Source organism: Taudactylus pleione, unplaced genomic scaffold (assembly GCF_031769625.1).
Source record: "Taudactylus pleione unplaced genomic scaffold, aTauple2 ptg001137l, whole genome shotgun sequence".
In the NCBI taxonomy this organism is placed as follows: Eukaryota; Metazoa; Chordata; class Amphibia; order Anura; family Myobatrachidae; genus Taudactylus; species Taudactylus pleione.
In genome coordinates, this window is record NW_028285538.1 from 5,464,632 (window position 1) to 5,752,989 (window position 288,358).

The 288,358-nt window shown below is 44.7% G+C and overlaps 3 protein-coding genes across 5 annotated transcripts in view; 2 read left to right on the plus strand and 1 right to left on the minus strand.

The window, feature by feature from the left end:
• Window positions 1-26,184, plus strand: part of FMNL2 (formin like 2) — a 348,984-nt gene extending 322,800 nt beyond the window's left edge. Inside the window, 6 exon segments of the mRNA XM_088462017.1 lie at window positions 829-958; window positions 2,654-2,817; window positions 4,706-4,807; window positions 11,602-11,700; window positions 14,082-14,205; window positions 23,940-26,184. Coding sequence (XP_088318143.1) covers window positions 829-958; window positions 2,654-2,817; window positions 4,706-4,807; window positions 11,602-11,700; window positions 14,082-14,205; window positions 23,940-24,049 — 729 coding nt within the window. The 3' untranslated portion in view covers window positions 24,050-26,184.
• Window positions 26,185-36,225: 10,041 nt separating this feature from the next.
• Window positions 36,226-134,439, minus strand: PRPF40A (pre-mRNA processing factor 40A). The gene is made up of 27 exons (XM_088462006.1): window positions 134,363-134,439; window positions 126,885-126,962; window positions 125,996-126,118; window positions 125,731-125,814; window positions 115,464-115,491; window positions 113,156-113,178; window positions 112,808-112,882; window positions 112,601-112,711; window positions 110,101-110,221; window positions 109,945-109,972; window positions 103,409-103,690; window positions 97,350-97,458; window positions 93,210-93,274; window positions 92,963-93,127; window positions 92,763-92,871; window positions 84,081-84,231; window positions 82,333-82,466; window positions 82,098-82,212; window positions 71,428-71,519; window positions 71,038-71,154; window positions 60,191-60,328; window positions 59,413-59,508; window positions 48,531-48,617; window positions 43,501-43,600; window positions 42,582-42,643; window positions 37,665-37,826; window positions 36,226-36,844 (listed from the first exon to the last, which is right to left on the minus strand). The coding sequence occupies exons 1-27, from the start codon at window positions 134,405-134,407 to the stop codon at window positions 36,752-36,754; spliced, it is 2,793 nt and encodes a 930-aa protein (XP_088318132.1). The 5' UTR covers window positions 134,408-134,439; the 3' UTR covers window positions 36,226-36,751.
• Window positions 133,993-164,885, plus strand: ARL6IP6 (ARF like GTPase 6 interacting protein 6). Of its 3 annotated transcripts, none has more exons than XM_088462004.1 (5): window positions 133,993-134,104; window positions 143,347-143,697; window positions 145,220-145,270; window positions 145,509-145,641; window positions 163,487-164,885. In XM_088462004.1, the coding sequence occupies exons 2-5, from the start codon at window positions 143,355-143,357 to the stop codon at window positions 163,578-163,580; spliced, it is 621 nt and encodes a 206-aa protein (XP_088318130.1). In that variant the 5' UTR covers window positions 133,993-134,104; window positions 143,347-143,354; the 3' UTR covers window positions 163,581-164,885. The 3 variants fall into 3 exon arrangements, with proteins under 3 accessions (XP_088318130.1, XP_088318129.1, XP_088318131.1); XM_088462003.1 differs by lacking the exon at window positions 163,487-164,885 and adding an exon at window positions 145,994-146,309; XM_088462005.1 differs by lacking the exon at window positions 163,487-164,885 and adding an exon at window positions 145,950-146,008.
• The last annotated feature ends 123,473 nt before the right edge of the window (window positions 164,886-288,358 follow it).

Below are 288,358 nucleotides of genomic sequence, written 5' to 3' on the forward strand. Positions count from 1 at the left end.
TATTTCCTGCTTACTGCCATTGTCTTCAGTATGGAAATGAGATCTGAACCAGATTTACTGTAGCTGTTCCCTGAAAGCATAAAAAGACGAAGGGTCCCAAACACTAGAGCTTCTGGCACGTCTAATCATCAGAACACCCTAACAGTGCATGTTTTCCTGTTCTCCTCGCAAGTGAATTAATTAGTACCACCTGTGCATCTCCTAAAACATGTCAGTCAGTAATGAATACACCTGTGCTCCAGCAAGGAGATATGGAAAACATGCACTGAAAATATTATTAGGGAAACACTGGACTAGAAAGTGTAATTATTCAAAAATAGTCATCTGGAAAAATACCCCATTGACACAGCAGTGTTATTTTATGTTGGCCTGACATTGTCTATAACCTTCAAATTAGGGATGTCCAGGCTCGGATAGGTTCGAGTTTGCACGCCGAGTTCGGATTTTTCCCTCCAAAAAACGTGACTCAGAAAGAGGCAAAACGTCATCTTGCATGGACAAACATCATCATTCCTGAACTTTTGTCCAGGAATGATGATGTTTGTCCATGCAAGATGACGTTTTGCCTCTTTCTGAGTCCCGTTTTTTGGAGGGAAAAATCCGAACTCGGCGTGCAAACTCGAACCTATCCGAGCCTGCACATCCCTTCTTCAAATTATATGTGATGAAACTATTACAGGATTCTGTGTTCCTTCCCAATTCCTTGTTTATTCATATTTTAATCAGTTGTCAGTCTAAGAAATTTTTTTTTCTTGTGCTTTTTTGGGCTTTTTTTTAGCACTGTTCCCTGTTGGATTATGTTTATGATCTAATTATTGTGACTTGCAGCTTTTGGACACCAAGTCAACAGACAGAAAACAGACATTGTTGCACTATATATCCAACGTAGTCAGAGAAAAGTATCAGCAGGTTTCCCTGTTCTACAATGAGCTGCATTATGTGGATAAAGCCGCTGCAGGTACAGTAACCATCATCCCTGATGTCTGGTGAGGAAGACGCTGCATACTAATAACAGCAGCCTAACAATCATCTCATTTTTGATGTGATTCTGTTTGTTTAAAAAAATAAAATGAGATTGCAGAGTGTGTTCTGTGTTTGAAAATGCCTCTAATTATTTATATATTAAGGCATTACTAAACTCAGCCTGGTAGAGCCGGATTAAGAACCCATGGGGCCCTAGGTAAAATACAGACTTGGTCCCCATTCACCCTTGTGTTTATCAAATAAGCAAAAAGTTAAAATGGGTTGGGGTGAGGGTCCCTGAGAGGGAAGTGGGTTACTGATGGTCCGGACTTGTTTTGGGGATCCGGGCCAGCCATAGAGGAGGAGGAATGCTGCCCCATTACCACCACGGCACTTTGCGAGGTATGGGGGCGGAATCATTGGAATAATTTATCATTGATTTGCTGGGAATGTAGTTATGTTGCGGCCGCTGGTCACAATCCCGACAACAGACTAGCGGCTAGGGATTTATTATAGGTGTCATAATACCGACGCCTACCATAATCCCGACGCCGGAATCCAGGACGATGCGTTCCCGAATGAGCTAAGCCTGGGGTGCCCGTCCTGTTAGCATCGGGGGAGGGGATTAAGTTTAGGGCAGTCAGTGGGGTTAGCGTTAGGTTTTTTTTTGGGGGGGGTATTAGGGTTTATAATAAGGCATAATAAGGCACCCCCAGGGAGAGTTTAGGGTTAGCCCCCCCCCAGGAGGGTTAGGTGTAGGGAGCGATTAGGGTTAGGCACCCTCGGGGGGGAGGTTAGGCACTAGGGGGGAGGTCAGGGTTAGGCACCACTGAGGGAGGGTTAGGGTCAGACACCACTAAGGGAGGTTAGGACTACAGGGGAGGTTAGCATACTTACCTGGTGCTGTCGGGATTTCAATCCCATTCCGATTTCCTGGATCCCTTTGATGAAGTAATGAAATACTTTGATACATAGTATTCACAGTGAATCTTTTGCTGAGTGGCATTGGCTCAGGTTAGGGTAATTTATACTTGCTTACTATCCTTGTATACTTCCTGGAATGTCTGGGAGACTCCCAAATACCCCAGGGAGTAGACCAGCCTCCCGAATCCGGCCACATCCCCAGAAAAGTGGGCATACTAAGCCATGGCATTCTACAGCAAGGGGCGGGGCCACGATGATGCGATTCATGGCACCTCCCACCTTCCCTCCCCATTTCTGCACCTGCCTAGGTAATCTCTGGCCTTCAGTGTCCACTGTGCCCTAATTGGGATCTCAATCCAGCTATGGTACTTGGTACCTGCTGTATGGTGCTGATCCTCCTAGCTCCTGCATAGTCTGATTGCCTGTAGGTTGCTTTTGCAGTTTACACTTTATTATTTTCCAATATAACTACAGTGTTAAAACTTGATAAGAAAAAATATATATTTTGCCAGATTATGCCTCTCAGCAGTACAATGTTGTTCCAAAAGTCCCAAAGCACTTTATTAGGTGCAAAGATCAGCTCCACATTAGTGTCAGTTCTGCTCTATCTCTATTCCTCAGTAACAGTTTTCAAGAATGTGTTAATCTGTTTATTTGTGTAATAAGAGCGCCCTCACGTGGTCCTAAATAGATAGTGCAAGTAAGAGACTGTACATTATTTGCTGTCATTGTGTGTTCTGAAACATTATGATGTGCTGTGTTTCAGTCTCACTTGAAAACGTCCTTTTGGATGTAAAAGAGCTTCAGAGAGGTATGGATCTGACAAAGAGAGAATACACAATGCACGATCACAATGTCATGCTCAAAGAATTTATACAAAATAATGAAGGAAGGCTCAAGAAATTACAGGATGATGCCAAAATCTCGCAGGTAACCGCGCACTTTTGTAATGCAGTCAAACTATATTTTATGTGTAAGGATGAATTAGTGTTTTAATTCTTAACTGTACTGAAATGCAAAATAATATACTTTAAATGTAAATTGGAAAAAGGATTTTCTGTTCCTGTAATGATGTTCCTGCAATAGTACAGCGTATATTTCCTAGACCATATAGGAATTTTTATGAATGTTAGAAATAGCAGGGAAACTGTTCCTCCGCATATCTAATATAACTCAGGTGCTAATTCTAGGTCCTAATAAAAGGTTCCAGACTGGAGCCTCGAGCTTATTTACAAAGGACTTATTTTTATTACCATTTATTATTTACATAAAATGATGCAATTTGCTTAGCTGTTATATTTCATATGTGGATATATAGAAAGAGCCCCTAATGCTGGGTACACATTAGACTATCCTGGATCGTGGCCGATGGGACGACTGATGTAACGATACATTGGTCGTCCATACACACAGAATAATATAGCGCGACCGGTCGATATATCGTCTAGTGGCCGCATGCCGCCGGAACGTCACATCGGCTGTGCAGAACAGCAGATGTGATGACCCGCGGGAGAACGCAATCGCGGGTACACATTAGACGATGTCCCGTATATATCATTCCGGTCCGCTTGAAAACAATAATTTGACGTTGTGAAGAGACCATTGTAATTTCATGTGACGATGACACCAGCACAGCACGATATCTGTGCACAACTTACAATGTGAGACTTGATTTTCAATCGAATCTTACTTTATGTTTCTATTGTTGTCTTATCTGTTCTTCCAAATACAGCGAGATATACAGGGGCTGATTCTCAGGTGGGAGCAAAGCAGACAAGCAAGTAACTTTGTATCTGGAACGGGATGCAGTCAGGAAGCCGACGGTCAAAATGCCGACCATCGGCTTCCTGATTGTCTAATCCCGGCAAGGGTCTAATGATAGGTGTCGAGATCCCAACGCCTGTCATTTTACCTACGCCGAGAGCCCGGCATACCGACCGCGCGGGTGGGGGGGGGAGGGTTAGGATAGGGGCTCCCGGGGGGGACTTAGGGTTAGGCACCCCCCGGGAGGGTTAGGGTTAGGCTAGGGAAATGGGGGGTTAGAGTTGGGTACCCCCAGGGGGAGGTTAGGTTTAGGCATTAACAGGGGAGAAGGGGGAGGTTAGGTTAGTAATAGTAGAAATACTATCTTCACTGCCGGTCTTCCTGCGCCGGGATTTGAACTCTGGAACAAACCATGTTGCAATGCAGGGGGTGCAAATACATTTATGTCTTTGCATGCAGGGTAAATACTGGATGCTTTTGTATGTTGCCCACAAATGCTGGGCAGCTTTATTTTTAGACTGCAATCTAGATTTGTGCTTGTGAACGTCCCGCTCACATTTACTCTCTCTGCACATTTTATATCTGCCCCACCTGCAGTGCAACATGGATTTGCCAAGGTACAAAGTACTTGCTCTTTCTCAAGGCCCCCACACACGGAGCAATATAGCGGCCAATCCAACGTATTGGAACAACATTGCCTCTTTATCATTCCATGTGTGGACAGGACATCGGCCAATGCGCGCTCCCGTGGGGTCATCCGTTGCTCCTCCAGATCTTTCTGCTTGTTCAATTGATCTGGGTGATCGACAAATGATCCCATGCAGCGCTATGCGGGGGAGGGGGGGGTAGAGGGGGATGCCGGCACATCGGGCACCAGATAGCTCCGTGTGTGGGGACCGCCCAATATGTCGGCCGTCACATCGCTGGGTGCATATTGCACCGTGTATGGGGGCCTTGTCTCTATTCCCTAATCTGTATCAGTCCCACAGTCACTACTTACACTGTATATATTTTTTTCTAACCTGTAATAGAACCATTTCTCGTTGATTTGCAGGATGCCTTTGATGAAGTAGTGAAATACTTTGGCGAAAATCCTAAAACCACCCCCCCTTCAGTATTCTTCCCTGTCTTCGTCAGATTTGTCAAAGCCTACAAGGTTAGAGACGTTTCCTATGTGATGCGTGTTTAAGCAAAATCAATATGTCTCTATTTCATTTCACCCTTATAACATTGGTGTCATGATGCAGTTATCAACATTGGGTGATTGGGCAGCTGCCTGTCATTTCATTGTAGTATGTAGTTGTGTAAATCTAGAATGCAGAACCCAATACATACACACACACACGTTGAAGTAGCCCGGTATTTGGCTCTATGTGGCTTGTATTAGCTATTTCTACTTCAGGGTCCATAGGGGGTCCACAGGGTTGACCTTGGGGTATAGCTGGATCTGGATCCACGGGCACCACGCAGTTAAAGCTTTGCTGCTCCCAGGATGCACTTGGGTCCGTCCTCCTCTATACCCCGCCCCGGCCACAGGCACCTCAGTTTTAGTTGGTGCCCGGCCGGAGTCGGGTCACCCTGTCGCAGTGGGGTGCAGGAGCAGCCCCTAAGCTTTATTTTAAAAGAGAAATTTTTTATTTTTTTCTACTTTTTTTACACTGTTAGAGCGGCAGCATCAGACTGTCCTTTAGGACGTCCACGCTGCCGCTCCTTCTCCCCGCTGGCGCCGCGACGCCAGTACAGCTCTGGGGATCGCGGCGGGACCCCAGAGCCTGTACTAGCCGGGCTCTGGGGACTCCCTTGACTGCTGCCGGACGCGACGGGGATCAGGTAAGCCGCGGGTCGCCGCGTGCGGCGGGCCGCGGATACTTCAATGCAGTCAGGAGCCTCCGGTCTCTGGGGACAGACCGGAGGCGCTAGCGGCGGCGGCGGGCTCCCCATCAATTGAGGAATACCCCGCGTGTACGCTAGACCACCAGGGTATCAGGCTGGTAGCGGGACCGGCAACCCGGGGGTTAATTGCTAGCCAGGGGAGGCAGCCTTCCCTGTCTAGTGGCTCCTCCCCTCAGCTCAGCGCGCCTTTCAACTAGGAGTCTGGCGTCGCTGAGCTGCTCTTATCTCTCGGCCACTCCTCCTCTGAGGTCTCCGGCGGCCATCTTTACTGGCACATCGCAGACTCCCAGGCGGTATCAAGTGGACCGGTCCCCCTGTGTACCTCTCCCCTGCAAAAGGACAGTGTACACAGCGCTATAGCCCTCCCAGACACTGAATCTGGGCGGTTGATTGTAGCGGAAGGTGCAGTGAGTATAACTTTTCTGCATTGTATGTGACTATTGCTAGTGCTGCCTGTCTGTGACTTATTCTCCTTACTGTCAGCTTATAACTATCCCTTTCCTTCTCCTACGGCCCGGCAGGTGTGTGGGGGAAGGGCGTTTTTCTGAGACCCTCACTTATATAAAACACGTATTTGTGGGGTCAGTCACATACTGTTGTGTGCTACACAGTACCATATCTGGGCTGTTGTGTCGCATACTGGTGAGTGCGCGGGTGTTAAAACCGTAATTCCTCTGGTGATACCTATTTCTTGTGATTTACGGTATCATGTCTGATGAGGAGACTGAGCGCTCTGTGGCTCCTGTGCTATTTTCCTGCAGACGTTGTGCTGCTGGAGTTGATGGGGAGGACTTATCTCAGGATGGTCTGTGCGGGCGGTGCCAGCTGGTACCGGGCCCCTCCAACCCCCCTGTATCACAGGACCCTCCTTGGGCGATGTTTTCACAGGTGCTGGCGTCTATTGCGGACCGGTTATCGGTCCCATCAGCGGTCCCTTCTAGGGCGTTACCGCAGCCCACCATCCCCCATTCCCCGAGGGTTCCACAAATGTTGCGGTCTTCCCCCGGGGCCCAGACTGTGGGTCCTTACTCGGGACTGCCTGTGTATGTGCAGTCTTCCCCAGGGACGCGTCAGTCTGTAGTGCCTTTGCAGAGTTTTGCTCCGACGGCTCCTCCGCCTTGGGTGGATGTTCTATCCAGCTCCGTACAGAGTCTGGCGGCTTCATCCTCGGCGTTTCAGTCCATGTTGCAAGGTGATGTGCCACCAAGGGTGTCTAAACGTCCGGTTGTGAGTTCACTAGCTGCGCAGTTGTCGGACTCGGAAGTGTCCTCAGATGATGGAGAAATCCATGAGGACTCTGACTCTGATGTCATGGGGCAGGAGGTGGAAGCTAAGTCCTCCATTAATGTTCCAGCCTTAGTTAGGGCGGTGCGGGCTATCCTACATGTTGAGGATGATGCGCCGGCTCCTAGGTCGAAGTTTCCTAATTTTAAAAAGGCCAAGGTGACCTCAACTGTGTTCCCCCTGTCTGATCAATTATCGGATCATATGGCGGCGGCCTGGCAATTACCTAGTAAGAGGTTCCATCCACAGAAGAGGTTGGCGGCGAACTATCCTTTTCCTGAAGCTCATTGCAGGAAATGGGAAACTCCGCCGGCGGTGGATTCCCACGTTACCCGCTTGATCAAAAGCGCGACGCTGCCATTGCCGTCTATCTCCTCTTTGAAGGATCCCACGGACAGGAAGGTGGAGACTTGTTTAAAGTCCATTTATTCTCTTTCCGGGGCGGTGGCTCGCCCGTCCATGGCTATCTCCTGGGTGGCTAAAGCCATTGAGGCATGGGCCAATGCCTTGGAGGATACCTTTCCTGATGAGGCTCCGGATATCCAGAGAGCGTTAGTGGGACAGATGCGGGATGCAGCTTCCTATATTGGGGAAGCGTCTTTGGATGCCAGCCTGCTCACTTCTAGGGTGTCGGCTGCAGCGGTGTCTGCTCGGCGCTCCCTGTGGCTGAGGTCCTGGAGGGCTGATGCAGATTCAAAAAAGGGTCTGGAGGCCTTGCCTTTTAATGGTGATTTACTATTTGGTCCGGATTTGGACAGAATAGTGGATACTTTGGCTAAGTCCAAGTCGGCTTTTCTCCCTTCGGCCTCTGCGCCGGCTAAAGTGAGGAGCTCTGCCTTTCGGTCCTTTCGGGTTCAGGGTAAGGCCAAGGGCCAGTCCTTCCCGAGACATTCGGCGACCAAGGCCGCACCCAAGCCCAAGAAGCAGGCATGGAGTGCTCGGCGCCCTTCTTCCAAGCAGGAGGATAAGCCTGCTGCCTGATGGGACGGGCCTCTCTCTGGGGGACCCCAGAGTGGGAGGCCGACTTCTCCAATTCGCCCAGTGTTGGCACAATACCACCACGGATGCCTGGGTTCGAGAATTAGTCTCTCAGGGGTACGCCCTGTCTTTTCGGTTCAGGCCGCCCCACCAGTTTTTCTGTACGAGTCCTTCTCTGGACAAGACCAAAGCTGGTCAGATTCAGGTAGCTATAGAATCCTTGCTACAAGCAGGGGTCATTGTTCCCGTTCCGCAGTCTCAGCGCGGGACGGGGTACTATTCTACTCTGTTTCTGGTACAGAAACCCAATGGTTCTCATCGCCCTATCCTGAATTTGAAGTCTCTAAACAGATACCTCAGAGTTCCCAGGTTCAGGATGGAAACGTTACGTTCCATCATTCTGGCGATGGAACCCGGGGATTATATGGTCTCCCTCGATATCCAGGACGCCTATCTCCATGTGCCCATAGCACCGGCACATCAGCGGTATCTGAGGTTTGCTATCCTGAACCATCACTACCAATTTCGGGCGTTGCCTTTTGGCCTTTCCACGGCTCCGAGGGTGTTCACCAAGGTGATGGCGGTTATGGCTGCCCACCTTCGGGGTCAGGGTCTACGTCTGTTGCCGTACCTGGACGATCTTCTGCTGCTGGCGAGCTCCCCGGAGGTGCTTCTTCGACATCTCCACCTGACCATTGCTTGTCTTCAAGCACACGGGTGGTTGATAAACTGGAAGAAGTCCTCCCTGATTCCATCACAGCGGATGGCTCATTTGGGAGCCCTGCTGGATTCTCGTCAGCAGCGGATTTTCCTGACTCCAGAGAAGGTCTCCTCCCTGCAGCTGCGGATACACAGTTGCCTGAGCAGTTGCCGCCTGTCGGTCCATTCAGCTATGAGAGTTCTGGGGTCCATGGTGTCGACATTCGACATGGTGGAATTTGCCCAGTTCCATTCCCGGCCCCTGCAGGGGCTGATTCTATCGGAATGGAACGGGTTACCTCACCGGATCCGCTCTCAGATGCTGGTGTTGTCCGCGGAGGTTCGGCAGTCTTTGGCTTGGTGGCTTCAGACGGCGCATCTGGTCGAGGGGCGCCCCTTTTGGATCCCGGACTGGGTCCTGCTCACGACGGATGCCAGTCTTCGGGGTTGGGGGGCAGTGACCGGCTCATTATCGCTTCAGGGTCGTTGGTCCGCGGAAGCACTTCTCCCCATCAACATCCTGGAACTGCGGGCTGTGTACAGGGCCCTGCAGTCGTCCGGCCCCGCTCTTCACGGAAGGGCGGTTCAGGTGCAGTCCGACAACGCCACCACGGTGGCGTACATCAACCACCAAGGGGGAACTCGCAGTCGGGCAGCAATGTCGGAGGTGTCTCGCATTCTTGCTTGGGCGGAGTGTCACGTTCCAGCGATCTCGGCAGTCTTCATTCCCGGAGTCCTCAATTGGGAGGCGGACTTCCTCAGCCGTCACGATGTGCATCCCGGGGAATGGTCGCTTCACCCAGAGGTGTTTCAGCTACTTGTGGACAGGTGGGGGCTGCCGGAGCTGGACTTGATGGCCTCCCGTCACAATCACAAGTTGCTCGTTTACGGGTCAAGGACAAGAGACGCAGGCGCCTGTCTGGTAGACGCTCTGTCGGTGAAATGGACGTTTCACCTGGCGTATCTGTTTCCTCCGATATCCTTACTTCCTCGGGTTCTGCGGAAATTCAAGCAGGACGGCGGCACGCTCGTGCTGGTGGCTCCGGCGTGGCCCAGACGTCCTTGGTACTCCGATCTGAGGTGCCTCTCCATCGACGCTCCGTACCTTCTTCCTCAGCGTCGGGACCTGTTGTCTCAGGGGCCCTGCCTTTACCCGGATCTGGGTCGGCTGTCTTTGACGGCGTGGCTCTTGAGACAGCCGTCTTGAGGTCTAGGGGTTTCTCCAGTTCAGTGATTGGTACCATGCTTAGGGCACGCAAGCCTGCTTCCGCGCGGATTTACCACAGGGTGTGGCGCACTTATTTTCAGTGGTGTGAATCCAGAAACTATGATCCGCAGGTGTTCCGGGTTTCCAGAATCTTGGAATTTCTTCAATCGGGTTTGGACCTCGGCTTACGCCTGGCCTCTCTGAAGGTTCATGTGTCTGCTTTGTCCGTGTGGTTTCAGCGACGGATTGCTACACTGCCAGATGTTTACACCTTTTTCCAAGGTGTTCTCAGGATCCAGCCTCCCTTCGTGCCTCCGGTGGCTCCGTGGGACTTGACGGTGGTACTGAGGGTCTTGCAGGGTCCTCCTTTTGAGCCGCTTGAGTCGGTGGAGCTCAAGTGGCTGACGTTTAAGACCATTTTTCTCCTGGCAATTGCTTCGGCCAGGAGGGTTTCAGAATTGGGGGCGCTTTCCTGTCGCCCTCCTTTTCTGATTTTTCACCAGGACAGGGCAGTGCTCCGCACGCGTCCTGAGTTTTTGCCCAAAGTGGTTTCAAAGTTCCACATTAATCAGGAACTTGTTGTGCCAGCTTTTCAGTCACCTGATCTTTCTGCTGGTGAGGCTTCCTTGGATGTGGTCCGGGCACTTAGAATCTATGTGGACCGGACTGCTTCGGTTAGGAAGTCGGATTCTTTGTTTGTCCTCTTCGGTTTTCACAAGAGGGGTTGGCCTGCCAACAAGCAAACGTTAGCCCGTTGGCTTCGTTCAGTTATTTGTGAGGCTTATGCGCAGGAGGGTTTACCTGTGCCAGCCTCTGTTAAGGCTCATTCCACTCGTTCTGTGGGTCCCTCTTGGGCTGCTAGACGTGGCGCCTCCGCTGTTCAGCTGTGTAAGGCGGCTACTTGGTCTTCAATTCAGACGTTTTTGAGGTTTTATGCGTTTGACACCTTCGCCTCTCAGGATGCATCCTTTGGGCGCCGGGTACTCCTTTCAGCACAGGAGCGTCCCCGCCCTTAGTTGAACTGCTTTGGGACATGCCCAAGGTCAACCCTGTGGACCCCCTATGGACCCTGAAGTAGAAAACAAGAGATATGGTAAGAACTTACCTTTGTTATCTCTGTTTCTACGAAGTCCATAGGGTCCACAGGGCGCCCGCCCTGACGCACCTGGCTTCAAATGGGCTGTGTGGCTGGTCACCGGTTTTCCGTCTCCCATTTCTGTGAGTATGGTTTCTTGTGTGTTCCAGTCTTCCTTCTCTCTGTTTAGTCTCCTCCTCCGGCCTTAGCTGCTTACCAACTGAGGTGCCTGTGGCCGGGGCGGGGTATAGAGGAGGACGGACCCAAGTGCATCCTGGGAGCAGCAAAGCTTTAACTGCGTGGTGCCCGTGGATCCAGATCCAGCTATACCCCAAGGTCAACCCTGTGGACCCTATGGACTTCGTAGAAACAGAGATAACAAAGGTAAGTTCTTACCATATCTCTTGTTTTGCTACCAATGCACCAATCACCTGTGAAACAGATGCTGATTGTGGAAATAGGTGAAACTTGGGAGAACGAAACTGTCATTGCCAACAGTGACAGATTTAATGGAATTGTACCACTAACATCCCAATTGTTATAATTGGTGTAATCAGCCTGGAGTAATAACATATCCTTATATCAGTGTATCTCCTGGGCCTAATAACGGCAGCTCTTGACTGGAGGTTGGCCAGAGAAAGTGTCATATATCTGTCACATTGAGATCCCTCTGTGGCCAGACTCCGCTGTTTTTGTTCATGGTCCATACTGTGTTAAGATATTCCAGGCATGGTTAGTATTATTGTAATATAATATGATTATGCTATTATGTATATATATTGATGGTGGTGTCATTGTGTTTCTTGTTTCTCAGCTGGCTGATGAAGAGAATGAGCTCAGGAAGAAACAGGAGCTGGCTCTCATGGAGAAGCTTCTAGAACAGGAAGCGATGATGGGTCAGGAAGGCCAAAAGGTTCTGTCATCTCTTTTGACGTCTTTAGTGGATGCTGGATTTGTATAGTGTTTACCGATCAGGCGAGCGTCGGATGGCGGCCTGCTGGCAGGACGGGGTTGTTGTAAATGCTTCAAGCCCAGAGGTGTTAAATGCCTCAATAGATATATAATCTATTATATGAATAACTAATACATTTTTATATTTTTGAGAATAGAAGTGATCTGTACTATGTCTTACAGACGGCTTTCACTCACCTCGTAACTAGAGGTGATAGCAAGGCAGAGCCCTAATAGGATTTATCTGCAAATGAAAAACAATTTGCTTCTTTATCCACATATAGGATTGTGCCCCCTGGGTCTTTAACCCCTATGCTGCTGAGTCTATTTTGGCAATTCTTGGGCTGGCCACAATCCAACATCAGTATCCGTAGTTATTTATGGAGAACCCACACAAATTATACCTTGTTTTTATAGAAGACTGAAATCCAGAAAATAGCATCAATTTGTTTATTTCTCCTCACTCAGCAAATACAAGCTGCCCCGTATGGCCCAAAGAGGCTTTTTATTTTTATTTTTTTAAATGAAATTGCCTGAACGTGAACTAAAAGCCATTGTGTGCAATTTTATTTAACCACCAGCAACTCGCTGTTGCTGGAATTGGCAAGCAGTGGGGAGCAGCAGGCAGGGAATGGCAATGAGCCTGAACCCAGCTTATGGGCAAATACACAGCATCAAAGACACTTAGGGGGAACATGGAGACAAGAGACAGGGAGCATTGGTGGCAGGGATAGTGCTAAGGAGAGACGGCAGGGGGCCCTTTCAGAACAGTGGTGCAGCAACGGTGCAGTCTCAGATGCGGGAGTGAGTGGAGGTGACCAGGGTAGAGGGGATGCTGCAGTCAGTGGAGGAGTGGAGAGGGTAGGAGGGGGTGTGGGCAGAGATGTAGGATGGGGAGGAATGGCTGTGTGTTGTATATGTGAGGATAAGGAGTTGAACTGGAACCTGTGGGGGGGGAAAGGGATCATTGAGCCAGTGGAGCAGGTTGCAGAAGAAGGACGCCAACGCGAGTGGTGAGAAGGAAAATTAGTTGAGCAGCCTCGTTCAGAATAGATTTAAGTGGGATAAATGACTGTAAGGGAGGTCAGTTTGGAGGTGGTTACAATAGTCCAGGTGGGAGAAAACAAGTGCATAGACAACAGTTTTGTTGTCAACAGTGCCGGCAAAGGGCCTTAATCTAGAGATATTTGGGGGATGGAAGCTGCAGAATTGAGAGTGAAAGTGGGACTGAAACAGAGGGAGGAGCGAGGAGTCAAGGTTGACAAGCAGGCAGTGGGCTCGGGGGACATGAGACGTTATCGACAGAGAGAGAAAGGAAATTGGAGGGTAATAAGTTCAGGGTAGAGACAGAAAAAGAGGAGCTATATAGATTGGAGGTCAACCAAGAGAGCATATAATCATGGAGTGAAGAGTTTGAAGGAGGAGCGGGTGGTCAACAGTATCAAAGGTCAAGGAGGATGAGTAGAGAGAGAGAGAGATGACCCTTGTATTTGGTGGTAAGAACGTTATTGGTGACCTTGGTGTGTACCGTTTTTGTGGAGTAAACAAAAATCAGATTGAAGTGGGTCAAGTAGGGAGGAGAGTAATTTTGTGAGGCAAAGACAGACGATCCTGTCTAGTATGAATGTGAAATAGAGGTTACTCAAGTACCGTTTAGCAGTGTGGGAGCACTTTTGCCGGTAATGAATGATTTTGGATTGTCAGATGTGGGGTGCAGTTTGTCAGAAGTTGAGGGTAACAGACAGGGCAGCAGAATCAGGTGTGGAGGAGAGTGAGGAATTCTAAAGAAAGACAGAGGTCATGAGAAGCTAATGATACAAGAGAGTCAGGTGGGGAGTATAAAAGGACAGGGTCGAGAGCTTCAAGACTGCACATGGGGAGAGTAACCTTGTGAGAGGGCGTAGGAGTCGGGGAAGTAGAGACTTTAGGGGAGCAAATGATGGTCAGTAAGTGAGGGAAGTGAGAGTTGGATGAAATATGTAGCAGTGGTGAGAGCAGACTAGGCCAGTAGTGTGGCCGCTGCTGGAATGGGAGGAGGAGGAGAAGGCCTATTGTGTGACATCAAAAGAGAAGTTTGGAGGCAGCACCCTCACAGATTTGGCAGAAGCGTCAATAACCTTTTTCCAGCAATAGGACGGTAAAATGTAGATTTATAGCTATTAATATCCATGTAAAAGATAACTACTATATATGTGTCAGCGTTATGATTACTGTTGAATAAGAATGATACACTATTTTTAGGATTGCATCCCTTTAAATTTGTCATCCATAGAACTCATAATCTGTGATCAATACCTGCAGAAGTTGCTGTGTAATAATGCGTTTCTGTTTCCTTCATTACAGTCTCCCTCACATAAATCTAAACGCCAGCAGCAAGAGTTAATTGCGGAATTAAGGAGGAGGCAAGTTAAAGATAGCAGACATGTTTATGAGGGGAAGGATGGAGCCATTGAAGACATCATCACAGGTAAGAGAGCTGGTCTCAGCATAACAGCATGAAAACACTGCATCCTAGGATAGATGGTGATCTGCTATTGTCATTGCCCAGTGTAGTTTGTCATCAGCAGTTGTCAGGGTACAATAGAAAATTGTTTTTGCACCAACCAGTAGATGCCCCAACCTGGAGTCACTCTATCTCCAGTCACTTCCCCGTAGGCTGGGGCTCTTCACCTATCAGGTGAAGTTATTTTAAAGAAATATAACATGCGCCCACTCACAATGTAGCAAGTATCACAGTTTGAAACATTGGCCCTCATTCAGAGCCGTTCGCTATTTGCGTTCGTTCGTTCAAAAACAAGGGGTGGCTATGCAAATGATCCGTTCGCACATTGCAGTCTGTTCACACCTCTAAGTCTGAACGAGCGAGCAAAACATACGCTCGTTTATTTCTTAAAAACGCCGCCTGGCCGCTCGCACGATACGTCATGTCCGCTATTTATTAGATTAATCGAGTACATCGTACAGCGTATGAACTGCTCGCTATTCTTGTGGTTGGTTTTTTCAACCGCTATTTTGCGAGCAGTTCTGAGTTAAAAAAAAACAAGTGACATGGTCATTGACGCTGCTATATTAATTATGCACACCCATAAAACGCCCGTTTTGACCTTTAAGCACGCCTGCGAACGGATCTCCACTCCCCGTTTTCAAGCACCTTCCCCTGTTACCACCCACATACGCCTCATTCTGTCACTCAAAATAGCAGGCACTCGCTATATAGCGTACAAACGATTTTCAGCCACACTGACTGGTTCGCGCATGCGTACTAAAAACCGTACGCATGCGCAGATGTGCGAACATCGCTCGGAACGAGCGTACTGCCGCTAGCGAGTGGCTCTGAATGAGGGCCATAGACACTTAGGTCACAATGTAATACATGTTACTGTTTCAAACATTAGACACTTAAGTCACCATGAAGTATTACTGTTTCAATTATAGCCATCTAAGTCACAATAGACATTTAGGTCAAAGTATTGCAATACATAGACACTTGTAGTAAGTGTTACTGCTTAAAATGTAGACACTTTGGGTCATGTAGTTCTTCAGCAGCTGGCGAGCCACCGGTTTCTTGTGCCTCCTCTGGAAGAGCTGATTACGCTATGTTGCGTGCGCTAAGTTCACCTGGTGGCGAATGCAGTTTGGGCGGGTTACTATGATCACTATGAGGAACATTTTAACATTTTAGTCATCATTTAAAGGGAGAAGCAGAACAACATAAAGGGGTTTCTCATCATCAGATTAGTTATCATGTATTGGTTATTACATGCTCTCTTCAACTTTTACTGAACAGATTGCCTTGTCTATCTTCTGTTGTGTTTCACCCATGTCTGTATATCATCTGGTGGAGTTGATTTGTTACCTTGAGACGTGACACAAAGCTGCTGTCTGGATAAAGCTATATCCAATGCAGCCAATTGTGCTGTATCCCAAAACAAACCACTCTGCCTAATTATATAAATACATGACTGAAATGCAGAGAGGGAAAGCAGAACCAGAAAGCAATATATTTAGCGAAAGTTGCAAGAGAGCATGTACAGTACAAGCCAACTGGCGAAAGTTATCAGAGGACGGACAGCCCATTACTCTTCTATTTTGGTACGGGTACACTAAATATGTAAATGTTACACAATGTATTTTGCAGATTGCAATAATTTATATTCTTGCTTTAATGACCCTTTTAAGTACTATTTCTTCAGCACAAAGCTGTCCTTATATAGATTTATAAAGAATAGATATCATTAAGTCTGTCTCTTAAATGTACTACATTAATCAATACTGTATGAGTTCTACACACATTGGGGCATATCCAATTACCCGCGGGACCTCTCCCGCGAGTAATTGGGGCTTGAAAGTCCCGCGGCGCGGGGTTAAGCTATTCAATAAAATAGGTTTCTCCCCGCGCCGTTAACTCTGCTGTCGCGCGCGGGAACACACTGTTTCCGCGAGCAACATGGAAACAGTGTGTAATACCCTCTCGCGCGAGGCCGAACAGCAGGGACTTGCACGCGGGGTCTCAGGGACACCCGCGCGTGGAATCCCCGTTAATCGTATCCCGTCCAGCGCGACAATTAGCCGCGGGGTAAACCCTGCGGCTAATTGAATATGCCCCATTGAATTCAAAATAAAATAAATTTTCAACGTGGATCCACTGAGGAGATCATATTAAACACTTATACCTGTGTGTGATTGTTTTACGTAACACTCCAGAGTTTTCAGTTCACCAAGGGTTTTTCTCAGTTACTACTTATTTTATATTAGCTTGTGTCGCTAGATCTGTATAGTTCCGTAGTAAAGCATAAAAGAAACTCTTTGTACACAAGAGACTATCAGCACTATCTGGGACCTATGGCCAGTGTAGTCAATAATGTGCACTACTATAGATGTCTTACACAGTAGAGCCAGTAGCTTCCTGCATGCTACGCCATACTGCTCATGCTACGCCATACTGCTCATGCTACGCCATACTGCTCATGCTACAAACTCCTTCCTTGGTAAAACAGACAGGGCAAGCACTGTGTATTCCATACTTGCTCTTCTCTCATATGTACTAACAGAAACATTAGCATAGCACTTGGTTCACATACAAATGAAATGTTCTTTTCTAAGGGTTGATATTACTGAGCACATTGTTTATACCTATAATATATTCTGCCTGAGCTGTGCGGCGAGAGTGCGGCAACCGCCTTCGTTTCCCAAAACGGAGGCGTGTTGCCGCCGTTTTTTTTGGGGGGGGGGGGGTTAGGCCAAGATCTCCGTTGGCTGACTGAGATTTCCTGACCTCTCTTTCTGAACAGCGATGGCCAGCCTGTATGACCACCGTGGCCTCGCAGCTGGCTGAGGATCACCCAGATGATGCGATGCTGCAGCCATGGACGCAGCTCGGATCATTAATGCATGCAGGAGGCATGCTGCATTAACATAATAGCAAGGACGGAATTGCAGTGCTGCTCCTGTGTGGCTTTGCAATTCCGTCCTGTGCTGAATCAGACCCACAGATCCCTATAGAAAAGACACCACCAGTACACACTGCATTCTCAGACAATGCTGGATGTGCCATTGATTGAAGAACATACATAATGTACCCATGACCCATTCAGTTTTCACTGTGGACACTTGTGTCTGCCTGTAGATGCATTCACTATAGGAACCTATGATGCCTAGTTATGTGCCAGTAATGCTGCATTTGCCATTAAGGGAACACATCTCAGATGGAATGTCATATGGAAATGAGTGTTTGTGTGATCCCTATGTACAGTCACACAATATCATTTTAACAGCTACATTTGTTGCATGCTGTCTAACGCTTGGGTAATGTATCATCCTTTAAAGTGACATATGGGAAGATTAGTTTTCCTTGTTTGCAGGTATAAAAAATGCGGTGTCAGAGAAAACCTCTAATATGTCCTTTTGTCAATTATGTGATAGCAATTAATGTCACTAACTAAATTATGTCTATGTATTGTATATCATTTAATGACTGTGCAAGGATACAAATAATCCTTTTAAACTATTATATATATAGTAGTGTGTCTTCTCCCGTGGATACATAAGTAGTCTGCTGAGGATCATGGGTGCTGTAGTCCTAGAAAAGCAAGTCTAAAATGTGTTCTAGGTTTAAGGGGTCTATTTACTAAGCAGTGTCAGGAGACAGAGTGAAAAGTGATAAGGTGCCAGCCAATCAGCTCCTAACTGTCACCTCACAGGCTGTTTGAAAAATGACAGTTGGGAGCTGATTGGCTGGCACCTTATCACTTTTTTATCGCTTTTCACTCTGTCTCCTAACACTGCTTAGTAAATAAACCCCTAAGACTCACAATTCACGTTATCATTGTATTGCTGAATGTCCATTTTACTCGTTACCTGCTCTCATTAATCTCTACGTAGCGTTGACTCCCTGAGACGTTGTCTATTTTGCATTGTGTGTAAAGCCTGTCCGAGAACCTCAGCAGAGCACTAACAATGTACTAATGCAGTAGATCTTGGCTTCTTACTGTCTTCTGTTTGTCTTGTTTGGCTATTATTTTCCATGCAGTGCTGAAGACAGTGCCCTTTACCGCTCGAACAGCCAAACGCGGCTCACGGTTTTTCTGCGACCCCGTTCTCACTGAGGAATTCCATTACTAAACTTACTCTCTTTCACACCTGATGCGCTTAAAAAAAAGGTTGCTGTAGGTTTTCAACTATTTCTCCATGTTTAGGCATCACCACAAATATCAGAGTGGACTATTTTGCCTGCTGTCCATGTGAAAGCTGTGATATTTACCATCTCATTGCATGCCATTAATCCTACAATACTCTCCTCCCCCCACATTGTGTGTGTCCCCCACCCCACCCCTTGTGCATGAGATTTGGACATTCACATGGTTTAGCAACATGAAGACTGGTCACCAAATATCCTGAAATGGAAGATGTTGATGACTCATCGGAGAGCGTCATTCGCTTTTATCACGTCTGTCATTGTGATTGGGGTCATCATTAAAGAACATTATATGTCATGTTAAATTATAAGTATTACTCTTTAATGAATGTATGTATAAGGAAATTACTCAATTACAAAAGATTTGGTTAACTTACTTTTACAGTGTCTAGTGTGCAGGATGGGAAATGGGAGACTAGAGAAACTCTTACTTTTCCTTGTGTCAGTAAAGCACAGATAATATAATAGTAGCCCTATTATGAAAAAAAAAAATGTTAAAATAAATATAATAAAACAAAAGATCACTGATCTCCGTACTTAGGGCCCGGTTCTTTACGGATCGCAACTGCAATTGCAATAGCGATTACGCACGCAGTCTCACTGCCATAGTATGCTAATCCACTGAAATCGCTATGCCAACGCAGGACTACATAAGGACGCCCAATTTACCTTACCCACATCTGTAATGTTTAGCAAGACTGCAAAACCATTGCGTACCATCGCAGCCTCATGCACACTTGCACAAGCTCTGACCTTACTCAGGAATTGCTAACCTCATCACACGCTATGAGTCCTCAGGCTGCGTAGGGCATCACAGTGGATAATTTAATTTCATTTTCAAATGCACTGGCACGCCTGCGTTTCGCGACAGCCACCCCCATCACCTCCCCCAAATGGCACCTCCTGTCAATCACATGGGTGACAGGATCACATGGGTCTGCGTGGTCACTGTCCCTTTCATTATAAGCAAAAGGCAGATATCGGAGACCGTGTTTAGAAAACGAGCTGACAGGAGCCACATTGTCACATAGAATCCCCATAGGATTAATAGATTTTGCCGCTATAGCAGTCAATTCAGGGAATCCATTTCTTAGGCTTCTGGAAATAACATATTGGCCGCCCAGTTCCTTCCTGGTCCATTTCCATGATATTCATCATTAACAAGACCACTGAAAACATGGCCAGCACAGCACTGTACATTGTGTAAAGTAATAAAACCAAAATGATGTTTGTGTCATTTCCTTATACTTTGTGTTATGACAGAAATGTTTTATGTCTTGTATCTGATTAGCCTTTTGTCTCACGTTAGAATGACTTGCTGCATCTACTCTAACCCACATTTGCATGTTTGTATTTGCATGAGAGATTATTTCATTCTCCACATTATCTCCTTTCATTCAGACTTTTCTTCACATTTTTCAGTTCCAAGACAATTTTGTTTCTCAGTTACCAAAGGGCCCAATTTCTACTACTGTAGAGAAGGATAAAGTCATTGCCTGAATAAGACACAGAAACCACATTCAGCTAGATTATTTCTAATCAATCTGATGGTCCACCCTCTGTAAGCATGACATGTTCTGTATTACTATTCACTGTCAAAGGGGGGAGAATTCTGGTCATCTAATTCCAACTCAGCTTGTAGCCATTTTAGCCATGGCAGCCTTACATTATTAGATAGCTGCTCGGAGCATGAGAAATTAGGGAGCTAAATACAAAAGAAACACCTTTGATTTTAGCACTTGTTTTAGTTTTTGTATGGAACAGACCGGCATGGAAATGGGCAGCTGGACCCTTCAAAATTTCATCGAAGGATCGAGCAATATCTTATAATGCCCTGAAAGGCAAACACAAAATAACTGAATTTCTGTATAATCCTTTATATGTTATAGCCTTTAGCACATTTTTGCTGTATGAGAAGGAAGCAGGGTGTGCAGGATAGACAGGGCCTAAATAATGCATGGGGCATTCTGGGATTTGTACCTTTAGAACAGTTGTGGAGACACAGGTTGCTTAAAAAATAAAAGTGTATACATATTCAATGTATATGTAAATATATAATTGTGTTGGAACTGAAAAGTACAGTTTTTAAGATTTTTCATAATATGTGTATTTTACTTATCACAGCCAACTTTCTATAGCGGCTGTTTTGAAATAAAATAAAAAATAAATCTCACAACACTGACACAATATAGGTATTTACCTGTAAGTGGTGTTATGAGTTTTTATTTAAAATGTCGATGTCTTAATGTGGACTTTATCTGTGTAAACTGTCAAATTCTTCTGAACAGGCATTTCCTTTCCATGTCAATTGCTGTATTAATTATCTTTTCTGGAGCCAATCTTCAAAGCAGCTTGCCTTTCTATCTGTCCCAATTATAAATACATAGTAAATGCTTCTAATGAGCTAACAGGGTGGCCATCTTGTACACTGCCTTAAGATACTTAGCCCCCCCCCCTTCCTTCCGCACTTCCTTCCTGCTTCATTGGCTAACACACACCGAGGTACTGAATTGTAATCTCAGCTTCTTTGCACTCGCATCCCATATTTTTATTTAACCATCATTTTGTGTTTTCTCCTGTTTAGCATTAAAGAAGAATAATATCACTAAATTTCCAAATGTTCACTCGAGGGTAAGGATTTCTTCTAGCACACCGGTGGTGGAGGATACACAGAGCTGGCAAGCATTATTTTTTACTTGGTTTCCTCCTCTCTCTGTATGCCAGACCAGACATTAATATTTAATACCGGTAGAACCCAGTCCTGTCACCTTCACACATGAGGCAGCCATTTAGTGGAGTGAAGTAGTGAACCTAAATTCATGAGAGTATGGCCATTAGAAAAGTAGCAGGATGCATTCTCCGCACACAAAATGGCCGCAATCTCAGACCACAAAATGGCTGCAACACTGTAAGCAAACAACGAGTGCACTTCAACTGTCAAACTGCTTAGCTTTTAACCATAGATCAAAGCAAAAGTCTACATTCAGCCAAATTCATTGCAAAAACTGCAACGATAGGGAAAAAAAGACAGTGGTGTTGCCTCTATCAGCTAATCAGATGTTTGTGTCCATTTGCTACACTGAACAAGAAAAATCACAGTAAGAATTGTGATTGGTTGCTAGAATCTTTCCTTTGAACCAGTTTTCATATATGCCCTTCATTACTGAAGATTGTATCAATTGTCTCAAAAAAGATACATTTTAATGTAAATTTTTACTAGTTTTAAAATATTGGTTAATAATTCTAAAAAAAAAATAAACATGGTTCAGTATAATCTATTTTGGCACTTTTTTGGGACTGGTCACATAACATCATCAATATCAGTCATTTGTCTATGCAGTATCCACACAAATTATGCTTTTTTTTTTAGAAAGCTTTAATGATATTTTTTGAAAATTCAGTTTTGAGACTTATCCGCCTTTCCAAAACCGCAAAATGCAGGATTCTACACAGTGATTTTCATAATACAATCAGCACTTTTATGCCTTCAATGAGACGCATAAAATGTGTAGGAATATTATTGGTAGGGCACACCATTCTGAAAACTAGGCAACTCACTGCATTAAATGAGGGGTTTCCTGAGTTAAATGAAGCCAAGCTGGGTAGAATATTTGCATTATGTAGACTTTTTAATGATATTTGTAGTGTAGGATGCACTTGTCTAGTGATCACCAGATAATTACTAAGGGGGCACTCTTCTTTTAAAACAAGTGTGCCCCTGAGTTTATTGATGCCAGGATAGGGGAGATCGGGCATATTAATGTGTTATTTTCTGGTGATTCCCAGACAATAACTACTAAGGGACCCAATATCTTGAAAGAGGGGACTGTACTCTTTTAAATGTGGGTAACCTGGATTTATTGAATCCAGGAAGTGGCATCCTCACATTCCCTGGACTTCTGAATTGGGGATTACTATTTGGTGAACCACTCATCAACAAACATTAACTCCTGAGGGATCTCATGCTCCCAAGTCTCAGGGGGAGGGTAATACAAGTGCCCAATCTCCCCATGCCCTTGCACTTCAGTTTTATTTCTATAGTGCAGGACTATTGGTGACTTCTTTAAGTGACAGCACAATGTCTTTATCATTGCCAAGCCTCTACCCCTAGCACTAACTGGCAGTAAATACTAGGACTAACTTAAGTATGAGTTATATTACTTTGAACTCTTTCAATGTTGAGGACAAGTAGGACTCGTCCTTAGCATTTTGGAGACATACTGTTCTAAACCCGCGCATTAAGCCCCAGTGGGTGCATTTATGCAGATTTTTTTCCTTGCAGCCTCTGGGGTTTATTGTGCAGAGTAGCAAGCCTTAATTATATAGCTCAGGGCTGACTTTGCCGTGGGGTAAATTCTTTCCCATAGTGACATATAATCGATTTCCTCTCTGTGTTATTGATATGGAATCTATCTGTATGTAGATCCATTATATCTATACAAGAATTGTACACAGTAGTTATTCTGATCACAAATAGAAGGAGCTGCAAATTGGTGCACACACTCTCACAAACTGATAGCAATCATCTGCAGATAGTCAGCATATGCAATAATGATCCGATCAATCCCACGATCATTTAAGGAGCATTAAATCTCACAACCTAAGGCAATATCTATTCACTCAACATAATGATTTTAGAGGTGAAGATTAATTTATACTAAAATATTCATTAGAATTTTTAGCTATAAGGATAAATAAATAGAACAAAGAGTCCCATCAAGTATAGGTTTACTGATCTCTATACGCTAATTAGTGTGGATTACAATGACCATAATATAAATACTTTGTTCTACATTAAGTACACCAGCCTTCCAACCTAAACAGCTGAATGTTCCAGCTTAGGTGGTGATCAGGATTAATGGACAAATTGTGGCGATTTATACCCAGTTAGGTCTAGAACGAGCGAATAATGAGCTATCGTAATTACAGCATGGAAGGGTAACTATCGTTTTCTGTGAGCTAGTAATTTACAAATAAAAGCAATTGCTTTAATCTATAAAATAACATCTATTTAGCTATAGTGCAGGTGCCTGTTGTGTTCCAACAATGTGAAAGATGAGACCAAAATAAAAAAAAAAACCCATTAATAATGCACCATATACTGTAGGGATAGTCATTCCAAGATTTGACAATAATAAAAAAAAATTGGAATTTGTGTAAAGTTTTAAACCATACAAATTAATGTAAGTTATTTAAGGCTGTTTTGACCATGTTTACTATTTTAATAATGGCGTATTTTTAATTGCACAATTTTGTTTTACTTAACCCCCATACTCAATGTAGACACTTAAAATAGGCCTTGAATTAATACAACTTAGACATTGCCCTCCCCACGCACAGTAACATATTACAATGACTTGCCTATAATAGCCAGTGGTCCACCGGTACTTATCCCCAATTTGTGTAAATTTAATGCAATCCTCTTTACAAGCTGCTTTGATTGGCTGCCAGGTCTTTTCTGTTAACCAGACCATAAAACTTGCGCTAAAACTTCTCTCTTCTTACAGATCTTAGAAGCCAACCGTATAGGAGAGCCGACGCGGTGAGGAGAAGCGTGAGAAAACGCTTTGATGACCAGAACATGCGTTCTGTAAATGGTGCTGATATACCTGTATGAGCTGGAGTCATTCCTTACAAGCCTGCGGGTCTGTGCGAATGCTGTGGGGCCGATCACGATCGCCCGCAAGCAACGCATGCCAGCATTTTCACTGCACCTTTTGAACAAACGTATTTAACCTTTGAACTGCAAAGGGCTCAAACTGATCAAAACTTTGCATCTAGAATGCCGAAAACGAGCTGGAATCTCCACTCAAGACAGATATGTATCCAACTGTAGCTAACAAGTGCCTAAATCAGAAATACCTGCTCAAATTAATCCAAGCAATAGAACTTGATTTGATCAGGTATCTTTACACCAATACATTACTCAGTGTTTTTAACCAAAATGTAAAATACATTTTTTGTTTTCATCATTTCCTTTTGCTACATACAAGTTGAAAGAGTGGTTGATAATAGTCTCTGGAGGTTTTCTGTTGGCTTGTAAATAACTTTAACTTCAGTTTGGACTTACGATGAAGAACAGACGAAGTCTTTAGAAGGTTTTGTTTGATGTTATTCGAAAAATGATTTTGTGCTATAATTGCACTTAATGGTCATTAATATTTAAGGGCTTATAGTGTGTGAGAAGGTAGGGCACCTACAAAACAAGCAAAGACACAGAATAGAGTGGTAAAAAAACTTCATCTGTACTTTTTGTTTTTAATTTATACAGACACGTCCTGATTTTTTGTTTAGTAACAATTGTGCATATTAAACCCGCCACATTTTTTTATAATTAAAAAAATAAATAATAAAAAAAGATTTTGTAATGATTAACTTGCACTAAACAATACAGTATTAGGCTTTATAAAGTCAAATCAATTACAGATATTGGACAAATGTAACGTGTTTTATCATAATCTTAGGTTCTCATTTGGAATCGGTTAATTATCTGTTGGAAGTGCTGAAATTTGTAGTTCAGCAACATAGGGCTAAATCAGATTTAAGCAATCTGCGTCTCCCCAAGTGTGGTGGAACTATAAATCCCAGTATGCTGAAGGGTCACAGGTTGCCCATCTCTGTTTTAAATCAATAACCGTAAAATAGGACAAAGTTAAATTGTGCATTGGTTTATTCTCCCTGCAAAGAGGACTCTATAGCTGGGATCAGGCCTATAGGTGAGCATGTGTGTATATTACTGGAGTTTATGTACCACGGTCCTGCAACACAGGACGCAAAGTTTAATTTACTATCATAAGAATTACACTTTTTTTTCCCTGAGTACCTAAAGTTTTGATTGGTTGACAATTTTTGATAGCAAACTAACATGTTTATTGTAAAATAAAATATTGTATAGTATTTAACCACTTTATAGGAGATTTACAAGACAATGTTACTTTGGTTTTGTTCTGGGTATTTAACTCAGATAAAGAAAGTTTAACCATCTCTTTATTTTATTTTTTTAATGTAAAAAAAATGCACGTTCAAGACTGTGTAAGTTCTTGGCAAATGTTTATCCACCCGGCTCTCTGTTTCTTCTACTTAATTTGTGTTTAAGTGGACCACTCATAACATTTTTAAGTTCATCCTCCTTATATAAGATGTAGTTTTATGATAATCTGTTTTTAAATGTACAGATATTTTGCTACAAAGTTGGTGCAGTTATGTTTTGTTTTTTTGTTTTATACTTCCTCAATTCCCATTTAGCCGCTGAGTGATACTGTAAATATTGTTTAATAAAATAAAAGTTGCCTCAGCCTGTGCTATACAACCTGAATGTTATTTTAAATTATAGGTTTTTTTTTTAATATATATTTAACGAAGGATACATTTGAGAATCGCAGTTACAACACTGACATTTGCTTAACTTTACCATTTTTTTTCTTGTGTACAACAGCCAATACATGTTACATTTGCACATACCTGTGTACTTTTCATGCTGGGGGAAACATGCCAATGTTGAAAGTAATGTCATTTAAAAATTAACCGATACTGTAGAAATAACGCCTGTTCTTCGGACCTAATGAGAATGTTAACAAAATTGAAGTCTAAATCTTGTCTGAAGTGACATTTTGCTAAACATTGTAAATCTAGTGTAATTTTCTTACCGTAACGTGGGAAATATTGGCATGTTTTCTTCAGTGTTCCTTCAGCCTCTTAGTAACATGTTTCTTCTCTGTCAATTGCATATGATCAAATAAACTATTTACACTACTAAGTATGATGGTCTCGTTTTGTCCACATTCCGGTCATTAGAAAAACACATCTTCCTTCTTTCCAATTCCTAGTGCAATATTGAAAATCAAAGCAGAGGTTCCCCAACTCCACCATTATAGTCCACATTTTAAGGATATCTATGCTTGAGCACAGGTGACTTAATTAGTACCTCAGTCAATTTGATTTAACCATCAGGACTCAAGCATGTTTGGGAACCTCTGAATTAAAAGGAACACTACATGCAGTGAGCAAGAGAAGTCATGGTGAGCAAGAGAAGTCATGGTCACATCTGATGATCTTGGTGATAATGTGAAAACTTGAATTTAGAGAAAAGTAAATTATTGTGTAATGCATATTACAGTATTAATTGGCTCATCCAAAGGACAGTCTGTTATTGTGTTGTACAGTACTTGTTTCACGCTCAGCTTGTCTCCATATACAGTATGCGGTCATAGCATATAAAGGACAAATAAAAAATCTAGGGGTCTTTTTACTAAGCAGTGTTAGGAGACAGAGTAAAAAGTGATAAGGTGCCAGCCAATCAGCTCCCAACTGTCATCTCACAGGCTGTGTTTGAAAAATGACAGTTGGGAGCTGATTGGCTGGCACCCTATCACCTTTCTCTCTGTCTCCTAACACTGCTTAGTAAATAGACCCCTAAGTGTAATACGACCAAACACCACACACTTGGGTGGCCCATCATCTATAATGTGCTTCAGTACCATTAATAAGTACACAACATGCTTATGTAGAGTTTCAACTTCCAGGAAGAAATGTTTATATTTTACAGTATCTCAAAAATAATGGTATTAACTAAATGACCATAATAATATATAAAGTGCCCGTGTGTCAACAGCGATATACTCAGTAGCTTATCTCAATATTTATTTATTTATTAACAGTTTCTTACATAGCGCAGCATATTCCGTTGCGCTTTACAATAGGAAACATTTATAGAACAAAACTGGGTAATAACAGACAGATATATAGGTAGGAAGGTCCAGTTCTTCCAATAGGTCTTGGAACTCAGGCGTTCAAGGCAAACAGAGTGCAATTCTGTAATACTGTTAATGAATCATTACATAAAGTGCCTCTGTACCAAATAGTGTTTCATGGCTTATATGAGTAAGTACAGTATAGTCCTTCTCAGACCATATATGATGCAGCTCCTCTTTTACCTGTGTCTGAGTACATTTTCAAGCTGTATCTGAAAAATATATATTATCTCAAATAAAATGGGAGGTAGAAGCCATGGTTCTTCCTAAAGTAACCTATAGTCTACCAGGTACCATGGATGACTTAGGTCCTAGCTGGTATCAGGACTATAGATAGACAGTTAAAAGGTCGACAATGTCTAGATAAACACCAGATGTTAGACACGCAATATGTCAACAGGGACTAAATGTCGACACACTAAAGGTCAACATGAAAATGCTCAACTCACAAATGGACGACACAATTATTTAAATTAGGTTTAGGCACTTACCGGAGGGTTAGGGTCAGGCACCTACCTTGACGGTTATAATTAGGCAGCAGGAGGGAGTGTTAGGGTGAAGATTAGGGTTAGAGAAAAAAAAAAATGTGTTGACCATTTTTTTGTGGCAACCTTTTGACCCTGTCAACTTATTGCCTGTCTAACATCTGTGGGAACATTTACTAAGAATCTTGTTTGGGCAAGATTAGACTTAAAAAGGATGCCACAAACACGCACAAGTTTTCCCAGACCAAACTGGTAAGAGCGAGTTTTACAAAACCGTGTTTTTCATTGGTGAATGTAAACGTGTTTAGTTGTGGGCGAATTTTGGCAAAAAGTATGAAAATGAATGCGTTTATAAAACACCGACGAGAATGCATGCATCATCCTAGAAACATGTTCTGATAGGTTGAAGCAGTCACGTCATGTACACATTCCCAAGAATATAAAGACGTCACAAACAGCCCGACCTTTGAGGGTTTTGTTGGTTGGAGTGTGCAGAGGGACAGTGAGGAGTGTGTATAGTGGTGTAGGAGAGTTTTTGGCTAGTGGAATCGATAGTTGCTTGGTGTGTGGAAGTTGTTTTGTGGTTATTGTCTTGTTTGTCTCATTTTGCTGTCTTTGTTTTTTTTCTTTTGTCCTGTCAGTGTTTTTTATGTGTGTGGGTATAGTAGGAGAGGAGGTTTGTATTAGTTTGTCTTTTTTTGTGTGTTTTGTTTGTATAGGGAGGGAGACAGGAATTTGTCCAGTGCAGCCGAGAGGCAGGGAGAGAGTGAGGTGGAGGAGGTTGCTGCCCAGGAGCCCTATTGAGCAGTACGTACAGGCAGCAGTGATGAGGCGCCCAGGCAGAGGGGCAAGATAAAGGCGGGGTACACTGTGAAATTCTCAGTGAGGGAGAACATGGCTCTTGTGCAGGTCATGAAAACCCACCACCTGCTGTTTGGATGAAAGGCTGCCAGCACATTGACCCGCCGCCAGAACGCCATCTGAGCGGAGGTTGTGAGTGCAGTCAATATCATCCAGGACATTAGGCACGCCCACAATGCTATAAAAAGCTACCCTGATTGCATGCCACTATGACTGCTGGCCAGGGAAGCAGATGCAGGTATCCATTAGCAGCTGAAATGCCACCATTACCTTAGTTAGGTACCATGAGAACGTTGACTGGGATATCCCGAAAATTACCAGTAGTCAGAGAGTCCGACATAGCCAGAAGATTATGCAGGCCTCAGACAGAGTGGGAACGTGCTGTGTCAGGGTCTAGCTCCAGTTTGACTTGGTCATACAGATGGAATATGTTGTTATGGTTCAGCCGGAATACCTGTATCTTCTCGCCATTGGCCAATGCGTTCAGATTCAAACGCTTCCTAAAAAACCATGGCCCGCGCAGCCTTTGTGGTACCCTGCATTACCTCATGAGCCTGCTCAGTTTCTTGCTCTTGTGTCCATCCAGCCTGGTGGTAGAGCCTCCGAAATCCCAGCCACCTGCAGTAAATAGCACTGGTAGTATATTCTGCCATTTTTGCTTCACACAAATCAATGCAGCTGATTTAGCCCCTTTAATAGGCATCACCATTGGGTTCCCACTAATTGCAAATTGAAACAACTGTGAATACATGCAAACAAACACCTTAGGAGGTAGTCTATTTGAAAAGTCTATTTTGGTGCGAGTTTCGTAATTTCCTGTGTGAGTTTCAAAACTCGATTCTTGGTAAATTTGCATGTTGTATTGTTTCCTATGGAGAGTACTTGCAAGTTCGGCTGATGGTGTATTTGGCCTGTTTTTTAAGTTTGTGCAAGTTTTGATGTTCGTTGGGGAAACAATCTAAACTCGCCCAAAAATGCAATCTCGCCCAAACACGAATCTTAATAAATTTACCCCCTGGTGTCTATCTAGACATTGTTTATCTTTTATACGACACCAGACCTAGCCGGCACAGAAGGAATCCTATAACCTCTGCTTTCTCTTTGTGTGAGGGGTTACAGTAAAAGGAGACATAGGCTACATGAAACATCAATGGGACTGTTGATGCACCTACTCTTATTCCTGGAATTTAGCACAGAGAGAATAATCTGTGTAATCTGATTCAGGGTTCTTCAAGTAGAATCTGTGTAGGCAATCTCAGTAGTTGAGTTTCTACGATTCTCCTGCAACAACCTGCCTCTGAATGTGGAAATGGGCTATTCCCTTTTATTTGCCTGCTACAGTACATGGATCACTAATAACTTTGTGCCTAATATACCAGCTGTTACCTCCCTCATAGCTTTGCTACTAGAATGTCCCTAGCTATTAATGAAGCCCACCACCATCGGAGAATACTCTGAGATGGTTTGAACTAGTTTCCATTTACACCACATTTAAGTGAAGTTTTTCTCTTCCAATGACCATCTTATTAGCGTTATCTAGACATTGCCTCTGGCTTTAGTTTTGGATTTTACACCAGGGGAGAGACCACCTGGTAGTTCAAGAAATCTAATGTTGCAATCCAGAGAATTTCCTTCTAAAGCGTGCACATGTGCCACCTTGCCCAGAGGACCATCCCTATTGTGAAGGTGAATGAAAACCGTTGCAGCCCTTTCCTTACTGTTCACTGATGGTTCTGTAAATGATGGACCAAGGACTGTATTTTGACACAACTTGCTTCTGATGCTTGCTGTGCAATAAAATACAAGACAAAACAAAGTAAGGAAATTGTTTAGTTTGGGTAAATTGATTATGTCCTATTCACAATCTAGCCATGCTCTTGCAAGGTTATTACTTGCATTGTGTTGGCACTGACAGTGCCGCGTGTCCCAAACCTTCTTATCACCAGGATGTCATCCAAATATTGTCAGATCTCCTATTGTTTTAATTACGCCAGCAGCACTTTTGTAAATTATTGGGAAACCCTTATTAAAATGATGACCTTTCCCCGACTTCTTTATATGTTGCAGGCATCACCTATTCTTCTCACTAAAAAAGCTGTTCAATTAATTAATAAACTGTTTCGTTCATTTTTATGGCAGGGTGGTAGGGCTCGCATCAGTCTTAGAAAACTATACCAACCTAAAGCTAATGGAGGAATAAACTTCCCTAATGTTCTAGATTATTACCATGCCTCATTAATAAGATTTTTGATTGACTGGCTACACGATCAAGAGATATATGCCAATACATCCCTTGAATCACAATTTTTACCTACCATGGCCCCGAAATATTTCCATCACATTCACGATCAAGAGGGGCACTGGATTGGGGGGGGGATCACTACTGGGTGCCTGCATAAGGGGACCACTACTGGGAATTTTCGGGAAATATTCTATGGACCCCCGTAAAGATGTGTAGACATGGGGGATCACTATGGGTGCCCCCATTTTTAACTCCTGGAGGAAGTTGGGGGTGTCAAACAGCCGCGGCAGGTGTATTTTTGCAGAATTTAAAAAAAATGCGTTTTGGGACTTAAAAATATGCTAGTACCCATTTTTATGTACCCCAAATTTGATGGGACCATTTTTAAAAACTAAATAAATAAGCTAAATGCTCTTCTGCATCACTTCTTCAAAGTCGGGGGAAAAATGCCAGTTGACGGAACATGCACGGAGCTGGCTGCCCCGAGAGCCAATCAGCGGCAGCGCTGACTATAGAGCGGCCGCTGATTGGCTCTGGCTACTGACAGTTCCCACGTGGTGTGACTCACCCACGTGGGAACTGTCAGTAGCCAGAGCCAATCAGCGGCCGCTCTACAGTCAGCGCGGCAGCCGATTGGCTCTCGGGACTGCCAGCTCCGTGCATGTTCGGTTAGCTGGCATTCGGGAGCTATCAGTATGTGTGGCAACACATACTGATAGCTGGTGCGTGGATCGGGTAAACTCGTTTTTTTGTTTTGCCAAGTCCCGGGGATGCTGCGGAGACCAGCGCCAGGATATAGGGGAGTATGAAATCTTTCTTGCAGTGCAAGGTACCATGGATTTCTACTTGAGAAGGGGACACATACATCTGGTGTAGGTAAGTATGTGAATGGGTAGGTGTGTGTAATAAAGTTATATTGTCACGGTGTGCGTTTTATCTTTTTTTAACTATTTACTTTACAGTGAAGGTAAACCTCCATACCCACCAAGCCAGGGGTATGGGGAAGAGCCCCAGGCTTCAGCGTAAGCCTGTGGTGCTCGGGAGGGTGGGGGACCCTTCTTTTGGGGGTCCCCGACTCCCCCGAGATCACCGGCTTGCGCTGACCGATTTGGGGTGTTAATGCTTTGGACCTGGAGCCCCGGTGATTGGGTCTCCGGGCTGTGGCATTACACCCCGGTCGGTTGGGGCTGGTGCTGGTCTTAAATATATGGGGATCCCCACGTTTTTTTTTTACCCCTATATTTAAAACCAGAACTGGTCCCTGCAGCCTTAGGTTGGTTTCTAAAATACGGTGGAACCCTAAACTTTTTGTTCCCCATATTTTTAGAAACCACCACTGGCTGGCAAGCCTGGGGCTGGTTTGGCTTTTAGAGGGGGGACCTTATGTCATTTTTTTGTAAATTTTTACAGGTTAATTTTCGGGAAATATTCTAGTGACCCCCACCCCTAAAGAAGTGTAGACATAGGGGAGGACAAAGGGTACCCCCATTTTTAACTCCTGAAGGATCTCAGGGTTTCTAATAGCCGGGGCAGGTGCATAAATGTGGCTTTGAATAAGGTGATGCAGAAGAGCATTTAGAAGTTTTTTTTAGGGCAAAACAACTATGCCCATCGAATTTGGGGTACTTGAAAATGGGGTTCAGCATATTTTAAAGTTGCTAAAGTGAGTTAAAAAAAAATAATCATGAAAAACCCACCTGCCGCAAACACCTGCAATCATAAAAAACACGAGTCAAGTTCGCTATTTTTTAAGTTTGTACCCCAACTTTTTCAAAGTCAATTTTTGGGGTGTCCATTTTTTTTACACAGATTACCTTTGGGGGACTGTATGAAGGCTGCACGGGGGTTCCCGAAACGTTGCACCCCAAAACCCCAATTCTGCACTTTTTAACGCCTGCCATTCATAGGCGATACTTTACCGCCTATTACATTGCATTGACTTTCCGGCTAGGCGGAAAGTCTTTCAAATTGAATAAGTGGTAAAACTAAAACAGTTTGTGAAACCCTGCCATAGACTGTATGGAGGAACTCTTCAAACATGGATGACCAGTCATAAGTAAACAGACAATACCTACTAAAGCTGGCCATACATGTTACAATTATCGGGCCGATCCGCCCAATGTCTGCGGATCGCCCCGATAACTGTAGCGTGTGTGGCCGACCGAGGGTTAAATATTGCTCGGTCGGGCGTTCTGGATTGTCCAGCATGCCCGTCCGATGCGATATTTATGGGGTAACCTGTTGGGCAGTGTATGCCCAGCCGCGGCCAACATTTCCTGTGTTCCTTCCCATGGAAGGAACAGGGAAATCTCTCCTTTCCCCGGGGGCAGGGCACAGATATCAGGCCAATACACTGAGAGAAATCAGTGTCCTCTGTAGGAGCTAGAGGTGAGCCCTTCAGTTGCATCCCTGGACAGTAAAGAGACAACACAATTATAGCTGGCCTAATCTCCTATATGAAGGTACTTTTTTTTTTTTTTTTTATTGGGAGAAAATTTAGACTCAATTATACAAAAATATTCTAGAGAAATATCTACTGTAAGAATTTATCTGAAGGACAGCGAGAGAGCTTTCTATGTGGTAGACTTGTAGGTGGGATGAAGCTGATAATTCTGTAGATATTGGTTATTTTAGTGTCTCACGTTCTGTATTTTGTAATTCACAACGTGCATCACGTCCATGCATCGCTTATTCTATCCATCATGACTTATGTGGTGCGCCAAAGACGGCTGCTTCACCAGGTACATACATGGTTGGGATAAACAAAAAATCCATGGAATTGAAATTGATTCTATGGGTATCTTGTTGTTTTTATATGAACTCTTTGCATCTCTCCCTGTGTCATCATAACTCCATGTGTTATTGAGCCCGCCTATGTAGTGCACCCAAGATTGCTCACCAAGTACTTGTGTGTGGTATGAACAATGGATTCTGTGAACATCTTGTATATTGAAATTTCATATTTCTATTCATCCATTGTATCTGTTGCCTCCTTTGTAAAAAGAAGTCTTTCCTGCAAATGTAAAGCACAGAGTCCTCTTGGAGAAAAGCGCTCTATACATAATTATTCTTATCATAAACCTCACATCAACAGTATAAATGTACAAAACAAGGTTATACGCCGGGACCACCATATACCAGGCCACATTTTCAAGCCTTCAATATCAAATCTTACATGCAGAATCAGAGTAAGCCCCAATGACTACCGTCAGGATATTTCCCCTTTATCACAAGTAAGGAACAGACATCAAAAGAACTCATCGGACAGTATCCACATCGGTCTGTCAGCAAAGAGGATTTCTTACATCCATAGATCTTGAAGATCCTTCTTTTCATATTCACTTGCCTAAAGCTGGGTACACACCTAACAGATATCTGCAGATGGTTGTTCATACACACTGAACAACCATCATCTGGCCGCAGGTCACGACACACGGCCCAACAGCCCCTGCGGCAAGTGTACGAGTGGTTGGCTGATCGCCCGTACACACAGCACAATGTGCACATATAGCTGCCATCGGGCACACAATATATTGGCCGATCAAATGATTGGCCAATATATCTGACAGTGTGTACCCAGCATAACTTTCACACTGGCAACATCTCCAAAAACCTTGAAAGGTTTGATTGACACAAGTAGCAGAATTAAGAACGTTGTGATGCATGACATCCTGATGTTGGGAAAGCCATACAAACAATAAAATTCAGTACATTACAGATGATGAGCTTTTTACAGATATCAAAAAGGCAACTCACATGAAATATAAATTCTAAGGCTGGGTAGACATCAGAACCATGTGCTTCCCGGCAGACAGGGCGACTGACTGAACGATATTGCGGTCACCCGCCCACACTGAACGATATATTGTTCAATGGCCGCATTCAGAAGCATGGGGTCATGTACACGATATCTTCTGATTGACCATGCAGCATGACCAGCCACAAAATGTGGTACGGGACCAGCAGGAGCGCAAGCAGCTGTACACACAGTGCAATCCGCTTGATATGTTGTTCCAATTTGCCAGGAAACTAAATATCATGCTGATATTTGCTTTAGTGTGTACTCAGCTTTAGAGTAATAATTACCTTACAAAGCTAGGTAACTTTCTCAACCATGTCTCAAGATACCATTTTTGGCGCATGAGGTACAGACTCTTCAATGTACCACAGTAAGAAAGGGCAATAAACTGTTAGGAAAAGTTTCTTCCACCACAGAAATCATTCCATGGGCAAGATGGCACATACACAATTTCCAGACAGAATTCCTATAGCTGTGAGAGCACAAGCAGACTTCTCTGGGTCACATCATATGATCAAGAAACACCAATAACTCGAATTTGGTAACAAAAAAACATTAAGACACAAGAGATGTCTCTATAAGATACAGATGGTTTATATTAACTGCAGACTCCAATGCTATAGGATGAGGAGCTTATCTCCTCACAGAGTGAACGACGGGGACATAGTCATGGTATACAATGCAGCTCTTCCTCTTCTCCCATCAGGGGGCATTTTTATATAGCACCTCTCTACCTAACCCAGGAGGGAAACGGCCCACTGGGCATTTTTATATAGGCCATCTCTACCTAACCCAGGAGGTGAACGGCCCATTGGGCATTTTTATATAGCCCGTCTCTACCTAACCCAAGAGGTGAACGGCCCATTGGGCATTTTTATATAGCACCTCTCTATCTAACCCAGGAGGGAAACGGCCCATTGGGCATTTTTATATAGCCAGTCTCTACCTAACCCAGGAGGTGAACGGCCCATTGGGTATTTTTACATAACCTGTCTCTACCTAACGCAGCATGATAACCACCCATTGGGTATTTTAATAAAGCCCATCTTTACCTAAACATGAAAGGGGAGAGACCCATTGGGCAGTTCTATAAAGCCTGTCTCTACCTAACCCAGGAGGGAAGCTACCCATTGAAATCTTAACACACAACTGTTTACACACATTTGCAAAGTTCTGTCATTTTAATTACATGTGCATATTATATATATATATATATATATATATATATATATATTATAGTGGGATGGATGTTTATTATTTCTGTTTAACATCTGCATGAGTATTTACAATTATCAGTGATTCATAAATATTTTTTTTTACCTGAAAATAACAAATGGCACAAATCTGTAAGCAATTTTTTTTTCTTTTTAACAGTTACCTGCATATCAACAAAATACAGTATTTGGATGACTTTCCTGATGGTGAATGATATATATAATAAAAAAAAACAAATTGCACGTAATAAATTATAAATGGATATACACAAATTTAATGTGCACCTGTCACCTATGCACAGCGAATGAAGCAGTTTGCTGCGCTGAATCGGTCTCTATGTGAACGTAGCCTAATCACTAGGCTACTGCCATCATATGTGGACAACACATTTATTTCAATGTACATAACGCTAGCCAGTCCCAAATAAATACTAGCACAAACTAAAAGACAAGGTTTTAATACTTCATAAAAATGTACAAAAATAGCCCAGTCAGAAGAGGGTGTACCACAGAATAATCACTGGATTGAAACGGAAAAAGGCTGCAAAAAAAAGAAAAAGTATATATAAAAAAAAAAAAAAAAAAAAAATTAAGATTGCTTAAATCAGTAGAATTCAATCCCCCACCCTGCCTTCCCAGAGCCAAATGGAGATAATGGTTTATGGTCTAGACAAAGTTTAATTTAATGGTTCACAGAAAATTGGGTGGCACATTCCGTTAAGGGTTCTTAAGGCATCTCTTTGGAGAAAAAAAAGAAAAAGTAGAAATGAAAAAAAAAAAAAAGAAATTTACAACTGGAGTCTTAAAACACTCGGCAAAGAGGCCTGTATGTTCTCAAATGGAGATGATCCTTTTTTTGTACAGAGTGCAGCTGTTTGAACTCTTGGAACCATGAACAATTCCCTGCTTGAAACTGAAACTTAGATATGTCACATTGTATTGTAAACGTATTTGGTTGGGAGGTGTTCTTATTGATCATCATCCAGTTGCTCCAAAAGGGTCCGTCTCCGCTTTTCTAACTCCCCTTCACTTAATTCACTTCCAGATGTGTCCCAATTACCCTGCAAAAGTCATAAATACCTTTAAAAGAAGGTGGAGCTGCAATTACAGAATACATCACAGTTGACTCCATAAACATACAATATTTGATGTGGAACAGGGACAATTATCCATGCAGAACAATGATGTCTGAGCAATCTCCTGCTGAATGGTGGTAGGAACCGCCATGTTCTGATCCCACCGAGTGCCATTTTCAGACCATACCGCCCACCCTGGAATCTTGGCTACTCCTCTAGTAACTGCGGGATCAGATGATGCCAGTTCCAGCTGCCACTTAAAACAGCATTTATAAAGGTAAGGCAAGGAGTCCAAGAGGAGTTACCAGCACAGGCTTCCCAACAGGGAACACAATGATTGTGGGAGCAAGAAGCATACTTAGAACGTGCTCATCAATAAATCATTAGTTGGGAGGTAAATATACATTACACATATTGATGCCATTTTGGAGCCAGAAAGGAGTTTCGCCTTTAGAAGCAGTATAACTGTAAACGGCTTTAATGAGTAATTTAGTCTTCTTCTTGTCAGATATAGTGGACTGGCAAATTAATAAATGGTGCAAAATATTCTGGAGTTAAAGTACATGAAAAAGGCAACAAAAACAAAAATAATTAAACAAAAAAAAAAAAAAATGATGATTTCAACCATGTAGTGTAATGATCCCCAGGTGTGGATGTGGCCACGTAGAAAGGATTTCTATTGCTTTACGACACAGGCAGAACGCAGACACCATTAACAATAGTTATTCCAAGTGAGGAGTGGAAAAAGACGACCACACAATTCAATAAAGACTGAAACATATCCCCTTTAAAAAACTCCACTTACAGAGTCCTTCCCTCCTTTTCTTTTGGGGGACTTCTGTTTTGAATCTATTTTTTGCCTTGAACGCTCCTTGTCATTCTCTTTGTCCCTTTCTCGTTCCCGTTCTCTGTCTCTTTCTTTTTTGTCTCTTTCTCGGCCTCGCTCCACTTCAGATTCTGGGGAATTCTGTAAAATGGCCCCAAAAATACACACACAGGAAAAAAATAAATAAATTGTAAAATAAATTAGCCTGGTTATTTCAAATAACTTAAAGTAGGGCGTTCCCATGAGATCTACACCCTTAATAGGAAACACAAGCCTGTTCATGTTTTACATCAACCCAATATAAGTGTCCAGTCTCAGCAGAATGTTACATGGGCGCCTTGACCAAAGTCAGACAAAACTGGCAGTTAGATTCAAAGCTTCATATTGCTAAAGATACAAAGGGTACTTAACTGACAATGCGGAACACATACAGTGCATCCGGAAAGTATTCACAGCGCTTCACTTTTTCCACATTGTGTTGGTGTTACAGCCTTATTCCAAAATGGAATAAATTCATTTATGTCCTCATAATTCTACACACAATACCCCATACTGACAACGTGTAAAAAGTTTGAGATTTCTGAAAATTTTATTTAAAAAAAAAAGCTAAGAAATCACATGTACATAAGTATTCACAGCCTTTGCCATGAAGCTCAAAATTGAGCTCAGGTGCATCCTGTTTCCACTGATCATCCTTGAGATGTTCCTACAGCTTAATTGGAGTCTACCTGTGGTAAATTCAGTTGATTGGACATGATTTTGAAAGGCATACACCTGTCTATATGAGCTCCCACACTTGACAGTGCACGTCAGGGCACAAACAAGCATGAAGTCCAAGGAATTGTCTATAGACCTCAAAGACATGATTGTCTCGAGGCTCAAATCTGGGAAAGGGTACAGAAAAATATCTGCTGCTTTGAAGGTCCCAATGAGGGTATACAATCGGGAAGCCAGCTGCCGGAATCCCGGCAGCCGGCTTCCCGACTGCTTTATCCCGCCGTGGGATAAATGACCGGCGTCTATCTAGACGCTGCTCATTTCCCCGATGCCGGGATACCGGCGCCTGGCATCCCGATCGAGCGGATGCCGGGCGCCGTGAACGGACAGCGCCGGGGTGGGGGGAGGGTTAGGTTTAGGGTACCAGGGGGGGGACTTAGGTTTAGGCACCCCCCCGGAAGGGTTAGGCTAGGGGGAGGGAGGGTTAGGCAGCCCCTGGGGGGTGGCTTAGGCACCCCCCACGGGGGACTTAGGGTTAGGCACCCCTAAGGAGGGTTAGGTTAGATTATTAGATACTTACCTTACCACGATCGGGATATCCAGCGCTGTCGGGCTTCCGCTGCCGGGCTCTTCTGTTTTGTCGGGCTGCTGCTGACGGGATTCGAACTCCCGGCCATGCGGCAGCCGGGATATCATACCGATTCCCCCAATGAGCATAGTGGCCTCCATCATCCGTAAATGGAAGAAGTTCGGAACTACTAGGACTCTTCCTAGAGTTTGCCAACCGTCTAACCTGAGCGATCGTGGGAGAAGGGCCCTAGACAGGGAGGTGACCAAGAACCCGATGGTCACTCTGTCAGAGCTACAGCATTCCTCTGTGGAGAGAGGAGAAGCTTCCAGAAGGATAACTATCTCTGCAGCAATCCACCAATCAGGCCTTCTATTGTAGAGTAGCCAGACGAAAGCCACTCCTTAGTAGAAAGTACATGGCAGCCCGCCTGGACAAAATGCACCTGAAGGACTCTCAGACCATGAGAAACAAAAATTCTCTGGTCTGATGAGACAAAGATTAAACTCTTTGGCGTGAATGCCAGGCGTTATGTTTGGAGGAAACCAGGCACCGCTCATCACCAGGCCAATACCATCCCTACAGTGAAGCATGGTGGTGGCAGCATCATGCTGTGGGGATGTTTTCAGTGGCAGGAACTGGGAGACTAGTCAGGATAGAGGGAAAGATGAATGCACAATGTACAGACACATCCTGGATGAAAACCTGCTCCAGAGCGCTCTTGACCTCAGGCTGGGGTGACTGTTAATCTTTCAGCAGGACAACGACCCTAAGCATACAGCCAAGATATCAAAGGAGTGGCTTCAGGACAACTCTGAATGTCATTGAGTGGCCCAGCCAGAGCCCAGACTTTAATCCAATTGAACATCTCTGGAGAGAACTGAAAATGGCTGTGCACCAACGCTTCCCATCCAACCTGATGGAGCTTGAGAGGTGTTGCAAAGAGGAATGGGCGAAACTGCCCAAAGATAGGTGTGCCAAGCTTGTGGCATCATATTAAAAAAGACTTGAGGCTGTAATTGCTGCCAAAGGTGCATCAACAAACTATTGAGCAAAGGCTGTGAATACTTATGTACATGTGATTTTAGTTTTTTTTTTTTTTTTTCATTAAATATTCAAAAATCTCCAAAAAATCTTTTTACAAGTTGTCATTATGGGGTATTGTATGTAGAATGTTGAGGCCAAAATTAATTTATTCCATTTTGGAATAAGTTTTTATACACATATGCCTCCAGCTCATAGTATACCACACAGCAGGGGCCCCAATGCCACACAGTAGGGCTCAAGAATCATAGTATTCCACACAGTAGGCCCACCAATACATTGTTAAAAAGCTTTCATGCTGTAAGCATGCAGTGAAATTTTGCATGGCTCTAGTGGTGGATTTTAGCTAGGGGCTACAGCCCCCCCCATTAAAATCCTCCACTCCCCTGCAATCCCCCTGCATATGAATTAGCAGCCCACCGTTTAGCAGAAAGCGCTTCCAATAGGAAGCACTTCTGCTATATAACACGTCAGACAGGCAGTCCCTGGGACTGCCAGCCTGCGCACAGCTGCAGCACTGGAGGTTTGGACTGCAGCCCATACAGCCCCACTATAGAAATAAGGTAGGAGCTGCCGCTGCACAGCTCTCTGTGCTGCAAAATCTGTACAGACTAGCCTAGCGTATTACATGAAACAATTAGTGCGTGTTTAGTGCTAAGCCAGTGATGGTGCTGTGGCTCCCCTTCCCGTATCTCCCTAGCTTTGCCCCTGAGCTGCAGGAGGACCACCAAGGCACTGCAGGGACTGCAAACAGAACGGAGTTCAGGCGTGGCCATGTGGCCCCGGGAAGAGGCAGCAGGAGGACATCACCAGCAGACTCCAGATGTGATGCAAGGATAGATTAGTAGCCCATGATTAAGAAACAAATTGTGTACTTGAAGTCCCTCAAGTGAGGCAAGGTACTCTGGAGACTTAAATATACATCCTGCCTTGTGCAAGGAGGGAGTCTCTCTCATAAGCTGGTGAACATGTTTCAAAATAGCCAATAAATGCACTTATAATTGCCATAACCAGTAGATAAGACCTCTAAACAAAGGAATATTATGGTTTATGGTCGATAATGAAATTGTAACAGAATGCTGTATTATTTACAGTGCACAAAGTAGTTATAAAAACACCCAACCAACGGCATAAACTGAATCGATGGAAAAAAGGAAAACAATCTAAAAAAATTGCAACCTAGCAAAAAGAATATGTCCTGCAAAACAAATCAACAATAACACTTGCAGATGAAAGCATTTGTAATATGAATAGTAGCTTTCTTTATACTGTTTTAATTGAATACCATTATTTATTAACATTTAATTATATAGCGCCAGCAAATTCGGTTGTGCTTTACAAATTAATACTACAAATATTTGATCTTAAAATGTGAATTTTTATTTATTTTTTTTTTTTACATCTGTGAAATCCACGGTCTCTGAACCTGCTGGGGGAGAGGACAATAGGGCCATAGAATTCAGAACTTTAATTCAAAATCTGCATTGAGATGGAAGCTCCTCCACAGACTCTGAATAGAACCCCAATTCCTTTTCCGCTACTGGAATGATTACCCCTGAGGTGATTAATGGCCAAATAGTTCCCACGAGGCTAGGAATCTTGTGTTGCCTCCGAGAACACCAGTGATGAGACACTGTTTGGGTAGGAAACTCCTCTTATCCTGGCATCTGAAGTGGAACTGAACTACTGATGTCGGATAAAAAGTAGACAGGCTACCAATACAGCATTGATGGGCAATCAATCCACTCATTAATGCCAGTCTGTTTTCTGATGCCCCTGATGCTCTCCACATGGAGATCTTCTCAGTAGAAGATGACCAAGACCAAGTTGCCCCTATGTTTTAGTGAATAAATGGGTAAAGAGTTCTTTTTGACCATGATTATAACCTTCTCCAGTTCTAGCGAATAGAAGACATCTGAAAAGATAGGGATTGGAGAGCTCTTAGACTTCACGTCTACTTTCAAAGCATTAAGCCAGTGTCTGGCACACCGGGAACACAGAGGCTGAAATCCTGACCTCAATGAGACCAAGCACCCCCAGGTAGTCCGATGGATCACAAACGTACTCAACCAAGTTCAGCAATTCAGACACGGGCGCTCCTGACAGCAAACTATCCAAGAGCTGCTACAACCACTTTTAGATTGCCTTGTTAACCCATGGCAAAGAAAAGAAAAGTCTAACAGAGGCACCAATTGCAACATATATAGATTTAGAGAAGTCCTTGCAATTCCAGTCCATAGCAACAAAACAGTCGCCGCGTTTGATATCATGGTCCTGGCCAAGCACATTATAGGTACATCTACCTTGGGAGGAACCACCATTTTTTATGTCCGCATTATTCAAGGGATAAATAGGTCTGCTATATGTTTGTCCTCTTAAATCGCAAATGGTCAGGAGCCTCCGGCTTCCTCACTCTAATGAACGTTAAGAAACTTTTGCACGGCCCGTATTAAACAGGTACCTCCGTAATGGGAGGTGTCAAAATCGTATATATAATTCTTTATGCATATAGAGTCTTCCTATAACCAAGCCCCTGCAATTCTTATTTAAGGCAGAATCAAACTTACAGACTTATGTCTCCTCTTTTTACTCTTCTTCTTGTGCTTTTTTGTCTTTTTATAGCTTTTTTCTGTAAAAATAAGAGAAACGGTGAAGAAAAAAAAAAAAAAAAAGTCTGAAATCGATTGATTGTACAATTTAAATGCTCCGAGGAACAAAAAAACTGTAAAATGAGAAAATGACCTTCACAGTGAAGGTACGCAATAGACGGAATACAGGAGCAGCATTACCTGGTTCCTCCTCTATAATCTACCAGCCCCTCATCTGTATTAGGCCAGTTAGACACTCAAATGGTATTGGGACAATTTGATGTGCTGGAACGACAAATTGTCTACATTGTTTAGCGCGCACAGACAATTGCGCGCTCCCGCGGCTCGCATACAAGATTGGGGCTGTGCAGTTTAAAGAAGGATGAAACGAGGTGTCGTTCAATAAATCGTGTAGTGTGTCCGACCAACCTGTTATAGTCCAGGGCGAAGAGGAATCGCCCCAACCATCTGCATGATTGGCCGTCGTTCCGATGTGTGCCCGGCCTTAGACAACCTAGAATGGTACTGTATTCTTTTTGTACTTACTTAAAGCTTTGGTACCATTTAACAATTATTAAGTACTACACCACCGCAATGTGTTATATATGTAATAGTACAGTATAGTGGCGTTACCCATTACACTGTGCTATCAACTATAACACATTACAGGAATGCTCAGATTGTGTCAGCAGACCTGTAAATGATTGCTCCGCTCCTGTGAACCGTGAGGTATAGAAAGCCAGCAAATCACTGTGAACACCAGGTAGGTACTAAAAATTTGAATTCAATAAACTGAGGGAGTAGGATTAAAGCCTACAAACTGTTGGGAAAGCAGACTAGAATAGTCCTTTATTAAATAATCTTTATAAAACAGAAGTGATCAGAGTTTTAAATTTACCAGATTCTCCACTAGAGGAATGTTCAGAGCCCGACCGAGAGTCTGATCGCTGCCTTTTCTTTTTTGTATGGTTGTCTTCCTCATCCTCAGAGTCAGATTCCTAAAAGATCAAAACCATTACGTGAACTTTTCAAAAATGAGGAAGATGAGGAAAATAAACATAGGGGAAATGGGCACAAAACAGGATTTTTGTGCTTCCGATACATCCATTTCCCTGGTATTGTGCAACCACTGGGTATAGAGCAGGAGTTAGGCATTTCACTTCAATTCTGCACAAATTCGAAACGCTCCTCTCTCTCATCAGGAAACCATAGTTGCAAACTAAATAAGCCCCAGAGAACAGACAGCAGCTACAAGCGTAAGGAAAACCATTTTCCAATTTTCAAACCTATAAACTGAAACACACACACACACACACACACACGAGTAAAGGGAGGGGATACAATGTTCCCCTGTGGATGAGACATGGATTTAAGTTAAAAAAAAAAAAAAAAGAAGTAGTTCTCTCTTTCATCCAGTTGGGGACATGGTTCAAAGCTGCTCCCAGATGACGGTTTGCTCTAAAATTTCAGAGCACAAAACTTTATATCAAAAACTAGCCTCTATGGAGCCAAAACATTGAAACAATAACATTGTGAAATTATGGACTAATGATCACTTGACACCATTGTTCTGCAAAGGCCCAGTGCCAGGCTGCCCAGGAGTCTCATTGATCTGACAGAAAAAGCCCTAATATTGTCAGGAACTTGTTTTCCCATACAAATAAATGCCCGATTGACTGAAATGCTCCATCTAACAATGTTTCTTTAAAGCCCCTTTCACACTTGCATCTAAATCCTGGGTTTTTGCATGTGAACGCGCGCATCAACCAGGGATTTAGGCAAGTGTGAAGGCAAACACCTTGGGACAAAGTTCCAGGTCCCTGACCCTGCTCTTTACCAGGGTCGGGAAATTGCTGGGTTGATATTATTCATATCTGAAAAAGGCATTAGTCAATGACCAATCCCTTTTTGAGCATTAGATCAGGACAGATCAGTCATTTGTTTTCCTAATAGGGCCTGGGCCACATCTAACAAAACAAGGGACCCCTCAGCTTCCATAAAGGTACATATTAAGAGGGGTGACAAGGATTCAAGTGGTATTTATATACCTCCACAAAAGCGTTCCCAGTTCTGAATGCCTTCTATCAGAAGATATCACCAAAAACAAGACCATAATTCAAATTACGATTAATGTTATTATCAATTCTAGATCCAAATCATGAAATAGAGGAAGTTGTAAGACAGAGGACCAAATTAAGGTCCCAAGAGCTATTGGAGGAACAAATAGAGGCTGCATGTGTAGAAACTAGATTCCTTGTAAAAGTGACAGAGAGAGATCTTTACTCGTAAGGAACTGAGGAGTCCATGTATTAAAACCACTTATTGTGAAGAAAAAGCCGCTCCTGCTTTGTCAGTCACCGTCGTGAAGCAGGAGATGTCCAACACGATATGTACCAAAAAACATAGCCCTGCCGAGGAGAGTGAACAGCAAGTCACCCCCTCGGCAGTGTTGGCAGACACGCATTGCATGTCCTGAATGCACTGTGGACGCCTGCTGGTCATCTCTCCTGTCCAGAATCCCGTACAGCTTCAGTAGTTTTTTTTCTTCTTTAAACCACCTTTATTAACAAACTGTCAAATGCGACGGCTTCTCTTCCTGCAGCCTGCATCTCACTTGTCTTCATGTCAGGAGAGGTAGATCACGGCAACAAAGCCAGCTCTGGAGAAGACAGCTGAAAGTAAGTGACCTCTCTTTAGTAACACCTGGGTCACTTAGCGCTGCCATAGGTGCCTATGGCAGTGTTATATTCTAGCTTGCTCTTAGCATTAGAAGGCTGAGGGCGGAGAAAAACCCTTTAGTACATATCGAGAAGAGATATGTACAGGGATTTTCTCTGCCTTTTTTGTTCGGCCCCCTTATCTCTCCACTTAGTACATGGACCCCTGAATCTCAAACTACTGTCTAGACCAGAGGTCAGGGAACTTTTTACCTTTTACCCCAAAATATATTTAGATACGCCGACGTTAGCCCCTTGATTTGAAAGGAAGGAAATCATATAGTAGTGCCCCCATAGTTATGCCCATGTAGTAGTGCCCCCATAGTTATGCCCCTGTAGTAGTACCCCCATATAATGCCCCTGTAGTAGTGCCCCCATATAATGCCCCTGTAGTAGTGCCCCCATATAATGCCCCTTGTACAAAAACCCCCCCCAAAAAACCCACTTACCTTAATCCCTGCTCCTGCATCCGCTGCCGTCCTGTCCGCCCAGCTGCTCCTCGGAACTATGGGAGAGACGTCATGACGTCTCTCCCATAGTGCACATGGAGAGAGGCGGAAGCTGGAGTTCAGAAGAGAACTCCAGTCTCCGGCTAATGCGGCGCTGCAGGGAAGGAGCCGGGCGCCTGCTGGCAATAACATCTCAGCGGGCGTCCGGCTTAGAGCCTCCCTGCGGCACATATAAGAATCATTTTATTTTATAGAACGATTCATATGCATGCCCGGCTGTCCGTCCACTACCCCCAGGAATTTTGTATTTTTTACCCCATGTGGGGTAATTTACCCCTGTTCCCTGACCACTGGTCTAGACCTTCCTGCAAAAAAAAGACAATAAGCATTCAATCTAAAAAGGTAGAGGTGTGAAAACCTCTCTTCTTGCACCAAGAAACAGAAGTCATCCATAGTCATTAGTTTGCAACAGACACAGGTTTCCTAGCTTTCAAGTCAAGCTGTATAAGACGCCATTAGCTATAAAAATGATGGCTTCAATAGACAAACTATAAACTAAAACAGAACCGTATCTTGATTAAGAAAAGCCCCTTGGCTTGGTCTTGTCTTAAAGCAAACCACAAGGACAGACCGATCACCATCTGCTTGGCCAGTACAATGTTACAAGGATGACTCAAAGCCCCCTTATGTCCATCTCTTTGAGTATCCAAGAAGCGGAAAAAGTAAAACTAGCTGAAATTTTCGATGGCCTGACGTGGCATCCAACAGTAATGCCTTTGGAACCCTGGACCTTGAGGAAAAGTGGTCCACCAAAATGCCTCTGGGCGAAGTGACCATTCACCCTGATGTAAAACATGTCTGCCTAGGAATAGACTGCCAATTTACCACCCCAGAATGAACATTGCCAAAATTGCTGGAACATTCCATTTCACCAAGCGCATAATGTTTGTAGTCATTTCATTGTCAGGGAGCTCCTGGCACCTCACTTGTATGTATGCCACTGCTGTAGCGTTGGGCGATTTAATTTTTATGGCCTTCCCTTTTAGCAGAGACAGTCGTTATTAGAGAACTACTCACTGCTTTCAGTTCTAGGATGTTGATGGAAAGATCAGATTCCTATAGGAACTAGAGCTTCCAAAGGCAAAAATGTAGAGTTAGAACTCCCACTCCTGAGGGATTGCACCTGTTTTTACTATCAACTAGTCCCCAATGACAAAGGGATGACCCCTGTGTTAGGACTATAGGGCCTCAGAACAGAAATTGATGCACCTCTTGAGAGGCAGAGATAGAAGTTGACTGGACAAGCGATGGACAGATTTTGTAAGAATTGCTATTTGAAATGTCCTAAAGTGTAAATGAGCAAACTGAACTGCATTGACAGTGGAGATAATCTTCATAAATAATAGAGTTAACATACTTGCGTCCTTATTAGCCTTTGTAAATCGTTAATCTTATCCACTGACAAGCACAGAACCTCTAGACTGGTAATGAATGGCAGTCCTAAAATACCATTCATTGGGTCAGAAAGAGTTTTGACTTTTGCTAATTATCTATCAATGTGATGCCAGAATATTGGACGTAACCTGTAGCTGGGTCTTGAGAACTGAGGTCGAGGATCTACTTTGATTAGCAGTTGCCAAATAGGAAGTCACTGTACCTCCCTTGGATTTCAACAGGACGATTATCACTGCCGTGAAAACCACGTCAACACACAGCACTGTAGCTTTGCTAAAAATCAAAGGCGACCAGTGTGATGTCTAGACCCAAAGACTTCTCAAAGGTTAACTTTGCCCTTTCAACTGCACTGCCCCAAATATGTTCTAAAAGACAGTCCAAAACTTTTTTTTTCATTTTGTGGGGCTGACTGATCCATTTAGTAAGTTTCTTTTAACTGTAAATTTTAGGAGGGACACGTCAGGCCTAGTGAGGGAACCTTATCCATTACACACTGTATAATGACAGCAATAGATTTTAAATAACGCTGGCTGATGAACTAGAGAGCACTATACTACTACGAATAGTGATTTATAATTGTAGATCTAAAAAGGTGATGCTTATATATTTCTAGTTACTGCAATAAACCAGACAACCATATGCTCTGGTTCCTCCATGCACCAGTTTGCTAATGCATTGGTCAATATAAAAGGATGTCAAACACTGGCAGCATATTAAAACAATATACCCTGCTACCATTAGATAAGTAGGGTGCAGAGCTATGTATTGTTAGACAATAGTGGCTTCTGACTGTATGTAGACTGACATTCAGGAACTAGTTAAAATGTTTTAAAAAAATATACACCAAAATATGCTTTCATCTGCAAGTGCTATCCGGATGAGGAACCAAATTTGCATGTTCTGTAATAACACCAAAGTGTTGGCAACGTGAAGACAAAGCAGTCAAACAACAACATTTCAGAAATATACAACAGTAATCTTTTATTAAATTGATATCTCATCCCACCAACTATCAGACACTATTCATTATTTGTAAGGGATGTTTAAAGTGAATCTGTCACCTTTTTGCAAGTGAAGCAGCCATTTTGTAAATTTTCACTAAAATGTATAAAGTAGCCTGTTCTGTTCACTAGGATCTAACAAAAAAACACTTGATACCACACCATTCCAATCTTAGTGAATTAACAGAAGCATACTCACAAAAGCTTGGCTATGGTGGACATACTTTAAGCATGCTTTTATCTACAAATCTAAAGATCAATAATCTAAACCACACTAAAGACCAACAATGGCAGATTAGTACTCACCGAACGTGAGCGAGACCTTTTACGATGGTGTTTTTTAGACTTCTTAGAGTGCTTTTTATTTTTTGAATGATGATGCTGACATTCATGCTATAGAAAAGATATAGAACCAAATATTGTTAAAGGAAAAAATAAAATGAAAATTATTAACAAGTCCATCAAGTTCTACAATTGGTAAACTGTGAACATAAAACAATGGTTACAAATTTAGCAAACAGTTATACTGGACAGCTGTCCATTTAAAGTCCAAGAGAAATCAAAATGTTTTTCCATACATGGAAACATTAGTATTTGTACTGTTAAATTCCCTTCTCCATATCTGTAGGGTTACAAACTGTAGGTTCCCTACAAGGGTCTTCAACCTTTGGCCCTCCAGCTGCTGTGGAACTACAGATCCCAGGATGCCCTGCCACAGTTTTAGCATGCTGTTATATCAAAACGGTAGCAGGGCATGCTGGGATGTGTAGTTTCACAGCAGCTGGAGGGCAAAAGGTTGAAGATCCCTGCCCTAGGAGGTAGCACACTGGAAGAACATTTTACTCCTCCTCATACAACGCCCTGGTCCTTATTAGTCACCAACAACTAAGCAGGAGAAAGTACAGCCCCATGCTTTCCTGGTGGGTTAGTCCTTGTCCTTTACAGCTTCAGAGGAAGGAATTTAATCACGCGCTCTGCTTCAGCAGCTGGGGATAGAGATTGTGGTTGTCCCAAATTCATCTTCAGTTATAACTAAAAAGGAATTGTCACCAAGAGGACCTTATAACAAATGGTGGCCTCTCCCCCTGCTACTGGTAATTCAGATAATAAATGACCATTGATTACTGACGACACAATAACTTTGTTGAAGACACAAAAGACCTAAAAGGCTACCCCCAAAAGCAAAGCAGTGGAAAAACAAGAGATATGGTAAGAACTTACCTTTGTTATCTCTGTTTCTACGAAGTCCATAGGGTCCACAGGGTGACCTTGGGGTATAGCTGGATCCTGGATCCTCGGGCACCACGGAGTTAAAGCTTTTAGCTGCTCCCAGGATGCACTTGGGTCCAACCTCCCCTATACCCCGCCCCCGAGCCACAGGCACCTCAGTTGGTAAGCAGCCCAGGCCGGAGGAGGAGACGAAACAGAGAGAAGGAAGACTGGAACACACAAGAACCATACTCACAGAAATGGGAGACGGAAAACCGGTGACCAGTCACAGAGCCCATATGAAGCCAGGTGCGTCAGGGCGGGTGCCCTGTGGACCCTATGGACTTCGTAGAAACAGAGATAACAAAGGTAAGTTCTTACCATATCTCTTGTTTTCTACTTCAGGGTCCATAGGGGTCCACAGGGTGACCTTGGGGATGTCCCAAAGCAGTCCAACTAAGGGCGGGGACGCTCCTGTGCTGATAGGAGAACCCGGCGCCTAAAGGATGCATCCTGAGAGGCAAAGGTGTCAAACGCATAGAACCTCAAAAAGGTCTGAATGGAAGACCAGGTGGCCGCCTTACAGAGCTGAACAGCAGAGGCGCCACGGCTAGCAGCCCAAGAAGGGCCCACGGACCGAGTGGAATGAGCCTTAACAGAGGCTGGAACCGGTAAACCCTCCTGCATATAAGCCTCAATAATAACAGAACGAAGCCAACGGGCTAGAGTCTGTTTGTTGGCAGGCCAACCCCTCTTGTGAAAACCAAAGAGGATAAACAAAGAATCCGACTTCCTCACAGAACTAGTCCGGTCCACATAAACCTGGAGTGCCCTTACAACGTCTAAGGAAGTCTCCCCAGCCGAAAGATCAGGTGACTGAAAGGCTGGTACAACAATTTCCTGATTAATGTGGAACCTGGAAACCACCTTAGGCAGGAAATCAGGACGAGTGCGAAGCACCGCTCTGTCCTGATGAAAAATCAGAAAAGGGGGACGACAAGAAAGCGCCCCCAAATCTGAAACCCTCCTGGCAGAAGCAATTGCCAAGAGGAAAACAGTTTTAAAAGTTAGCCACTTGAGCTCCACTGACTCCAAGGGCTCAAAAGGAGGACCCTGTAAGGCCCTAAGAACCACCGCCAAATCCCACGGGGCCACAGGTGGCACAAAGGGAGGCTGGATTCTCAAAACACCCTGGAAAAAGGTGTGTACGTCCGGCATAGCAGCGATCCTGCGCTGGAACCACACCGACAGACCAGACACGTGTACCTTCAGTGAAGAAAGACGTAATCCTAAATCCAAACCGGACTGAAGGAAAGCCAGAATACGCGAAACTCGGAACACCTGGGGATCATAGTTTCTGGCCTCGCACCACTGAAAGTAAGTGTGTCACACTCTGTGATAGATCCTCGCGGAAGCAGGCTTGCGCGCCCTCAGCATGGTGGTAATAACGGAGCTAGAAAAGCCCCGAGACCTCAGGACGGCTGTCTCAAGAGCCACGCCGTCAAAGATAGTCGACCCAGATCCGGGTGAAGACAGGGCCCCTGAGACAACAGGTCCCGCCGTTGAGGTAGGAGGTACGGAGCGTCGATGGACAGGCTCCGCAGATCGGAGTACCACGGCCTTCTGGGCCACGCTGGGGCCACCAGGATCAGTGTGCCTCCGTCCTGTTTGAACTTGCGCAGGACCCGAGGCAGCAGAGATATCGGAGGGAACAAGTAAGCCAGTTGAAACAGCCATTTCACCGACAGCGCGTCTATCAGACTTGCGCCTGCGTCCCTTGTCCTTGACCCGTACACAGGCAGCTTGTGATTGTAACGGGACGCCATCAGGTCCAGCTCTGGCAGCCCCCACTTGTCCACGAGTAGTTGGAATACCTCTGGATGAAGCGACCATTCCCCGGGATGCACATCGTAACGGCTGAGGAAGTCTGCCTCCCAATTGAGGACTCCTGGGATGAAAACTGCCGAGAGAGCTGGAAGATAGCGCTCCGCCCAAGCCAGGACGCGGGACACCTCCGACATCGCAGCTCGACTGCGAGTCCCTCCCTGGTGATTGATGTACGCCACCGTGGTGGCGTTGTCTGACTGCACCTGAACGGCCCTTCCGTGAAGAGCGGTGCCGGACGACTGCAGGGCTCTGTATACTGCCCGCAGTTCCAGGATGTTGATGGGAAGAATCGCTTCCTCCGCCGACCAACGACCCTGAAGTGACAAGGAGCCTGTCACCGCCCCCCAACCCCGGAGACTGGCATCTGTCGTGAGCAGAACCCATTCCGGGATCCAAAAGGGGCGCCCCTCCAGGAGATGCGCTGTCTGCAGCCACCAGGCTAGGGACAGACGCACCTCCGAGGACAACACCAGCATCTGAGAGCGGATCCTGTGTGTCAATCCGTTCCATTCTGAAAGAATCAGCCCCTGCAGGGGCCTGGAATGGAACTGGGCAAACTCCACCATGTCGAATGCCGACACCATGGACCCCAAAACTCTCATCGCTGAGTGCACCGACACTCTGCCACTGCTCAGACAACTGTGAATCAGCAGCTGTAAGGAGGAGACCTTCTCTGGAGTCAGAAAAATCCGTTGCTGACGAGAGTCCAGCAGGGCCCCCAAATGAACCATCCGTTGTGATGGGATGAGGGAGGATTTCTTCCAGTTGATCAACCAGCCGTGCGCCTGTAGACAAGCGACCGTCAGGTGGAGATGCTGGATCAGTACCTCCGGGGAGCTTGCCAGCAAGAGGAGGTCGTCTAGATACGGTAGCAACCGTATCCCCTGGCTCCGAAGGTGAGCCGCCATGACCGCCATCACCTTGGTAAATACCCTTGGTGCCGTGGAGAGACCAAAGGGTAGAGCCCTGAATTGGTAGTGGTTGTGGAGAATAGCAAACCGCAGAAACCGTTGGTGCGATGTTGCTATAGGCACATGGAGGTAGGCGTCCTGGATATCCAGGGAGACCATATAATCCCCCGGTTCCATCGCCAGTATGATGGAACGCAAAGTTTCCATCCTGAATTTGGGAACCCCGAGAAACCTGTTCAGGGACTTCAAATTGAGGATGGGGCGATGAGAGCCATTGGGTTTCTGCACCAGAAACAGCGTAGAGTAATACCCCATCCCACGTTGAGACTGTGGTACGGGTATAATGACCCCCGCCGTCAGCAAGGCCTCTATGGCTTCCTGAACCTGCAAGGCCTTGGTTTTGTCCTGAGAAGGACTTGTGCAAAAAAACTGGCAAGGTCGGCCTGTGCCGAAAAGACAGGGCGTACCCCTGGGAGACCACTTCTCGCACCCAGGCATCCGTGGTGGTATTGTGCCAGCACTGGGCGAATTGAAGAAGTCGGCCTCCCACTCTGGGGTCCCCCAGAGGGAGGCCCGTCCCATCACGCAGAAGGCTTATCTTCTGGCTTGGAAGAAGGGCGCCTAGCACTCCAGGCTTGCTTCTTTGGCTTTGAGGCGGTCTTGGGTGCGGACTGCCTCGGGAAGGACTGACCCTTTGCCTTGCCCTGAACCCGAAAGGAACGAAACGCCGAGCTCCGGACCTTAGCAGGTGTAGTAGCTGAAGGGAGGAAGGCTGACTTGGATTTTGCCAGGGTATCTACTATTTTGTCCAGGTCCGGACCAAATAGTAATTCCCCATTAAAAGGTAAGGCCTCCAAGCCTTTCTTTGAATCCGCGTCTGCTCTCCAAGACCGCAACCACAAGGATCTACGAGCAGACACTGCCGCCGCCGAAACCCTAGAGGTCAACAGGCTAGCATCCAAAGATGCTTCTCCAATGTAGGAGGCGGCATCTCTCATCTGTCCTAACAACGCCCTCTGGACGTCCGGAGATTCATCCGTAAACGTGTCCTCCAAGGCGTTGGCCCACCCCTCAATGGCCTTGGCCACCCAGGAGATGGCCATGGACGGCCGGGCTACAGCCCCTGAGAGAGAATAAACAGACTTTAGACAAGTCTCCACCTTCCTGTCCGTAGGATCCTTCAGCGAGGATATAGACGGCAATGGCAAAGTAGCACTCCTGATGAGGCGTGTTACATGGGAATCGACTGCAGGCGGAGTTTCCCATTTCTTACAATGCGCTTCCGGGAATGGATAATTGGACGCCAAGCGTTTCTGTGGCAGGAAACGCTTACTGGGCGTCTGCCAGGCCACCGCCATGTGATCAGTCAACTGATCAGACAAGGGGAACGCTTTAGAAGTAACCTTAGCTTTTTTAAAACTAGGATACCCTGACTTGGGAGCGGGTGCCTCATCCTCAATCAGAAGAATAGCCCGCACCGCCTTAACCAGAGCCCGCACATTGATGGAAGACTTAGTGTCTACCTCCTGGACTGAGGCATCTGAGGCTGAGTCATCCTGTACCTCACCATCATCCGAGAACCCCTCAGAATCCGAAAGATGCGCAGCCTGTGCCATGACTGAGCGTTTAGACGCCCTGGAGGGCACGTCACTGCGCAACATCGACTGAAAAGCCGAAGATGCTGCCGCCAAATCTTGGACAGTGTGGGAAAGCGCATCCACCCAGGGTGGAGGAGCGGTCACAGGAGCCTGAAACGGCACCACAGCCGGCTGTGCCACAGGGGTGGACTGAATATACATTGGCAACCCCGCATAGGGACCAACAGGCTGAGACCCCGGGGGAGTCTGCAATAATTGTGGGACACCCGGGGAATGGGGGATGGCAGGCTGGGGCAACGCCCTAGTAGGGGCGGCAGTCGGGACCGACAGACGGTCCGCGATGGACACCAGCACCTGGGAAAACATCGCCCATGGTGGCTCCTGCGAAATGGGAGGTTTAGACGTACCAGGGACCGCCTGGCACCGTCCGCACAGGCCGTCCTGTGACAAATCCTCCCTATCCACTCCTGCAGAACAGCGCCTGCAGGAGAACAATGCTGGAGCCCCGGAGTGCTCAATCTCCTCCTCAGACATGACTTAGGAAGAAAACGTGCGCACTCACCAGTGTGCTGAACAACAGCCCACAATATGGCACCGTGTAGCACACAACTGTATGTGACGGACCTCACAAATACGTGATCTATATAGGTGAGGTCAGTAGAAACACCCTTCCCCCGCACACCTGTAGGGCTTGTAGGAGAAGGAAAGGGATAGGTACAGGCTGACAGTAAGTAGAAATTAGCACAGACAGGCAGCACTAGCAAAAGTCACATACCATTCAGGAAGATATACTCACTGCACCTTTCCAGTACAATCAACCTCCCAGATTCAGTGTCTGGGAGGGCTATAGCGCTGTGTACACTGTCCTTGTCGGGGGAGAGGTACACAGGGGGACCGGTCCGCGTGCTCCCTGAGAGTATCCACGCTGCCAGTAAGAAAATGGCCGCTGGAGACCTCAGAGGAGGAGTGGCCGAGTAGCTGCAGCTCAGCGACGCCAGACTCCGAGCTGAAAGGCGCGCTGAGCTGAGGGGAGGAGCCGCTGACAGGGAAGGCTTCCTCCCCTGGCTAGCATATTAACCCCCGGGTTGCCGGCATCCCGCTTGCCGCTTAATTACCCTGGTGGTCTAGTGGTCTGGCGGGGTATGCCTCCGATGGAGGGGGGGCCCGCCGCCACCGCTAGCGCCCCCGGTCTGTCCCCTAGACCGGGGGCATGGGACTGCATATGAAAGGCATTACCCGCGCACCGCCGCTAATCAGCGGTGCGCGGCTTACCTGATCTCCCCGGCGTCTTCCGGCAGCAGTCCCGGGGGAAGCCAGAGTCCGGCTAGTACAGACTCTGGCTTCCCCCGCCGCGATCCCCAGTTCAGTGCTGGCGTCGCGGCGCCAGCAGGGAGAAGGAGCGGCAGCGTGGGCGTCTGTACAGACAGCCCATCGCTGCCGCTCTGGTAGAAAAAGAAAAAACTGTAGTCAAAAAATAAATAAATTTAACTAAGTTAAAAAAGCTTTAGGGGGCTGCTCCTGCAGACCCCCCCCGCAGGGTGACCCGACTCCGGCCGGGCACCATATTAAACTGAGGTGCCTGTGGCTCGGGGGCGGGGTATAGGGGAGGTTGGACCCAAGTGCATCCTGGGAGCAGCTAAAAGCTTTAACTCCGTGGTGCCCGAGGATCCAGGATCCAGCTATACCCCAAGGTCACCCTGTGGACCCCTATGGACCCTGAAGTAGAAAAGGCAATAATCAGTAATTGGAAGGACACCAGAAATTCCCCTTTTCTCTTCCATCCATATTAATAAAAGCACAATACTGTACATTAGGGTATTGAAAGTGCTAGTGCAAGGCACAACTACACTACAGAACGGTTTGGACTGACTCCTGCCTATCTATGCCACTTCAGTGTAAAGACACTGTGCCCATGGAGTAGAGCACTTTTAGATTTTCCAACATTTTCTCTTATCACACCGCTGCTCTCATTAAGTTGTTGTTTTTTTTGCAGGTTTCATGTGATTCAGGTTACTTGGTCTACAAAGTGAGCCACTAGAGAGGACCCATGGCAGGGAATGAGGCACACTGACAAACCACATACCAGGTGCTGTGGAAGTACCAGTGCGGGTGCTAGGACACAATGTCAACCCCACCCTCAGATAAACATGGTCATTCAGTGCAGATGCAGCATCAGCTATCACTTACTTGAGGTGGACATGGCACTCTGGGAGACTCAATCTAAGTGGATATTCCTATTGACCACCTCTCAAAAGCTACCAAATAAAAGCTGATTTGCATAAGGACAGCACAGACAGAAAATGTGAGGCAATATATTCAATTCTATTTTCATAGCCACTGGGCTCATTCTGATGACCAATTTTGGGTTCAGAGGGGGCATCCTGGACATCACCATGCACCCCAAAAATGTTTGTTCTAAGATACTCCAGTTCTGGGAAAAGACAGCCATCAAATCTCTCAGAACAGTAGGTATCATTGTCCCTGTTACAAGAGCCAAAAGATTCCAGGGGTATTATTCACACCTGTTCCTAGTTCAGAAGCCAGACAGGACATTCGGACCCATCCTAAAACTCTAAAGTGTTTAAACCTACATCTGAGTGTGGACAACTTCCGGATGGAGTCTATTCGTTCAGTCAAATTCCATGGAATAGGTAGAATGACTTGTTTCTCTGGACATCAAAAGATGCTTACCGCTATATTCCCACATGATATGGCCATAACAGCTTCCATAGGTTTGTGATGGGGAAAAATTACTTTTAATTCCAAGCACTTGCTTTTCACTTGACCACAGATCCTAAAATTTTGCCAAATGTAATGGCTATCATGGCAGCTCTCCTGCAGTCCAGAAATTTCTTACCTGGACTAACCAAACCAGCAAACTCATTTTGGGTCAACAGCGACCCTCAAGTCGATTGTGAAGTGTTCAGCCTGATTCCACCACAGCAAATTATATTCTTGGGTCACCTATTTGAGACCAGCTGCCAGAAGGTTTATGCCAGGAGAAAGTCTGTCTGGTCCAGTACTAGGTCAGATCAAATGTTATCTCTCGAGCAAGTTTCTATCCTGCATTGGATGAAGCTGCTGGTTAGTATTGTTTGCAGCTGGAGATCACGGCTAGATGGTCAAGAACCAACCTTACACCTCGACATCCCACATTTATTGCCAGTCTTCCTAAACTTAACAATTTAACATTTGCTACTGTGGTGGCTGAAAGGATTGGATTGAGGAGACCACGGATGCTAGCTGGCTAGCAGTAAACTAACTTTTGGACACCAAGGACTTTGCAAGTGCTCTCCCCATGGTCTTTGCAAGTGCACCACCTGGCATTTTTCCCAAATCACCCAGCTGTCAATCCGTTTCAATGTCTGAGATTGCGAGCCGGGGGATGGCGGCAGCATGCACCAGTTCTCACTCCTCATTAAATCCCTCCCACTCTAATTCTCTCCAATCCACTCTCTGGTCTGCTCCTCACTCAATGCCTTCCACTAAGTGTGACATAGTATTAGAGCGGCAGTAGCACTTCTGTGCATACAGTATGGGAGTGCTCTCCATACCTCATATTGTTAGTGCTTTAAGTGCGCATACAAATTAGATCAGCGATGCCATGCTATTACTCAGTCCTCTCAGATTCTCTGTACATTATTCCACTATATACATGGTGACCTCACTATTCAAATTATTTATGGACTGTCGGAGAAATGTATCAAGCTTTCTGACGAGTGGAGAAGTTGCCATAGCGACCAATCTGCTTCTACCTACCATTTCATTTATTCAATTTAATAAATGCTAGCTAGAAACTGATCGGTTGTTATGGGCAATATTTCCACTTGTCCACTATTTAGTAGGTTTGATACTTTTCCGCCTAAGCTGAAGATTGAAGTAGATGCCACAATGGACCACAGCAACTACATCCTAGCCCTTAAATCCTATAACTCTAATGCTCCCTTGAGTTCTAAAAAATAAAAGCCAAGAACTAAGAACTTCCAGTCAGTCAGTCATTCTCATTGATCCGGATTGGCCCAGGAGGTCTTCTGAATGAGAATAGCCAGAACATTGCTGCAAAGCCACCGTGGCAGAAACAAACGCTCCTATATCATGGTCTCTTCTTCCATCAAGACTCTTCCAGTCCAGCTTTAATGCCATCGCTGTTATGGTCATTAGCCCACAAGAGTTTACTGTGAAATCTGTTTCTTTGAATCCATTTAGGAGACACTGTAATCACTCACCAGTTTCTCTAGTTTATTTGCCTGGTTGCTTAATGGTTTGTTTATTCTCATGGGCTTTCTTTTTTAGTAACTGAAGCCCTTCCAGGGAGAGGGGCATATACTAACAAGCTCCGTAGTGTAGCTGTGCCCTGCTCCAGCACTAGTGCTCTCTATACAGCAGTGTCACCCAAATGGTTTCAGTGAAATAGATTTTTCAGTAATACCCATGAGTAGAATCTTTATTGTACTCCTGTTTTTATCTTGCTCTGCTCTGACCTTGAGAGTTGGCTACTTACTGTTCAACACAAGAGAACTGAAGAGTGTTCTTTACTTCACATGCTTCGTATTCCTTATTAACATCATCTATATTTCTGGACAAAAGACGATCCTCCCTGAATCTACACAGGGAACTTTTGGGTGTATTGTTGGCCTACCAACATCAGAGCTAAAGACTTGGTTCCTCACAACCTCTTTACTCAAGGAAAGGTCAACTGATGACCTGAACAAACACTCCCTCAAAGCCAAATTAAATGGCTCAATATAGCACTAGCACACCAGAGAACAATTCCTTGAAACATTACATAACAGACTGAATAAGGGACTTATCCCAGGCAAGTTGGTACAAAAAGTAGACCAGACAACTTTGACCCTCCTACGCCTACGACAGGAAATGAGGTATAGGAAATTCGCCTTCTTGCATTGTCTAGAAATTTTAAGCCCCTAGATGTGCTACCAGACTCTGGTCCATCTGGGTCACCCTGCAGAGAGGTAATAGAGTTGGTCACTCCTCATCTTGGACATGGATGTCTAAGAATTGGAGACATTTCGAAGCAAAGCAACAAAAAAAAGGCAGAATTTACCTTAATTGCTACGTGCTATGCAAGAGTATAGAGAAAGGTGTAATGATGCTGGGAGAGTAGGTGTCAGACCTCCTTCACCTGGCACTATTCAGTTCTCTGGAGAATGCTGGTTCCCTGCAAGCTTAGGAAAGTATAAATGCTAAGGAAAACACATGTCTAGGCACAGATACCTGGAGACACTGATGGCATTATGTAATCCCAGGGCCACTGTATTTGGCAATTTGTTCCGGGCTAGATTGCTGCCAACTTGAGTGCCACAAAAAGGATTATGGCTATAACCTGACTAGGAAATCACAGTAAGTCGTTCCAGTTGGGAAGAAAAATATTCCGTCCCACTAGGGACACAAACTATTGGATTCTCCTATGAAGGGCACTGAAGAAAAAAATTGTAGGGAAGAGAGGTCTAGTCCATTCTATGCCCTGAATCCTAAATAGCCAACGTCATATAAACATTGGGAAATATGCAAACACAACAGCTGCAACAAACATCTATAAGTCTGAGAGAAGAAAAGAGTTACCTCAATTGCATGGACAAAATCTTTAAATATCCTTCTGCGTTCAGATTCCAGTGTGACATCTTCAAATGCTGGCTCCTTAAGGAACCTCTCCCGAACCTTAAGAGGAAACAAACAATATATCAGAAGAACATATTCAGCTTATAAACGTGCTCAGAATATAGAAAAACAGAGATTTAAATCAAATTAATTTTATCTTAGTTGAGCGGCAAGAGTAGTGACTGCAGGTTACAAGCAGGAAGGGAAACCCAAACACAAACCTGTAAAACCCACAGACTGTGCTGTGCCAGGAGAGGCTGCTAATTCTGGTCATGTGTGCATAACAGTCTCTTGCTTAAATGTGAGACTATGTACATGACCATCTTCATTTTTGTTATAAGGGCATGCGGTTTCATTAGTACCTGCGCACTTTGTGTATTGCAATTCAAAAGAAACAAGAGGGAGAAGACAAATTCCGATATTCTACAATGTAGTTTTTAGATGCACCTAACGAGTTACCATTTAAGAGGCAATAAGTGTGACATGATACAATAGATAGAAGAATGCAGGCATCCATTCTCTTAAGAATGAATTACAACTGAGCTAGGTGGTGATCAGACACAGATTTAGACCTGCAATTGATAAACTGCTTAAACTATCTGCATTGTTTCCAAAAATAGGATTAGAAAATAGCTGCCTCTCCCTGTGAGGAAGAGAGAAGCTGTCGCAGTCCATTGGAGATGCTCTAGTCTCAGGGAATGCCCATTAGAAAGCTACTTTACAATCTAAATCAAAGAAATACCTCTTCCCAAACAGAGTCCATTTCAATAGGAGGTGCCGCTTGTTTTAGCATGCTCTTGAAAGCAGATTCCTTTCTTTTCATTTTACGTGCTTCTTCCTTTTCACGCTCACGTTCCCGAGCTTCCGCTTTTTCTAAAAGCTGCAACACAGGAAACCAAAGTAGAAAATTTAGAGTCTGAAATGTTTATTTAAAAAGATTTATAGTGCTGCCATAAACCAGCTTGATACTACCTTCTGGTACTGAATGTGAAGTTTTAGTGCACCTAAGACCAGGTGGCCACCAGGCAGAGCTGCTCAGCGTAGTAACCGTGTGCACTGGGCTGTCCCAGTAGACAAAAGCGATCTGGTGAAATGCACCCTCACACTGTCAGCAGCAGTCAGTCATACGTAAATCTAAAACTGGCAAATTATCAAAGTCATTCACCTGATGGAGGCCAATCTCTTGTGGACAAAGGCAATTGGACCTGTGCAATTCTCTGGTCCTATGGACATAGAACATAGTGAAGAGACTGCTGGAGGATACCCTGGCAACGCAGACAGCACACACCAATCAGAGGAACAACACAGGGTCAGTTAGGGTAAGAAACACCAGAACTGTTCCCAATTACATCAGCACACCTTTATCCTTGAAGGGGCTCGCCTTCTATTCTATCTTAGCTTTACCCTCTCAGTTTTACCTTAAGAATTTTTCATTTTAATTGTACTTATATTCCCCGACCCCTTTTTTAAATTTTATTTATAACATGATTTTTGAACAGCAAAAGTGGAGGTAAAAATTATATTAATATATATATATATTAATATATATATATATATATATATTTATATATATATATTTATTACATATATACATACACACACATATATATATATACATACATACACACACACACATACATATACACACACACACACACACATAATATACCAAATAACGGCGGCACTCAGGGGTTTGAAATAAAGCACGACACAGCAGTGAGCTAATATCGACGTTTCAATGTGACAGCATTTTCATCAGGACACAAATAGAACAAAGAAAATAAACCTTAAATAGGTGCTGCCCCGTACCATGTTGCTGCAATCTCCGGTGCAGGATATTGTAGCAACATGGTGAGGGGGAGCACCTATTTGTCCTAATGAAAATGCTTTCGTATGGAAACATCGATATTAGCTGACTGCTGTGTTGTGTATTATTTCAAATCCCTGCGTGCCGACGTTATTTGGTATTGTATACTATTTGTCTTTTGAAATTATCCGGAGGGCAATGGGGTAAGGAATTTACTTACAGTGAGTGTGTGTGCGTGTGAGAAGAGAGAGTACATTGCTCGCTGAAATAAGGTTTTAACAGGTAAAAGCCAGTTTTCCCTGAAAGACAACTGAGGGCTGAAACCTGAACCTTTATAAACAATACATTTTTTTTTTTTTTAAAAGACCCCATTCCAGACCCTCTTGCAGGAACAACAGTAACCCGTCCAACTGAAATGACGAGGTAGCAAACATCTTCACTTCAAACCATGATATGCAGGATCTTCCAAACCGTGAGGTTATCCGTGGCTGAAAAAAAAAAAATCTTCAGAGCCTTGAGCATGGTCTAAACCAGGGATGAGGAACTTCAGGGCCGGTGGCCGTATAAGGCCCTCTGAATCATTTGGTCTGGCCTTATGAGCTTTTTTCTGCTAGCCTTATCTGGAGCATGGTGCCTAGGTTGGCACTCTGCAGCCAGAGTCTATGCAGCAGTACCGCTTGGAGCGTCCTTAGGATGCTTAAGACAGTCACACCGCTGCCCTTACATCTCCTGAGGATGCTTCGGGCATTGCTGTAATCACTGGAGATTGTGGCCCCACCCTAGCGCAACATCACACGGAGGGGGCGTGGCCTGCAGCAGGCCCATGAATAATGTTATTTATATCAAAATGGCCCTCGGCAAAAAAAAGGTTCCCCACCCCTGGTCTAAACCAAACTGTTGGGAAACTTTAGCTGTGAGGATCGAGGCTTCAACAGCCACGCCGTACAGCTGAGGTAAACTGCTGAAGGAAGTCATGACTTAATAGATGTAGTCTTGGAGGCATGACCGGTGCCATCATACAAATGCCATCTCATTAACTTTTGAACATCGCTTCTAGAGTAACAGGCAGATCAGATGGCAGTTCCATGATATCTACCAGAAACACATGCAGATCACTTGTCCTGGAGAAGTAGCACACAAAATCTGTTTGCTGCCACCTGTCCACATTATGCTGGAAAATTTGCTTCAATCTTTTCTACCTCTGGGATGAAAACTTCTGGGACAGCTGGAACATTTTGCTCCACCTTAGAGGATAAACCTTATTATAAAGGGTAGACCAGGGGGGTTACAGATGGCAGGAGCTTCTGTTTTAAAGCTATAGTTTGTATTAAGTGCCAGCTCCTTCAGTCCTCTCAAGAAACCCATGGTGAGCAGTGTCCCCCAGATTGGATGCATCTGCAGGAGACCTGAAGTCTTTGATTTGCTCCATTGGAGGACCTAAAACAGATAGTTGGGGACCTTATCTGTGCGCAATGAACTATAGGTTTGCCGCACAGAAACTCCTCATTAAACTCAGTTATACACCTAATAATTGTACCATAGAAAACACAACACTGTAGGATTGAGGAGTACCTCCAGGCGCTCCCTTTAGAAGAATGTGCTAAGAAGAAGTGCAATGACTTAAAGCACTAATGGAGTTTAATAGGTGAACAACATATATGACACAATTCATAAACATTAATATAGCAGCATAGTAAGTACACACAGTACAAAAGTGCTAAGTATAGTGCAGATGATTAAAAAGACAGATGTCAAGAACATATACATTTCATCAATAGGGCAATCTAAAATGAATAAATAAATATAAAATTTCACCCCTGGTCTCACCCTATTGGGCAGGTGGTGTGAGCAAACTTCAGATGAAAAAGTGCTGTTGGCAGGTAGGCAATTTTCACTACATATCGCCAAACTTTGCCTTGTGTGATTAGGATGAGGTCAACTCAAAAGGGGGAAGTCCATTCACAGCAGAATGGTAATCGGCCTCCCGGGTTGCGAGCAGAAATCCGACAAAACTACTGGCGCGATGCATTTTTTGCCCTTTGCGTGGCATTTTTCTGCATCGTGCCAGGCACTTAAGTCAAAGAATGCCAGTTCTCGCGACTAAACACCATGTTTAAGGCGCAAGAACTGGCATTCTCCGACATAAGAGCGCAGTGAATTGAATAAGCTCTGGGAGCTTCTTCCCGGCACTAATCAACTCACGTTGAATTGAATTGTCACAAGATGAATCGACACCACGGCCAATTTTGCTCCCTAAAATGCCATGTGAATTGTACTCTAGAACATGCGCCGCCTACAAAAGTGCAAAGAGTGGGATACACATGTGCCGCTTACAAAAACGCAAAGAAGGGAACTTCAGGACCAGGTGCCTGTACATGGACTTAAACCCTGCTCACTGCCTTTAGTGTGCAGTCCGGCGTTTGTCCTGGCATGGGCATTCCAGCCACTACATGGCGCAGCAGGGATAAGTTCCCCCAGGAGTGATGATATGCTCCTCCACAACCCGCTGAGGGCTGCAAGCTAAAAGTATGGAAAGTAACTTATAAAAAAAAGTGGCTGCCATAGGCAAAATGTAAGCAGTGATTTAAAATCAAACAATGGAGAGGACCACCACTTAAGTTTTTTTTTTAATTTATTAATACAATCCTATACTAGTCGTGTACTTAAGGTGCCTATCCACTAGAAGACAGGCAAAAGACTGCACGACTAAAACATTGTAATCGTGCAGTCGTTTGGGAGTCTGATGTGCCTACACTGAGAGAGCAGTCGTTCAGTGTACGCACAATCTGCAAACATGCTCAACCTGACGCTATCGTCAGGTTGGCCAGCATGTTTGCCCGATGATAGATGTCTAAACGACCAATTTTTTAAACAATATGCAAACGTTGATTGAACGATTTCAGACAGTATTAAAATGAATGGAGTCATCCAAATAACAGGATTTTGGTACTTACCGATAAATCCCTTTCTCCGATTCCACAGGGGACACTGGAGTTCAAGACAGTGGGGTATAGACGGTGGTAGAGTAGAGCCTGGCACCTTAAATAATTTAGAAGTGTGACTGGCTCCTCCCCCTCTATGCCCCATCAGCCCCAGTTTAAGAACTGAGCCCGAGAAGAGACGGAGGACAACAGGAAAACGAGGAGAAGGAGAAGACCACAGAACGGAACAAGACCGACTGAAGGAGAACAGAGGAAACCACTGCAGGGAATCATGCAGTCACACAACCATAGAAGGAACGAAACAACTGGCAGGTATGCAGCGCTGGGCGGGCGTCCAGTGTCCCCTGTGGAATCGGAGAAAGGGATTTATCGGTAAGTACCAAAATCCTGTTTTCTCCTTCATCCACTAGGGGACACTGGAGTTCAAGACAGTGGGGACGTCCCAAAGCCAACCTCCTGGGTGGGAAGCGCTGAGAACATGCCAACCCTTTGGCCAACCGAACAGGGACCGCCAAGAACCAGAGGTTCAACGGAAAGGCAAGAGCTGAGGATCAAATGTCGTGAGCCAGGAGACAATCAGAACTCCCTGCGGAACAGACACAGAAATACCACAACTTACAGCATAAATAGAATGGAATAAGCGGCTAGCGAGAAAACACCCTCAGGTGAGAAGCATCCTAACGCTGTAAGCTCAGCTGAAAACAGACCAAGCCGGACTGTTGGGAGCAGAGAACTCCAACCCGAATCCATATGAGAAGGGCAGTAACCCGAGAACAAAACTCGAGAAAACCGTACCAGATTCAGAAACAGAAAGCTGCAACAGTCGCAGATAGCAGAATACCAGCACTGTTGGACATAGTCATAAAGATACAAGTAGAACGATACCAATCTACAGAAACAGAGCTGATCCTGTCCACAGACTCCTAACAGAGTATGCAGAGAGGTAAAAGACAAGGCCGAACAGTCACCATAAACCATTCTGGAAGTCCAACTACTACAAAGTTGTAAACCAGCGGAAGGGAGAGACCATAGAAGACTCCAACGAGTGGAGATCACACTGGGAATGAGGCCGAGGCAGCTTGAGAGGATTGAGATTACAATACCTGTCAGAGGGTCAGACAGCAGAACAACCCATTCTGAAAACAGAGTAGAAAACAGCGACTGAACACCTGCAGTCGAAAAGCAAATCACAGCCACAAACTCCAAAACAACAGACAACTTCCAACATGATGGAAGTGCGTAGGCAGTACCAACCGCTGGCCTGAACTTAGGGTGAACAACCAGGATACCCTAGTAGTTATAGAGCACGGATGCAACAGCCACGCAGGAAGCTACCAATATAGGGAAGCATTCCATACCACAAGGCTAGAGCACTAGGACAACCCTGAAGGTACCAGTCAGGTACCCGTCAATGTGATGAAAACATCCAGAGAGACTGAACAGGAAATCCACTAGGCCCCCTGCGTAGGACATATTGACTGTCACACTTTAATGTAAAGATGTGCACTAGCGCTTCAGTCCATAATCCCAACAGATCTAGTAGAAGAGTGTCACTAATCTCAATGTTGAAACTATGCACCAGGGAAGCTCTAAAGTGTAGAGCCAACTGATTAAAAAAGCAGATGGCTGCTAGGACCGCAGCTAGGGTGCATAAGGGAGAAAGCGGCTATGCAATGACAGGTTGAGCATTAGTGGGGTAAGCCCGCTTACCTGTGAGCGGCCAAAAGCCCTCTGGACGCTATGTAGAATGTCACTGACCTCTTTCATCTCACAGCAACCTGCCCCGTCAGGTATAGGGAATAGCTTCAGTGGGCTAAGACCCAATGCTCTACAGCACGGACTTCAGTCTGGAGATGTTGCAGTAGAAAACACTGTATAAACTAGCAAAATGTTAGTGGAGGCAGGAAGGTCGTTCAACAGGACTCTATACCTGAGCTTGTTATATTAGGGATGTGTATCCATATAGACATTATACCTATACCACAAAACGGTCTACTAGTTTAAGTATCAGTACATTAACACTTATAATGGAGAAGTGTGTATTACGCCCATCAATCTAATAAAATCCAGGCCTGACCCTGCCTATATCGGCGGGGGCCCTAGGCCTTCATGTAATTTAACAAATGAATCCCTGATTACAGAATAGAACCTGGATTCTCTATGTACAGATAGAATGTACCTAGGGGCCCTTTAGAGACTCATGTTATTGAGATATGTGACAAGACAATAATATGGAGTACCGGAATCTATACTGAGAAGGGTACCTGTACATAGACAGAGTGCATTAGTTATCCCAAGAAAGGAAGGGACATATCTGTAGTGATAACCAATAGGGTTAAAAACCAGGTTTTGCCAATTATTAGAAATTATGCATACAAGTAATGGGAATATATCAGTATATACACACCCGTACATATAGATAAACATAGTTGCATAAGAAGGCCATCTCTTTGAAAGAAAGAGTAGTGCCAACATAGCAAGTTAACTTGTCAGACTCCGGCATCGGGAGATCAGCATGCTATATTTATATATATGTCCTGCTATATCCTGCATTCTCAGTGTCTTATAAGTTTGCTACCAAGTGCAAAGTTAAAATAATCATAGATCACCCTAAAGGGGGGCGCCATAGATAGGGACTAACAAGAAGGAACTATAACCCCAGAAGGATGGAAGTACATATCTTTATATACAAGAAGGCCCCAGTCATGTATAGGGTTCATAATATAAGCAATGTCTATCACTATGTAAGCTGCAGAACATGACTCTAGTCTACAGAGCCACCATTTAATATATATATATATATATATATATATATATATATATATATATATACATATATATATATATATATATATATATATACATATACACACATATATATATATATATACACACATACACATAGATAAGCTGACAGCTTTGGTAATCGCAGGCGGCTTCCCATCCGTGGAAATATAGGTACGTACACACACCCACATACAAATCCTTAGGGAGAGATGGTGTAAAGCGGAGTTATTGTACCAACTACTGGATGAGGAGAGTCCAGACTTCAATTGCAGAATCCTTCTTTTAAATAAGCTAAGTACCAGACATAAAACTGATAACAGATCCTACCTCTGCCTTATAAGGATAAGAAGCGATATATATATCTCCACATATGCATACCTACATAGTAGTACATAGATTAGTAGGTGCGATAATATTTAAAATTAGAACATGAGCAATACACGTATATGTTCTATAGCAGGGCTTAGTATAAATACATGTGGCTTACCTCAACGCAGGGAGACTGCTCAAGTGTTGCGTGTAGCCATCAGCCTGCTACGGTGTAATGGGCAGGATATTTTATCAGTGTGCTGTCCCAGACTGGTATCGAACCTGGGACCCTTCTGTTACTGGAGTGCTCGCCTTAATCAATTGAGCTATATATGTGTGCAGAAGAGTAACAATCCACAAACTTAAGGGATTACTGTCCCCAAAAAGTGAGCTGTATTCTAACAGAGCCTCCCCAACATATTAAAAGGGAGACCAGTCCCTTGGGAAAAACCACAGCGCAATCCCCCATCTAAACAGGGGATAAAGGCCTGCTGTTGTTATTAACACAGCTAAAGAAGTGGCCGTCCCGGCCTCTAATGCTGGGCCACAGGGATGGTAAGCCCAATATGGGATTCTCGTTCCTGAGAATGGATGATTCGGGAGGACCTGACCCAAGGCCTGCCCCCTCAGCCAACGCTGGGTTGAGACCCAACCCAATGGAGAGTTCTCCTCACCCACAGATATCGTTTCAATATTTTTGTATATGTGCTGCCAAAGCGTGCACTGGAACATTGTCAACCTTGCACAGTGTGCTAATTAACCTCTCTGGAATAAGGCTTGTCCATAGACCACCCGATTAGCAGAGTAGAAAAAAGGTATACACTATATATATCTATCTATATATATATATCTATATCTATACATATACACACACACATATATATATATATACATACATCCCTATATGGGATTACATATACATCTACATACACACACACACAACACGTACATTGTAGGCGCTGGGACACGGGGAGCGATCTGCAGAAGTGACAGAGATGACTCTTACACTGCGCTAGGGTAAAGTTATACCGCGCTGTGTGCGCAAAATGTCCATGCTAGCCTGGAGGAGTCCCGGCTAACATAAGCTGTCCCCTCAACAGAACCGCATAAAGCGGAGTAATAGTGCACCTGCTAAGCGCAAGGTTGAGGGAGGGGCAGCAAAAGGCTAGACATATCCATCAGAGCAGCAGGTGTTAGGGCAATGAGCTATACTGCTGTGGAGGGCGCCGAAGCGGCTTAAACACAAGAGCCCCGAAGTAGCTAGCGCCGGTGCTTATACATTAAAGCACCGCCTCAGCAGACTAACAGCTACGCTGTTATAAAACACACACAAGCACAGGGAGAATATACAAACTCCACACAGGGCCATAGTGGGAAACAAACCCATGACCTCAGTGCTGTGAGGCGGCAATGCTAACCATTACACAGTCTGTGCTGCCCTGTTAAATATATACCGGCTGCCTCAGTGCGACTGGCGCTGTACCTACAGTGAGAGCTACAGCGCTTTTCGTAAGTGATAGCGCAGTCAGCCGTCTGTCACTTACCTGACCTACAGTTAACGGAGCTTCAATACACATCTCCCCCTTGTGGGGGGAGGGGCAGGAGACCCGGACTCAGCCGGCGGCGGGACCCTTTTCTTCCCCGAGCAGGAGTGAGTCAGTGCTGTGCTACACAACGGACCCTCTTAATAAAAGGGGGAGTTGTTTATATTGTAAGCTGTCCCCTCTCCTTAAGAGGGAAGCGCGCTCCCTTGCCGGCGCTGGTCCGCGCTGCATACTCTTAAAAGAACACCTCTCCTGCTAAGCAGGAGAGGAGAGCCTCAGCTGATGTCCACTGCTCCAGTGAAATGACTCAGCGCTGTGCTTGCCGGCTATTACTGCTGCGGAGCAATAAGGGGGAGAACCCTTACAAATGGCGCCGCTGTTGCAGGACGCGCCATAAGTGTTTGTTTAGGGCGGGTCTCGACTCCGGGTCCGTGCGCTGATTAAGACAGCGGGACTTAGTAGCCACAGCAGCCCGCCATGTGTGAGGAGGGCAAGCGCGATCGGCGCTGCTAACGAGCTCTCCTATGCAGCAGCGCCGACAGCCGCGTGGTGCCCACAGCGCGGCAGTGAGGAGGAAACCCGACTAAAATAGGCGCAGCTAGATTGCATGACGCGCCTCCAGCAGCCCCAGCGACGACCGGGGCTGTAATTTGCGCCCTCGCTGGTGACCCCCTTGTATCCGAAGTCGGGGAGAGGGTGGTGCGGGGCAGGGGAAAGTCGGGCCCTCCTAACAGTGACAGTGTCACTGAGCCCAGCTATACTTCCACTGCTCCTGCTAATCAGGAGCAGTGGTCATACTTACAGCTGTTGCGGCCGGGAAGCTGGGCTGAGGGGGCGGAGAGGAACCCGGACACATGCCGGTGTCAGCAGTGGCGGGTCTTCTCGGGGTCCGATGACTCCTTTGTGTGTGCCCCCTCCTCAGGGTCACCGGACACAGGCTGCAGTAGCCGTGTGGTGCCCTTCCCGGCGGCTCCCACGTGGCAGGCAGACTGCCACAGCAAGCAGCCTGCCTGTCCTCAGCTGTAACTGTTATAAAAATTAAAAAATATGAAAAAGGCTGGAGACAGCCTGATGTGCGACCGGCTCTCTCGGGCACATTCTAAAAACTGGGGCTGATGGGGCATAGAGGGGGAGGAGCCAGTCACACTTCTAAATTATTTAAGGTGCCAGGCTCTACTCTACCACCGTCTATACCCCACTGTCTTGAACTCCAGTGTCCCCTAGTGGATGAAGGAGAAATGACTGCAAACACATCAGATGTCAGATATCGTTATCCGACATGCGAGAACGCGCATCGTTCATCGTTGCAGGCTCACGTCAGATTTTCTTTCAGATATGAACGATTTTTAAAATAGTTAACGTTCAGATATGAGACAAAATCTGACCGTGTGTATGCACCATAAGAAAGCAGTCTCCAGGTTGTGATATATTACAGCTTCAAATCGCATTAGAGGGCAAACCGGGCTGAACTGAAGAAAATATATATTAAAGAATGTGTGAGGCAGTAATGAAACATGACCATCTCCTTTAAGATTGTAGCAATAAAACAGAATTCTACATGACAAGAGCAATGGCTTGGTATAATTTGTATTTGTGGCAAGCCACCTTGAAAGCATTTTTTTTTATGCCCAGAAAAACTAATTTCCTATATTCTTCACAGCTGTGCTCTTCAAAATTGTTTTGCATACACCGCCTGAAATTGCACCAGACTGTTCAATCATCAAATTCAGACTGACAATTGTAAGTGGTTTGATTAATGTGCATAATTAAATTATACACACTGCATGCAAGTAAACTTGGAATTGGGGTGAAGATATGTACTAGTAGATATATAAGACTTGTATGAAAATTATCTATATACGAATATCTATCCACAAAACAACTTTCAACTCAGCAATGAATCTAGTAAATGATTTTGTATACAAAACAATTAAATCAAACACGACTATTGGACAAGAATACTGAAGACTCCCAAGTACTAGCAAGGCATGGAAACTTATGATCTGTATATATAAAATTCATTCCTTATGCAAATTAATATAATGTGAATAAAGTGATGAATGTAAGAGGTGCAAAATTAATGATTTTCTTCAAGATATGGAAACTCCTACACATAAAAAGCAATATATTCTGTAATTAGACACAAGATAACGGTACTTAGTAATTATTAGTAGATCCCAGCAGTTAGTCTGTAACTTACACTGTTGAATGCAAGTTTGATATTCCCAGCATCTAATGTAGTGGCCCTTTTTGTTGAACTGATGACTGTAACAAAGTCTTCAAAAGTTGTACGAAGCTCAACTACAAATCCCTTATCCTGGAAAATAAAATAGAAGTAAACATTAACAAAAAGACAAAACATAACGGTTTATATCGAAAACATTCCAAAAGGAGATCATAACCAAAATGTAAATTGTCCCAATAACCCCTAGAACTAAAAACCACCTTCATTCTAAACACGTGTAATTGATTACTAAACATACATTTGGGTGAAGGTCTATCAAATTGGGGAATAAAAACAAAAAAAAAAAAACATACACAAAACCATTAAAAGGAAAAATATAGATATACAGACAAAGCAGACACCTACCCTTAATATATCTTTTATTATCTTTTTCTCATCGTGATATCGCGCCTTAAGACCCTCCACATAGAATTTAAAAAGATCTAGTGCTGTTGAACCTGTAAAACAAAACAATACTCCCAACATTTCCTTTTTTGAAACCGTGCAAGACGTTCCTATAATTAGTCCCAGTGGCTGTCCAAACACACACCTCTTCAGGAAACCCTGCTGCATACATTATTCACCATTTACAAAGTGAATATTCCCCAACATCCGATAAGATGCATTTATATAGCTTTACACAGTTCAGAGCAGTAATACAAACATGGTATCATTATGTTTTTATTCATATGGCACCATCCAGGACCAGTGAAAATTACAATGATGCACATAAATACAATAGTAACTAGTGTGTATATATATATATATATATATCCAAATATGCAAGTGCATACATAATAATATGTGTGTGTGGCAATCCAACCCAGGTAGTTTTTAGGGTTTAACACGGGAATGACCCATGTAACCCGGGTCATCCAACCCAGGTCTCGTTTATAGGATGGTGATTTCCAGATCTCCAAGCGCCGGCAGACCAGTTCCGCTGCACCCGTATGCAGTGTGAACAATGCCGGCCCGAGAAGAAGGCAGGTCGGCACTGCGGTCTAAAGGGGAGCTGTCCCAAGTCAGACCAGGGAATTTAGTGTAAAAGTGGTATAACTCTGCCTGGGATTAACAGTTATTCAAATTAATACTGCGGTCAGAGGCTACTAGTCTAATTAAAAGCCTGGTTACACTGGTATTAGAAAAGGCAGCGATGGCACTGGATTTGCTCCTTATAACACGGATAGAGTGGTAATCTCAGTATAAGCAGCTCAGTTCTTATAGGACTACTGTGGCTTCCTCCGTATAACCTCAGGCATAGCCTTTATGTATCTGAGGGGTTGAAATTTAGATATTTAGAAAGTATATCAGTCAATGGCTAAAATGCTTCAGCCACACGATTTACAAAGGTTTGGTACACTTAGTGAAAACCAATACATGGGGTGTGCAATAAGTTACCGAATGTGCAGGGCATAGAGTAGACAGACAATCTAAACGTTTGTTTGTGAACTGTAATCTCTGACTAAAGTTCTTGTGAATCTTCAGAGCACAGAACGGTATATAAGCAGCACTGCACAACGAAGTCAGCTTGTTCAATTCTTTCACAAACTCATGGAGGAACTCAACAGAGGCCACTGGGAAGCCATGATCTTCTAAGACTACAAGAGTGGTCTGCAATAGCAGGGGGGTTTTGACCAACTGCGAGCTGCTTTTGGGGAGGAAGCACAGTCTCTAATCACTGTTTGAGTGGTTTGTAGAATTTCAGCATGGGAGATTGTCCCTGGAAGACAAGGAGCGCTGCAGCCGATCTGTGTCTGCCATTACCGAGGATAACGCTGCTGACGTGCGGGTCCATAGTTGAGGTGGACGCCAAGGTGACTGTGGCCCAGGTAGAGAAGGAGATAGGCATTTCATCAGGATCCATCTGCTCAATACTCATGGCGGTCGGTCACACTTGGGGCAGAATTCAATTAGAGGCGAAAAGCCGCGATCGGCAAAAAAGTTCCGCCTATTGCCGCTTTTCGCTTGTTTGAGTCTTATCTCCAAATTCAATTCTGGGACCAATTCGCCTAAGCGGAAACTCAACGCACTTAAACAGGCGGAAAAGTTTCTCCAATGAATGGCAGGTGAAAAAAAGTGCAAAATCTCTATTTTGGGGTGCAAATGTGGGGAGTTGATTCAGAACCCTTTGGACACCCCCCAAAGGATAAAGCCGCAAAACTTTTTTTTTTACCTTAGGACACCCTAAAAAAGACATGTCATTTTTGGGGAAAGATGTAAAAAGTGGGCAGACAAGGATAAAAAGTAGCGAAATAGGTTTCTTGGTGGGCTGTATGGATGGGACAGGTGTTTTTAGGATTGCAGGTGCATGCACCAGGTGGATTTTTCACATATTTTAAAGTGCACAAAAATGTGTTAAAGCCCATTTTCACTTACCCCAAATTTGACTAGACTATTTTCCACAAAAAATACTGTTTTCAAATCAATCATACTACACCACTTTTACAAATATGCTTCTAGAAAGCTTTTAACACAACTTAAGGACACAAAAGTACATTTATTAGGGCTAATGGTACACATCTGTAATGATTTCCAGGGTCAGTGCGTCCTTTTTTTTGGGTACAGACTGATTCCCCCAATCTATTTAGTACTTTCCGCCTGTTAATGCATTTTCCTATTTGCATTTTCACCTGTTCTGCAATTAAAGACGGCGAACCGCGGGGGGACGTGCATGCCGCAAATTCAGGTCTCAAACAGGAGAATGCGGTGGAAAGTACAATAGGAAATAAGTTTCTGACTTTTCGAGTCTAACTGTATTGGGCCTTGGTCTGAAAGATTGTCTGTGGCAATGAATCCTGGATCTACAGTTTCGACCCCAAGACCAGACAGTTGGGCTAGTGGACCCCAGCTAGAGGTGCGCCACCACAGAAGTTCTCACATGAGCGCAGCATGGCCAAGCAGATGGTGGCTGGTCATGTAGCTACTGTACCACTCGTGCAGCAGTGCACAGTCACTTGGGGCTACTACTCCAACCTATGCCTCAGCAAGTGCTGGAAGCCATTTCCAGACGAAGTCCGAGAACTCGCAGTTGTGGTGCCCTTCCTAATCACGACTACCCGAGTGATTTGCGCTGTTGTGAACGGTTTCCTGGTCCCCTGCGCTGCATGCATTAGAAACAATGCAAAAGTGAGTGATAAGTGCCAGCTGCTCTGATTTCAGCATGCAGACTGTTACAATGTAATAGTGAGCAGCAGGTGTTTCCATTCAGCTGCAGCAGTCAGTAGAATAGGAAAGAGCTGACTGTCCTGACAGCGATGATTCTCCTCCTTCCCGGCTGTAAGTAGAGGTATCTTTGCTTTTTATTGTCTGTTTCCCCATGTGTGCCTCTTCCCAATACACACATACCTTGTATGCATCTCTCTTTTCTTTGTAAGAATCTTCTGTAAAAATGTATCTGAATAGGATGTGTGTGTTCATAGGACCTGTACTGGTTCTGTACAACACAGAGTAGGGATTGGAGAGCATCAAAAACAAGAGATATGGTAAGAACTTACCTTTGTTATCTCTGTTTCTACGAAGTCCATAGGGTCCACAGGGTGACCTTGGGGTATAGCTGGATCCTGGATCCTCGGGCACCACGGAGTTAAAGCTTTTAGCTGCTCCCAGGATGCACTTGGGTCCAACCTCCCCTATACCCCGCCCCCGAGCCACAGGCACCTCAGTTGGTAAGCAGCCCAGGCCGGAGGAGGAGACGAAACAGAGAGAAGGAAGACTGGAACACACAAGAACCATACTCACAGAAATGGGAGACGGAAAACCGGTGACCAGTCACAGAGCCCATATGAAGCCAGGTGCGTCAGGGCGGGTGCCCTGTGGACCCTATGGACTTCGTAGAAACAGAGATAACAAAGGTAAGTTCTTACCATATCTCTTGTTTTCTACTTCAGGGTCCATAGGGGTCCACAGGGTGACCTTGGGGATGTCCCAAAGCAGTCCAACTAAGGGCGGGGACGCTCCTGTGCTGATAGGAGAACCCGGCGCCCAAAGGATGCATCCTGAGAGGCAAAGGTGTCAAACGCATAGAACCTCAAAAAGGTCTGAATGGAAGACCAGGTGGCCGCCTTACAGAGCTGAACAGCAGAGGCGCCACGGCTAGCAGCCCAAGAAGGGCCCACGGACCGAGTGGAATGAGCCTTAACAGAGGCTGGAACAGCTAAACCCTCCTGCATATAAGCCTCAATAATAACAGAACGAAGCCAACGGGCTAGAGTCTGTTTGTTGGCAGGCCAACCCCTCTTGTGAAAACCAAAGAGGATAAACAAAGAATCCGACTTCCTCACAGAACTAGTCCGGTCCACATAAACCTGGAGTGCCCTTACAACGTCTAAGGAAGTCTCCCCAGCCGAAAGATCAGGTGACTGAAAGGCTGGTACAACAATTTCCTGATTAATGTGGAACCTGGAAACCACCTTAGGCAGGAAATCAGGACGAGTGCGAAGCACCGCTCTGTCCTGATGAAAAATCAGAAAAGGGGGACGACAAGAAAGCGCCCCCAAATCTGAAACCCTCCTGGCAGAAGCAATTGCCAAGAGGAAAACAGTTTTAAAAGTTAGCCACTTGAGCTCCACTGACTCCAAGGGCTCAAAAGGAGGACCCTGTAAGGCCCTAAGAACCACCGCCAAATCCCACGGGGCCACAGGTGGCACAAAGGGAGGCTGGATTCTCAAAACACCCTGGAAAAAGGTGTGTACGTCCGGCATAGCAGCGATCCTGCGCTGGAACCACACCGACAGACCAGACACGTGTACCTTCAGTGAAGAAAGACGTAATCCTAAGTCCAAACCGGACTGAAGGAAAGCCAGAATACGCGAAACTCGGAACACCTGGGGATCATAGTTTCTGGCCTCGCACCACTGAAAGTAAGTGTGCCACACTCTGTGATAGATCCTCGCGGAAGTAGGCTTGCGCGCCCTCAGCATGGTGGTAATAACGGAGCTAGAAAAGCCCCGAGACCTCAGGACGGCTGTCTCAAGAGCCACGCCGTCAAAGATAGTCGACCCAGATCCGGGTGAAGACAGGGCCCCTGAGACAACAGGTCCCGCCGTTGAGGTAGGAGGTACGGAGCGTCGATGGACAGGCTCCGCAGATCGGAGTACCACGGCCTTCTGGGCCACGCTGGGGCCACCAGGATCAGTGTGCCTCCGTCCTGTTTGAACTTGCGCAGGACCCGAGGCAGCAGAGATATCGGAGGGAACAAGTAAGCCAGTTGAAACAGCCATTTCACCGACAGCGCGTCTATCAGACTTGCGCCTGCATCCCTTGTCCTTGACCCGTACACAGGCAGCTTGTGATTGTAACGGGACGCCATCAGGTCCAGCTCTGGCAGCCCCCACTTGTCCACGAGTAGTTGGAATACCTCTGGATGAAGCGACCATTCCCCGGGATGCACATCGTAACGGCTGAGGAAGTCTGCCTCCCAATTGAGGACTCCTGGGATGAAAACTGCCGAGAGAGCTGGAAGATAGCGCTCCGCCCAAGCCAGGACGCGGGACACCTCCGACATCGCAGCTCGACTGCGAGTCCCTCCCTGGTGATTGATGTACGCCACCGTGGTGGCGTTGTCTGACTGCACCTGAACGGCCCTTCCGTGAAGAGCGGTGCCGGACGACTGCAGGGCTCTGTATACTGCCCGCAGTTCCAGGATGTTGATGGGAAGAATCGCTTCCTCCGCCGACCAACGACCCTGAAGTGACAAGGAGCCTGTCACCGCCCCCCAACCCCGGAGACTGGCATCTGTCGTGAGCAGAACCCATTCCGGGATCCAAAAGGGGCGCCCCTCCAGGAGATGCGCTGTCTGCAGCCACCAGGCTAGGGACAGACGCACCTCCGAGGACAACACCAGCATCTGAGAGCGGATCCTGTGTGGCAATCCGTTCCATTCTGAAAGAATCAGCCCCTGCAGGGGCCTGGAATGGAACTGGGCAAACTCCACCATGTCGAATGCCGACACCATGGACCCCAAAACTCTCATCGCTGAGTGCACCGACACTCTGCCACTGCTCAGACAACTGTGAATCCGCAGCTGTAAGGAGGAGACCTTCTCTGGAGTCAGAAAAATCCGTTGCTGACGAGAGTCCAGCAGGGCCCCCAAATGAACCATCCGTTGTGATGGGATGAGGGAGGATTTCTTCCAGTTGATCAACCAGCCGTGCGCCTGTAGACAAGCGACCGTCAGGTGGAGATGCTGGATCAGTACCTCCGGGGAGCTTGCCAGCAAGAGGAGGTCGTCTAGATACGGTAGCAACCGTATCCCCTGGCTCCGAAGGTGAGCCGCCATGACCGCCATCACCTTGGTAAATACCCTTGGTGCCGTGGAGAGACCAAAGGGTAGAGCCCTGAATTGGTAGTGGTTGTGGAGAATAGCAAACCGCAGAAACCTTTGGTGCGATGTTGCTATAGGCACATGGAGGTAGGCGTCCTGGATATCCAGGGAGACCATATAATCCCCCGGTTCCATCGCCAGTATGATGGAACGCAAAGTTTCCATCCTGAATTTGGGAACCCTGAGAAACCTGTTCAGGGACTTCAAATTGAGGATGGGGCGATGAGAGCCATTGGGTTTCTGCACCAGAAACAGCGTAGAGTAATACCCCATCCCACGTTGAGACTGTGGTACGGGTATAATGACCCCCGCCGTCAGCAAGGCCTCTATGGCTTCCTGAACCTGCAAGGCCTTGGTTTTGTCCTGAGAAGGACTTGTGCAAAAAAACTGGCAAGGCGGCCTGTGCCGAAAAGACAGGGCGTACCCCTGGGAGACCACTTCTCGCACCCAGGCATCCGTGGTGGTATTGTGCCAGCACTGGGCGAATTGAAGAAGTCGGCCTCCCACTCTGGGGTCCCCCAGAGGGAGGCCCGTCCCATCACGCAGAAGGCTTATCTTCTGGCTTGGAAGAAGGGCGCCTAGCACTCCAGGCTTGCTTCTTTGGCTTTGTGGCGGTCTTGGGTGCGGACTGCCTCGGGAAGGACTGACCCTTTGCCTTGCCCTGAACCCGAAAGGAACGAAACGCCGAGCTCCGGACCTTAGCAGGTGTAGTAGCTGAAGGGAGGAAGGCTGACTTGGATTTTGCCAGGGTATCTACTATTTTGTCCAGGTCCGGACCAAATAGTAATTCCCCATTAAAAGGTAAGGCCTCCAAGCCTTTCTTTGAATCCGCGTCTGCTCTCCAAGACCGCAACCACAAGGATCTACGAGCAGACACTGCTGCCGCCGAAACCCTAGAGGTCAACAGGCTAGCATCCAAAGATGCTTCTCCAATGTAGGAGGCGGCATCTCTCATCTGTCCTAACAACGCCCCCTGGACGTCCGGAGATTCATCCGTAAACGTGTCCTCCAAGGCGTTGGCCCACCCCTCAATGGCCTTGGCCACCCAGGAGATGGCCATGGACGGCCGGGCTACAGCCCCTGAGAGAGAATAAATAGACTTTAGACAAGTCTCCACCTTCCTGTCCGTAGGATCCTTCAGCGAGGATATAGACGGCAATGGCAAAGTAGCACTCCTGATGAGGCGTGTTACATGGGAATCGACTGCAGGCGGAGTTTCCCATTTCTTACAATGCGCTTCCGGGAATGGATAATTGGACGCCAAGCGTTTCTGTGGCAGGAAACGCTTACTGGGCGTCTGCCAGGCCACCGCCATGTGATCAGTCAACTGATCAGACAAGGGGAACGCTGTAGAAGTAACCTTAGCTTTTTTAAAACTAGGATACCTTGACTTGGGAGCGGGTGCCTCATCCTCAATCAGAAGAATAGCCCGCACCGCCTTAACCAGAGCCCGCACATTGATGGAAGACTTAGTGTCTACCTCCTGGACTGAGGCATCTGAGGCTGAGTCATCCTGTACCTCACCATCATCCGAGAACCCCTCAGAATCCGAAAGATGCGCAGCCTGTGCCATGACTGAGCGTTTAGATGCCCTGGAGGGCACGTCACTGCGCAACATCGACTGAAAAGCCGAAGATGCTGCCGCCAAATCTTGGACAGTGTGGGAAAGCGCATCCACCCAGGGTGGAGGAGCTGTCACAGGAGCCTGAAACGGCACCACAGCCGGCTGTGCCACAGGGGTGGACTGAATATACATTGGCAACCCCGCATAGGGACCAACAGGCTGAGACCCCGGGGGAGTCTGCAATAATTGTGGGACACCCGGGGAATGGGGGATGGCAGGCTGGGGCAACGCCCTAGTAGGGACGGCAGTCGGGACCGACAGACGGTCCGCGATGGACACCAGCACCTGGGAAAACATCGCCCATGGTGGCTCCTGCGAAATGGGAGGTTTAGACGTACCAGGGACCGCCTGGCACCGTCCGCACAGGCCGTCCTGTGACAAATCCTCCCTATCCACTCCTGCAGAACAGCGCCTGCAGGAGAACAATGCTGGAGCCCCGGAGTGCTCAATCTCCTCCTCAGACATGACTTAGGAAGAAAACGTGCGCACTCACCAGTGTGCTGAACAACAGCCCACAATATGGTACTGTGTAGCACACAACTGTATGTGACGGACCTCACAAATACGTGATCTATATAGGTGAGGTCAGTAGAAACACCCTTCCCCCGCACACCTGTAGGGCTTGTAGGAGAAGGAAAGGGATAGGTACAGGCTGACAGTAAGTAGAAAAAAGACACAGACAGGCAGCACTAGCAAAAGTCACATACCATGCAGGAAGATATACTCACTGCACCTTTCCACTACAATCAACCTCCCAGATTCAGTGTCTGGGAGGGCTATAGTGCTGTGTACACTGTCCTTCTGCAGGGGAGAGGTACACAGGGGGACCGGTCCGCGTGCTCCCTGAGAGTATCCACGCTGCCACAGAGAAAATGGCCGCTGGAGACCTCAGAGGAGGAGTGGCCGAGTATCTGCAGCTCAGCGACGCCAGACTCCGAGCTGAAAGGCGCGCTGAGCTGAGGGGAGGAGCCGCTAGACAGGGAAGGCTTCCTCCCCTGGCTAGCATATTAACCCCCGGGTTGCCGGCATCCCGCTTGCCGCGATATTAACCCTGGTGGTCTAGTGGTCTGGCGGGGTATGCCTCCGCTGGAGGGGGGGGCCCGCCGCCACCGCTAGCGCCCCCGGTCTGTCCCCTAGACCGGGGGCATGGGACTGCATTTACAAGGAACCCGCGCACCGCCGCTAATCAGCGGTGCGCGGCTTACCTTAATCTCCCCGGCGTCTTCCGGCAGCAGTCCCGGGGGAAGCCAGAGTCCGGCTAGTACAGACTCTGGCTTCCCCCGCCGCGATCCCCAGTTCAGTGCTGGCGTCGCGGCGCCAGCAGGGAGAAGGAGCGGCAGCGTGGGCGTCTGTACAGACAGCCCAGCGCTGCTGCTCTAGAGAAAAAACTTATAGTAAAAAATAAATAAATTTAACTAAGTTCAATAAAAAATTAAAAGCTTTAGGGGGCTGCTCCTGCAGCCCACCCCGCAGGGTGACCCGACTCCGGCCGGGCACCATCTAAAACTGAGGTGCCTGTGGCTCGGGGGCGGGGTATAGGGGAGGTTGGACCCAAGTGCATCCTGGGAGCAGCTAAAAGCTTTAACTCCGTGGTGCCCGAGGATCCAGGATCCAGCTATACCCCAAGGTCACCCTGTGGACCCCTATGGACCCTGAAGTAGAAACAAATGATATCCAGATTGATACGTTTTACAACTGAGCAAACTTATACTAGGTCAAGACAGCCAGTTCCAGAAAATGTTTCTGTTCACTCAACTAGATCAGCGAGGTTTCTTGGGCAGCGCATCATGGTGTCATCCGTGAGCAGCCATGTCCGGCAGCTGCTTGGTATTCTGGCCGCACATTTGCCAGATTTCATGTTTTTGGGTTCAAAAATTCTAGTTTTGGGCTTAAACTGTTATGGTACACACTAGACGATATGTCGTCCAATGCAGCCGTATCGAACGACATGTCGGCAACATCGTCTAGTGTGTACACTCAAAGTCGCTGATGATGCATGGCCCCACGCATAGTCAGCGACATCGTCCTAATGCAGCATTGCCCCCACCATCACAATGTCGCTCCTGACATCGGCAAGTGTGTATGCCCTTGCCGATGCCGGGACTCACGCCGGGTCGGCTGGGTACACGTTGTTAAAGGTGTATTCAGCTTTACGTTCATACACAGAGTGTATCCTCCCTCAGGAACAGTGTGCCCCAGATAGGATGTAGGGGAAGAGGATTTTTCTTACTTGGATTAAACCCACCTCTTCAAATCCATCTGGGAGACAGTCCGCTCCCATTCCTGCACTCATTGTTCAGCTCTGTTGCTGACTGCATGTTTGTTCAGTGTTCTTCTGTTTATCCTGTATTTTGTATATTTGTAATGTATGAACTGGAGAGGAATTGGCGATATGAGCTTCAGTTTTCAGAAGTCAACTAGTTGCCCAACTAGTGCACCCTGACAACCCCAAATTAGCCCAGTTGAATTCACACAAACTGATAAAAAAATTGTATCTGTTTAGGAAAAGCTGCTTTGAAACTTAACTTCTTACAGCATGTGTGTGGCAGAAGCATGCTTTGGGTTGGGTACAAGATCCCGGCGGTCAGGATGCAGATGGTCAGAATACAGACAGCTCTTCTTGTCCCCCGTTCCAAAGGAAAAATATGTAATCTATGTACCGGAGCCACAATGGTATGTGCTCAGTGCTTATTGTGGGACTCTTTGACTACTATTTCTCCCACCATCCGAGGTAGAGGGGCACAAGTGGTCCCCATTGCTGTCCCTCTAACCTCGAAATAGTATACTGCTTCTGGTGTAGGAAGGTAGGGCTAGGACAGAGATACTATCCATGTATTGGAATTCTTTATAAGGTTTTGCAGTTTCATACGAACATCCAGTACGTCTGTCTCTTATCCAGGAAGGTAGGGCTAGGACACGGACCAATTCTGGTACAAACAGGAAATTGTTATATAAAAAAATTTTTTGTAACATCTAAATGTTAAAATATACACCACATACTGAAAACAATAAACACCATCAAATAAAACCCTTAAAGCAAATTATGCAGAAATACAATGTCATGTGAAATCACATATTACATATGATTACCTGGCTGACCCAGCATATTGGCAAAGCGTATGTCAGAGCTGATGGTAGGATACAACTCCATCCAGGAAGACATGGAATGCAAGTGACCATGTTCATGCAACTCATCCAGAAATATCTGTAACACAATAAAACCAGCCATTATATGCACATAAACAAGTACTGCCAAATGGCATCGTGAGCCGCCTTTACACTTAGCACAACTGATCCCTCCAGCACGGAGAACAAAATTATTAACCTGAAAAGATTCCCGGTTCTTCCGCTGCCGGCGTCTTTCCCTTAGCAAAGTCTTTTGCTTCTCTTCCTCCTCCTCTTTTTCCAAAGCACGGATATGTTCCTCAAAGCATATTAAGGCATCTTCCTTATCCATATCTGGGGGGAAATAAAAGTATATCATAAAAGCAGTTAGTATGAGTGTTTGTATGCAGCCTTAAATTGTCCTTATACCTCAGTGTTATACTTGTTAATCATTAGTATCTTCATTCCCAAGTCTACAGTATTGATGTACAAACGAATAAAAGAAATAAATGACACTATCATTTTACCATTGTTCATTTGCATATTGAGCGATACTGGAAAGCTACCAGGAACATTTGTAAAGTAGAAGTTTAATAACAACACGACCTGGCTTTGCACGGGAACAATTTTGAATTTACAGCAATAGTATTTTTTTTTTTAACTAAGGTATTTTAAGATTGCCTTGTAGACTACATTAGTTTTTCCACCTGACCTCAGTATGAAAAAATTTAGTTTTGACGCGACACGCAAAAGGGCCACGTAAAGTTGTCCATGAGAAAAACGGTCACCTCCAGCCACGTTAAGTGTCTGTCCCTGTGCTCTATGTATTGTCATGCCAAAGCAGGCTCTTACCGGGAATTGGACTCATTTGAAATAAACAAATCGGTTTTCACATAAATGAATCGCAAGAGGAAAAAAAGGGAAAAACTGAAATGATGTAACAGTAAACAGAGCTTACATCAATTTTTCTGGAGAAACCAGATAATACGTATCAATCTCTACATGGTATAAAACAAAGTCCATCGTTGTGATATATCTTTAACGGTTTAGGCAGCATAAGCAAAAGAAAGCAATTGGACGTCAGTTTTTTTGTATCACTAAAATCGTCATTGCTCGGCTCCCGTTGGTCATACAGTAATGCTACATACACCTAAATCTTCCTCGACAAATGCGCTATAGAATAGAGCAAACTACATCAAAACCCATCCAGTGGTTCTCGAAATTAGTCACAGGCGCCTACCAAGGATTTTATACGAATATAGATTAATGCTCCCCACAAATAGGGACATATCCCATGATTTATTTTAATTTTTCACTAGTTTTCAAAGCAGGGAAATTATTTAATGGAATGTACTACATAAAATAACCCTGGTCTGTATTACTAAAGTATTGGAAAAATATTCCATTGCAACTGGTTATATAAGCAGCAGCGACTATTAGATCCACGTAAGCATGGATCTAATAGTAAGGTCTAGCGCGGTAATAAAAGATTCTACAACTCCTGCAAGTTACATAGCCTGGATGTCAGGAGGAACCACCAGCAGTTATCATTGGAAGACTGTCAGTATAAAAGTACTACTGCTACTTTGAACAAACAGTGGGTTCTGTATGCAGTTTGTATACATTGCAGTACTAGGTAATGAACAGAGGCTGCCCATCACAGAAACCTCTGCAGGAAGATGGGGAGAGTGTGTGTGAATGGGTTAATTTTGCTTTCTTATTTAGCATATTTAGAGAAACATTGCAATAGTCGTTTAATCTTGGCCAGTGGTACCCGGAACTATGCTGCTAGATGATTTTTCTCTCTGGTCTTAAATTACATTTATTGGGCTAATAGGATTAAAGCTTGAACTGTTGTCACGAAGTGCAATGAAATTACAATCCATTTTCTAGTCCATCCATGTAGTTGCCGACATATTCGGGTCAGTCGACTATAAATTTTATGATATTATAAAAATGTACACATACTTTGGAGTTCTTCATCTTCAGCAAATGTAGGGTTATCCATGAGGTACTGCTGGGCTTCTGACCATGTGGTACTATAGGTTACATTTGCCATATTGTCCAATATGTTCTTCAAAGCGTCCCAGTTTCTCTTCCTCAGCTGTTTGGCTTGCTCCTGAAAAATAGCACACACAATTTATGATCAGAAAAAGCAGAGGGGCTGTCCAACATCACATCCTGTATACAGCAGTAACGATCTTATACCTTGTGGCAGAAGTACATTCACATAATGATCCCTAAAGGTCACAAGGAATGCTGGAACGCGAACACGTCATTATAAACATGCTCATTGGATGGTGTATATTGTATCACGTGGGGCCGGCTTGTTGACACACGAAAAAACACAAGAGATGTATTTCCTGACTTCAAGTCATTCCCATATTTAGAATAGTAAAATGGTGCATAGACATCTGATGAGCTTGCTGAATGTCACCTTCTCAGCAGTGTTGCTTTTACCACATGCAATGCATTAGATTCACTAACACTCACAAATGCACAATCTCCCTGTATCACACTGGTCTCAGAGTGATCATCATAACTCTGCAATCTTATTGTGCATAAATAGAAGACGACATGGTCCTGGAGGAGCTTGTGCTGATGAACTTTAGCCATTAGTGCCCCAGACCCTCCAGCACCACCTACACCCAGTGTTTCCACTGGATGAAAGAGAAAAATGCAAGTAACTATGCACCTTGGCAAACCCATGTTGACTGCAAGGACCCATTAAAATGTCCACAGATATTTAGATTTGGGAGCGGTGTGTTCAAACTCAAATCTAAATTGCAGAATAAAAATAAAGCTGTTCAATATTTGTGGGCTAACATGCAAAAGCAGCCAGTATTTAACCTGCATACAAAAGCAATAAATTTGCACCCCTTGCATTACAACATGGTTTGTTCAGGTGCACAGTTATGGTGCATACACACGGTCAGATTTTTCCTTCAGATCTGAACGATAACGATTTAAAAATCGGTCAGTCGTTCATATCTGAAGGAAAATCTGACATATCTGACATGCCTGAACAATGGACGATGAACGATGCGCGTTCCTGTTTGTCAGAAAACGAAATCTGACATCTGATGTGTTTGCAGTCAGACTTGGACGATTCCATTCATTTTAATGCAGTCAAAAATCGTTCAATCGTTCATCTGACAAATCTGACCGTGTGTATGTTCCATTACTTGCTTATTACAGACTCAAACAATGTTTCAAATGCTTGTGGAAACCAAGCTAATTGCAGTTGCAGGTAGCATGTATAGCAGGGGTCTTCAACCTTGGCCCTCCAGCTGCTGTGGAACTATACATCCCAGCATGCACTGCCACCTTTTTGATATAACAGCATGCTAAAACTATGGCAGTGCATGTTGGGATGTGTAGTTCCACAGCAGCTGGAGGGCCAAGGTTGAAGACCCCTGTTTCATAGGAAAGAGTAACCTCTTTTCATGCAATGCATTAGATTCACTAACCCTCACAAATGCACAATCTTCCTGTATCACACTGGTCTCAGAGTGATCATCATAATTCTGCAATCTTATTGTGCATAAATAGAACAAGACATGGTCCCTCCTCCCAACTACGTAGAAAATAGCTTTGTGGTGGCCCTGCCTTAGTACCAAGTGGCAGTAGGAATGTGGATCGAAGGGCTGTCCATCAATGGTTACCATCAGTAATTACCATCGATGTCACTAAGCCATCTATGTTTGCACCACTTGATGGCCACCGCTGGTTGTAAGGCACGGATGGCCCCGCGGGCCATTCAAAATAAGCTCCGTGCCAACCACTGGATCTCTGCCATCAATGGCAAAACCATTGTCAAACCATAGTTAACCAATGATGTATGATAATATCTATAACCATCCATTATTGCCATAGGCTAAGTGTGCTGTATTAGTGTTAATTCTAGGTCTGGCGCTGGGCATGGAGCCAGAATGTAAAAACAAGAGATATGGTAAGAACTTACCTTTGTTATCTCTGTTTCTACGAAGTCCATAGGGTCCACAGGGTTGACCTTGGGGTATAGCTGGATCTGGATCCATGGGCACCACGCAGTTAAAGCTTTAGCTGCTCCCAGGATGCACTTGGGTCCGTCCTCCTCTATACCCCGCCCCCGGCCACAGCACCTCAGTTGGTAAGCAGCCAAGGCCGGAGGAGGAGACTAAACAGAGAGAAGGAAGACTGGAACACACAAGAAACCATACTCACAGAAATGGGAGACGGAAAACCGGTGACCAGCCACACAGCCCATTTGAAGCCAGGTGCGTCAGGGCGGGCGCCCTGTGGACCCTATGGACTTCGTAGAAACAGAGATAACAAAGGTAAGTTCTTACCATATCTCTTATTTTCTACTTCAGGGTCCATAGGGGGTCCACAGGGTTGACCTTGGGGATGTCCCAAAGCAGTACAACTAAGGGCGGGGACGCTCCTGTGCTGAAAGGAGTACCCGGCGCCCAAAGGATGCATCCTGAGAGGCAAAGGTGTCAAACGCATAGAACCTCAAAAACGTTTGAATTGAAGACCAAGTGGCCGCCTTACACAGCTGAACAGCAGAAGCGCCACGTCTAGCAGCCCAAGAGGGACCCACAGAACGAGTGGAATGAGCCTTAACAGAGGCTGGCACAGGTAAGCCCTCCCTGTGCATAAGCCTCACAAATAACGGAACGAAGCCAACGGGCTAACGTTTGTTTGTTGGCAGGCCAACCCCTCTTGTGAAAACCAAAGAGGATAAACAAGGAATCAGACTTCCTAACCGAAGCCGTCCGGTCTACATAAATTCTAAGCGCCCGGACCACATCTAAGGAAGTCTCACCAGCTGAAAGATCAGGGGACTGAAAAGCTGGCACAACAAGTTCCTGATTAATATGGAACTTCGAGACCACTTTGGGCAAAAACTCAGGACGAGTGCGGAGCACCGCTCTGTCCTGGTGAAAAATCAGGAAAGGAGGGCGACAGGAAAGCGCCCCCAATTCAGATACCCTCCTGGCCGAAGCAATTGCCAGGAGAAAAACCGTCTTAAATGTCAGCCACTTGAGCTCCACCGCCTCAAGAGGCTCAAACGGAGGACCCTGCAGGACCCGTAGCACCACCGCCAAGTCCCAAGGAGCCACAGGAGGCACAAAGGGAGGCTGGATCCTGAGAACACCTTGGAAAAAGGTGTGAACGTCTGGTAGTATTGCAATCCGCCGTTGAAACCACACGGACAAGGCGGACACATGAACCTTCAGAGATGCAAGGCGTAAGCAGAGATCCAATCCTGACTGAAGAAATTCCAAGATCCTAGAAACTCGGAACACCTGAGGATCATAATGTCTGGACTCACACCACTGAAAGTAAGTGTGCCACACTCTGTGATAAATCCGTGCTGAAGCAGGCTTGCGTGCCCTGAGCATGGTACCAATAACCGAACTGGAGAAGCCCCGAGACCTCAAGACGGCTGTCTCAAGAGCCACGCCGTCAAAGACAGCCGACCCAGATCCGGGTAAAGGCAGGGCCCCTGAGACAACAGGTCCCGACGCTGAGGAAGAAGGTACGGAGCGTCGATGGAGAGGCTCCTGAGATCGGAGTACCAAGGACGTCTGGGCCACGCCGGAGCTACCAGCACGAGCATGCCGCCGTCCTGCTTGAATTTCCGCAGAACCCGAGGAAGCAGGGATATCGGAGGAAACAGATACGCCAGGTGAAACGTCCATTTCACCGACAGCGCGTCTACCAGACTTGCACCTGCGTCTCTTGTCCTTGACCCGTAAACGGGCAACTTGTGATTGTGACGGGAGGCCATCAAGTCCAGCTCCGGCAGTCCCCACCTGTCCACGAGTAGCTGAAACACCTCTGGGTGAAGCGACCATTCCCCGGGATGCACGTCGTGACGGCTGAGGAAGTCCGCCTCCCAATTGAGGACTCCGGGGATGAAGACCGCCGAGATCGCTGGAATGTGACCCTCCGCCCAAGTCAGGATACGAGACACCTCCGACATCGCTGCCTGACTGCGAGTTCCGCCTTGGTGATTGATATACGCCACCGTGGTTGCGTTGTCGGACTGCACCTGTACCGCCCTTCCGTGAAGAGCGGGGCCGGACGACTGCAGGGCCCTGTATACTGCCCGCAGTTCCAGGATGTTGATGGGGAGAAGTGCTTCTTCCGCTGACCAACGACCCTGAAGCGACAAAGAGCCGGTCACTGCCCCCCAACCCCGGAGACTGGCATCCGTCGTGAGCAGGACCCAGTCCGGGATCCAAAATGGGCGCCCCTCGACCAGATGAGCTGTCTGAAGCCACCAAGCCAAAGATAGCCGAACGTCCGGAGACAACACCAGCACCTGAGAGCGGATCCGGTGAGGTAACCCGTTCCATTCTGATAGAATCAGCCCCTGCAGGGGCCGGGAATGGAACTGGGCAAATTCCACCATGTCGAATGTCGACACCATGGACCCCAGAACTCTCATAGCCGAATGGACCGACAGGCGGCAACGGCTCAGGCAACTGCGTATCCGCAGCTGTAGGGAGGCGACCTTCTCCGGAGTCAGGAAGATCCTTTGCTGACGCGAATCCAGCAGGGCTCCCAAATGAACCATCCGCTGTGATGGAATCAGGGAGGACTTTTTCCAATTTATCAACCACCCGTGTGCTTGCAGGCAAGCGATCGTCAGGTGGAGATGTTGAAGCAGTACCTCCGGGGAGCTCGCCAGCAACAGGAGGTCGTCCAGGTACGGCAGCAGCCGTACATTCTGGTTCCGAAGATGTGCGGCCATGACCGCCATAATCTTCGTGAACACCCTCGGTGCCGTGGAGAGACCAAAGGGTAGCGCCCGGAACTGATAGTGGTGTTGAAGGATAGCGAACCTCAGATACCGCTGATGTGAAGATGCTATCGGAACATGGAGGTAGGCGTCCTGGATGTCCAGGGACACCATGTAATCCCCCGGTTCCATCGCCAGAATGATGGAACGTAACGTTTCCATCCTGAACTTGGGAACTCTGAGGAATTTGTTCAGAGACTTCAAGTTGAGGATAGGGCGATGAGAACCATTGGGTTTCTGCACCAGAAACAGAGACGAATAATACCCCGTCCCTCGTTGTGATAGAGGAACGGGAACAATGACCCCTGCTTTCAGCAAGGACTCTATAGCCTCCTGAACCTGTAACGCCTTGGTCTTGTCCTGAGAAGGACTTGTGCAGAAAAACTGGTGGGGTGGTCTGTGCCGAAAAGACAGGGCGTACCCCTGGGAGACCACTTCTCGAACCCAGGCATCCGTGGTGGTATTGTGCCAGCACTGGGCAAATAGAAGAAGTCGGCCTCCCACTCTGAGGTCCCCCAGAGGGAGGCCCGTCCCATCAGGCCGCAGGTTTATCTTCCTGCTTGGAAGAAGGGCGCCGAGCACTCCAGGCTTGCTTCTTGGGTTTAGAGGCCGTCTTACTCGCAGACTGTCTCGGGAAGGACTGACCTTTCGCCTTACCCTGAACCCGAAAGGAACGAAAAGCCGAACTCCGAACCTTAGCAGGCAGTGCCGCCGAAGGGAGGAAGGCCGACTTGGATTTAGCCAGGGTGTCCACTATTTTGTCCAAGTCCGGACCAAATAGTAATTCCCCATTGAAAGGTAAGGCCTCCAGACCTTTCTTTGAATCAGAGTCCGCTCTCCAGGACCGCAACCATAAGGATCGGCGGGCAGACACCGCTGCAGCCGATACCCGCGAGGTCAGCAGACTAGCATCTAAAGAAGCTTCTCCAATGTAAGAAGCAGCGTCCCTCATTTGCCCCAACAACGCCCGCTGGACATCCGGAGCGTCGTCCGGGAAGGTATCTTCCAATGCATTGGCCCACCCCTCAATGGCCTTGGCCACCCAGGAGATGGCCATGGACGGTCGGGCCACCGCCCCGGAGAGGGAGTAAATAGACTTTAAGCAAGTCTCAACTTTCCTGTCCGTGGGATCCTTCAGCGAGGATATCGACGGTAATGGTAAGGTGGCGCCCCGAGTTAAACGGGTGACATGGGAATCCACCGCCGGTGGAGTTTCCCATTTTTTACAATGTGCCTCAGGGAAGGGGTAATTAGAAGCCAACCGCTTCTGAGGAAGGAATCTCTTACTGGGCGCCTGCCAAGCTACCGCCATATGATCCGTCAACTGATCCGACAGGGGAAACACCGCAGAAGCCACCTTAGTTTTTTTGAAACTAGGAAACTTCGACTTAGGAACCGGTGCCTCATCCTCTATAAGAAGAATAGCTCGCACCGCCCTAACTAGTGCTCGCACATTAATGGACGACTTGGTATCCATTTCCTGGACCGAGGCGTCCGAGTCAGTGTCATCAGGGACCTCCCCATCATCTGAGGAACCCTCTGAGTCCGATACCTGAGCAGCCCGTGTCATAAGTGGGCGTTTTGAAATCCTAGAAGGCATGTCAGTCTGCAACATTGACTGAAAAGCTGAAGAAGCGGCCGCCAAATTTTGCACGGAGTTGGAGAGCACATCCACCCAGGGTGGAGGAGTCACCATAGGGGCCTGAAAAGGTACCACAGGCTGCTGCGGCACAGGGGAAGCCTGTATATACATAGGCAACCCCGCATAGGGACCCACCGACTGAGACCCAGGAGGACTCCGCAATAACTGCGGGACACCCAGGGAATGGGGGATGGTCGGCTGGGACAACGACCTACTAGGGAGAGCAGTCGGGACCGACAGACGGTCCGCAATAGACACCAGCACTTGAGAAAACATCGCCCACGGTGGTTCCTGCGCCAGAGAAGGTCTGGATGGGCCAGGAGCCACCTGGCATCGACTACACAGGCCATCCTGTGACAAATCCTCCTTATCCACTCCTGCAGAACAGCGTCCGCAGGAGGCCAACACCGGAGCCACTGAGCGCTCAACCTCCTCGTCTGACATGACAGAATATATTATATATCTGGCACCAGGGTAGAAGTAAAACGCACTCACCGGTGTGCTGAACAACAGCCCACAATATGGCACTGAGTAGCACACAACTGTATGTGACGGACCTCACAAATACGTGATCTATATAAGTGAGGTCAGTAGAAACGCCCCTCCCCCACACACCTGTAGGGCTTGTAGGAGAAGTAAAGGGATAGGTATAAGCTGACAGTAAGTAGAAAATAAGCACAGACAGGCAGCACTAGCAAAAGTCACATACCATGCAGGAAGATATACTCACTGCACCTTTCCACTACAATCAACCTGCCCAGATTCAGTGTCTGGGAGGGCTATAGTGCTGTGTACGCTGTCCTTAATCAGGGGAGAGGTACACAGGGGGACCGGTCCGCGTGCTCCCTGAAGATCTGCGCTGCCACTGTGAGAAAATGGCCGCTGGAGACCTCAGAGGAGGAGTGGCCGAGTAGCTGCAGTTCAGCGACGCCAGACTCCGTGCTGAAAGTCGCGCTGAGCTGAGGGGAGGAGCCGCTGACAGGGAAGGCTTCCTCCCCTGGCTAGCATATTAACCCCAGGGCTTGCCGGCATCCCGCTTGCCATATATCCCTGGTGGTCTAGTGGTCCCACGGGTTATTCCTCCTCAGAGGGGGAGCCCGCCGCCACCGCTAGCGGCCCCCGGTCTGTCCCCTAGGACCGGGGGCAAAGGACTGCATCTGCAGGCAAAACCCGCGAGCCGCCGCTAATCGGCGACTCGCGGCTTACCTTGTCCCCGGCGACTCCGGCAGCAGTCCAGGGAGGGACCCAGAGTCCGGCTAGTACGGACTCTGGCCTCCCGCCGCGATCCCCAGTGCAGTACTGGCGTCGCGGCGCCAGCGGGGAAGGAGAGCGGCAGCGTGGGCGTCTGCATAGACAGCCCGTCGCTGCCACACTAGAGCCTCTGTTTTAAAATAAAAATCTAACAGGCTCTTTTTTTTTTTTTTTAAATAAAAATAGAAAGATTTTGGGGGCTGCTCCTGCAGCCCCCCTGCGCAGGTGACCCGACTCCGGCCGGGCACCAACTCAAACTGAGGTGCTGTGGCCGGGGGCGGGGTATAGAGGAGGACGGACCCAAGTGCATCCTGGGAGCAGCTAAAGCTTTAACTGCGTGGTGCCCATGGATCCAGATCCAGCTATACCCCAAGGTCAACCCTGTGGACCCCCTATGGACCCTGAAGTAGAAAAGGGCATTGTCGCACGCGTAGCCAAAAATGAGGCATGGCCACAAGAAAAGGGGGCCTCCTTTTTGTCACTTTTGTCAGCACTTATGGACATGCTGGGCTGCCCCTAAGCGCTCCCCTCACTGTGAATAGATGGCGTGCACCTGGCATCTATTTACTGGAGGCAAACGATGCACTGCAATGTTTGTCCTCCCCCCGCGGGACACTGCAGCCCACGGGTTGGGACAGCACCCAGAAGGCTGTTTCAGCAGGGCATCGGCAATTAGGACAAGGCGCATTTTGCAGTTTTGAAAATCAGGCAGGGTGCAGTGCCTACTGTATTACATGAAGACTGTCTGTCCAGAGCGGAACGGAAGTTTTCTATTCAGATCTACTGAGTAGGACTGGCCATCAAAGTTGCTGCTTTGACACATACACCATGGTCCAGCTCCCAGCAGAATGTAACAGAATTCTCAAAACACAGACTCCTTTAAGCAGACATTTTAATGCGGTACAGTCATCTCTTCCTATGCAACAGTACAAAACAGCCTCATTTACAAGGTTCACCCTACCTTTTCTTTCTTCGCAAGATAGAACAAAACGTCTTCATAAATCTCAAGGCGGTCACGCTCAGAAATTGCATTCCAGACCTCTAACTCGTTGTACATTTGCTCGGCTTTTCTGGTTAACGAAGAAAATGGATGAATGAATTTTGTAAAAAATTAAACTGCATCGCAAACAAAACAAATGCCATTTGGATTAATAACCTTACTTGTATCTGGTAGTGGATGTCATCCTTTCGTGATTTTCCAGGAACCTCTGATAAGCCTCCTTTGCTTCCTTATATTTCAATCTGGCATCCTCTTTTTCTTCTTTTTCTGTCTGGACCTTGTAAGCATTAAACGCTTGTTTTTTCTCACTTAACTTAGCCAAGGCACTATGGAGATAGACTGTGTGACACATCCAGCAACTGACAACCTGCCACAATGGGCTCATATCAGACTCTATAGCAAGATTACCTGTATCGGGGATCATTAATGATCATTTTCATGGCTTGCTCCCAAGAAGCAGTGGACGGCACACGCTAGAACGAGAATAAGGAAATCACTCATCACACAACTGTTTAGCTCAGAGCACGACAATACCCGATCGTTAGGTCAACCAAGATTTTAGTCTTAGAGACTAGGTTTTACAAGAGCCAGACATACTACTAATAAAGGCAGTTTACAAAAAAAAAAGAAGAAAAGATGATTACATGAGTAGGCAGGGCTTGCTGGTCATAAAAGAGAAGTGTGTGTCTGATACATTCAGTGTGGCTCCACCTCCTCCGTTTTGCCCGTGAGATGCCGCCAAGTGGGTGGGCGGCCCGAGTCCTGCCCTTCTCACTGCTGTTGCAGCACAGTAAGGGAGGAGTGCGATTGCCCCAGGGGAACTGGACACTACCTGTCCCAGAGCAGGAGCAGCTTGTTGATTCCGCAAAGGAGAGTCATTATAATAGAATATGATGAACAGTAACAGTTTGTCTGTTGAAATAGCTTTACACACAGTGAGTGTTGGATCCTCATATAGGTCCTCTAATGAGCTCAAAGACTGGCTGCCTTCACCATTTTGTCTGCACCCAGCTGCTTAATTTTCTACACCAACACCCTCCTCTAATGTTATTACCATGGCTGGGTTACTACTCTTCTCCAGCTTCTTCTGGTTGTCTCTCTGATCAAATGGTAGCATAAAAGTTCCAGGAGCTACAGATCTTGTTTAAAGGTTATAGCTTGCCCATATATGAAACTGCTGTTTACTAGTTCTGACATTTTGGCTAGTACCTCAGAAGCCTGTGGAATTATGGTCAGAGATGCGTCATGCCCAAAGACAACGGGGTCAATTCAATTAAGCACAGCTTAGTCGCGGGGACTAGCAAGTGTGGCTATAAGCTACACTTAAGCTACCGCCAGACTTACAAATTTTTATTTATAGCCCCTATTGGGCTGTGTTAAAAAATCCGTGAGTCCATTTTTAGATCGGGCCAAGGGCGAATTCAGCTACTTTTGACGACATTTCTACGCCGCTGCAATGGCAACCTTGCTACTAATTTAATTGGCCTCATAGTGTGGCATGATTACTACCCCACCAGGCTCACTGGGGACAGGATTAGATCTTGGGGTGGACTAGAGACTTCAACTTTTAAAGCAGGGGATGGCATAAACACTGCTCTGTCTCCAGTCTCACAGCTGGCAGCCCCAGGTTCGCTGATTGCTTTTTTAGTTTTCTCTCTTGCGTTTGGAGTAGGTTCCTCACTATACAAGGACATTGCCGACTTAGCATTCCCATTCTTCAAGACCTCAGGATCCTTCTCACTTTCAGGATCTGACAGGGGCTTCACAGGCTAAGGTAGTGGTTCCCAAACTTATGTGAATCTCGGCATCCTACAGTATCAGCATTGTTTTCACGGCACCCCTAAGCCAAAAGTTTGTTAATGAGAAATAAAAAAATAAAAAAAAGTAGTAAAGTAAAGTAAATTGTGCTGACCTGTCATCCATCGGTGCAGTAATGTGGTGGTGGACAGGTTTGCACTTCTGTTTGTCCATATATTTACATTACATTGACCATAAATAATTTGATTTTGTGCTGTACCACCAACCTGAGGCACCTCTGAAAGTGTCCCAAGGCGCACAATTTGGGAATGAAAGGAACTGAAGCTGTAATCTGCTGCATACTATGACTTGGTTCTACTGCGTGGCATAATATGAATTGGAGGCAGGTATGGGCATGTGGCAGAATCAGATGACCATTGAAGGGCAATGTGTGGTGGTCTGATGCCACGTGAGGAGGTTGAGGGGCATTAAATGTACATGTATGGTGGTCTAAATAAGTTCATATATATTTTGGTCTGAAAGATGGTCTGACTCCTAAACTTTTAAGCTGGCTCCTTGATTTTACAGAAATTTGTCAAGCCCTGGTTTAGCTGCACAACTTCTTTCAGTCAAAATATATGGGGTTTAGTGTTTAACGATGTGCAGGTTACATAGAAGTATCTGCAGACTATGCATGATGGCTAAATATAAGCAAAAGGAAAAAAAAATAAAAAATGGATCAGTATCCACATCTTTAAATAACAGTTGTACTTATGCAACATGTTTATAGCTTAATAATATTTGGATTAGCATAGGAGTCTAAACAACAGGATTTTTACACTTGCCATCTAAACTTTTCTCTGAATTGATTGGTGATGCTTGGAACCTTGGGTTATACGGGCTCATCCGAGAATATGGCTACATTGTGTAAAACTTCTTAACTCCTTCCCCCACTAGGAACTCAATTTTAAGTTTAAGTTCCAAATACAGAACAAACATGAATGAAACACAGAAAACATTTAATTTATTTAAAATGGAAAAAACTAAAACATCAAAGGATTGTGCCTATTGTGCTCCAGAGAAAAAAGGGTTTTATGCAAGTATAAAGATCCCATTTTCTATTACATCCTCTTGGGAACATCCTAAAGCTGCTCTTACAGGTAACACTCCAACAACTTTGGAAGCAAAAATATTGAATATGTAATGACTATGTAAACAGAGGACCAGGTGGCTGCCAGATACAGCTATTCGGCAGTGCTCCATGCCATCAACCAGGTAGAATATGCATTAACATTTCATGTTTTCCCTGCCTCAATGCAAGCCTGGCAAATTATTGAATACATTTATCTACAATACACTGCATATATATAGCATGATGCCTCTTGTGGGAATCATAAAGACCAAAAGGTCATAAATATTGCCAACTATAGGTCCGCAGAGCCCTGATAGCATTCAAGGGATCAAAAGACTTGCCAAGGACTAAAGTTGGAATCACAATGTTAAAAATTTAAGTGGAGCCTGGTTACCCCCTGAAAGGAAGGTTTAGTTGGAGCTCTGTAGAACTATCCAAAGAAAAGAGGTCTTCCACATAGCCTAAGCTTGTATTCAATCCTCAAAAGGCGGGTGGACAAACAAAACCCCACAAATTCTGACAAACTCCAAGCATTGATTAGGTAAGAATGGGCGGCCATCAGTCAGTATGTCGCCCAGAAGTTGATTGACAGCATGCCAGGATGAATTGCAGAGGTCTTGAAAAAGAAGGGTCAACACTGCAAATATTCACTCTTTGCAGAAACTTAATGTAATTGTCAATAAAAGCCTTTGACACTTATGAAATGCTTGTAATGTTACTTCAGTATACCATAGTAACATCTGTCAAAAAGGTCTAAAAACACTGAAGCAGCAACCTTTGTGAAAACCAATACTTGTGTCATTCTCAAAACTTTTGCCCATGGCTGTACACTCCAGGTTTTAAAGATGGTTAAATCAAATTGACTAAAGTGCTAATTAAGTCACATGTGCTCAAGAATGGATATCCTTTAAACCAGGACTGTAATGGCAGAATTTTGAAACATTTGCTCTAACAGAAAAGCGGTAGTAAGATTTTTCTTCTCACACTAGGGGGTTTATTCCCATATGTTTTGCTATTAAGAGCCTCACACTCTGAAATTTCAGGCTCAAACAAGTTGGGGAAGTGACAGAAAAGCCGCCACAAATCAGGAGAGAAGTCTGAAATCCGACTTTCTAGCATTAAAGATGGTCCAGACCACAATCGGAGAACTCAGGCTCTGCGCACCACTGACTATACACCCCAATGTCACCCAGGAATGAAGGATAAATAGTTTGCTAGATTATCTAAAATGCATAGTTTCAACAGACACAAAGACATAATTATGTATAGATAAAATACTACCATTTATGAAATTGAGCTCATGGTACAAAAGGAGCTGTATGTCAAAGCAACCCATCAAATGTTTCCCTTCAGTTGTAAACTAGAGAGGAAAAACGACTCTCAGAAGCACATTTGGTTACCAGTCGTATTTGTCACCAGTCCTTATACATGTCCTTTATATAATTTTGCAGTTACCCATGTAGCTTTGACCCTTAGCTTTAACTGACCTGTTACAAATGCTGCACACAACAAAATCCACTATCATTATAGTATAGTCTAAATCCTAGGCCATCTAGGGAATACGGAGCTCAGATATAGGAGGTGTTCTCTGCCAGTATGCCAATTCCTATGAAACATTCAAATTTCTCGTATGCACATAAACTGCAGCATCCATGAAAAGCAAGAAAAAAATTAAATACCTTTTCTTTAAGGAGTTCTTTAAATGCCTGTTTGGCTTCTTCCTTTGTATTCCAAGTATAAGTTTTCTTGGGAACCTTTTCTTCTTCGTTCTCCTCTACTGAAGCAGAGCTAAAGAGGCAGATATAAGATTTGTAAGCAAATAAATATTTAAATACGATTTAGAATTTAATATTTCTACTTCAGGGTCCATAGGGGGTCCACAGGGTTGACCTTGGGGTATAGGTTGGGAACCAAATCCGGGCACCACGCAGTTAAAGCTTTTAGCTCCCAGGATGCACTTGGGTCCACTCTCCCTATAACCCCGCCCCCCAGCCAGAGGCACCTCAGTTTAAGTTGGTGCCCGGCCGGAGTCGGGTCACCGTTACTGCAGGGGGGCTGCTTAGCAGCCGCTCAGCTTAAAAGAGTTTTATTTTATTATTTTTTTACTACTCTTCAGAGCGGCAGCATCAGACTGTCCAATGGACGTCTGAGCTGCCGCTCCTACACCCCGCCGGCGCTGCGACGCCAGTACAGATCTGGGGATCGCAGCGGGACCCCAGAGTCTGTACTAGCCGGGCTCTGGAGGAATCCCTGGGCTGCTGCCGGATCGACGGGGACAGGTAAGTCGCGTGGTCACCGCTTGCGGTGACCCGCGTGTACATGCAGCCTTATGCCTCCGGTCTCTGGGGACAGACCGGAGGCGCTAGCGGTGGCGGCGGGCTCCCCCTCCATGGAGGCATACCCCGCGTGTCCACAGCCCACCAGGGATTATAGCGGCAGCGGGAGCCGGCATCCCGGGGGGTTAATTGCTAGCCAGGGGAGGAAGCCTTCCCTGTCTAGCGGCTCCTCCCCTCAGCTCAGCGCGCCTTTCAATACTACAGTCTGGCGTCGCTGAGCTGCTTCCTCCGCGGGCCACGCTTCTTCTGAGGTCTCCAGCGGCCATTTTCTCTCTGTGGTGCTGCAGAACTCTTAGGATGTCAGTGAGCCCAGTCCCCCTGCGTACCTGGCCATTTTGGGTGAGTGTACACAGCGCTATAGCCTTCCCAGACACTGAATCTGGGCAGTTGAATGTAGCGACATTGTGCAGTATATTATATGTCATGCTTATGTATGTATATATATTTTTCTGCATTGTATGTGACTTATGCTAGTGCTGACTGTCTGCTTTTTCTCTCACCTGTCAGTGTATATCTATCCCTTTTCTTTATCTGCCCTAATACAGGTGTACCTGGGGTGGTTCTGAGACCTCACATATATATATTTGTTAATATCTGTGAGGTTTGTCACATACTGTTGCGTGCTGCACGTTGCCATATTTTAGATGGAACTGTGAGTTGCGTACGCTGATAATGGGTTCCTGCAGCTAATCTTAGCGTCAGTCAGGACCGGTATGGCGCTGCTTAATATTTCCGTCAAGATAGTCAGATATATCTGACCAGGAGATTGCACACGATACTGCACCCATTATTGCTATCCTGCAAGTCATAGCCTGCAGGAATTAGTGCGGAGGATTTTAACTCAGAAAGGTTTACGTATGCGGCACCATCTGGTGCCGGGCCCCTTGCACGACCCCCTTAAAGGGCGTTGTTTCTCAGGATCCTCTCCTTTGAGGATCGCCGGGCGGGCCCCATTGTCGTCACTCGCTGGGAGTTACTTCACCATACTGCCCTTTTGAACTCGGGGTATCTCGCAATTTCTTGCAATTTACCCGTGTCACAGACTATCGCTCCCTGCCGGGGTTTTTCACAGTACATGAATTACCTCCGATACCACATCGGTCTGTCATTCCCCTTGCAGGGATTACCACAACGGCCACCCTGGTGGATGTCGTTTTATACGAAATACTAATTGGCGTGATATACGCCCTGTGGTTACTGACCAGTGGCTCTGCCGTGAACTGGATGGTATATTCGGCTCTTTCCCTCTCACATGGGGGGGAGCCGATCTCAAGTATTATTATCCCTGCTTTGGGGCTGGTAGCCAGGCTCATTCTGGATATAGAGAATGTCGATCCTGCACCAGTATCATACATCTCCCGTTTTCTGCCCAGCGGGTGGATCTCATAGCGGGAGTCTGGCTGTCCCCAGATACGAGGAGTCACAAAGGCCTCCTGTTTCCCATTCCCTGAGGGTCCTCACAAGTAATGGAAATCCCCTTCTGGGATGGATTTGTATGTTAATCATCGGGTTACGGGCATTAATACGCCTCCCATCCCGGCCTGGACGAATTTTACGGATCCGTAGGTGGTAACTTTGCCTGAAATCAATGTACTCAAGTTTTCAGGGCCTGTTGCCCGTCCTACCATGGCCATCGCATGGTGATGCTTTTGTGACGTTTTTCCCCTCCAACACGTCTGAGGTTCAAATATCTTTTTGCCGCTCACAAAATATGCAGTGGTCATATGTGGGATTACCTCATGGGATGCCGGTCTTCTAACTTTCAGGGTTTCGGCGGCGTCTGTATCCGCCGCAGTACCCTATGGCTGCGTTATGGGAAAGCAGAGGTGCACACTCCTTCCAGGGGGAAGTTCTTGTTTGGTCCTGACCTTGACAAGATCGTTGCATCATTGGCAGTATCACTAATGGGGAGATACCGTCTTTAGCTACTCCCACTACATTCGGACTAACTCTGTTAAGTCTTTTTGTCCTCAGGGTCAGCCTAAAGGCCTGTTTTTTCCTAGGCTGTCGGCCTCCACGGGGGCCACCGTATCCAGTACCGAGTAGTCCTGGACTTCCGGACGACCCTGTTTCTACACCTGAGGATATACCCTCAGCCTGACGGGACAGGTCTACATCTGGGGAATTTCCAGAGTGAGGTACTGATTCTCAACGGCCTCTCATTGCTCATGCAGCCTCCTCACAGGCATTGTTACACGGGCCCTTCTTCAGAACTGATCAGGGCCTTACAATCCCAGAAAGCTATACAGTCTTTGTGGTAAGCAGAGCTATTTCGGCCAACCTCACTATCTCAGTGAGGGACTGGTTGTTCTACTTTCTTTTTGGGGCGGTGACCGACTGGTCCTCCTTTGCCTATACTCTGTCTCAAATCCCTGAATCAGATTCCAACGGTGCCTTGACTCAGGTGGAATCGTCCATGCTCCATCATCCGATGTTTGGAACCTGGGGATTTTATGGTATATCCGAGTATTCAGGATACGTACCTACGGGTACATACAGAGCCCTCTCATCAGCATGGGTTCAGGTTTGCTGTGCCACAGCAACACTTGTAAGTTTCGGGCTCTGCCTTTTGGGGCTGTCCTCAACTCCACCGGGGTTTACCAGCTTTATGGATTTTCTGACAGTTCACCTGTTCAGTGTATCCGAATGCTCCTTTCTCTGGACGGTCTCCTACTTTTAGCAGGATCACCAAGGTACTTTACCGCCAGGTCAGGATAACCGGGGCTTCTTCTCGTCACAGAAAAGTCCTCCCTGCATCCCTCACAGGGTTTTCTTCATCTGGGAGCACTGCTGGATTCTCAGAATCTGAGAATTTTTCTGGCGTAAGACAAGATCTCCACTCTTCAACTTCGAGTGTGCGGATATCTACGCAGTCGACATATGTCATTACTCTTTGTGATGCGCGGTCTACCAGAGTGTCTACCTTTTGGTAGGGTGGAATGTGCTCAGTTCCATTCCAGGCCTTGCCATAATTGACTCCCCTCCAGATGGATCGAGTTTTTTCCATCGGATCGCTGTTCGAACCATGATACTTTCTACGGAGGCGAGTTGGTCTCTGTCCGGGTGGCTATGGCCATCTCGTCCAGGGTGTTCTTTGCTAAAGACAGTGTCTGGTCCGCATTCATTTTGGGGCAGTTGGACGTCTGTCGCTTCTGCCCTGCCACTTAACTTGTTGATACTTTAAGCTGTCTTGGACTTTCACTCTGGCCTAACCCATTTGTCACGGTTAACCTGAATAGGTTCAGTCCGACAGTGTCACAACAGTGGCTTCCATCTAGGCAACACTGGTAGTTGGGTGGCAATGTTAGGAATGTCACCCATTCTGACATAGTCCAAGGGTCTTCTCCTGGCCAACTCTGCGGTGTTTATTCCCGGAGCTCTCCATTGGGAAGCGGGCTTCCTCAGCCGTCACGGCGTGCATCCCGGGGACTAGTCTCTTCTCCAAGAGAGGTTTCAACTCCTGGTGAGCAGAGGGGGCCTCCCTGAGGGGATTGATCCCCATGGCCTTCTGACTCGATCACACATTACCGGTGTTACAGTCCAGCTCTAGGAGTACTGAAGCTACCTTCAGTGACTCTTTGTCAGTGAAGTGGTCCTTCCACTTTGTGTACCTGTGTCCTCCGGTCTCCCTTCTTCCTCGAGGTCTTCGGAAGTTTAATTCGAGACGGAGGGGCTTTCCTTCTGGGGGCTCCAGGTCGTCCCAGACATCACTGGTACTAAGATTTTCGGAGTCTCCTCCTCGATGCTCCGTTCCTACTGCTTCACTATCTGGACCTGTTGTCTCAGGGTCCTTGTTTTTCCCTGGATCTGGATCGCTTGTCTTTAACTGCGCCCCTACTGTGGTCCTCGGGCTTCCCTGGCTCTGTCTTCATTGAGATGTTTAGAGCAGATAGGCCAGACTTTGCTGGGATCTGCCACGGACTGTGGCATACATAATTCTTATGGTATCGTACCTGTCGATACGATCCTCCGGTGTCCAGGATTTCCAGATATTCTGGCATTCCTTCCAGCTGGCTTGGGTTTCACCCTTGGCCTGGCCTTCCTGACAGTGCGGATCTCTACACTGTCGGTATGGTTAAGATATGGAATTGCTCCGCTCTGATATCCAGTTCATCCTTTGGAGTGTTTTCTGGATTATGTTTCCACTTGTCCTCCCTAGGGACTCCTGGGGAGTTAGTAGTGGTTCTTTGTTCCCTCCGGGGACAGTCAATGGAACCGCTGCTGGTTGTGATAGCCATTACATGGTCTATTGTTTAAGCTCTCTCTCTCTCTCTCAGGGTGTTTAAATCAACCAGGAGAGTGTCTGAATGGGGAGCGTTCTCATGTGGCTCCCTCTTCTGGAGGGCATCATGTCAGGGTGTGAGTTGCTCTCGCCCTGTGTTTCTTCTTAAAGTGGTTTTTAGGTTCCATATTATTCTGGAACTTATGGTATGGCCATTCAGTTCCCAGTCCTCTCGGCTGTTGTGGCCTCATGGACTGTGGTCCGGCCTCTTTGGCTTTATGTGATCCGTTCAAGTTCCTTATGGTAAGCGGACTCCTTATTGGTGGTCTGCGGTTTCTGGTTTTAACAGGAAACGATGGCCGGCCTATAATGAAATGTTGACTGGATGGCCTCGTATGTCTTCCTCAGGGGCCTACCCATGGGTGGGCATTTCTGTCGTTAAGGCTTGTTTTTTTCTCGGGCCGTGTAACCCTCGTGGGCGGCTCGTCGTGGCGCCTCGGCTGTTTTGCCTTACTAGGTGTCCACGTGGTCTTCTGTCCATACCTTTTTAAGGTTCTAGGCATTGGTTTCCTTTGCCTCTCAGGATGCTTCCTTTTTGGCGACGGATTCTCCTCTCAGCACAGGAGCGTCCCCACCCTTGGTTGAACTGCTTTGGGACATCCCCAAGGTCAACCCTGTGGACCCCCTATGGACCCTGAAGTAGAAAACAAGAGATATGGTAAGAACTTACCTTTGTTATCTCTGTTTCTACGAAGTCCATAGGGTCCACAGGGCGCCCGCCCTGACGCACCTGGCTTCATATGGGCTGTGTTACTGGTCACCGGCTTCCCGTCTCCTTTTCTGTGAGTATGGTTCTAGAGTGTTCCAGTTTTCTCTCTCTTTTTCTCTCCTCCTCCGGCCTTTGGCTACTTACAATCTGAGGTGCCTCTGGCTGGGGGGCGGGGTTATAGGGAGAGTGGACCCAAGTGCATCCTGGGAGCTAAAAGCTTTAACTGCGTGGTGCCCGGATTTGGTTCCCAACCTATACCCCAAGGTCAACCCTGTGGACCCTATGGACTTCGTAGAAACAGAGATAACAAAGGTAAGTTCTTACCATATCTCTTGTTTTTATGATACTAGAGACTTTAACCACCAGAAAAAAGGAGCACATTTGTAAAGTGCCACACAAGTGTATACTTACTCTGCCATAACCTCCTGCTTGGAGGAGTCTTCCACTAGACCGCTGCTGCTAACTTCTGGGTCCTTGTCTTGAATAGAAGAGGACACGGAATGGATTTGCTCCTCTCCAGAGTCGTTGACCATGTTTTCAGAGTCTAGGGCAGGAGTTGTAGGAGTGGACATAATAAACTCTGGTTCGGCAGCTGTTGATATAGGTGTAGGTGTGGGGATGTTGATCACCTCTGCAACCGGAGCCACATGAACAGGCGCTGCAACGGGAGCAGAAGCAGTGGTGTCTGGAACACTGCAAGACAAACACCACATTAACTAAGCACAATTTTAACACAGGAGCTGCAAATATCCCTTTCACTGTAGGTTAGTATCAAGAACTGAACCACTGATTCACGAACTGCAACTTATACTTTGCAGCATTCTGCTGCAGCTTTTCAGCAGTTTAAGGTTCCTGCTGTGATTAAGGCTGGGTACACACTAGACAACCAGCAATCTTGCCGATTGTTGGGGCGATTTACCTTTGCCCCGGACCATGCAAGATTGCAGGTACACACTAGTAAGATTTAATGTACCCCTTAATTAAACTGCAGAGCCCCGCATGCGATATCATGTGATTGGCGGTGCAGTACAGCCACACGATAGAGTGCGCAATTGTGGGTACATATTAGACGATCGACCCTCAAAACGACGTGTCGGACGCTATATATAGTCTAATGTGTACCCAGCCGAAGGCTAAAACAGGATTTTGGTGCTTACCGATAAATGCCTTTCTCCGATTCCACAGGGGACACTGGAGTCTCAGTACAGTTGGGTATAGATGTGGGATAACCGGCAGCTGGCACTTTAATAAATGTGAATAGTAGCTAGCTCTCCCCCTCTATACCCCCCTACAGGTCAGTCTTAAGAAACTGTGCCCGAGGAGAGATGGAAAATAGAATAAAAGAGAAGAGGAGCAAGAACATACAAGCAAATATGCTAACAAATCTAGCAGACTTTGAAGAAAAACGACTGTCCAAACCAGGAAGAATAATAACCAATGCAGGTGGAACAGCGCCGGGTGGGCGTCCAGTGTCCCCTGTGGAATTGGAGAAAGGGACTCATCAGTAAGTACCAAAATCCTGTGGTCGCCTTCATCCACGAGGGGGCACTGGAGTCTCAGTACAGTGGGGATGTCCCAGAGCTCACATCCTGGACGGGAGAGCGCTGAGAACCTTGCAAAACAGCATGGTCATACTGTGAAGCAGATGCTGCAAACGCTTCAAAACGGTAAAACATTGCAAAAATAGGCCGGCCTGACCAAGTGGCCGCCCGACAAAGCTGGGTCAGGGAAACACCGCGGGCACCCGCCCAGAAAGGACCCACCGAGCACGTAGAATGTGCTGTGATTTAAGTAGGAGGTTGTTTTGATGCAGCCGTATAGGCTTGTCTGATTGTCAGACGAATCCATCTAGAAATAGTTGCCTTAGAAGCCGGCCAGCCCAGGCGCGCCATATCATATCGAACAGACAGCGTATCCGACTTCCGGAGGGATGCAGTCCTATCAACATAAATCCGAAGAGCCCGGACAACGTCTAGGGTTCTGGAAGCCGAAGAATCGTCTTTAAACACCGGAACCACAATCGGTTGATGTGAAACGCAGACACTACCTTAGGCAAAAAAGATAACTGCATACGTAGCTCAGCCCTATCCTCATGAAAAATGAGGTAAGGCGGACGACAAGAAAGCGCCCCTAGCTCCGACACACGCCTAGCAGAGGAGAGCGCCAAAAGGAGAACCACTTTCCATGGTAAAAATTAATTCCACAGTCTGTAAAGGTTCAAATAGGGAAGACTGAAGAAAAGAGGATCAAATCCAAATCCCATGGGGCCATTGGAGGTACAAACGGAGGTTGTAACCCGACAACCCCTTGTAGAAATGTTTGGACATCCGGGAAATAATGCTAGTTACTTCTGAAAGAAAATCGACAGAGCCGATATTTGAACTTTCAAAGATCCCAGACGAAGACCTGCTGATAAACCAGCCTGTAGAAAAAGAAGCAGCCTGGCCAAGTTGAATTTTAACGGTGGTGTACCCTTGCTTTCACACCAAGAGACATAAGTCTTCCATATACGATGATCGTGCTTTGAGATAACTTCCTTTTTAGCCCTTAACATAGTAGGAATCACCCTGGAAGGGATATCCTTTGTTCTTAAGATAGCCCTTTCAACAGCCCGTCAAACGAAGCCGCTTTAAGTCCTGATCTATAAACGGACCCTGATGCAGTAGATCTTCTTGCAGAGAAAGAGGCCACGGGTCGTCTATCAGTGGAAGACGTAGGTTGGAATACCACGCCCGTCTGGAGCCACCAGCAGAACCTTTACCCTTTCTCGTTTATTCTCTGAAGCAGACAAGGAAGAAGCGCGAGTGGTGGAAACAGGCAAACAAACTGAAACCGCCAAGGAGTTGTTAGAGCATCCATTGCCACCGCCTGTGGATCTCTTGCCCGTGAGCAGTAAAGTGGCAGTTGATGGTTCAACCTCGACGCCATGAGATCTACCTGAGGGAGACCCCAACACTGAATCAGTTGTTGAAAGACCTGTGGATTGAGCATCCATTCTCCCGGATGAATGCCTTGTCAACTGAGGTAGTCGGCCTCCCAATTTTCTACCCATGGGATGAAAATTGCTGATATCGCTACATCAAATTCCTCTGCCCAGAGAAGAATGCGGCTTATCTCCTTCATGGCGGACCGACTCTTGGTGCCGCCTTGTCTGTTAATGTACGCCACAGCCGTGGCGTTGTCGGACTGCACTCTGATGGCACGGCACTTCAACAGAGGATGTGCTACCTGAAGAGCATAGAACACGGCCCTTGGCTCCAGAATGTTTATGGGCAGTACCGCCTCCAGTCGAGTCCAGCGGCCGTGAAAGTGTCTTCTGCGAGTCACTGACCCCCCCATCCTCTCAGACTGGCATCTGTCATGAGGAAAATCCACTCCCACATTGCAAACTGCTTGCCTGCCAATAGGTGAGAGGAATTCAGCCACCAAAGGAGAGATGTTCGAGTCCTGGGTGACAGCTGAACTCACTGGTTAAGAAAAGAAAAAGGTGGGACCCTGATCACTGAGAGAGGAGGTCCAGTTGGAATGGATGGACATGGAACCTCCCATATTGGATGGACTCGAAGGTTGCAATCATCTTCCCCAGAAGGCGAATACACAGGTGTACTGACACAGTGCGATGACGTAGTATCAATCGCACCATGTGTTGGATGGAGGTGACCTTTTTCTGCGGAAGAAATACCTTCTGCTCCAGTGTCCAAAATCATCCCTAGGAAAGGCAGACGCTGAGTAGGCTGTAGATGAGATTGTTTGTAATTCAGGATCCATACATGGTGTAACAGAAGACTCTGTGTTACCCGGATGTCCTGCAGTAATTGAGTGACTGACGGAGCCTTGAGAAGCAGGTCTCCCAAAGTACGGGACGATAGTAACCCCTTGAAACCAAAGAAGGGCCATCATTACTGCCATGACCTTCGTGAACACTCTTGGTGCTGATGAAAGACCGAAAGGTTAAGGCCTGAAATTGAAAATGAGAGGCCCGCACTGCGAACCGAAGGAATGCCTGATGAGGAGGCCAAATGGGAATGTGGAGATAGGCATCCTTTATGTTCAAGGATATGAGAAACTCGTCCCTCTCGAGCCCTGCAATGACAGACTGCAGGTACTCCATTTTGAACTTGAAGGTCCACAATTAAGAATTGAGATGTTTCAAGTTCAGAATGTGTCTCACTGAGCCGTCCGGCTTGGGAACTACAAACAAGCTGGAATAAAAGCCTTGACCCTGCTGATGGATAGGGACATGCACTATTACTTGAGAAGATAGTAGCTTTTCTATTGCTTCCTGTATTACAACCAGTTTGTCCGCTGATGCCAGCAAACCGGTTGTGAAAAAAACGAGGAGGAGGTTGGATCTGAAAATCCAACTTCAACCACTGAATAATGATGTCCCGGACCCACGCGTCCTCGCAAGACTTGATCCTGGGGTCCTCCAGGAGAGAAGGGAGCGCGTCATGCAGAGGCTTAACTGAAGACTTATCCTGCTGGGAGGATGCAGTGGCTCTACCCCTGCCTCTGGAACCACGGGAGATAGCGGGAGCTCCTCTGCCACGACCCCTGAATCTCCCTGGGATATGAAAGGACTGAAAGGACGGTCCAGCAAAGGGTTTCCTAGGAGGAGGAGCAGCAGATGGGAGATAAGTGGACTTTCCACTTCTGGCTTGAAATAACCACTTATGCAGTTCCGTTCCAAACAGAGCTTCCCCTATGAATGGAAGCGCTTCCACGGCTCACTTAGTTTCCGCATCCGCCTGCCATTGTCTCAGCCACAGGGCTCTGCGGGCTGAGACAGCAAAAACCGAGGATCGAGAGGAAAGACTACAAATATCTGTTGAAGCCTCTCCAAGAAAAGAAGCAGACTCTACAATCTGTTCCGCTAGAGCATGGGTCTTCAACCTTGACCTTCCAGCTGCTGTGGAACTACACATTCCAGCATGCCTTGCCACCGTTTTGATATAACAGCATGCTAAAACTGTGGCAGGGCATCCTGGGATCTGTAGTTCCATAGCAGCTGGAGGGCCAAGGTTGAAGACCACTGCGCTTGAGGAATCAGATCCTCAGCCGGAACACCAATCTTAAGGCCCTTAACAAGCTGCGTAGCCCATGCTTCCACCGCCTGTTGACTCAACAGCTGACTAATGCGTGACACTGAAGGGTCCACTGAAGGAGGTGTTTCGCATAATTTCCTGTTCTCTGCAGGAAAGGGCTAGTAGGATAAAAGTTTACGTGAGATCTGAAACTTTTTATCTGGGCGTTTCCACACAGAGGTAAGGATCTCGTCCAATTCCTCAGACACTGGAAAGGTGGCTGCTAGTCTTTGTGTCTTATTAAAGATACATGGCCTAACTTCCACAGTGTCCATGTCCTCAACATGGAACACCTGGCGTATAGCGGCAATCAGCGCCTCCACACCCTGAGATAAAGGCTCCGCTTCCTCTGGCGCCTGTTCCTCTATAGGGTCCTGTACCTCCCCTTCCTCTGTATCAGGCATGTCGTCCTCTTCCAGATCATCCCACATAAGGGGATTTGGTATTAGTCTCCTAGCAGGGACACTAGAGGACGATGCCACGGGAGGAACCTGAGCTGACATAACCCTTGTGAGCCCTTCTACAGACCTGGCTAAAGACCGCGCCCAGTCTGGTTCAGAGAAGGCAGTCCTCTGAGATTTTTGAGACTTGACTGATGTAATTTGATCATCCCAAATAGGGTGTTGTGGGGATCCTGCAGTCTGTGTTTCTGAAACACACTTCTCACACAACAGGGAACTGGATGATAGTTCCTGTGTAAACTTCTGTGCACAATTCTTATAGGAGAAAGCTTTTTGTGCAGCCTTAGACCCCTTTGAAGTCATGTTACCAATTCACTGTTCACACAGAGAAACTAACGCACAAACACACGCACAGAGAGACTGTTTAGAAAGAAGAGATTAAGGGCATAGAGGGAGATTATGCTATTAACCCAGCCCAACCAGCGCTGATGCAGAGACCAGCGCTGTGTAACACAATATAATGTGCTGTAATCGCTGTGTAAACACAGTCTAACCTGCTCTTCACAAGTCTAACCCCACTGTGCAGTCACAATCTGGGCAGACAGGTCTCTCTTCTGCGTTTTTTAGCAGCATGTGTCTTTTAAAATGGCCACCAGCCTCCATCTGGGAGCGCTGGGAGGCAGCAGCAGAACTGTGTTAGGCTCCGCCCCCTCCGTTCTGGCGCCTTTCAGCGCTGTATCAGTTGCTTTTTAATGCCAGTCTGTCATTTTCTCCTGGCCACCCTGCTACTCAGGTTGCCAGGAGTCACTAACCTTCTTGCTGCCAAATGCTGCCAGACTGAGCTAATTGGGGACCGCGACGAGCGTTGCACGCAGCGCACCTGGGTACCCCCCAGAGACAGTGGTCTCTGTAGCTGAAGACCCCAGGGCACGCCGCAAGCAGCGGCGGTGAGGTCTCCCCAGGAGCTCCAACGGGCATGGGCAGTGAGCTGCCCGTCTGATCCTCTAGCTGATCGAGGATCCTTGATTTTTAGCAGAGAGCTCTTTGTAGGTGACCAGCTCCCTTGACACAAAATGAAGACTGACCTGTAGGGGGAGGAGCTAGCTACTATTCAGATTTATTAGTGGCAGCTCCCGGTTATCCCACATCTATACCCCACTGTACCGAGACTCCAGTGTCCCCTAGTGGATGAAGTAGAAAACATCATACTGATGCTGCACACCCACTGTGTTTATATGCAGCAACACCCTGAAGCCAGCAAGTGGATGCCATATACACAGAGAGGCATTCAATAACTACATGATAATCTCTGTGAGCCAATGACATCAGTTGATTCCCTAAAGGAGACTTCGGGGGAGGGGGTGGAGGGAAATGGAGGCCCTCCCCCCCCACACACCAAATGATTTTTCAAGGACGATTTTCCAAAGGTTTACATAAATCGACAAAATAGAGGGCGACATACCTGCTGCTTTCCTCTGCTTTAATCATTGCTGTGTGGAAAGAAAACAAAAAGATCATTTACGACTGAACCAGAAAGGTAACATTTTGTTTGTAGCAATAGAAAGAACAGAATTTATACAGAATCTTATTGGACCATGACCAGTAACAGACATACTACCTTCAAGGTCCTCCAGCTCTTTAGGCTTGGCCCAACGGGACTCCTTTGTCTGGGAATTGTAGTAGTATGGTTTCCCAGAGTCTGATTTAAACTCCTTCCAGGGACATTTGGACAATAATTGCTAACAAAACAATAAAGACAAACAAGATTGCAAGCAATTAAAAAAATATAATTATATAATACATGCCTGACAACTAAATTATTTGATATATCTAGCAAATAGTTTTTTTTGTCGCTGAAAAAACTTGTACTGAGCGTCATATAGAACAAACAAGTCAACGATATTCCTCATAGTGGAGGTCTTTAACACCTCTTCTTTTGACAAGGACAGCTCAAAGAGGTACTAAGGGATAAATTTACACCAGAAATGCCTTCAGGTCCACTTTGTGGCTGAACCATAATGACATCATGTGTGTGAATGATGGCTTTCCTCATTAAAAAAAAAAAAAAACTGTCCAACAGCGTGCTTGGCTCTAGAATGTTCAAGGGAAACTGATTCTTCTTGGGAGGAAAGTTCCTGTAGGCGACACTGTATGGACGGAGTACCTAGTGAGTGTTGTAGTACATTGACTAGGACCGGTTGTGAAGTGACTACCCTTGTTGATGAACAGCAGTTAAAGAGACTGAAGCTTCTGAGGAAGGGAAATATCTGGCTGGACAGGCCATGGATGGACTTTGACCCATTACGCAAGAATCTGCATTTTAAACATCCTCAAGTGAAAGTTTTTGCACATTGAACTGCTTTAAACGTGGAAAACATATTTCCCCAAAATCTTCATACATAACAGAATTTCATCCTCGAGGTGAAGGATCTCTGTAGATCTAGGATCTTTGCAGTTGGGAACAATGCTCTGTAAAGAGTGGCATCGAACAGAGTCCCAAAAATAGCAACAGTTGGGATGGGCCAAGGTTCAATCTATATATTTATAGCAGAAGGACGAATTATGAGTGACATTTCTAAGATGATGTTGTCTGAGCAGGGAACATCAATGTGAGAGTTGGTGAACTCTCCCTGTGCACCTGCTGGATGGTCTGGAAACTGAGCTATTTGCAGACAAATTTATCAGTGCATCTTGCGGTAACCTCAATCACTGCTCTGTTATTTCATTATTCACTTATCCACGCTTTGTTTACACCAAACATGCCTAGAGGCCGGCCTCGATGACGTAAGGGTTCCACCACATCAACAGGTCGCCCAGAGGGTGCAGTTCAAAAATCTTACAGGCAAGAATGTTGGTTGTGCCCTACACTTCTTGGAAAGATTCCACCATTTTAGCAGTACTCTATGACAAATACCCTTAAATGATTGACTCATTAACTTCTTAATATTCTCACTAACCAATATCCATAATATCCCCCATAACTAATGCAGTTACCAGCGGGATTACCTAGTTTCTGATAACTATCTATCCATGTAACGCCAAAGTCTGGACTGTCACCTGTTCGTGGGACTGGAGAACAGACAAGGATACTGCTTTTATTAGCTGATCATTCAAATAAGAAAACTTGTGTTACCTAGCTGGCTCTCTGGAGGCCAGTCATTAGCACCATAAACCTTGTGAATACTCTCTGCTCCATAGCCAGAGCAAAATAGCACAAAAATGCCACTGGAATCTCTGGTCTGAAAATCTGAAAAGATTAGGGCTTGAATACATGATAGAAGTTTGATATGTATAGAAGCCAGATTGTCATCCTCTTCCACGCAATTATGTTTTTAAGCCCTGAGCAAAAACAGATTGGGGATTTCTTTCAGAACACTTTGGACACCCCCCAATGATAAATTAACACAATTTTTTTTCGTAAATGACGTAATTTGGCGAAAAATTACCGCTGACACTGTAACGTAGCATTTTGCATGCAGATACACCTGCAGTCGCACTCAGAATATAGGCATGCCGCATACCATTTTAATCAGAAGATGATAGTGTGTCCTATTTGCATCACTTTGCGAATAAGATGCATTTGAAGGTAAAAAGTGGAACAGAAAGACGGTCGGCGATAGTCACACAACGCTCAAGCGTTGTTTAACACAACTTGTAGCGCATGGAGGTAAGATGTATGTGGACACTTCTGTACTAGGGGTGAGCGGGTTCGGTTTTACTCGGATTTACTCGGATCTTTAAACAGCATTTTATTGGCTATCGCCTATCGTGTTTTGGATAGCCAATATAATAAATCTGAATTTGCGGTAAAGTGGCGATAAGAACCGAGTAAAACCGAGCCTGCACATCCCTATTCTGTACTGTACAAGAGTATACAGTTTTTTTTTTTTTACATTTAAAATTAAAGAATCCTGTAGATTGATATTACATGGAAGATAAGGCAGCATCATTTCTCAAATGGATTCCTTAGATAAATTTAAAAGCCATTTCCTTCCTAGCTATGCAAGTACACAACTTTTTATTACTTTTCTTCCTGTGGTCACCACATGTAAATAAGAAAATATGCTTAAAATTTGACAGATTCTTATTAAAATCAAGAGCAATAAAATATGAATTACCTCGGTTGGGGTTTTCATGTCATCTGGTTTCTCCCATGTAGATTGCTTGGTTTCAATATTATAATAATACGTCCTGCCATCTGGTGATTTATGCTCGGTCCACAAAGATTTCTGCCAATGGGAAAGAGAAAATAAATATCACTGTGTGAGAGAGAATGGGGAATATAAATCTATCACACTGAGACACAAATGAAACAAGTGAATTACCGTTTTGGAGGGTTCTTCATTAGTTGTACTATTTGCGGTAATAGCCGGCGGTGCTGAAATGACAGGATGTGGTGCCTAGAATGAAAACAAAACAAACCTCAAAACATTTGACTTGTCAATAAAGTGATTACCAATTGGCCATGCACAGAGGAAGAGCAACAAATAACACACATTATACAATACACATTAAAAAACACAGGAAATTTAAGGAGATATAGCTCGCTCTCTCTCATATATATATATATATATATATATATATATATATATATATATATACACATATACACACACACAATGTTGTTAACAATTTACACTTTTGCACCAAAAGAATACAAGTTGATGACATACCTGTGGAACTGTTGGTGGAACGAAGAGGGGGGAAAAAGACAAAAAAGAATTAAAAAGTGATTTCTAATTAATATTTGTTGACATAACTTCTATCTTTGTCTATGTAAGCTTATGTGTTTTCTGGATTTTTTTTTTTTTTTTTTTTTTACTCTATACCAGGGGTTCCCAACCACAGCACTCAAGGCACGCTAACAGTCCAGATTTTAAGGATAGCCATAGTTGAGCACAGGTGACTTAATTAGTACCTTAGGTATTTTGATTTAACCATCTGTGCTTAAGCATGGATATCACTGAAACCAGGACTGTTCGTGTGCCTTTAGGACAGAGGTTGGGAATCACTGCTCTATACAGTGGCAATTTCTTTGCAGATTTGTGTCACTTAATTATTCCAGATCTTCAAACAAAACGTAATACAAGGGTCCCACTATTGAATTCCCCACCCTGACATTTTGCATCATTTTGGTGCTGTCCACTCGCCATAGATGCACGAATCATGGGATTATAACGTGGGTGCGGAACATAATGGTGTAAGGTACATGACCCCGCCCCCATCAACAACCTCCAGTCCAGTCTTGGCTGCGGCATCTCAGGCTACTAATTGCCCCTAAAGGTGGATATATAAATTTGGACGACAGAGTAGAATTTTTCAGCATGAACTACCCATTTAAGGTCCTGCCACAGCATTTAAATTGGATTCAAGTCAGGACTTCGGCTAGGCCATTCCAAAAGCTTGATTTTGTTTCTTTTGAGCCATTTAGAGGTGGACTTGCTTCTTGTTCTTCACAACATTGCTTTGCTGCATAACCCAATTGTGCTTGAGCTTAAGATCATGGATTGATGACCTGACAATGTTGTTTAGAATTTTCTGGTAGAGAGCAGAATTCATGTTTCCATCTGTTATAAGTCACCCAGGTCCTGAAGCAGCAAAGCATCCGCGCTACGTCACATTACCACCACATTTGATTGCTGGTATGATGTTTTTTCCGTGAAATGCTGTGTTAGGTTAATGCCAGATGTAACGGGACCCATGTCTTCCAAAAAGTTACATTTTTGGACTCATCAGTCCACAGAACATTAGCTCAAAAGGATTGGAGGTTATCAATGTGTTTTTTTAGTAAATGTAAGACGAGCCTTTGTTTTTTTCTTGGTTAGCAGTGGTTTTGGACTTTCAACTCTCCTATGGATACTATTTTTACCCAGTCTCTTTCATTTGGTGGAGTCATGAACGCCGACATTAACTGAAGCGACCAATGCCTGCAGGTCCTCAGATGTTTGTCTGGTTTTTTTGCGACTTCCTGGATAAGTTGTTGATGTGCTTTGAATTTTGGTAGGTTGGCCACTGTTCCAAGTTTTCTCCATTTGGAGTTGATAGCTCTCACTGTAGTTTGCTGAAGTTCCACAGCCTTAGAAATTAGTTTATATCTATTTCCAGACTGATATTCTTCATTTCTGCTCGTTAAAACCTTTTAGCAAACTTCACATTGCTGGAAAGGTTCTATTTAAAGCTGGGTATATACGCTACAATTATCAGTATTGTAGCGTGTGTGCGGGCGACCGAGGGTTAAATATCGCTCAGTCGGGGCATGCCGGATCGTCCAGCATGCCCGTCCGATGTGATATTTATGAGTTACAATGTCGGCTGCATCGGGCAGTGCATGCCCAGCCGCGGCCCACCGACATTTCTGGTGTTGCTTCCCACGGAAGGAACATGGAAATGTCTCCTGCCACAGAAGCAGAGCACAGATGTCAGGGCTAATACATTGAGTAATCTCACAGTGTATGCCGCCATCTGCCGGCTGACAGATAAAATGTCTGGACAGGCATTTTATCTGGCCGTGTATGCCCAGCAAAAGTGATGTTTAGAATAAACAAGCCTGGTTGTGACTAGTCTAATTGAACACAATTATCAATTTAATTTGGTTCATTGGTTGAATGTGTAACTGAGGGGGCAATTACTATTTAACACAGAGCCAGTTGGTGTTTTGTTTCCTTCAGTAAATGAAATAAACCTTTAAAAACTGTATTGTGTGTTTATTCTGGGTGTCTTGGTCTTATATTCAATTGTGTGTTATAATATCTGAAACAATTAAGCAAAACAAATATGTAAAAATATAACAAATCAGGAAGGGAGCAAAAACTTTCACACCGCTGTATAGAGTGAAAAAGTCTAGAAGATATAAGCTAACAGATTATTTACAGACAACTGACACTAGCTAAAAGAAAAAAAAGCGAGTAAATCTATTTTTATTAGATATATCAAGTACTCACAGCAACACAAACGATATGTAATAAGTACAGTACATACCAAGTGAGGGATCCAAGCTGTTCACACCTGGCTGTTAAAACACAAATGAGTCAATACATTGAAGACATCCAAGGTCCACATTATTTAATGGTGTGTGCATTGTAACACGAAAGCATGCAGAAAATTGAGACAATATAATTGAAGTAAAAAACAATGGTGTAAAATAAGAGAAAGCCTACCAAAACAACAAATAATAATGGCACTTTGTAATTGACAAGTATTTTGTATTGTGTTATAGGCCAAGTCTTATTCTCAAAATGTTACTTACCGTAAAATTAATTTTGCTGATTACATGCGGGACACTGGAACTCTGGGGTATAGATGGTGCTGAATGGAGCCTGGAACTTTAAAACTTAACTGTTTTAAAACTGGACTCCTACCCAGTCTACACCCTGTATGGTCAAAAAGACCTCAGGTCATTCAAACCAAGTCCCAGGCAGATACAGGAAAAAGGAGCAGAAACCACAGGCCTAAATTGTCCTTACTGAACGAATAGAACAAACAAACACAACAGAACACCAAAGCACTAGGAGAGCGTATAGTTTCCGCATGGAATCAGAGAAATGGACTTTATGGTACGTAAAAAAATCCCTCTTATTCATCAATACAGGCAAAAAGTAGATGTAGTAACACGTTTTACCTCACACCAGGAAATATAAGACCACTAAGTCCAGTGGCAATTTTTGGCGGACACTGGCATCCTAGAGTTGACCCACTCAGGAATGCCTTTAGACCTCGAGAGGACAGCCTGAATAGCCACGCGTTAAATTCAGCTGACGTAAAGCAGAGTGAACAAACGCGCCTTGAGTGAGTATCAGGATGAAGCGTGATGCACTATAGTGAGTTCACCACCAGACCCGAATACCAGGACCTCCACGGCCAGTCCAGATCCACCAGGATGGCCACCACTTTATCCGCTTGAGTACGTTAACATTGGGATAGGAATAAAGAGATAAATAAGCTAAAAATCCCGCGAGACCACTATGGCGTTGACCAGAAGTGCTGCTGGGTCCATGGTTTTGGTGCACGATACACTCTGTGGTTTAGCCAAGACACCATCATGTTGACATTCTGAAAACCCAATCTGTGACTAGGGCCGAGAAGAGTTCCCTTCTGGTCAAAGGGATAATTCACTGGGGTGGGGATCTTGGCAGCTGAAACAATCGGCCTCCAAATTGTTGACCTCAGGGATAAAGAGTGCTGTTATGGCAGGAACGTGGCATCCTTCCTACCTCATGATCCTGGCCATCTCCTGCATGGTCATGGAGCTTTACGTGCCTTGTGATATAGATAAGCCACCACTATGGCACTGTCCAACTGTACCAATATGGTCTATCTTGTACCCCACATAGGATCGCTTATGTGGGAGGGTAACACGTCATGCAGAAGGTTCATCGGACAGCCTGGCCTCAGGGCGCCGGCCCACCCAGGACTGACGCTTTTTAGACCTACCACCCCTGTCTGAGGAAGAATGACCTCTTGAAGAATGAGTCCGTGCCTTTCTGGGAGGAAAAAGGAAGGTCCTAAAAAGGTTCCCTTTGGCTTGGGTGCGGATAAGGGAAGAAAGGAACTATTCCTTCCCACAACCTTGGCAATAATTTTGTATAATTCAGACCTGCCAAAAAAAAAAAAAAAAAAAAACCTCTTCTGAGAATGGGAGGGCCTCTATGGATCTGCACGCCATCTGTTCACACTGCAGGGAGAGTTTGGGGTCAGCCCAGGATCTCTGTGAGTGCTGGGCACGCCCCCACAGTGATGTAAAGGGAGCGTGCGTCTCAAGGACAGCCCCTTTTCGGGGTTGCACGGCAGTGCTCTTTTGCCAGCCAGGCGCCCTTCCCCCTCTAGAATTAATGCTACCATAGAAACCTGGACTAACATAGAAACACACACAGAAATCTTATCCCAGTCATCCTGTGGTTCTAAAATCCACATCACATGAGCAGAATCCAATTGCTACTACAATTCCAAGAACTTCATGGGACGCTGCTAGTTACTTGCGCTCCCACTTGTCGCACCTATGTATTTGGGGGCTACGAATTAAAAATGTACTCTGCTGAAGGAAGGACCCTCCAGACATTCCTGGTAAATAGCAGTATCTTTCCCCTCATCACTCTAGGGCAGACATGTCACATGATGATGCCCTGCGCTGCTGGGGAGAGACGCCACAACCCCACATGCCCTGTTTTCCCGCAAACCCATCTTCCGGCAGTAACGCACTAGAGACGCCACAAGTCCTACCGCCGCGCTCCCAGCTGAATCTCTGTTGTTCACCCAGACATCTGTACAGGAGTCTGTGAAACAAGCTCAGCCAGCCGGGACAGGACAAGCGCAGCAGCTGAGACTGGAATCAATCATATCATCACACCTGTAAGTTCTGCAGGCAATTATTCTCATTAATGAAATCAAACAAGTCTCCTGCTAGGTTCAGATTGACAGACTTTCATCTTGGTTTTAGTATTAAAAGTTAAATCACATCCAATAAGATTTCTCCTGAAATTCGAAAATTGGTGACAGCAAAAAGTTCTCAAATATCGGGAAGAAAACATTAAAGTTAATGTTTTCTTCCTGATACTGGACATTTCTTTGCTTAAAAAAATTATAGTTAGTTTTCCTTAATAATAAACCTTTCAAAATTCCATACAAGACTTTTTTTCTTGCAGCCCACGTACTCTTAGACCGTGAATATTCAGCCCGGTTGGGATTTTGAGTTTGACATGCCTGCTCTAGGGGGGTATATTTACCAAAGTGCGGGTTTTTAGAAGTGGAGTTGTTGCCCATAGAACAATTCTACTTATCATTTATCTAGCACCTTCCAGAAAAATTAGAGTTATGGTAAAACTTAACTTTGTTAACTCTCTGTCTTCGAAGTCCATATGGTCCACAGGGAGACCTTGGGATGTAGGTGGTGGATGAGGACAACAGGCACCACGCAGTTAAAGCTTTAGCTTCCAGGAAACACCGGTCTATCCCCCTATACCCTGCCACAAAGCCAGAGGCACTTCAGTTTGTGACAAGCCATAGGCCAGAGAAGGAGGAGAAGATAGAAGGAAGACTGGTACACACAAGAATCACACTCTCACAGAAAAGGAGACGGGAAACCGGTGACCAGAAACATAGCCCATATGAAGCCAGGTGCGTCAGGGCAGGTGCACTGTGGACTTCGTAGTTAACAAAAGGTAAGTTTTACCATAACTCTAATTTTCTTCTTCCGGGTCCATAGGCTCCACAGGGAGACCTTGGGGATGTCCCAAGGATGCATCCTGAGAAGCAAAGGTATCAAATGCATAGAACCTCAGAAAGGTCTGGACAGAAGACCACCACATGAACGCCTTACAAAGCTGAACAGCCGAGGCGCCACGGCGAGCTGCCCACGAGGGACCCACAGAGAGAGTAGAATGAGCTGTAACAGTAGCCGGAGCAGGAAGGCCTGTCTGCGTGTAAGCCTGTGAGATAGTCATGCAAAGCCATCTAGCCAGTGTTTGCTTGTTGGCTGGCCATCCCTTCTAGCGAAATCCATACAGCACAAATAAGGAGTCTAATTTCTGAAAGGAACCGGTACGGACCACATATCTAGAGGGCCGAAAGGTCTGGTGATTGAAAGGTCGGGACTACAATTTCCTCATTAATGTAGAAACTAGTAACAACTTTTGGAAGGAACCCAGGGAGAGTCCGAAGTACTGCCCTGTCCTGGTGGAAAATTAGAAATGGGGGGAGGGGGGGGGGGGGAGGGGACAGGAGAAGGCCCCTAAATCAGACACTTCTTGCCGATGCTATAACCAGAATAAAATGGAGTCTTCGCTGTAAACCACTTGAGTTCCACAGAATCAAGGGTTGAAATGTAGGACCCTGGAGGGCACGAAGAACTGACAAATCCTAAGGATCCACTGGAGGGACAAAAGGAGATTGAATCCAGAGGATACCCTGGAGGAAGGTGTGGATATCCGGTAGTCCTGCAAACCTACGCTGGACCCAAATGGACAGAGCACAGACATGCACTTTCAGTGAGGCCAGGCAGAGTTCTAGGTCCAATCCAACATGAAGGTAGGCCAGGACTCTGGAAATCCTAGACACCTGGGGTTCGTAGCTTTTGATACGACACCATTGGAAATATGTATGCCACACTCTGTGGTAGATCCGAGCAGAGGCTGGCTTGAGCATAGTTTTAACTACAGCGCTAGATAAATCTTTGGACCTCAGGAGGGATGTCTCAAGAGCCACGCCGTCAAAGACAGACGACTCAGGTCCGGGTAAAAGAAAGGACCTTGAAACAACATGTTCAGTCGTTCAGGCAACAGGAACGGAGTGTCGATGAAGAGACTCTGAAGATCTGAGTACCAATGGACTCTGGGCCAAGCTGGAGTCACCAGCAGTACAGTGCCTCTGTCTTGTTTGAATTTCCGAAGAACTTGAGGAAGAAGGGGGACTGGAAGGAATAGGTACACAAACTGGATGGTCCACTTCACTGGTGCATCTACAAAGGTTGCCTCGGCATCTCATGTTCTGGACCCGTAACACTGGCAGTTTGCGATTGTGTCGGGAGGCCATAAGGTCCACCTCTAGGAGTTGAAACACCTTTTGGTGAAGCGACCATTCCCCGGGATTCACGTCGTGACGGCTGAGGAAGTCTGCTTCCCAATTGAGAACTCCCGGAATGAACACTGCAGAGATGGCCGGGAGGGGACTCTCGGTCCATGTCAGAATGCGTGACACTTCTGTAATTTCTGCCAGACTTCGAGTGCCTCCTTCATGGTCGATGTAAGCCACTTTTGTGGCATTGTCGGACTGAACCTGTACAGGTTTTCAGTGAAGTATGTGCTGGGCCAGGTTGAGGGCCCTGTAGACAGCTCGAAGATCCAATATGTTGATTGGCAGGGTTGATTCGACCGATGTCCAACGGTCCTGAAAGGAGTGCGGACCGGTCACTGCACCCCAGCCCGGGAGACTGGCGTCTGTTAGGATTACCCAGTCCGGAACTCAAAAGGGGCGACCCTTGGTTAAATGAGATGTCTAGCCACCAGGATACAGACAGACGCACCACTGGAGAGAGCACCATTATCTGAGCTTTGATGTGATGATGGTAACCTGTTCCACCTGGAGAGGATCAGCCTTTGCAAAGGCCTGGAATGGAACTGAGCATATTCCACCATGTCGAAGGTGGACACCATGGATCCCAGAACCTGCATTGCTGAGTGAATCGACACTCGGCGACTGTGGAGACATCTGCACACTAGTTGAAGTGTGAAGATCTTGTCTGATGTCAGAAAGATTCTCTGATCCTGAGAATCCAGCAGGGCTCCCAGATGAATCATTCTCTGTGAGGGATTCAGGGAAGACCTTTTCCAGTTGACTACCCATCCTTGCTTGTGCAGGAAAGCAATGGTTAACTGCAAGCAGCTGTGAAGCACTTCTGGGGATCCTGCTAGGAAGAGGGGGTCGTCCTGGTATGGTGAGAGTTGGACACCCGATAGCCATAATTTTGGTAAACACCCATGGAGCTGTGGATAGTCCAAAGGGCAGAGCCTGAAATTGGAAGTGTTGCTGTAGTGTAGCAAACCGGAGATATCGCTGATGTGAGGGCGCTCTAGGTACGGGTCCTGAATATCCAGAGATACCATAAAGTCCCCAGGCTCCATAGCTAGGATAATGGAATGTAGGGTTACCCTCCTGAACCTTGGCACCCTTAGGAATTTGTTCAAGGATCTGAGGTTGAGTATAGGCCGATGAGACCCATTCGGCTTCTGAACCAGAAAGAGTAAAATAATAACCAGTCCCTCACTGAGATAGTGGGACTGGCACAATTACACCTGCTTGCAGCAAGGACTGTATGGCTTTCTGGATTTGTAAGGCCTTGTTCGGGTCGGAATGAGGGCCTGTGAAGAAAAACTGGTGGGGAGGCAGTCTGAGAAATGAGAGGGCGTACCCGTTTGAGACCACTTCTCTTACCCAAGTATCCATGGTGGTTTGACACCCGTACTGGGTGAGCTGAAGAAGTCTGCCTCCCACTCTGGGATATCCCAGAGGGAGGCCCGTCAGGCTGAGGGTTTATCAGGTTTTGAAGCAGGGAGTCTGGTGTTCCAGGTCTGCTTGGTCCTGGGTTTGGCGGCCCTAGAGGAAGCAGACTGCCTAGGAAAGGACTGACCTTCAAACTATCCAAGGCCTAGTAGAAGTAGTTACAATCTTGTCAAGATCTGTGCCAAACAAGATCTCCCCATTGTAGGGTAACCCTTCTAGGCCTTTCTTGGATTCCACATAAACCTTCCACGAGTGTAGCCACAGGGTACGGTGGGCAGACACAGCCGCGGCAGAGACTCTGGAGGTTAGGAGACTGGCATCCAACGTCGCTTCTCCAATATAGGCAGCTTTAGGTCGAATGTGAGCAACAAAAGACATCTGATCCCTAGAAGCATCTGAGGAAAGAGTCTTCAAGTGCGTCAGCCCAGCTCTCTATAGCTTTAGCCACCCATGCAATAGCCATGGTTGAACGGGCAACAGGCTCTGAAAGAGAGTATATCGATTTCAGGCAAGCTTCTACTTTCCTATCCGTAGGATCCTTCAAGGAAGTAACTGTAGGAATAGGCAACGTAGCACTTTTAATTAAACGTGTAACATGTGAATCCACCGCAGGGGGTGTTTCCCATTTTGCACAATGAGCCATGGGAAAAGAGTAACATGTGGTTAGACGTCCTTGTGGTTGAAACCTCTTACCAGGCTGCAGCCATGTGTTCAGCTAGCTGATCCTATAGAGGGAATTCTGCTGAAGCCACTTTGCCGTTTAAACAGAGGGTGCTTGGACTTAGGGTCTGTCTCGTCACCTTCTATTAATCAGATGGATCTGACAGCTCGTACCAAGGCAGGAACATACATTTTTTACCGACTCATCCTCCTCCAGGGGGAAGTCAGAGTTAGAGAGTTCAGCGACTACTGCCTCCTCAGATATTCAGAATCTGAGAGTTGCGTGGACTGTGACGATAACTGTACGCTTAGAGGGCTTACTGGGTAAGGGCTTCTCACCTTCCAACATCATTTGAAAGGCCTTAGATGTAGCCATTCGAATCTGCACAGAGTTAGAGTACGTCTACCCATGGAGGGGGCACAGGAGGTACCTGTATCGCCTGAACCTGTTCTGGCAACCCCAAAAGGGGAATTACGGCCTGCTGTGATAACCCATAGGGGGAGTGATAGCCGGAACTGCCAGGCGGTCCGCAATAGTGGCCAGAACCTGAAAACCTTGTACAGGCACTGGGTTGTCTGATGGGCCTGGCCCATCTTGTTTAAAATGCTCCTCACTTAAGCCTGCAGCACATAATATGCATGATAGCAGTATGGGTGCAGATGCCTATGTTACTCTTGCGTTTGCTAGACAAAGCTGCAGAGTAATACTGCACTGGGTATAATGCAACCACCGTGTGTGTAGGATACTAGTAGGAATGCAATATACTGGTCCTGTCTTATGCTTTGGTAAGCTGCAGGAGCATGCAGCCCAAATATGGTACAGTGCAACAACCAACTGTTTGACAAACCTCACATACTTACTTCTATATGTGTGAGGTACAGGAAAACCCCTGAATACACCTGTATGTTAAGGTAAAGTCAGAAAAAAGGCAAAGATATATGCTGACAGTAGAATAGAAAACAGACAGGCAGCGCTAGCAGTCAGTCACATATAATGCAGAAACAAAATAGAAGTGCAAACTGGCACTACAATCAACTACACAGACTCAGTGTCTGGTAGGCTATAGAGCTACATAAGCTTACTCCAGGGAGAGGTATGTAGGGGGACCGGACCCTGCATATCCCCGAGAGCGCTGTGGCTTAGAGAAAATGGCTGCCGGACACCTCAGAGGGGGTGTGATCGGAGGAGGAGAGCAGTTCAGGGAAGCGAGACCTCAGTGGAATGGCGCCCTGTAACGGGGAAACTGACTTCCCCATGCCGATTATTTAAACACTGGGATGCTGGTTCCAGCACCATATGTACCCTGGAGGTCTAATGGATCACGTTGGCTGGAGCCTGTGTCCACACTCAGCACTTCCGGTCTGTCCCAAGACCAGAGGTATGACTGCTAAAGCGCGGGTCACCGCAAGCGATGACCCGCCTTACCTTATCCCCTAGCGTCCGGCTTGCAGTCTGGGCCCGTCCACGGGGCAGGCTAGCAAGAACCACGGGACGCCAGCCGAAATTCCCAGCCGGAACTGGCCTTGCGGCGCCGAAGGGGTGACGGAGCAGCAGCGCAGACGTCCTATAGACAGTCTGCTGTTGCGTGCTCTTAGTAGAAAAAAAATTAAGAATAATAATAAAAAGCTTTTAGGGCTGTCTGAGCAGCCCCCCGCGTAATGGTGACTCGACTCCGGCTGGGCACCAACGAAACTGATATGCCTCGGGGGTGGAGTATAAGGGGATGGACTGGTGCATCCTGGGAGCTAAAAGCTTTAACTGCATGGTGCCCGGTGTCCTCATCCACCACCTACACCCCAAGATCTCCCTGTGGAGCCTATGGACTTTGAAGAAATAACAGCTAGAATCTGATTGGTTGCTATGGGCAACACCACCACTGTTTAAAACCCGCACTTTAGTAAATATACCCCTAGGTGTCCAAAGCTCCACTTGACCTACAGCTGAATGGCTCCAGCAAAACAAGAGGGTGGATGGGGAAAGAAAACACACTTTGCACCAGACTAAAGCTATCCCTTTAATAGTACAAACAAAAAATAATGAAGTGTCCCTCTATTGCAGACTGAAATCAAGGTTCTACCAAACTACTGTACAATATTGATTTAAACAACAAAATGGTCAAAAAAAACTAATCTATGCCAGTTCCCGTTATCAGTCTTTAAAGTGAGTTACGGTATGGAAGCTTTGCAGAGCTTTAAAAAAAAACAACCACCTGGCACAGCATAATTCTCCATTAGGACTCCAACACACAAGCATTAATATCAGGCAGAGAGACTGTGAACACTGTTAAAAGCAGAAATAAACTAAGGCCCTCATTCAGAGCCGTTCGCTATTTGCGTTCGTTCGTTCAAAAACAAGGGGTGGCTATTCAAATGATCCGTTCGCACATTGCAGTCTGTTCACACCTCTAAGTCTGAACGAGCGAGCAAAACATACACTCGTTTATTTGTTAAAAACGCCCTCTGGCCGCTCGCACCATACGTCATGTCCACTATTTATTAGCTTAATCGAGTACATCGAAAAGGAAATGAACTGCTCGCTATTCTTGTGGTTGATTTTTTCAACCGCTATTTTGCGAGCAGTTCTGATTTAAAAAAAACCAAGTGACGTGGTCAATGACGCTGCTGGATTAATTATGCACTCCCTTAAAACGCCCGTTTTGACCTTTAAGCACGCCTGCGTTCAGATCTCCACTCCCCGTTTTCAAGCACCTTCCCGTTACCACCCACATACGCTTCATTCTGTCACTCAAAATAGCAGGCACTCGCTATATTGCGTACAAACGATTTTCAGCCGCACTGACTGGTTCGCGCATGCGTACTAAAAACCGTACGCATGCGCAGATGTGCGAACATCGCTCGGAACGAGCGTACTGCCGCTAGCGAGTGGCTCTGAATGAGGGCCTAAGACTTTGGGTTAGATTTACTAACCTGCAGTTTGACAATCAACGGGATAGTAAATCTACCCCTTTGTCTATGCTTTCAACATGCATGTTAAAATGCCTGATTTTAAGAGTTTTTACCATATTCCCATCACGGCCCTACCTGTGCGGAGTTTGTATATTCTCCCTGTGCTTGCGTGGGTTTCCTCCGGGTACTCCGGTTTCCTCCCACACTCCAAAAATATACTGGTAGGTTAATTGGCTCCCAAAACAAATTAATCCTAGTGTGTATGTGTGCGCGCATATGATAGGGAATATAGATTGTAAGCTCCACTGGGGCAGGGACTGATGTGAATGGCCAAATATTCTCTGTAAAGCGCTGCGGAATATGTGTGCGCTATATAAATAACTGGTAATAAATAAATATACATTCAGGAGGGCGATTTAATAGCTGCAAGGCCCATGCAGATTTAACATTGCGAGATTTGCAGGCTGGGAGATCTCACCTTATTGTAGCTTGCACCCCATAGCAATAACAGCAAAAAAACAAGCTACATTTCCATATTGTAATGCCCGGAAATCTGCTCGACTGAACCTTGCACTGAATTGAATCAGCCTCTATGGTTCTATTTAAATCAAAACAATGAAATCCACGTGGATAAATGAATGACAAAAAGCAATTAACAGGTGATGCAAATAAACAAAGCAAATTACATTACCGGTAAGGTTGTTGGCAAAGTGCCTGGCGCCACATGAGTTGTCATCATCATCCCAGACATGAGGGAAGGAATCATTGGGCCCAACTATACAACATAGTAACACAGTCAGTAAAAGCTTTATTCAATAAACCAGAACAAAAAGGAAATAACATTCAGCATAAAACAAAGTACTGTGCATATAGAGAAATTAATGTCTAGATTAGGTATTCATTATTGTTGGCTAGAAAAAAGTTTAATCATGTGGTTTGCATTCTCTATACATTACCTGTCCCATTTGATGTGCACCCAGTGGTCCCATCAATGGTGGAATCATGCCTGGGGGTGCCAAGTTTGGTCTCGGAGGTAGGCCACTCATTGCCACACCTGGGAAATGGGCAACGGGGTTCATCTAGTGAAGACAAAGAAGGGAGAAAATACTGCATAAATAAAACATTATTATTCATGGTAAAGAACAAAGCAGAACACAGCAGTCTATTACATTCCAGCTGTAAAACTTTTTACACAATTCCTTGTGTCTCATTCTGGAAAGGCACTAACCAGGTCACAGTATATGAATAATCTTAGTATGGCTAGTGAGAATCTCTTGGTTAGGGAGATCTGGAAATAGACATCCTTAAGTTTAATATTTGCATTACAGAATATAATGTATTACTTGTTATAAATTCTCCAGTATTGTTAATACAAGCACTACCACTGATAACTCACCATTACCCTCATGCAAACTGCAGTTTCAAATCTTCCGCTGACTGGCTTAAGTGAATATAATAATTTAATATATACATTTTAGTAATAAAATAAATGATCATGTCAGCAAGTGTGCAGGATATTTGTAAATAGCTGCTGTGTTGTCCACATTGCAGCACTACTCGGCTCTCCATGGTATCTTGTTTATTTTTTTAATTTCAAAATAAATAAATAAAAATTAAAACAGTCTAATGAACCAGTAAAAACTTGTTAAGGCTGTGGACAGCCCATAGTAAAAATAAACAAAAGTGCAGAAAGGGGACAGGATCGGCCAGTGGGGGCGGGACCGAGACTATACCACTACAATAATATTTCCATTAATGTCATTTCATTTTGTTATAATAACGGTTTATATGATATTTTCAATATTTAGCATAAATACAGATACTAAGGGAACAAAGATTACTTACAAACTGTCCTCTCATCATACGTGAGCCATTTGGATAAAGTCCCGGCTGACTTGGTCCATTTGTACCATCGCCAGTAGCCTGAAAGAATCATACAGGAGTTTTCACTAGGGTGACCTATATTGCTACATACTAAAGTTTAAATAAATTACTAAAGACCAGCAGAAAATACACAAAGGGTGTATACCACAACGTTTACACAGTCTACACACGGGGTCACAAGCGTATTTTGTAGAGTCTGAACCTGCATTTCATGTATTTGCTTTGATGATCTGAGAAATATGCACTACTTGGGGGGGTCAGATAGTTGAGAGGGACACTGGTTTGCCAAAACAAAATAATAATAATATACAAAATGTATGTTCACACTTCAGGGGACAGCTGAGACACACACACAAAGATTATGTAAGGGAAAAATGCCTCATCTCCATGGGACAGTCATTAACACAATGCAATAAGGGGAAATTAATTATCTTCGTGGGGATGCGGTCGCCGGGTTAAGTGCCCAAAGATATTCAACTGACTGCATCTTACCCGGGACTTGAGCAAGGAGATGCACCTTACCTCGACTTTGAAAACTGGCTTAGTTGCAAACTACATCTCCAAGCCTAAGTGCCGAGGACAATGCTGTTACCGCACACGATAACACCACGACTAGCCCTGAGGCACTAGTGAATATGGAACTCTGAATGCAGAAATCGGCTAGTCGCAGGTTTGCCATGTGGACAACTGAATAGCTCTGGGCACTTAACCTGGGAGCTACATCACTGCGAAGAGATTTAAATTACCCCCTAAGTGTCAGATATAATCACTAAAGTGATAGTCAAGAAAACTTGTATATAATAGTTGGTGACAAAAACTCACCTGGGCTATTTATTATTTTGTATCATTTGAGTTAAAGTTCTTGTAATGCTATTCAACTGCCTCACACGTTACATTTTACTAGAATTTCACTTTTAAAACAGACATGACATGATAGTACACACCTACACACAAATAGCTTTAATCTGTATTAGCGTAATGTAGTGTTCATTCTAGCACCCTGCACCTGTCGCAAACCTGTGCAGTGCCTCTTTCCTGCCTTGGGTGTCGCTCTCTGCTCTGGTTCTTCTAGCACACCAGCTGATGCAACAAACTGCTGATACAGACCAGAGGCAGGAAAGAGGAACTAAACGGGTTGTGACAGGTGCAAGGTGCTACAATGAACAATAATGATATATGGTTCTCCACTGATAATGCTTTTATCTTACATACCAATGCATTGCCCTCATACTCTTGTGCAGAGCAGGCAGTATCAAGGTCAAAACTAGAAAGACTTCCTTGGGGGGGGGGGGGGGGGGGGGGGGGGGAATTCAATTGCTGGTCATGTACCGCTGGGCACCACCACAATGCTCGGCTGTGCACTTATTTGGCAGTTACTATATCGCTAGTTTACCTGCACACCTCTCTGGGATGCAAGGCAAAACATGCGATATATGTACTCAATTTCTCGCACTGAAACAGCAAATTATGTCCCTCATGGTGAATTGAATTTCCCCCTTGTGTTCGATAGTGACCTACTTTGAAAACTGGAATAGAATTACAAAAGGTAAGCAAACAAATTGTTGTGTATGCTTTTATTCGATCATTTAATATTATGTAGTGGGCTGTTGCTTGTCTCCTATGAGAGCTGGAGAGCTCGGACCCCCACCCGGCTGCCACATGAAGTCCCCCGGATTTGGGTAATTTCTGTAACCTATAAAACATTTTTATTTTAGCCTCCAACGAAGGAGTTTGTGACCTCTCCCTCTACTTTTCAATTTCAGCAAAATTATAAACAGGACTAGCCTCTTGGTGAAATGTCAGACATACCCATCAAGCATTTACCACCCCCCACATATCTCCTGCTCTCTCTGAAAGCTCTCACTTTCACTATTAGAGGAAAGAGCACACAGGCGATGTTGGCAAGAGATTACAATCCAAGCTCAATTTTCACTGTATTGTATGGGAAAAAAGTCACACATCGACTTTGCTGCAGTGTCATATGCAGGTTCATATAGCACCTACAGTGGCTATAAAAGGTACTCACCTCCATTGGGCTTTTTCATATTTTACAGTGTTTTCAACATGGAACCATGATAGATTAGGGATGGCCATCGGTGTGGTTACCATTGATGGCTACCATCGACAGCGATATAGCAAGTGGTCATCGATGGTTACCAACCATGCAATGGATGAACATCAATGGTTTAACCAACTAATGGTCATCCCTGTTCTTTGTCTGAATGGCCTGTGGGCCAAACAGAATCTGGGGGCAGGATTTCGCAGGTGTCAGGGGCGGAGAAACACTACATGTCCCGGAACCTTGTAAAAAACAAAACAAAAAACACACATTCGGTTATGCTGTGCCATCGAGAACTCATCGCTGGTAAAAGCATTAGACATCGGCCATAAATCATAGATGTAGCATTCCCGCTAGGCTGTTTTAGCGGGGCGCGGTGCCCTGCCCTCTTTCTGGAAGGCAAAAAGCGCCCTGCCCTAACAGCCTGCGGGAACTGTCTTAACCCGCGGGTCGCAGTGTCCCGCGGGTGAAGAAATGTGCGGTGACCCGGTCACCGCCGGAGAATAGACGCCGGGCGCATGCGCCCGGCATCTATTCTCCCCGTCTGCAGGGCTGGGGGCTGCCCGGCGTGTCCGTAGGTGCCGGGCACGCCCCCAAGAGTGACGAAAAGGGGACGCGTCTTATAGACACGCCCCCTTCTCGGACACGCGCACGCCCTCTCTAGCTCCGGCGCCCTGCCTCGCGCCGGAACTGGAGTGAACACTATAGATGATTATGAATCGGCGATGGACATCCCTATGATGATAGATTTAATGTAAATGCATTCCCATAGTGTTCATTCTAGCACTCTGCACCTGTCATAATCCATGCATTTCCTCTTTACTGCCTGGGGTGTCGCCCTCTGCTCTGGGGCAATAATTGATGACATAAGTATTTACCCCCTCCGAAGGGTGCAAGCTGAATCAGCATTCACAGCTGCCTGGGTCTCCAGGTGACAGGGGGTGTGACTTGAGGTTGCATGTGTGTCAGGGACTGCGCGTTATATTACGCAGTTTCTCTGACCCTAGTGGACAAATTCTGACAGACATTCTGAGCAACCATAGGGTTGCTCAGAAGTCCGATGGTGCGACAGATGTCCTCTCGATTGTAAGCACCATGGCGGATTAGAGCTGAAGAAAATGGGCGTTCCAATGGACAGCGAAATGGCTTCAGCGTTACCAATATATTATAGTAGCGGCTTTGCATCCACCTCTGAATCACCCCCTGAGCGACAACCTGTGGCCAATTGAATCTGGCCATAGATTTACTCTGAAGTAACCAACTTTCTTCACAAGTCACAAATAGTTTATTGGAGTCTACAAGTGTACAGATTAGGTGTGTCAAATTATTGCAACATAAATACACCAGTCTCTGCAAGCTCTCCAGGTAGTCAGTGCATTCCAGACAAAGACTACAAAATGAAGACAAAAAACTGTTCCAAGCAGATGAGGGACAAAGTCATTGTGAAATACCAAATCATGAAAAGTCTACAAGAATATTTCTAAGCCATTAAATGTACCCAGAAACACAGTGCAGTCCATCATAATAAAATTGAGAAAACATGGAACAAATGTGAATCAGCCTAAACATGGAGTGTGCAAGAGAGCTGTAGTAAAGGCCAACAAGAGGCCAATGGCAACTCTGAAAGACTTACGCGCAGTGGTTCCCAAACTGTACGCCGTGGCACCCTGGGGTGACTTGGGACAATTGCAGGGGGGGCCTCAGGTTGGTGGTCCAGCACCAAATCAAATTATTTATGGTCAATATAATGCAAATATGTGAATAAACAGATGTGCAAAACAGTCCACCACCACATAACTGAACCCAAGGATGACAGGTCAGCACAATTTACCTAACGTTACTATTTTACTAGATTTTTTTCGGAATTTCTCAATAACAAAAAACTTAGGGCTGCAGTGAAAACAATGATGATACTATAGGGCGCTGTGATTCGAAAAAGTTTGGGAACCACTGAGTTACAGTCTTCCATGACAGAGATTGAAGTAACTGTGAATGGGACAACAGAAGCACCCACACTTCATAAATCCAGAGTATATTGGAAGGTGGCTGGAAATAAGTCGAACTCATATCAAAGCCCAGCTACAGTTTGCCCAAAAACATGTGGGCGACATGATCATCTGCAGGATGATTCTTTGGAGGCAATTCAATTCATCTGCAGGAATTTAGCTCCTGGGCTATTCAATCAAGATTCTATTTTGCGGCATAATGCACAGGATTAGCCGCATTTAGCACCTTCTCCAGTACTAAGTGCCGGACACGATGCAGTAACGGTGTGCCCGGCCCTGGCGACTAACCACGAAGCCCTACTTATCGTGGATTTATAAGGATGGTGCAAGCAGAAATCCGCTATCAATACAGCCTCGGGGCTAGTCACAGCATGTCATTAAGGAAGCTCTTAGCCTGGGAGCCGATAATTGCATCATGTTTGCCCGGCATTAGGATGTTTATCAGGATATTTCTAGATAGTTATTCTCAACAAGTACAACATATAAGGAAACCAGCACCATGTAAGCAGTGCCATTTTGGTACAGCATAAGGTTATACATTTGTATTGGAGAAAAACTATAGCGCCTGTAGATTTAATTCTAATATTGAACATTCAATTAAATTACAATAAAGCAATTATAGAATAAATTAATGAAATCACATTTCAGAGACAAATATATATATTAATCTATCTCTCTCATTATATATATATATATATACATACATACATACACACACGGCTTTTTACACTACACTCAGGCACAGAATATAGTGTAGACCACTGGTTGATAGCGGGAACTTTCACAATTCTAAATATGCTGCATCCGTGGGTTGTGTGTTCCCACAGTTCATTCACCTGGCACTACAGAAATAACAGTGACAGTGCAACCATCTAAAAGTACTGGGACATTGTATATAATAAACGGTGTTAAGGAATATGCTCTTCCCTACATCTAAACAAACCAAATACTATTGGACAGTAAGAGGTAGGGTGAAAAATGTTATAAACCACTGCGCCCCTCACCAGCGGCAGTCATATTTGTCATTCCCTGGCCAACAGCGGAAGGGGATGTGGCTGCATGAACTATTACAAAGCTTCAATAACAGAGTTGCCGTCTCTTAGCACTCATGCATGCAGCGATTTTAAAAAGTTGGGTTTTCCAAAGCTTTATTATAGAAACTGCAAACCTTGCAAATAAATTTAGTGAATTTCACAAAAATACAGCTGCAAATACAGTTTTAAATGACCTATTACTTAATAGTTTGTAATACCACTTGCACAGTCACTGCATATAAACCTATTAACTTGCAATCTGTACGGTGATTTTGTTACCCGTGAGACTAAAAAGTCAATCACACTTCTCAAATTATTAAAGTGATGCAAAAGAGAGTCACCAGCTTACTAATACCCTTTTTACACTTAAATCCTGGGTATGACCCGGGATTTGGAAGTCAGACCCAGGACATACCACTTTCACACTGTTGTACCGACCCAAGTTATCCCAGGGTCGGCGTAGGACACACTGCACCCATCTGTGCAGTGGAACTCTTCTGATGGCACTTGGCGATATCAATTCGAAGCACCAAGAAATCCAAATCTACCCATGCTCTAAACGGGACACAGGTTGCCCATTTACACTGCAGGGTTACAAGGGTTGTTCCTGTATTAAACCCTGCAAGCTACCCAGGTTGGATTGCCGGGCCACTCAAACTGGGAATCCAACCCTGGCCCCTTTTACAAGCAGAGTTTAGCTGCAGTGTAAAAGGGGGTATAGGCAATGCCTGTTTTCAGTAATGCTATATACACACACATCCAATTATGGGGGCCCATCCCATTCCAAAGATGAAAGTACACACTGGGCGGAATTCAACTGTTTTCGCGGCCCGCATCTCCCATCTAGTGACGGGAGATCGCGGGCCGCTATGCAATTGTTCTAGATTTTCGTGCTGATCGTGCCCAAAGTGGTCAGGTTTAGCCGCGTACAGCAGCTAAACCCGACCGAAGTGCTGGGCGCGATCGCGAAAAGTGATGTTTGGGCGCCCAAACATGTCACTTTTCGAACAATTCAGCTCTCATCCCCCAGGGGCTGCGAGCTCTGGCAGCTGATCGTGCCCGACAGGAGCAAGAATTGAATAGCTCCATCGGGTGCGATGGGGGCAGGAATCAATTGAATTCCGACCACTGAAATTGTTCAGTGTGTACGGGTGCGCACCGATCCGATAATCGCTGTCAGATCGGAGCGCTTATACTTTCAGCGGCATCCAGCTTAAGGCCAAGTACTCGCTACCATTTAAATATCAGCAGCTCAAAACACCATTGCCATCACATGCTAAACAGGATAGAGTTTAATATACATTGGTATATATTACACACCCTCTCTCAGCCGCCCACTTTCACCATTGCAGGGGAGTTTGAAACCCTTTATCAACTAATGCTCCTGCATACACACCATACAATTATGGGCCCAATATTTGGACAGTGTGTACCCGGCTAGTGAGTCCTTTGTGTTATCGCCTGGCAGAGCCTCTACTTGCAATGCACAGCCCATGCTTAGTTCACCGTGCAACTGTGACTACAGGTCCCAGCATTCCGTGCATATCTCTGGCTACAAAGGCATGCTGGGACTTTTGGTCCTACTACCTGCTTGCCTCTGGAACACCACCATCAGCAGCCCAGTGCTTATGGAGCCAGAGGCCTAGAGCGACTCCCCATGCTTTCTAGGCGCCCAGCACCAGCGGCCCTGCGCCCAGAAAGAGGCGCCCGGGCAAGCTAGGCACGGATACGCCGGTGTTAGGGAAGGGGAACCCGGGTACGTGTAGAGGACTCCTAAAAGCCGCACTCACCATGATGCCGCCTCCGCTCAGCAGCCTCCCAGCAAGGGACACGCGTATTGGTCCCCGGCACAGGAGGCCAGGAGGACGGGGCTCGGTTACGTCATCCAGGGAGGCGCGGCAAGAGGAGTGGCGGGGAGTAGCGCTAGAGGCTCAGCCAATGGCGGCGCTTCATGCTCAGTACGGGTAAGAGGTGCTCAATGATTGGCTACCGGGTGCATGGGACAGAGGTGTACACGTTCTGGCTTCACTCTCTGTCTCCTATAGATTCTTACTACACGGAGGCCCGGGAGCGAGTCATAAGGTACCGGCGCTATAAGACTCGGTGTGTTCTGACAGAGACCGGGATACACCGCCTAGATGTGGTCTCAACTGCCGCAGAACCTCCGCACCGCCACTGCTGTGGCTGACAGGCAGTTTACCCAGAGCTTCTGCTATGGCGGTTTCGCGGTGTCCCGGGCTGCTGACCGGGCATTGGAGACGCCTGGTGACCTTATTATATGCTAGTGTGGTGTGATGGCTGTCTGTGTGTATATGTGTGTATATATATGTATATACTGACAGTAACAGCCGGCGGGGGGCGGTCAGTCCAGTGGATAATATACATCGCAGTCTCCCGCTCAGTGACTGACGCGCGGAGGGATCTGACGGGAGCTATAAGAGCCGCCACAGGCCGAGGAGGTCTCGCTGCGCATGCGCCTAAACTTAGTTTAGTGCTGCGGAAGGATACACGCGGGACTAAATACTGGATTAATAATCATATGGGACTGTTGGCAATGGCATTATTAGATCAGGGGTACCCAAACTGTCTACAAGGCCGCTTGTCAGTTCAGGTGTAAAGAACATCCATACTTGACCTCAGGTGTTTTAATTAGTACCTCAGTAATTTTGATTTAATCATCTGCTCAAGCAGGGTTATCCTTAAAAGCTGGAGTGTTAAGGGGCCTATTAAGTAGCAGATCTTTCTCTATGATGAAAGACAAAAGATTTATCCCTTGAAAGTTCCTGGGGCTGCGGTGACAGATATCTGTCATGTACATGACAGATTTTTGCAAGACGAACGATATTGCATGACCTCATTCAGGGAGTGGATTTTTTTTTAAGTTTCTATTAATTTTCATAAAAAATATCGTTCGTCGTTTACCGCTTATAAACTGACAGATATTTTTAATATCTGTCAGTGATAATTGACCCAACATGTTGGAGAGACGAAAGACACAATTTGTCGGCAGTGGGAGTGCGCATCTGTCATCGTTCAGGGCTTATCCATGACAGATAAATTGAACGATATATCGTTCAATTTATCTGCTAATGGATAGGCCCCTTTAGCGTGCCTTGAGCACAGAGTTTGGGAACCATGGTTAGGCTATATGTTGTATTGACAATATTACAGCACTGCATTGCTTAATTAGTCTTAGCGGGGTCATAAGAGGTGGACATTTTTATTTTTATGCATAATCCCGATTTTTCCATATTGGGAATATCCACATATAGTTTGTTGCATGCTATGGACTTGCAACCATGATACAAATGTATCATTTGTAGGTGCTGGAAGGTTGTGATGATGTGACTGAGGCTACCGGCAGTGCTGGCTGCTTGTGGTTAGCTTATGCCATATTGACTCCCTTCAGCAGATAGTGCCTAAATCATTGCCATTTATTTGCATTACTTAAGTCATTTCCTTTTGGGCTATGGCAGGAAACATGTTTGCAATCTGCTTTTAAAGGAGTAAGTAACATGGAGTGTTTTGTATTTAATTACATTTTATATGAAAAATACGACTTTCCCATTTACTAATAAACGGTATGATGATATTCTCTCTTGGGTGTATATTCATTACTTTATATTGTACAAGGTATTGCAACTGTAGCATGTAATACTAACCACATCAAAGAGAGATACATGCTGTGATTCTGCACTGGATATAAGTGCATGTATAGGACCAAATATAATGTTCTATAACAGTGGGGGTATCCTATTTAAACACATAAAATAGATACCTATTCTGATTTGTATTAACGCTAAACACTATATATTGTGTACATTTATTAACAAATACAAGACCTATACATACTTATATTAACAAATATAAATAATATTGAATATTTGATAGTTTTTACCATGGTCAACCAACTGCCCTCTGGTATAAGTATACACACATTGACCATATTAAATAAGTTTCAGATATATCGGGCGCGATTTAATTGTTTTATCGTGCCCAGTCTCCCGTCTAAAGTGACTGGAGATCGGGGACAGTATTCAGTTGTTTTTGGGTGGCCATGCCTTTTCATGCATGTTGCGTCCGAATAGACCCGTTTAGCCTCATAAAACAGGTAAAAGTCCTGGTTAGTACGCCCAAAATCAGGACTTTTTTGCAAATTTCTGCTCCCCATCTCAGGTGTGAGCAGAAATGATTTCACCCTCAGCATTTGCACCCGAAAGGAGCAGTCATGGTGCAGCTACGAGTGAAAGAAAACTATTGAATCTCCCCCCATTGTGTTCAAGGAACTGTCCTAGGGTTATCTGTGCAAAGTATGCAATTGTGATACTGTATATAATTGGGAACTTAATTAATGAAATGTAATTATAGTATGGCACAATAGATGAAGCTCCTAGGTATTTAAGCCAATAATTTACTGGGATCCTGTAAAGGTGCGCACACAAACGGTATGATTAAAATGCATGATATTAACAATATAGATCATATCGTTATCGTTCATATCGTGCATTTTTCAGTGCCTCCAACCCACCAACGACCTGCAATGCGCGGGCACTTATGGACGATAACGATATTGTCCATCGCCCATACATGCAGGCCAACCTGGTCAATATCGACCAGGTTACTATAGGGACCAGTGATTGTTTATTGCGGGTTGTTGGTGTGCTGGATGATCAATATCGATTATCCAGCAGACCCGGGAGATCGTTCAACGATATTGTTATCATTGACTATCGTCTCGTGGGTATACAATCGGGAAGCCGGCTGCCTTCATACCGGCAGCCGGCTTCCCAACTGTCATATCCCGACGAGGGTGAAATGCCGGGCGTCTATATCTAGACGCCTGTCATTTCCCCGACGCCGGGAGACAGGCGCCCGGCATCCCAAACTAAGGGATGCTGGGCGCTGCGAGCGGACAGCCGCAGGGGAGGGAGGGTTAGGTTTAGGGCACCCGGGGGGGGACTTAGGGCTAGGCTAGGGATATTTTATCTGACAGACTAAAGGTGCACATCCACTACCCGATTAAACAGAGCGATTGAATGATCACATTGTTATCGTTCAATTGCTCATAAATCGGGCATTCAAATGTCAAAAACAACCAGCGATTCGCGCTCCTGCTGGTCGTTTTTGACATCTATCATCGCTAGAACATGCTGGTCAATCTGACGGTAACGATAGATTGCCCGTGTTCGGGGATGAGGGAGGGTGTCTACACTGAACGACTGATCGTTCAGTGTAGGCACAGTACAGACTGTGAAACGACTGCACAATTACAATGTCGTAATCCTGCAGTCGTTTCAGAGTCTGCTAGTGGATGTACCCCTTAAATGTGGGTACACACTGCAAAGATATATCGGCAGATCGAGTGATCTGCAGATATCTGTAGATGATGGTCGTTCATATACACTGAACGACCATCATCTTCCAGGCAGCTGCGGGTCCGGAGGGGCGGGTCTTCCCTCCCCATCCCTGCAGTTGGTGGTGCATGTGTACGGGCGATCGGCTTGCCGATGGAAAGATATGTCTGCAGATATGTATGTCCAATGGCTGTGCAGCACAGCAACACAATATGTATGTGAACGACGTCGTTCAGCCATATCTCTGGTACACACTGGCCGATGGGCACCGGATATACTGGCCGTTAAATAGATTGGCCAATATACCTGTCGGTGTATACCCAGCTTTAGGCTGGGTACACATTTAATGATGTGTACCCAGCCGACCTCTTGTACGACGGGACCCGGCAAGTGCATACACACTTGTCATTTTTGGAAGCGACATCGCGATGGCGGGGTCCATGTTGCATTCGGCAGCATGGCCCAGGTCCGACAGGCGATGTCGCTTACAATGCGGGGGGGGGGGGGGGGGCGCGTGCTTGGTCAATGACATAGTCAGTACACACTTGGATGATATGTTGTCCAATCTGCTGGATCGGACAACTTATCGTCTGCATATCATCTAGTGTGTACCCGGCATAAAACCCAGCTGATATCGTGGCCATACCCTTAGATATTGCAGAGTATGGCCACACAATATCTGCGTTACTCCCCTGGTGAGGAAACATTTCTCTGTTCCTCCCCTGTGAAGGAAAGGGAAATATCAGACTGTCGGCCACGCAGCGCATACACTGCCAGATGCTGGCAACCAGTGATCGGATCACTCAGGCATGTTGGAAGAATTTTCATGCCCGATTGTCCGATCATTGCTGGTCAGTCACCGCTATACACTATGCAGTTATCGGCCCGTCCGTTGATAATCTGCACATTGGGCCGATAATTGCATAATGCATGCCCGGCTTGAATTCCAATTTTTATTAATCTGCAACAAATATCAGACATGAGTATAGTTCACCTTAAAGTTAAGAAAGTAATCTCATTAACTTCAGAGTAGATGTCCATGTGGTGGTGATCATAGATTGCAATCTCAAAACAGAAAATGGCTATGGCAGCTGGCTATGAGGATAAAGCACAATAACAATACACTGAAATCAATGCAATACTTCACAAAGGCGACACAGCAGTTGACATGCTTTTACGTGTAATAAATTCTTATCTCTGCAATATACAGTAATCATAAATATGTTTTGGTAATAAAATGAACCAGCTCATATATTAAGCCTGTGGGTGCTGAGATCAGCAGAAAAATGGCCCCTAGGTTGGAGCAGGTTTCTGCTGCCCCTCTGTGTGCTGGAGCAGTGAGCAGGTGGTTGAGTGAACACAGGGCTAGATGTATGAAGCAGTGAAAAAAGTGGAGATGTGTGCCAGTGGAGAAGTTACCCATAGCAACCAATCAGCTCCTACCTATTATTGTATAGAATATACTTGATAAATGCATCCTCAAAGCTGATTGGTTGCCATGGGTAATTTCTCCACTGGCACACTCTTTTCACTGCTTAATACATTTACGTCAGAGAGTCAAACCTAATCATACCAAGCCAAGTCTCTGCACTGTTTTGGGCGTCACTATAGCCCAGTGATAACAGGTCTGTAAACAAGTGACCTGCACAGTAAAGTCTTTCCGATGTGTTTGTAATGTCACTAGTGCCTGGATAATTCCTAGGCTGCATTTTCATAAACATTGGTTCAGCCCATTCAATGTCTTTCTTCACTATGTGTATGCAATTAGTTATAAAAGATGCATTAACAGTTACCTACATCTAATTATTTATGTTAAAGCTTTGCTACCAACTGGGAAACCTTGTTCCTAGAGTGACCCGAAGCCCAGTGTAAAATATGTGCACAGATCAGCCTCCTATATCCAGTTGTTTAGGAAAATGTTCTGAGATTTTTTTATTTTTTATTATTTTGACTAAATACAGCCCACTGTCTGTTTATAACAATTTCTTAAACACTAGGAGGGGTATTCAATATGAAAGGTTAACTTCCCTGGTGAAGTTAACGTTTCATATCGGAGTTTTTTTCTGCGTAAAGGTATGGTGCGCGCTCCCGCTTATCCCCGTATTCAATATCAAATTAACGAAAACGGGAAACTCAGAAGTTTGATTTGCGTAAAGTTACGAATTTTTCCTTAAAATAATTGTAAGACCCCCCTAAAGTTGTAAAAACATGGGGGAACACTATGGGTACCCCCATTTTAGCCTTTAATTGAAAGTCGGGGCTTTAATAGCCGCAGCAGGTGCTTTTTTCCCGACATTGAAGAAGTGATGCAGAAGAGCACTTAGGTAATTTTTTTCGTTTTTTTAAGTGGTCCCATCAAATTTGGGGTACATGAAAATGGGTACTAGCATATTTTGGTGTCCCTAAAGTAATTTTTTAAAAATTCTGCATTTGTGCACCTGCCACTATAATTCTATTCTAGAAAACACCTGCCGCATACATGCAGAATAGCCCTGAACCTATTTCCCTATTGTTTAACAATTTTTTTCCCCTTTTTTTTTTTTTTTGCACCCCAATTTTTAAATTCATTTTTTGGGGTGTCCCTATTTTTTTTTTAAAACTTTTTTAGACAGTTTTAAATGTCAATCTCAGGGGTGCAGGCTATTTTTTTTAAGCCTGCACCCCTAAACCCCAATTCTGCACTTTTTTTCGACACCTATTCAATGGTGAAAAGTTATCACCGGTTTTTATCAGACTTGTCAAAACTGCGATAAGTCTTTGAAAATGAATAGGGTGTAAAAGTAAAACAAGTGATATTAACGCAAAAAATGATGTTATCGCACCCATATTGAATACCCCTATAGGGTTCTATTTACTACAATCTGCATATTGAATGCAGATTGTAGTGTGATATTAACGACTGAATTCGCATTGCGAATTCAGGCAATATCACAGGGATTTATTACATATCCCTTGCAGGGACAGAGCTTGCGATAAAGCTCTGTCCCTGCGAATCCCATCCGGAGCCTTAACACGGTATTTTCGCAAAAAATACCGTTATTAAGTGCCCACGCATGCGCCAACCGGTCGCCGCTGCTACCCCCCCACCGCCGGTGCTAAGCCCCGCCCCCCGGCGCTAAGCCCCGCGATTGCGGACCCCCGCGACCCCCCCTTCTCCCTTAATTACACTTACCTGCATGCTCCAGGCCTCCGGTGATGTTCTCCATTCCTCCGGGCAGGTGATCTCCCATACTGCACTGGGATCCGATCACCTGATGACCGGGCCGCAGTGCACTATGGGAGACCAGCTGGCCGGAGGGGAGACATCGTAGGAGGCCCGATCACCGGTCCCTGGAGTCGGGTAAGTGTAAAAAATTTTGACAATTTTTTTTTTTTTTACAGTAATCAGCTTGCGGTCTGTTTAGACCACACAGCTGATTACTGGAACCGACTCCCGGCTCTGCTTTCCATGTTAGAGCAGAGCAGGAGTCCGGTAACCGTGGCGACCCTGGATCACAGGGCTTTCCCCGATATTTTTTCACATTTTATTTTTAGTACAGTTATGGGAAATGCGATCTGATTACTCAAAATAAGTGATACTTAGGGGTTGGAGTAGAATTTTACGAATTCTACTCCAATTGCCCCATAGTAACTGTAGGTGATAATAAAATAATGTGAAAAGGGTGTGAAAACACCCTTTTTCACTTTATTTTAGTCAAAATAATGTTAATAAATAGAGCCCTAGAGCTTTTATCTAGCATGTACCTGAAATTGCAGAAATTCTGCAGCATGTCCTGTCTTAAGATGCACCCCCTACTGACATGCAGTAAGCCAACACATCCATAACAGCGGAAGTGAAAAGGTTTTAAAATGCACAGTACAAATATTTTTTCATGCTATATATATATATATTTTTTTTTATATATATCTATATTTTATATCTGCTGATGATACATGATAGGTGGCTGACCTGAGTGAATGTACCAAATACATAGCTGGCAAATGAATGTGCTGCTATCAGGTACATGTTGGATACGCTTATAGTTTGTACATCCGTTTACTAATATTTATCAAGCTCCAGCGTTTTCCATAGTTCTGTGAACAGTAAAGCTGGCCACACACTAGACGATTTTCTGCACGATTTTGATGCATCGGAACAAAGAATTGTTAAAATTCGTGCAAATCATGCAGTTTCCTCAAGCGATAGCTCTCCGATGCACGGTCCCAAGGGTCGTTTGTCGTATCTTCAGATCTTACCTACTGCAGGTAAGATCTGGCAATCTTAACGATGCACTGGAAATCATTAAGGATGCACTATAGGTCGTTAGTCACATTGCTCAGTTTAGCAAGATATAGTCTGTCCAGGAGTGCCGGTGAGTTGCCCGGGGAGTTCAAGGGAAATCGTTGACGACATTGCATCTTTTGTGTGTTGTCCAGTGTGTGGCCAGCTTAAGTAATCATTGAAATCAGTAGTTGCCCCTTTGAAGCTTGAAGACTAAATTCCCTACCACGCGATCACTAGGGTCCATTTTTGGAGGAAGACAATAAACCAGTATGTATATTTATGGGAGGAAGCTAGAGCGTCTGAAGATAACCCAAAGGAATAGAGCAGTGATTTTCAACTGGAGGCACACTACGCAAGATTTTACAATTGCCAAGGCACACCATCCGGCATTGCGGAACCTATGAAAAAACTTACATATTGGCTCCCACATAAAAAAAAACACTACACTGGCCTCCACAGGAATAAAACACACATACATTGGCCTCCACAGGAATAAAACACACATACATTGGCCTCCACAGGAATAAAACACACATACATTGGCCTCCACAGGAATAAAACACATACATTGGCCTCCACAGGAATAAAACACACACATTGGCCTCCACAGGAATAAAACACATACATTGGCCTCCACAGGAATAAAACGCATACATTGGCCTCCACAGGAATAAAACACACATTCGTTGGCCTCCACAGGAATAAAACACATTCATTGGCCTCCACAGGAATAAAACACACATTCATTGGCCTCCACAGGAATAAAACACACATTCATTGGCCTCCACAGGAATAAAACACACATACATTGGCCTCCACAGGAATAAAACACACATACATTGGCCTCCACAGGAATAAAACACAAATTCATTGGCCTCCACAGGAATAAAACACATTCATTGGCCTCCACAGGAATAAAACACAAATTCATTGGCCTCCACAGGAATAAAACACACATTCATTGGCCTCCACAGGAATAAAACACACATACATTGGCCTCCACAGGAATAAAACACACATACATTGGCCTCCACAGGAATAAAACACACATACATTGGCCTCCACAGGAATAAAACACACATACATTGGCCTCCACAGGGATAAAACACACATACATTGGCCTCCACAGAAAAAAAATATTGACTGCCCCCACAGAACCAAAAAAGGAAAAACAATCACATTGGCTGGCCACACAGAAAAAATAAAAACCACATTGCTCCCCACAAAAAAAAAATCCCACATAAAAAATGAATTCACATTTTTTCTGCCCCTACGTGTCTCCCATCGGCTGGGGATGCACACAGTGCAGAGCTGTCAGCAGCGGGCGGGCTGGCTGGCAATTCGAGGTGCGTGGCCTGTGATGTCAGGCCGCCGTGCCTCGGGCACGCCTGACCCTCCTAGAAGAGCTCAGCGCTGCCCGGTCTGCAGTACAGTAAAGACTGATCTGACTGCCGGTTCTGACCGCGCTGACCCCACAGCATACTTAACTGCTTGCGGCACAGCGGTTGAAAAACACTGGAATAGAGGGAAAATATGGCTTTGGTAGGGATTGAACACAAGACCACTGTGCTATGCTGCAGCAATACTAACTACTGTGTTACTGTATCCTGACCCCTTACTTGACCTTGAAAACTAGGGTATTACCATTGTATAGTTAGAGTGTTAGCAATCCTTTTTCATTACACTAACAATTTTAGTTCTTCTAGATTCCTGGATGGATGCCTCTTATGTGACCAGCGCTAGGCGGTTAAGGAGCGCGAGCCGCAGCTCTGTCACATCTCACAGTGTCCAAGGCCGAGGTGCACAGGAGGACGTGGTGAAAAACCTGGAGAGTGACTTAAGTGAGACTGCTACCTCCAAAACAAACCACCTCAGACAGTCCTCGCTACTCTATTCGGGACTTGAGCAGTCTGGACCCAATGGAACGGTCACGTCACAAGTAGTCACTTCCAAAAGAGGCAAAAGATGGGCAGCCAGGTTGTTCTCGATGTTATGCTGTCTTGTGATTGTTAGCATCCTCGCTGTTCTGCTTGTCGTCCTTTATATTGTGTTACAAGGTAACTTTTTACATAATATTAAACTATTTATTGTTTATATTATTAACTATAACCTGTTATTTCAGCACTACAACATACAATGAATGTGTAGTACAGTGGTTCCCAAACTCTTGAATGACGGCACCCTAGAATCTAAACATTCTTTACACGGCACCCTTATGCCAAAAGTTGCTTAATGAGAAATTCAGAAAAAAATATTAAATGAAGTAAATTGCACTTGCCTGTCATCTTTGGGTTCAGTGGTGTGGTGATGGTCAGGGTTGTTTTTCTGCTTGTCCACATATTTTATGATTTGGCAGCCTCCAACACTGGTTTTGCCTATCACATTGAGCATAAATAATTTCATTTGGTCCTAGACCAATGACCTGTGGCACCCCTACAAGTGACCAGCAGCACCACAGGTCACCATGGCACCCAGTTTGGGAACCATTAGTACAGAGGCTTATTGTTTGTGTAAATGTACAGTATAGTAAATTGAAAGCACAGAGGGCATTCACTATCCGTTCCACATCCTTGGGTGCAGTTTTTAAAGAGATGCATAACAAAACCATAAGTCATGATTCTAATACATAAATTCAAATATATTCGTAGCATGAATAGGTGGTAGGTTAAGAATGGGCTCACTCATACCCGTCCTGGCATGCAATGTGAACCACAACCAAGAATGTAAGATAGAGACTTGCCACCATTATCTGCTTACTACAGAGGCAATTCTCAGGCAGCGAGCTGGACAGATTTAAGTAACCATTGTTATGTTTGGAGCTTATTGTGCACTGTTAATCTCACATGATAGATATATAGTTGTGTGCGTGTCTGTCCTGGACCCGGTTCCGTAGCACGCGCTCTGCACCGTAGTAATTCTAATGAGGAAAAAATGATGCGTAGCTATCTTACCTAACGTTTATTGAGATTTGTTTTGACATTAATAAGCATCTCTCAAAAACAGAAGTGTCTTGTTTTTGTTTTTTGTTTTTATTAGCACCCATTTATCTGCAATTTGTTGTGGGGTTCCTTGTGCATCTTTACTGTAGCATGCCTAATTTCTGTATCAGATATTGGCCATTAGGCTTATCATTCTTTATCTCAACAACAGATGGGTCCCTAGATACGGAGTATTGCTCCTTCTAAGCTGGAAATAAAAAGGCTAATTGTGTATCATATGATCATGCATCAAACATGAGTGAGCAAAAATACATTTTCAGTGCAGGCAAAACATGCAGCATTTGTTGGATTGTTTTACCTTATCTGCACAATAACAATACACCAATCTCAATCAGCTTCAATACAGTAGGTCTTCTTTTTTGTAAATTTACCACCGTAGCTGACTGGATAATTGATCTGAATGTACATTTGATCGTATTGAAGCAATGGTCACACACATCGTGTTATTAAAAATCTGAAATGCAGAATATTGGATTGTGGAGCCAGCTTCAGATGGGGGAGTTGTAGACGTTTGCTAGCCTGTAAAAGACTGTGCAGATTCTTGCTTACATAGGAATGACATCTTTATTTATTTCTGTAGATATGCAGTCTGGAAAAGTGAATGAAGATGGAGTTAAAACTAGTCTTTTAGGTAAGAAAGAAATGTTTGTCTGCAGGGCTTATTGAATAATACAGTGCAAGTAGAACACATTTGCTTTAATTAGTCTGACTACACCAGACTGCTAAAAGCTGATTAACTGCTGTGGTTTGCAGCACATCACTGCTCATTGCACCATATTGTGAAATTAGCTGCTGTGTTTTAGTAGCGTGACTGAACTGGCGGTATTCATGCAATTAATGATGTACTGTAATTGTGTTTTTGTGCTTAGGATTCTGGACTCCTTTGGTCCTGTCCCTCCTTGCCGGCCTGTCGTGTTGCAGCTTTTCTTGGACTGTAACGTATTTTGACTCTTTTGAACCAGGAATGTTTCCACCCACTCCGCTGTCCCCTGCACGTTTCAGGTAAGCACTTTACACAAATATTATTTCTCTCTATATTCACATTTACAAATCCAAGCTTAATTGAATTTCCCCCTATATTCATTATTACATACACACTATAGTTAAATTCCATATTTTTACCAATATGTTTTTGGATCGTGTGAGGAAGCTGGAGCACACGGAGGTAACACAAGCATACGTGGGAGAACATACAAACTCCATACACCTAGTTAACTACTACACCAACAGTGCTGGCCAACATGATTACATAATTGGATTTTGAATAACCCTTTATTCCTTTCTCGCTATTTGTTTGTTTACATTGAAAGCAATTGGTCCATGAGCTGATGGGACTTAAATTTTAACTCTGCAGAATATGGTGGCCGAGCTGTTTGCTCAGCACAGAACGAGTCCAGCATTATCTTCTGATGCCTGGCCACCAGACTACTACACAGCATTCACATGTTATCTGGAGCTCAGTTGGGTACTGTGTACTTGCTACCCCATTGATGTCAGGAGATCCTGTAAAGTCATCAGTGACTTCCCTATGGGTAGGAAAGCGTACTGACAACTACAAGAGATTTGTCTTGTATGGACAGCTTCAGAGTATGCTGAATCCAACTGTGATTGATATGTCCAAAGCTGTTTGCAGTGAATGTCATCGGTGCTGGCAATAGGGGAAACCTGAGACAGGCATCCTTGGATAAAGAAAATAAAATGAAAAAATAACAAAAAAAAACTGTTTTCTATATTTGTGAGAAGCAAATAATATTTTGGATTTTTCTTTCTAAGGCTCTCATTTAAATATGGGAAAAATATTATTTAAAACTAATATTTATTGCAAAATTTGCCTATTACCTATGTAAGTCACTTAGGGGGTGATTCAATTGTTTTGGACGCCGTGAAATACAATGAGCACCCTTCAAAGCAATTATTTTTTTTTCTTTGGCGCACATTAATTATCGTGCTAGTCACGCCCAAATAGACAGGGTTTAGCCGCTTATAGGAAGACAAAACTCCAAGTCCAATTTACAGGTTGCAGAGTAGTCAAACTTTACAATGTTTCTATTCTCTTCTGTTATTGTATTTTGTATCTCTCTATTATCGGGCTGCTGCACATTGTGCCTTAACTCCCCTGCTACGGACAAGTGGGACTAATTGTCCTCCTATACATCATCAACACTGCGTATGACAAGTCCCATTCATTGTCCCTGGTGCAAGAAAAAAAATACAGGGAGGTTGCTGCAGAATAGTGACAGTGTCATGCTGGTGTGACGGCGCTCCACTGCACTACATAAAAACCCCCGTCACACAAAGTTCCCCATCTCACCCATCCTGATACATAGAGTGGTGGGTTACCCTCGTTTGAAAGAGATCCCTCTTTTAAATAACGTGGCCCCGTAGTGGTTATTGTCTGTTGATCGCTAGATATTATCACCCTGTACTATGGAAAATATAAATTTTCCTTAGATAGCAGATCGGTATTAAACGTCCCATATCTCCCCCATACTTCCCCCAAATATGCAAGGCGACACACTTGTTTCAAAGAGGGGAGTCTTCGCTTTCAGACGATGCACCCCTTATCCGTTACTGTCTGACCGAACACGATCAACAGATAGTGAACCCCAACATTACACAAAACATAACCTTATTAAGCAATGATGTGGGATATGTAATGCCCAGATCTCTTTCATACGAAATCCAAAAAAAACATTGCTCCCCTCTTTTAATGAGGTGGGTTGTCTCATTTTTAAAATGATTTTAAAATAATTTTTGTATAGTTATGTCGTCAACTTGTATCATTTAGTTTAAGTTGGGGAAACTAGCCAAAGAAAAGTGCATTATCATTTTAAAGTGCAGATTTTATTATAAACCTCTACCTACAGAATCCTATTTTTACTATTTTGGAAAGGTGGATTAATAGCGAAGCAAGAACCACAAAGTGTTTGTGGTTTATATAAAAGGAATATATACACATTTGTTCTTAGTTCACCTTCTTGCAACTTTTATTTAAAATATATTTTTATTATTGGTCATTATCAGAAGATAGTAATTTGCCATGTGAAAAGATGTAAACGAATTAAGGTAATTTTCAATTTATAATTTTTGTGAGTACTAAATAAAAATTTATATTAATGTTGGAATGTGACCAACGCAAAAAGTGGCAAAATCTGCCTACTACAAGATAAAGGGGTTATAGTATATCATTTTATTTCATGTTATAAACAACACAATGTTATTAATTTGTGCAGTTGTCCATATGAGCACTTGGGGCCGTATTCAATTAGCGGCGAAAATTTCGGCGGTGACTTTATTTTGCCAGCGGAAACTTATCCCCATATTCAATTGTGGCGACCTTTCGCCTGTGTGGAAACTCAATGCAGTGTACCCGGCGGAAAAGTTTCGCCTATGAATAGCTGTCGGAAAAAAGTGCAGAATTGTGGTTTTGGGGTGCAAAGATGGGGAACCACCCTGCACTCTTAGGACAGGTCCCCAAAGGTAAACTGCGTCAAACAAAATCCCCCCCAAAAATTAAGACATTGCTCCAGTACGGGACATTGTAATTACACAAGTGATTTTTCTCTATCTACAACGAGCAGCCCCCTATTATAGACTGTACCATTTGACACACCAACTTGTGATTATCATATTATATGCACTCTAAAAGGGACCAAAACCAGTTATTTTAAAGCATACAACGAATTACCAATTGGAGATTTAAAAATATTTTTTTGTTAGAATTGTTCTTGTACAAAATTTTATTTCAATTTTTGTTTCAAAGTAGCCGCCTTTTGCAGAGCTAACCAAGCACCCTTATGGCATTTTTTTCTTCAATGGAAATCAAGTATTGTTCAGGAAGTTCTACCCAACACTGTTGCAGAAGTTCCCACAGATTTGTTGCACTTTTAAGTTGCTTTGCTTTTACCTTTTTGTTGAGTTCATTCCAAACCAGCTTGATGGGGTTTAAGTCTTGAGACTGTGCCGGACAATCCATGATTTGCAGCCTACCAACGTGTTAATTTCCTCACATGTAATTCTGATATAGGTTGGAGGGTTGCTTTTTTGGTCATTATCTTGCTGTATTATGAATGCTTGACGGACTATACGAGAGGGTATAGCATGGCGCTGCAAAATGCTGTACTAGCCCTTTTCGTTCAGGGTGACTGTCACTCCATGCAAGACGCCGAATAGGAATCCAACCAAGAGCCCCAGCACATCGCGCTTCTCCCTCTGTTTGACAGTTGGCATCATCCTGGTTTGATTACTACAAGCATTGGGTCCTGCAGCTTAGTAAATAAGCCTGACACACCGAGGAACCATCCTTTCAGCTTCTCAGCAGTGTACAAAAACCCTGCGTGATGAACCAAAGATTTTAAATTGATTCATCTGTCCATTAGTCTTCAGTAGTCCACTGGTGGTGCTTTCTGGCCCATACAAGTTTTTTTCTCATTGCTGGACAACATCTGTATGTTCTTAACCCATTACTTTTTTCTTGAAAAAGGCCCTACTTACCTGGTACCATTTCAGAATATTCACTGTACTGGAATTGCTTAAATGTCAATAAAAACCTGATTTTGTGTGTATATTATAATAAAAATGTTATATATTTTATATTATTTGGTAGTAGGGAAAGGGGGGGGATCAGGATGGAGCTATGGCGAAGCAGGGGCTTGAGTCCAATATACTAATCTGCAGGGCTGCTATCAGGAATTGTGGGGCCCAGTACTGACAAAATAGGCAGGGCCCCCTGGGGGGAAGGTGGATAGAGGTGGGCGGAGCTTTGGATAATGTGGGTGGGGCTACAGTGGAGGGCATCAATTTGTGCATAAACCAGTTTAAAAATGATCAAAGTTTTGGCTGTGGGGGTTGGTGTTATTATATAACATGTCAATCTATCATCTAATATATGAAACTATACAAATACAGAAATATAGGAGAGCACAGGGAAGGTTGGCTGGACTGGGGGTACTATGTCATAATCTACGTAAATAAAAATGTAAAAAGTATACTGTGGCGCAAAAAAAAAATCTGTCCTAGTTTATTTATAAAAAAAAAAGAACACATTTATTTGAAAATGTTTGAAAGTACCGTGGTATTACAAGCATAGAAATTGTCTCAATAATGCAAAAATTTGGTTTTTATATTGCCCTATAGACCTGCAGTTTGTACATCTCAATTAAATATATTTACAAATATGATGATAAAATGATAATAAAAAAAAGGATAATTATACATATAAAAGGAAAAGAATGTTGTTTTCTAAAGTAGATTTTTTTGGTAGGGGTTGTGTACTAAGAAAAAAGTATTCCAACAGGGTAATACGTCCCCTATGCTGCTTGGGATGTAGGAGTCTCTTAGTATCACCAGAGGTTTGAAAGTCCTGGGCATGTACCTTCTGGTGATCTGGTCTTCCTTCCTTCCTTCCTTCCTTGTTCTGTGTGTATATTACTGTAGTGGTGTTTTTAACCTGGATGTCCAGTATACAAATATAGCCTGTAGTACTGTACTGCAGTATGGAGTTGCTGGGTTCCCATTCACTTAGCAGGCTGAATGCTGTGGTAATAATCCTGGTTGTAGCTTGTGCCCTGGCAGCTAGCCAGACATGGAGGGACAGCGGCGGCATTTTGCAGATGGCGCCAGCCGTGAGCCAATCACAGCTCGCGGACCGGCAGCCTAACAGGAGCGGCCACTGCGGTCTCTCCTGCTGTGGGAGCTGCCGGTCCACAAGCTCCGAGTCTCAGATTGCCTCGCGGCCGGCAGCCCTGCACTGCATATTCGAAACGCCGCTGCTGTCCTTCCATGCCTGGCTAGCTGCAAGGGCACCAGCTGCAACCAGGATTAAGACTCGCTCGGCAGGCTGAACGCAGCTAGCGGCCTAGCACAAATCCACATTGCCGCCACCAGGGACCCCTCTCTCTCTGGGCCCGAGACTCCAGTCCCTGCAGTCCCCCCCTGATGGCGGCCCTGCTAATCTATATAATACATTTCTAAGTCCGTTCTGTCTCTGACATGCTCAGTAGGTGTCGGAACATTCAGGTAATGACAACTGGCAATGGGAGGTGTGAGTAATTAACTACTAAAATTAAAAAGTGAGGGGCGCTAATTGTTAATATATTGGCAGCGTGTAGGCAATGACTGATTGACTCAGTTTCTTAAACAAAACCTTTATGTATCTAACTAATTAATCATCTAAAAATAAAACAGCAATGTAAACAGTGCTATTAATACATGTTCAGCTCAATGGACTATCAACTGTCAAAGGATCCAAATTTGCTAACCTGATTTGATAAAGCTCTTGGCCAAAATGGACAGAAGTATTGTAGAGTAGAAGTAATCTCCAGGGTAGTTGGCCAAATCCAATGCCAGAAACATTTACAAGCTATTTTGTGTTGCATTCCTTTACAAAAAAAAAAAATTTTGTCTGTAGCATAATATGTAAATGTGATCTTACAAATGACAGGCTGGATAGCAAGCATCTGAAACTACTGCATCCAAGAGACTGGTCAGCAGATGGTGTTCGTGGATAGGCAGATTCTTTTCCTGCATCTGGGGCTACAGTAAACTACAAATATTCTTTACTATGCAATCAGGGTCCTTTTGGTTTACTGTGTATTTTGAAGGATTTTAGACCTTGATGGATTTTAGACCCTTTTTATGCATGCTTTGATAAATTCAGTGTAGGAATTGAGCATACTGCATAATTGGAACAATGACTAGAGGAGGCTTTCTTGACCTTTTTATTTTATTTTTTTATTTGCCCCCAAATGGTAGGAATATGTGCCAAATACCCTTTTGTATTGTATGGCACAGCTAGTGTTCCCGAAAATGGGGCGTGGCCATGGAAAAGGGGGTGTGTCTATTAGACGCGTCCCCTTTTCGTCATACTTGGGGGCGTGCCCGGCACTTACGGATACGCCGGGCAGCCCCCAAGCGCTGCAGACAGGGAGAATACATGCCGGGCGCATGCGCCCGGCGTCTATTCTCCGGCGGTGACCGGGTTACCGCACATTTCTCCACCCGCGGGACACTGCATCCCGTGGGTGAAGACGGCACCCGCAGGCTGTGAGAGCAGGGCGCTTTTTGCCCTCCAGAAGGAGGGCAGGGTGCTTTTTGCCCTCCAGAAGGAGGGCAGGGCGCCGCGCCCCGCTAAAACAGCCTAGCGGGAATGCTACACAGCAGTTAAGACTAGGGAACTGCAAACATAACAAAGTGGAAGCTGCTCAAATCAATTTAACAATACTCTTCTAGGGAGCCCCAATGGTTAGGAGCCAGAAGGCTCAGGAAATCTTATAATCTGGTGCAGCAGAGGTCATAGGTATTCAGGGAGCTGGCATAACATTGGTGAAGCATAATAGAATCACAAGGAAAGTAAGGGAAGAACTCGCAATCATTTAGCAAAGAGGCTGCTATAGAATATCCTTTTAAAGGGTGAAGACGATAAACACGTTGGCCAGTTGCAAGACGACATTTGCAGTCTTGAATAAGGACTGTAAAGGCCACTGAGCAAAGTCCGTGCAGCAGTGTCATGGGTGGCCAAAAGTCATGGGATAACAGTATGTTAAAGTAATGGTAGGTGGTGCCACTGTACAGTGACATCTTGGAAATGGCTAGACCTTCATTTGTAATCTGGCAATGTTCTTGAGCTTCCATGGGATATGGGAGCAGAAGACCCACCAGAGTGTCCCTGTTAATACTACGACACCGGACACAGCACCTCACCTGGGCTCGAGATGTCGCTAATTGGACCCTGGAGGACTAACATGTGGCGTGGTCCGATGAGTCATGGTACCAGTTGTTTTGAGCTGATGGTAGGGTTCGAGTGTGGTGCAGACCCCATGAGGCCATGGACCTCTGTTGTCAACAAGGAAACATGCAGGCTGGTGGTTGTTCCATAATGGTGTGGAGTCTGTTCACTTGCCATAGGCTGGGTGCACTGGTCCGCCTGAATACGTCATTGACCGGTAATCGCTATGTTGCATTGCTTGATGACCATTTGCAGCCCTTCATGGACTTTATGTACCCCCACAACAATGGAATTTTCCAGCAGGATAATGCACCGTGTCATCGATCCCGAGTTGTCCAGAATTGGTTCGAGGAGCATTCTGAAGAGTTTCGAGGAATGGTGGAGAGGTCCATTCGCACCCAAGATCCTGCACCTACAAATATTAGGGAGCTGTGGGAAGCTATCCAGACTGCATCTGTCACCATCTCTCCAGAGGTGGTCTTTCCACTTGTGGAATCGATGGCACATCGAAGCACTTCGCCGGGCTAGAGGGGGTCATACACGGTACTAGGCATCTAGCCAATGACTTTTGGGTAGTATAAAGATCCCCTTCAGAAGATTTACATGGAAGTGATGTGGAATGAGGGCGAAAGTGTGGTTCCATGCCCATAAGGGTCACCAAAAATGACATTTGTACCCTCGTGGGCTCTCTTTGCTCGCAATGCTTTCGGGCACGGTGGCTCGCTTCGCTTTCCACAGGTTTATATTCTCTCTCTATGTCCACGTGGATAGTAACTGATGATGTTGGATAGTAACTGATGACGTCAGGGTACTTCTACTGAAGGGGATCTATCTGCTACCATGACTTTTGGCACTTCAGTGTACTGCAAGATGTCTGGATTCTGCCCCACCGTACAGAGTAAAGCATTGACTGCTGGCATCTACTTTGGACAGCAAAAAGCACAGTATATATTGGGACGAGGAAAGACTGAGAAAGGGCACATCCCTGTAAGTAGCACCTAGGGCATTAGGAAAGAAGTACATGCTACAGATGTGTCCTCATACATCTAGCCTCAATACACCACTCACTGTGACTTGCCTGGAGTGAGTGAGCCGAAAGGCCCCATGGTATGCTGCTAGTGTCGGGCTTCTTTTTTTGCTGAAAATGCTTCTAAGTCAAAATGCGATGTAACTAGGACGCATCAGCAGACTGTGCTGATTAATGTGATATGTGACGCTTGAATATCTGTGTGCGGCTGAGTCTGTATTTGAACCACAACAGAACCTGGAATAAAAAAGCTGCGGCTGCTACATTGTAGCACTTCGTACACAGATACAGAGACTCAGGTGCACATAGATATATGTGTTGCATAGCAAATTAATCGGCACAGTCTGCCAGTGCGTCCTATTCACATCGCAATGCGACATAGACATATTTTTTAGCAAAAAAAGACACATGGCACTAGCAGAGTCTCACGGAGCATGGCATGCTGAAAGGGGCTTTTTAGCACGACTGCAGCAAAGATGTATAGAAACATATCTGTATAGACAGGAGGCACACTGGTAGCGGATTACCTGAATAATTGTGTATTATATGTATATAAGAGGGAAAACTAGTCTACAATTCGGTTTTTACTAGCTATTATTAGCTTTGGTTTTTCAAAACTGCATGATGGGTACTTATTTATAATCCATGTTTGTAAAAATGAAATTTCTAGTTAATGTTTTCTTTGTGTTACTGCAAGAGATTTGTGCAGCAGCAAAGCCTCATTTATTTGTCTCGCTCTATTCAGTCGTTTAGCTTGGCTCAGACTACAGCTAATTAGTAATAATAATTAAAACAACCTGTTTCCAGCATTGGGAAAAGTAACGAAACCTTTAGAAAAGCTATAGAGATAATCGCGCCATCTTTGAACGATAACAAAACTAATTCATGTTTTCATGCAAATCCTCTGTCTCCACCCGAAACGTAATATTTTTGTTTACCTTGTACAGATAAACAACGCAAAGTTTGGTTAAAAATAAACTCTCTAATGTTGAGTGCCGAAAATGTCTTCCAATATTCAGATAAGAGCAGCCATAAGATGGGCACTGCTAATTGTACCTAATCAACAAAGCAACTTTTTTTTTTTATAGTTCACCCAGGCAACAGAGAGAGCAAGCCAGAAGCCTCTGTAAATCCGCTCCAAACCAATAATGCAAACTACAACACCAAAAATAAATTCTATGCCAGTCAGGTTGTCTGCCAATAGAAAGTAATTTAATGGAACCTGTTACAGTTTGCGAATCATGTTTATTTTTCTTTTAGTGTTAAAAGATGTCCTACTTTTTAATCATGTACAGATGAAAAAAAATAATCTTCCTGCTGCCCACTTACCCTTTGATTTAATATGTTGCTGTTGCTAACCAGTGATGATAAAATAATAATGCATCCGTTTAATCTTTTATTTAGTAAAACAATAGTACTTTTTATCTGGTGGAGGTGCATTTTATGTCTCATTACAAATTGTGCGGTCTATGTACTATGCTCTGGAGAGTAATAAAGCACCAACCAATCGGCTCCTCACTGTCATTTTTCAAACAACCTGTAAAGTGACTGGAGCTGATTGGTTGGTACTTTATCTCTCACCAAGGCTGAGTACATCTAGCCCTTTTGTCTTTCATCATAGACTTTATTTTAAAGCTCCTTTGTTTTATTTGAACCTTCATTTAGGCTAGTGTCACATTGGTCGTTTATAATACTGTAGGTCACCTTGCCAGACAGAAGAGTGTAACAGTATGAAATATATAGTAAGGGGAAAGTGTGTGAAATATTCTTGCAGGTGAAGTGCTTCCGGTGTGACTTGGAAACTCTTTTCCTTTGCTGCTATGGAAAAGCGTAGTTCTCTAATAGTATGACATTAGTCTGTGATTCACAGGTAATTCTGAATATACATTTTTTATTTATTTATTTATTACCAGTTATTTATATTCCGCAGCGCTTTACAGAGAATATCTTACCATTCACATCAGTCCCTGCCCCAGTGGAGCTTACACTCTATACTCCCTATCACATGCGCGCACACACATACACACTAGGGTTAATTTTGTGTTGGGAGCCAATTAACCTACCAGTATATTTTTGGAGTGTGGGAGGAAACCGGAGTACCCGGAGGAAACCCACGCAAGCACAGGGAGAATATACAAACTCCGACCTCAGTGCTGTGAGGCAGTAAGGCTAACCATTACACCGTCTGTGCTGCACATATTTATATACATATTTATTTACATACATTGGGCTAATGCAGATATCACTTGTAAGTTTTTGCACTGTACATGCCCTGGAACTATGCGTATAAAAGTACAGGCGATGCAGAGTCATCTCTGACACATCTCCAGATGCAACTGAATGGACGTGACTAGTTTTTAATGAGGCTTTCCTGTGTGTCACGCTCCAGACTATTCAAACCACTTTCTTACCTCTCCGGTGCCTGTCCAGGTTAGCACAGAGGCCCGCTTATGCTGCACATCTCTCCCTGCTAGTGCTGAGGTCTGTCTGTGCTGCTCCTACCCTGTCTGCTTAGTGTTCTGTTACTGAGCATGGAGATGGATCTCTACAGTCCTTTGCTCACAGTGTGTTATCGCAGCATGATGGCACACAGGCTGCACGCCAGAGTTCTCTCCTAAACAACAGTATGCGTGCAGCCATGTTGGACTCTGTCACCTGACGCTCTTCTTCCACTCAGAGTGCTGCTCCCAGACCAGCTGATCGCAGCATCCAATTCCTGGGGGTCCTCCCCTATAAATTCCATTTCTTGACTGGTCTCTATTGCCAGTGCAACGTCTCTTCCTGCTCAAGTTACAGCTCAGTGCTGAGCTCACTGAGTACTCTGCATCTGAACGGTTCCAGTCCCTTATATCCAGTTCCTATATCTGGTAAACAAGTTTCCTATACCATCTTGCACACGAGTCTGGTTTTTACCACTGAGACTTGTTCTTACAGCCACCATCTGTTCCAGCCGATACCTCCAACCATCGATCTCATCTGATGCTTGCAATATCGGACTCATCAGTTAACTTCCTCAATTCATCAACATTGGTTCCAACCGATCAAGTTCATCAATTCACCAACACCGGACTCATATCAATTAAATTCTTCCACATCGGTCTCAAACCGATCAAGTTAATCAATTCTTCAACATCGGAATTTGAACCAATCCAGCATCATCAGTCCCAATCCGATTCTGCTCATTCATTCAGTATTATCTCCAGTTCTCATTACAACCTGCTGTTTAATAAAGACATTCTATTTCTGTCCTTGCCTTCGGGCCTGTCATCCTCTGTCGTATCTCTATCTCCTCACATCATTACATGAGGAAGTCCTGGCTCAAGCCACCCAAGTTCCTTCACGTATCTTTGATCTCCCCTTCAGCCTCCCATGCCTGTTCCTACCCACACCAAGCCTCAGGCGTGACACTGTGTAGACAAAGCTCACTCAGGGTGTGTTGATGGAATTGCAAGCTATACAGAGCTGTGTGGAAATATGCCTGTTTTCGGATGGATCTTTTGCATAAGTGATAGGGCTGGTGCACATGAGCACGGATTATAATGATGGCGACACGTAGGAAATCAGGCATATGGATAGGGGAGGTCCGGTGTACAGCTCTGCATATGGGTGAATATATGCATATAGATCTGCGCACGCAATGCATGAGCAATTATGGCCGACTTGCAATCAACTTTGCAATAGCCCAGCTTTGCCTATATTTTATTTGGTGCTGCTAAGCTCAACGGAAACAGAATTCATTGGTTTCTACAGTATATAACATTGCTTTTGTGGACCGAAGTATCATGAAATGTAGTTGGACGGTTGCTATTTCTGTAGCAACCATTTTAGACCAAAATGTTCCTGATTGACATACTCAGCCCTCATGTTCTCCCTCTAAGGGCCTCATTTATCAATGAGTTTAATCATTCAAATGAGTGATACAACTCGTATATGATAATGGTGCTCCAGCCAATCAGCTCCTACCTGTCATCTGTTTGGTAAATGACAGATGGGAGCTGATTGGCTGGAGCACCATTTATCATACGCAAGAAATAAGGCCCTAAGGCTGAGTAGACATTACTATTCCCCCTCAACTGAACAATTTAGAACTTTGAAAAATCAATTTGTGCAGAGTTGCACTGAACAGCAGGTTCTAAATATAGCCCATCAGAATGGAGTTCTTAATAGAACAAGCATCTAGTTTCTTCAGCTTAGCGGGAACACCGTTGGTTCAAATTTACAGGGGGGCATGTTGTACAATGAAAGTTGTCTATTTGGTCCTTGTGATCTGGTTTAAATCCAGCACATCAGTACAATGCGTGTTCAATTATTTAAAAAACTAGCATAACACACTCTGTATAGGTCTTGTCACCTCTGTCTACGCACCCCTGCATGGCCATGCAATGTTTGGACTCCTCCTCTCTCTGCTGTTCCTCCCCTTCTTCCGTTACTTCCTGACCACCACGCCACCCCTTTTTTTGTTTCTAAATTGCCTTTACACCACTTGGTCCACTGCAGCGGTCTATCACCCCCCTGCTGATCTGTGAGTTCTGGGGAGCAGGGTGTCCATAACACCGGACCTTCACTATAGGAGCAGGAGAGAGGGGCCAGCATGCCTCCAGTAACAGGTGAGAACGGCTGCTCCAGGACACAGGACTGAGACCAGCAGCCAATACCTGTCTGTACAGCACCCGGACGGCTGATTGTTCATAAGTCCAGAGTGAGACGCTGTATAATGGCGGCCCTGCTGCAGTGGATGAACCACTGCAAAATATATTATATATTATACGCATCTTACCACAGCCTGTATACCAGGTCGGCGGGAGATAAAACCTCTGTTTGGGTGAGACTATTGGCACTTTATCTGTACAGTGAGTATTGACTTTATTAAAAATTGCGATCCACAGACATGTTTCACAAGAGAGGGACTCTGTTCTGGTTCCGTCTTACACTCCATGTATTGCTTTCTGTTGGATTGCATTTTCATTCTCAACTATACATTTAGTCTGAGCGTTTCACCTTTTTACTCTAATCTATCAAACAGTTAATTTTATTTTAAATTGTGGTACATTTTTTCAAACAAGCATTGTATTGTTTGTTTTGTGCAGGTAGCAGATCCTGCAATTGTAGCTGCTAGATTTGAATTGGTTACATTTGCTGATTAAAGGGGTAGCGCACCTAGTGTCTCTGTTCTGTATATTTAGTGGCTTCTTTCAACAGTTTTAACTACCATGCCCTGATCACTGCAAGGAAAGCCTGGGTTAATTAGTTTATCAAGATTATAGCCTGAAATGATCATGGTCTGGTTTTTGTATGTACTGGTTCAGTAAGTTAATCAAACTGAGTTAAAAGGTCCCTTATGAATCTCTGTCCTGTCCACGCACTGGCACCACTCCTTTATAGGGAACATATGCACTTTCAATGTTAGGATGAGGTATCGTTTGAAATTATGAAAACTTAAATGTAAATAAAAGGGTTGTAAAACAGTCCGTCTGTAATATTAATTGTCTGAAAATTGTTAGTGGCATATTTAAAAACAGAAGTACTTTTCAGCACAATGACCCTTTTTAACATGAGTTATTACTGCAATTTAAAAAAAAAAATGTTTATGTATTTGTTTTTATTTTACTTTTTCACAACTCTCTAAGCATCCTTTGAAATCCAGACAAAACCATCTCTATCATTTTGTTTACAGTTCAGCTGCTAAACCAGGTATTGCTGCAATTCTTCATATCTGACACAGGCAGGGCCAGAACAACTAGTCAGAGCAGTACCTACTGGGGCTGATTCTGACAAGTGGAGCAAAGCAAAAATATAAGCAAGTAAAGGCCCCCATATATCATCAATCAATTGGGGGCAATTCTGTGTTTCGTGGATAATTGTGTAAACTAAAACATCTGCAATGTATGGGGGTTAGCAGATCTCAGATTTTGACTAAAAAAGTGATTGGAACCAGTGAATCAGGTTGTCCAACATGTTGATTTCACAGACCAATCGGGGCTGTATATTGCTAGTCCAGGGCTCGACAAAAACCGGGTTCCAGGTCGCCATGACGACCAGATTTGGTTGCCTGGCGACCAGATTTTCAGCAATCCCCGGGCCTTGTAGTGCAGACTACAGTAGTTCACACCGGGCCCTGTAGTGCAGACCACAGTAGTCCACACTACAGAGTAACAAACACACAGCCGCCAGCGGCGGCTTTATGTTTGTTATAGCAGCCGATGAGAGTCTGTCAGACTCTCATTGGCTGCTGCATCGTCCACGGAGTGAGCCGGCTGGAGCTCACTCATGAGCTCCCCCTTCCGGCTCACCCCGCAGCAGGTTGGGAGAGGCGTCATGACGTCTCTCCAATAGTGCAGAGCGGCCAGGAGTAGCGGACAGCGGCGGTCTACGGCAGGAGCGTGGATCAGGTAAGCTGCGTTTTTTTTTTTTTTTTTTTTTAAGGGGCACTGCATGGATGGGGGTGGCCGCTACTGGGGACACTGTATGGGGGGGCCACTACTGGGGCACTGTACAGGGTGGGGCTGCTACTAGGGGCAATGCATAGGGGGGCTACTACTGGGGTCACTGCATAAGGGGGACTACTATTGGGGGCACTGTATAGGGGGGACTACTACTGGGGGAAATGCATAGGGGGACCACTTCTGGGGGCACTACATAGGGAGACCACTACTATGGGCACTGCATAGGGGGGTGGCCGCTACTGGGGGCACTGTACGGGAGGGGGTGGCCACTACTGGGGCAATGTATAAGGGGGGGTGTTACTAGGGCATTGTATAGAGGGGTTCTACTACTGGGGGCACTGCATAGTGGGGACTACTGAGGGCACTGCATAGGGGGGACTACTAGTGGGGGCATTGCATAGGAGGACCACTACCGGGGGAACTGCATAGGGGTGCCCAAAGCATATTCTTGCATTTGGGCCCACCACTCTCTATTTCGGCCACTGCTAGCGGTGGCTTTGCTTGCCCGATGTTTCTTAGCTGCGGAGGGGTGGTCTTTCTGGGGGTTGGTTGCCTGGAGTGGCGGTTTAGCTGCTCAATAATGTGGCTGTGGGAAGGTGGTTTATCTGAGGTACCCCGTTAGTGGTGTGGCCATGGGGGTTGGTTGCCTGGGGCGTAGGTGCTCTGTGATGCTGCCCTGGGGGAAGGGGGGGTTTGGCTACTACACTTTCATCCTGGCTCCTAGGTTTTAGAAAAATTTGTCAAGCCCTGTGCTAGTGTATGGTAATGATCAGCCGATTTGCAGACTGTTACTAGTAAATTGAGGAGCCTTTCAAGATTGGCCGATCTGTCTTACCTGAAAATGATCTGCCAATCACTGAAACATAGTGAAGGCGGAGTCCGCACAGAAACATATGTTGAGTTCATATATTTGATATTGTAGTAGCCAACATATATTCATATTAGTCTACATTGTTTATTTTGACTTAATAACACCAGTTGGCGGTGCACCCCAGGGTCAAATTTCATTATGTAGTCAAGATAGAGAGTAGACTCTCTTTTTGGGGCACTCTTTTTGAAACTATTATTTATTTTAAAACATAACTTTTACACATATTATTTAAAATATATATCTAAAATAAATGTGGCTCACAGTGAGTTCTCTTTAATTCATAAAACTTGTGGGCAAAGAGATGCACAACCCTGTCCACCATCACATAACTGAACCCAAGAACAATTTACATAATTAATCATTTTTGCTGAATTTCTCAATAGTAAACTTTCGTCCAAGGGGTGCCGTGGAAAAAATGCTGATACCCTAGGGCACCGTGATTCTACAAATTTGGGACCTCCGGGCCTAATCCAAGAAAGGTTGGAAATATATATACTTGTAGGTGAATGCCACTACATGCATTTTAGATTTGGTTTTCCCTTGTGAAGTTGTTTCAAGGAGGGTAGAGAGAAAAGCTGTTAGCGACTGCGGTCTGGACACATCGTAAGAACAGACTGCTGTGAGGCGATTCCATGTCGTACTCGCTGTGAGCTATGTTAACATCCATTCTTAATTTGTCTTTGTAATTCATTGTCAGTCAATTAAATGAAAAACTCCTGGAGTGCCAACTTCTTGGCAGAAGTTGTGAGCCATTTGTTATATGTTTGGCCTGAGCCGTATTTTGCTTTTAGTCCATCATCAAGTGTATATAACTAGCGCCATGTGATTGCGTTATAGCTGATGTTTCTTCATTTAAATACTTTTATATATTTTTCTTTGATCTCCCCATTATTAGCCAGTAAAAGTAGCAATTGTTATATTCGTAATCTGAGTTTTGAGAGAGTGAATTCACAATCATTTATGGATTTCGTTAAGTCATGTAAGGGTTATAAGCCTTGTAGAAAGGACATGTGGATGATGCTCTCTTCAAATGTATTCCAAAATAACTGGTTCTCTTCTCCATGATCCTGTGACCTGAGTGATAATAAATGTGTATAGCTCTGAGCCTCTTAGATTGTGTAACATCGGCGGGGTAACTCTAGTACGGGGGCACTCTTCTAATCCGCACTTGGTTTCTCCTACAGCGAGAACGAGCAATGTCAAAGGTCATTGGGACAGGTCCTGGCTATGTGCGAGTTCTGGGTGCCTATTAAATATAAGACATTGGTAGAGACCCTAAGGGGGGAATCCTACAACCATATGGTGGCCCAGTGAGCATGCGTACGACGGAGCCGGCTCTGTCGTGCGCATGCGCGAGACCCGGATAGTGACTGGCAAACCGTCACTCCGGGACTCCTACCAAAGGGGGCGTGCTGTCGATGTTGAGTGACAGCACGCCCCCTTTGGTGGTAGGACCGGGGGAGTGGCTGCCCAAACGGAGGCGTTCCCATGTGAACGCCTCCGTTTGGGGGCGGCTCCACTGACATCACGAGTGATGTCAGTGGGAGAGATTTCTGTGAGAGCCGAAATCTCTCTGGAGCTTGCGGCAACGAGACCCTACCACAAGGGTCTCGTCGCAAGCCCGATGGTCGCGATGGTCTTGACCATTGCGACCATCTTCCTGGCCGCTTGCTATAGCTGTGGGTGGTCACCCACAGCTATGCGAGCGGCCAGGAGGCCGCTCTAAAAAACAAGAAGGCCGGCCCTGTTTCAGAGCGAGCGCTCTGTCAGAGCGTCCGGCTCTGAATCAGGGCCACAGACTCTTATTGGACAACTTACTTATACACAAAAAAAGATATCAATGCATAGCCATGTAGGCATCATTATACCTTTCTATAATGCCCAGCTCTCATTAGTGATATGGTTGCTATGCACTAGCTTGCCTAGCAACCACCCCATTTGTTTTGACATCCCCTGTGTTCTCCTACTGCTTTTTCATATATATTTTCCATTACATCAAACTCCATGTGAAAGCTTCTGCATCACATCCTAAATGCTAGTGCGGTCTGGAAGCGATGTGCATCTTTATATGTGTTCTAGAATACTGTCTGTGAGTATTATGCAGAGAGGGAATGGGATCTAGTCACTGCCATTAAGAGGGGTTGTCGGTGACCCGCTCCCTTATGTTGTGGAAAAGTGGGTCTGGAAATGCGGGAGAGGGGATTGTCTCCAGTCTTCCAGGCACACTTATTAGTTGCTATGGAGATCTGGTGTCTGCATTTTCCAGACTTGATCTACATCAAGAAGTGCTTTATGCTTAAATTCCCATCTAAAAGAAAGACGGCTATTGTTTGGAAAGTTCATATACAAAAGTTACTTTCTGTCTAATACTGTTGCTTCTAATGCTTATATATGCAAATAATCAAGATTGGTGTTAAAATGAATTAATTGGGATAAGTATATACCAGTGATGCCAACCTCAGAACTAAATTAATTGCAGAAATTTGGTTAGTGTGATTTTAGAGTCCCTATAAAAGGACAATACAAATACACCAAAAAGTTTAATGTATTTACTATATAATTGTATTCAAATTCTATGTAACTGATCTCTTCATGCCTATTTCTTATATTTTTATTTACCTCTGCATGTCATTTATTGCTGTTAAGAAACATTTTAAATATGCTTTTGCTTTTAACTTGCTATTTTATATGCTGTCATTGTGTGCTATACTATGCCTTGTATCTCTTTCACTGTGTCATGTTAAAAACTGTCTAATATTCTATTCCTTTTTTCTTTTTAGGAGAATGACAGGCCATTCATTCCACATGGGCTACACCATGGCAATACTTAATGGAATTGTAGCAGCTCTCACTGTTTTCTGGTGCCTGCTTTGAATGTATATACACACTGTACTTTTCCTCAAGGATCCAGATCCCTGTACAGTTCGCAAAGAACGTCGCCTTTTGAAGCCTGTACTTGGCATTTTAACAAAGCAGGTTCAAAGTCTCTCTCCCCCCCTCCCTCGTAAGGATTATTTTATCCATCGATTTAAATATGTTTCAAAGGGTTTTAAATTAATTTTAGGTTTAATATTTTATGTTGTGCCAATAATTTTTTTAAACAGAATTATTTTATTTTAATTGTATTTGGTTTTCTACAAGTTGATTTTGAGCATCCTTTTTTTTCTTTTACCTAAATGTAAATAGAAGTAAATTCTAAAAGCTTTCATAAAGCATATGCTTAGGAGTTAGTCGGCACAAGAAAAAGTTATTAAATATATTTAACTTTTGTAACCTGAAAGGGATCAACCACGCTACTCCATTAAAACAATGCAATAGGGGTAAAAATAACTTATTATAATAAACTTTATATTTGTACACCTAGAGGGGTTGCCCCACCATCTTTATATACTGCCCTTTCCATTTATAAAACTGGGGGGAAAGGGAGAGTCCACACTAGGGCTAGGGTACTGAACTGTTGCATTCACATAAAAGAGCTGTCTTGCGTACATCCTAATTGTGAAAAGGAGCAGCGCATAAGAGTTTTTGACCAAAAGTAGACAACCACTTTAACAGTTTGGAATTGTTATGTAATGTAACCAAAAACTCTTGGAATTGCAGTTATTGTGATTTCTACACCAATAGGCTTAAGAGATTTACCACAATTTGTATATTGATCTAAAATATGTGCTTTTCTAATATATATGTAGCTTTTACAGTCTGACTTTTTAGATCTTAGGTATTAAAGCAAAATGAAAATTGTTTGTTTTTATCTAGAATTTGTATAAATGTAAAAAAAAACACATTACTGTTGACTAACCTTTTTTTAAAAAAATGTTTTTATACATTTTTCAAGGTTTGCGTTTTGCTAATCAGATTGTACTTTTTATGAGCAGCTAATGTTGTCTTGAATGTTTTTGTTATACTTAACCATTTCCTGGTAAATCCTTAATCAATCCTAAATCGTTGGTGTATGTGTGTGTGTATGTATATATATATATATATATATATATATATATATTTATTTTTTATAATAAACACAATGATATAGATTTGGGGGCTCTGAAAACAATGTCTCTTTATCGTAAAAATGACAGATTATCCCCCTGACGGAAATAATTTCTTACCACCATTTAGGAATCAAAAGACATTAAAGTATCTTCCTGCATCATTTCAGGAGGTATCCCTTAAGTGGATAAACTGGAGCATCCTGGAATTAGACCGTCTCACCAAGAAATCACATGAAACATGGCCACTTGGCCCCTTTATTAGTAAAGCAAAATAGAATTTATTCTTGATATAAAAAAAAGTATTTTCAGTTGAATAAAATTTGCTTACAAAAGTGGTAACCAAACAATCAACACCTTAGTGGGGCAGATGTAACTTCACACCAACACCCCTAAGGGTGTGAGCTCTATGGTGGGAGACCTCGCTGGTGGCGGATGGGTATAGCGCCACAATAAAGACCCTCCCAGTACCTGAGGACACACTTTAGATGTGGATTTCAAGTCATATTTAGAGCATTTGTTCATGCATGAAATTGGGAAATAATTCCAGCAGTGTGATAAACGTTAATGTTTAATATTCTACATCTGACCACATTGGAAATTCTATTTGCTGTATGAATCCGTGAAGTCATTCTTGTAATTTAATACACACCAATTTTTATTCTACCCATGCAGCAGTCCCATGCAAGGAACGAAATGGGTAGGGTTTTATTGTGGTGCCATACCCATCCGCCATCAGTGAGGTCTTCAACCATAGAGCTCACACCCTTAGGGGTGTTGGTGTGAAGTTTCATCTGCCCCAATAAGGCGTTGATTGACTGGTTACCACTTTTACTTGATAAACATAAAATGGAAGCTGCGCAAATCAATTTGGCAATACTCTTCAGGTGCATGAAAAGAAGGGGTCATACTAAACAGAAAAACCGAAAGGGGAGCCTTTATCATGAGGCCTTACAACAGATAATTACATGGCTCAGAGCGGGCACTATTATCATGTAATGTAGTTACTGCCGGTATCAGTGAAGCCGTGAAGTGGCCTGGCAGCTTACCATGTACTTATAATGCATGCAACATATATCTCTGAATTTCTGTTACCATATAGTTTTCATGTATCGTTGCAGGTACAATTTAGTGTGCTGGAGGATACTTAGGGGATACTCCCTTTCTGTTTTTCCACTTTTACTTGATGTAAGCAAATTTTATTCAATTGAAAATCATTTTTTATCAAGAATAAATATTATATAAGAGACCAATTGGCCATGTTTTGGGTTATGTCTTGGTGAGAGGGTCTAATTCAAGGATGCTCCAGTTTATCCACTTAAGGGATACCTCCTGAATTGATACAGGAAGATACCACCACTTAGGAATCTACAGACATTAAAGGAAGACATTTTTTCGTCAGGAGAATAATCTGTAATTTTTAAGATAAGACATTGTGTTTTCAGCGCCCTCAAATCTATATCATTGTGTTGTATGTCTTTGGTGCCCACTAACAGGGGTTCCGATTTGAGGTGCTGCTTTTTTTCTTTCTTTTTTTTTTCATTTATTTTAGTTTATTGATTTTCAGCGCAAGATAAGGGAATTGTGAAAATATATATATATGTCAATCCAAAAGGTCCGGCACTCCCACAATGAAGGTGGTATAACCCTGGTCGGTGCCCTCACAAATCAATGGTGATATTAAACAGTGGATGCGGCACTCGACTCCAAATAAAATAAATGGACAAACATACAGCAAGTGTTCCAACATTTCAGTGTACTCTACACTATCATCAGGATATGTGTCAAGTACATTGAAACGTCGAAACACTTGCTGTGTGTTTGTCCATTTATTTGGAGTCGAGTGCTGCACCCACTGTTTAATATATATATATCTATATATATATATATATATATATTAATCAATTTTTAAAAAAATTTAAGCTTTATTTTCCTTAAAAATGAAAGTTGTTTGATTTGGAAAAAAAACAAACCCAAAATACTTAAGATGGCACTTGTAGTAATTAGCATTTTTTTGCTGTGTCAATCAGGTTACCAAATGTGTTAATAAATACTTTTGATCTGTACATTGTTGTCAGAGAAAATAGAGATGATGGTTGTATGCGTAGGACTGAGAATATTCAGGGTTAAATGTAGTTAAATCGCTGGTTTGCACCCTTCTTATTTGTAAAGCTCTCAGGAACATATTGGCTATAGAAAGTATTCACCCCTTTGGCATTTTCCACATTTTATTTGTCACATTATGGGTGAGCAATGAGGTAAAAAAAAAATCTTTACAGATAATTAAGACCATTGATTACATAATCGGTCAGCCCCTTGAATTTAATATTCTCTATGCTGTAATTACCCTTTGAGTATGTGTCTGCCAGCTTTGCATATCCGGACACTGCAAATTTTCATCAATTCTTTTCAATATTGTTAATTAAGGGCCTGATTCAGCATACGCAGATCGAGCGATTGTTGGCCATTGAGTATGCACCAGACTCGTGATTACGCACGAAGATAGGAATCCATCGTGGAGTGAGTGACAGGCCGTGAGCGTTTGTGGGTGGTGACGGGGGAGTGGTTACAGAAACTCAGGCGTGCCTGTTCTTTTGAACGCCGTTGCATGGGCGTGCATAAATTAGCCACTGTGATTGCATACGCAGGCTGAGAGCCTTCTAAGCGCGACAAGACTTGCAATTTCTGCGACCGGTCAGAGCTGCTGTAGTTGTACGTGATGGGCTGATGTGCTTCAATGTTTACGATGTACACGCAGGACTGTGAGGTATTACGGATGTGAGAAAGCAGTAGTGGGCGTTTCTATGCTGGCTGAGCGGTGGCAGACCTTAGCATATCTTCACAGCTGCTTTGCGTGCGACTACACAGCTGCAATCTCAATTGCGATCCGTGCTGAATCAGGCCCAAAGTTCTGTAAGGTTGAATAAAGTTGTATTTAAGCCACTCCAGTGAGGTTTTTGCATTAGGCTATGTGTCATTTGAGATTTATATTCCAGTAGTGCAAAGTACTAGGGGGTCTGTTTTAAGCCTTGGATGGAGATAAAGTACCAGCCAATCGGCTCCTGTCATGTCACAGGCTGCGTTTGAAAAATGACAGGAGCTGATTGGCTGGTACTTTATTGCCATCCGAGGCTTAGTAAATAGACCCCCTAAGTCTCTTAAACTAGAGCAGTATTTCTTCCAAGATTTTGTGAATATTATGCACCATGCATTTTGCCTTCTATGCTTCACAAGTTTTCTAGTCTCTTAAACAGAGAAGTATCCCTATGGCATTATGCACCTGTCGGCTTGGGTATGGGATCCCGATGGCCACAATGTCAATCATGCCTTACCGTAATGATTGCCTCAACGTAATGATACTTTTCTTGGATAATGGGCTAGAATTAAAGAACACATCGAGCTCTTTGCAGCATCCCTAACAATTGCTATTTTTTGCACTTATTCTCCATTTTCGATAGCAGTCAGTTCGAGCCTAAGTCACAGCTGGCCTATGTTCCCTTCATTTCAATTTGATGAAATTAACAGTGTTCCGGAGGATGTTAAGTCATAAAATATTGTTATATTTTTCTCTTGATTGGTGCTTTTTTTGAAAACCTTTTGTAATGTTTGCTTTGAATGTTCTTTAATGTTCATGATGAAGCTCTTCAAAAATATACCAACTGTGAGACTTATTACAGACATGTCTTTTCATTTTGAGATCATTGAAAACAGTATAGTTGGGCTCCCAACAATGAAGGAGACCTTTTGAAGACAACACTTTACACCATGGTTTATTTAGGTGTATCTTAGCTAAAGGGGTGAATACTTATTTGTCTTTAAGGAGAGCATTAGTTTTGTTTTTATTTTATATTAGATTTTCTTCCTTTTAAAATTTGTTTTATATTTAGTTACCTATGCAAATATATTCTTTTAAATGTATGTGATCTATCTTCTGTACAGTCTGCTGACTTTTCTATTGCCACAAATACACTGGGTTAAACAAGGTCATTTTGCGTGTGTTTTGTGTCTTAACTGTTTTTGTAAATGATGTATCCTGCTCAAGTGAATAAGATCTTCTACAATCAAAAATAGAACTTTTAAAATGGACATGTAGTTATAGACCAGACCTCGAGCAAAGGACTTTGGTATCTTAAACGTGTGAGTACTTATGTGTTAGATTTAGGGATAGATTTTTCTCTGATGGTGGGTACACACTGGGCGATTAAAGTGGACGACTGAATGATATCGTTATCGTTCACTCATCCACTTTATCGTCCATTTTTATCACAAAAACGATGAACGATAACGACGACACGCGTTCCCGCTGGTCGTTCGTCATCATCGTTCTTCGGGTTAACAGCATGTTGGGGAATGGGGGAAGAGAGCCCGGCGCTGAACGATATCGTTAATGATATCATTCAGCGGGTGTGCTCAATGTCATGAATGACATTGTGCACACCCTGCCAGGGACACACTAGACGATATCGCTCAGGGAACATATCGTCTAGTGTGTACGCACCATAAAAGTTACTTAAGTCAACTTCTGGAAAACTGTATAAATGCCCATTTTTTCATTTTTTTTTTTTTTTATATTATGATCGTAAACAAATCATTCAACACAATTAGTTGCATGTGTGTATGTATGTATATATATATATATATATATATATATATATATATATTATATAATATATTTGCTAAAAACTGGTCAAACTGGTTTTATTATCTCACTACCTGGACATCAGATAAGCTTTTAATTGCTTAATTTTCGGTACACACGTTACCTATTTTGAGCACAAGTTTATTTTTTCTTAAAATACTACACTATTAGCCGCACGTCTCATTATTTTTCAGCATTTTTTATTTATATATATATAATCATCTATGACCCCCTGTCATTTCTGTCCTTCGCTTCCCTGACTCATCACTGTCCCCCCTAACCCCCATGTCCTCGGCTTTCATCTCTGTGCCCCTCACTCATCCTCTTTCTCTCTGTCAGTCTCTGTCCTCAATGGCCATAGGGAATGCTGTTAGGACAGGAGTGCTCCCTCCTGTCAGCACCACTCACCTGTTAGCTGGTGGTGGTGTGCTGACAGGAGGGAACAGTCCTGTCCTGATGGCTCTGTGGGGAGAACAAGGAAGTCGGGTTGTGTCTTGAAGTCTACCAGCCAGTGAGAGCTGTGAGGGGGTGGAGCCTCTCTGCAGTTAGACATGCTGTATGAGCTGATACGAGGGTGGTTCAATAAATAAGGTAACAATACTTCTCATTGTGTAAACTTATTCAACTCGTACTGATTATTTTTCCACATAGTCCCCATACTTGTCTATGCAGTTGTTCCAACGGTACACCAAGGCATCTATCCCGGCATAGAAGAAATCAGTGTCAAGTGCCTGAATCCAGGACATGATGGCTTGCTGAACTTTACAAACTGTTGAGAAACTCCTTACAACCAGGTGCTTCAAAGGTGCAAAGTGCTGGAAATCACTCGGTGCAGGGTCAGGGCTGTAGGGAGGATTGTCCAGTACCTCCCAATGGTAATGCTGTAACAACATGTGTGGTTGGCCGAGTGTGACCTGGTGTTATCGTGCAGCAATACGACACCTGTTCGCAGCAACCCAGGTAGTTCCGACGAATTGCCCTCCACAACCGGCTCAATGTATCACAATAGGGGACAGCACTCGCACCTTCTGTGCTGATGGAGTTGTTTTGAATTCCTTTAAAGTTGGGGACGTTGCCTGTTTCTGTGTCATGGATGCTTGCTTCATCTCCGGTGTCACATGATGCACCCACGTTTCATCGCCTGTAACAATGCGCTGCAGGAACTGCGCTCCCTCATGGTACCGTGTCAAGTGCACGAGAGACAATCCCATCCTATTGGATTTGTGAACTTCTGTGAGTTCTTCGGCACCCACCATGAATACTTTTTCTTGTACACCAGTTGATCATGAACAATGTTGTGCACATTACCCACTCAGATGTTCAGTCCATCAGCAATATCACTAGCGTCTGTCTTTTGCATTGAAGGTCTGATTCAGAAAGCCTGCGTCAGTCTTTCTGAATCACACCTTCAATGCGGCACAAATTGTCAACTATGGCGGACGTGCTTGGCTGTCCGAATTGCTGCTCACCTTGAACGTCTGTCGTCCTATTATTAAAGGCAGTGCACCAAACCTTTTAACCTGACATGACGTTATCACCATACACCTCAACAAGCTGGAGATGAATTTCAGCTGCTGATGTGCGATTTAGACGCGTAAGTCTGATCACACTACGCACCTCAATGTTTGACCATTGTTTCCGCCAGCCTGCCATCTTACAATTATTGGGACAGTATGACTGATCTGAGACGCAGCCTAATGGCCATGAGTGGAAGCAGCGGTCTAAATGCTCTGGCCTGGCGGGAAATTTGAACAATATAGAGAACATTACACAAATGAGAGGTCTTTGTTACATCATCGTTTGAGCCACCCTCATACAAGCATTATTCAAATTTCCAGTCAAAACACCACCCTAGTTGACGTATGTTGACCTAATATATTATAACTGCTTGTTCTGTTTTCTTCCGATTCATAAGGACAAGTCACTGAGCGATTTGTATGCTGATTCTATAAAGAGCTGGGATCTGTTACATTTCATTCAACAGGGTATATTTACTAAGGTGCAGATTTTTAGAAGTGGAGATGTTGCCCATAGCAACCAATCAGATTCTAGCTATTTTCTTCTAGAAGGTGCTAGATAAATGTTAAGTAGAATCGGATTGGTTGCTGTGGGCAACATCTCCACTTCTAAAAACCTCCACATTAGTAAATATACCCCAACATATTCTAAATTGTACAGCTAACCTAAATTCAGTGTTCTCCCCAGAAAATATTTCCAGCCGGGTGGCATCAAGAAGTAGCCGGGTGGGAGCTTTCGCAATAATAAATTGTTTAAACCCTGACCTAATGATTTACTCTTGAAATAACATTTTATATATTGATTCTCCTTTTCTTATTAGAGGCCCAGTCGTCTGATTATGAAAAAGCTGCAAAGTCTGTAGGATCTTGTCCTTTTTATACAGCTCCCAGATACTGTCCCCACTTGCAGTCTCCCAAAGTGCCGGGTGGTGCACCCGCAAAAAACAGCCTGGGGAGAACACTGCTAAATTAGTATTTATGATTGCTGGTGCAACCGTAAAGGTTTAAAATGTACTGTGTTTATTACTTGTTATTTTGGTGCTTGTGTAATTTTTTTTTAATTATTATTTCTTACATTGTTATTCATATATTTTTTTGCCTTTTAATATGCAACTGAAATAAAGCCAGTAGATAACTACTGTATAAAAGTGTTCCAATCAACTGGACAGGAAGGGATTATGGAAGACTCTTTTTGTATTGTGTATTCCACTGAGATAATGAATCAGTCGGTGAAGACTGCTTCTACCTCCATCTGCCACTTTCAGTAGTGTTTCTCTAGAGTTTCAAAAATATATTTTCACCTGTGCTCTCTTGCACTGCAGTATTTTTCAATTGTTTGACCTTGATGTTCTAGAGTGAGCAATCTCTGCAGGGCTGATTTGAAGACATTATTTACAATTCACTTCGCAATGCCGGAAAATAGTTTAGTGGCCCATGCAATTTGTAACATTGGTAGATATTGAGCCCAGTAGCTGAACGATAGATTCATAGAGTTAAAAATAAAAAAGTTTTAGCATATTCTATAAATGACAACTTTATATTTAATTACGGAACATAACAAGTAGACTCTGACATGCTATAATTATTCTCTCCACTGCGTTCTTCCTCACTTGTGCAGCAGATAACGAAACGCCTGATTAAATAAACTATCTGGTCAGCTACCATTTGAGATTATTTTATTGTACTATATCAGATATGTTGTACAGATAGTACTTGTCTATTAACAGTACTTTATTGGTCAATTTTTTTCATTTTGCATCACCAATTTATTTTATACAGTGCCTTGCAAAAGTATTCACCCCCTTATCATTTTTCATGCTTTATTGCCGCACAACCTGGAATTAAAATGGATTGTTTGAAGGTGTGCATAATTTCATTCACAGAACATGCCTACAACTGTGAAGTTGTGGTTTTTTTATATTGTGAATCAAACAACATTTAGGACAACATAACAAAAAACTTCAGCGTGCATAACTATTCACCCCCCTAAAGTCAGTACTTTGTTGAGCCATCTTTTGCAGCAATTACAGCTGCAAGTCGCTTTGGATAAGTCTCTATGAGCTTGCCACATCTTGCCCCTGGGATTTTTGCCCATTCCTCAAGGCAAAACTGCTCCAGCTCCTTCATGTTGGATGGTTTCTGCTTGTGAGTAGTAATCTTCAAGTCTGACTACATATTCTCAATTGGATTGAGATCTGGGCTTTGACTAGGCCATTCCAACACATTTAAAGGTTTCCCCTTAAGCCACTCGAGTGTTGCTTTAGCAGTATGCTTCGGGTCATTGTCCTGTTGGAAGGTGAACCTCCATCCCAGTCTCAAATCACAGGCAGACTGAACAAGGTTTCGCTCAAGAATGTCCCTGTATTTAGCACCGTCCATCTTTCCCTCGACTCAAATCAGTTTCCCAGTCCCTGCTGCTGAAAAACATCCACACAGCATGATGCTGCCACCACCATGTTTCACTGTGGGGATGATGTTCTTGGGGTGATGGGATGTGTTGGGTTTGTGCCAGACATAGCATTTTCCTTTGTGGCCGAAAAGTTAAATTTAAGTCTCATCTGACCAGAGCACCTTCCTCCATACATTTGGGGAGTCGCCCACATGCCTTTTGGCAAACTCAAATCGTGTCTTCTTCTTTTTATCACTAATTAATGGCTTTTTTTTTGGACACTCTTCCATAAAGCCCAGCTCTATGGAGTGTACGGCTTATTGTGGTCACATGCACAGATATACCAGTCTTTTCTGTGGAACTCTGCAGCTCCTTCAGGGCTACCTTTGGTCTCTGTGCTGCCTCTCTGATTAATGCCCTCCTTGCCCGGTCTGTGAGTTTTGGTGGGCGGCCCTCTCTTGGCAGGTTTGTTGTGGTACCATGTTCTTTCCATTTGATGATGATGGATTTGATGGTGCTCCGGGGGATCATCAAAGATTTGGATATTTTTTTTATAACCCAACCCAGAATTGTACTTCTCAACAACTTTGACCCTGACTTGTTTGCGGACCTCCTTGGTCTTAATGGTGTGATGCCTCCTGCTCAGTGCTGTTGCAGCCTCTGGGGCCTTTCAGAAAAGGTGTGTTTATACTGACAGATCATGTGACACTTAAATTTCACCCAGGTGAACTTCATTTCACTAATTATGTGACTTCTGTAGGTAATTGGTTGCACCTGAACTTTTGAGGGGCTTCATAGCAAATGGGGTGATTACATATGCACATGCCAATGTTCAGAATTGTATTTATAAAGATAATTTTTTATATATATTTTTTTCAGATTTCACTTTACCAAATTAGACTAATTTGTGTATATCCATCACATAAAATTCAGATGTAACAAAAAAGGTAAAAAGCCAAGGGGGGTGAATACTTTTGCAAGGCACTGTATATTTCACAGCTTTTAGATGGTTTAATAAAAGTTTTTAGATTTCAGTGTACAACACTGCAAGCGTGCGCTGACATAGGCTACTTCTAGTCATGATATGTCCTACTCTGGGGACCACACATACGATAAAGGGCGGACTAGATGGACCGAGAGGTTCTTTTCTGCCATCAGATTCTATGTAACAGATATTTTATACTTGGATTATGAGAATGGGGAGCGGTTTTATTATTCCTGTTTGAGTTATTTTACTCAGATTTTAAATATAGCCGATAGCATTTATAAAGGACTAAGATCTGGTGTCTAGACCCTACACTGTGGCACAGAAGATTTGTGACTCCTTATATAACTCGTATTGCTTAGAGGGGAAAGAGCTACAAAAGTTTCACAGGCCACAACCCATGCTTCTCAAATAGTGTTTTATAAAAATACACCCCCCCCCCCCCTTTGGTATTGAGTCTTAACCAGGGCATGACCTCCCGTATTGATGGTCCATCATGTCATGCCCCACCCACTGCCCATATTGATTTTCCCCCATAGTTGTCTGCCTTCTGGTGGACTCCTGAATTTGTGGTACACCTGGACTTCCTGTGTAACAGGCCGTGATGATGGAAATCCACTGGCACCATCACTTCATAGCAGTTATAACTCTCTGTGAGTCCATTCTGACTCAGCGATGTGAGATGAGAACTTAATCAAGTCCCACAGGAATCACTGACCGTGCCACGCTACAGGGTGTGATCTAGAGTCGGGCAGTGAATCATAATGAGGCTCAACCATTCTTATTCACTGTCATTGATCACCCTAATGAATGGTGACATACCTTCACCTCAGCAGCGAGTGTCAAGCCACAGGGCAATGTGGGGAGTATACGTGGGACATCCAAGCAAAAAAGCAAAAATAGGACAGTCCTGCTGAAACTGGGACTGATTGGAGCTAAATCATTATGGATTACGCAGATCCATCTTTATGTTGTAAACATAGGTCCATCATGACATCTTACATACGTGTTGGTATGGAGAGAGATGCAAGCACATGGCTGTTTATATGATGCCATTATAAATCACTTTAGTCATAATATGTATTGTTTTGTGCTGACATTAACATTTCCTAGCACAAAATACACTAAGCACTGTGCCATATAATACCTATCTTTACAATAACACTATTCTATAGAACTGGTCATGCATCAAGCGTCTCTACCGAATGGATTTAAAGCTCCGTGCCCCACGAATAACATTGTTCATATGTCCAAATATATCTATATTTTATATATAATATGGAATTTCACTTTACCTTTAAATTGACAAGATTTTAGATATTAATCTCCTGCTGCAGCACAGCGGTCATTCTTGCACCATAAACCTGTCACCACCGGAGGACTTTCTGACCTGAAAAAAATAATCTCCTACTTATTGCCTGTAAGTTATATCGTCCACTGAGATGCTGTCATTCTCTTAAATATGTTCATCCTGTGTAGAACTTTAATGTGCAACTCTAAGAGCCCCTATAAAGATGCCAATTTTCTGTTGATAAAACTGCTGCAATATTTTGTAAATATGACTTTGTATAATAGAAATTGTGCATTTATTTCACTTTTATACCAGCTGTATAGAAATCCAACAACATTTTGTCGAACACCATTTTCGTTGTGCCCGTCTATACTAGAAATGTGGCTTACGGATCAGATGATCTCTGTCTTGCAGCAATGGGGATGCAGATTCATGACTGCTTTGTGAAAAATAAAATGTTTGTCCATGTTCAGTTGGACAATTTTGCTGCTGAGCTGGAGTGTTTAAGTTAGCGTATACTGTACTGACTGCTGACATTACTTCACTACTAAACTTGTCTATAATGCATTGACACAGACCTAATTCTAAGGGATTCCAATATCTGACTGCTGTCAACAACTTGTCATGATTAGTACTCACTTGAACCTGTGCGATGTGGATGGGACACCGAGTTAATAAAAAAACAGCCATCTGGTCTGTACAAAAATGATTACAGCCCCCAGTATCTGACACATTCACTATTAATACTCAAATTGTGTTACCACTAAAGTAGTTTCAGGAGCTACTCACTCCAGATGGGAAGCCTTAAGTTCTCCCTACACACCTGCAATTATACCTTAAGTCAGTCCCAGTTATCATTACCCTGAACAATAACCAGTAGTGCAGATATGTAGAGTTGATTAGTCGAAACAACAGGCAAGTAGATCCGATGGGACCAAGCTTATTAAAAGAAGTTTAATATGAGAGAATACAATGTTTAAAGAATATGCAAAAAAAATGATAAAAATAGTGTACAAAAATATTAGGGAATTAATTTCTTATGAAACAAAAGGCAAAATTAACAGAAATGGCCTACATAATCACCACTGTTCCAAGAGAGCGGCAAGAATACGGAACAATCCTCCAATGCCAGTTTGTGGGACAAATGTAATAGGGTGACAGTTTACTCACACTTTTTAAACTCTCCCAATGTAAAAGAGTTCAAAAACAGCAAACGCGCATGTTTTTCAGACTCAAACTCACGATTTAAAATCTCATTCAGATGTTTTCCCATTTTAAAGCTAAAACTTGACCAATGTGAGAGTTCACTGCTAAACTCTCGCCCTATTACATTTGGCCCTGTGTGACTGGGCATTTTATCCCTGCTTTGGGCAGTCCAATTACCCCCATAGGTGTGACATCAGCGGCTGGACTAGTCAGTGTACATGCAAATTAGCCATTCCTGAAGCGAGAAGAGTAGTCTCCAAATTTAGAAGCTGTGATAATCTACAGACACCAGTAATCTAATGTTTACAGGGCTAATAGTGATATGTCCTATGGATTTTTCACACTCAACATGGTATTTACAACCAGGGCTGGCTCTACTCTTACGCAGCTGCGATTTGGGGGACGCTACTCAGTCTGCATATCACAGAATGAAGGATGTCTCTGTAACTGCTGGAGTTAAGTGAAACTTATAAGAAGTCGCCTCCGCACTTTCACCTGAGAGGCTGGTAAGTGGGTACTGCTGGTGGTTGGGATAGCAGGCTGAAGCTTTGACTAGGATGCCGAGAAACGTTGCACTAGCCCTGTTTACAACTAACCATAATTTGCCATTCTCTATCTTTTTAATCAGTGCTGGCAGTCAGAATGGACTAGTCACTATACATGGATCTGACAGCCTACCCATCACATGGCATCTTCCTATGACCATTACCCCAGCAGCTGAACATTGCACATACAGGTTCATTAGCAGGTCATAATGGTAGGTTACAAAAACAACTTGAATTGGCATACATTTAACATTACACATGGGTTAATATTGCACATGCAGGGCCATAACTAGGGGTGTGTGACCAGTGCCACAGCACAGAGCGCAGGGCTCTCTGGGCAGCACCTTCGCCACCCCATGGTCCTTGCTTCTGGCTAGCAGAGTGCCTGGAACTGTATCCTGCAGTCAGGATCCTTGTTGCAGGACACTCCAAATCAGCACAGCAGTTACCAGCGCAGCCAGACCCGCCACCTCTGCGCGACCTAGTGACGTCATGCGCCCGATGTCAGGACTTCGATGTCTAACCATGTCTGCCGCTGCCTACCAATGTACCAGCTGTAATTAGCTGTTGGCACTGTATGGGGGCAAATGTATGTGGGTTTTTTTTACCTCTGGCGGGGTGCCATTTAAGAACTTGCTATGTGGCTCACAAAGTTGTAGTTATGTCCCCTTGCATGCCAACACAGAGGATTGACTAATATATATGGTCACTTCAAAAAGGACTAAAGGTGGCCACACACATGGCGAACTGCACATGATCAGCCGATGTGTACGATTTCCCCTGAAACTCACCCTGGCAGCTCTGCACACAATTTGGTGTCCAATCTTCATACGATCTCTCCTGCATCCAGATTTTCACAGTGCATCGTGTCCTAGATTGTCAGATCTGCCCTACTGCACGGCAAATCTGAATATGCGATGTGCGACCAGCGGGGACGCACATCGTGATCGTGAGTGGGTCTCGATTTACTCAGGATTTGGACATATTTTACACAATCTGTAGTTCCAATGTGTCGGAATCGGCCAGATCGGGTAAAATATCGCTATGTGTGTGGCCAGCATTACTCTGGATTTAATATGAACTTGCACGAGTCAGAAAGTTTGACACTTGCTCAGACTGAGATTAAAAGGATATTTTTGCAGCTTTCACCCAGGTTTTTGTCAGACTGCCAATTTCCACCTGAGCTAACTCCGGTACCTGTGAAATTTAAGTGTCCTCATTTCTAGGGATTGTGTGACAGTGTGTGGCCCTGATGAAGTTCAAAGCTAGGCAAAAACCTAATCCTGGTCAAACTAAACCACCATGCCAAATTTGGTGGTTAGGTCCAAAACTCTGGCCATGCATAAAGGACAGACAGACAGACACACTTTTTCGCTTATTATATATAAAAAAAAAATCTTGACTGTATTTCCCTGATTTTCAGTTTCTTATGTTGGTCTTTAAAACTTTTTTTTTTTTTAACCTTTAAGCAAGGATCAATTACAGTAGTATTCTTATTTAACTCTCTTGGGAATTAGCTAATCCTTAATATATTATATCTAAAATTATTGCTCACAGTAAATAACAATTTTATACGTGGATCTCTAAAAATCATTTTTGACCTTCAGTTAAGAGCAGCTATCAAGCTGAACTGCATCTATTTCATTGTAGTCTGTAATTTCTGAAATCTAAATGATGATACCGGCATTGTCGTCAAGGAAACGAGAATTGGGAGACATGCAGCACAATGAGAATTTAATACAGTACAGGAAAAATCTTTAAGAATCTTCTGAAGAAAATTAGACCAGTTAATAACGTAGGTAAAGTGGCTTGTGTTATATGGAAGATAGAGAATTGACTGCTCTAAAGTGCTTTGTGGAATAACGGATAAAAAGACTTGATATTTAACGATCATTTATTTTAGGCATTAAGAATTTAAGCATTAAGGATCTCTCTTTAAGACACTCCATAACTTCTCCAAATATTTTTTATTGGACTTCTTTATCTAAATGATGCTCATAGTTACATGAGAATTTTTTTTTTATTTTAACAAATCAGGTACAATAAATTCTATTTACAAATCATTGGTAATTTGTTTTCATACAGTCGGTGTAATGGTTAGCATTACTGCCTCACAGCACTGAGGTTGTGGGTTTGATTCCCACTATGGCATAACTGTGTGGAGTTTGTATATTCTCCCTGTGCTTGCGTGGGTTCCTTCGGGTGCTCCGGTTTTCCTCCCACACTCCAAAAATATACTGGTAGGCTAATTGGCTCCCAATAAGAATTAACCTTGGTGTGTATGTGTGTGAGCATGTGGTAGGGAATATAGATTGTACGCTCCACTGGGACAGGGACTGAATGTGAATGGACAAATATTCTCTAAAGCGCTGCGGAATATGTGCGCTATATAAATAACTGGTCATAAATACCTCCCAACTGTCCTGAATTCGGGCAGTCAGGTCTTGTGTTGGAAGATATGTCCTGCTCATTGCCACTTTGTACAACAGGGGTTGTATTTAGCAGAGGATGCGGTCAATATACCAACTGACGGAATCCTGACGGTAAGTTGGGGGGAGGGTTAGGTTTAGGCAGTAGGGGGGGAGGTTAGGGTAAGGCATCGGAGAGGGTTAGGGTAGGGAGAATGGGGAGGGTTAGAATACTGACCGACAAGTGTCAGTATTCTAACCCTGTTGGGATACCGGCGTCGGGATTCTGATGCCCGAGATCGTGAGCGGGGGCATTCCATACCCATCACATTTAGCAGATTTAGGTGGGTGCATTTCATGTTAGAAGCGCTAGTCATACCATAACACGGCCCCCTTACAGAAGTGGTGAAGTCATGTCCCGATTCCTAAAAAGGGAATGTAGGCAGTTATGATTCCTGGTTGGTTTCATGCATTAATTCTGTGTATTGTGGAAACCAATATCTTACTAGAAGGCCACACTGTCGATCAGTTCTCTCTGCTTTATAGAGAGGACATGCAGTTCTTCCAGATAGTTGTAACAGTGGTCATATGACTGCTGATGTCACACTGGTGCAAAATTCATATGGCCCAGCCTATTTATTCTGCTCTGGCAGTCAGTATCCCTACCAGAGTATTAAGCTCACCTCCTGTACTCCAGCGTCTCTAGTATCCTGCTACCTGTCCATATATTCCCAACGTTATGACCCAGCTTGATGTATGATCCCCTCTGCCTGCTCCCCTGTTACTATTTCCCATTATTTCCTGGTTCTGACCCTCAGCTTGCCTCTGACTTGCTACTGTCTACTCTCTGATACCATTCTGCTCTTTGAGAATTCCACCCATGCCTATCTGACCATTCTCCATTTGAACATCAGCCTAGGAACCCAAAAAGAGAGATGCAACCTGCGTGTCTGATGCAGCGAAGTCCAAATCCGTAACAAAGACCTCCAGTGTGTTAGACTCCATGCCTCTGTTCTGGGTAGCACCAATCTTAGCTGACACGCAGGCGTCTTTATAATGGGTGCATGGTGTGCGGTGCACACGGGCTCCTGGGTCCAGGGAGGCCCACACCGCACACCCTGCACCCAGAGTTAAAATAATACCTCTCCACAGATTTCGAAGTGCTGCTCCGCTGCGGCGCCCATTTTCACAGTGATCTGTGCATGCTCAGAAAAGATGTCCCTGGGAAAGTAGGCGCAGGCGCCATTTTCATGGAGACCCACGCATGCACAGTAAATTCTGTCATGAAGCAAGAATCTACAGTGCTCAGTGCGCTAACAGAGAGGAGGGGGCCCAAACGGAGGCTGCTCACGGGCCCCCTCCTTTCTTAAAACGCCCCTGAGCTGAACGTATTACATCCTTAAAATTCTTTGAGTAAATTGTGACACCTGATGGCGCTTTATAAATGAAAATAATAATAATATGCCAGGAACCAGTGATATCACTGAGGAACTGCCTGACTTGTAGTTTGCAGCAATATGTATAGCTCCCACAAGGACAGTGTGAACGCTGATATTGGATGAGAGAGGAATGAATTGACCAGAGAGTGTGTTGCTAGCCACTCAGTCAGTCACAAGGGTTTTCACCACGCTAGATGTTTGTGATTGACTGGTGATAGGGAGAGTCCCAGTGACTCCTTCCCTAATCACACATCAATAGAGATCAATTGAAGAAAAAAAGTAAAGCAATGATGTGCAGCTCCATTGAACTTTATGGGCCTTTCATTTCAGTGAGGTTTGTACAGCTGCAAATAACCTAATTGAAAACACGAATGGAAAAAATCTAGCACAACGTAGTTTAAACTGCATATGTCAGCCACTGGTGCATAAGTACAAAATGCTCTCCCATAGATATCAAAGGACATGTTCAAGTCTAGGGACATGAATGCACAGAAAAGCAGGGTCCAAAAAAACTATATATGCAGGTATGAACACAGGTGGTTATGAACACATGATAGAATAATGGGATGTACTCTAACATGAATTTTCATGCTTTGCACTTTATTATTATCATTTATTTATATGGCGCCACAAGTGTCCAGCAGCGCCTTACAAAGTACATAAACAAATTGCAGACAAGCGACTTACAGAACAATACAATACAGGACCAGGACATGGATAATACATATTGCTACATTAGTGACCATAACTCCCAGATAAGCAACAGAACATAAGCAGCCAAGTGTTAGGTGCCCTAGTGGTGAGTAAGAAGTAGATGAAACTAAAGTAGGGAAAAGCACAAGAGGGTAGAGGGCCCTGCTCATAAGAGCTTACATTCTAAAAGGGAGGGGAAGACAAACGGGTGACACAGATGGGGTAGATGGGGAGGAAGGAGCATGTAGCAGGGAGTTAGAATGATAGCTGGAAGGCTTTGACGAAGTAGTGGGTCTAAAAAGTATCTCCAATAAAAGGCAAAATCCATATTTTGGGGTACAAATGTTGGGACTTGATTCAGGACCCTTTGGACTCCCCCAATGACAAATAAGGCAAAAAAAATTAAAACACCATAATAACAACATGTCATTTTTGGGCGAAAAATACAAAAAGTGTTGGAAAATGGTTAAAAAGTAGGTGCCTGGTATTTTGGGGGGCTGTATGGGTGAGATAGGTGTTTCGGAGGCTGCAGCAGGTGTATTTTAAATTTTTTCAAAATCTACACTTTAGACCAACCAAAATATACTAGTACCCATTTACATGTACCCCAAATTTCACCACGGTAGTTATTTTTCTGAAAAAAACATTGCATTATATAATTTTTCCACACTTTTGCTAATATGCATATAACAGCTCTTTTACTAAAAATAACATCACTAAACACTTTTATTAGGGCTATTAATACTCTTCTATAATGATCCCCAGGCTCTGTTAGGTTATTTATGGGGTACAGGCTGATTTCCCCCCAAAAAAACTGCACTCTTCGCTAGTTTCGCTTTGCACTACATTCACCTATCCGCGTTTTTAACATGTCTTCAAAACAGGTGAATGAGGCAAAAGCATCCCGCATATCGCCGATTGCGGCTTTTCACCTCTGATTGATTCAGCCCTATATATTATATTGGAAACATGAATATATTGTTGAATCTGACATCCCAATTCTCCGGCATAAATCAATAAATGGCTGTTACAGGGGCAGGGGCAGCTCTATTACCAGGCGCATGTAGGCGGTCACAAGGGCACCAAGGTTCATGGAATGAGGGAGATATAGCCTGATTCAGTGATGTATGCAGTGACGATGTTTTCGCAATTGAGCGATTATCACTAAACAGAATGCGTCTAAATCGCACTGCGCATACATCAAGGTACATTACTGTAGTGGCTCGCAGCAACTTTTTACTCGTCGTGTGATTAACAGACCGTGAATATGGCTCCGGCGTCTCAGCTCCTGCGGCCTACCTGCGCGACCGTGGGGTTACTCAGAACTGTGATAATCAAATGATCTGTAACTATATCAGGGCCTGATTCACTACGGATCTCTATTGTAATCACAGCCGCGATTACGCACGCAGACCTGTTGCGAAAATATGCTAATGACTGCAATTGCAAAGCCAGCATAGAGACTCCCACTACCACTTTCGCACATCTGTAATATCTTGCAGTCCTGCGTATACACCGGTAACATCGGCCCTTCACGCACAATTACAGCAGCTCTGACCTTACTCAGAAACTGCAACTGTCATCGCATGCAGTGAGTAACGTCGCAGTGGAAATGGACAGACACGCCTGGATTTCTCCGACCACTCTCCCGTCACCACCCCCAAATGCTGACATCCAGTCCCTTGCTCTGCGATGGCTTTGTATCTGCGTAGGTGATTGCAGTGCGATCACAATGCAAACTCATGCAAACGCATTGCGATGCATGCACAGTACGCACCATCGGCCGATCTGCATATGCTGTTGCAGTTGCGATCCGTAATGAATCAGGCCCTCTGCAGACAGATGCTTGGATTTGCAAAGCCGCAGGTGGGCGTCTCAATATATATCCTGGCGCTGCGACATTTGCATATTTTTGCACGGCAGTTTCGTACACGGACATAGCAGCGGCGGCATTAGCGCACAACTTTTAATCAGTGCCATAGTCTCTCATTCAGTGGTTTTATTTTCCCTCGAGTGCCCACCACCAAGGCTGCCATCAGGGGGGGACTGCGGGGACTCTAGTAGTGGGCCCGGACACAGGCAGAGAAGGGGGCTCCACCCGTTCCCAACACCCACCCTCCCTCCCATGCCTGCCACTCACTCACCAGAAACGAGTACTACCTTCACCATGTAATTGCAGTGATGGGGCAAACTGTCTTGTACTGCCGTGGCCGCTGCTGTGCTGTAAAGTATTTATGTTTTGTGCAAGCCAGGCCGGTGCACACGTCATACCGATGAAAGGGAGCGTTCATGCCAGCCTGAATAGAAGGTAAGTGTAAATGTCCTACGGGGGCTGGCTGGCAGAGACAGAAGGGGGGCTGCCTGGCAGGGACAGAAGGGGGGGCAGGCTGGCAGAGACAGAACGGGGACTGGCTGGTACTGGAGAGACGCTGCGGGGCTGGAGTTGCAGAAACACCGGGGGAGGGGGGCCCTGCCTGTTTTGTCATGACTGGGCACCACAATATATGATGGCAGCCCTGCCCACCACACTAATTTCCGGCTGTGATATCACAGTGCAGTGTCACACCACTAACCTGACAAAGGAGCAGAAGTTGCTGCCTGTCCCCATAAACACATAGTAAGAAGCAGTGCAGTGTCTGAGCGGTAGAAGCACCCAGGCACTTGCATCATCCTTGAGCAGGGGTCACTTTGAGGGGGTGCTAAGCAGAGTTGACAACCTGTCACTAATTTTTGTGTCTAACATGCAGTGGTAATAAATACTTGCAGTTGGTATGGGAGTCCAATTGATCTCTTATAAGGTAATTCGTAGTGAACACATGTAAATAGAGCAGGCAGCATCCAAAAACTGTTGCTGTGCTGCAAACACTCCTGGCTGCAAATGGCGCAACTGGGTATGGAGTCATTGGAATCAGTAGTTCCGTTCCTATACCTGTGAAAGAATTATTTTTGGCACCAGTGTGCAAGGAGTCTTAGTTGTTTATATATCACACTTCTTCCACTTAAAGAGTAGCTGCCAACTATCCTTGCAGCTGATTGGAGGGCCAGAGCTATATACATAAATATGGTCAAGTGGATCAGCCATAATCTATTGAATAGGAATTATCGATTTCAATTACAGAGGCTCTACTGGATGTTACACCTCTTTTATTTATCCGTCATGTATCTTTCCCTCTACTTTTCCTGTTCTTACACTTTATACACTTTACACCAGTGAGCGATAATCTGATTGGGGGATACCCTATTAGCCACTGTAACCCGTTTTTTCCTGAAAAGTTTTCACCAATGAAAACTTTTAGCCAAAAATGGTTATCAGGTTATCCTATTAGCCGGCATTTTCGCAGGTGTGAATTCTTCTATTGCAGTTATCGCAATTCTTTTTTCGGGACCCTGGAGCAGGCGATCAATTGTGCAAAACCCCTGTTTTTGGCTAAAAATGTCAGGACCTGGTGCAGAACCACTGGGACACTCTCCCTAATGACTACTTTGGCAAAAATGTAATCAGCTTAATTTGGCAACAATAATGTCATTTTTGGGGTGAAAAAGTAAAGAGTGAACAAAAAGGGGTTTAAAGTAGTGGGACAGGTTTATTGGGGGACTGTATGAACGGGACAGGTGTTATAAATATTGCAGAAGGCAGGGACAGCTGTATTTTTAAATTTTTTAAAAGTGCCCTAAAATGACTCAAAATATTCTTAAACCCATTTTAGTGTACCTCTAATTTAACTACAGTATTTATTTTGGGCAAAAACTTGCTTTCTGTCATTATTTCACTGTTTTAGAAAAATGCTTATAATAGCCATTTGATGCAATTTCAGGGGATGCAGTCAGGAAGCCGACGGTCGAAATGCCGACCGCCGGCTTCCCGACTGTCTAAACCCAGCAGGGGTCTAATGACAGGTGTCAAAATCCCGACGCCTGTCATTTTACTTATGCCAGGAGCCCGAGGCCCGGCATACCGATCGAAGGTAAGCCGGCGCGGAAAGCCGCGGGGGGGGGAATGTTAGGTTAGGGCCCCCCGGGGGGACTTAGGGTTAGGCACCCCCAGGGGGAGGTTAGGGTTAGGCACCCCCCCGGGAAACTTAGGTTTAGGCTGCGGGGAAGGTGGGGGGATAGGTTTGGGCACTTACAGGGTGGGATAGGGTTAGGCACTCGGGGCGGCGGTTAGGGTTAGGCATCCCTAAGAGAGAGTTAGAGTGGGGGGTTAGGTTAGTAATAGTAGAAATACTTACCGGTCGGGATCTTCACTGCCAGTCTTCCAGCGTCCGGCGGTATTTCATACCGATCCCAATTTAAGAACCCCAAACCCTTTGAATATGACCACTAACAGACTTCTATACTTTTTAACCAATATTAGGTTACCATTTTTGGGGGGTACAGACTGATTTCCCCATTTTCACCTGTACTTATCGCCTGTCATCCATGCAAGAATTATCGTGCAAATTGGTTATTGCCGGTTTTGCAATAGGATAGCCTGATAAATGGGAGCGCACATAGCTGCGATAAGTGACATATTCGTGGGACAGGTGCGAAAAGTTTTTGCATCTAATTGAATACCCCCCCCCCCCTTTGTCGGTCCTCTTATCTTAAAAAGGGCTAAATTTTACTCTCAATGTCAGTGAAATCAATAGATGTAATCAATGAAAGAGATGCCTGTGTGTAGAAACATTTATTACACTCATTACAAGCTATGACAAGCAAATATGCCAACTAAATAGGAAGGTGCTGGGACTGCAATGGATGGCTCAGAGTCTCACCTGTTGCCCATCACTACCTTACACCCACGTGTGAAAATAAGCAGAAATCATGGAGTGCATGTTCATATATCTTATTCTAATTATAAAATGAATAAAACTGAATGTATAAAAATAACTATATACACTGAAGCCAGCAAAGACTGTAAATCAGGCTCTCTTACCCCTCCCTGTATGATCAGATGTTCGGTATTTTAAATGAAATGTTTTTATATTTTATGTAACATCTCCCTTTAGACCAGGTGAATGCATTAAACAAACAACTGCCCAAGGTTTCCTCTCATTCTCTGTTTACAGATGAAGATGAACATCTGTATCTCAAACGTGACAGGTTTATAATCGTGATTTAGTTTAATAGCTTGTGCTTTTATCCCCTGTACCCGGTGAGTGACGGTTACTATTCAGCATTCTGTTATCCTTGAAGCAATAAACTGCTCTCCGAGGGAATCACATGATGAGGATTGTGCTCTCATTGTCGGCAGATAAAATACATCTTTAGTTCAAATAAACTATTAAACATTTCCAGAGATTTATATATTTCCAAGCTTAGCTTGAAAGTTTACCCAGGGTAGAAAATGTCATGTCTGTATTGCTGTTCTATTAACGAGTCCTTGCTGTTTCTTAGGGCTCTATTTATTAACATTATTTTGACTAAAATAAAGTGAAAAAGGGTGTTTTCACACCCATTTCACATTATTTTAGTATCACCTATAGTTATTACAGGGCAATTGGAGTAGAATTTGTAAAATTCTACTCCAACCCCTAAGTATCACTTATATTTAGTAATCAGATGGCATTTCCCATAACTGTAATGGGAAATGTGATCTGACCAGAGTTACTAAAAATAAAATGTGAAAAAATATTGGGGAAAGCCCTGTGATAATAACGCCATCTGGAGGTGGCGTTATCCAGGGTCTCCCCCGGTTACCGGTCTCCTGCTCCGCTCTAACGGGGAGAGCAGAGCCGGGAGTCGGTCCCAGTAATCAGCTGTGTGGTCTAAACAGACCGCAAGCTGATTACTGTAAAAAAAAGAAAAAAAAAAAAGGAAAAAAAAAATTGACTTACCTGACTCCTGGGACCGGTGATCGGGCCTCCGGTGATGACTCCCCTCCGGTCAGCTGGTCTCTCATAGTGCACTGCTGCCCGGTCATCAGGTGATCGGGTCCCAGTGCAGTATGGGAGATCACCTGACCGGAGGCATGAAGAACATCACCGGAGGCCCGGATCATGCAGGTAAGTGTAATTAAGAAAGAGGGGGGTCGCGGGGGTTCCGCGATTGCGGGGCGCGGGGCTTAGTACCAGGGGCTGGGCTTAGCGCCGGGGGGGTAGCAGTGGTGACCGGTCGGCGCATGCGCGAGCACTTAGTCATGATATTTTTTGCGAAAATACCATGATAAGGCTCCGAAGGGGATTCGCAGGGACAGAGCTTTATCGCAAGCTCTGTCCCTGCAGGGGATTTGTACTAAATGGAAAAGTATGTGACCAATGTAGGGTATGATGCCCGGGGTGGTCTTCTCGGGGATAGGAGTACGGTGTAATCACCGGGGAGATGTGGCCTCCGGTCATGTGACTCCATCACGAAACAGGACTACAATCAAGCTTCGCGGTCTGGAGGAACAGAGCCGGCAGGGGAAGGGGCGGTGTTTCCCAGGGTGAGACAGGTAAGTCCCCGGGTACAGGGGGAGACACGCGGCACGCTACTCTAGCGAGTGGTGGCGCTGGGCTGTCTCCCGTTCAACATCAACGTCATCCCAGTGCACAAGGTCGGAGACTGCTTGTTCATTCAGGCAGCTTCCTACACTTTTTTACATTTCTTGATGTTTTGGTAGGATATACATTTATGTGCATGTGCAGTTTTTCTGATTTTTATGGTTTAGCCCTTTTGGTATTAAATTTACTTTTACAATACATTATTTGCAGTGTTTTGGTGGGGCTTTGCAGACCAATTGTTTTATACAATATCTGGGTAGAGGCGGGATTAGCTAAATAGATTTCATATCATATACTATATAGACATTGCTACGTGCTAGCTGAGCGCAGTTTATTCTCTTTCTGCTATGGGCAACATTTCCACTTCTAAAAATCCGCACATTAGTAAATATACCCCCTAGGCTTATTGTTTATTTCTCTATACCATACCATGACCCCATTGCAACCATAGTCCAGCCTTGACTCCTACAACTTGTTGCTCTGTACAGCTCCGTTTCCTGAATTCCTTGAACTCTTTCGTTAAGACAAGTTAATTCAACTTTTTTTTTTTGTCAATATTTTTTATTGAATCACCATGAGGACAAAACATACATATTGTAACTGATATCATGACAGCTTATCATTGAATAAAATAAACAATTACATCAATTTACATTTGTGTTTGTGTATATTTAAACAATTTTTATATAAAAAGATAAAGACAGATATTTCAATAATACAGATAAGTCTCTGTTGAGACCAAAAGCTTGTATAATATAAAACAATGATACTTGTTGTACTCTTATTCGTTGTTCTCACGATATATATAGCATTCCAACCATCTAAATTAGAAAGTAAAGGAAAGCGGCCGAGGGGACAAGACGCCAAGGGCGGAGGACAGGGGGGGGAGGGAAGGAGGAGGCTCATTTGAACAACGCATACTCCCTTAAAAGTCCAGCCTAATTGGAGGATCCCCAGATATGATTCGATAGCGATACCATTGGGTGATTTTGAATGATTCATAAATTCTATGTCTCTGAGCTGCGGTCAAAGTTCCTATGTAACTCTCTCAAGTTAAGAAAAATTTTCCTACACGAGCCTCTTTCTCTCTTATTGTCTCAATCCAATCCAAGTTAAATACATGGAAGAGCTTTTCCTTAAAAAGACGCAATGTAGGTGGAGAAGTTTCAATCCATGTCTGGAGTATTGTCTTACGAGCCACCGTAGTAACAATGAGCAGAAGTCTCTTACAACCCTTCGCCACTCGCTGACCTTCCGGAAGTGTCCCAAACAGGGCCCATATATCAGTGAATGGTACATAATTCACCAGGTGCTAAAGGGCGTATTTCCTTACTTGTAGCCAAAAAATTCTTAAAAGAAGACAGGACCAAAAATAGTGGTACAGATTGGCTACGGAGGATTGACAACGAAGACACGAGGCCGAAGAGGTCATACTCGCTAGATACTGTCTATGTGGGGAGAAGTATGCTTTGTGAAAAATATTCAGAAACATTTCCTGGTTTTGAGTAGCTGGGAGTAAATTACGTGATAGGAGAAGAGCTTTGTTAAGAATTTCTTATGATAATGCGGGAATCACCTGCACCCACCTCCTCATCCCAGTACGTACCACCTCATGTTGCATGGGTTGTCTTAAAAAAGAATAGTGTATTGATAACTCCTTTTTTGTGTCCGGTTCTGAATGAAGCATAGTATTAAATGTGTTTTCCCAATCCGAATCCGAGAAACATCTAATGACTGAAGACACATAATATTTAGCCTGCATAAAAGCGAGGGGATGAATACGAAATGAGGGAAGCCTTTCCAACACCTCCTCATAGTCAAGTGAGCGTTTTAATGGTGTGTTAAGAAAAGTCCCTATACCTATATTAGTCAGCCCTTCTTTATGAAGTTTAGTAAAGGGGAATGCTGCCAAACACCCCTGAAATTCCGGATTTCCTATAAAAGGCAAAAATATAGATTTATAAAAAGTTAACTGGCAACGGTGATGAATAATATGCCACACTTTTCGTGTGGACCATAAGAGAGGGTTATCTCGTATATGATTTGGAATTTCTGCGTCCTGCATAAGTAGGAAGGTCACCAAATTACAGTCTTCTAAAAATTGGCCCTCGATTGATGAGTTTGCATAAAGGTCTTGGTCATGGATACAATCAGAGAGATACCTTAATATTGCGGCGTGATTATAATTTAATATATGAGGAAAATTAATACCCCGGTTTACTTTTGTTTTCTGTAGTTTAATTAACCAAATCCTTGGGCGTTTGGACTTCCAAATAAAATTTCTAAAGAGAGAATTCAATAAACGTAAATCTTTTTGAGTTAGAAGAAGTGGAAGAGCCTGAAACAGATATAGCAGCCTCGGGAACGTTACCATCTTGATAAGATTGGCCCTACCCAAGTAGGACAGGCAAAGATGTTTCCAACCCTCCAATTCCTTAGTTATTTGTATAATTGCTTTCGAGAAATTACGTTTATACAATTCAGCTGGACATTTGGGAAGTTGAATTCCCAAATAATCAATACTAGTTTTGGCCCATCGCAATGGTAAATAAGAACCCCAGCGAGGCACTTGTATATTGGGATGGAGATAGAGGCCCACCGATTTGGACAGATTTCGTTCATTCAACTTTTAAACATACAGTATACCTTTGAATGTTAGAAGTAGATTTCACACAAATGAAATGAACCTGTGTATATAGCATGAACGTGCAGATTTGGGCAGTAAATTTGGTTTTATTTGACCAAATTGGGCAACAAAAGTTCTGTGTGGTCCCACAATGAGTTATTTTGAATAATCACAATCCAACAATTTAGGCTTCAATGGGTAAAATGGAATTATCAGTATCAGCCAATGACCCCACAATTAGACGCCTGTGTAGTTTTATTAGCCATGGAATTGGTATATAATACCTACTGGAATCTAGCTCTTCCAGCTAATGTCTCACTAAAAAGTTCTGTGCCCACTTGGCCCTATGTGCTTAAGGTGCCCATACACATAGCGACATTTTACACGATTTGGCCGATTTCAACGAATCGTGACGACGAATCTGGTAAAAAAGTACAAATCGTGAGTTTATACTCACGAGCACGAATGCGATGCGCGTCCCCGCTCATCGTACATCGCATCTTCTGATCTGCCGTGCTGCAGGGCAGATTAGCCAATCTGGGATACAATGCACTGGCTGCAAGATAGATCTTTAGTCAGATTGGACATTTTTAACTCCAAATCGTGATCACGACGGCAAGGGAGCTCCCGTGAAAGTTCATGAGGAAATTGGCCATAAAATCGTATCGTGAGGACATCGGTATGTGTGTGGGCACCTTAATTCTAGGGGACATCAAATCATTTTCCTCTGAAATTATTCTAATAATCAATAAAAACGGTTTTGCAACATGTCACCTAGACATCTAACAATAATGTCATGCTACGTTAAGATATCTCGGCTTTAGCTATTGGTTTTATGGATGAAAATTGATTTGCTTTCCTTATAGTCAGGTACTTGGGTTTATCATGTATAATACAGTCACTGTAATATTTTTCTATGCTTTCACTGAGAGGGCTGGCTTCATATGTCTTAATCTGCTGTTAATGATAATACATTAGTATGCAGTTTATGATGAGTAATTTGGAAAGTGACTATTTGCGCTCTCTCGTTTTATTGCATCCATAATAAATGAGTTTGCTTTCACCTCGGTGTTTTATGGCCTGGAACATTAAAGCGGAATTCTAATGCTTCTTTGGAAATGTAAATATTTTAGTAAAGGATAAAGAGATTGGGTTTCCTTTTTTAGTTGAGTATCAAACAAAAACTGTTTAGAAAGAACTTGGGTATATTCCACCGCATAATGTCTGTTTGAGCTACAGTTGCTAATTATAATTGAATATAGTCTTTCAGAGTGTGTCATTTCTGGCAGAGAGATGTCTATATTTCTTTTATGTTTTGCCTTATGCCTCCATTTGGCTGCACAAATACAGCAACACTGATGTCTTTAAAGCTTTAACTAAGTATTTGTCTATAATGGCTGTTAAAACATAAATGCTTTGTAATTGCTTTTCCTATCATGTCTCCAAAGCAAAAGAACAGAAGGCATATTTCTTTTCATACTACTAGAGTGCCGCTGAATCTGCCACCACCTTTTAATTGTATATGGACAAGGGTGGAGCTAGGGGGTCAGGCCGCCCTTAGGCACAGCATAATTGGTAGCCAGCTCACCCACAATCCCACCCCCCTCCCCTGCGGGGCTTCTGGCTAGACTTCTTCCTTCCCAGCTACCTGATTTTTTTTGACACTTTGTGAGTTTCTAATGTAGGAGAAGGACCTCGTCTTCCAGATTGTACATGCAAATGGTCCCAAGTTTTCCCCTGATACAAACCTAATCTTCCAGGCTCCTGGACTGCACATGCACCTGTTTTTGAGACTCCCACTTGATGCACTCTGGGGCATGTTGTCATTGTTCTTTAGCCATGGCTCAATTGGGACACTGGTGAGCCCTGATGCAGGGGGACAGCCCCCAGCCAGTGGTGCCCTTAGGCATGTGCCTCACGGGCCAAGTGAGAAATCCGGCACTGTATATAAAGCACCATGCCCAATCGGCGCTCACCCTTTTTACCTGTAATCTATTGTAGATTTGTGTGCAGAATGAAAGAGTAATCTAGCTGCACAATTCAATGCTGCTATTCTTAGGGCAGCAAAATAACAAAACAGAATCCACGTAGGAACTCTCTCTTTTTAATATACGTAGGAGGAAGGGAGGGAGAGATTAAATGCATAGCACTATGTCTGTGGGTGTCATCTATGGCATGTAGTCATTATGTCGCCATTGAGAATGTTAGGTTAAGGTTAGGCAGGGCAGGATTAGAGGAGGGTTAGGCAGGGCCAGCAACAGAAATCTTGGGTTCTGGTACAGTGATGTCTCTGGGTGCCCCACCTTCTCACCATCACCTCCGTTCCCTCACATCCCTCTCCTGCATGTGTGATATGTGAAGCATGATAATGTTAACTGAAAGATATGCCAACCTTTAAATAAGTAAAAATACACTATGACTTACCACACTGTCTTTCTGTCACTGATGATGCAGGCTGTAGTTCTTGTCTGCCGTCTCTTGCAAGGTCTTCTTAATGGCAGTGCTGTGGATGTCTCAGGGGTAGGAGAGATGATGTCTGCAGACAGCTATCCTCAGTTGTCAGCCCCTCATCACCTTCCTCAAATTCAGCCTCTCATCACCATCCTCAGCCCAGAAGCCCCACATCAACTTTCTCCATCCCCCGACCCCATCCTCAGTCCCCGGCCCCTATCACCTGCTGCCTCCAGCCCCCCTCACCTTCCTCCATCCACAGGCACGATCACCTTCCTCTGTTTCCAACCCATCACCTTCTGTCCCCAGAACCTCCCTCTGCCACCAGCCTCCTTCATCTTCCTCTGCCCCCTTCACCTTCCTCTGTCTCCAGGCACCATCACCCTCGTCTGCGTCCAGCCCATCACGTTTTGCGTCCAGCCTGCATCACCTTTCTCTGTCCATAGTCCTCTTCATCTTCCTCTGCCCCTCACCTTCCTCCTTCATCTTCCTCTGCCCCCTTCACCTTCATCACCTTCCTCTGCTTCCAACCCCTGTCACCTGCCGCCAGCGCCCATCACCTTCCTCTGCCCACAGCCTCCTTCATCTTCCTCTGCCCCTTCACATTCCTCTGCTTCCAGCCCCTGTCACCTTCTGCCCCCAGCCCCCATCACCTTCCTCTGCCCCAACCTCCTTCATCTTCCTCTGCCGCTTCACCTTCCTCTGCTTCCAGCCCCTGTCACCTTCTGCCCCAGCCCCCATCACCTTCCTCTGCGTCTAGCCTCCTTCACCTTCCTCCGTCACCAGGCATAGTCGCCTTCCGCCCCCAGCCCCTTTCACCTTCCTCTGCCCCCTGCACCTTCTTCCATCCCCAGCCCTAACAGCAGCCTCAACTGCTTACCACCTGATGGCCGGCAGGGGATCCATCCACTTCCACATGGGTAGGGAAGACGTGCGGTGACGTGACAAATGACGTCACGCCACCGCCTTGCAGTCAGATGTAAAGGTCATGCTGCTCGGCCCGGGCTGCATCTGTGCCCCCTGGAAGAGCCTAGCGCTGCCTGGGCCAGGCTACAAGGGAGCTGGGGCTGGGCACCAGTGGCTATGGTTCCCGTCTGGACTTCAGGGCCCCTCTGGACCTCGGGGCCCAGTAAGGGTGTCCCCTTAGTCCCCCACTGTTGCTGGGCCTGGGGTAAAGGCGCTAACAGTAGAAAAACGATACTTAGACATACTGATGTGGGAATGGACAATATCAACATTATGGACATGTTGACGTGTCAATATAATGTCCATGCCAACATTTACACCATGTCAACATCCTGGTGTCTGAATGTCGACATAACATACCGCACCTGTCATCTTCAAGACCACACACTTGATCAAGGGAGACAATAGGCGCAGACCGTGTCACAAGGCTTATTAATGCAGTCACCGTTCTTTTAATACTTTTGTTTAATTCCTACGTATTCATTTTTCTTCTTCTCTCCGCCTGGATGTTATACTTCCGCTAAGTGCACACCCTGCCAGATGTAACCTACGCAGTGTGCCCCAGATGGCTGCCTTGGATGGTTCTTTCTTGGGCAGGACTAACAACATGTGGATCTATTAATTCAGTGTGTATCATATTACAAACGTTTCAGTCACCTGTATATATGTCATAGTTTCTTGTATGGCTTATCCCACACATTGAAACCTTTGTAGTGTGCCCAAGATGGCTGCATCGACTTGTACACTGGTGGGTGGGATGAAAAATACTTGGAACTAATGGTTATGTAAGAGCTGTGAAGCTCATTCAGACCCGCTCGCTAAGATGTATACTCTCGCTGCTGGCGATGGTATGCAGTGTGTATGCATTGTGCGCATGCGTATACTTTAGCGAAAGTTCACAATGCATTGTTTAGTGCGCATAGACAGCCCAGCAGAGTGAGTGACCGGAGAAGCCATTTACAGGTGGTAACAGGGGCTGGCCATTAAAAACGGGGGAGTGGAGGTGCAAACGCAGGCGTGCCTGAGCATCTCAACGGCGTTTTAGAGGTGTGCACAATTATACACTGAAGTACTCGCAGTGCTTGCGGCAGGGTATGGTCAACCTCAAGCGCTGCGATAGCATCCAATGTTACCCAATGTACCGAAGGTTGCATACACTTCCTGGACATGACCTGTACAAGTGGGCGTCTTAAGACAGGCTGGTGGGTGTCTGCATACACTATGTGATCGCTCTTTAAGAAATACTGGGCGTGCTAATGCATTTCTGTGCGGTAGCACTACCTACACAATTTGCATACACATCGTGCGAGTGATCGCATCTAGCGAGTGGCTCTGAATCAGGCCCTCTGTTTAGTATGCTGCAACTTTCCCATTTTGTGTCGTCTCTGCTAGGCGTTGCTTATTCCACTCAGGGTAACCTATATAGCACGCTCAAAATGGCTGCCTTGTCTGGTACCTTTCGTGGGTGGGTTATGTAACCTGTGGAATTTATTACCCAAAATGGCTGCACTAACCCTGCATTAAGTTCATTGTCCCCATTCACTATTTTCATTGTTTTTATGGTTTGTTTTCTTTTTGCTGTAATGCTAAATCTCTATGCTTTTGGTACTTGTAAAGCAACTTTGAGACCTGCTGGAGAAAAGTGCTATTATTATTATTATTATTATTATTATTATTATTATTATTATTATTATTATTATTAGTACAATACAGAGAGTATTCTAGTGACCATACTACAATTCAAGAGACCAATTTACAATACACATAGCATTCTATTGATGACTTAAAATACACAGAACAATTTAGTGTGCTATGCTTTTAATCTATATTGCAATAATTCAATAGTTATTTATTCAAAATGTAAATATACTCCAGGCAGAACCAAATGTCTTGTACCTTAACTTAAACGTGTTAAAACTTACCTGATGGAAGACATACTTTTTGGCAAGGCTGATGCTGATACTGTTCTGAGGTTGGTGTGTATACAGTAGATGCGTAGCTCATTTCATTCTGTGTATATATAGGATTATAGTTCATATACAAGTAATACTGATGACATTATTATTGCCAGGGCCATAGAAATTGTTAGTTGGCTGAATCTTGCCTTGGATGCTGAGAAACTTTGCAGCGGCTCTGCCCAGACAATAACAAACAATAACTAGTAATAAACCTTCATTGGAAGTGTTATCATGACCATTAATATCCCCCAGTCTCTATTGTAACAGACATTAAGAACAATAATAAAGTGGTGGAATATTCAAGACTGCAATTAAAATCTCCATGATGTGCCTCTGCAACGGAACGAGAATCATTGGTCATGCTGCTCCCTCTCCTACACGTATATATACTGAGAAGCAGGGGAGGGCTGTAAAACGTACAGTACAGTGATTGTGTCACTCTTCTGGACCAGATGAGATACTGGGTTAATAACAAGTTGGTGGTTCCTCATCTCACCACACTCCTCACACTCCCCTTAGTTATGGCCCTGACTATTTTACTCATTTAGTAGCTTAGAAGCACGCAGTGGGTGATGCGGAAGTCAAGTCAATTGTGCTTTAAGCACAATCAGAACAATTGATGACCAGTCTCTGACTGCCCCTCGGGCACAAGTCATGTCTATGAATTGTGTAGCTATAGGCAGCAAATTGACCCTAAACACTAAACTTGTAGTGGACCAGGTGGCAGCTGCTAACCACTTGTGTAATAATATGATGGTCAGGGTGTACTGTTGCATTCATACTTGCCTATTCTCCCGGAATGGCCGGGAGGCTCCCGAAAATCAATCAGGATCAGTGGCAGCTCCAGAGCTAGGGCTGCAGCAGGGGTCCAAAATTCAAATAGGGGAGTCACACCAACTAGTGTGGCTCCCCTATTTGAATTTTGGACTGCGCTGTAGCCCTAGCTCTGGAGCCGCCACTGGTTAGGATTGCGTCATAAAGGCCCCGCCCCCTGTCTCACAATGCCGGTAATCTAGGCATTGTGTAGCGAGGATGGGACCTTGATAACACGATCACACAGTATTGACCCCGCCCCCAAATCCACATCATGTCCGTGCAACCCACCCCCATCCCGCCCCACTGTGCCAACCTGGCTGCCCCTACATGAATTGTACAGCCAGAATGTCAGCAAGTACTGTACGCTTTCACTTCTTCCACCACGATACACCCACGGGACAGGTTCAAACAACTGTTCGGGAACTGTTTTAATGCAAGTAACGTTTCTGTGACAGCTGCATTATACAAATTGTATGAGGGAGGAATTCTTACAGTAAGGGATTATCCCCAGTGTACTAGGGAGGGGACAAAGGAGATGATGTAAACCCCCTCCACCCCCCCTGTGCCCCCTCTTCACAATGGCAAAATTAACAGCATTGTGAAGCCATGATGACGCGATTCAGTGTGAATCGCATCACTGGTGGGGGGCGCTGTGGGGGTGAATGTGGGGTGATGCAAGGGGGTGGTGGCCGGCCGGGAAATTTGCCTACTTTTTCCCAGAGGCTGGGAGCGCCACCCAATTTTCGGGAGACTCCCGGCCATCCCAGGAGAGTAGACATATATGCCCCAATATCTGTCTTCACAATACAAAAGATGAGTAGTTTGCAATCTAAGCAAGCATGATATATATTTCTATTATAAATCATATATAGGACCGTATTCAATTAGAAACGAAAAGCCGTTTTCCGCGGAAAAGTATTGCAGATCGGGGCTTTTCGTGTGGTTGGAACTTATCTCTAAATTCAATTCCAGATGGTTTTCGCCTAGGCAGAAAGTCAATACAATGTAATAGGCGAAAAAGATTCACCTAAGAATAGCAGGAGAAAAGAAGTGCAAAAATTTTATTTTGGGGTCCAAAGGTGGGGAAACCACTCAGAACCCTTGGGACAGCCCCCCAAAGGACAACTGTGTACAAAAAATCCTGCTGCGGCTGTTTAAAAACCCGACTTCCCTTCAGCAGGTAAAAACGGGGGTACCCATAGTGATTCCCCATGTCTAGACATCTTTAGGGGGGCCAAGGATGATTTCCCGAAAATGTACAGATTTTTTTCGCCGCTTCGAGTTTTGCTGGGACCCTTTTTCACGTCCATAGGATTTGAATACTGGGATAATCGTGCAGGCGCGCGATACTTTTCCGCCTGGAAAACAGGCGAAGGAGGCGAAAAGTCCAGCAGGAGAAAAGTCCGGACTTTTCGCCTCAAATTGAATACGGGCCATAGTTGGAATCAGAATATATTATTACATAGGGGCACTGCTTGTGCTATCAATAGTCAAACCTAATCTCTCAAGTTGTCCAGAACATAAAATAAAAGCATTGTATATATTATATCACCAAGTGCTTAATTTATCTGAATGTTATAGTATGTGAGACTGTGGGCGGGGAAGGATGGGAGGAGGGACGGGGATAAAAACAGGGGAGCTTAGAGTCACTGTGCCAGATTCTGTCAAAACTACTACTTATGTATTGTAAGAGATAATGTGCACGCTGCATAAAAGGATATCTTGTGCTCAGTAATTCACAGGTGGGGATCTATCGTATATAATTATTGTATCAGACTCCTCTCAGAAATAAAAACCTCCCTTGTTGAGAGTGTACAGCACATGCAGTAGCTCTCATGTGCCTGCTGGTGGTGCTATTTGCTTTGTGTACAATAGTTTCCTAATAGCCAACACTGCAAATAAATAACCACAGTTTGCACCATTTTATAGACTGAATCTAATGCATTCTGGGGTTCACGTACTGTTTAATCGCAAGAATTCTATTAACAAATAAAATTTATACTATATATTTTTTTACTATTCTAATTTGTAGGTACAATCTGAAATAGCAATTCCTGCGTATACTACCCTTATGAAAAAAAAACATGGCAAATGACTGAATGGCTATGGTATTTAACGGCAATGAGGTTATTTATCATGGTAAAGTTGTGGCTATCTTTTTAAGAATTACAATGACACTTTTTTTTTACTTGGTAAAAATTGCAATAAATCTAGAAGAAACAATCCTTGTAATAAGTCGTAAATTATCATTATTCTCTTAAAGTGCTGGTGTAGACAAAGTTTGTGTTCCTTCTGGGTAAAAGTGTGCAGCTTATAGGTAGAGTGTCATTGACGTATGATATTGAGGCCACTTCCCTATAGCGCCCCTAAGCAAAGACACCACAGCGTAGCACTATTATTTATTTATGAAGAGTTTATTATATAGTGCGGCATATAGCTATGGAACTGAAAACCTGTTCTTTAGTACTGTATATTCTCCTAAAAGTGACCCCTGTCTGGCAGAATGATATTCCATCAGAATGACATTAATCCATATGAAGGTGGGGATTCCTGCTGCAGGTGATCACCTCTGTTTGGGAGGAAGATAGAGGAAAACTCAGAAAGACCAATAATCATACTTGCCTACCTTTGTTGTCTCTTTCCCGGGAGATGTCCGGGGAGGAGAAGCAGATTGGTTGCGACGGGGGCGGGGCCTGTCAGGTCACGTCATTAAGCTCCACCCACTTCATGATAAATTTCCGCGATTGGCACTGATTTAAATAGGGGGCGTAGCTAAATGATGCTATTCATGGAGAATCACGTAATTAAGCCCCGCCCCCTACAATGGGACCCACGATCACCACGGAAATTCTCCCCATTCTGCCCACTTCAATAGGAAGAAGTGCCTACCCTTCCGGGGGTGCGGGGGGTTACCTTAAAAAGCGGGAGCCTCCCGCGAATTCTGGGAGGGTAGGCATGTATGCCATTAATCCATATAAAATGCGTTAATATGCACATGTTGCTTGATGCAGAGTTGAATGCAAGTTGGCTGTAATTGCTCCGAGAATGTATGCACGGGACTAAATGCATAGCTATGCCCATAAACAGAGTTCTAAGCATCTCTGTGGCCGACCATCCCTATCCATACCATATGCCTCGCTTGATAGCTTAATGGCAGAATATACTGCGCATGCATGGGTCTCCGGGAAAATGGTGCTTGCTCTTTATTTCCGGGGACATCTTTACTGCCCATGCGCAAGTCACCGGTAAATTGGCAGCCATTTTCCCTGTGATTATTACTACTCTGTAGCCCCGGTCCGGCACTGCAAAGCAGCACTCTGGAGACTGCGGAGAGATAGTTTAACTATATATGGGTGCAGGGTATTCAGTGCGGGGCCCCCTGGACCCTGGGGCCCATGTGCTCCACACACATGGCACCCATATATATATATATATATATATATATATATACATATACCATTTCCTGGGCGTATCTAATTGACCCACTGTACACATACTCACAGGGCCAGATTCAATTACTTGCGGCATTCGACGGTTTCACAGGATGTGTCTCTCTAGCTGATTTCTGCTCACAGCCTATGGAGGTGCAAGCAGAAATCAAACTACCATAATTATTACGCTTATGTGTGCAGCGTGAGCTATATGAATATAAATCACGCAAATCATTGTATTATGGATTATAACATATGTTTGTTTTAATTTTCAAGTGGCTATAGTATTTCCTCTAATATATGTAATTAATAACTGTATATGGGAGTTTAAAGAACAGGGTGTTTTAATAAGAGAAATTGAAATCATGTTCTTTGCACATACTATTTGATGCCTATATTGAGATATATTAATAGCGATGCACAAGATCTAATTAGCACAGCTGATTGGTTGAGAAGTGGGACTTTCAGAGCGGAGGTGTTTCTGTGTTATCTGTGATGCTACTTGCAAGCCTTTATTTATGACAAGGTCGCACATGTGCATTTAAATAAATAGACCTGAAGGTCACACGTGCACTGAGCCATGAAACAATATGTTTATTTAGGAATATTGATTAGCTTAACTCTTCATGTTAAAAAATACATATGGCAAATGTATCTCATGCTGTTTGGATACCATATGCTGTGTTATTTCAATCTGCATAAAATAAATTTGAAATTTGATATATGTTAATTAAATGTACATTCAAATAGGCTACCGTTTGCTTTCAACTATAAAACTGCCAAATGTATCTGAAATAAGATGCAAAAATAGTAACTGTATTATGCAACAGCAAATATGCTTTAGTAATTCACCCGTAATAAATAACCTTCTTTTCAGCTTGCTGCTCCATACAAAAGTCAGTGCTTAACGCAGTCATTTAAACACCTTGGGCCTGGTGCAGAGTTCTAGGCATCTCAAGATGCCGCTGTCCTTAGGTTTACGCCTGGTTTGCTGCAAGTCTTCATCGTCAGTGTGCACTTGCACCTACCTTATACAGTATCCGGATAGAACATCGACAATGTAAAGATCGACAGTCAGTGGATCGACACCAAATGGTCGACATACAATAGGTTGACAGGTAGAAAATGTCAAAGGTATAGATATAAGTGCAGAAGGTCAACACGGTAAAAATGTCAGGTTCAAATGGTCGCCACAAAAATGGTCAACATAATCATTTTTCAAAATTTTTAGGGTTAGGGTTAGACACTTGTGGAAGGGTTAGGGTTGGGCTGCCGGAGGTGACGGTTAGGATTAGGCACTAGGGGGAGGCTCAGGGTTAGTCCAGAGTTAGGTTTAAATACTTGGGGCAGGCTTAGGGTTAGACTAGGCTTAGGTTTAGAGTTAGGCATTAGGGGGAGGGTTAGGGTTAAGATTAAATTACCCAAAAAAATTGTCAACCATTCTTGCGTCGAACATTTGAAACCGTTAAGACTAGATAATAACAGACAGGTAGAGGGCCTTGCTCGCCAGACCTGGACATTACAAGGTCCCCAATCTCTTGGGTTCTTGTCTACAGTACAGGGTCTTATTGCCTGGTGATCACGCATAATTACCAGACAATAATTTCTAAGGGTTCAAAATACTTTGAAAAAGGTATTGCTAACATTTATTAACATTTATTTGCTTATTAACATTTATTTATATAGTGATGCCATTTTACACAGCGCAGCACAGAGACGATATTTAATAATTCCTATCAGTCCCTGTGCCATTGGAGCTTACAGCCTAAATTCTCTACCAGTGATTTAGTCAGTATGTCCAGATTTACAATGCACTTATCACACCTGAGGGTTGCTTTGGGTTGGAACAGGCGTGGGAGACTGAATAGAAGATTTGAGAGGCGTGGACTTAGGTGGTTAGAGCCAGGGCCTCCGTATGTATAGATGTGAGGAGGTAGAGAGACGGCAGTGAATGATGGGCCCGATTTCGAGAACATTAATAGAAAGTCTTTATTGAACAGCAGGTTGGGACTGAATATGAAGGGTGGATCCCCAGGTATTGGATGCTGCGATCAGCTGGTCTGGGAACAGAGCTCTGAGTGAAGGAAGAGTGTCAGGTGACAGAGGGCCTGATTCAGCAAGGAACGCAGTTGCTAATACGCACGCAATCGGTCGATTGTTGTGTACTGCGCATGTGTATGCATCGCAGTGCATGTGCGCGAACTAGCAGTTGCAGAGGCTACGCAGACCCAGAGCAGAGTGATTGACAGGAAGTGCCATTTGTGGGTGGTGACGGGGGGAGGAGCGTACATAAATTATCCATTGCGTGGCAATAAGCAGCCATAGCACTGATAGCGTGCGTGGCTGTTATCAATTTCCAAGTAAGGTCAGGGTTTTTGCCAGTGTGCACATGGGTCCGATGTTACTGAATGTTTCGCTATGTTGCTCTTTTATACAGATGTGAGTAAGGGGAAGTGGGCGTCCTTATGTCTGCCTGCGATTGCAATGTAAATGCAAACATTTAAATAGCGCCGCTGATATTAGCAACTGCGGTGCGTGCGTACAAGCAGAATTGCGATATGTAGTGAATCAGTCCCAGAGTCCAACATGGCTGTGCCCATACTGTTGTTCTGGAGGGAACACAGGTGTGCAGTTTGTATACCATCATGCTGGGGAGACACGCTGTGAGCAAGTGACTGCCGAGAGCCATCTCCATGCTCAGTGACAGGACAATGAACAGACAGGGCAGGAGTGGACCTCAGCACCAGCCGGGAACAATGTGCAGCGTGAGCATATCTCTGTTCTATCTGAGAGTGATGCACAGCACGAGCGGACCTCAGCACTAGCCTGGACAGGTAAAAGATGGTTTAAGTGTCCGGAGCATGACAGCACTTATTCATAATGTTGACAGTTATGATGTTCGCTTCTGCAGAATGTTGGCATGTGAAATGTCGACTTGTAAATATGCTGCACAGACCAGTGGTTTAGGGTTAGGCTACGTAAAAAGAAGGTTAGCGTTAGGCACTAGAGAGAGGGTTAGGGTCAGGCTATGGGAGGGGAAGGTTAGCGTTAGGCACTAGGGGGAAGGGTTAGGGTCAGGCTATGGGAGGGGAAGGTTAGCGTTAGACACTAGTGAGAGGGTTAGGGTCAGGCTACGGGAGGGGAAGGTTAGCGTTAGGCACTAGGGGGAAGGGTTAGGGTCAGGCTATGGGAGGGGAAGGTTAGCGTTAGGCACTAGGGGGAAGGGTTAGGGTCAGGCTATCGGAGGGGAAGGTTAGCGTTAGACACTAGTGAGAGGGTTAGGGTCAGGCTACGGGAGGGGAAGGTTAGCGTTAGGCACTAGGGGGAAGGGTTAGGGTCAGGCTACGGGAGGGGAAGGTAAGCGTTAGGCACTAGGGGGAAGGGTTAGGGTCAGGCTATGGGAGGGGAAGGTTAGCGTTAGACACTAGTGAGAGGGTTAGGGTCAGGCTACGGGAGGGGAAGGTTAGTGTTAGGCACTGGGGGAAGGGTTAGGGTCAGGCTATGGGAGGGGAAGGTTAGCGTTACACATTAGTGAGGGGGTTAGGGTCAGTCTACGGGAGGGGAAGGTTAACGTTAGGCACTAGGGGGAAGGGTTAGGGTTGAGGGCAACCCGAAGGCCTAAGTCCGTATAAATAGTACATAGGTTTGAGTACTAGTTAGTGTACCAGTTTGTGTACAAATTTGCATACAAAGTCCTGATAAATAGTACATAGGTTTGCGTACAAGTTAGTGTACAAATTTGTGTACAAGTTAGCATCCACTGACCTGCCGAGTATGCTGATTCGGCTTGGAGGGCCGTCACTGCCAGTACAGCTAGGAAGCTGTTGTAGAGATAAGGAAGCCTGAGAACAGCATGGGAGTTGTTGGTGCGGCTAGAGAGCCATAGCAGAGGCCACAAGAACCGGAGACAGCTAGGAGATAACACAGAGGAGACAGAATTTCTTTCCAGCAGATGAGACAGGACACTGCTCGTACAGCTGAGCCGAGAGAACCCATAGGAACGCTATAGTCGGCGAGGCGGCAAAGGTCCGGCGTGTACAAATAGGAGGATCACCCAATCAGATTGTGCTATGGATAGCACGTGACCTCCTGAGGCATGCCGATCGCTTAGCACCTGAGGAGACCGGAACAGCAGCGTCATGCATAGGTAAACTTCTGGAGGGAGACAAGTCGTGACTGCAACTAGTAACACATGGAGTAGAATCAGTTTTGTAAATACCAATAAAAGTTGTTTACAGGCGCTGAGATGATCTGTTTAGCCAAGCAACTACTAGAATAGGGATAGTAAAACCCTTATACAAAAAAAATAACCACATATACAAGATAGAAGCGCTCTATTACAGTACATGGGTATGTATTAGGAAATTAGAAAAATTGATAATTTATATATATATTCACTTTAATAAAAAAAAAAGAAAATTTGCATAAAAAGTTAATTTAATAAAATATACACAATTTCATATATTAACAAGGTACCTCATCCTAGTGATTGTCCACAGTAAATAAAACCTATTCCCATGGATACTTCCAGATTTAGTAAAAAAAAAAAAAGTAAATTGCAGCAATTTGCCAGTTTCATTATGAGAAATAGGTCTGTCCAATTAGTTTATAATTACCAGACCTTTTCACCGGTAGAGGGATGATTCTGTTAGCATGTGAAATGCATACGCATAAACTTGTGCAGATAAGGTTCAGTCCTGGATGGAGATAAGGACAAAGTCCAAGGTGGTAATGGTGCTTGTAGTGTATCCAGCAAGTTGGTCCAGGCTTCTTTAAGCAAATGGTAGGTTGCAGGATCACTTTGATGGGTAGAGGCAAATAACACACGTTTCGCTGTACAAGAGTGACAGGTGGAGATTGTGTGTCCAAGGGGGCCTTTATATACCCCTCCCAATAACATTGCTCATTAACATCTGATAACAATTATTCATCTCATTAACAATTACATCAGTAAAAACAATATAGTAGCACTCTGGAGGCAGACCTATTCTGACACTCAACTTTATTGTTATTTTTAAAAAACATTACCGTACCATCGGCTCTCAAAGTCAAATCAACGATTAAACTCTTCAGTACGGGCTCCTAAGTGCACCTTTGGCTCTCAAAGCCAAATCAACTATTTAACTCTCTTCAGTACGGGCTACAAGCCGCCCCATTGGATTTCAAAACCGTATCAACTATTAAACTCTCTTCAGTACGGGCTCCTAGCCGCATCATCGCCTCAAAGTCATATCATCTATTAACTACCAGTATCTTGCACTGGCTTCTAGCCACATCGATAGTGTACCACCTCCTGTACTGGCTCCAAACTCACATCAACTATCCACAGTTTCAATTTATACTATTACTCTCACCACTGAATGCTTTTGCTCCTCAGTGTGAATTGCTACTACCTTAAGCTGTAAGTCCAGGTGGCCGCCTAAGTGCTGGTGAACGTATCCCAGTTCTAATGGAACAACGGGTGGTTGTTATTGGCAGAAAATCTCGCTAGCCTGGTTATAGACTTTTCACGTGGAGTAGGCATTGGATTTCATAACATTATAGTTGGCCAAAAAGATACAGTTTCAGAGTACAGTCATGGAACAAAGGCAGAATATTGCCCAGGCACTTGCCACTTAAATCCAAGTCCTAACTCAGAAGGTCCAGGATCTTTCTCTGCGGGTTGAAGAAAGCTGGAAGTTCAGTATCTGTTCCTCCCAGAGAACACAAAATGAATTTGCCGGATCGGTTTGCCAGAGACAACCGGCAATTCCTCAACTTCCGCGAAAGCTGCAAGTTATATTTCAGGCTCCGAGTAGGACTGGTTATTTCCTTACTCCAGGGGGATCCACCCTAACCTCCCCTCCATGGAAGCTTTAACCTAACCCCCCTTCCTCGCACCCTAAACTTAACCCTCCCAGGGGGTGGTCTAACCCACCTCCCTCCCAAGTGCCTAACCCTAGCCCCCCCCTTCCCCTAGCCTAACACTAACCTTCCCCGGGGGGGGGCTAACCGTAAATCCCCCTGGGGGTCCCTCTACCTAACCCCCCTATCCCCGAGCTAAGTGTATACTTACCCTGCAGAAAAGACGATCGGTCCGGCGTCTTCGACGTTCCAGCGTCGGGATTAACATAGGAGTCTGTATTTCGACACCTATGTTAAATCCCTTGCCGGGATTACGCTGTCGGGATTGAGACCGGCGGTCTCATAACTACATCACGTATTAGAGAATACTATGTTACTTAAGGACCATTGTCCAAAAGTATCATTCAGGAATAATCCACATCGTCGGATATTCACATAATAGAAAGGGGGTAAGAAAATTGAAGAAAAAAATCAAAGAGAGACCGGAATTTGTCATTTTAAATGTACATAATGGTCCATCTAGGCAGTGGCAGTACAGACAAAGTCTAATGAATGTATGTCAATTTAGATTTCTACACTCGCTAGAAGCATTCTTGAACCCGATAAACTCGAGTAAGTTTCTATAGCAAGGAGAGCCTGGGGCATAGCTGGTGCACCCTCTAATCACATAGAAAATTATCCCTGGCTAATAAATAGGGAAGAGCAAGAATCTAATGCGCTAAAATAGGGGACTATACAGTATAAAGGTTGTCAAAACTACTGATCATCGGCGACTTTGACTGATAATTTTAAAATGTAAATAGGAATAAATGCTAGTATCTGTTCCTGTTTTGGTCAAAGCTATGGATAATCGGTGGCTTTCACAACCTGCTTCTTAGTAAATTTACCCGTAGGACTTTTGTTGTGGAGTGAATATAAAATTGTTCTTCTGCTGATCAATGTCCCGAAACTCATCATTGTAGTGGGAAATGCACAAGACCCACAACAAAAATTAAACCATAAACATTTGGGGAGATGTATCAAGCCTAAGGGCTCTATTTACTACAATCCGCATTAGTAATGCAGATTGTAGTGTGATATTACCGAGTGAATTTGCATTGCGAATTCAGGCAATATCACAGGGATTTACTACAAATCCCTTACAGGGACAGAGCTTGCGATAAAACTCTGTCCCTGCTAATCCCCTTCGGAGCCTTATCATGGTATTTTCGCCAAAAATACCGTGATTAAGTGCCCGCGCATGCGCCGACCGGTCGCCGCTGCTACCCCCCCCTGGCGCTAAGCCCCGCCCCCGGTGCTAAGCCCCGCCCCCGCGATCACGGACCCCCCGCGACCCCCCTCTCCCTTACTTACACTTACCTGCATGCTCCGGGCCTCCGGTGATGTTCTCCATTCCTCCGGTCAGGTGATCTCCCATACTGCACTGGGCCCCGATCACCAGATGACTGGGCAGCAGTGCACTATGGGAGACCAGCTGACCGGAGGGGAGTCATCACCGGAGGCACGATCACTGGTCCCAGGAGTCAGGTAAGTAATTTTTTTTTTTACTGTTTTTTTTTTTTTTGACAGTAATCAGCTTGCGGTCTGTTTAGACCACACAGCTGATTACTGGGACCGACTCCCGGCTCTGCTCTCCCCGTTAGAGCAGGGCAGGAGGCCGGTAACCGGGGGAGATCCTGGATACAGCCACCTCCAGGTGGCATTATTATCACAGGGCTTTCCCCGGTATTTTTTTCACATTTATTTTTAGTAACTATGGTCAGATCACATTTCCCATTACATTTATGGAAAATGCGATCTGCTTTACTAAAAATAAGTGATACTTAGGGGTTGGAGTAGAATTTTACGAATTCTACTCCAATTGCCCTGTAATAACTATAGGTGATACTAAAATAATGTGAAAAGGGTGTGAAAACACCCTTTTTCACATTATTTTAGTAAAAATAATGTTGATAAATAGAGCCCTTGGAGAGAGATAAAGTATCAGCCAATCAGCTTGTAACTATCATTCAACTCTCAAGCACAACCTGTAACATGGCAGTTAGGTGCTGAATGGTTGGTACATTGGGCCTCATTCAGAGGCGGTCGGAGGATGCAAGCAGTCGCTCAGAAACTGGGTGGCCACTTGCATCCTGACCGCCCGCCTCTGTTGCGGTCGTTAGGCTGACACCCACAGCTCTAACGACCGTTCGGGTGATGGTCGCGATGGTCAGAGACCATCGCGACCATCGGGGCTTACGACGAGACCCTAGGGTAGGGTCTCCCTTGTCGTAAGCCCCGGAGAGCTTCTGGCTCTGTCTCTCTGCAAGGCTTGGTACATCTCCTCCTGGAATTTTGTCTGCCGTTAGCAAATCTTATGCTGGGTACACATTAGGCAATATATCGAAGGACGATATATAGGCCCTCATTCAGAGCCACTCGCTAGCGGCAGTACGCTCGTTCCGAGCGATGTTCGCACATCTGCGCATGCGTACGGATCGTTATACGCATGCGCGAACCAGTCAGTGCGGCCGAAATTCATGTGCTCGCAATATAGCGAATGCCTGCTATTTTGAGTGACAGAATGAGGCGTATGTGGGTGGTAACAGGGGAAGGTGCTTGAAAATGGGGAGTGGAGATCCGAACGCAGGCGTGCTTAAAGGTCAAAACGGGCGTTTTATGGGTGTGCATAATTAATACAGCAGCGTCATTGACCACGTCTCTGGGTTATTTTATAGCCAGAACTGCTCGCAAGATTGTGGTAGCAAAAACCAACCACAAGAATAGCGAGCAGTTCATACGCTGGTCGATGTACTCGATTAATCTAATAAATAGCGGACATGACGTATGGTGCGAGTGGCCAGGGGGCGTTTTTAACAAATAAACGAGCGTATGTTTTGCTCGCTCGTTCAGACTTAGAGGTGTGAACAGACTGCAATTTGCGAAGGGATCATTTGAATAGCCACCCCTTGTTTTTGAACGAACGACCGCAAATAGCGAACGGCTCTGAATCAGGCCCATAGTTCAGTGCATCTTGCAGTGTGTACACTCAATAAATCTCTGAAAGATGTTCTTCCAAAGATATATTGCAGATATATCTGCAGATGATGGTCGTTCATACACACTGAACGACCATCATCTGCATGCTGCAGCGGGTAGGGCCGGACGGGGGGCGGGTAGGGGAAGGCGTGGCCACGCCACCTTAAAAAAAAATACATTTGCAATGCAGCACTGCGCGCTAGGGAGGGGGGTGATGTGTGCCCCTCAGTCCAGCGCACAGCCAATGGGGGGACGCGATCAGCGTGATTGCTCCCACCCTTTGGCATAGGAGACTGCTCAGGCTGCTGCTTTAGCAGCCTCGGATAGTCTCCCAGTGCAGCTCAGCGTGTGCTGGGCTGCTGTGAATGGGGAGCTGTGCCGGAGCCGGGTAAGTAGTACCCGCTCGCAGCTCCCTCCCCCACATTGGGTACATAAGGCGTTAAGGTGGGTACACACTATAGCGATATATCTGCAGACATATCTGTCCATCGGCTGTGATGCCCAATACGATATGTCTGTGAACGACGTTGTTCACAGACATATCATCTGTACACACTAACTGACGGGGGCACAACAATTGATCCGCCAATATATCGGCCAGTGTGTACCCAGCATTAGCTGTGCTGCATGGCAGATGCTATATATCTGTCAGATATATATTTTACATCTGCTTGTGTGTAAACATGACAGACTGACCCATATGCTGGCCACAGGATCCAGCAATAATGACAACATAGCTGGTTCTTCTGGCCAGACATATCGGGCAGCCGATTGGTAAGTCTGTATACACAAAATTGTTTGTGCATAACCATGCCAAAGCGGGGCTGCCGATCCAATAATTTGTCGTTCAAGTGTGTACCCCACATTGTCCCTAACTTGCTTCTCACTTTAACTGGAGATCCGAATAGTTTGAATACAGACACCGAGAATAGTGAGAACAAGAGTCACACACTATGATGCTATTTATAACTGATTTAGCTGTGCATATGTTTTATACTCAGTGCTACACACTGCCGTATGTAAATGTATTACTCAGTGTTTTATCAACACATTAAGAAATAACCCTTCCTAGTCTGGAATGAACATTGTGACAAGTGAGAGAGTAGCTAGGGAAAGCTGTGTGACAGGGGTTAGAAGAGGTTAGACAGGCTGACAGAACGGAATACACATCCTCTGCAGTTCCTGTCACTGACATATAACAATGTGTGATCTGAATGACCAGATAAAGGAGGATCACTGAAGTTATCATCACAAATGTGTCTATAGGAACATTGGGAATAAGTGCTAAAGACCCAGCTAGTTTCCTAATCAATACACTACTAGTACATCTATGAGAGAAACTGGAAACAGCTGTTGATTTTACTCTTTTATTATTTCTCTTATCTTATTAAAACTGCATAATTAGATTAATACATACAGTATGCTGCTGGTTTTCCATGCTTAAACTGGATATGAAAATAGTACTATTTGCTTATGAGAGAATGGTAAATGACTGCTCTATACTGACTAATGCTTCAATTTCAAATGTCAGCATTTGCAGACTGCAAGCTATATTAATATTCTTTCCCAAAGTCGGTGGCATTGAGGCGTTTCTGGGTGGCAGTTGGGTTGTCAAATAGAGTGACAGGTGATCCAGGTGTGTGTGAAGGGGGGGGGGGGGGTATACTGATTCACTAAATAAAGAGCTACAGTCTATGCTGTATATGATAGCGTAACATGTTTTTTCATAATTTTATATACAACACTCTGAAATATTAAGCTCTGGATGTTTTTCCAGCTAATCAGAATTGTCCTGACATCAGAATACAGACACAGCTCACCCTCTCCTTCACCCCTTACAATGACATTCAACTTAATGTAGACATCCAGTGGGGGAGGGGTACTGATAGTTACACATTAGTGGTAAGGGGTAAGAGGTTATCATCTCTCGTTTCTAGCAATGGAGGTTTTCACAGCTAGAATTACCAAAAATGTGCATATAGCACATCAACAGATAATGATATATTGTCTATCATTTTGGTGTACACACTTTAATCTACTATTCCATAAAATATGGTGTTCAGCAAATTCCGCACTAAAATGAACTGTAGGTGTGTTGGTGTGTTTCCTGTGTATCTGAGGTTCTATCAGGAACTGTGGATCTGCAATCGTTTATCACTATTATCCCTTTCACACTTGCTGCAATAACCCGGGTGACTGTACAGTGTAAATGGGCCAGGCTGAAATAAGCCAGGTTGAGCGACCCGGCATTTCAACCCTATTCACTAACGGGGTTTAACACGGGTTCACAGCATAGGAAGAGTCGGCGCTAGTAGATGATCTCATCTCCCAACGCGGCTCAGCATGTGATGGAGGTGATGTCATCGATCTGGCAATAAGCCATGTCAGGCCACCGGTCTAAAAGACGTCTCAGCTGGGTCGCACCTGGGATGGGTGCTTGAACAAAATCCCGGGTGCGACCCAGCATTGCAATGTGAAAGGGGTATATGTAATGCTATTCAAAACATTGTGTTACCCCGACAGACATATTCCACACCTAGGAACCTGGAAGACTGTCTACATTTGGCAATTTGATAGACTAATATCTAATACCTAATCTGGTGTGAGTTTTGACTGCATTTTTGGATCTCATTCAGAGTCGGTCAAAGCGGCCGCTCGGTCGTACGGGAAAAGGGGCGGTATATGCAAATGATTCCCTCGCAAGTTGCGTCCCTAAGTTCGGATCGGTAGCTGGCCGACCAAGGGGAGGAAGCGGTCGGAAGACAAAAAAATACGCCCTCTTCTCGTACGCATTACACGTCATCTCCGGGCATATAAGGATTAATCGAGACCATCGGGAACCATCGGAACTGGTCATAGAGCTTAAGGTTGACCATACCCTCTCTTAAGCTCTACGATCATGTCAGTGTAAAAACCTCCCATGTCACATGTGCCATGACACTACTTTGTTAATTATGCACTCCCATAAACCGTATGCACTCCCACAAAACGCTGTTCGCATAATTAGGCACGCCTGCGTTCGGATCTCCACTCCCCCGTTTTCAAGCACCTTCCCCTGTTACCACCCACAAACGCCTCAATCTGTCACTCAAACTACCGACCTGGCTGTGTTCAAGGAGAGAGAAATTTCTGATCGTAGCAGATAGTTTGTGCACGCACATTGCGAACTTTACGCATGCGCAGTATAGCGAACATCGGTAGCGTACGACCGTGCGGCCGCTTCGACCGACTCTGAATGAGGTCCTTTATTTCTTTAGATTACCTGTTTGGTGCCTTTAATCCATATTTTTCTACCCAATATAGATAGACATAATTTTACATCCTAGAAAGATAGTGTCTGGTTGCTCCCATGCATGCACCACCATTGGTCAGATACAACCTGGTCTTCTGTTGTTGCCATGGGGAACTTTTCATTTGGTTTCTTTGGCCACCCAGTCACATACTGTATACAACATTGGAAACAAATATCTTTATTGTACAAAAACGACAATCAATATGTAATCTATACGTAGGGGTGTATTTATCAAATAATATTTGCTAGATATCCCCCGTAAACACCCATTTTTCGGGGCTACCTGCAAATATTAAGTATCCCCTGTATCATACCGACCCTGTGAAAATACTTTTCGAGAGCAGCCCGGAGAGCTGCTCCTGTATGCCTGTTTGGGGGGCGGGGCTGATGTCATACTTGGGACGCGATTTCTGTCACTTAGCCCCGCCCCCTCCCTACGGACCCACTAATTGCCCATAAAATCTTCCCATCCTGCCCGCTTCACTAGGAAGTGGGCAGGAAGTGGGAGTTCTGCCTACACTTCCGGGAGTGCGGAGGTCTACCTGAAAAATCGGGAGCGTCCCATGGCTTCTGGGAGTGTAGGCATGTATGCCCTGTATGTAACATGGAGGAACTGCGGCAAATATCTTCAATATCTGCCACGGTCACTCCATTGCCAAAAGCAGAAGCAAAACCCATTAGGGCTACTAGGCTGTCAGATTTACCAAGTTTAGCCCTGGCAGCAAACTTCATCTTCAGATTGTTTTAGCCGCTGTAGCCTATGGGGTACACTTTGCAGAAATCACCAAGTTAGTGTCCTGTAGAAGAAACCCTTCCAGGCACTGGCCACGCGTGCACCGCAAATCCTGTGCCCATTGTATTTACTTGCCAGCCTATCTTGCTGGCTGCCAGCACCATCATCAATGTGAAAACTTTAGAAATATACCAGCGCCATAATTATGAAGATATCACAAGAATAGACTTTGGATATGTGACTGTATGGGGTAAATTTACTAAGAATCGTGTTGGTCCAAGATTGCAATCTCGGGTGAAAATATTGGCTTTCACCAACACGGAAATGTACTATGCATGAATTTGGATGTGTTGGTTGTTTTCGGGTAGCCAATTCGTCCGTATGTTTGCGTTAAATTCGCCTGATTTGACTAATAGAAATGAATTCACCATCGACTCAACTCGGAAGTACTTTTCAGATATTTCAGCAGTACATGGGAATTTACCATTATTCGTGTTGTTCAGTAAATAGAACTTTCAAATAGAACACCTTTTGGCCAGCGTGCTCAACATGTGGAACCACTTTAGACAGGGTTGCCTACCCTCTCGATTTGGCCGGGAGCCTCCCGAATATCGGGTGCCACTCCCGGCCCCCCGGAAAGGCAGACAAGCCTCCCGGCATCCACCAACCCTCCCGACCTCCCCCCAGAATACACTAGAAATCCCCACAGCGGAGGTGGGGGGGGCGCGGTGACACAATTTGCTCTGAATCGCGTCATCGTGGCTCCGCCCCCTGCTTCACAGTGCCGAAAATAACGGCATTGTGTTTCGAGGGGGCAGGGCCACGATGACGCGATCGCGCGGCCCTGTCCCCAGCTCCACCCCCAACCTGTCATAACTGTTCGGACTAGTGGTGAGCGGGTTCGGATTTCTGAAATCCGAACCCCCCCCGAGCCCCCCCGATCCGAGGCAGATCCGAGTCAGGCTCGACTTTTCCCGCCTGACTCGGATCTGAAATCGATGCAAAACGTCATCATCCCGCCTTCCGAGTCTCGCGGGTTTTGGATCCTATATAAGGTACCCGCGTCGGCGCCATTTTCTCACTCGGCTGTGGACAGTGAAGAGGGAGGGTGGGAGTTAGGGCTGGCTGGGCTGTGTAGTGTAGTGTAGTGTAGTGTAGTGCAGAGTAGTGTTGTGCTGTGCTGTGCTGCGCTGTGCTGCTGTTGTCCACTACTTCAAAGTCCATAGGGGCTGGCTGTGTTGTGCTGTGCTGCTGTTGTTAATAGGGGCTGTGTCCACTACTTCAAAGTCCATAGGGGCTGGCTGGACTGTGTTGTGCAGTCAGTTCTCCATAGGGGCTGTGTCCACTCCAAAGTCCTGTGCAGTGTCCCAGTTCTAAAGGGGTGCTGTAGTGTTGTCCAGGGGGTGCTCTGTCCATCAGGGGTGCTCCCCCCAAGTGCTAAAAAAATAATATTTTTTCTGTGTTTGTGAATTGTGTGCGCAGTAGCCGCACGTGCATCAACAAAGTAGTGCCAAGCGTGCGCCTGTGTCATAAGTAAAGGGCCGGCTGGCTTGACCGTTAAAGGGTGCTGTAACCCCCAAAGTACACTCCAAACCAAATAACAAAATATTTTTTATGTGTTTGTGAATTGTGTGCGCAGTAGCCGCACGTGCATCAACAAAGTAGTGCCAAGCGAGCGCCTGTGTCATAAGTAAAGGGCCGGCTGGCTTGACCGTTAAAGGGTGCTGTAACCCCCAAAGTACACTCCAGTCCAAACAAAAAAAAAAAATATTTTCTGTGTTTGTGAATTGTGTGCGCAGTAGCCGCACGTGCATCAACAAAGTAGTGCCAAGCGTGCGCCTGTGTCATAAGTAAAGGGCCGGCTGGCTTGACCGTTAAAGGGTGCTGTAACCCCCAAAGTACACTCCAGTCCAAACCAAAAAAAAAATTATTTTCTGTGTTTGTGAATTGTGTGCGCAGTAGCCGCACGTGCATCAACAAAGTAGTGCCAAGCGTGCGCCTGTGTCATAAGTAAAGGGCCGGCTGGCTTGACCGTTAAAGGGTGCTGTAACCCCCAAAGTACACTCCAGTCCAAACCAAAAAAATATATATTTTCTGTGTTTGTGAATTGTGTGCGCAGTAGCCGCACGTGCATCAACAAAGGAGCAGCGCCAAGCGTGCGCCTGTGTCCCATAAGTAAAGAGCCGGCTGGCTCATTTCTTAAAGGCTGGTGTAACCCACAAAGTGCACTACTCTCCAGCAAAAATAAAAAAATATTTTCTGTGTTTAGCCGCACGTATATATCAAATCGATATAACATAAATGGAGGACCAAACTTTCTCCGATAAAAATAAAATAGAGAAAGATCAAGAACCACTTCCTCCTAGTGCTGAAGCTGCTGCCACTAGTCATGACATAGACGATAACATGCCATCAACGTCGTTTGCCAAGGCTGATGCCCAATGTCATAATAGAGGGCACATACAATCCCAAATGACAAAGTTCAGGAAAATGACCTTGAAAAAGACATTTAAATCAGCTGAAGAGAAACGTAAACTTGCCAATATGCCATTTACGACACTGAGTGGCAAGGGACGGCTAAGGTCAATCCCTAGTATGTTCATGACTAGTGGTTCAGCTTCACATGACGATGGAAGCCCTCCTCCCACTAAAAAAATTAAAAGAGTTAAGCTGGCAAAAGCACAGCGAAGAACTGTGCTTTCTAAGAGGATATCACAAATCCCCAAGGAGAGTCCAAGTGTGGTGGTGGTTGCGATGCCTGACCTTCCCAGCACTGGACGGGAAGAGGTGGCTCTTTCCACCATTTGCACGCCCCCTGCAAGTGCTGAAAGGAGCACCCACAGTCCACTTGCTGATATGCAAATTGAAGATGTCACTGTTGAAGTACAACAGGATGAGGATACTGGTGTAGCTGGCGCTGAGGAGGAAGTTGGCGAGGAGGATTCTGATGGTGATGTGGTTTGTTTAAATCAGGCTCCGGGGGAGACAGTTGTTGTCCGTGGGATGAAAAAGCCCATCACGGTCATGCCTGGGCAGAAGACCAAACATTCCACCTCTTTGGTCTGGCAATATTTCTATCCAAATCCGGACAACAACTGTCTTGCCATATGTACCTTATGTAAAGGTGGAATAAGTAGGGGTAGGGACGTTAACCACCTAGGAACATCCTCCCTTATACGGCACCTGCAGCGCGTTCATAATAAGTTACTGTCAAGTTCAGAAACTTTGGCTAAGACCGTAAGCAGTCCAGGGACACCTAAATCCCGTTGTCCTGTTGTATCCAAGCGCCTGCAAACCACACCGTCAACTCCCTCCTCGTCAATTTCCTCCTTAGTCAGGATTGGAAGTAGTTCTGCAGGCCATGTCACTGGCATGACTGACTCTCCTATCCCGGATTCCTCCGGAGGATCCTGCATTGCTACGCCTCCTGCTTCTGCTGCTGCTGTTGCTGCTGCTGGGAGTCGTTCATCATCCCAGAGAGGAAGTAGGAACACCACTACTTTTACTAAACAATTGACCCTCCAACAGTCCTTAGCGAGGAGGATGAAGTACGACAGCAGTCATCCTGAAGCAAAACGTATAACTGAGGCCTTGACTGCTATGTTGGTGTTAGACGTGCGTCCGGTATCCGCCATTAGTGCAGTGGGATTTAGACAATTGATGGAGGTAGTGTGTCCCCGGTTCCAAATCCCGTCTAGATTCCACTTCACTAGGCAGGCAATACCGAGACTGTACAGAAACGTCAGAAAAAGTGTCCTCAGTGTCCTGAAAAATGCCGTTGTACCCAATGTCCACTTAACCACGGACATGTGGACAAGTGGAACAGGGCAGACTAAGGACTATATGACTGTGACAGCCCACTGGGTAGATGTATCACCTTACGCAGCAACAGCAGCAGCGTCACCAGTCGCAGCATCTCAGAAACACCAGCTCGTTCCAAGGCAGGCTACGCTGTGTATCACCGGTTTCAGTAAGAGGCACACCGCCGACAACCTCTTAGAGAAACTGAGGGAAATCATCGCCCAGTGGCTTACCCCACTTAGACTCTCCTGGGGATTTGTGATATCTGACAACGCCACCAATATTGTGCGGGCATTACATCTGGGCAAATTCCAGCACGTCCCATGTTTTGCTCACACAATAAACTTGGTGGTGCAGAATTTTCTGAAAAGCGACAGGGGCGTGCAGGAGACGCTTTGGGTGGCCCGAAAAATTTCTGGCCACTTTCGCCATTCAGCGACTGCGTGCCGAAGACTGGAGCGCCAGCAAACACTCTTGAACCTGCCCCGCCATCACCTGAAGCAAGAGGTTGTGACGCGGTGGAACTCAACCCTCTATATGCTTCAGAGGATGGAGGAGCAGCAAAAGGCCATTCAAGCCTATACATCCACCTATGACATAGGCAAAGGAGGGGGTATGCACCTGACTCAAGCGCAGTGGAGAATGATTTCCGTGTTGTGCAAGGTTCTCCAGCCCTTCGAACTTGCCACACGTGAAGTCAGTTCAGACACTGCCAGCTTGAGTCAGGTCATTCCCCTCATCAGGCTTTTGCAGAAGCAGCTGGAGAAAGTGAAGGAGGAGCTAAGACGGAGCGATTCCGCTCGGCATGTGGGACTTGTGGATGAAGCCCTTCATTCGCTTTGCCAGGATTCCAGGGTGGTCAATCTGTTGAAATCAGACCACTACATTTTGGCCACCGTGCTCGATCCTAGGTTTAAAGCCTATGTGGTGTCTCTCTTTCCGGCCGACACAAGCCTGCAGAGGTGCAAAGACCTGCTGGTGAACACACTGTCAGCTGAAGCGGAACGTGACATGTCAACAGCTCCTTCTTCATTTTCTCCCACAACTGGGGCTGCCAGGAAAAAACAGGTATCCTAAGCAACCCGCTGGCGGTGATGCAGGGCAGGCAGGACCAAGTTTGGACATCTGGTCCGGACTGAAGGACCTGGCAACAATTTCTGACATGTCTACTGTCACTGCATATGATACTGTCACCATTGACAGAATGGTGGAGGATTACATCGGTGACAGCATCCAAGTAGGCATGTCAGACAGTCCGTACCTGTACTGGCAGGACAAAGAGGCAATTTGGAGGCCCATGTACAAACTGGCTCTATTTTACCTGAGTTGCCCCCCCTCCAGTGTGTACTCCGAAAGAGTGTTTAGTGCAGCCGGGAACCTTGTCAGCGAAAGGCGTAGGAGGTTGCTTCCACAGAATGTGGAGAAGATGATGTTCATCAAAATGAATTATCAGCTCTTCCAGGGAGACCAGCCTCCAGAACGTACAGAGGGACCTGTGGTGGTGGATTCAAGTGCGGACGAGTTAATACTTTGTGAGGATGAGGATGTACACACTGAAGAGGGTGAGGAATCGGTGGATAAGAGGGATGAGGATGACATCTTGCCTCCGTAGAGCCAGTTTGTGCAGGGACAGATTAATTGCCAGCTTGTTTTGTGGGGGCCCAAACGAACCAATCATTTCAGCCACAGTTGTGTGGCAGACCCTGGCGCTGAAATGATTGGTTTGTTAAAGTGTGCATGTCCTGTTTATACAACATAAGGGTGGGTGGGAGGGCCCAAGGACAATTCCATCTTGCACCTCTTTTTTTTCTTTGCATTATGTACAGTTTGGGGCCTAGTTTTTCAAACTGCCATCCTGTCTGCCACTGCAGTATCACGCCTAGATGGGTCACGTGTTTGTGCCGCCCACTCGTGTCGCTTAGCATAGTTATCCAGCTACCTCGGTGCAACCTTTTGGACATAAAAACACTATTATGAGGTGTGAGGTGTTCAGAATAGACTGGAAATGAGTGGAAATTAAGGTTATTGAGGTTAATATTAGCATAGGAGCAGAAAAACCTACAAATTCTGTGATTTTAGTTGTTTTTATGCTTTTTTTCAAAAAAATACAGATCCAAAACACAAAACCCAGAACCCAAAACACGGAAGGGTGGTTTTGGCAAAACCAATCCAGATCCAAAACACAAAGAAAGATCCAGATCCAAAACCAAAACACAAAACACGAAAAGTGGCCGGTGCACACCCCTAGTTCGGACATGCCCCCCGCTGTTAGCCGACAATCAGCTCCCTCCTGGAAGGAGGGAGCTGATTGTCGGCAAGTATGACTTTAGAACACTCTGCACACAATTATGATGCCTATAAAAGGGGTCAAACCAGCTGCATACCTTCCTTTGATTACACCATGGCTGATTTCAGCACCATGTGTTTGATGCAGGATGTTGTGGGATTTCTAAGACTCTACCACCAGGCTGAAAGGACCCAGGAGCAAGGAACTGAGCAAGGTGAGCAGGTTTTGCAGGTACTGCAGATTGTACCAACTGACTCCATCTGTATGACCTTGTCAAACTTGATCTAGACCCTGCAAAAACTCCTGGCTGTGTTGCACTTTCTGGCTACTGGAAATTTTCAGACTGTTGTAGGGATCTCACATTCCACCTTTTCACGGTACCTGACCCAGGTTTTGGCTGCATTGCAGCTTTTGGTTGCTGACTGTATGTTTCCTTAGCCAGGAGTCACAGTGGCATGCAGTCAGGGTAGCCTTTTATGGTATTGCTGGCATGCCAAATGTGCTGGGTGTGATTGACTGCACACACATTGGGCTGAGACCACCTAGGGCGCGTGCACATATATATTTGAATAGGCACCACCAGCATTCAACTAATGTGCAGGTGGTTTGTTATGCAAGCATGAAAGCAATGAGTGTTGTGGTGGGTTACCCTGGGGCATGTCATGACTCGTTTGTCCTCAGTCAGTCAGCTCTTCATGATAAATATCAGGCCGGAGAAATGCCGGAGGGTTGCTACTGGGTGCGTTGTTGTTTTTAATTTGCTTTTTACAATCACTCAACATGTGTGTATTTTATTTAGGGCCATACCCAATTAGCCGTGGTAAATTACCGCAGCTAATTAGCTTGCTCGGGGCTATCCAATTAGCCCCGAAGTCAGCCTGACAATGGCACTTATCATGGTTATTTTTTTCGGGACCTGATGTGTCCTGAAAAATAATCCACGATAAGTGGCGTTTTTTCACCCAAAAAAAGGCGAGAACACATAGGGCCGCAAGCTTATCGCGGCTTCTATGTGTTAATGGGCTAACTATCCTATTAATTCACCTGAATGAATAGGATAGGGAGAAAAAAAATATTGGCGAAAATCGTGGATTATCGGAGAAAAATCCCCGTTTTTCACTGATCGCGGGGATCCAATAGCGCCTGAACAGTGGGCCTGATTCAGAGCCAGACGCTTTTTCAGAGCGCTCGCTCTGAATCAGTGCCCGCCTATTGTATTTTTAGAGCGGCCTCCTGGCCGCTCGCATAGCTGTGGGTGGCCATCGGACTTGCGATGAGACCCTTGTGGTAGGGTCTCGTTGCCGCAAGTCCCAGTGGACTTCTTGCTCTTACAGAGCAAGAAGTCCACCCACTGACATCACTTGTGATGTCAGTGGGGCCGGCCCCAGACAGTAGGCGTTCCCATGGGAACGCCTCCGTCTGGGCAGCCACGCCCCCGGCCTGCCCACCAAAGGGGGCGTGCTGTCACTCAACATCGACAGCACGCCTCCTTTGTAGCGAGACCCGGAGCGACGGCTTGCCCGTCGCTATCCGGGTCTTGCGCAAGCGCACGACGGAGCCGCCTCCGTCGTGGGCATGTACACTGGGCCAACATCGACCCGCTTGCAACCGCTCAGCGCTTGCAAGTGGGTCTGAATCAGGCCCAGTGTTCGGGGCTAATTGGATATGGCCCTTAATGTTTTTTTTTCAAAGGGGCCTCAGGGTACGGCTGTTGCTCCTGGCAACTGACTCCTTTGTTGCTTCCTGAATCCCCTGCTGAGCGCAATTATAATAAAGCACATAAGTCCACTAGAGCGGTGATAGAAAGATTGTTTGGCCTACTAAAAAGTAGGTTCCGCTATCTGAACAGTTCTGGGGGCATTTTGCTTTATAATCCATCTAAAATCTCGGATACTGTGCTCAACTGCTGTCTTTGACATAATCTGTGTTTGCGTGAACAACAGGCACATGATTATGTAAGAGATAGTGAGCAGGCAGAGGATTTGGATGTTTCTGTTGACAATTTGGGAACAGCCTCAGGGAGACAGATAAGGCAGAACCTGATCCAGCAACATTTTGCAAGAAAGTTTATTCTTCAAATTATTTTATTAATTTGATCAATATTTAATTGTTTCAGCTTGTAAAAATGGATGTTGACCATAGAAAATGTCTTATTTTTTAAGATTTTTTATAAATATCACCTTCTTGTAACACAAAATGAAACAATATTTGTTTGCTAGGGGTAACATCAACATGTGTTTTTCCTTTAAAATTGCAAAATACCAAAACCCACCTTTTGTTTTGTTCATGAAACTTGCAGTAATTGTACAACAACCAAGTTACCTAAGCATACTGTACCTTAAAGAGTTTATAAAGCAAATACATGAAATTTGCAGTGTTTTAAAATGTGTTCACTGACACTTTTATACAAGGCAGCAAATGAGGCAAATTTGTTTTTCAAAATGGAATCAGGCAACAAACTCAGGCTACCAATGTGCGTTTGATGTGTGTTTTTAGGCAAAATTACACACAAATATATACATAATCTATATTTGTTGCTTTTCTTTATGGAAGTATAAATACAGCAATGTGGTACAGGTTGAGTCTCCCATATCCAAATATTCTGAAATACGGAATATTCTGAAATACGGAATAATTTTGGCATGACTGAGATAATGAAACCTTTGATTTTGATGGTTCAATGTACACAAACTTTGGCTAAGGCACAAATTATTAAAAATATTGTATAAAATTACCTTCAGGCTGTGTGTTTATGGTGTATATGAAAACATAAATGAATTTCATGTACAGTCAGGTGCATAAATATTGGGACATTGACAGAATTTTCATATTTTGGCCTCTATTCGCCACCACAATGGCTTTGAAATGAAACAAACAAGATGTGCTTTAACTGCAGACTGTCAGATTTAATTTGAGGGTAATTACATCCAAATCAGGTGAACGGTGTAGGAATTACAACGGTTTCTATATGTGCCTTCCACTTTTTAAGGGGCCAAAAGTAATGGGACAAACTAAACGATCCTAAATCTAACTTTCACTTTTTAATACTTTGTTGCAAATCCTTTGCAGGCAATTACAGCCTGAAGTCTGGAAAGCATAGACATCACCAGACGCTGGGTTTCATCCCTGGTGATGCTCTGCCAGGCCTCTACTGCAAATGTCTTCAGTTCCTGCTTGTTCTTGGGGCATTTATCCTTCAGTTTTGTCTTCATCAAGTGAAATACATGCTCAATCAGATTCAGGTCAGGGGATTGACTTGGCCATTGCATAACATTCCACTTTTTAGCCTTAAAAAACTCTTTGGTTGCTTTTGCAGTATGCTTTGGGTCATTGTCCATCTGAACTGTAAAGCGCCGTCCAATGAGTTCTGAAGCATTTGACTGAATATGAGCATAAATATTGCCCGAAACACTTCAGAATTCATTCTGCTGCTTTGTCAGCAATCACATCATCAATAAATACAAGGGAACCAGTTCCATTGGCAGCCATACATGCCCACGCCATGACACTACCACCACCATGCTTCACTGATGAGGTGGTATGCTTTGGATCATGAGCAGTTCCTTTCCTTCTCCATACTCTTCTCTTCCCAAAACTCTGGTACAAGTTGATCTTTGTCTCATCTGTCCATAGGATGTTGTTCCAGAACTGTAATGGATTTTTTAGATGTTGTTTGGCAAACTCTAATCTGGTCTTCGTGTTTTTGTAGCTCACCAATGGTTTACATCTTGTGGTGAAGCCTCTATATTCACTCTTGTGAAGTCTTCTCTTGATTGTTGACTTTGACACATATACACCTACCTCCTGGAGAGTGTTCTTGATTTGGCCAACTGTTGTGAAGGGGTTTTTCTTCACCAGGGAAATAATTCTTCTGTCATTTACCACAGTTGTTTTCCGTGTCTTCCGGGCCTTTTGGCGTTGCACAGCTCTCCGGTGCGTTCTTTTTCTTAAGAATGTTCCAAATAGTTGATTTGGCCACACTTAATGTTTTTGCTATCTCTCTGATGGGTTTGTTTTGATTTTTCAGCCTAATGATGGCTTGCTTCACTGATAGTGACAGCTCTTTGGATCTCATATTGAGAGTCAACAGCAACTGATTCCAAATGCAAATGTCACACCTAGAATCAACTCCAGACCTTTTACCTGCTTAATTGATAATGAAATAACGAGGGAATAGCCCACACCTGTCCATGAAAAAACTTTTGAGTTGAAAGTCCCATTACTTTTGGCCCCTTAAAAAGTGGGAGGCACACATAGAAACCGTTGTAATTCCTACACCGTTCACCTGATTTGGATGTAATTACCCTCAAATTAAAGCTGAAAGTCTGCAGTTAAAGCACATCTTGTTTGTTTCATTTCAAAGCCATTGTGGTGGTGAATAGAGGCCAAAATATGAAAATTCTGTAAATGTCCCAACATTTATGCACCTGACTATATGTACACAAACTTTGCTTGAGCCACAAAATTATTGAAAATATTGTTTAAAATGACCTGCAGGCTGTGTGTATAAGGTGTATATAATACATCAATGCATGCTGTGTGTATATAGGGGTCCCATTCCCAAGATATTTCATTATGATATGCAAATATTCCAAAATATGGAATATTCCGTTATCCAAAATACCCCTGGTCCCAAGCATTTTGGATATGGGAGACTCAACCTGTAGTACTATTTTAGTACAACATAAAAAGATTATCTGTTTTGGATAATAAAATGTAGAATCTACTTTAGAATTTGTAACCAGTATGTTAAAAATATATTATTTCTACATAGGCATATAAGTTGTAACACACAACCTGTTCTGGGCCCCATTGAGGTTTGAAAAGAGATTGTATTCATGGAGTCTATGAATCTGACATTCATCTTTGGGGTCAGACAAGACATATATTGCGGGCCTACTTGTACCTGTCATTAGCAGAGATGTATACTGAGCCCATAAGACCCTATAAGGTGTTAGTTGTAGACAGCCACATTCCAGTGGGGTGGCCATTGTAAGATGTGTAGAGACGCTAAGCATTATGGGTTACTGATAATGATGTCCATATACTACAAAGAGGGGCTTTGAGACAGTGTAACTCCAGATATTCTAGGACACGTCATTACTATATTTCTTTGTCCTGAGTATATCTTAGTGCTTACTGAGCATTTGCAAGAGATAAGAATGGTCCATGCTATATTGTACCAATCAGTGCTTGATACCCAGTATGTAACAAATATGGGCTTAATACCCAGAAAGCCAACACCCAGACTATGGTATATAAATCAAGACCTAGACAAAGGCTCTTGGGCTCGTGCATGGACTTGAAACTGCAGTAGAGTGCCTGCAATGTAAATTGAAAGACCTGGGCGTTGATAAAATGAGGACTCCCCAGATGAACTACATCTTATGAAGAAGATAATGAATCACCGGTGTTGTCAGAATACATACACAAAAGTTGAGTATACTGTATACTTTGTATGTTAATTGTTTGTTTGTTACTTGTAAATAAAGTGTGTAAATTTGTACTCACTCAAATGGTTATGTGGTATAACTAACACTTCGATCAGAACTAAACCCACAGTTATGCAGAATTAAACGTGCATTATTCTGAGTTTAAAGGCCAAAATCCTAGAGATTTCTGGCCAAAATAGGCAAAGACAAGTAAAAATAAAAAAATTAAATAATAAAAAAAAACCTTCAACTTTAATCATATACCCTATTTCATAATCCCTAATGACACCTAACGTATCCATTTTCTAAAAAATATAAAAATTAATTAGGCTAATAACAAACGATAACACACCAGCTAATACTGTTCAACACAAAGCTCAATGAGTTTAGCCTAATGAAAACCTCTTCTGGAAAATGTTTCCAGACAATGGGACCTAGTATGCATCAAAGCTTGATGCGAGATAAAATTGTGAGCTAAGGTATTAACCAATCAGCTCCAAACTTACATTTTTCAAACAAATGCTATAAAATGTAAGGTAGAAGTTGATTGTTTGGTTATTTATAGCTCACAATTTTAGCTCTCATCAAGCTTTGATACATAGGCCCCAATATTAGCAAACATAGAGTTTAGTGGCTATTTGCATACAGAGTTTGGTCATTATTTGAAAAAGACATTGCTGGAGAAGCAGCGTTTCTAGAATGTTACATGATACTTAAGGGCCATATTGGTAGTGTGTGTGTGTGTGTGGGTGTAGGTGTGTGTGTGTGGAGGGCATCTAGTAATGTGTGTGTATTTAGTGAGATCTAGTAATGTGTGTGTGGGTGTAAGTGTGTGTGTGTGTGTGTGTGTGTGTGGAGGGCATCTAGTAATGTGTTTATTTAGTGAGATCTAGTAATGTGTTTATTTAGTGAGATCTAGTAATGTGTGTGTGTGTGGAGGGCATCTAGTAATGTGTGTGTTTAGAGGGCATCTAGTAATGCACACCTCCCAACATGACCCTCTCCAGGAGGGACACAATGCTCTGGTCCTGAACTTCCCTGGTAAGAGGCGGGGCTGCAGCGCAGTTCAAAAGTGAAATAGGGGAGTCACACCAACTGTCATTTTACACACTGCCAAACATCACTGGCTGGGACTCACTGGCAGTTGGTGTGACTCCCCTATTTGAATTTTGGACTGTACTGCAGCCCCACCTCTGGAGCCACCACCAATCATAAATTACCAGGGAAGTCCAAGACCAGAGCACTGTGTCCCTCCTGGAGAGGGTCATGCTGGGAGGCAGGGCCGTAACTAGGGTAGTGCGGCCGGTGCCATCGCACAGGGCACCACAGGTCAGGGGGAGCTGTTTGGGCCTGTCAAATTTCTGTTTATTATCATTCTCACTTATAACTTCCTCTTATTTCATCCCCAGCATCTCCTGGCCTCTCCTATCTCTTCCCTGGCCCTTCCCCATGAAGCAATTCCCCTTTTTGGGAGCATTATGTCCCTTTGAAAAATGAGGGGGGCACCAATGCTCTTTCTGGCACAGGGCACCAAAAAGTCTAGCTACAGTTCTGCTGGGAGGTATGGTAATGCGTGTGTGTGTGTGTGGAGGGCATCTAGTAATGTGTGTGTGTGTGTGGAGGGCATCTAGTAATGTGTGTGTGTGGAGGACATCTAGTAATGTGTGTGTGTGTGTGGAGGACATCTAGTAATGTGAATGTGTGTATGTAGTGAGATCTAGTAATGTGAATGTGGCAGGGCAGAGATACTGTACAGTATGCCCATAGGTGGAGCTAGACATGCCCTTTGGGTGGAGCAGGCCACGCCCACATAATGGCGCACTGCACAATCTACAGCCTTCTGCAATCTCACTCAAAGTGGTTTCCAAAAGTAGGCAAGTATGAATTAGGTGTTTTGATTTACTGACATGTAGTCATCACATTGTATTTACTACTAACCCCCAATGCCCTGCCTGAGATACATAGCAGTGCCCCTCTGCCAGGGCACCTAGTGATGTCATAGTGGCAGCTGATGATGTCACTATAGGAGGTGTGATGGGTATAACAAGGCAGCTGGATGCTTCTTGTGTCATATCTTATATTGCTGGACTAGTGACAGTACAGATATTTTTCTTCTCATATCTGAGTGGATAAAATTATTTTACGATGAAGAAGACAGGAAATAACCACCCTAAGGACCATCTAATGACTGTAAGTATCTCTTATAGAGCCATGGACTCACTGTATTACTGATGGCTAATGATAATAGGTCACTGTTATATGATTTCATATAAGTTCATGGTAAAGTTAGTTACATTAGTTTTAAATACTCCCATTTCTCTGTATTTATACTATTTAATATGGAGTATTTGTGTTTTGTTTAGTAGCTTTCCAGACTTTCTAATTATGTTGAGGTTCTGAAAATATTTAAAATAAAAGCAAAAATATTGTAAAATGCTGTTATACAAGGGGAAGTGCATCTATATCACTGTTTGGTTTGTTTTATATTAGTGGTTTTTGTTTTTGCCACTATAGTGGGACTTTGATTAGGTCCAAAAACCTGTTTCCGAGTGTAAAAGTCAAATTTGAGTGTTAAAAAAAAATTGACCAACTCAATATATACGCTATAAGGGACATTAAAGGGCAATGAGCCTGTTAATAGTAATACACAACATTTTATTGCCTATAATTAGATCCCCCTATGACTTTATTCATGCAGCCAGTTATCCTTCCTGCTGATTTCCAATGCTGCCATATTCCTGAGATACTAACTCATCTCGCTGATTGGGGTTTTACAACTGGCTCCAACTGTATAATAGTCCTTTATTTATTACACATAAACAAGTCAGACCAAGACAATTGTCCTTTCTCGCGGCACAGAATAGGCTGGGTTGGGAGATTACCTTACAATTAAAAATCCATCATTGTTCTTATGTCTGTTTCATTATTTCATAGGTCGCTCTACGCATTCGTCCATTTAATAGGACAGATGCTAAGAGCAGCACCCGATGCATTATACACCAGCTCGGGCAGCAGGTAAGAAAATGCTAATAACTATTTTAGTTTAAATAATTGAATTAGTTTAATATTTAACATAGTTCATTTTAAATAATTAATTATTATTAAATATTATTAAATATTATTAAATTATATTGTACCAGTACACTATTATTAGATTTGTTGTTTAAAGGACAATGGGCCTCATTCAGACCCACTCGCAAGCGGCTGTCCGCTCGCAAGTGGGTCGATGGTGTGCACTGCGCATGCGCACGACGGAGGGAGCTCCGTCGTGCGCATGCACCAGACGCGACAAGCGAAGGACTTTCCTTCGCTCGTTGTGTCTGATCAAAGGGGGCGTGCTGTCGATGTTGATGGGGCGTGCCGGGGGCGTGCCAGCCAGACGGAGGCGTTCCCAAGGGAACGCCTACCGTCAGAAGCCGGCCCCACTGACATCACTAGTGATGTCAGTGGGAGTGATTTTGGCTCTGATAGAGCCAAAATCACTCCAGGGCTTGTGGTCGAAAACCCCGACCACAGGCTTCTGGTCGCACTGGCGATGGTCACGATGGTCAAGACCATCGCGACCATCATCCTGCACGCTCGTATGTACTGTGGGTGGTGACCCACAGCTATACGAGCGTCCATGAGGACGCTCCATTTTTATGGAGGGCAGCCCTCATTCAGAGCGAGCGCTCTGCTCAGAGCATCCGGCTCTGAATGAGGGCCATTATTTTATGTTACAGCACATTTACTTACAGTAGATTTTTCACATTGTATATATATATATATATATATATATATATTTGTGTTTATAAATAAATATGATAAAAACGAAATATTTTACTTTGTGTATCAGAGGTGGATCACTATCCAAGGTCCCCATATACCCATAAGCAAATTAGAGTAATGACCTGCTGCTCAGATAGTGCCAGGTTTTTTCTCTCTGTGCACAAGAAATGGGGAAATCATGGCTATTGTTGGCCTATGCAAATTCTGGGCCTGCTGCAAAACACCATTGCAGGGCTCCTAAGCTGCCCATCCCTCTTAGTAACCAGCTGATTATATTTGTCAGACAGGGGTGTGACCTCACAGACCAGTAGGAATTGGTGAGCTCTCTGCTTCTGGCTTCCTATTGGCATACCTCCCAACATTTTAATCTTCAAATGAGGGACAGGTCGCGTGCCGAAGGTGCGCGCGACCAAAAAGGGGGAGTGGCTTGTGCAAAAGGATGGGGCATACTGAAAATGGGGTGGAGCCTCATGGCCAGGGCCGGTTCTCCCGTTACGCATGGTACGCAGCTGCGTAAGGAGCCACATAGTGAAGGGAGCCTCAGCTGCGTACCATGTGTGCCGCGGTGCAGACTGTGTCTCTGTGACACAGCAGCACCGCATGTGTAGCGCTGACCGGACGGAGTTCGGTCAGCGCTACACAGCACAAACACACAGCCGCTGGCGCCGGCAGCTGTGTGTTCGCTTTAGCAGCTGATGAGAGTCTGACAGACTCTCATCGGCTGCTGCTCCCACTGCCGGAGCCGGACATCTTCCGGCTCCCGCAGTGGGTAATGGGAGTGACGCGTCACTCCCATGGCGCGTCACTCCCATAATGCAAAGCGGCGGATGGAGGAGCTGATATCGGCGGCGGGACCAGGAGCGGGTGTCAGGTAAGTGTTTTTTTTTATTTTTTTATTATGTCTCTACTCCGGGGGGGGCGGATTACTACTGGAGGCACTACAAGGTGGGGACTACTGGAGCACTACAGGGGGGAATACTACTTGGGGCACTACAAGGGGGGGAAATACTACTGGGGGCACTACAAGGGGGGAAATACTACTGGGGACCCTACAAGGGGGGGGAAATACTACTGGGGGCACTACAAGGGGGGAAATACTACTGGGGGCACTACAAGGGGGGGAATACTACTGGGGCACTACAAGGGGGGGAATACTACTGGGGCACTACAAGGGGGGGGAAATACTACTGGGGGCACAACACGGGGGGGAATACTACTGGGGGCACTACAAGGGGGGGAATACTACAAGGGGGGGAAATACTACTGGGGGCAACACAAGGGGGGGAAATACTACTGGGGGCACTACAAGGGGGGAATACTACTGGGGGCACTACAAGGGGGGGGAATACTACTGGGGGCACTACAGGGGGGGAATACTACTGGGGGCACTACAAGGGGGGAATAATACTGGGGGCACTACAAGGGGGGAATACTACTGGGGGCACTGCAAGGGGGGTTACTACTGGGGGCACTACAAGAGGGGGGACTATTACTAGGGGCACTATATAAAGGGCACTGCATAGGGAGGTACCACTACTGGGGGCACTGCATGGGGGGGAGTACTACTGGGGCACTATATAAGGGGCTTACTACTGGGGGCACAAGGGGCACTGCATTGGGGGGACCACTATTGGGGGCACTGTAAAAGGGGCACTGTAAAAGGGGCACTGCATAGGGGGGGTACCAAAATAATACTCGCTTACCAAAAAATTTGGGCTAGGGCCGGCCCTGCTCATGGCTTCCCTTGTTTTCGTCACTTTGGGGGCGTGCCCAACACTCTCTGAGATGCTGGGCAGCCCCGAGGCAGTCAGTACACAAGAGAACAGATGCCATGCACATGCTCACGGCATCTGTTCTCCTCCTGCTCACCCACTGCCCTGCTATGCAGAGTAGCAGTTTGTGCTCTCCCCATCTTCCCCTCCACCGCTGGACACTGCAGCCCGTGGGTGGGACAGCGGGACAGTCCCAGAAAAATGGGACTGTCCTGCTGGATGCAGGACAGTTGGGAGGTATGTATTGGTCTGCATGGTCACACACCCCTAGGCTGCACACGCAGCACCACATCAGCTATTGCTATATCCTATGAAGATAGTGATAGGAGAAGATGTATCTATGTTTATACTGCAGAGAGGCCGGATAACAACTTCCATCTGCCCAATCCAGGGCTCTCCATTCAGTAGGGAGAAATTAGGTCATGTACATATTTTATGGCCAGTAACATATGGCATTTCCCTCCAATAAGGAGGGTATGCTGAGATTTGTAGTTCCACAATAGGTAGCAAAACACAAAACTGTGCCAAAATGCTGACAAATATGACAAATACTCCCAGGTCACATTCCTATGTGTGACTTCGCTTTATCCACAAACTGGACTTAAGATCTTCTGCTCCAGCTGCACAGGTGCTTGTAGATCCTGGTGACATCTACTGAACATGTCTCTTCTCTTTCCTTACAGACAGTATTACTGCAGGACCCTGGTGAGGATCCTGATGATGTCCTGCGTTGCTGCAGGACCAGGGAGAGGACGTTCACCTTTAATGAGGTGTTTGATCAGGCAGCGTCCCAGGTGATTATAATCCTAAGATATTTACAGTGAATAATAAAAGTTAATAGTATATATAATACAGTACTCAGGGGCATCTTATAAGAGGAGGGTTCCTGTGTGCAGTCTCTGAAAGGGTCCCCCCCAAACCATTGTATGCGAGGTGTAGTCTCTGGTACTGTGCCAGAGCCTATTGCACATGCATATATTTCCAGGAAAATGGCGTCACAAGGTAGATTTCTTTTGAGGTGGCTGCATGGTAAGTATATTTAATGGGTATATGGAGTGCGGTGTGGACCCCCTATCAGGGGCTGGCTGGCAACTTTCTGTCTGGGGGGCAAACACAAGCAAGTGGCCCTTGCGCATTGCAATATAAAAAATGGGTGTGACAAAACCCCGGTAGGTGTGGTTTATCTAATGTGGGTGTGGCTTAAATAGGCAATGACATATTGTTCTGTCCAAAAGCTATAAACAAATATAATACCTACGATTCTCATCTGACAAAGCAGAGACTATTGTAGTGACTACTACTAAAACAGAGCATTCCTTGAACTGTATACAATACAGAAAGGATTCTAGTTACTGATATACAGCACAGCGAGCATCGAAAAAACCCAAATAAAATACAGGCACCATTTTAGTCATCAACATACAGGAGAGGATTGGGAATTTAGTGTGTCCGTGTAAAATATTCTGAAAGCACCTGTGTACACCTCCGCATTAAGATCCACATGGGCCTGGAGCTGACATATAAGAAGGGCCTATTGTGTGCTGCCATAGGAGGTGTTACCAGCATGGCGGGGGTGTGACTAGTAATGTGGGAGCCAGAATCTACAGCGCATGCGCGGGTTTCCTGTGGACACCTTTTCTGCGCATGCGCAGATCATTGGGAAAATGGCACAGTGAGTGTTTGCTTCTCTGAAGCGCCAGTCCGGCGCTGCTTAGCAGCACTTCAGGAATCATCGGAGAGGTAAGTATGATTACCTATGTGTGCAGGTTGTGCGGTGCGGGCCTGTCTGAATATTTATATTCGCCATTCTGGAAGTTGGGATGCTGACGCTTACATTACCGGTCAGACTCATGGTGCCAGCATCCCGTCTGTCTGGATACTGAAGGTAAGTAGTGGGTTGGGGGAGGGTTAGCTTTAGGGGTTAGGCACTAGGGGGAGGGTTAGATTTAGGTTGCGTGGAGGTTAGGTTCAGGCACTAAGGGGTAGGTCAGGGTTATGTACCAAAGAGGGAGGGTTAGGGTAGGGAGAGGGGGAGGTTGGCATAAGACCAACAAGTGTCGGTATGTTAACGCTGAACGCTGGGATCCCATACACAACCCATATAAATAATTAAAAAAAAATATGTATATATATATATATATATATATATATAAATTCACACATCTATATTTTATATTTAAGAAAATATCATACATGATCTAAATATTTTAATATACACATTTATAATATACACATATGCACACACATATGTGTGTGTATGCATAGATATACATATATTTATATACTGTGCATATATGTATACACACAGACTGCAGATATATATATATATATAGTTATACACACACACGCAGTATATATATATATATATATATATATATTTCAGCCTCAGTCTGCAGCGCATTGTTTGTACCTTAACATTGAATACTCTATATGTCAGCAGCAGTCTGCAGGGCTGCCCGCTCACCTCAAGAGGCTGTCACCCTGCCAGCTCCTTCGTGGAGCTGCTCAGCTGCCTGTAGCTGCACTGCTGGTTCCTGCAGGATGCGGTAATAGCGGGGCTGCAGTGGCACCTTTCTGAGTAGCCGCGCAGAGGAGGCACCGGGTCACTAGTGTGCAGCGCAGGGAGGTGAAGCATTCCACTGCGCTGCCATGTTTATGCAATATATGTCGGCGGCAAACTTTGCTGCGGCTGGGAGGGGGGGGTCGAGGCTTGTCCCTGGGGGCGGGGCTTCAGACGTCAAAATGACAGGGTGCGGTTTACAATAATTGGATAGCTGGGAGGAAGGCCGACTATTCTCCCTGTACTCTGGGTGTGCTGGTGGCCCCACAGTAGTAGAATTGTACAGGCCCGGGGGGCTGATGGCACCCTGCCCCCCAGCCCAGCCCGCCACTGCCCCCTATGGACTCAGGTGCCCACCTGCACCACATACCCCACACCCATTATACATATGGTAGCGCTGCTCATGCTGCATCTTGTAAGGGAGTAAAATAGCGCATGAGAACAATTTATCATCACATGTGAATGTAGCATCAGACATTAATGCCTGTACAGCTGTCATCTCTCCTTATTCAGTATAGAGCATGTTTTAAAAATGTTTGCATGATTGCTTATGTAGCATCAATAAACGTTTCAGGAGTATGTTTATCAGTCCACAATGAAGAACCTAGTGGATGGTATCATTTCAGGGTACAATGCTGCCATATTTGCCTATGGCCCAACAGGTAATATTAATGCTATTAAATCATAAGTGTAATTGTTTATATTGTATTTGTAAAAGTAGTGAGCTGGTGAAATGAGTGGTGGTAAAAACATGTGGACCATCTGTATTGTTAGTAATTGTGAGCTAGTAGTCTCCTTACGGGCTGTGCAATTATCCATATCGTTCCAGAAAGTGAGGCGTTAGGTGCAGCTTGTGAATACCCCTGCTTCTAACTCTCACTGACCAGGGAATAGGTGCACCCATCACCCAATGTGATAGGCAGCATTTTATTGGCAGAACAAATATACAATAGTGCAGTCTATCCATTCACTAACAAGCGGTGACATCCCTGAGAGAGTGAACTGATGAGCAGCATCCTGGTGAATATTGGTTTAGTCACATGATGTCTGTCACTGTTCATTACTGACACGACACATTGTATAATTGCATATCTGCCATTCTTTCTTATAACGTCATTGAGTGTACGCTTAAAACCTTTATATTTATTACAGGCACCGGGAAGACATTTACCATGATGGGCAATGGTCATGAAACCGGAGTGATATTCCGCACTCTGAAAGATCTATATAAGACCATTGAGGAGCAGAGAGGGCCAAATAAATTCTCTGTTTCATTGTCCTATGCTGAGGTAAATATGTGAGGAATATGTGCTTGGTTTATATTCTATGGGGTATATTTACTAGGGTGCAGGTTTTTAGAACTGGAGATGTTGCCCATAGCAACCAATCAGATTCTACTTAAGATTTATGTAGCACCTTCTAAAAGATAATAGCTAGAATCTGATTGGTTGCCATGGACAACATCGCCACTTCTAAAAACCCGCACCTTAGTAAATATACCCCTATGTGTCTTATTTGGAGTTGGATGGAACTCTGGGGGTTTGTGCATAAGATATGTACTATTTACATACTACACATGCACAGGCAGCAACAAACATGTGTAGGCCAAGCAAATTGCAGCACAATTAGACATGATGCATAGTTAGATTTTGGGATGTGCGTCTATTGCCAGTGCTGTAGGGCCGGATGCAACTACACAGAATGATGATGTAAATGACCCCTCTACATGTGCAATCAGGAACATAACTAGCATTCACCAGGCCCCCTAGCAAAGTTTGAGGGGGACCCCTGCTCTGCTTTTTTGAGACTTCATGGGGACTGGTGCAGAACTGAAAGCTCAGATGGGTTCTTACCATGTATGTACTGGCCCCAAAAACCTTGTTATACAGCATCTGGAGAACCACAAGTAACCCAAGTCCTTTCTAGAGAGTAAATGTGGATTACACACTTGTCGTGCTTGTATTGCATTGAATGATTATTCCTTCATTACATTTTCAGGTCTACAATGAAACCGTTCAGGATCTGCTAAGACCATCCTCTGGATGTTTGACCCTCAGAGAGGATCTCTATGGCAACACCAGGATAGAAGGAATCACTGAGTTCTTCCCCATCAACCCTGAAGAGGTGACTATCATTAGTCTGTGCTACCCTTATGCAGCGTCCATGCTCCACCACTAGTCATCCCTGTCTATATTATTATTATTATTATCACCTTTTATTTATGAGGCACCAAAAGGGTTCTGTAGCACTGAACAAGGGGTGTACAAATAACAATGTCCTATAAGTACAGACTAATACAAACAGGTTTGCTATCTGCAAAGAACCTATTAATGTGTGAATTAATAAGAGGGCCAATGATTATGTGATCGCTGGTGTAGTGACTCCATTGTAGCTATAACACATGGGTGTAACTTTGAGTTGTTTTGTGTAACCACAAGAGTGTTGGTGCATCTATATTACTCTCTCTTTTTCAGGCCATAGCATTACCGGTGAAAGGGAACAAGCGCCGCTCTAAGGCAGCCACAGCTGCCAATAAGAACTCATCACGCTCCCATGCTGTGTTACAAGTCACCGTAAAGCAGACGAGCAGTGATGGAGTATGCACCGGCAAACTTTACATGGTAGACCTGGCAGGATCAGAACGAGCATCCCAGGTATCACTTGTGATTTACATATCATTATCATTTCTCTGTATTTCCCCTTGCAATGCCAAAGAGGTAGGGGCGTTTTAAGAGAGGAGGAGGCGTGTGTACAACCTCCGTTTTGGCCCCCTCCTCTCTACTGCACATGCGCGGGTCTCCGGGAAAATGGCACCCATGCCTTATTCCAAGGGACATCTTTTCTGCACATTCACGAGTCACCGGGAAAATGGTCACCGCCATTTTCCCTGTGATTTTTGCAGTACTCTAAAGAATGTGGAAAGGTAAGCATTAACTAAATATTGGTGCAGGGTGTGTGTTGTGGGCCCCGTGGACTCAGGGGCCCGTGTGCACCACACATCTTGCACCCATTATAAATACGGCCCTGCAAATAGGGGAATATCGTTAGTTTGATGTCCTGTTGCAATGTTCATACTTTACCACTAGTCATCACTGTCTACTCTACAGAGAGAATATTTGTCATTCACATCAGTCCCTGGCCCATTGCAGCTTATAGTCAAAATTCCAATATGATTTTGGGGGAAGAACCCATGGAATCACAAAGAGGAACATACAATGTATTTTTAGGAATATAGAAGGTTACTAAAACTGTACTATGCTAAATGCTTTGGTTTTGGACCAGAGCATGTCTGGGTGTGTGCCTGCTATCTGCTCTAAGGGAACACCTCTGAAACCTAGAGAACAATCTTCAGATGTGCACTGTGCAAGATTTTGTTCCAGTTCTGCTCTGTACGACAAAGAGCTGTGATGTGCCAACACCATCCATATTAGTCTAGGCAGCCAGGGACACCTTCACTCCTCCTAACTCCTCCCCTTTGCCTTTATAGTCTACTGCTCCTCCGCAGATGCAGCCACCTTGCTTGGTAAAGTTAAACCCTGATGGAAATCTAGGTGCACTCTCATACAAAGACATAATAGGGCATAATTGCACTTTGTCCCAGCCCCTGTCCCCTGAGCGCCCCATGTCATGATGTTGCGCGCATTACATCATCACGTCACGCAGACAGGCCATGATCGACAGCTCCAGTAAGCTCAACAGTCTGCATATACTGTGCAGGGTGCCTGTGTGGGTTCTACAGCAGCAATCCTGGCTACAGGGCTCCAGGCACCCTGCCAACCAGAATCAAAGGCCGTGGGGCGGTACTAGTGGCCCATAGCTACTTATAACCCTGCTCACAGAATGTGAGGTATACGGCAAGGCCGAAGCTGCTCTTGCATTGTGCAACGTAAATGATATTCATTATGTGTATAATTATCAGACAGCTAAGTGGTCCAAGGGTAGTTCTTGTTCTGTATTCTGAGGTGGCATGAAAAGTACTATAAGCTCTTTTCTTTGATTAAAGCTCTTGTGAACATTGTAGTTTGTTTTTGCATCTTTTTGTAGTAAAATTCGCTCTTTGTTAGAGGGTTATACCAGTACCATTAATGTTTATAACTCTATTTTCTTGTGTTTGTATTCCTCCATAAGCGTGGCCTTTCTCCCTTTAGAGCAGTGATTCCCAATCTGTTACAGGCCACCATCTCCTTGGTTACATCCATTATTTCATTGCCCCCCACCCACTGAGACCTTACTCATAACAAATTATATAATAGTTTAATCATAGTTTACATGTTTGTACTACATCCACACCATGACTGAAGCCAGATTTGTTCTTATAATCTCTTCTGTTTCTATGTCAGACTAAAAACAGTGGGCAAACTTTCAAAGAAAGTGGCTATATAAACCGCTCCCTTCTGGCCCTAAGGAACTGCATCATGGCGCTACGCAAGAGACCAGGCAGCCATATCAATTATCGGGATAGCAAATTGACCTGGCTGCTAAAGGTATGTTATTACTATGAGATTTCCTACACACATATGATGTCAGGGATAGTAATAAGAGAGAAGGGCCCCTGTGCAGTCTCCATGCAAGCCTACCGCTTCTCTTGCAGGCACATGTGCTAATTAGGCTCTGGCACTGCACCCATGTCCATTCTCCCAGTGACTACAATGGTGATTATAGCAACATGGACAGTGTGTTACATAAAGGTTATTGGTGCAGGGGGAGAGAGGGTTAGGGATAGCATACTTACCACCCTTGTCGGATTTGGACTGTGCAGGGTTCCAGCATTGGGATTTGAACCTGCGGCTATTGAGCCTCCGGTATTTTATACCCATCCCATAGATACACCCATAACTGATGAATAAGTAGCATTAGTCACTTAGATATTTTTTGGGATACAAACATTTAGGATTATGGGGCCTATTCATCAACACTAAAATAAAGTTTTTAAGGACATTTTCCTTAAATAATGTTATTTTGGTATTCATGTAGCCACTTAGCACAGGAGATATCACAGATATCTCCTTGCTAAGTTCCCCTGCGTTAATTTCCACACTCCCCATACATTAGTATGTGGATGTGGAAATTGTGGTATTCATCAAATTCCGAAAATTATCAATTTTCGGAATTTGATGCAGTTACTATTCGCCACTGTGAAGTGGCAAATAGCAGGTGAAACTTACCTGTATCCGCGTGTGAAGGTCCCCCGATGAGTCCCTCCGGCGCTCTGCTCCATCCTCAGGCTCCGGAGGCTGGTCGGACATGTGTGCTCCCCAGCAGAGCACAAGAAAGTTTAGACAAAAAAAAAAGTTTTTTATTTTTTTCTAATCTGTCATGTGGTCTGCTGGGAAACCACATGACAGACCAGCAGGACGGAGCCGGAGGCTGCTGCGCAGACAGGTAAGTCGGGGGGGGGGGGGAGGTGAGCGGAGGGGGCTGGGGAGGGTTGGGGGGGTACACAAACTTAACGCATCTGTAGGCAGTGCTGCGCATGCACTGGTTTTACAGATGTAACAGCGCATGCGCAGCACTGTTTCCAGATGCGATAAGGTAGTGTAGGCAGGGAAAAGTATCTATTTTCCGAAAAGCTGTCATCGCAAAAATGACAGCTTTTCGGAATAGATACTTATGGAGAGGTGGAATGATGAATTCCACCTATAATTAGCTAGAACTCCATGAGAGTTCTAAAGCTAATTATCTCCAGAGAATTTTTAGGTTTAATGAATAGGCCCCTATGAATGGGAGTTTTCAAACAGGACCATTGAGAGACTTTATGCTCTGGTACTAAAGGGGTGTGTGGTCCCCTATGAAAATGCTAAGGCCCTGGGTAACAGGGAAGTGGCTATAGCATCCATGCCAGAACCTCAGTCATCAGGAATATTGCTCCTAAAACATTGTTGTGTTGTTTTATCTCACACAATGGCTGCAATCAATCATGATATTAGTAATTAGTGCAATCATTGGTTTCTCACAAACATAGTATAAAACAATAGTAATAGATCTTTAAACTGCTCATTACACTGTGTAAGGATTCCTCAGTGATCTCTCCTATAACCAGAACTTTATCTATCACAGGGCGCACTGAGTGGCAGGAGCAGAATGGTGATGATCACACACATCAGCCCTGCGGATGCTGCCTATGAAGACTCTCGCAGCACACTCACCTACGGGAGCAAGGCCAAGCACATCAAAACACTGGTGAGCAGCCCCCAAAGGGGTAACGGCATATTTATCTATGTTACTGGGTATAACTGTGGTGGAACAAGGGATTTATTATTAAATAAAACAAACATTAGGAACATTGAAAATCAGTTTTATTTGAAGATTGGTTAGAATGTGATCTTTTGCCTTCTATTAGAAATTCAGCGGCCAATTAAAATATGTTAAAAAGATATACTACAGGCTCAATCAGCCATAAAAGCTACATCTGTGGTATTACATGTCTGTGTGAGGACAAGTAGGTTACCCATCCATAAGCTCCTGTCTCCCTGCTTTCTCTGAGTGTGCCAGTGCCCAGTAACTAACTCTCTGCTGTTTACCCTTCCTCCTGCAGGTGGAGAGGAACCGTGTTTATGCCCCCCACAAAATCCCTGAGGCTGCAAGAGAAGACAAAGTGCAGCTGAAAGACCCTCGTCCTCCAGGTATTCTTGTTTTTTTAATGAATAGATTGAGGGTTCTGTTTATCATAGTTGTGCACTAACAATCTGCATCACCTCTTATCTCAGCAATACAAATTGTAGTTGTGCCACAATTTACAGTGCTGGAATGGTTGGGAGATATGTACATACGCTGGTCTTTACAGTTGCAGGTTAGGCAAAGGAAGTGACTGACCCAGTTTCAATAGGAACAAATAGGGGTTTACACCCCCAAACTATAATCCATTGACTAACTGAAGCAAAACATACCAGACATAGTAGTAACTCTACTATTTCTGTATTCTTTTCCAAAGAGCCAGCCCATAAGGACCATAAGGATAAAGCCTCCAATTCCAGTGACACTGGTCCTAAGAGATGCTCTGCGTACGTACTTTGTGCAGATATTACATGAACAATATGTAACAATGTGATTTATGGATATAAATGTAAAATAATGAAAATTATTGTAATTTATAGATAATAGCTTATTGTGAAGTATTTTTTTTTAGCTATCATTATTCAAATGGTAACCATATTACACACCATAATATCTAGCGATTGGTACATTATTATATTGTACTAGCCTTAGCTATTATTACATTCTCATGGAGTCCTTTAGGTGCAAATGTGTCTGTTTTCTCTTTTTAAGGCTCCGCTGCATAAATTGCTCCCCGTGGTCCCTATGCCAAGAGAACACCTGGCAGTACATGAGGATGTGGTCCCTATACCAACAGAACACCTGGCAGTACCTGAGGTCATGGTCCCTATGCCAAGAGAACACCTGGCAGTACCTGAGGCCGTGGTCCCTATGCTGAGAAAACACCTGGCAGTACCTGAGGTTGTGGTCCCTATACCAACAGAACACCTGGTAGTACCTGAGGTCATGATCCCTATGCCAAGAGAACACCTGGCAGTACCTGAGGCCATGGTCCCTATGCCAAGAAAACACCTGGCAGTACCTGAGGCCATGGTCCCTATGCCAAGAGAACACCTGGCAGTACCTGAGGCCGTGGTCCCTATGCCAAGAGAACGCCTGGCAGTACCTGAGGCCGTGGTCCCTATGCCAAGAAAACACCTGGCAGTACCTGAGGCCATGGTCCCTATGCCAAAAAAACACCTGTCAGTACCTGAGGCCGTGGTCCATAAGCCAAGAAAGCACCTGGCAGTACCTGAGGCCGTGGTCCCTATGCCAAGAAAACACCTGGCAGTACCTGAGGCCGGGTCTCTATGCCAAGAGAACACCTGGCAGTACCTGAGGCCGTGGTCCATAAGCCAAGAAAGCACCTGGCAGTACCGGAGGTTGTAGTTCCTATGCCAAGAAAACACCTGGCAGTACCTGAGGCCGGGTCTCTATGCCAAAAAAACACCTGTCAGTACCTGAGGCCGTGGTCCATAAGCCAAGAAAGCACCTGGCAGTACCGGAGGTTGTAGTTCCTATGCCAAGAAAACACCTGTCAGTACCTGAGGCCGTGGTCCATAAGCCAAGAAAGCACCTGGCAGTACCTGAGGCCGTGGTCCCTATGCCAAGAAAACACCTGGCAGTACCTGAGGCCGGGTCTCTATGCCAAGAGAACACCTGGCAGTACCTGAGGCCGTGGTCCATAAGCCAAGAAAGCACCTGGCAGTACCGGAGGTTGTAGTTCCTATGCCAAGAAAACACCTGGCAGTACCTGAGGCCATGGTCCCTATGCCAAAAAAACACCTGTCAGTACCTGAGGCCGTGGTCCATAAGCCAAGAAAGCACCTGGCAGTACCTGAGGCCGTGGTCCCTATGCCAAGAAAACACCTGGCAGTACCTGAGGCCGGGTCTCTATGCCAAAAAAACACCTGTCAGTACCTGAGGCCGTGGTCCATAAGCCAAGAAAGCACCTGGCAGTACCGGAGGTTGTAGTTCCTATGCCAAGAAAACACCTGGCAGTACCTGAGGCCGGGTCTCTATGCCAAGAGAACACCTGGCAGTACCTGAGGCCGTGGTCCCTATTCCAAGAAAACACCTGGTAGTACCTGAGGCCATGGTCCCTATGCCAAGAGAACACCTGGCAGTACCTGAGGCTGTGGTCCCTATGCCAAGAGAACACCTGGCAGTACCTGAGGCCGTGGTCCCTGTGCCAAGGAAACACCTGGCAGTACCTGAGGCCGTGGTCCCTATGCCAAAAAAACACCTGGCAGTACCTGAGGCCGTGGTCCATAAGCCAAGAAAGCACCTGGCAGTACCTATGGTAAGTGCGTTCAGTGTTATTGTGGCTACTCACACTTTCCTTATGTCCTAGTATTTATAGATCTTTGTCATACCAATGTAATGCTTATTACACTGTCATTTACACCTTATATTACACCTCAAGTGTCACAATTTCTACACAATATGGAGAAAGGAAAAACAGGTTTCTTGTAATACAAATGGCCTTGCAGAAACATAGTCCATTATAATTGTAAATTAAATTAAGATGATTGGTAGTGGACAGGTCCATAAGATAAGCTATATATATATATATATATATATATATATATAACTACAAAATATGAACAGAGGCATGAAAACCGCCAGATAAAACTAGTAAAACAGATATATTCCAATTATATATATAACATATCTAGTCATTTATTGTAGTATTTTAGAATAAAGCTATTCTTGTAATAAAATATCACAATTTATTTATTTCTAATTTATATTGGAGGATATGAGAGTAGTTACCATTCCCACCTTCTCCCCATATTCTTACCCTCTTCCTGTCAGACATAGGGGGAGATGTATCAAACCTTGGAGCCATAAATAGGAGAGAGATAAAGTACCAACCTATCAGTTTCTAAACATTGCAAACACAGCCTACAACATGACAGTCAGAAGCTGACTGGTTGGTACTTTATCTCTCTCCGAGGCATGATACATATCCCTCATAGCCTCCCTTCTTAAACATTCTTAGCATGTAAGTGTTAATAACATCTTCTAGAAAAATATATGTGAACTAGGGGAGTTTTATATATATATATATATATATATATATTAATATTATTGCTTTACGTAAATAAAAATGAAACTGTGATAGTTTAAGCTTTATCATTATATACTCTTTGGGGAATATCCCACCATTGTATCCTGGTTATTCTTGTTACTACTCCATATTCTCTTGTCTCCCTGTGTATTCTAAGGGTGCCATTGTCAGTGACTCTCTGCTGTCCACCCTTCCTCCTGTAGGTGAAGGCGCACCATGTGAGTCTGGCCCACAAGATCCCTGAGAGCGCCAGAAAAATCAATGTTCAGCTGAGACTGCTGGCAGTACCTGAGGTTGTGGTCCCTAAGCCAAAAAAACACCTGGCAGTACCTGAGGCCATGGTCCCTATACCTAGAAAACACCTGGCAGTACCTGAGGTTGTGGTCCCTAACCCAAAAAAACACCTGGCAGTGCCTGAGGCCATGGGTACTATGCCTAGAAAACACCTGGCAGTACCTGAGGTAAGTGCCTTCATCATGGGCTTTTTTAGAGAGAATGGTGCCCATGTGTGGTCTCTGTCTGGGCCCCCTCCTCTCTCTCCGGTGGTCAGCAGCACTCAGTGCTGCACCTGTAGACCCCAGGCACTAAAGTGTGTGCAGGTCATGGGAAAAATGTTGCGCCCGCCATTATCCCCATGATTTCTCTAGTGCGTATGCATAAAATGCCAGAAAAATAGCCGTGGTGGCCATTTTTCAGATGTTTTGTCCAACACTAAAGCCTGACGCGGGACTTCAGAGGGGTAAGTATGAAAGCATATGGGTGCAGGGTGTGAAACTATGATTGTTTAAACTTTCTAATTATAAACTCTTTGTTCCACCTCTTTGGGAAATACTCCACCATTGTATCCTGGTTATTCTTGTTACTACTCCATATTCTCTTGTCACCCTGTGTATTCTAAGGGTGCCAGTGTCAGTGACTCTCTGCTGTCCACCCTTCTTCCTGCAGGCGAAGGCGCAACATGTGAGTCTGGCCAACAAGATCCCTGAGGGCGCCATAAAAATCAATGTTCAGCTGAGACTGCTGGCAGTACCTGAGGTTGTGGTCCCTAAGCCAAGAAAACACCTGGCAGTACCTAAGGCTGTGGTTCCTATGCCAAGAAAACACCTGACAGTACCTGAAGCTGTGGTTCCTATGCCTAGAAAACACCTGGCAGTACCTGAGGTAAGTGCTTTCAACAGGGGCATTTCTAGAGAGGAGGGGGCCCATGTGTGGTCTCTGTCCGGGCCCCCTCCTCTCTCTCCAGCAGCCAGCAGAGCTCAGCGCTGCACCTGTAGACTCTGGGCACTAGAGTGTGCACAGGTCACGGGAAAAATGTTGCACCCGCCATTTCCCCATGATTCCCCTAGTGCGTATGCGGAAAATGCTAGAAAAATAGACTGACGCTGGACTTCGGAGGGTAAGTATTAAAGCATATGGGTGCAGGGTGTGAAACTATGATTGTTTAAACTTTATCATTATATACTCCTTGCTCCACCTCTTTGGGGAATACTCCACCATTGTATCCTGGTTATTCTTGTTACTACTCCATATTCTCTTGTCTCCCTGTGTACTTTGAATGTGCCAGTGTCAGTGACTCTCTGCTGTCCACCCTTCCTCCTGCAGGTGAAGGCGCACCATGTGAGTCTGGCCCACAAGATCCCTGAGGGCGCCAGAAAAATCAATGCTCAGCTGAGACTCGTCCTCCAGGTATTCTTGTACCATGCAATTAAAAGTTAGCGGGTTCTGTTTATCATAGTTGTGGACTATCAATCTGCATCACGGCTTATTGCAGCCATACAAATTATGGTTGCCCCAAAGTTACCATGCTTGGACGGTTGGGAGGTGTGTACATATGCTGGTCTTTACAGTTGTCCAATATTTTATCTATGGTACATTTTGTGAACATAAAAATAAAAACCTTCAGTGGTTAATAGATAATATATTTTCAAAAAAGTAAAAAAAATGGCTGCCTTGGGGTATGCTGTAATGGAATAGTGTCTATTACACAGGACTAGATTGCAGATTAGGCAAAGGAAGGGACTGACCTGGGAACAAAAGGAACTAATAGTGGTTTATACTTACAAACTATAATCCATTGACTAACTAAAGCAAAACATATACCAGACACAATAATACCTATACTATTCTTTTCCATAGGACCGGACTGGAAGGACAACAAGCTCAGTTCCAGGGACATTGTGCTTATGAGATGCACGTACGTACTTTGTGCAGATATCACATGAACAATATGTAACAATGTGATTTATGGATAGCAATTTAACATAATGAATATAATGTAATTTCTAGATACGAATAGAATATTTTAGCTAATTCTATTTAAATGTTAATCATATACCATTATATATAGTTATGGATCCCATTCATATACTAATCTTACCTATTTTTGCATCTCAGTAACTATCATATAGCATATTGCATTTTACTTAAAATGTCACTATAATATATTTATTTTTCTGTATAATAATATGGAATAACTGATGAGTATAAAATGAGAAGGACAATGTCCCACTGAAGTAAATCAACCAAGGAAGGTTGTATAATTGATGTTCTTATGGAGTCATTTATGGTGTCTGTTTTCTCTTTTTAGGGGTGCGCTGCATAAATTACACCCCGTGGTCCCTATGCCAAGAAAACACCTGGCAGTACCTAAGGTAAGTGCTTTTAGTGTTATTGTGGCTACTTATGTTTTCCTAATGTCCTAGTATTTATACATCCCTTTGTCATATTTTTTAAATTTTTTTATTGTAGTCTTTATTGGTTTTACAGAAAAAGAACATGGGGGTACAATAAAATAGGGGATAAGGTAAACTATAAGGGTGGGGGGTACAGGCACAAGATAGAAAGATATAAACCACGAGTGCCATTAGTCACAGCCAGAATAAAAATAAATAATAATTAAAAAAATAAAAAATAAGACTGTACCCTACCGCAAACACTGTGATCGCTGCAGTGTGTAACACAGCCAGGTGACGTGTACTACGTTGCTTCGTCTAAATTTTGCACGCACCTGCAATGGCATTATAACGCTCAGGCACGCATGCGTTCGCACCACCACACCCCCAATTTCATTGACCTTCCACTGTCACCACCCACAACTGGCTCATCCTGTCACTCATTCTAGCGAGCTGTCTATGTTCAATGTGTGATCGCTTCCCGATCGCAGTGACTGGTTCACGCATGCGCACTGTGTCTTATGCGCATGTGCAGATAGCGAAAATCGGCCAGCTGTGTGCGAACGCAGCCTAGCGAGCGGGTCTGAATCGGGCCCATACTTCATTATAATTGTAAATTAAATAAAAATAATAAAACTAAGTGAAAAACCTGTAAAAATGGCTAAATTCCAATAATATATAATATATCTAGTCATTCATTATAATTTTTGAGAATTAAGCTATCATTGTAGTAAAATATGCTCCTTTATTTCCATTTAATTAATACTGCCCTTGTTACCCTTTCCCCCTCTTCCACATATACTTACCTTCTTCATGTCACCGCCTTGTACCACCACTTCAGTTTTTCCCTTTTGAATATAAGCTTTCACGAGCAGGGCCCTTTTTATTTTTGGCTACTATACTAAAAAGAATGAATTCTCACAGAGTATTAATTCGTCCCCGCTGGAATCCACCACCACAGGTCCCGCTGTACGTTCTGGAGGCTGGTCTCCCTGGAAGAGCTGATAATTCATTTTGATGAACATCATCTTCTCCACATTCTGTGGAAGCAACCTCCTACGCCTTTCGCTGACAAGGTTCCCGGCTGCACTAAACACTCTTTCGGAGTACACACTGGAGGGGGGGCAACTCAGGTAAAATAGAGCCAGTTTGTACATGGGCCTCCAAATTGCCTCTTTTTCCTGCCAGTACAGGTACGGACTGTCTGACATGCCTACTTGAATGCTGTCACCGATGTAATCCTCCACCATTCTGTCAATGGTGACAGTATCATATGCAGTGACAGTAGACATGTCAGAAATTGTTGCCAGGTCCTTCAGCCCGGACCAGATGTCCAAACTTGGTCCTGCCTGCCCAGCATCACCGTCAGCGGGTTGCTTAGATACCTAAGTTTTTTCCTGACAGCCTCAGTTGCGGGAGAAAATGAAGAAGGAGCTGTTGACGTGTCACGTTCCGCTTCAGCTGACAGTGTTTTCACCAGCAGGTCTTTGCACCTCTGCAGGCTTGTGTCGGCCGGAAAGAGAGACAACACATAGGCTTTAAACCTAGGATTGAGCACGGTGGCCAAAATGTAGTGGTCTGATTTCAACAGATTGACCACCCTGGAATCCTGGCAAAGCGAATGAAGGGCTTCATCCACAAGTCCCACATGCCGAGCGGAATCACTCCGTCTTAGCTCCTCCTTCACTTTCTCCAGCTGCTTCTGCAAAAGCCTGATGAGGGGAATGACCTGACTCAAGCTGGCAGTGTCTGAACTGACTTCACGTGTGGCAAGTTCGAAGGGCTGGAGAACCTTGCACAACACGGAAATCATTCTCCACTGCGCTTGAGTCAGGTGCATACCCCCTCCTTTGCCTATGTCATAGGTGGATGTATAGGCTTGAATGGCCTTTTGCTGCTCCTCCATCCTCTGAAGCATATAGAGGGTTGAGTTCCACCGTGTCACAACCTCTTGCTTCAGGTGATGGTGGGGCAGGTTCAAGAGTGTTTGCTGGCGCTCCAGTCTTTGGCACGCAGTCGCTGAATGGCAAATGTGGGCAGAAATTTTTCGGGCCAACCAAAGTATCTCCTTCACGCCCCTGTCGCTTTTCAGAAAATTCTGCACCACCAAGTTTATTGTGTGAGCAAAACATGAGACGTGCTGGAATTTGCCCGGATGTAATGCCCACACAATATTGGTGGCGTTGTCAGATATCACAAATCCCCAGGAGAGTCTAAGTGGGGTAAGCCACTGGGCGATGATTTCCCTCAGTTTCTCTAAGAGGTTGTCGGCGGTGTGCCTCTTACTGAAACTGGTGATACACAGCGTAGCCTGCCTTGGAACAAGCTGGCATTTCTGAGATGCTGCTACTGGTGACGCTGCTGTTGTTGCTGCGTAAGGTGATACAACTACCCAGTGGGCTGTCACAGTCATATAGTCCTTAGTCCTCCCTGTTCCACTTGTCCACATGTCCGTGGTTAAGTGGACATTGGGTACAACCGCATTTTTCAGGACACTGAGGACACTTTTCCTGACGTTTCTGTACAGTCTCGGTATCGCCTGCCTAGTGAAGTGGAATCTAGAAGGGATTTGGAACCGGGGACACACTACCTCCATCAATTGTCTAAATCCCACTGCACTAATGGCGGATACCGGACGCACGTCTAACACCAACATAGCAGTCAAGGCCTCAGTTATATGTTTTGCTTCAGGATGACTGCTGTCGTACTCCATCCTCCTCGCTAAGGACTGTTGGAGGGTCAATTGTTTAGTAAAAGTAGTGGAGTTCCTACTTCCTCTCTGGGATGATGAACGACTCCCAGCAGCAACAGCAGCAGCGGCAGCAGTAGGCGTAGCAATGCAAGATCCTCCGGAGGAATCCCGGATAGGAGAGTCAGTCATGCCAGTGACATGGCCTGCAGGACTACTTCCGATCCTGACTAAGGAGGAAATTGACGAGGAGGGAGTTGACGGTGTGGTTTGCAGGCGCCTGGATACAACAGGACAACGGGATTTAGGTGTCCCTCGACTGCTTACGGTCTTAGCCAAAGTTTCTGAACTTGACAGCAACTTTTTATGAATGCGCTGCAGGTGCCGTATAAGGGAGGATGTTCCTAGGTGGTTAATGTCCCCACCCCTACTTATTTCACCTTTACATATGGTACATATGGCAAGACAGTTGTTGTCCGGATTTGGATAGAAATATTGCCAGACCAAAGAGGTGGAATGTTTGGTCTTCTGCCCAGGCATGACCATGATGGGCTTTTTCATCCCACGGACAACAACTGTCTCCCCGGAGCCTGATTTAAACAAACCACATCACCATCAGAATCCTCCTCGCCAACTTCCTCCTCAGCGCCGGCTACACCAGTATCCTCATCCTGTTGTACTTCAACAGTGACATCTTCAATTTGCATATCAGCAAGTGGTCTGTGGGTGCTCCTTTCAGCACTTGCAGGGGGCGTGCAAATGGTGGAAAGAGCCACCTCTTCCCGTCCAGTGCTGCGAAGGTCAGGCATTGCAACCGCCACCACACTTGGATTCTCCTTGGGGATTTGTGATATCTTCTTAGAATGCACAGTTCTTTGCTGTGCTTTTGCCAGCTTAACTCGTTTGATTTTTTTAGCAGGAGGAGGGCTTCCATCGTCATGTGAAGCTGAACCACTAGTCATGAGCATAGGGAAAGACCTTAGCCGTTCCTTGCCACTCCGTGTCGTAAATGGCATATTGGCAAGTTTACGTTTCTCCTCAGATGATTTAAATGTTTTTTTAAGGTCATTTTCCTTAACTTTGTAATTTGGGATTTTATGTGCCCTCTACTATGACATTGGGCATCGGCCTTGGCAGACGACGTTGATGGCATGTTATCGTCTATGTCATGACTAGTGGCAGCAGCTTCAGCACTAGGAGGAAGTGGTTCTTGATCTTTCCCTATATCAGAGAAAGTTTGGTCCTCCATTTATGTTATATTGATATATACGGGCGGCTAAGGCGCACACAAAAACAGAAAATAATTTTTTATTATTGTTGGAGACTAGTGCACTTTGTGGGTTACACCACCCTTTAAGAAATGAGCCAGCTGGCTCTTTACTTATGGGACACAGGCGCACGCTTGGCGCTGCTCCTTTGTTGAAGCACGTGCAGCTACAGTGCACACAATTCACAAAGACAGAAAACAAAATAATTTTTTATTTTTTGTGGAGTGCTCTTTGAGGGTTACACCACCCTTTAACACACAGACGCACGCTTGGCGCTGCTGCTTTGAGGATGCACGTACAGTGCACACAATTCACAAACACAGAAATTTTTTTTTTATTTTGTTTGGAGTGCACTTTGGGAGTTACACCACCCTTTAAAAGACGAGCCAGCCGGCCCTTTATTTATGACACAGGCGCACGCTTGGCGATACTTTGTTGATGCACGTGCGGCTACTGTACACACAATTCACAAACACAATTTTTTTTTTTATTTTGTTTGGAGTGCACTTTGGGGGTTACAGCACCCTTTAACGGTCAAGCCAGCCAGCCCTTCACTTATGACACAGGCGCACGCTTGGCGCTACTTTGTTGATGCACGTGTGGCTACGGCGCGCACAATTCACAAACACAAAAAAATCTATATTTTTATTTTTTTTGGAGTGCACTTTGGGGGTTACAGCACCCTTTAATGGACAAGCCAGCCGGCCCTTCACTTATGGGACACAGGTGCACGCTTGGCGCTGCTCCTTTGTTGATGTACGTGCAGCCACAGTGCACACAATTCACAAACACAGAAAATATTTTTTTATTTTGTTTGGAGTGCACTTTGGGAGCTACACCACCCTTTAACAGATGAACCAGTCAGCCCTTTAGTTATGACACAGGCGCACGCTTGGCGCTACTTTGTTGATGCACGTGCGGCTACTGCACACACAATTCACAAACACAAAAAATATTTTTTTATTTTGTTTGGAGTGCACTTTGGGGGTTACAGCACCCTTTAACGGTCAAGCCAGCCGGCCCTTCACTTATGACACAGGCGCACGCTTGGCGCTACTTTGTTGATGCACGTGCGGCTACTGCGCACACAATTCACAAACAGAAAAAATATTTATTTTTTTTGCACTTGGGGGGAGCACCCCTGATTTACAGAGCACTCCCTGGACAACACTACAGCACCCTTTTCGGACTGGGACACTGCACAGGACTTTGGAGTGGACACAGCCCCTATGGACAACTGACTGCACAACACAGTCCAGCCAGCCCCTATGGACTTTGGAGGAGTGGGCACAGCCCCTATGGACACAGCAGCACAGCACAACACAGCCAGCCCCTATGGACTTTGGAGGAGTGGACACAACCCCTATGGACAACAGCAGCACAGCACAACACAGCCAGCCCCTATGGACTTTGGAGGAGTGGACACAGCCCCTATGGACAACAGCAGCACAGCGCAGCACAGCACAGCACAACACTACACTGCACTACACTACACTACACTACACAGCCCAGCCAGCCCTAACTCACACCCTACCTCTTCACTGTCCACAGCCGAGTGAGAAAATGGCGCCGACGCGGGTACCTTATATAGAATCCAAAACCCGTGAGACCCGGAAGGCGGGATGATGACGTTTTGCCTTGATTTCAGATCCGAGTCAGGCGGGAAATGTCGAGCCTGACTCGGATCAGCCTCGGATCGGGGGGCTCGGGGGGCTCGGGGGGGTTCGGATTTCAGAAATCCGAACCCGCTCACCCCTAATATATATATATATATATATATATATATATATATATATGTATATATTAGGGATGTGCAGGCTCGGATAGGTTCGAGTTTGCACGCCGAGTTCGGATTTTTCCCTAAAAAAAAATGGAACTTAGAAAGAGGCAAAACGTCATCTTGCATTGACAAACATCATCATTCCAGGAATGATGATGTTTGTCCATGCAAGATGATGTTTTGCCTCCTTTTGAGTTCCGTTTTTTTGGAGGGAAAAAACCGAACTCGGCGTGCAAACTCGAACCTATCCGAGCCTGCACATCCCTAATATATATATATATATATATATATATATATATATATGTATATATATATATATATATATATATACAGTCAGGTGTATAAATATTGGGACATTGACAGAATTTTCATATTTTGGCCTCTATTCACCACCGCAATGGCTTTGAAATGAAACAAACAAGATGTGCTTTAACTGCAGACTTTCAGATTTAATTTGAGGGTAATTACATCCAAATCAAGTGAACAGTGTAGGAATTACAACGGTTTCCATATGTGCCTTCCACTTTTTAAGGGGCCAAAAGTAATGGGACAAACTAAACAATCCTAAATCTAACTTTCACTTTTTAATACTGTATGTTTTTTCTATTATGATTATCACACATGTGTTGAGTGAGTCTGGTTGCCTTGGTGACGCGTCGGCTGCCAATGACATCATCGGTGTGCGCCGGAGACGGAACGGTAGCCGGATGCTGAACCAGGTGACTTCCGGGCACACCTGGTGAGACGATGGGTATATAAGGTAAAATTTCACTTATATTTGTATGTCCTGATGACGAGTGATTAAACTCGAAACGTTGACTTCCACGTCTGCCAGTTGTGTATATTTCTTGTTCATTTCAAGCCCGAAGAGTGACACCGATTTGACCCGCTGTTTATCTCCACTGTGTGTGCACCACGGCAAGTACTTGTTAGTTACAGGAGTGCCTGCACTTTTGAGTTTTATATTATATATATATATATATATATATATATATATATATATGTATTATTATTATTATCCTTTATTTATATGGCACCACAAGGGTCCCGCAGTGCCTTACAAAGTACAGAAACAAATGAGCACACAAGACAGCAGTTATTAACAGTACAGACAGGAGGCCGCTCTAAAATTAGAAATTAGGCCGCTCCAAAAAGGAGCAGGGACGGCCCTGATTCAGAGCGAGCGCTCTGTCAGAGCGTCTGGCTCTGAATCAGGGCCACAGTCTGCTGGGCTCGCAAGCTTACTTACTCAGTGTTGCCTGGCACCGTCCACAGTCGGGCCCAGCCTGCAAAGCTCCTTCGCAGTGCAGGGATCGCAATGCAGCAGAGGGTGTCAAACACCTCCGGCTGCATTTGCATTATTGCAAGGATCGCAGTTGCAAAGCTGCCTGCGTGTATATAAGCTTTGCAACTGCGATCCCCGCTGGGGTTGAGGGGGGGGGGTGTGTGTGGAGGCACTGTCACTGTATTTTGTGTGAAAAGTACATTGCACAGTGGGCTTGATTCAGCAAGCAATGCAATGCTGCGTTTGCATGCACTAGGCTGCTGTTTGCGTTCTGCGCATGTGTATAAGACGCAGTGCGTGTGCGCGAACGGAAATGCGAGTGCAGACCTATCACCCAGTGATTGACAGGAAGTACCGTTGTTGGGTAGTGATGGGGGGTGGTCGTGCGAACGCAGGCATGTCAGTGCATTTCAACGCCGTTGAAGAGGCGTGCATAAATTAGGCATTGAGAAACCCTACGCAGCCTGAGCTGTCACCGCGTGCAAGAGATGCAGGAAAATCTGCGGGAGGGTTCGGTCACCCACTATTGTGCATATTGTCAGGGCCGCCAACAGCCGCGCCGGGCCTCGGTGACAGGGGGTGTTACCTAATCGCGGGAGGTGTGGCCATGCCCCTTTAAGAAAAAAACATAGAAAAAGAAACAATTTTAGCAGCGCTGTGAAGCGGCACTGCGCTGGGAAGGGGGCGCTGTGAGCCCCTCAGCCTGGTGCACAGCCAATGGGGAGCGCAAACAGCATGATCGCTCCCCCCATAGGCAAAAGAGACTGCTCCAGCTGCTGCTTAGCAGCTGCGAGCAGTTTCCCACTGCAGGCCAGCACACAGCAGCATGTGCTGGGCTGCTGTGATGTAGAAGGGAGGGGGGGCGGTGCAGGACCCGGGCCCCCACCTGGCCCCTGCAGCAAGCCCAGGCCCGGGTAATTTATACCCGCTCCCCCCTTCTCGGCGCCCCTGCATATGGTTTAGATGGTTGTCGATGCATACACACAATTAGGTAGCAGGTGTTCTCCATTCTCTCCATTGCACAGTGCAGTATAGGTGTGTATATTCACTCAATGCAAATTTGTTTCTACAGCTGGCCACATACATGCACACTTAGACACCCATATGATACAAATATGCATAGGTACATACATGCACACATACAGTAGACAATCATATATCCATATACAGTAACCAGATACACATATACATAGGTACATGCAGACACTCATATACAAATACACATATGTATATACATACAGACACTCATTCATAATATACAGATACCAGATACAAAGGTACAGATACATGCACTCTATATGTATACATTATGAAAGAATAGTACTAGTAGTACCGCATGGATGTACTACTTCCAACCACAACACCCAATGCCATGCACAAGCTGCCGCTGTGGCCAGGACAAGGCTGACTCACAAAATTCAGATGAATCATCTGAGATGATTCTTCACTTTGAATCCATCTGGGAGTGAGCTGGTGACTGGCCACTGCTCTGCTGTTGCCCATGCTTCTCTCTGCGGTCCATCCTGGCGGTCTTCTCTCCCCTGCACTCAGTAACATCGGAGGCCACGCCTAGCATTCTGGGACTCCCAGAATGGCACGGAGGTGCTGCATCGGCTTTCTGGGAGACAGGTGGGAGGGAGCAAGTGGCAGCTGCTGTGGGCTAAGACGGCGGTCAACAGCCAGATGGGTGCCGTCTGTTTAGACAGCGCCGGCGTGGACACTGAGGCCGTGTCCTCAGGCCGCAGCGCCTCGGGCAATAGCCCTACTTGTTCACCCCAAAAACTGCCACTGTTTGTGGCTCTTCAGAGTTGTGGTACTACAAAGCCAGAGGTTGCCCTGGTATATAGCTAGACACTAAAAGTCACCTTAAGAGATGGGCGATTCATTCACTATGAACTAGTGCTGTGTGCTTGCTTGTACTTGTACTGAACCTAAATGTGACCCTCCATGTGTGCTTCAATATCCCTAGAATATCATTCCCCCAGTAGGCTCTTCACACCCTAGTGCGACAATGCCACTGCTGTTGTTTTATTCTTCACATCACTGTGCCCCCACATGCTGGCCATGTCCCACTGGCACAATTCAGTAGTGGGGGTGCGCCTTGCTATGGGCGCCATGGCTCCACGCTACCCTTCTGGCCCCACTAACTGTTGCTCTGCACAATAAGGGAGAGCCATGTCCACCTAACAGTGGTCATTCAATAAAGAAAGCAAACTACTCACATTGATACGAGATTTCTTGTGATCACTATTCAATGAAAGGGAACTATACGTACTGTATAATCCCTTAAAAGGGTATAAAAATATGGCTATGTTCATTATACACTAAGGGGCAGAATCAATTAGCCACAATGCTTACTGGAGGCTTGTAGCAGTGCCCGGGGCTATTTAATTGCAGCCTGTGGGAAGCCCGCAAGCTGCACTTCCCACAGAGTTCTGAGGTGCGAACAGAAATCCTCTGTAAGTAGGTCTTTCTGTCCTTATAGCATCCGCTTAGCTTTGGACGCATAACCCGTAATCTATGGTTAACTTGCGTTAGCTGCAAACTTACCTACGTTCATAAAAGCTCAAGGTAAATGCTACGTGAACTGCACAACTAAACCATGGTGGGGGCAGGGGGAATGAGAGAAAAACATTATTGTAGAGACAGGTATGATAGCGTGAGGGGAAACAGTGGGTAGGGTAGATATAGGAGAGGGAGTTGGATAATAGGGAATTCGAGTGCTGCAGCATATGTAGAGTACCTAATCCCGCTAAATCTAGGACTAGACTCGTGTGCGCTCTCTAAGGAGTGTGGGTGCTGGGACCTGGAGGGTGGTGAGGTGTTTAGATGAAAAGTAAGGAAATGGTGGGGTATATCAGTTACGCTGATCCTGTATCTCAGTTATTCGGTATATCAGTTACACTGATCCTGTATCTCAGTTATTCGGTATATCAGTTACGCTGATCCTGTATCTCAGTTATTCGGTATAACAGTTACACTGATCCTGTATCTCAGTTATTCGGTATATCAGTTACACTGATCCTGTACCTCAGTTATTCGGTATCTCAGTTATTCGCTATATCAGTTACGCTGATCCTGTATCTCAGTTATTCGGTATAACAGTTACACTGATCCTGTATCTCAGTTATTCGGTATAACAGTTACACTGATCCTGTATCTCAGTTATTCGGTATAACAGTTACACTGATCCTGTATCTCAGTTATTCGGTATAACAGTTACGCTGATCCTGTATCTCAGTTATTCGGTATAACAGTTACGCTGATCCTGTATCTCAGTTATTCGGTATAACAGTTACACTGATCCTGTATCTCAGTTATTCGGTATAACAGTTACGCTGATCCTGTATCTCAGTTATTCGGTATATCAGTTACGCTGATCCTGTATCTCAGTTATTCGGTGTAACAGTTACACTGATCCTGTATCTCAGTTATTCGGTATATCAGTTACGCTGATCCGGTATATCAGTTACGCTGATCCTGTATCTCAGTTATTCGGTATAACAGTTACACTGATCCTGTATCTCAGTTATTCGGTATATCAGTTTCACTGATCCTGTATCTCAGTTATTCGGTATATCAGTTACGCTGATCCTGTATCTCAGTTATTCGGTATATCAGTTACACTGATCCTGTATCTCAGTTATTCGGTATATCAGTTACGCTGATCCTGTATCTCAGTTATTCGGTATATCAGTTACACTGATCCTGTATCTCAGTTATTCGGTATATCAGTTACACTGATCCTGTATCTCAGTTATTCGGTATATCAGTTACGCTGATCCTGTATCTCAGTTATTCGGTATATCAGTTACGCTGATCCTGTATCTCAGTTATTCGGTATATCAGTTACGCTGATCCTGTATCTCAGTTATTCGGTATATCAGTTACACTGATCCTGTATCTCAGTTATTTGGTATATCAGTTACACTGATCCTGTACCTCAGTTATTCGGTATATCAGTTATTCGGTATATCAGTTACGCTGATCCTGTATCTCAGTTATTCGGTGTAACAGTTACACTGATCCTGTATCTCAGTTATTCGGTATATCAGTTACGCTGATCCGGTATATCAGTTATGCTGATCCTGTATCTCAGTTATTCGGTATAACAGTTACACTGATCCTGTATCTCAGTTATTCGGTATATCAGTTTCACTGATCCTGTATCTCAGTTATTCGGTATATCAGTTACGCTGATCCTGTATCTCAGTTATTCGGTATATCAGTTACACTGATCCTGTATCTCAGTTATTTGGTATATCAGTTACGCTGATCCTGTATCTCAGTTATTCGGTATATCAGTTACACTGATCCTGTATCTCAGTTATTCGGTATATCAGTTACGCTGATCCTGTATCTCAGTTATTCGGTATATCAGTTACACTGATCCTGTATCTCAGTTATTCGGTATATCAGTTACGCTGATCCTGTATCTCAGTTATTCGGTATATCAGTTACACTGATCCTGTATCTCAGTTATTCGGTATAACAGTTACACTGATCCTGTATCTCAGTTATTCGGTATAACAGTTACACTGATCCTGTATCTCAGTTATTCGGTATATCAGTTACACTGATCCTGTACCTCAGTTATTCGGTATATCAGTTACACTGATCCTGTATCTCAGTTATTCGGTATATCAGTTACGCTGATCCTGTATCTGAGTTATTCGGTATATCAGTTACGCTGATCCTGTATCTCAGTTACACTTATTCAGTAACTCAGTAAAATTGATTCTCCAGGGTTATAGCCTGGAGCTCAAATATAGGAGATATTGGGCCCTATTTCGGTAAGGATCATTATTGCGTTCCAATTTGCACGGAATGCAGCGGCGATAATATGCTAATGCTTTCTCAGCTGGCATGAAGATGCCCACTAACTCCTTTCTCACATCTGTCCAATGTTGCTCTTCTGTGTAAACATCGGTAGCATTGACACACATCGCACAGGTATGCAGCATTTACACCAGGTTTGACCAGCCGCAGACACTGCAAGTCTCCCTGTACGCAGTGGACTCTCAAGCTGCGTATGCAATCGCAGTGGCTAATTTATGCACGGCCGTGCAACGGTGTTCTAATGGACAGGCAGACCTGCTTTATTCCGACCACTACCCCATCACTACCCCCAACTGCTCACGGCCTGTCACTCACTTTGCGATGTATTCCTCTGGGCGTACGTATTCACAGTGCGATTGCAGTGCACATGCAGTGCAGCATATGCTCATGTGAAATGACTAACAATCGTGTGATTTGCGTACATAGTTGCATTAGCGATCGCTGCTGAATTATACCCATTATGCAAAATTGTGACTTGTGGTAATTAGGGATGAGCGGTTCAGATTCTGTGGAATCCGAACCACTCTGAACATTGGGGATCTGAGTCCAACCGAGCCACAGCTCGGGTGTTCCCGTCTGACTCGGATCCCACTGCGAGGCCGAACATCATCCTCCTGATGTTGGATTCTCGCGAGAGTTGGTCTCTACATAAGGCGCCGAGCCCGGGACTCTGCGCCATTTCTCTCTCAATGCTTGCAGACAGGGAACAAGGAATTCCGTGCTGCATGTATGAACAAACAGATGCATGGATGGATCTCCGTCCGTGCATCTGTCTCTAATAAAAATGAATAAACCTGTGTAATTAAAAAAAAAAAAAAAAAGCGGCGTGACCCCTCCCCCAAAAGAGCAACCAGCCCTGGGCTTTAGTGACCCAGTGCTGGTTGTGCAAAATACGGGGGACAAACAACGTAGGGAGTTTTCAGTTTTAAACACAGTAGCATGGATGGATCTCACTGATCCCTTCCGTGCATCTGTGTTTATTTTTTTACAGACAGATGCATGCATCACGAATATCCCTGATCCGTGCATGCACCTATCTGCTATCCTGCACTATCTAAAGATCGGCAAATCTTTAGATCGTGCACGATAGATCTTGCGACACATCGTGCAGCTTTGCTGCACATCATGTCCTGGAGTGCCAGTGAGTTGCCGGGGAGAGTTCAAGGGAAATTGCTCACGATATTGCATAGTGTGTAGGCAACTTCACAAGTGGCTGTGCTGGCAAAGTGACTGTGTATAGGGGGCACGCTGCACACCGATGTATGCTGCGCTATACTCTGCTGATTAAAGTGTTGAGACTAATAAGTGGCTGTGTGCACAAAAATAAAAAAGTAAAAAAAACTTTCAAAAAGTTAAAAGTTTAGAAAGAAAAAAAACCAATAAAACGTATTTTTTGGTGCTGAACCCCACTGTATACAAGCACCATGACTTAATTGAGCAATAGCCCTCTGTGTATACAAGCACTGTGACTCCTTGGGCAACAGCCCTCTGTGTGTGTATAAGCACTGTTACTCCTTGGGCAGTAGCCCTCTGTGTATATGCAAATTAGGTAACTGATATCATGTCGGCACTCTAATGATAAAGCAATAAAAGGTGGAAAGTCAATTCCTATTGCACAATTTCTATATATTCAAATCTCTTATCCTTAAATGATTGCGAATCCTCTGTTCAGAAAAAACTTGTTCAATCACTTCAGATCTTCTTAATCATGTCATCGGTGGACAAGGGTAAAGATGTGTCTCTCAAAAAAATGGAGAGAAAGCAATACATAGCATAATCTCCTTTTTAATAATGAATAGACACATAAAACATATAAACACACATGACATATAAAATCCTTAATTAGAAGAAAAAAATACAATTACCATAAAGGCGTTCAGAACTATGCAAAAGTTCTGGAAAGGTATGTATGGAAAAAATCCTTAGATGTCCACAGATTTCAATCAGCAATAAGGAATCAAGCCAGCACTGTGACAGGATCCAGGAAAATAAGCCAACGCGTTTCCACCCCTTCCTGGGGTCTTTACAAAGGCAAAGTGAGTGAGTGACTGCAGTCCTGGAGATTTCCTCTCTCAAATACTGCAATTCAGCAATAAAAAGCAGCAGACAATCAATTCCAATAAAGAACAGGTGTATCAGTCTTATCCCTCCCTCCGTGTGTATGTTCATGTATTGAGACAAAAATTGGGTCCTTTTGTAAGATAGACCAATGTTTGTTCATAATTTTTTCAATGGTTTTGTGTTGAGCACAATAACCTGTAATGAACGCCCATTGGTAATCATTGTCTTGTTTCGCCTTCTTTACATTCTTCTTAAGTAACTCCTGTCTTTATACAGTTTCAATATTAATTAAGGCTTTGTTTACTGTATCTTCTTGACCATATCCACATGCTATGAAATTTTCCTTCATTTCAAAAGCCTGTTTCTTGAAAATCTCATTATCAGTGCAATTGCATTTGAGCCTTCTCAATTGTCCACCTGGAATTGACCGTAGCCAATTCCAGTGGTGACAACTATCTGCTCCAATGTAAGTTCTTGAGTCGGTGGGTTTGAAAAAGGTTTTAGTCATAACCTCCTTATTCTCATGGTAAATGGTAATATCCAAAAAGTTTACCTCCAAATCACTAATATTAAAAGTTAAATCAATATTTAAAAGGTTGTTATTTAAATATATGCAAAAATCATTTAAGAGAGAACAATCTCCTCTCCAAATGAATAAAATATCATCAATATATCACCACCAGGACACCAGGTTCGCGCCAAATGGATTATTGGACCATACTACATCGGTTTCCCACTGTCCCATAAAAATATTCGCATAACTTGACGCGAATCTGGTGCCCATAGCGGTCCCAACCTTCTGAAGATAAAAATCATCTTTAAATTTAAAATAATTATTACATAAAATGAACTCCACAACATATATTAAAAATTCTTGTAATTTCTTATCTAGTTTGCTGGCTGAAACATATTTCATTACAGCTTTGATACCCGCTTGATGTTCGATAATGGTATACAACGATTTAACATCTGCTGTTACAAACCAGAAATTATCTTCCCATTTGATCTCAGTAATCTTATTTAACACATCCATAGTGTCCTTCAAATGTGATTTATTAGTACACACTAGAGGCTGTAAGTGAAATCTATATACTCCGAAAGGTTTGCAGTCACTGAGTCCACACCTGAGACTATAGGTCTCCCCGGAGGGTGGAGTGGATCCTTGTGAACCTTCGGTAGTATATAGAATACTGGGATCATGGGATCTGGATTTATGAGAAATTTCTGTTCATTTGGATTGAGGACACCTAATTTACCAAAATCATCTACAGCACTAGCTAATTTGTTAGAGATACTGTTAGTAGGATTCGATCTTAATTTATGGTATGTAGTTCTGTCCTCCAGTATTTCAATAACTTCAGACTCATACCACATCTTATCCATCACAACTATCCCGCCACCTTTATCGGCGGATTTAATTATTAAATCGGGATTGGATTGGAGTGCTTTTAAGGCTTTTCTTTCTTTTAAAGTCATATTAGATATACTTTTCTCTTTACCCAGTTTCCTTATGTCATCTTGGACAAGAGCAGAGAATGTATCTATAAAATTGCCCTTAATGTAAGTCGGATAAAAAAACGATTTAGGTCTAAATTTACATTCTGAGGTGTGCTCAATTAAAGGAGTTTCTTCATCTTCCTTTTTACTTAAAAATTTTTTTTTAAAGTAAGCTTTCTAACATATTTGTGTATATCCACAAAAGTAGAGAATTTATCAATGTTATGGGTAGGAGCGTATTTCAAGCCTCTTTCTAAAACTGAAGACTCCTCTTTCGTTAAGGTTTGGGAACTAATATTGAAAATTTTAACCTTTTTTCTCATTATAAATTCCTCATTAATGTTGTCTCCACTATTGACCTTACTTTGAACCCTTCTCCTTCTCTTATTTATTTTTCTTACTTTGTGGATTCCACCTCTTTTGCCTCTATAACTATGATATCCTACCTTATAGTGTAGGGGCGGATCCTTTTCCCTAAAAAAAGGGAGGAGGAGGGAGTCTTATCATCTTCCAAGGGGAGAAATCTATTACTCGTAGATGCATTGATTCTATGCCGTTCATATTTACGGTGGGGTCCCCCAAATCACCATTTCTCCAATCTAAATCTACTTTCTGTCTTCTCATCCTTCTTTTTTTAGGGGATTATGTACGTCCCACTGAATACCACTCATCATGTCTACTATCTTCAGCTATATTTGACCTTTTTCGGCAAACATGTTCTGTATTATGTGAAACATGGAGAGGTCTCCATCTATCAGGGGACTGAAGATCACTTCTTTGACCTCTAAAATTGGTCCTCTCTTTAAAATTCTCCCTCCTAAAATTAATTGAGGGACCCGTTGTCCTTCTGGACTGAGCTGGTTCTCTCCAATGCTCACGAGGCTGAAAATGGTCTCTAATAGAATGTTTATCTCTATTTGACCCCATTTGATTCTGTTCCATTGTGTCTGAATTTAATTCAGACACCATATCTAACATTTCCCTCTTATCCCTATGAAACTTTTTTACCTTGCGATCAATAAGGATTTTTTCGTTTATCTTTATATTCAATTTAACCCTACTTTCCATATCTTTAAATTCAGATGAATCAGCAAAAGGAACAATAAGTTCTTTTAGAGAGGAAATTTCATCCTCCAATTTACTCAAATCCTTCCTCCTCTCATTAATTATTAAGTTCATCAATGAAAAGGAACAATCCTGTAAGATTTTTTTCCATTTATTTTTTAATTCTTCTGTTGCTGTAGAGAAGGAAGCATTTTTCTGTATCTGTAAACCTTTTGGAATAATCTGGTGGGTAACATATTTTTCTAATGTAACTGTTTCCCACCAGATCCTATTCTCTTTTAGTAGGGTGGTTTCTAGTTTCCTCATAATATTAACTAGGCTTTCATCAACCAAAATAGTCGTATTGTCACCTTCTTTAAATACATTGTCTAAAATAGACCTTCTATGGTTCCTGTATTCAAACATATAAAGCTGCACAGGACACTCACACAATGGGAAAAAAAGGACAACAGAAACAAGAAAAGTCATGGAGTGTATACCAATGCGCTAAAGCAGCCAACAGATCAAATGACCTATGACGTTGTTCCCACAACCTCAGATTAAATACTATCTATATGCAAATTAGGTAACTGATATCATGTCGGTGCTCTAATGATAAAGCAATAAAAGGTGGAAAGTCAATTCCTATTGCACAATTTCTATATATTCAAATGTCTTATCCTTAAATGATTGCGAATCCTCTGTTCAGAAAAAACTTGTTCGATCACTTCAGATCTTCTTAATCATGTCATCGGTGTACAAGGGTAAAGATGTGTCTCTCAAAAAAATGGAGAGAAAGCAATACATAGCATAATCTCCTTCTTAATAATGAATAGACACATAAAACATATAAACACACATGACATATAAAAGCCTTAATTAGAAGAAAAAAATACAATTACCATAAAGGCTTTCAGAACTATGCAAAAGTTCTGGAAAGGTATGTATGGAAAAAATCATTAGATGTCCACAGATTCCAATCAGCAATAAGGAATCAAGCCAACACTGTGACAGGATCCAGGAAAATAAACCAACGCATTTCCACCCCTTCCTGGGGTCTTTATCAAGGCAAAGTGAGTGAGTGAATGCAGTCCTGGAGGTTTCCTCTCTTAAATAATGCAATTCATCCAATCAAAAGCAGCAGACAATCAATTCCAATAAAGAACAGGTGTATCAGTCTTATCCTTCCCTCCGTGTGTATGTTCATGTATTGAGACAGGATAATGTTGTGTAGGCCAATAGGCTTATGTTTAGCTCCGATCACGTGTTCCCCGACGTCATAGACTCCGGAAGTATCTCTGGCGCCAAGGCTCTCCTTCAACGTCCACATCGTCTAAGCAACTGTCAAGGTTACATCCGGCAAAGCCATCTTAGCGTCTATGTTGTCAAGGGAACTTCCCCGATCACGTAACCTGCGGCTTTTGAAATGAAGGAAAATTTCATAGCATGTGGATATGGTCAAGATACAGTAAACAAAGCCTTAATTAATATTGAAACTGTAGAGAGACAGGAGTTACTTAAGAAGAATGTAAAGAAGGCGAAACAAGACAATGATTACCAATGGGCGTTCATTACAGGTTATTGTGCTCAACACAAAACCATTGAAAAAATTATGAACAAACATTGGTCTATCTTACAAAAGGACCCTATTTTGGGTAGTCTGATACCTAATAAACCGAAATTTATTTACAAGAAAGCACCCAATTTAGGTAATAAACTGGTTAGAAGTGCGTTTCCTTCTAGTGGTCATATTAGTCACATTAAGTCAAAAGGTTTTTTTAGGTGTGGATCTTGTATGGGCTGTAAAGCTATACCCAATACTTATGGGGGTACCAAGATGGAGGAAATGATTATTAATGGGATAAAAAAACCTATTGATGATTTTATTACCTGTAACACCAAAAATGTTGTCTATATGATAGAATGTTCTTGTAACTTGGTTTATATAGGCCGTACCTACAGACCTTTAAAGATTCGATTAAGTGAACATATACGTAATATTAAAAAAGGTCTGGAGAGTCATGCTCTTTCTCATCATTTTAAGCTTATACATCATTGTTCGGTTTCTCATATTATAAGATTTGCAGGGTTATTTTTGGTTAAAGGCAATTGGAGAAGAAGGGATATAGCCCAACAACTTGCCAAAAAAGAGATGCAGTGTATCTATGGTTATAATACCCTGCAAATAGGTGGGCTCAATATTGATTTTGAGCTGAAATGGTTTTTATGATATTTTAACCCACTATTACTGACAATTATGGTTTTATATAGTTTTATATTCATCAATCTTTTAATATTATTGCTTTTTTAATATTATTGTTCATATATTATTATTGTTATTTGTCATGATTCTCTATTTATAATGTTGCTTTTATTTTTTGAGGGCATGTGCTAATATGGAACTCCCGCTTTGAAGACTTTAACCATCCCCGTTTAGTGTGCTTGAAGAATAGTATAATATCAGCCTTATTCTGAACATGCTGCTAAACCAAGCTCTATGTAAACGAAGAATCCCTTTAACAAGGAGACCGTGGTGCTGATGCCGCAGGTCACGTGATCGGGGAAGTTCCCTTGACAACATAGATGCTAAGATTGCTTTGCCGGATGCAATCTTGACAGTCCTAGACGATGTGGGCGATGTGGACACACGTGACCGCTGTGCTGATGCCGCAGGTCACATGATCGGGGAAGTTCCCTTGACAACATAGACGCTAAGATGGCTTTGCCGGATGTAACCTTGACAGTTGCTTAGACGATGTGGACGCTGAAGGAGAGCCTTGGAGCCGGAGATACTTCCGGATTCTATGACGTTGGGGAACACGTGATCGGAGCTAAACATGAGCCTTTTGGCCTAAACGACATTATCCTGTCTCAATACACGAACACATACACGGAGGGAGGGATAAGACTGATACACCTGTTCTTTATTGGAATTGATTGTCTGCTGCTTTTGATTGCTGAATTGCAGTATTTAAGAGAGGAAACCTCCAGGACTGCAGTCACTCACTCACTTTGCCTTGATAAAGACCCCAGGAAGGGGTGGAAACGCGTTGGCTTATTTTCCTGGATCCTGTCACAGTGTTGGCTTGATTCCTTATTGCTGATTGGAATCTGTGGACATCTAAGGATTTTTTCCATACCTACCTTTCCAGAACTTTTGCATAGTTCTGAAAGCCTTTATGGTAATTGTATTCTTTTCTTCTAATTAAGGATTTTATATGTCATATGTGTTTATATGTTTTATGTGTCTATTCATTATTAAAAAGGAGATTATGCTATGTATTGCTTTCTCTCCATTTTTTTGAGAGACACATCTTTACCCTTGTACACCGATGACATGATTAAGAAGATCTGAAGTGACTGAACAAGTTGTTTCTGAACAGAGCATTCGCAATCATTTAAGGATAAGACATTTGAATATATAGAAATTGTGCAATAGGAATTGACTTTCCACCTTTTATTGCTTTATCATTAGAGCGTCGACATGATATCAGTTACCTAATTTGCATATAGATAGTATTTAATCTGAGGTTGTGGGAACAACGTCATAGGTCATTTGATCTGTTGGCTGCTTTAGCGCATTGGTATACACTCCATGACTTTTCTTGTTTCAGTAGCCCTCTGTGTGTATAAGCACCGTGACTCCTTGGGCAATAGCCCTCTGTGTGTATAAGCACCGTTACTCCTTGGGCAATAGCCCTCTGTGTGTATAAGCACCGTGACTCCTTGGGAAATAGCCCTCTGTGTATAAGCACTGTGACTCCTTGGGCAATAGCCATCTGTGTGTGCATAAGCACTGTGACTCCTTGGGCAATCACCCTCTGTGTGTATAAGCACTGTGACTCCTTGGGCAATAGCCCTCTGTGTGTATAAGAACCGTGACTACTTGGGCAATAGTCCTCTGTGTGTATAAGCACCGTGACTCCTTGGGCAATAGTTCTCTGTGTGTATAAGCACTGTGACTCCTTGGGCAATAGCCCTCTGTGTGTTTAAGCACCGTGACTCCTTGGGCAATAGCCCTCTGTGTGTATAAGCACTGTGACTCCTTGGGCAATAGCCCTCTGTTTGTATAAGCACTGTGACTACTTCAGCAATAGCCCTCTGTGTGTATAAGCACTGTGACTCCTTGGGCAATAGCCCTCCCTGTGTGTATAAGCACCGTGACTCCTTGGGCAATAGCCCTCTGTGTTTATAAGCACCATGACTCCTTGGGCAATAGCCCTCTGTGTGTATAAGCACTGTGACTCCTTGGGCAATAGCCCTCTGTGTGTGTATAAGCACCGTGACTCCTTGAGCAATAGTCCTCTGTGTGTATAAGCACTGTGACTCCTTGGGCAATAGTCCTCTGTGTGTATAAGCACCGTGACTCCTTGGGCATTAGCCCTCTGTTTGTATAAGCACTGTGACTCCTTGGGCAGTAGCCCTCTGTGTGTGTATAAGCACCGTGACTCCTTGAGCAATAGTCCTCTGTGTGTATAAGCCCCATGACTCCTTGGGCAATAGTCCTCTGTGTGTATAAGCCCCGTGACTCCTTGGGCAATAGTCCTCTGTGTGTATAAGCACTGTGACTCCTTGGGCAATAGCCCTCTGTTTGTATAAGCACTGTGACTCCTTGGGCAGTAGCCTTCTGTGTGTGTATAAGCACCGTGACTCCTTGGGCAATAGCCCTCTGTGTGTATAAGCACTGTGACTCCTTGGGCAATAGCCCTCTGTGTGTATAAGCACTGTGACTCCTTGGGCAATAGCCCTCTGTGTGTATAAGCACCGTGACTCCTTGGGCAATAGCCATTATTTATTTATTAACAGTTTCTTATATAGTGCAGCAAATTCCGTTGCGCTTTACAATTTGAATCAACAATAAAATTTTACTAGTTGTAAAATACATACATACATAAAAGACATACGTAAAAGACATACATAAAGGTAAGAGGGCCTTGCTCGCAAGCTTACAATCTATAGGGAAATAGGTGTTGATACACAAGGATAGGTGCTACATATTGCAAATTGGTCCAGCCCGATTGCAGATGTTCTTGGTGGACTGTATAATCCAATCACACTGGAAAGTTGGCCTAGGGCTAGGAGGATGTTAAATTGAAGAAAGAGAAGATGTGATGGGTGTTTACTATAAGAAGGGAGTTAGATAGGGAGCTATAAAAGGTTATGTGGATGGTCCTGGAATCTGATAAGCTTGTCTGAAGAGGAGAATTTTCAGAACTCTTGAATGTTTGGAAACTAGTGGAAAGTCTTATTGTGCGTGGGAGGGCATTCCACAGGGTGAGTGCAGCCCGAAAAAAGTCCTGTAACCATGCATGGGAACAAATAATGCTTGGGGTTGAGAGACGCAGATCTTGTGCAGAGCGATGATGTCGGGTTGGAAAATATTTTGAGATAAGTGAATTTATGTATGTCAGTGTGGTTTGGTTAATAACTTTATGTGTGAGTGTAAGTATTTTAAATTGAATACGGTAGAAGACCGGCAGCTAATGGAGGGACTGACAGAGTGGATAAGAAGACACTGAACATTTGGTGAGAAAGATCAACCTCGCAGCTGCATTCAAAATGGATTGTAGTGGGGAGAGCCTATTTTCAGGAAGACCAATAAGAAGACTATTGCAATAGTCAATGCGGGAAATATTGAGTGCCGGTATTAGAGTTTTTACAGTGTCTTGCATAAGATATGGTCAAATTTTCGACTTGCGTAAGATATGGTCGAATATAGCCATCTGTGTGTATAAGCACCGTGATTCCTTGGGCAATAGCCATCTGTGTATACTAGCACCGTGACACCTTGGGCCGCAGCCCTCTGCGTATACAAGCACGTGACTCCTTTGGGCCGCAGCCCTCTGCACATACAAGCACTGTGACTCCTTGGGCAATAGCCCTCTGTGTGTGTATAAGCACCGTGACTCCTTGGGCAATCACCCTCTGTGTGTATAAGCACTGAGACTCCTTGGGCAATAGCCTCTGTGTGTGTATAAGCACTGTGACTCCTTGGGCAATAGCCCTCTCTGTGTGTATAAGCACCGTGACTCCTTGGGCAATAGCCCTCTGTGTGTATAAGCACCGTGACTCCTTGGGCAATAGCCCTCTGTGTGTATAAGCACTGTGGCTCCTTGGAAAATAGCCCTCTGTGTGTGTATAAGCACCGTGACTCCTTGGGCAATAGTCCTCTGTGTGTATAAGCCCCGTGACTCCTTGGGCAATAGTCCTCTGTGTGTATAAGCACCGTGACTCCTTGGGCAATAGCCCTCTGTTTGTATAAGCACTGTGACTCCTTGGGCAATAGCCCTCTGTGTGTGTATAAGCACCGTGACTCCTTGGGCAATAGCCCTCTGTGTGTATAAGTACCGTGACTCCTTGGGCAATAGCCATTATTTATTTATTTATTAACAGTTTCTTATATAGCGCAGCAAATTCCGTTGCGCTTTACAATTTGAATCAACAATAACTTTTTACTGGGTTGTAAAATACATACATACATACATACATAAAAGACATATGTAAAAGACATACATAAAGGTAAGAGGGCCTTGCTCGCAAGCTTACAATCTATAGGGAAATAGGCGTTGATACACAAGGATAGGTGCTACATATTGCAAATTGGTCCAGCCCAATTGCAGATGTTCTTGGTGGACTGTATAATCCAATCACACTGGAAAGTTGGCCTAGGGCTAGGAGGATGTTAAATTGAAGAATGAGAAGATGTGATGGGTGTTTACTATAAGAAGGGAGTTAGATAGGGAGCTATAAAAGGTTATGTGGATGGTCCTGGAATCTGATAAGCTTGTCTGAAGAGGAGAGTTTTCAGAATGCTTGAATGTTCGGAAACTAGTGGAAAGTCTTATTGTGCGTGGGAGGGCATTCCACAGGGTGAGTGCAGCCCGGAAAAAGTCCTGTAACCATGCATGGGAACAAGTAATGTATGGGGATGAGAGACGCAGATTTTGTGCAGAGCGGAGATGTCGGGTTGGAAAATATTTTGAGATAAGTGAATAGATGTATGTTGGTGTAGTTTGGTTAATAACTTTATGTTTGAGTGTAAGTATTTTAAATTGAATACGGTAGAAGACCGGCAGCTAATGGAGGGACTGACAGAGTGGATCAGAAGACACTGAACATTTGGTGAGAAAGATCAACCTTGCAGCTGCATTCAAAATGGATTGTAGTGGGGAGAGCCTATTTTCAGGAAGACCAATAAGAAGACTATTGCAATAGTCAATGCGGGAAATAATGAGTGCCGGTATTAGAGTTTTTGCAGTGTCTTGCATAAGATATGGTCGAATTTTCGACTTGCATAAGATATGTTCGAATATAGCCATCTGTGTGTATAAGCACCGTGACTCCTTGGGCAATAGCCATCTGTGTATACAAGCACCGTGACTCCTTGGGCCGTAGCCCTCTGCGTATACAAGCACGTGACTCCTTGGGCCGTAGCCCTCTGTGCATACAAGCACTGTGACTCCTTGGGCTGTAGCCCTCTGTATATACAAGCACCGTGACTCCTTGGGCCGTAGCCCTCTGTGTGTCCATAACACACAAGTACTGTGACTCAGTAGTGGGTGGCAATGTTTCATAGATGTGTTTTAAACTGCGGTGTCTGTCGCTTAGTAACCAGCCAGTTCACTGTAGCCTTTGGCCAATAATGGTGAAAACAATATTGTGAGCTGTGAGGTCATCTAAATTGACTGTAAATGACTGGAAATTAATGTTATTGAGGTTAATAATACCCTAGGAACAAAAAAAAGCCCAAATTATGTGATTTTAGCTTTTTTTTTTGTCAATTCTTGTAAAAAAATCCAAATCCAAATTCAAAACCAGTCACAGCAGGTTTGGCAAATCCAGATCCAAATCCAAAGCCGGACAATGAATTAGAACCAAATCGAAATCCAGCAAAAATGGTCCAGCACACATCCCTAGTGGTAATGGACCTCACAATTGTAATACTTCTGTAGGTAACTGAAGTTGACTGTGACTGCAAAGTGTTTCACCTCCTGTGCCTCCTTTATTAATTATAATCATAGGTAACTGAAGTTGACTGTGACTGCAAAGTGTTTCACCTCCTGTGCCTCCTTTATTAATTATAATCATAGGTAACTGAAGTTGACTGTGACTGCAAAGTGTTTCACCTCCTGTGCCTCCTTTATTAATTATAATCATAGGTAACTGAAGTTGACTGTGACTGCAAAGTGTTTCACCTCCTGTGCCTCCTTTATTAATTATAATCATAGGTAACTGAAGTTGACTGTGACTGCAAAGTGTTTCACCTCCTGTGCCTCCTTTATTAATTATAATCATAGGTAACTGAAGTTGACTGTGACTGCAAAGTGTTTCACCTCCTGTGCCTCCTTTATTAATTATAATCATAGGTAACTGAAGTTGACTGTGACTGCAAAGTGTTTCACCTCCTGTGCCTCCTTTATTAATTATAATCATAGGTAACTGAAGTTGACTGTGACTGCAAAGTGTTTCACCTCCTGTGCCTCCTTTATTAATTATAATCATAGGTAACTGAAGTTGACTGTGACTGCAAAGTGTTTCACCTCCTGTGCCTCCTTTATTAATTATAATCATAGGTAACTGAAGTTGACTGTGACTGCAAAGTGTTTCACCTCCTGTGCCTCCTTTATTAATTATAATCATAGGTAACTGAAGTTGACTGTGACTGCAAAGTGTTTCACCTCCTGTGCCTCCTTTATTAATTATAATCATAGGTAACTGAAGTTGACTGTGACTGCAAAGTGTTTCACCTCCTGTGCCTCCTTTATTAATTATAATCATAGGTAACTGAAGTTGACTGTGACTGCAAAGTGTTTCACCTCCTGTGCCTCCTTTATTAATTATAATCATAGGTAACTGAAGTTGACTGTGACTGCAAAGTGTTTCACCTCCTGTGCCTCCTTTATTAATTATAATCATAGGTAACTGAAGTTGACTGTGACTGCAAAGTGTTTCACCTCCTGTGCCTCCTTTATTAATTATAATCATAGGTAACTGAAGTTGACTGTGACTGCAAAGTGTTTCACCTCCTGTGCCTCCTTTATTAATTATAATCATAGGTAACTGAAGTTGACTGTGACTGCAAAGTGTTTCACCTCCTGTGCCTCCTTTATTAATTATAATCATAGGTAACTGAAGTTGACTGTGACTGCAAAGTGTTTCACCTCCTGTGCCTCCTTTATTAATTATAATCATAGGTAACTGAAGTTGACTGTGACTGCAAAGTGTTTCACCTCCTGTGCCTCCTTTATTAATTATAATCATAGGTAACTGAAGTTGACTGTGACTGCAAAGTGTTTCACCTCCTGTGCCTCCTTTATTAATTATAATCATAGGTAACTGAAGTTGACTGTGACTGCAAAGTGTTTCACCTCCTGTGCCTCCTTTATTAATTATAATCATAGGTAACTGAAGTTGACTGTGACTGCAAAGTGTTTCACCTCCTGTGCCTCCTTTATTAATTATAATCATAGGTAACTGAAGTTGACTGTGACTGCAAAGTGTTTCACCTCCTGTGCCTCCTTTATTAATTATAATCATAGGTAACTAGCTTATTCTTTACTGAATCCTTATGCTTTTGTTTCTAATGCCTTATGATTTGTAATAGTTACATTGTTTTAAGGATTCTCTCAGTTTATTGACTAAAGTGAATGCTTGATTTATTTGTAGCCTTAGATGTATGGTATGTGGTCATTGTTGACTTAAGCCATTTTTATTGCTAGCTTTCTCTGGCTGGCCAATTGGGGGTTTTCATTAATTAGTGTCCACACTTGCCTGCTTCCCTGTATAAGTGTCAGTAGTTTGGCTGGGGAAGCCTTGGCTGGGTGCAGCTTTTTTTCTAAGTGCAGTTTTTTAAGTGCATAACTAGCGTTAGACCTGCGTTAAACCGAGGAAAATCAGAAGGAGAAAAAAGGTCCATCACGCAACAAACCCCAACAATCTAAAGACTCAGACTACAACTGGACTCCCTGTACAATCACGGCAAGAACACTTCTAATGCTATTCATAATGCTGGCCTACTGATTCTAGCATACAATTCAATGCTTATCGTACTTTTCCCCATGTCAGTTTATATCTATCAACTTTGAAACACTGTCCTTTATCTCAGCTCTCTTGCCTAGCCTCACATCCTCTGTCTGCTTACAATCTGCGTTATTTTTCACATTCTGCACACTTTAGAACCCCACTTTTATTTCTCCCTATAACAATCTTGTTAATCTGCATACATATTGATACACTGTTCTTTGATACGTCACTGTTTTCTTACTTGCATTCCTACAAATCTCTTGCACTCATATCTCATTTAAATTTCCAAATTTCTTTCCTCTTGTTTACTTATAAACACCATGACAAGGTTTTCGTCAACTCCCTCCTTCCCTCTGTCTCTACCTAATCCTCTGTTCTGCCCCCTGCTTCCACCTTTATCCTTTCCCCCTTATCTCTTCCACCTCCTCCTCCCCTTCTCCCCCCTCCTCTGTCTGCCTACTCTTCACTCCTCACCCATTACTCCACTTTCTTCCTGTTCTACCCCCCCTCTGTCCTACTACCCCACCACCAAACCCTCCTCCTACACTCCTCTCCCTGTCACTTCACCCCACTGCCATCCACATCTCCCTCCCTGCCCACCTCCTATTGGTTCCCTTTCCAGCTCAGGTGCCCGCACCATCACTAAACTCTATTCATATCGGTCCCCCAAATTAATCTCACCTCCACGTTACAGCAACCCGGACAATCTCATTCACATCTCCCCCACAAATGCTATCTCTCTATCCTGTGCCCTCTGGAACGCCAGGTCAGTCTGTAATAAACTGGTCCCCACCCATGACCTTTTTATCTCCAACTCTCTGAATCTCCTAGCCATCACTGAAACTTGGATCTCACCCTCTGACACCGCTTCTCCTGCTGCTCTATCCTCTGGGGGCTTTGCCTTCTCCCACACCCCCCGGCCTGGGGGTCGCCATGGTGGTGGAGTTGGGGTCCTTCTATCCACCAGTTACTCATACCAGCTAATACCCTCTGAACCATCCCTTACATTCCCCACATTTGAGGTTCATGCTATACGACTCTTCCAACCAGTAAACCTCAGAGTAGCTGTCATTTACCGTCCCCCTGGCTCTCCCTCCAAATTCCTTGACAACTTCGCTTCCTGGCTCCCTCACTTTCTCTCCTCAGATCTTCCCTCCATTATCCTAGGTGATTTTAATATTCCTATTGACATTCCCACAGAATCCTCTGCAGCTAAACTCCTTACCCTCACCTCTTCATTTGGTCTCGCCCAATGGACCTCCTCACCCTCCCATGTGAGTGGGCACTCACTTGACCTGGTCTTTACGCACCGTTGTGATATTTCTGATTACTCCAATTGCCCATTCCCCCTCTCTGACCATCACCTTCTCTCTTTTAACCTATCCCTCTCTCCTTGCCCTCCTCTAACTCCTAAGGCTACCATTACTAAGCGTAATATTGAGGCTATTGACACTGTTGCTTTTTCCTCCCTGCTGGACTCTCTTCTCTCCCCTATCATTTCTCTCTCCTGTCCTGAACAAGCTACTTCCCTGTACAATTCCTCCCTTGCTTCTGCTCTTGATTCTGTTGCTCCAGCAATAACCACTCACCCTCGCAGATCCACACCACAACCCTGGCATTCCAAATGCACCAGATACCTACAAAAGTTTTCAAGAATTGCGGAGCGTCAGTGGAGAAAGTCACGCTCTAAGGCTGACTTCCTCCATTTCAAATTTATTCTCTCCTCCTACAGTGCTTCCCTGTCTCTCTCCAAACAAACATATTTCAAGAACCTCATCTCCTCCCAGTCCTCAAACCCCCGGCGTCTCTTTGCCACTTTCAACTCCCTACTCTGCCCTTCCCCTCCTTGCCTTCCCTCCTCGCTCTCTGCCCTCGACTTTGCCACCTACTTTACATCTAAAATTGACTCCATACGTGAGGACATCATATCCCATCAGACCCTTAGCACTCCTCTCCCTCCTTGCCCTTACCACCCCTCCCCTTCTGTCTCACCAACTCTGACATCCTTCTCCCCTGCTTCTGGAGAGGAAGTCTTGGCCCTCATCCGGTCCTCCCCTCCTTCCACCTCCCCTCTTGACCCTATCCCTTCCCGTCTCCTCTCCCACTTGTCTCCTTCTGCCTGTTCCCATCTGGCTCACCTCCTTAATCTTTCCCTATCATCTGGCACTGTCCCTTCTGCATTCAAACATGCTCTTGTCTCCCCCATTCTTAAAAAACCTACCCTTGATCCTAACATACTTTCAAACTATCGACCCATCTCTCTTCTCCCTTTTGCTTCCAAACTCCTTGAGCGTATTGTCTACAACCGCCTTACCACCTTTCTTTCCTCCCACTCCCTCCTTGACTCATTTCAATCTGGCTTCCGATCTCTCCACTCCACGGAAACTGCCCTCACGAAAGTCAGCAACGACCTCCTTGCTGCCAAATCCAAGGGTCACTACTCTCTGCTCATTCTCCTTGACCTCTCTGCTGCATTTGACACTGTAGACCACCCTCTCCTCCTGCAAATCCTTTACTCTCTCGGTTTACGTGAAACTGCCCTCTCCTGGCTTTCCTCCTACCTCTCTGATCGTTCCTTCGCTGTGTCCTCTCATGACTCCTCTTCCCCTCCACTTCCACTAAAGGTAGGAGTTCCCCAAGGTTCTGTTCTTGGACCTCTCCTTTTCTCCCTATATACATCCTCTTTAGGTGAACTCATTAACTCCTTTGACCTCCAATATCATCTCTATGCAGATGATACTCAAATTTACCTTTCCACCCCTGAGCTCACCCCTGAGCTCCTTACCCGTATCTCCAACTGTCTCTCTGCTGTCTCTTCGTGGATGTCCCAGCGCTTTCTTAAACTTAACATGTCTAAGACTGAGCTGATCATCTTCCCACCCTCTTCCACTACATCACTTTCCACAATTTCGTTATCTATTGATGGCACAACTATCTCCTCTAGCCCCAAAGTGCGCTGTCTTGGAGTTATCCTAGACTCCTCCCTCTCCTTTAAACCGCACATTCAGCACATCTCGCAGTCCTGCCGTTTTCACCTAAAAAATATCTCCAGGATTAGACCCTTCCTCACCCAGGATGCCACTAAAACCCTCATCCACTCACTGGTCATATCCAGATTGGACTACTGTAACCTTCTCCTAGCTGGCCTCCCAGTCTCTCACCTCTCTCCACTACAATCTGTTCTCAATGCTGCTGCTCGGCTCATCTTCCTCTCCAGACGTTCTATATCTGCTTCCCCTCTCCTTCAAGCCCTACACTGGCTCCCCTTCCCCTTCAGATGCCAATTCAAGGTTCTTACATTCACCTACAAAGCCCTCACCAAATCCTCTCCCGCATACATTTCTGACCTTCTCTCCCTTCACACTCCCACCCGCCCACTTCGCTCAACTAATGCATGCCGCCTCTCTTGCCAACTGATTACTTCCTCCCACTCCCACATCCGAGATTTTGCCCGTGCTGCTCCCTACCTTTGGAATGCTCTCCCTCTCCCTATCAGACTCTCCACCTCTCTACAAATCTTCAAACGGGCTCTCAAGACCCACTACTTCATCAAGGCCTTCCAGCACTCCTCCTAACCCACCTCATGCTCTTTCCTTCCTATCTTCCCCTTCTGTGTCACGCCTGTCTGTCTGCCCCTCCCCTTAGAATGTAAGCTCTCATGAGCAGGGACCTCTTCCCTCATGTGCTTCTCTTTACATTTTCTTCTACTCTCTACTCCCCATTAGGGCACCTAACACGGGACCGCCAACTCCCGGCAGCTTATTGTGAGTGCTTTAATCACTATTTCAGCAATGTATATAAGTTGTGTCCCTGTCCTGCACTGTAATGTACTGTAAGTTACTTGTTTCTTGTTCACTTATTAGTTCTATGTACTATGTAAGGCGCTGCGGAACACTTGTGGCGCCATATAAATAAAGGATAATAATAATAATAATAATAATAGTGTGAAGTATTGGGGTGTATCTTTGTCTGGAATTCTTATTTAATGTATTCTTCACCTTTATAGCATTAGTTTGCAAAATGGTTGTGCTATGTCTGAATAATACTATATATATATAGGTTCTTTTTCGTGTCCTGATGAAAAGGCCTAAGGGCCTTGAAACGTCGACATACCTGTTGATTATGTTGATACTTATTTGATCAATACATATTGCATTTTTTTCAATTGGAGTGCCGCCTGTTTTCTAGATTGCCTGAGTATATTCTCATTCTTTCTGGATCCCATGTGTATATATATATATATATATATATATATGCTGCGGGGTGGTGCCGCACTCAGGACTCTCAAAGAAATGCTCACAGACAGAGTAGTTTCAACGTTTCAATGTTTCCTCATTGTCATCAGGGATACAAAATATCCAAACATGTTCCTACCTTATACGGGACTGCACACGCGGCCGGCGGCGCTGCTAGTATGACGTCATCACATCGAGCGCTCTTGTCGCTGCTGGATGACTCTAGTGACAATATCCCCCATCACCATGGTAACATAAACACTAAAAGCAGAAAAGAAAAAAGATTAAAATGCCAGTCTCCATCTTAGAAGGAAATGTACCGGCAGTACAAAAAAAAGGAATTATCACAATAAATGGATTGTTACAATAAAGAGGTGCACATGATAGTTTAACAGTAATGACTCAATTGAAACACTGTAAACCTAAGTGGTCATTAAGACCCTTTGGGATTAAGATACTTAATCTAGTGATCCATTGAGTTTCACATTGGAGAAGTTTATTGGAACGATTACCACCCCTAATAGAGGCTGGTATCTGATCTATCATACTATACTTAAGTGTAACTAGATTATGATGTTGTTCAGCGAAGTAACATGCCACAGGCTGCTCACTGGTGCCGCTATTCAAAGCTGATCTGATTGCCGACCTGCGGGCCGTCATACGTTCCTTAAACGTGCATTCCGTCTTCCCTATATATGACAACCCACAGGGGCATTTGATCTGGTACACGACAAACCTGGAATTACAGGTGAGATGGTGTCTAATGGTGCATGTCTTCCCTGAATGGGGATGTTGAAAGGTATTACCTGGCATTAAATATTGACATGTGGTGCATCCGCATCTAAAGCAGCCCGGTTTTTTCATTAAGAAATTATGATCCACTTTAATCTTCACTAAGGGTGTTATGCATACTTGCCTACTCTCCTGGGAGTTGCGGGAGGCTCCCAATTTTTCAGGGAACCCCCCCGCACCATCGAAGAGTAGGCAAATCTCCCGCATCTCGCCCACTTTCTAGTGAAGCGGGCAGGAGGGGGAGATCTTCCAAGCAATTTACGGGTCCGTAGGTAGGAGGTGGGGCTAAATGATGCAAATTGCGACATTTAGCCCTGCCTCCTCCGCACGGACCCGCGAATCACGGGGCTTCCCTGTAAAGGTGGCGGGCCTAATGACGTCTATAGTCAGACTCCGCCCCCCAAAGATGACAGCAGCCAGGAAGGTGCAGAGAAAAGTCGATATGTATGGTGTTATGTCTGCTTTAACTAACATATCCCTTAGGTTACCACCTCTCGTATAACAAGGCATCAATCTCACATCGGACAAATGTAAATCAAGATCGGATTGTATAAGGGGCCAATGTTTTTTGGCAAACTTATTTATACAATCACTCCCCACTGTATATCTGTGGACCCATGGCATCACTGTACATTGCTCATCTTTCCTGTTTTTTAATAGTAGTGATTCTCTACTCATAGCCATAACTTTTGTTTTAGCTTGGACCAACAGATTATAATTATAACCTCTCTCCCTAAATTTTTGAAACATCATGTTCATCTGTTCTTCAGCTTTAGCTGGGTCACTATTTATACGTTTCACCCAAAGGAATTGGGAATAAGGGAGGCCTCGACGGAGGGATTTGGGATGAAAACTATTATATAATAACAAGTTATTACGTTCAGTCTCCTTAAGGGCCCTATTCATTACATGACTTTGTGAACAATCCGACCAAAACCAGGAGGTTTTGGTCGCATTGTTCACAAAGTCGAGTAATGGATAGCCGGCAAGGACCAGCGATGCGCGTGCACGCTGGGTCATTGCCAACCCCGACTATCTACTGAATATGCCCGTCAACCTGACGACGCTCATCAGGTTCGGCATGTTCAGAGATAGGAGGTCGGACTCCTGCACTGAGTGACGTTTAGTGAACGCCATACAGTGCGGGCACCGCACCTCGGCGACATGAAGGTCTGAACGCTAGAAGTTCAGTCTTTCAGTTCACCTAGTGTATAGGCCCCTTTAGAGAAGAGAGATGTCACTAGTTTGTCACCCTGTCTAGTGATTTTCACATCTAGGTAGTTGATTTCCACGTTGCTGACATTATAAGTGAATGTTACCGGACCCTTTTTTGTATTATATCGGTCTATGGTTTCAATAAAGGATTCTTTTGTTCCCTGCCACAATATTAACAAATCGGCTATAAAATGAGTAAAAAACAAAATGTGGCTTTTGATATTGGGATAATCAAAAAATACTTATTTTTCTATTTCATACATATACATGTTAGTGTAAACGGGTGCCACAGAAGATCCCATTGCACACCCGTTTACTTGCAAGAAAAACTTGCCTGCGTACATAAATTGTTTTTTTTGAGAACCATATAAAGTAATTCCAAAACTAGATCCATATCTGGGCCTTTATATAACAGATGTCCTGTTAGAATTTTTTTCACAGCTGAGAGTCCTTCTTGATGAGGAATAACAGTATATAAACTGTTTACATCGATGCTGCACATCCAGATTTCATCTTTTAGTTGTGGTAATTGATTCAATTTATTAAGGAGCGCCGAGCTGTCAAGTAGGAAACTAGTATGATCTTGCACACAATCTTGAAATAGCGTGTCGATACATATATATATATATATATATGTATATATATATATATATATATATATATATATTGGTATATGTCACATCAGGCAATTTTGAGCTGTTTAGATTAAGTAGCAGTTTCTTTGAATGCCCGTCGGTCTCTTAGTTTAATCAATAGACAGCGAGAATGTCAGCAGTTTCCCTTGTGGATATGTGCATTATTGAGTGCACTAATGGTTAGCCAGCAAGAGTAACTGAGACAGGGGTGGTAAGTTGTGTTTCTGAGAACATAAAATTCACAGCCAAAACAGCAGTCCTATTGCAAATGTTATATTTGTTGATGTGAATGAGCTAAACTATGTTATAATAGAATTGAGATTTTCTTATTTATCTTTTTTTCTGGAATCTGAATCCAATGTAAGCAATAAAAATTGTTTCTGTTTCCCACTTATTTTCCATTTGCAAGAAGATTACTCAATGTTAAAGTTAAATGTTATTTGTAATATGTTGCATTTAAGTAGTGTTTTAGTTTCTAGAGATGTGCGCAGATCCCCTTTTTAGGTTTTGGTTTTGCCAAAACCAGTCTCAGAGGATTTGGTTTAGGATTAGGAGTGAGCGGGTTCGGATTTCTGAAATCCGAACCCCCCCGAGCCCCCCCGATCCGAGGCCGATCCGAGTCAGGCTCGACTTTTCCCGCCTGACTCGGATCTGAAATCGAGGCAAAACATCATCATCCCGCCTTCCGGGTCTCGCGGGTTTTGGATCCTATATAAGGTACCCGCGTCGGCGCCATTTTCTCACTCGGCTGTGGACAGTGAAGAGGGAGGGTGGGAGTTAGGGCTGGCTGGGCTGTGTAGTGTAGTGTAGTGCTGTAGTGTAGTGTAGTGTAGTGCAGTGTAGTGTTGTGCTGTGCTATGCTGCGCTGTGCTGCTGTTGTCCATAGGGGCTGTGTCCACTACTTCAAAGTCCATAGGGGCTGGCTGGACTGTGTTGTGCAGTCAGTTGTCCATAGGGAAAATGTGAAATGTGTGGGCTGTAGCCGCACCTGCATCCTTAAAGCAGCAGCGACAAGCGTGCTTCTGTCTGTTAAAGGGTGGTGTAACCCTCAAAGTGCGCTCCACAAAAAATAAATATTCTTCTTTTTTTTTCTGTCTTTGTGAATTGTGTGGGCTGTAGCCGCACCTGCATCCTCAAAGCAGCAGCGACAAGCATGCGTCTGTCTGTTAAAGGATTACATCGGTGACAGCATCCAAGTAGGCATGTCAGACAGTCCGTACCTGTACTGGCAGGAAAAAGAGGCAATTTGGAGGTCCCTGTACAAACTGGCTCTATTTTACCTGAGTTGCCCCCCCTCCAATGTGTACTCCGAAAGAGTGTTTAGTGCAGCCGGGAACCTTGTCAGCGAAACGCATAGGAGGTTGCTTCCACAAAATGTGGAGAAGATGATGTTCATAAAATGAATTATCAACTCTTCCAGGGAGACCAGCCTCCAGAACGTACAGAGGGACCTGTGGTTGTGGATTCCAGCGGGGAAGAATTAATACTCTGTGAGGATGAGGATGTACACAACACTGAAGAGGGTGAGGAATCGGTGGATGAGGAGGATGAGGATGACATCTTGCCTCCGTAGAGCCAGTTTGTGAAGGGACAGATTAATTGCCAGCTTGTTTTGTGGGGGCCCAAACGAACCAATCATTTCAGCCACAGTCGTGTGGCAGACCCTGGCGCTGAAATGTTTGGTTTGTTAAAGTGTGCATGTCCTGTTTATACAACATAAGGGTGGGTGGGAGGGCCCAAGGACAATTCCATCTTGCACTTGTTTTTTTTCTTTGAATTATGTACTGTTTGGGGCCTAGTTTTTCAAACAGCCATCCTGTCTCCCACTGCAGTGTCACTCCTAGATGGGCCACGTGTTTGTGCTGCCCACTCGTGTCGCTTAGCATAGTCATCCAGCTACCTCGGTGCAACCTTTTGGACATAAAAACACTATTGTGAGGTGTGAGGTGTTCAGAATAGACTGGAAATGAGTGGAAATTAAGGTTATTGAGGTTAATAATAGCTTAGGAGCAGAAAAACACACACATTCTGTCATTTTAGCTGTTTTTATGCTTTTAAAAAAAAAAAATACAGATCCAAAACACAAAACCCAGAACCCAAAACACGGAAGGGTGGTTTTTAGCAAAACCAATCCAGATCCAAAACACGAAGAAAGATCCAGATCCAAAACCAAAATACAAAACACGAAAAGTGGCTGGTGCACACCCCTATTTAGGATCTGAATTTTTTTTAAACAAATTGATAAAACGGATAAATCATGGGCCAGTTTTTGTGGCGCTGGAAATGAAAGGCATGCCCCCTCATCACATGATGTCATGCCACGAGGGTGGGGGCTACAAGTGACCGGAGCAGCAGTGCTGAGTAGAGCTCCTGGGGGCTGTTATGGCTGTAGTCTGCCATTTAGAGCATTCAGGGGATGCTCTGGGCGGCACTGCATCTGCAATTCTGGCTGCTGGGTGCTGTTCCAGGCATCCTGCAAGCAGATACAGGGACTATGTATAATTTGTCGGTGGTACCACCCACAGAGAACTGCGCTCGTGCGGCACCACACCGGTCACCTATAGTTAGTAACGGCCCTGTTTGTTCCTACAGTATTATTAATCTCAATAACATTAATTTCTAGTCATTTCCAGTCAATTTTAGCCACCTCACAATATTGTTTTCACCCATATTGACCAAAGGCTGCAGCGAGCTGACTGGCTAAACTAAGCACCAGAACAGCGGCACAAACACATGGGGGTTTAAAAAATAATATAGCACATCTAGGAAACAGTTGCAACAAACAATGAGCTAGGAAAACTAAAACCAAAACTCGCAAGATCCGATGCCGGTAAGATGACATTTTGTCTAATTTTGGGAACCAAACTTGGCTGGAAGACCCGAGCCAGGACTCGGAATCACTTATAACTAGGGGTGAGCGGGTGATCCGAGGCCGATCCGAGGCCGATCACTACTGATGACAGTGGGAGTGATTTTGGCTCTGATAGAGCCAAAATCACTCCAGGGCTTGTGGTAGCGAGACCCTACCGCAGGGTCTCCGTCGCTAGCCCGATGGTCGCAATGGTCAAGACCATCGTGACCATCATCATGCGCAGTGGGGAACATCGACCCGCTTGCGAGCGTACTGCCGCTCGCGAGCGGGTCTGAATGACCCCCTGTGTCCACTGCTCCAAAGTCCATAGGGGCTTGCTGTTTTGTGCTGTGCTGCTGTTGTCCATAGGGGCTGTGTCCACTCCTCCAAAGTCCATAGGGGCTGGCTGTGTTGTGGTGTGCTGCTGTTGTCCATAGGGGCTGTGTCCACTCCAAAGTCCTGTGCAGTGTCCCAGTCCTAAAGGGGTGCTGTAGTGTTGTCCAGGGGGTGCTCTGTCCATCAAGGGTGCTCCCCCCAAGTGCTAAAAAAATATATATTTTTTCTGTGTTTGTGAATTGTGTGCGCAGTAGCCGCACGCGCATCAACAAAGTAGCACCAAGCGTGCGCCTGTGTCATAAGTAAAGGGACGGTTGGCTCATCCATTAAAGGGTGCTGTAACCCCCAAAGTGCACGCCAAACAAAATAAAAAATTATATTTTTGTGTTTGTGAATTGTGTGCACAGTAGCCGCCCGTGCATCAACAAAGTAGCGACAAGCGTGCGCCTGTGTCATAAGTAAAGGGCCGGTTGACTCGTCTGTTAAAGGGTGGTGTAACCCCCAAACTGCACTCCAAACAAAATAAAAAATTATTTTTTGTGTTTGTGAATTGTGTGCGCAGTAGCCGCACGTGCATCAACAAAGTAGTGCCAAGCGTGCGCCTGTGTCATAAGTAAAGGACCGGCTGGCTCGTCTGTTAAAGGGTGGTGTAACCCCCAAAGTGCACTCCAAACAAAATAAAAAAATATTTTCTGTGTTTGTGAATTGTGTGCACTGTGGCTGCACGTGCATCAACAAAGGATCAGCGCCAAGCGTTCCCATGTGTCCCATAAGTAAACGGCCAGCTGGCTTGTCCGTTAAAGGGTGCTGTAACCCCCAAAGTGCACTCCAAACAAAATAAAATTATTTTTTTTGTGTTTGTGAATTGTGTGCGCAGTAGCCGCACGTGCAACAACAAAGTAGCGCCAAGTGTGCGCCTGTGTCATAAGTAAAGGGCCAGTTGGCTCGTTCATTAAAGTGTGCTGTAACCCCCAAAGTGCACTCCAAAAAAAATATATTTTTTTGTGTTTGTGAATTGTGTGCACTGTACGTGCATCCTCAAAGCAGCAGCGCCAAGCGTGCGTCTATCTGTTAAAAGGTGGTGTAACCCCCAAAGTGCACTCCAACAAAAATAAAATATTTTCTTCTGTGTTTGTGAATTGTCTACGCTGTACGTGCACCCTCAAAGCAGCAGCACCAAGCGTGCGTCTGTCTGTTAAAGGGTGGTGTAACCCTCAAAGTGTGCTCCACAAAAAAAATAATTCTTCTTTGTTTTCTGTCTTTGTTTATTGTGTGCACTGTAGCTGCACGTGCATCAACAAAGAGCAGAGCCAAGCGTGCGCCTGTGTCCGATAAGTAAAGAGCCGGCTGGCTCATTTCTTAAAGGGTGGTGTAACCCACAAAGTGCACTAGTCTCCAACTATAATAAAAAATGATTCTCTTTGTTTGTGTGCGCCTGAGCCGCACGTATATATCAATATAACATAAATGGAGGACCAAACTTTCTCCAATAAAAATAAAATAGGGAAAGATCAAGAACCACTTCCTACTAGTGCTGAAGCTGCTGCCACTAGTCATGACATAGACGATAACATGCCATCAACGTCGTCTGCCAAGGCCGATGCCCAATGTCATAGTAGAGGACATATACAATCCCAAATTAGAAAGTTCAGGAAAATTACCTTAAAAAAACATTTAAATCATCTGAGGAGAAACGTAAACTTGCCAATATGCCATTTACGACACGGAGTGGCAAGGAACGGCTAAGGTTTATCCCTATGTTAATGACTAGTGGTTCAGCTTCACATGACGATGGAAGCCCTCATCCAGCTAAAAAAATCAAACGAGTTAAGCTGGCAAAAGCACAGCGAAGAACTGTGCATTCTAAGAAGATATCACAAATCCCCAAGGAGAGTCCAAGTGTGGTGGCGGTTGTGATGTCTGACCTTCCCAGCACTGGACGGTAAGAGGTGGCTCTTTCCACCATTTGCACGCCCTCTGCAAGTGCTGAAAGGAGCACCCACAGTCCACTTGCTGATATGCAAATTGAAGATGTCACTGTTGAAGTGCAATTGGATGAGGATACTGTTGTAGCTGGCGCTGAGGAGGAAGTTGGCGAGGAGGATTCTGATGGTGATGTGGTTTGTTTACATCAGGCTCCGGGGGAGACAGTTGTTGCCCGTGGGATAAAAAAGCCCATCATGGTCATGCCTGGGCAGAAGACCAAACATTCCATCTCTTTGGTCTGGCAATATTTCTATCCAAATCCGGACAACAACTGTCTTGCCATATGTACCATATGTAAAGGTGAAATAAGTAGGGGTAGGGACATTAACCACCTAGGAACATCCTCCCTTATACGTCACCTGCAGCGCGTTCATAAAAAGTTACTGTCAAGTTCAGAAACTTTGGCTAAGACCGTATGCAGTCCAGGAACACCTAAATCCCTTTGTCCTGTTGTATCCAAGCGCCTGCAAACCACACCGTCAACTCCCTCCTCGTCAATTTCTTCCTTAGCCAGGATCGGAAGTAGTCCTGCAGGCCATGTCACTGGCATGACTGACTCTCCTATCCGGGATTCGTCCGGAGGATCCTGCATTGCTACGCCTACTGCTGCCGCTGCTGCTGTTGCTGCTGGGAGTCGTTCATCATCCCAGAGAGGAAGTAGGAACACCACTACTTTTACTAAACAATTGACGCTCCAACAGTCCTTAGTGAGGAGGATGAAGTACGACAGCAGTCATCCTGAAGCAAAACGTATAACTGAGGTCTTGACTGCTATGTTGGTGTTAGACGTGCGTCCGGTATCTGCCATTAGTGCAGTGGGATTTAGACAACTGATGGAGGTAGTGTGTCCCCGGTTCCAAATCCCATCTAGATTCCACTTTACTAGGCAGGCAATACCGAGACTGTACAGAAACATCAGAAAAAGTGTCCTCAGTGTCTGAAAAATGTGGTTGTACCCAATGTCCACTTAACCACGGACATGTGGATAAGTGGAACAGGGCAGACTAAGGACTATATGACTGTGACAGCCCACTGGGTAGATGTATCACCTTACACAGCAACAACAGCAGCATCTCAGAAATGCCAGCTCGTTCCAAGGCAGGCTACGCTGTGTATCACCCTTTTCAGTAAGAGGCACACCGCTGACAACCTCTTAGAGAAACTGAGGGAAATCATCGCCCAGTGGCTTACCCCACTTAGACTCTCCTGGGGATTTGTGATATCTGACAACGCCACCAATATTGTGCGCCCATTACATCTGGGCAAATTCCAGCACGTCTCATGTTTTGCTCACACAATAAACTTGGTGGTGCAGAATTTTCTGAAAAGCGACAGGGGCATGCAGGAGACGCTTTGGGTGGCCCGAAAAATTTCTGCCCACTTTTGCCATTCAGCGACTGCATGCCGAACACTGGAGCGCCAGCAAACACTCTTGAACCTGAACCACCATCACCTGAAGCAAAAGGTTGTGACGCGGTGGAACTCAACCCTCTATATGCTTCACAGGATGGAGGAGCCTATACCTCCACCTATGACATAGGCAAAGGAAGGGGTATGCACCTGATTCAAGCGCAGTGGAGAATTATTTCCGTGTTGTGCAAGATTCTGCAGCCCTTTGAACTTGCCACACGTGAAGTCAGTTCAGACACTGTCAACTTGAGTCAGGTCATTCCCCTCATCAGGCTTTTTTAGAAGCAGCTGGAGAAAGTGAAGGAGGAGCTAAGACGGAGCGATTCCGCTCGGCATGTGGGGATTTGTGAATGAAGCCCTTCATTCGCTTTGCCAGGATTCCAGGGTGGTCAATCTGTTGAAATAAGACCACTACATTTTGGCCACCGTGCTTGATCCTAGGTTTAAAGCCTATGTGGTGTCTCTCTTTACGGCTGACACAAGCCTGCAGAGGTGCAAAGACCTGCTGGTGAAAACACTGTCAGCTGAAGCGGAACGTGACACGTCAACAGCTCCTTCTTCATTTTCTCCCGCAACTGGGGCTGCCAGGAAAAAACTTAGGTATCCTTAGCAACCCGCTGGCAGTGATGCAGGGCAGGCAGGACCAAGTTTGGACATCTGGTCCGGACTGAAGGACCTGGCAACAATTTCTGACATGTCTACTGTCACTGCATATGATACTGTCACCATTGACAGAATGGTGGAGGATTACATCAGTGACAGCATCCCAAGTAGGCATTTCAGACAGTCCGTACCTGTACTGGCAGGATAAAGAGGCAATTTGGAGGCCCCTGTACAAACTGGCTCTATTTTACCTGAGTTGCCCCCCCTCCAGTGTGTACTCCGAAAGAGTGTTTAGTGCAGCCGGGAACCTTGTCAGCGAAAAGGCATAGGAGGTTGCTTCCACAAAATGTGGAGAAGATGATGTTCATAAAAATTAATTATCAACTCTTCCAGGGAGACCAGCCTCCAGAACGTACAGAGGGACTTGTGGTGCTGGTTTCCTGCGGGGACGAGTTAATACTCTGTGAGGCTGAGGAAGTACACAACTCTGAAGAGGGTGAGGAATTGGTGGATGAGGAGGATGAGGACGACATCTTGCCTCCGTAGAGCCAGTTTGTGCAGGGGTAGATTAATTGCCAGCTTGTTTTGTGGGGGCCCAAACGAACCAATCATTTCAGCCACAGTCGTGTGGCAGACCCTGGCGCTCAAATGATTTGTTTGTTAAAGTGTGCATGTCCTGTTTATACAACATAAGGATGGGTGGGAGGGTCCCAAGGACAATTCCATCGTGCACCTCTTTTTTTTCTTTGCATTATGTACTGTTTGGCGCCTAGTTTTTCAAACTGCCATCCTGTCTGCCACTGCAGTGTCACTCCTAGATGGGCCACGTGTTTGTGCCGCCCACTCATGTCGCTTAGCATAGTCATCCAGCTACTTCGGTGCAACCTTTAGGACATAAAAACAGTATTGTGAGGTGTGAGGTGTTCAGAATAGACTGGAAATGAGTGGAAATTAAGGTTACTGAGGTTAATAATAGCATAGGAGCAGAAAAACCCACAAATTCTGTGATTTTAGCTGTTTTTATGCTTTTTAAAAAAAAATACAGATTCAAAACACAAAACCCAGAACCCAAAACACGGAAGGGTGGTTTTGGCAAAACCAATCCAGATACAAAACACGAAGAAAGATCCAGATCCAAAACCAAAACACAAAACACGAAAAGTGGCCGGTGTACACCCCTACTTATAACGCATAAGTTTGGGTGAGTCCTGTTTCTAGGGAAACCGAACCACACATCTCTACTAGTTTCTGAGCTTTACTGCTAGACTGGATTTTGTTTTACGGTTTTTATAAACTCCTCACACTGGCTATTAAAATAAATCCTAGTTCTCTTATATGTCCCAAAAATACTCAATATTTATTTTAAAGAAGCTACATGATGCAAAGCCTCATCCCTACTTAACATTCAGCTGCTTGTGTAGCATTGAATAAAAATGCAGTGTTTATGAATTAGTGCCAAATGTGCAACTTAATTAATTAGCAGCCTTGCTGCATAAATGCCCCTGACAGTATTAATGAGGCCCAAGGACAGATTTGGAAGCCTCTAATCTAAAATGCCTAGACTTGAACGTGAGAAGAAAATGAGTAATATAGTGTTTTGCTGATCTTGCCCTCGAGATGTATGTACGCAATATACTTCCATACCTAGTAATGTCTCTAGTGCAGTGGTTCTCAAACATGGTCCTCAAACTACACTAACAGTGCAGGTTACAAAGGTATCCATACACGGGATGCGGTCAGAATCCCGACACTTATTACAATACCGGCGCTGGCATCCCAACCGCCGGGAATCCGAAGGTAAGTACTGGGGTTAGGGGGAGGGTTAGGGTTAGGCATGCGGGGAAGGGAGATTAGGTTTAGGGTGCATTGAGGGAGAGTTAGGTTTAGGCACTGGGGAGTTAGGGTTAGGAGTAGGGTTGGGGGTTAGGTTAGAAGTACTTACCTTTAGGCATTGGCATTGTAAATTGGCCGGGATGCCCGCGTTGGGATTCTGACCACCGGGATCCCGCGCAGTCAGAATCCCGACGTACCCATTCCCCATGGCCCCCCCCATGCACAGATAATATAATCAAACTGACTGAGATACGAATTAAATCTGTGCTTGAGCATGGATATCTTTAAAACCTGAACTGTTAGGACTGAACGGTCTATTCACAAGCTTTGGATGGAGATAAAATGCCAGCCAATCAGCTCTTAAATGCCGTGTCACAAGCTGTGTTTGAAAAATGACATTTAGAAGCAGGTTGGTTGGTACATTATCTCCATCCTAGGCTTAGTAAATAGACTCCTGAGTCTGAGAACCGCTGCTCTAGTGGAAGCTTAGCTGGAAATAAAACCAGTTAATAAGGCATTATTACTAAGGTTAATTATCCCACTAAAGGATAAAAGTATATATCTTTAGTCAGAGCCAGATTAAGGCTTGTGGGGGACCCAGGAATAGCATTGACTGTGCTGCTGCATGCAGTATATCTCAGACGTGGCAGCTGAGCACCCATCTGGGAACAGGTGCC

Bases quoted from the DNA above. Each gene is read 5' to 3' on its own strand.
- ARL6IP6 (XM_088462003.1), top strand. From the start codon at position 143,355: ATGGATGCCTCTTATGTGACCAGCGCTAGGCGGTTAAGGAGCGCGAGC. The intron at 143,698-145,219 runs GTAACTTTTTAC...TTATTTCTGTAG, and splicing joins CCTTTATATTGTGTTACAAG to ATATGCAGTCTGGAAAAGTG. The intron at 145,271-145,508 runs GTAAGAAAGAAA...TTTTGTGCTTAG, and splicing joins AGTTAAAACTAGTCTTTTAG to GATTCTGGACTCCTTTGGTC.
- PRPF40A (XM_088462006.1), bottom strand. From the start codon at position 134,407: ATGTATATTATCCACTGGACTGACCGCCCCCCGCCGGCTGTTACT. The intron at 125,815-125,995 runs GTAATGTATAGA...TATGTTGTATAG, and splicing joins GTGCACATCAAATGGGACAG to TTGGGCCCAATGATTCCTTC. The intron at 42,644-43,500 runs GTAAATTTAAAA...TTATTTTTACAG, and splicing joins TTCCTCTAGTGGAGAATCTG to AAAAAAGCTATAAAAAGACA.